General features: G+C 42.8%; 2 protein-coding genes across 5 annotated transcripts; one reads left to right on the top strand and one right to left on the bottom strand.

Annotated features, from left to right (window-relative positions):
- Window positions 1-6,422: 6,422 nt before the first annotated feature.
- On the top strand, window positions 6,423-75,834 carry FARSB (phenylalanyl-tRNA synthetase subunit beta). Of its 2 annotated transcripts, XM_032857326.1 has the most exons (17): window positions 6,423-6,529; window positions 11,938-11,993; window positions 14,778-14,932; window positions 16,777-16,846; window positions 17,378-17,493; window positions 21,878-22,028; window positions 22,808-22,916; window positions 23,813-23,883; window positions 25,316-25,377; window positions 26,081-26,132; window positions 30,365-30,426; window positions 30,704-30,911; window positions 31,392-31,472; window positions 35,977-36,069; window positions 41,372-41,489; window positions 52,653-52,808; window positions 75,557-75,834. In XM_032857326.1, the coding sequence occupies exons 1-17, from the start codon at window positions 6,472-6,474 to the stop codon at window positions 75,706-75,708; spliced, it is 1,770 nt and encodes a 589-aa protein (XP_032713217.1). In that variant the 5' UTR covers window positions 6,423-6,471; the 3' UTR covers window positions 75,709-75,834. The 2 variants fall into 2 exon arrangements, with proteins under 2 accessions (XP_032713217.1, XP_032713218.1); XM_032857327.1 differs by lacking the exon at window positions 11,938-11,993 and having other exon boundaries at window positions 6,430-6,529.
- A 10,349-nt stretch (window positions 75,835-86,183) lies between these two features.
- On the bottom strand, window positions 86,184-193,005 carry SGPP2 (sphingosine-1-phosphate phosphatase 2). 3 transcript variants are annotated; one of them, XM_032857323.1, is made up of 5 exons: window positions 192,787-193,005; window positions 148,814-148,972; window positions 114,784-114,963; window positions 112,128-112,217; window positions 86,184-86,840 (listed from the first exon to the last, which is right to left on the bottom strand). In XM_032857323.1, the coding sequence occupies exons 1-5, from the start codon at window positions 193,003-193,005 to the stop codon at window positions 86,289-86,291; spliced, it is 1,200 nt and encodes a 399-aa protein (XP_032713214.1). In that variant the 3' UTR covers window positions 86,184-86,288. The 3 variants fall into 3 exon arrangements, with proteins under 3 accessions (XP_032713214.1, XP_032713216.1, XP_032713215.1); XM_032857325.1 differs by lacking the exons at window positions 148,814-148,972; window positions 192,787-193,005 and adding an exon at window positions 126,707-126,787; XM_032857324.1 differs by lacking the exons at window positions 148,814-148,972; window positions 192,787-193,005 and adding an exon at window positions 123,044-123,094.
- Between the last annotated feature and the right edge of the window lie 29,529 nt (window positions 193,006-222,534).

Raw genomic sequence — 222,534 nt, 5'->3', positions numbered from 1 at the left:
ATACCTGTGGTGTGCGTTTTATTATTACCTTCACTTCACAAAGAACTGAGGTTTATCAGTAATCAGTAATTGGTCCAAAGTCTCTGTCAGCAGTAAATAAAAGGTTTTAATCTATTACTAACTTGAAGAAATATTACCACTACAGGGTACTGTCTCTCACATAGCAGTAGTAGAAAAAGTCCAAGGAGCTAAATGGAGGAATCTGGAGTCAGGAAAATTAAGAAAGGAGAATTTCAAGGATAAGGAGATGGCTAATAATAAAAGTGTCTATCCAGTCTATTTTTAAAATACAATTTAAAACAGCCATTGGTTTGACATTTGGGAAGTCGATACCAATCAACTTGACTCTTGGCAGGTCTAGCAGACCTTCTTGGTTCCAGATAGATCCATCAGTAGAAACCCAAGAAGAAAGATAGACTTTGGTTATGTCCTAAAAGTTTCAGGGTCACCTGCAAAGGGATTAGAGTGTCCTGGAAATTTATAGGAAAGACATACAAGGTTTTAGCCAGAACAGAACCAGTTTTGGATATACCGCAATTAAAACAAGGCCGGTTATGGTAAATTGTATCATCTATTCCCTGAGCTTACAGCCCTGTCTCATCCTCCTGGAGGCATCAGCTCCAGTTTTACTAAGCTTACAAGAGCAAATTTATAGTCTCAGATCACTGAGTTACTACCTTGAGTATAAATATCTAATACTTGCCGGTTTCAAATCGTTTCCAAATACTTTATCCCCACTCAGCCGTCTGCTGAGGTTCTGTTTGCGTTTTACAGATGAAGATACCGAGGACGGTTTGGACGATGTGTTCGGCATGCCACTTCAAACTATCTGCGGCCAGAGTGCGAAAGGTTGTTAGACACAACTGTGTCTTTAGGATCTATGTTGGAAGGATTTCAGACATCATAACATCTCTTAACCAGTTGCTGCCCAACCCAAAAGCATTATAGAAAAGTGGTAGAATCATCTCAGAAACTTTCACTATGTGCTACCCATTTTATTTTAAATTTTTTTTAAAGATTTTATTTATTTGTCAGAGAGAGAGAGAGTGAGCACAGGCAGACAGAGTGGTAGAGGGAGAAGCAGGCTCCCTCTGGAGCAAGGAGCCCGATACAGGACTCGATCCCAGGATGCTAGGATCATGACCTGAGCCGAAGACAGCAGCTTAACCAACTGAGCCACACAGGCGTCCCTGTGCTACCCATTGTAGAGGCAAAAACATTCGTGCGAGCATGGGTCTACACAGGATCCCATCTCACATAGCCGTGATAGAGCTGGATTTGCTACACCTGTCTGATAGACAGGGAATGACACATGATTGTGTTTTATAATAACCTTGTTGTTTTCCCCTCAAAACAGAAGTATTCTTGATAATTACAATTCTGTTAAGTACAAAAGGTACAGTGAAGGAAACAATCTCACCACCCAAAGATAACCATGGTTAAGAAAAATATTAAGGAATAAGGGGAAGCCTGCGCGGCTCAGTTGTTAAGCATCTGCTTTTGGCTCAGGTCATGATCCCAGGTGGGATCAAGCCCTGCATCGGGCTCCCTGCCTGGTGGGAACCCTGCTTCTCCTTCTCCCACTCCCCCTGCGTGTGTTCCTTCTCACTGTCTCTCTCCCTCTCTATGTCAAATAAATGAATAAAATCCTAAAAAAAAAAAAAAGAAGAAGAAGAAAACGTTTGAAAAAAGAGAAGAAAACTATAAAAGACAGATAACAAAGTGAACACTTTGGTGAATATCATGCCAGCTGTTTTGATTTTATTCACATTTATGTACTTGCATTTAAAAAAACCAAATTGATCGCTTTAAGTCTATTGTTTAGTAACTCGTTTTCATCTAATGTATAATTTTTTCCATGTTAAAAAATGTAGTTCTCCAAAATCATTTTTTTCTTTTTTCTTTTTTTTAGTTAAAGCAATAAAAGTTTATTAAGTGAAGTTTAATAAGTGAAGATACAGAAAAAGCTCTCAAGAGTGAGAGGGATCCCAACAGGGCTGCCAACAACGGCCTTTTGGGTTGGTCTTTTGTAGAAAGCTAAGCAGCAAACTTAGATCCTTTTAACATCTCTACTGATAACACCTTCAGAGGCTTACTTCCTTTTTAGGGGCTGGTTATTCTTTGTAGATCACAGGTGATTATCACAAAGACCGCCCTCTCTCCCACACGCCTAGGGCAGGGTTGTCCTCCACCCCTCCAATATCATTTGTAATGACCTACTCTCTTCCACTGTATGGCAGTATCAGACTTTATTTAATCAAGCCTGTATTGTTGGACATTTAGGTTGTTTCAAGATTTTTTTATATCACAAACAGAAGAATACCTGCTTACTTCCTTAAAACAATTCCAAGAGTGGAATTTCAGGATTAAAGAGAATGCATTATATATATATATATATATATATATATATATATATTTATGGATAGCTTTGTTTTTACATCTCAAAGTGCTTTCTCAGCCTGGAGAATACTGACCCTCCTTCACCTTCTAATATTGATGATACATTAACTCTTCCAAATATTAAAATGCATTATAAAGCTGTAATAATGGGTGCCTAGGTGGCTCAGTGGGATAAGCCTCTGCCTTCGGCTCAGGTCATGATCTCAGGGTCCTGGGATAGAGGGCTGCATTGGGCTCTCTGCGCAGTCAGGAGCCTGCTTCCTCCTCTCTCTCTACCTGCCTCTCTGCCTACTTGTGATCTCTCTCTGTCAAATAAATAAATAAAATCTTAAAAAAAAAAGAAAGCTGTAATAACTAAAACTTTGGTACTGGTATTGAAATAGAAAATTTAGTAGGCCTAAATATGTATAGAAATATAGTATATACTGATAAACCCTGGGTGTTATTTGCAGCTGATGAATAACTGAACTCTACATCTGAAACTAATGATATACTATATGTTGGCTAATTGGATTAAAATTTTAAAAAGAAATGTAATGCTCTAAATGTATTTCAAATCTGTGGAGAAAAGTCTTAGCAAATTGTGTTGGGCTAACTAGATTGCTGTTTGGAAACAAAATAAAGCTGGTTTACTCACTTGCTCTGAAACCTAAATAAATTTCAACAAGATCTAAGATTTTTTTAAAAATTCTAAGCCCTTTAAGAAGCATACGTGATTTTTATAAAACAATCTTGAGGTGGTGAAAGACTGTATAAAATGTAACCTAGGGGCGCCTGGGTGGCTCAGTGGGTTAAAGCCTCTGCCTTCGGCTCAGGTCACGATCTCAGGGTCCTGGGATCGAGCCCCGCATCGGGCTCTCTGCTCAGCGAGGAGCCTGCTTCCCCCTCTCTCTCTGCCTGCCTCTCTGCCTACTTGTGATCTGTCTGTCAAATAAATAAATAAAATCTTAAAAAAGAAAAAAAAAATAAAATGTAACCTAAAGCCCAGAATCTATAAAGCAAGAGAAATATAAATGATACTAAAACTTTTTATTTAAATCTTCATTTAAAAAAAAACCCAAAGTCAATTATTCTTATTGCTTTCTTAAAGGCCACCAAGCATTTGTCCCCTAGCCCCCCCAAAAGTGTCACATTCATCTCTTGTTTCTTACCTTCATTTTTAATTTCTTAAAATATGCCCATGGAGGTATGCTAGGTAAAACAGAACCTTACCAATATATTTTCTTAAGATTTTATTTATTAGAGTACATGTGAGAGAGAAAGAGAGCATGAGCAGGGAGCGGGGAGGACAGAGAGAGAAGCAGGCTACCTGCTGATCAGGCACTCAATCCTAGAACCCTGGGATCATGACCTGAGCCAAAGGCAGCCACCTAACCGACTGAGCTACCCAGGCGCCCCCAGAACATTACCAATATTTTTGAAATGATTTTGAAATGCTCCCAGGCTATATCGATTCTACTCCACTCCGAACTAACTACTCCCGTATTTTATAATCCATTTTCTTTAGTTTTATGATCTATTTATGTATGCCTAAACAATATACTCTCTAGGTTAACTTGGTTTTTGTTTTTATGTACATGACACCACACTGTGTAGATGCTTCTGTGGTTCACTTTTTTTCTCCTCAATATTCTATTTTTATGACTTATCCAAGTTTATACATCAGCTGTAGTTCATTCATTTTCACAGCTGCATGGTGTTTTGTTGTATAGATTTATCCTAATTATGCATTCTAGTATTGATGGACATTGGGTTGTTTCCAGTTTGGGTTGTGGGTTTTGTTTTTTTTTTTAATAATGAACATTTTAATTTTCTCTTTCAGGGCACATGGGTAAGTTTCTCTGGGGAATATTCTTGCGAGTGTAATGGTAGTCAGGTATGCACGTGTTCTGCCTTTCTAATTAAGGCCCTATTTTCCAAAGTGGTTGTACCAATTTATATTCCAGATTCTTGCCAACATTTGCTTGGGTCAGACTTTCATGTTTTTACCAATCTGGTAGGTGTGAAAATATACTTCATTATGATTTTAACTTGCTTTTCCCTAATTTCTAGTGCGAGAACTTCCTTTATGTGTATTGGCCAGCCCATGTTTCATTTCTAGGAAATGCTGCCATCTCTTGCTCTCCAGCCATCCCTAACGTTAGACAAAAGCAACACCTACCTACATTTTGTGATCTACTATCTCAACATTTTCTGAATGTCTTCCCTATCAGTCAGCTGAGCACTTGTGATGAGTGATATAGTTTTCTTTTTTCCATTAGAATCCTTTAAACGTTCAGTACCAGAGCAGGTACAAAGATGAAAAGCAGGGTGGATGCACTGGGGGATATGGGGAGATAAAACCAGAATGCCCTGCTGGTTTGAGACCAGCAGGAAACCAACTAGGAGGGTAGATGACTGACAGCTGCTTGATTTCCAGGACCTAGGATCTAAGAACTATATTAATCATTCATGAGGATTTGTGATCCTTAGGATAATTCTCTAAGGTGTATATTATCCCTTTTATAGATAAGGAAAGTGAGGTTCAGAGGTGACAGAACACTTTGGAGTGCCCAGAGGAGGGCAGGTCAGCATGCAGAAACTTAAGAAGTCCTTTATTCACTGGGATGTGAGTACCAATTTGGCAGATTTTATTGGATATTGGAGATGTTTGCCATTGATGGGGCCTCTGCCAATCTGTTATGTTGGGGAGGGATTCCCTGTGTCATGGAGGGAAGCTAATGTAGTGAAAACCTGCTTGAATGGTAGTCAGAGAGGCCCAGTTTCACTCACCTACTGTCTCCCACCTGAATGGCTTTGGAGGCCCTCACTCACTGTACAGAGGAAGGTTAAGGGCAGGTCTCCCCCCATGAAACTGCCTCAGCTCTGCCTTGAGAGTTGAGTGACTCAGCTTGCGCCTCAGTCTCACCATCTGTAAAATGGGAATAATGATCACCTTTGTAGGTGTATTTCCTGCAACAAATAATCACAAACTTGGTGGGTTAAAACGAGTTTACTCTCTCTGGGGAGGCCAGAAGTCCAAAATCCTTTTCACTTGGCCAAAATCAAACTGTAGGTCTGCTTCAGAGGCCAGAGGGAGAACCCCTCATTGCCTCTTCAGTTTCAGGTGGCCCCTGGCATTCCTTGACTTGTGGCTACATCATTACAGCCTGTGCCTTCTTGGTTATACTTCCTGCCCCTCTTCTGTCTGTCCAATGTCCTTCTGCCTCCCTCTTCAAAGGACGCCTGTGATTGCTTTCAGGATCCATCTGATAATCCAGGATAATCCCTCCAACTCCAGATCCTTAAATTAACCTGCAAAGACTATTTCCACATGAGGTAAAATTTATAGGGGTCAGAGCTTAGGACCTGATTATCTTGGGCGGGGTGGAGGGGCATTCAACGCATTACATTCAGGGTTGCCAGAAATAGGAAACTTGCTAATGCCGGCGAAGGACTGAGCCCAGCCTCTGTCAGCAGACAGCACTGAGTATCGATTTCTTCTAAAGTCGCTAAAGAAACTGTCCTTAAAAAGGGGCTGCTGCAAGGCTACAACCCAGGCATAAAACTTACAGGGGACAAGGGAGACTATGTAAGCACGAAGAATAAAGCCCAAACTGCGGTCCGCCTTCCACAGCTCATAGTTGCACACTTTCCGTGGTAGGATACCGCAAACCCCGCCCGCTCGCCGGCCTTCTCCCCACCCCGCAAGGAGACGCGCCCCCCAGGCCCCGCCCCTCTACGTGCTGTCTCTTGCGCCCCGCGTACTAGCGGGTCGTACCCCGCCCACAAGTGGGTTAGACGCGTGAGGGCCTTTGCGGTCTGTCCTTTCTACTGCCTATCGAATCATAGCATATTTTCTACCCAATTTTTGTTCCTTTCTTAGCCTTCAAGTCATTCATATAACTAGATGGATTTATAGAGTTTATTTATGGCAATTTACTTGCCTCCAGAAGAAAAATGAGGCAGAAACTATTGGAAGAAGGCTGGCAATATTTAAGAGAGCCCGTGCAAGTGGTGCCGGGTCCTACGCGCCTCCGGAGCTGAGCGCCGGCCGGTTCACGGCGCAGGCGCAGTGGGGTCTGACTCGCCATGCCGACTGTCAGCGTGAAGCGAGATCTGCTCTTCCAAGCCCTGGGTCGGAACTACAGTAAGTGCCGGCCCCATTACCTGGCTTTGTGCCTGTCCTCAGAAGCCTGGAGCTCCCTCGAGAGGGCTTCGTGGTGGTAACGTTCATGTTGCCCGGCAGGTTTTGGCCTCGGGTGCTCCGGGTGTAGACCGGGATGGCTGGCTGGCCGGCCAATCAGCGGGGCTGGGCTGAAGTAACCTCTCGCAATCAGACATGCCAGGGCTGTCTTTGCATCATTTGCGCCTGTCTAGTTCGTCGTGTCATTCATTCAGCAATCTCCCAAGGAGCATCTGCCGCGTGCTTGGTGCCAGGGGATCGAGTAGGAATGAAGCCCTGGGTTGCAGCCTGAGGTCAGCTAGTAGAGTGCAACAAGAGCGCCATAGAAACTCCATTTATGAGGGAGTGGAAGGAGAAGTTGGAGTAGGAAGGGGTGGTATTATGTTTGTTTTGCTAATGGTTCCTGAGCACCTCTTATGTGCCAGGCACTGTTCTAAGCGCTCTGGGAATACAGCGGTGCACATGACACAAGAGGTCCATGTTCACATTCTAATAAGGGAGGCAGACGATGATTACCCAGCAAATTAATAAAATGATTCTGGATTACATTAAAGGCTATCAGGGAAACAAAAATACTGTGCTAAGAAGAACATTAGATGCCGTAGTAACATCTGAGCTGAGACCCGAATGACGACGAGGAGTCTCCTGGGTGGGCTGTCCTCATCTCATACACACTTCATCTCTCCTTCAGTTCCAAAAACATCCCCGTTTAGAAAAAAGATGAAATACTAAGTACAATTATCAGAGACCATATGGATGTAGCAGTTGAAATGATATCTGCTCTCCTAGTTATCAGCTTATATAAAGGCTGTGGCAACTGGTTTGTGAGAGCTATTTTTGTTTTTTAGGGCTCAGTATGATAACAGACCCCTAGTCGGTTTAACAGGTACTCCTTCCTAGAATGAGATGTTACCTGAAAATAGTTAGCTTTTAAAATGTTTCTGAAGGTGTAAATTTAGGTACTATGTATTCTTCAAGTATTCCTTTTAGGGTTCTGCCCTATTCCTTAAAAGTAGAGGTCATGCTCTTGAACTCTGAATTCAGTTCTAATTCTCTATACTTTTTAATTTTTTAAAATACTTTTAATACACTTTTTTGTGTGTATATTTATATTAACCCATTCTCTTTTTTAAAAAAAAGTTGTTTCTTTTTTACTTTTTTTTTTTTAATTTAAAGATTTTATTTATTTATTTGACAGGCAGAGATCACAGGTAGGCAGAGAGGCAGGCAGAGAGAGAGAGGGGGAAGCAGGCTCTCTGCTGAGCAGAGAGCCCGATGCGGGGCTTGATCCCAGGGCCCGGGATCATGACCTGAGCCCAAGGCAGAGGCTTTAACCCACGGAGCCACCCAGGCGTCCCGAAAGATTCAATATTTTAATAACTAAATGGTTACTGACCAGATTGCAGTCTGTTACTGCATAATGAATTACCCCTAAATTTAGCAGCTTAAAACAATCATTTGTTATATGGCTTCTGAGGGTCCAGGATTGGGGAGTGGCTTAGTTGGGTGGTTCTGGCTCTGGATCTCTTACTACCTTGTCATAAAGGTGTCAGGTCTGTAGTACTCTCAAGGCCCTAAATGGGGTTGAAATCTAATTCCAGGTTCACTCAAGTGGTTGTTGGCAGGTCTCTGTTCCTTGCACATTTTTGGTCAGAGACTTAAGTGCCTCCCACCTTGACCTCTCCTAGGACTGCTTGCAATATGGTGGCTTGTTTGTCTCAGAATGAGAGGACCTAAGAGAGCAGGTAATTGAGTGTTGGGAATGATAGAAGCACAGTTTTTAGTAGTATTTCAGAAGTGATATGCCTTCCCTTCCTATCTTCTTTAGGTCACACAGACCAATTCACAGTGTGGAGGGAACTGCACAAGGGTGTAAAAAGCAGGAGGCAGGTAGTTTAGGAGGCTGACTGCCAGTCTGCCCTCTGGCCCCCAGTGATTCATGTTGCTCTTACATGTAAAATCTACTCACCCCTTTCCAAGGATTCCAGAAGTGTCATCCCATTACAGCAGCATCTCACAATCCAGAATCTCCTCTAAATCAGGTCCAGGTGTGGATGAGGCTCTTCTGGTGTAGTTGTGTAAGTATAGCTGCTTGAATATAATTACTCTTGGTTTCAGAGACTAAAGAGACACACAGTCCGCTTCACCGACAACTAACATCAGTGGTGAGACAGGCATAGGAAAACTGCTATACATACTCCTTTTCAGAAAGGAAAGTGGGAGACACAAAGGAGTCCTTGGTCCATGGCCGTTCTGAAATTGAGCTGGCACATGTGGACCTTCTTGATGAGGTCTCAAGCCCTGGAATCATTCTCTGTGGCTTTTAGCCCTACCCTCTAGGCTCTTGGCTGCACTCACTGAGTGATCCCTATTTTTTTTTTTTTTTTTGTGAAAGAAAGCAGGTGCTTTACATGTGATTAATTTTTTCAGTCTGTTAGTTGCTAATAGAATATTGGCTGTTCGAAGACTTCATTTTGTCCTCTGTCCCTTTCAGCTCAGGCTTACAATGTTTCTGCCCATGTATCTCTAAAACACTGCGGGTCTTCATTGAATTTTGCTAGTTTCCATTTCATTAATGGACAGCCAGGTCACTCAGAAATCTCTGAAATAAGGTGTTTTGTACCTTGGGCTTTTTCTGGTAGTGCCCGTGATTAAACTCAGTTGTATAACTGAATTTGTGAGGCACACCCTTGACTTATAGTGCCTTTTATCTGAATGAATAGTAGCTTTAATCTTCTGAGTCTTAAGATTTTATAATCATATCCTTGATTTTGTCTTTGGGCCAGGCTTTCCTGGCAATGCCTTGGATTTACTCTTTGCTCCGAAGTCCTTCCTAAATTTTAGTCCTGTTTTACATCTTAGGAGGCTGAAAATTTTTAAAACGATCGGGTTGTGATCCTTTTAATGGCCTTTAGTTTGTCTCTTTCACAGTATAAAGCAAGAAAAACACCAGGCAACACTTGTAGCATTGGTTGGGAATCTTAGTTACATCGCCTAGTTGAACAGATACATTTTCAAGTAGTCTGCATAAGTGGGCTGTAGCATTGCTTGCTAAACTTTTGCCTTTATATAAAAACGATTCCCCTTTTCCAGTTTCCAGTAACACTCCCTCAGTTTCCTCCATTTCCTTACCTGTATCCGTTAAAGACCATGAGGCTTCTTGTAACAGCTTTTTCGAGGCATTTGAGGTTTTGATTTACACTTTGCTCAAAGACCACCTCCTGATTCTCAAGCCATTCCCGTTTTCCCCCGTATCTTGTTAGGGCAGCACTCCACATCCAGGAACTAAAGTCTGTATTCTCTATTGCTGCATGACGAATTACCCCAGTACAGAGGAGTGTATAAATAAGTGATTATTTCAGTTTTTGAGAGCGGAATGGAGGAGTAGCTTAGCTGGGTGGTTCTGGCTCTGGGTCTCTGGCCAGGGTGCAGGCAAGCTGTCCGCTGGACCTGCAGTCATCTGAAGGCTTGGCTGGCTGAGGAATATGTTTCCAAGGTCACTCCTGTGGTTGCTTCAGACCTCCGTTTACTCCAGGGTGTGAGTACCAAGAGCAGGGATCACTGGGGACGTCTGTTGTTCCTGCCCTCGTTAACGGACCTACACTGGAGACCCGGGAGTGCTAAACTATTCCTTCTCCCATCATTTCCACCTCCCATCCTGTCGCTGAGCCTTACAGATTCTTCCTTTTTGACGTTCCTCACATTTTTCCTTCCTTGTACCCACTGCTGCTCCTTCAGTCAGGTCTTCACTGTTCCTCCCCTGTACTGTTGCAGAAGCCTCCCTGCTCCAGTCCATCCACCACTCGGTCTCCATTCTTCAAAGTGCAGATTGAATCATGCTTTTACTCGGCGGTAAATCCTTCAGGGTAACCCCCACTGCCTGAGCACATCCCTTGGCATGTGGGTTCTTTCTGCTTGCTGCATTGTATCTCTGACTTTATCCTTAGGCTTCATCCCTGTTGACCTTTCCAAAGTTTCCATGCTGTTGTCGCATTCCCCACAGTCTCTGCCTGATGAACTGAACCTTTGTGTGAAGCCTTAGAGGACTCTAAGTGGAGCTCATTACTTTCTTTGTGCCATCTCTGTCCCTTGCATTTAACATAACTGTATTTACACATCTGGTTTCTTTATTAGAGTAGGAACTTTTTTTTTTTTTTTTTTTTTTAGCCTTGGCACTGAGTATGGCTCCTGGTATATAGTAGATAACACTTTTAAGTGTTGGATTGAAGTCCATTGTCAGGGTCAGAATTTTTTTTTTTATAGATCCTATTTATTTATTTGAGAGAGAGAGACAGAGTGAGAGATAGCATGTGAGGGGAGAAGGTCGGAGGGTGAAGCAGGCTCCCTATGGAGCTGGGAGCCCAATGCAGGACTCGATCCCAGGACTCCAGGATGATGACCTGAGCTGAAGGCAGTCGCTTAACCAATTGAGCCACCCAGGTAACCAGGGTCAGAATTTTAAGACCATCTTTTCACTAGAAGATACTAGTAATGATGGTTTGTGTTCAATTTTTTTTAAAAGATTTATTTAATTTATTTATTTGACAGAGATCACAAGTAGGCAGGGAGGCAGGCAGAGAGAGGGGGAAGCAGGCTCCCTGCTGAGCAGAGAGCCCGATGCAGGGCTTGATCCCAGGACCCTGGGATCATGACCTCAGGCGAAGGCAGAGGCTTTAACCCACTGAGCCACCCAGGCGCCCTGTTTGTGTTCAAGTTTTGATAATGATGGAATTCCCCTAAATGCTACATAAGGTAGCAAAGTAGAATATAACTTCAAGGACAAGAACTATAATTATCGGAGACCTACTATGTTTTGGAGTGCTATGCAAGTCCATTACCTGCATAATGTCATTGAAATCTTTCCCAGAGTTCCATGCTAAAAAATGGCTGTAAAATGCTACTTTATGGATGAGGCCTAGGTATCAGGAAGTTTACATAAGGTGTCAAGCTCTCAGAACTAGTATATGGAGTAGTCAGGAGTTCAAATTTTGATTGGCCTGCCTCCAAAGCCTACTATCAGGGCTCAGAATTTTAAATGCTGTGACTTACATGACATTATCCCATTGTGCTGGATCTGTGTTTTGGAGCCTACTTTACATTTGATAACTACCTAATAAGTTTTTCTGAGTAAATGTGAGTTTCCCACTGCAGGTAACCTAATTCTGTAGTTGAAATTAAAGGAATCAGCCCTCAAATAGTTGTTTCTTTTAAGGGTTTTTGTTTTGTGTTGGTCCCTTTTGTCGGTTTTAAAATGGTGCTATCTGATGCCTGATACTAGCTTGGTATTGGACAGTTATTAAGAAAATGCAGTTTACATACTATCATTTAAACTGAGCAGATTAAAATTAGCAATCTTTTTTTTTTTTTTACAGCTGACGAAGAATTTGATGAATTATGTTTTGAATTTGGTCTGGAACTTGATGAAATTGTATGTATTGAATATTTTTAAAATGTTTCACATAGAAGCACGTTTTTCAGAGGTTTACTGTACTTTGTTACCGTATGGCTAGACTAAGGTGGAACATTTGTGGGCTCTTGTGATTTCTGTGCTCTTGGTGTTAAGGGGCTAAGCTCCAGTTCTAAGGGTATCTGTTGGTTCTTTAAAATCTCAAGAGGTTCATGTGTTAAGTTATATGCAGTCACCTTAAGTTATCAGGCTAATGCTATGGAGATGGATAGACCATCTTGAGTAACCCAGAATGAGTGTGTGCTCCCTGGCAGTGAGGTGCCTTTTTACAAATCAGTTATGGAAAGGGGCCTGGGGAGCAATGGAAATGTTGCTTTAGCCAGAGTTCCAGTGGCCTGGGGCTCCTCCTCCTTCACTTCTGGGCTCTGCTGCCTTTCCTGTTTCCTCTCTTCTGTTTCACCAGTGTTAATTCATTCCTAATCATTATTGTATACATTAACCTTGTAAAGTGATCTTTTAGTTTTTGCATTTGATCTTAATCAAAGGCTGAGAAGCGATGATTTTCTAGATTTTGAAGAATTGCTTATAAAAATCATTATGAAGCATTTTCCTAGTCTTTTAATTGTATAATTAAAATACTTTTAAAAAGTTTACTTGCAAAATGTTACTAATGATCACATAAGACATTGTATTTATAACTAAAATCATAATTTTGTATTTCTGTTGTAATTAATGTTTTTTTCTTAAGCCTTTTATTTTCTTGATTTATTCAGTGTTCTAGCAGGAGGTTTAGGCTGACAAAAATGTGCGTTGACTCGCCTTGTTTTTCCTGCTGCTTTTTTACTGGTGTTATAGGAAGTTTGTTTGTTTTGTTTTGTTTTGTTTTTTTTGGTTAATGAACATCTTTATGCTTGAAATTGGCTATGATTTCTTCAAGTTGCTATTAATAGTTAGACTTCAGTTACGTTTGAGGCTGTATGATATCTAAGAGCCTTAGACTGGATATCAGAAAATCTGAGTTCAGGCTCCCATATTCACTAGCTGTATAACCGTGGATAACCACATTGCTTCTCGGCCTCCTTTTCATCTGTGAAATGGGTGCTGTGGATTATGATCCCTGAAGATCCTTTCCAGCTTTGAAAGTTCTGTGACCTTTTATTTCTATAAGGATTTTATCAGCCCTTACAGACCCAGTCTTAAGATAGTTTTATGATGGATTGAGATACTGAGATGAAAGATTTAAGCTGGTGTATCTTTTTTGCAAAAAGGAGTAGGCCTTTTTTCTTTTTTAATTCAGATGTCTTAATTTCTCTGCTTACCACATTTTCTCCCCTTTGGCATATGGGTCTTTCCTAAAATGCTTCATCCTGTATGATGAGGGAGTGAGAGTATGACATGAAAGGAGGCAGGAAGAGAAGGAAGAATTAGAATTTAAATAAAGTTCAATCAAAGAGGTCCTTAGAATTGCCGCCTTTTTAAGTTGAAGAGTAAGTGACCTATAGTATCTTATCTCAGGCGTGTATCAGTGATTCTTGCCAAATGGTTATTTTTAAGAAAATCTGTTATTCTCTGCTAAAATATGATGACTGAGGTATTCTAAGCTTTTGGCTACTGCATTAAAATTATACTAGTGTTTCTTCTCTCTTTTTGGTTGCCTTTATTCTTACTGTTCTATACCTTTACTATTGTTAGGTTGTTTCCCATTGTGCCTGTAATCTCTGCTAATTTACCCCACAGTTTTGATCTCTTCAGATGTTTGTTTTTTGTTTTGTTTCTAATATTATTCTCATGTTGCTTCGAGGCTTGGGTACCTACTGAATTTAGCTTTTAGAGTCATTATAAGAAGTCCTATTTATTTGGTGAATTATCTTTATTTACTTTGCCTCTTTGACACTTTCTGTTGTTGCTGCTCTGTGTACTTGGTGGTGGTATTTTCTTTTAAATGTGGTTTGGATAGACTCTTTCTATAGGGAGCCAGATTGTAAATCTTGTAGATGGTGTAGTCTCTATCACAACTCAGTTGTTACTGTATATAAGTCACAATAGATAACATGTAAACAAATAGGCCTGGTGATGTTCCATTAAAACTTAGAAAAAGAGGTGGCCAGTGGACCATAGTTTGCTGACCTTTGCTGTAGAGGAGTTATACTGTTACGAAATGAGTGAGGATGCTAGATGTCTGAAGTCAGCAAAAATTTGGGTATTTTCTGTTGCTGTGATAATAACATTAATATTTTTGTTGCAAGTATAATAAATACATTTTATTGCAGGAAAGACCATGTATAATGTCACTTTTTTTAAAAATTAAAGATCTACTTTGGGAGAGAGAGAGCGAGGATGTGTGTGCACTCAAGTTGGGGGAGGGACAGACAGAGGGAGAGAACCTTCAAGCAGACTCCCTCCTGAACCGGGAGCTTGCACCAGGGCTTGATCTTACGACCTGACCGGACCAGTGAGATCCTTACCTTAGCTGAAACCCAGAGCCAGATGCTCAACTGACTGAGCCACCCAGGTGCCCCTTTGTAGCACTGACAATGACTTTTTCCAAAGAATTTAGATTTGTTGGGGCGCCTGGGTGGCTCAATGGGTTAAGCCTCTGCCTTCGGCTCTGGTCATGATCTCAGGGTACTGGGATCGAGCTCCGCATCAGGCGCTCTGCTCAGCAGGGAGCCTTCTTCCTCCCTCTCTCTCTCTGCCTGCCTCTCTGCCTACTTGTGATCTCTGTCTGTCAAATAAATAAATCAAATCTTTATAAAAAAAAAAAATTTAGATTAGTTTCACCTTATTTTTTTGGGCTTGTTTTAGACTTCCGAGAAGGAAATCATAAGTAAGGAACAAGGTAATGAAAAGGCAGAGGGAGCCTCTGATGTTGTTCTTTACAAAATTGACGTACCTGCCAATAGATATGATCTCCTGTGTTTGGAAGGATTGGTTCGAGGGCTTCAAGTCTTCAAAGAAAGGTAAGAGAATATGTTTACTAAAGATGAAAAAAAAAAGAATATGTTTGTCAAATAGTTTGCTCAGTTAGATTTCTTTTGCCTGTTATTATCAGCAATGATGTTTTAAGTCTTTAGAAAAGAACTTGTTGGGCAGGTACACAGCTTTAGGTTTGAATAGAGGGAGGGTTGGACAGGAAGGTTAATGTGGATTGTAGCCATTTAAAAATTTGCATATTGAGTCCTAGCCTTCCATCTGGGGAGCTATTTAAAACTGGAGTAGTTAATGATTTTATGGCTTCTTACAAAGTTTTTAGTGGGTTCATGTGAATTTCCTCAGTAATCCAATAGCAATAGATGACTAGTTGGATTTGTTAAGTGTTGGGAAGAAAGTAGAGGTGGCAAAACTTTGTATGCCGTTTGCTTAAGAACTTTAAAGAAGCTCAGGAGTGGAGCTTCCGGACTGGAAAGCTGAAAATCTTATGATGGCTCTCAGATCTTGCTCAGGTTAACTGGCCTCTAGTTTCAATCTTCTAATTTTTTGGTTTTTGTTTTTGAGAGCGAGCATTTGCCTGCTCTTGCTGAGGGAGTGGGGCTAGAGAGAGCGAGAGAATCTTGAGACTCCATGACCCAGCGTGGAGTCCAGCATGGGGCTCAGTCTCACAACTAAGATCATAACCCGAGCCGAAACCAAGAGTCAGACACTTAACCAACTTAGGTACCCAGGCACCCCTCAGTCTCCTAATTTATAATGAGTATTTTTAAGTCCCTTTCCAACTATTCATGTAATGAGTATAGAAAGCAATGAGTATATGAAGTGGAAGATGTGAAACTCCTATCAAAAATAATTTATTTTCGCTTTCAATGACACATCGTCTGGTCAGATGCAGAAGAATGAGAGCCTTTGGCCGATGGGCTAGACTCAGAACCTATGAGGTTTCAGGTGACTGATGGGTATTGGTGTAAGTTAGGCATTTGGCTTAGGTGGTTAAAATTTGGAAGGTGGTTCGGTTGGTTCTGTGTGACAATCAGACCCTCACATTTTAGGGCCAGGGATGATCCCTTAGAGGCATTTTCCAGACCTGTTTCATTAGAGTTTTCTACTCCTAGTGTCGTTTTGTCGATTAGACAGGATTAGGAAAGTGATTTAGCCATTTTGCTACTCAAAAGTGTGGTCCGTGGATCAGCGTCCTCTTTATCACGCAAGAGCTTGTTAGAAATGCAGAATCTCAGCCTCTACTCAAGACCTATTTAGTCAGTCTGTGGTTTAACAAATTCCCCACTTGACTGTGAGCACTTAAGGTTTTTGAGAAGCACTAAATGAAAACAGTAATTCCCAGTCTTTCCTGGTAAGAATTACCTGGACTGTGCCTTCAAAATGTACTGTTTTCTTGGCCTTTCCTTTGAATATCCTGATTGAGTAGGTCCAGATGGGACCAGGGAATCTGTATTTTTAATAAACCCTATTTTTCTTAGAAGTTCAGAATCTCATGGTTGGAATAAAACTTTAAAGGTTATCGAATCTTAAAAAAAAAAAAAAAAGTTAACAAATCTAGTCCCTCAGCTGATATAAATGTCCCCTATATGATTTCTTAGTGGTTTTCTAGCCTCTTCAGATCCTCAAGTGCCCAGACATTTCTCACCATGAGGCATCCTATACCAATTTTGGACCACCTTAAATGTTAGAAAGTTTGCATTTTAATATTCAGCCTAAATCGGATTTGCTGTAACTTCGGCCTATTGTCTTAGCGCTATTCATTTTCTGTACTTTTATGCAGAATGCAGTTTACCAAATGTTTTGATTAAAAATCAAGTTTAATTTTTAATTAATTTTAATTAAATTAATTAATTAATTTTAATCCTTTTAGGATAAAGCCTCCAGTGTATAAACGGGTAATGCCTAATGGAGAAATTCAGAAATTGATCATCACAGAAGAGGTAATAAGGATAAATTCTTATTTTCCTTTTTAGAAAGTTTCTTTTGTGTATATATTTATAAGGTGGGGAGGGAAAAGGTACAAAGCTGATCCTTCTGCCAAATACAATTTTCTTTGACCATTCGCCAGAAATGGACATACATTTATCTTCTAGCTCTTAAAATCTATCAGTTTGTTCCCTTTCATTTATTGGTGAAAGCAAAGCATTCGTTTTCCTGAATAATTTTGGAAAATAACACCCAAGTGTTTGTTTAAAACACTTTGAGATAGAATTAAGTTCTGGTATATTAATAAAGTTTAAAGAAACATTGAAGGGACATTGTTTTGGTAAAAATATCAACTATGAGCAGGTTAACCTTAACAGGTTAATTTTTTCTGTTTAGTAAATATTCAGAAATTTTTACTGAAATGTACATTCCACGAGAAAGTTAACTTTGTCTCTTGTCACCACTATATCTTTGAATGAAATATATATGCTTGTTTGTGAATTTGTGATAGTATGGACAATCTCTAATCATACAATGAACTTCAGACAGCTAAAATACGTCCTTATGCTGTGGCAGCAGTTCTCCGAAATATAAAGTTCACTAAAGATCGATATGACAGCTTCATTGAACTCCAGGAGAAATTGCATCAGAACATTTGCAGGTTTGTAGTTGCATTTTCTTTCCTCCTTGCCTTCCTCTGTCCTTTCCCCTCTCTTTTTCCTTTTTACCTTTCTATTTCTCTCTCTTTCCTTTCTTTCTCTACGGATTTTTCAGAGCATTTCTAAGTTAATATGTGAGAATAATGGTTTAAATTTGTGTAACTAATTTAAGTAAGTTTACATTTTACCAGATAGCTATCTGTTACTGTTACTGAACAGTGCATGCAGGGAAAAATAAGAGCTCTATTTGGAATACCACATAGACAAGAAATCTCTTGTCTTAGAGATTTTCTTGGTTTTTATGTTTGTGTTTTTGTTGTTTGGTTCAAATTATTAGTAGTGGATTATACTACTAAAAGTTAAATGATGGTAGTTGAAGTATGACCTGTCATTTTAAAAAATGGAAAAATTTTTCGTTTGATGTCACTTTTTGAGTATAATTATAAATTTACAGATGAAACTTAAGACTTTCAAATAACTATTTTCTTACTCCTGTTTGACCTTACTATCCATCATTTCTCATCTGCTCCTTTTAATGCAGTGATCTTCAAACATATAATTCCTGAACTCCTAAAGGTCAGGGAAGGTAACAATGGGAGTCTTTGAACTAACTTCATTATTTAAGAAATCCTGATGGAAATTATAGATGTACTGATAAACATTAAGCTTTAACTAACATGTCAAGTTTTTTTTTTTTTTTTTTTAATTGGTCCTGAAGTACATCAGCCTATCTCAGGCTGATCAAAAGTTATGATTAACCGTTATAGATGTCTTGAATAAAAATAGAAAATTTTTATTAATAGTAGTAATTGCAGTTTGGTAAACGAGATTGAAAAGTCCTCTATGTAAGTAATGGGCTAGGGACAAGGTTGGAGGGGACCTTGGATTTTTTTCTTCTGGGGTGGAATGTTTTAAAAATAAAACACCAGTAGGTCTCTATTTCCAGAGACATCTTCGCTTATGTGGTAAAAGAAGCTTTTTCAGATTCTAAATAATATTTATTCTTGTTCTTTTATTTTTTTTTTATTTTTTTTTAAAGATTTTATTTATTTATTTGACAGAGAGAGATCACAAGTAAGCAGAGAGGCAGGCAGCGAGAGGAGGAAGGAAGCAGGCTCCCCACTGAGCAGAGAGCCCGATGTGGGACTCGATCCCAGGACCCTGAGATCATGACCTGAGCTGAAGGCAGAGGCTTAACCAACTGAGCCACCCAGGCGCCCCTCTTGTTCTTTTATATAGTCTGTTTGTTAGCTTACTAATTACTAAGCAAAACAGTAAGAATTTAAATATAATCTCAGATGAAGAACAAAATAGATTTCTGACAAGCTAGTAAATGGTTGAGGCCGATTATCTATTTTGAACATAGTTTATTTGAAGAATCTATTTTTATCTAAATTGGAAGGTGTTTCCTCGTCTTACTCAGCTTTAAGCTCTGTTATTTGGTATTTCTGGAAGTCATGAGCTTTTTGAAAGGGTAGAAATAAATCCCTGGTGTGCCAGAGTCCTTATCTGTCAGTAAATCCTGAATAACCTCTTGCATGTGCTTTGGAAACTCGTGTCTTTCAAGGAATATATACCTTTTGTTTTCATTAGCAAATGTATTGGCATAAAGTTGTTCACAGTGTTCTCTTATTATCCTTTTAATATCGAGTATCTGTAGTGATTACCACCTTTTTCACTTGTCTTTTTTTCCCTTGATCAGGGGAGGGTGGCTAGAGGTTTATCAATAAATTGATCTTTTCAAAGAGCCAGGTTTTGGTTTTATTGGCTCTTTTCCCCTCTCCATTGATTAAGCACTGTTCTTTGTAGGGCTAATTGCTAATACTGAGGCAAGACCCTTCTGCCTACTTGATCCATTCCCACATGAAGTAGTGAGGTTTTCAGTCTGTAAGAACACTGTTCCTCCGATGAGTCTATTTCTTCACATGCGTGCACTGATCAGCACTCAGCCAAACACTTGGGGTGGGGTAGGGGAACCTCTGCAGATCTCCAGAGTTCTCATAGCTCTGTCCACTTCAGTATCATTTCCAGTGAACCCCCGCTGTTTTGGGTCTCCTTAGACTCAGGTTTCTCAGCTCAGGGAGTCTGCTGATCTCCACTCTTGTCCCTCTTTCCTAACATAACGTGGAAACCCCTCCAAGCAGTAAGCTGGGGCAGTTGTGGGGCTTACTTCATTTATTTCCTTCCTGTCAAAGATTGCTACCCTTCATTGCCAGATGTCCAGCATCACCCATGAAACTGTTTGCTGTATTTTGCCCCTTTGTGGTGGTTTCGGGCAAGAGTGTAAATCTAGTCTCTTACTCCATCTCGGCTAGAAGTGGCCAATGAATTTTTTACTTCAGTTATTTTACTTTGCATCTTAGAATCCATTTGGTTTCTTTTTGTGCTGTTACTTCCTCATCTGTTCATTATGTGCGTATTTTCCCCATAATTTTCGGATATTTTTTGTGGTAAGAACTTTAAAATTTGTGTGGTGATTTAAAAATCTGGGTCATTTTAGCATTGGATTGTATGGACTAGTTTTGTCTGGAGAAGAAATCCCATTTCCCTGTTCTCATGTCCGCTGCTTTAAAAAGAAAAAAAAAAAAAAAAGCTATTTAAGCAATCTCTACATCCATTGTAGGGCTGGACCTTAGGACTCTAAGACCAAAAGTTGCATACTCTCCTGACTGAGCCAACCAGGTGCCCCTCATGTCCGCCGCATTTTTGATTGCACATAGAATGTTATGTAATGGATAAGGCTCTTGATTTTCTGAGGACTGGTTTTTGTCTTATAGGCAGAGACTCTTGAGTACTTAGCTAGACTCAAACTTGAAACACTTGGCTAAGCAAGGTCTCTGAAGTTGGCAAGAGCGGAGTGTTTTCAGTTCTTTCAGCTTTGTCCTGCTTTTTCACAGCAAGACTTTAAAATTTTTGCCAATACGATAGCTAAAATTTTAATTTCTGACTTGTTTTTAGTTTGAGTATTTTCATATGTCTGGGATATTAATCTTTTTCTGTATGTAAATTACAAGTCTCTTCTCAGTCTGTCTTGACTTTTGGGGTCTTTGGCTATATAAAGTTTCCAGTTTAGATAGTCCCATTTATCAGTCTTCCTATGACTTTTTTATTTTGTGTCAAGGGGTGTCCTCCAGTTTTACACATTGTTGTCCTGTATTTTCTTTAAATAGTTTTTGTGGTTTCTTCTGGGTGTATATGTACATTTGTGTCTTGTTTTTTCAAAATGCATAGCTCTTTGATTCATCTAGAATTTATTTTTGTAATTGGTTTGAAATTGGAATTTAGTGACCTTTTGTGGGAGTACTCTTTGAGGATTAAGAGGGACCATAACTATCTTTAAAAAAACAAAACATGGACCTTCTTACTTGTGGTTTCATCAGTTGTTAATTTAGCTACACTTAACTGTATATTTCAACCTCTGTTATTTCTGGAGTTATCTCCTGAAAGTAGGTAAATCATTGAGTAACACTTTCATGCTCGTTAACAGTTTTTTTGAGTTAATCATATTTGTTAAAGTTCTTGTTACCAGTCTTGAAGGATGACTAAAAATTATTTCTTACAAATTTTGAAAACTATTTCATAATTCATGTAATATGGACTTCAGTAAAATCCTTGATTACTGATGTATTTTATCTGCATATATACATATGCATTTAAGCATAAATACTCAAATATATTTGTACATACATCTAAAACTAATTCTAAGAAATCTTAAGAATGCCGTAAATTCTGGCCAAGTTTCTTTTTGAATTATCTTTTAGAAAGCTTAGAGCAAAATTTGTGACCCTGTATGCTGAGACTGTAGGCCTTTAGATTATTGGTATTAACACTGTTCCTGGCTCTGTTTTATATCTCTACTCTTTCTCTCCTAATCTTAACTTGCTGTAAGCTCCTAAAATTACCTTAAATTCTTTTGCACATAAACTGTAGAACAAATGAAATTAATAGCTTTTGAACCTCCCTTACACATTAAATTTTAAGTGTAATTCAGTTATTTTTTTCTATGATTAAAGTAATACAGCTTTGTGACAGAAAATTTAGGAAAATACACAAAAACCAAAAAAACAGAGCAATTTGGTAGTTTATTCTAATAAAACATTTGTTTACTTGAGGACCCTAAGAGGAAATGGGTTAAAAAAAGGGAATGTTCACTTGGAAAATGTCCTAGTTAACACAGTACTTGGGAAAGCATAGTGGCAAGGAATTTACTGTAGCTACTGAAATAATGTGTTTTGAACAGCTTTTAGAATTTCGCATTACTTTCAATTCTGTGAGAATGTGTTCCTTATACTCTTCTAAAGTTGCTTTATAGCAGTAGGCTATTTTAGGGAAGTGTCAAAAAAATCATTTTTTTTTTTGGTCTCTTCTCTCTCTCTCAACATTTAGGAAAAGAGCCTTGGTTGCTATTGGTACCCATGATTTGGACACTTTGTCAGGCCCTTTTACATACACTGCAAAGCGACCTTCAGATATCAAATTCAAGCCTCTGAATAAGACCAAGGAGTATACAGCCTGTGAACTGATGAACATATACAAGGTAGATTTTTTTTTCATATTATGCAAATAGCTCTCCATAAATCAAGAAAATTTCTTCAAAGTCAGGTCTTGGAATTCGGGAGATGTAAATGAGTACATTTTAAAAACCATATCTGTGCTCCAGTCAAGAGCTACCGATCCATTTGATGTAGAGTGGGGCCTGGACATAGTTTCATTACCTCTTAACCCCCTTGGATGATTTTAATGTACAGCTGGAATTGAGAACCACTGAAGTAGAATATGTCACATTATAATATTCATATGTGGGTATAATTATAACATATGCACAGTATAAAGAATAAGATTTAAGTAGTTTTTTTGGTGGGAACTGGTATTACAATGTGTCTGTCTTCTACTATTTAGCATTTTAGATTACAGCAGTTAAAATGATTGCATAGTCACTTAACGGTGCTTAAAAAATAAAAGTAGTGTGTATCATTCCGAAAAAAAAAAAAGTTTTTATCCTTGGCCTGATTTGCCAGTGTGTTCTTCCTGTTTCCGTAAACAGTTTTGTGATGGTTTGTGTTTTCCTTGAGACGAGTCAGACTTACCAGTGCAAATTTATTTTCATTCTTGGAAAATGACTTGGCTGTGTTCTCATCTCTGCCCAGTAGGAGATGAGATATATAAGGATGTTAAGATATTTAGGAAATCTTACAAATCTAGGACTTTCTGTAATATGGGGCTGTGTTATTGTTTTTCTAACTTTTCCCCTTTTTGGTACTAGATAGGTATATAAACTAATTAGCTTTAGAAATAGAAAATTAATTTTTTTTTCAGACCGACAACCACCTTAAACATTATTTACATATCATTGAAAATAAACCCCTGTACCCAGTTATCTATGATAGCAATGGTGTCATCCTTTCAATGCCTCCGATTATCAATGGTGAGTTATTTCTTAAGCATCAGATTTTTTTTTCTCTTATCTTTCAACATTTCTGTAAGATTTGAATTCTAGACTTGGCTCAATCGAGTCAGATAAATCTTAATCTGGAATTTCTGGTTTTTGTAGATTTTATTGTAGTAGTTCTTTTTATTAACAGTTTACTTGTGATTTTTATATAACTTTTAAATGTATTAATATTTATAAGTGCATAGATATTTACTGGTGCCACTCTCTGGATTCTGTTATATTCCTCCAAAGAGCATTGATACTTTTGGTTTTAGCCCATGACTCAACTTGGTTAAACTCAAATTCTGCCTTGCCTGCTATTTTATAGTTAAAACTTTTAAACTGAATTTTACCTTCTTACTTCCTTTCTGAAGGCTCATTTGAGGAGGCATTTATTTACAAAATTTAATAATGTCATAGCCATAGATGTTGACCCTCTGGAGGTGAGAAGGGGGTTTAGTTGATTCATGATGGGAAGAGTCTCTAACTTCTTGAGGTTGAACTCGAGTTGTTAACAGGGGTTCAGAACCTGAGCTTTGGAGTAGCCAGACCCAGACCCAGAGTGTAGCCTTGCTGCTTAATAGACTATGAATCAGGATTAGTGAGCTGAAGCTCTGAGTCTTAGATCTGCCTCTAGCTCTGTCATAGGGTTGTGGTGGAGAGGAGATAAGACAGTCTCTTGTTAGGCTGGGCGGAGCAACTCTGACACACTGAATTCAGTATTCTCCTACTTGTAGTGGGGCCTTAAAATACATGTTGCATTATCACCTTATCTCTGAGATGTCCATTTATATGGTACTCTTAAGTGAAAATGTAGTTTCTGTTTTGGAGAACTTTTTTAGTGTACCTATGTTTCTGAAACTGATTGTGTTATTTTGTGTTTACTGTAGGAAATCATTCTAAAATAACTGTAAATACTAGAAATGTATTTATTGAATGCACAGGAACTGATTTCACTAAGGTAAATAAAACTCTAATTCCACTTTTGTACTGTCAGACAGGACATTTTAGTTGTGGGCCAAGACTAGATGGCTGAATTTTAAAGTGTTTTGTAGGTGGGAACATATTTCAGAAATTTAGAAAATTAGAAAGATACAGATATTCTGTACTTTGGTTATGGTATGTTCATTTAATCAACAAATCTTTAACGAGCACTTCTGTCTTTCCAGTGCTGTGCATTTAATGAGTTTCATGTTTCTTGACTTGAAAGAACTCATTCTAGTGGGAGAATTCGCCATATACCTAACTGTAAAACTGAGAATGGAATAAGTTTTTTATCCATTGTTTATCTTAGTTGGCTTAATTTAAATGCTGAGAAATTTGGTACCTTTGTGTTCTTGGTAATAAATGTTTAAAAATGAAGTGGCTTATAAATAAGTGTTGTTTGGAAAATTGATAAAGGGTTTGTATACACGATGATACCTAGAATACGTAGAATACTGGTTCCCTCACGTTTAGTAACTACCTATATTGGATTGTATTGCTATGAGCTTTTTTTTTTTTAATGGCATAAGATTTCTTTATACATGTTAAGGCATAGGGTAATGTGGCAATTAAGCAATTAATCAGATAATCTTGAATGGCAGAAGGTTGGCCTGTAGAAATAGGGCCATAAATGTCATTCAGTACATCTTATGGCATTGGACACCATTGTAAGATATTTCATTTACAACTTTTATGGGCCATACTTGACTTTAGAAATGCTAGAATTGTATAGCATATACTATTTACAAATTTTTAAAAAATCCATACATTGACAGACCTTAGATACCTTTCCTGAAGCTTATATTTAAACAGTGATGTATATATAAAAGCAAACCCTATATATATCCTGCTAAGGTTATTGTTTTTTCCCAAGAATATGTTTCCAATTAAAAACTTGAACAAATCTATATGGTCCTTACAGTTTTGCTAGGCATTGCTCATATATTAATACATTTAAATCTCATAATAACCAAATGGGATATAGAAATGTTTATAATCTCTACTTAACAGATGAAGATGCTAAAGTACAAAGATGGTAAGTAACTTGCCCAACGTCAGATTATTAGTAAGTGGCTGAGCCAGGAGTCCCGCAACTGGCTGCAGAGATCTAGGAAATTGATAAGGTCTACTCCCATAGTCAGCCATTTGTCTCTCTTGAAAGAGAGAAAGAGGGCCAGGGGAAGTAAATGATTTGTTTCAGTCATGGATTGTTAACTCTCAGGGAACCGAATAAATGCAGACCACCTGCAGATAAGGTTAGGCTGCTTTAGCCCACAAGTTTTTATTCCACTCCTTTTTTAGAATGTGTATATATGTTTCATTTTTAGATGTTTGAGGACTAAATTTTCCCCCTGAGTGAAGAGAATGTATTTTTAGATTACAATATTTTTCTCTTTTCTTTTTTGCAGGCAAAAATAGTTCTTGATGTTATTGTCACCATGTTCAGTGAATATTGTGAGAATCAATTTACGTAAGTTTGACAACTTTTCTGAAGGCAAAGCACTAGGGCCTTATATTGAATATAAAGATGAAAAATGTGGCTCCTGTGACTAGAACATATCCTCTCTTTGCCTGGGGTGGGGGAATGGGGCTAAGACCTATGCATAACTGTTTAAAATCAATAGGATTACTGTATTTTTTCCAAAGCTTTTTTTTAATTAAATTAATTAAAAATTAATTTAAAAGATTTCACTAAATGGTCCTTGCTGTGTACTGGCATCATAGTTTATTATAGAATGTTAATTATAATTCAAAATAGCAGTATTACTGCAGAGGGCAGGACTGAAATTGTGTGGCAGGGTCCGTTTTTTAAATTGATTTGCCTATTACTGGTTGCGTAGTCAGCTTTCATGGTGTAACACGGCACCCTGGTAGAGCCTGGATTGTGTATATCTATACTGTCAAGGAGTAACAGAGGATGCGTGCTTTGTCGCACTGAGAAGTAAACGTTAGATGTGTGCTGTCTGAAGAGATGTGGGAGCCACAGGGAATGGAACAGTAGGGTGGGGTCTTGTTTAGGAGGATTAACCGGGGCAGCAGTGTTGGAACGTGCGTATATTGAATGTGTTGAGGTTACTGTTGTACAAGTGAGAGACTTGTTAACCATACACATTTCTAGAATTTATGGCCCTTTTTGTTTTTAATATTTCCGGCCTTTTTTTTTTTTTTTAAAGGGTTGAAGCTGCTGAGGTCGTTTTTCCTAATGGAAAATCCTATACCTTTCCAGTAAGTATTTAAGAAGTGGATTTGATGATAATACTAGTAATAATAATGGTTATAGAGTGCTCGTTGTATGTCTGTCCATCCATCCACCCACATGCCAGGGATAATATGTGCATTACGTGGATTTAATCCTCACCGTAACCCTATGAAGGTGGGTGCTATTTGGCCTTTTCCCAGATGGAGATAGAGACCTTGAGATGTTAAATAGCTTGCCTGTTACTATTAGTGGTAGAGCTAGGTGATAGTCTGGCTTCAGCTCCAATGTGCTCCATTATACTACTTTATTAGATGGCCGTAATTCCTCTGACTTATTCTTTTTATTTTATTTTTTAAAACTTAAATTCAATTAATTAACATAGAGTATATTATTAGTTTCAGAGGTAGAGTTCAGTGATTAAATCAGTCTTAAGTAACACCCAGTGCTCATTACATCATGTGCCCTCCTTAAAGTCCATCACCTAGTTATTGCATCCCCCCACCCCCACCCCTCCAGCAACCCTCAGTTCGTTTCCTGTGGTTAAGAGTCTCTTGTGGTTTGTCTCCCTCTCTGATTTTTGTCTTGTTTTATTTTTCCTTCCCTTCCCCTATGATCCTTTGTTTTGCTTCTTCAGTTCCATATGAGTGAGATCATAAGTGTCTCTGACTTACTGTGCTTAGCATAATACCCTCTAGTTCTATCCACGTTGTTGCAAATGGCAGAGTTTCATTTTTTGATGGCTGAGTAGTATTCCATTGTGTGTGTGTGTGCATGTGCGTGTGTGTGATAACATCTTCTTTACCCATCTGTTGATGGACATCTATGGACATCTCTTTCCATAGTTTGGCTATTGTGGACATTGCTGCTATAAACATTGGGGTGCAGGTTCTGATTTATTCTATTAATTTGTTTACTGGGTAGTTTAGTCTCCCCCCTTTTTAGATTACTTAGCCCTCCCAACCGAATTAGTCTGTTCACACTTGAATTAACAGTCGCTGAAGAGCCATTACTGTAACTAATGATTCCAGATGTATTAACAGGACTAAGTAGTAAGCAGAATTATTGTTAAGACATGGAATCTTGGTTAAAAACCAATCAACAAACAAAAAAACCCAAGAAAAACAGCATTGTTTAATCGGATTTTTTTCTTCCCCTAAGATGATTTTATTAATATAAAGATGGCTGTTCCAGCATATGACTGTGTTAATCATTTAGTTGCAAATGAAGTGAGGTCATTTTTTTTTTAGCTCTTTGGATTTTTTTCACTGTTCTTCTATTGCTTAAGAAGTGAATCATAGCCTGGAATAGTTTCTACTCTTTTTTTTTTTTTTTTAAGATTTTATTTATTTATTTGACAGACAGAGATCCCAAGTAGGCAGAGCGGCAGGCAGAGAGAGAGGGGGAAGCAGGCTCCCCGTTGAGCAGAGAGCCCAATGTGGGGCTCGATCCCAGGACCCTGGGATCACAACCTGAGCCAAAGGCAGAGGCTTTAACCCACTGAGCCACCCAGGCGCCCCCTATTTCTACTCTTTTTTTTTTTTTTTTTTAAAGATTTTATTTATTTGACAGACAGAGATCCCAAGTAGGCAGAGAAGCAGGCAGAGAGAGATAGGAGGAAACAGACTCTCTGCTGAGCAGAGAGCCCGATGCGGGGCTCGATCCCAGGACCCGGGATCATGACCTGAGCTGAAGGCAGAGGCTTTAACCCACTGAGCCACCCAGGCGCCCCTATTTCTACTCTTTTAAATAGTTTTTAAAGTAGATAAAACCTGCCAAGATCAAAACCTTTCCCTTCCTGGAAACATGAGCATTTAGCATCATACTTTATTCTAGAATATTGATTATAATTCAAAACAAGTGTATAGCTGTAGAAAACTTAATTGAAATTATAGGCAGTCACTGCTTTAAAAAAATTTGTAGTGGTTATTAGTTTTTGTTACATAATAGACTGATACCCCAAGACTTAGTGACTTTATAAAACAACAGTGATTTGCTTATCATGATTCTGTGGGTCAGCTGGGTAGTTCTGGTCTGGGTGGCTTGGCTAACCTCTGTTGGGCTTGCTTCTGTGTAATCAGCCAGTTGGTAAACTAGCATCTAGGTGACCTGGGATAGATAGCCTCACTCACAAGTTTGCTTACCCTTAGAGTTACCAGGTCAAGTGTCTGCCATCATCCAGCAGGCTAGCTTGGTCTTTGTTACATGGTGGTGGTTGCAGGATTCCCGACAGCACAAGAGCAAGTCCAGTGCTTAAGTCTTTTTAAGCATGGTGTCCTGTTGGCCTCGGTCAGTCACTTTGCTAGATTCAAAGAAGGATGAAATAGACTCCCATTTCCCAATTTGAGGACCTGAGGTACCTCATTGTAAGGCTTTGGGTGCAGCAGGGAAGGGAAGAATGCGGTCATTTATACCACAGTAGTAGTTGGGATTAGCCAGAGATAGCTTTTTAGTCTATTTTAAAATGATGTCCGATTTGAGAAAAGTTTTTTTCTTTTTGATAGGAAGAATTGTCAACTATTAATAGAAGTGAAATATGTACTTTGGGGAGGAAAAAGATACCTTAAAGTTTGGTTCACTTTTCTCATGTAGATAATTCCTTGAAATCGTTTGCATTATAATGAGCTTTCATAAATCTGAAATGGTGGGATTTCACAGGTTTTAAACTTACTCTAATCCACTGGGCATCTGTTTTGTATCCCCCAAATGCCTCTCATAGCACAGCATGTCCAAATGCTATGTGTTGTTTTTCTTGTTAATCTGTTTTCTTCTGAACGTTCTTCTGAACGTAGAACAGCTCTTCTCAGGTTGTCTCCCAGAAGAGAATGATCCTCTGAGGAACTGATACTTCCTCACATGAAATAGTTTATTTTTCTAAGTACTTTGATAGTTCTTTCCTAGTCTTCTGTTATTTCATATAAAAGAATGGACTTTGGAATAAGAGGACCAGAGGAGAGAAGTGGAAGGCAGTCAGAGAGGAATGGTTAATGGTGTGAGCTTCAGAATTAGGCTGCCTGAACTTGTTAATTCATTAATTTGTTCATTTGTTACTTTATGCATTTACTCTTTAACTGCATATGGAGTGTTTATTATCTGACAAGCATTTTTGTAAGCACTAGAACCCAGCAGCTTATCATTGCTGGGACTTGAGAATAGTTACTCATCTACTACTGTTCTCACTTCACTGATAAGGAATCTAATAGTATTTGTTGTGAGGGTTAAGATTGATTATCTTGAAAGTGTTTTTTTCATGGTTAACTGCTCAGTAAAGGTTTGTTTCAGTTGCAATTATTAGCTTTTTTTTCATTAGCTAGTTTTGTACTTCCTGAACCCTAATGAGCAGTCACATTGCCTCAGGATCTTAATAACCTTTAGTTCCAGATTGAGTAAGTCCAGTGTCACTGCTACCACCTCTAGAGCCTGCATTTCTAAGAGGTACTTGGGTGATGATGATACTTCTGCCTGAGAGTTGCATTTTGAATGGCAAGGCTCTGGTCTGTACTTACTTGAGTCCAATCAGATTTTTAGATTTATAGCCTTTTTGCCAGTGGTAGATATACCTTTGAGAGTAATATAATGTTAAGAAACATTCATAGATACGTTTGCTAAGGTGCTCAAAAGCCTGGGTTTTTTACATGTTTGTTCCTACCTAACGTGGTAAAACTATATACTGTTTGAAGGAGAGTACCAATATATGAGATGCTCTCAGTCCTGCTATCTCCTGGAGCAGATTGATGATAGCTAGGACGGCCTGGGGGCCTGGTGGTGTTCCCCCACCTGGTTAAATGACAAGAAAGGAATTTCTTTGTAATACTTGGGCTTAGTATAATGGTGATAGTTGATAGTACATGGAGATATTTGAATGGTGATATTTGAATTTTTCTTTCTTGGTCATAAACACCTGCTTGCTTGCGAGGAGATTGCAAATCCTAGATTTATAAGCATCTTAGAAATGATGTAATGCACCAGGCTTTTACTGCAGAGAATGGTGATTGGCCATCTAAGAGAAAAGTGTTGGACATTTTCTATTCTGAGCAGTTCCAGTTGTCAAGCAAGTAGAATGTTCAGTTATGAGCCTGTTGTAGCAGATTTACTGCTCTGTAATGTTTTGAAACTTTACATTTATTTTCAGTGTCTCTCTTTAACAACTGTTTTTTTGGGAGGGCAGTGAAACTGCCACAACGAGACGAGGTAAAGTTAGAGCCTAATGCTGTAGCTGACAGGGACTCACTTAAGCTTCTCAAACTTTTTCTCTTTAAAGGAACTGGCTTACCGAAAGGAGATAGTGAGAGCTGATCTAATTAACAAAAAAGTTGGAATCAGGTATGCTTTGAAAACATTTGTTTACTGTTGGAGAGAATTCAAGAATGAAGTACCCACAAGACTTTAATTTTTCCTGAAAGAATGCTTATGCTTAGAGAGGGTTTTGGTATCTTTTCAGAGTGAGTAAATGATAATAAATCATCTGTTAGGCTGTCTGGTGTCTTCATGGAATTCCGAAAGGAAGGTGATATTTCAGATAATAGAATATTTTAAAGCAAAATATGAGTGCATTTTAAGTAATCCAGTGATTTTTATGGAATGTACATTCCTATTTCAGAGAAACTCCAGAAAATATTGCCAAGCTTCTAACCAGGATGTATTTAAAGTCAGAAGTAATAGGTGATGGGAATCAGATTGAGATCGAAATCCCTCCGACCAGAGCTGACGTTATCCATGCATGTGATATTGTAGAAGATGCAGCTATTGCCTATGGATATAACAACATTCAGATGACGCTTCCAAAAACCTATACCATAGCTAATCAAGTAAGATTGTACCCTTAAATAAATACTCCTTGTTGTTAAAACTGATTATTGAATGCCAGGAAGGCTTCGAGAAAAACAGCACATAGCATTTGGACATGCTGTGCTATGAGAGGCATTTGGGGGATACAAAACAGATGCCCAGTGGATTAGAGTAAGTTTAAAACCTGTGATGACTAGTATTTGAAGAAAGACAGGTTTTGAGTTTGGAGCTCTTCTGACTCTTAAACTGGGAGATTCATTTTTTCAACCTGGCCTGTAGGCAGAAGTTCGTTGTGGGAGAGGTGAAGTGGGGGGTTAGTGCATGGGTGTTGGAGTATTGGGGTAGTGAGGCAGTGGGTGGGGTGGGTGGCGAAGTGGTGGTACTAGCAGTATTAGTAAGGATGGAAGGGGGTTTGCCCTTTAATGACCTGTTCTGTATAAACCTTTTCTTGTAGGAAATTTTACTGAAGTGGAGTAAAGTTAACTATCTTTTTTTTTCAGTTTCCTCTTAATAAGCTCACAGAACTCCTAAGACATGACATGGCAGCTGCTGGATTCACGGAAGCACTTACCTTTGCCCTGGTATGTTTCATGTGCCGTCTCTGCAGCTGATTATTGACACTGAATCTCTGAAGTATTGTACTCTGATTCCTTACATGAATTTATAAAATCTAGACTGCTAAAATTTCCAAGTTCTAGACGAATAACCTTTTTTTTTTTTTACTTAAGATTGTACAGTCTAGTAAAAAGGTTTTTTTTCAGTCACAGAATATCTTGAAGGACAAAAGTCTTAAATGACACATAACAGTGTATTTTGTACTTTGATGGAAGTGTTGAGGGTTGAATTCACAACAAATTTCATAGTCAAATTGATTAAGTTGGAATGTTTAGTCTTAATTTGGTTGTATCTATGCCCACTAGATGCCGCCCTAGTTAAGGATTTGTGGACTGTTCCACATTAAACTTTTTCTTTGAACATGTTCACATCATTTGCTTTGCGTTGGAAAGCTGACATAAAAGGCCTGAATTAGGAAATGAATTTTATTACAAAATAGAAGGAAATGCCCTTCCCCCACCAGATTGACCATTTGAAAAGAATAAAAAGTCTGTGCCGTTTATAGTTTCCTCTTCCCTTGCTGAGCATTTGTGTGGTGCCTACACAGTGTAGTTCTGGAGTCTTCAGGTAGGTGTCAGGTTAATGATGGAGGGTGAAAACCAAAACCAAACAAAAACAAAATGACTTCATTTTCAACCCCCAGCTCACCTCCAGAAAGACTTCTCCATCCCCTAGTCACAGAGAGCTCAGTAGTGGGGGTTAATTACTACCAGTTTGGTGGGGGAGAGGGTCGTCGGAAAGGAGAGGCAGCCTCTCTCCCTTTATTGAGCATTTGTCATTCACAGGATGCTAACCTCAGAAGGAACCTTTCAGATTTTCTGGCTCAGCATTGTCCTTTTTTTTTGACTCAGGAGTCCTTTATTCTGCATTTACAGAGCATCTGTTGTATGCCAGGCACTGTAGGAGTGAAGAAGCCTGAAGTCAACAGGCTAGTACCTAATGAAGTGTACACAGACAGCAGGAGCACCAGGACCAGAATCCTAGCCTTTTGGCTTTTAGAGCAGTGCTTTTCTGTTGTCTCGGCCTGTGTATGCTCAGTCTATAGCATAGGTCATTCATCTATGCATATACTTACACGGTCGTGAACATCAATGAAATACAAAAAAAGCATTGAGAATATATTTCGTTTTTAAAAATTAAGTGACATAGGATTCATCTGAAAGGATTCAAGTTGTACAGAAAGAACCATGTAGAGTGAACCATGACTGTTCCCCTCTGTTTCCCCTCAGATTCCAACCCTGTTTTCCTCTCCAGAACTAACTGCGGTTCAGACTTTGGCCTGTATTTCCCTGCCCTTTTATAGAAGTAGTGAGTTATAAGCCTGTAACTGTGGGTAGCCCCATTTGTCTCAGGGGAGCACATACTCTGCCTGACCAGGGCTGCTCTGCAGGCAGTTTATCCTGTGTCCGGGCCTTTCTGCGTGTGATTCCCTCTCTGTGCAGTGCTCTGAAGTAGGTGTTTCTGTCTTACACAGCAGGTAATTTAGGTAACTTGTCCCATTCCATACAGCCAGTCAGCTGTGGGGCAGGATTCCAGCCCAGGCCTATGTGCACCTCGGGCCCGTGATTGTATTGTCCACTAGGGATGCCAGAAACAGTCTGTTCAGCTGTCCCGTAAGCTCAACACACATTGTCACTGGGGGGCGGGGAAAGGAATGAGGTGTTAGAGCTTCAGATATGTAATGACAGTTTTCTTACAGGAGTTTCAGTGTCCGAGGTATTTATGGGACATGATTAGCAAACCTAAATATCTCTGTGCCTTATATCTAGTTTTGCATGAAACAGCCTTTTCTAAAGCCTAGCCCTTGATTTTTCCAAATGCAAGTAATTGTTTTCATCATTATGATTTTTTACTGTCTGCATACTAGTTGTAATATTTTAAATTAACTCACTTTTTTTTTAAGATTTTATTCATTTATTTGACAGAGAGAGATCACAAGTAGGCAGAGCAGCAGGCAGAGAGAGAGGAAGGGAAGCTTGCTCCCCGCTGAGCAGAGAGCCCGATGTGGGGCTCCATCCCAGGATCCTGGGACCATGACCTGAGCTGAAGGTGGAGGCCTTAACACACTGAGCCACCCAGGCGCCCCTAAATTAACTCACTTTTAAAACTAAATATCTACTTTAGCCTTAGTACAAGAATATTCATAAAAATCAATGGGCTTCATTTACTTATTATATTTTTCTAATACTTTAAACACATTAACATTGAAAAAAATATTTATATTTTTTACTAGCTACTGCCACTTCAGGTTCCCTTGATTTCGAACTGCTTCTAATATCTGTCCCTTATCTTTTATTGTCATGATGAAGTATAAGGCCACTCAGATACCTCCACTGCCATGTGTTTGTGGAACAACCTCTCTTCTACACACACAGTATTACTTCTGTTTGAGGGTTGATTGCATCATTTAAATTGCATTTTCTAATTAATCACATTATATCTTGTTAAAAAACTCCTCATTCTGAGGAGAAAAATCTGGTTATTTCCAGTGTGCCTGCCACCATTCTCTGCCTCCACAGCTGTGGCAGATCAGGGAGCTCTTTTGTTCTCTGCCTGGATGTGATTTAGTGTCCTTCCCAAGAAAGCATGGCAAGAATCATTAGAGCTGGCATTGACCTAAAATCTAAACCTGTGTATGTGTGTGTTTCTCTAAGAAATGCAGACTAGTCCTCGAAGGCCACTTTGTAAAATAGTGCAGTAGGCAACATGACCTAATGTTGGAAAATTTTTCAGTAATCTGATGGTACATCATTTTTCATTTTTTTTTTTAAGATTTTATTTATTTATTTGACAGAGAGCTCACAAGTAGGCAGAGAGGCAGGCAGAGAGGGTTGGGGGGAAGCAGGCTCCCCACTGAGCAGAGGAGCCTGACATGGGGCTCGATCCCAGGACCCTGGGATCATGACCTGAGCCGAAGGCAGAGGCTTTAACCCACTGAGCCCCCCAGGCGCCCCATCAGTTTTCATTCTGTTTTAACTCCTTTGCAACAGTTAGCATTAATATATGTGATAATTCTTAGCATTTATTAATCACCATTGTTTTTTTTTTTTTAAGATTTTTATTTATCTTTTTGACAGAGAGAGAGAGAAAGAGAGAGAGATCACAAGTAGGCAGAGAGGCAGGCAGAGAGAGAGAGGGAAGCAGGCTCCCCGCTGAGCAGAGAGCCCGATGCGGGGCTCGATCCCAGGACCCCAAGACCAGGAACCTGAGCTGAAGGCAGAGGCTTCAACCCACTGAGCCACCCAGGCGCCCCCTTAATCACCATTGTTAATATTTTCTTGAGCACTTAGTTTGTGGCAGGTACTTTATTTGCATTACTTTGTTAATCATTTATTAGATGTGATGCATCTAACAGTTTTATTTTCATAACTTCTGTCAGTCATCCTAGTTGTGAGTGCAACAGGTATTTTTTTCTTTTCGGAGCGAGAGTGCTTAGGAGTTTACTGCTCAGAGCTTTATCAAGCACCTATGCACAGAAATTAAATGGTCAAGTAGAAAGAATGTTGGGCAGAATTCAGGCCACTTGAGTTCTGCTCTTATTCTTACTGTTGTACACAAGTCAGTATGGATTTAGCAGGGATTACAATGGTAATCAAAGCCATCGGAACACCAGGGTGGGGGAGAGTGAGTTGACAGAATTAGGAATATTTTTATGGAAGTGTAGAGCTGTCATTTAAGTAGAGCCTTGGGGGATGAGAGCAGGTAGGGAGGAGAGGATATTCCTTCTTTCCTCCCTTCTCCCCCTCCCAGATTTTCTTTGGGGCACCTGAGTGGCTCAGTCAGTTACGCGTCTGCCTTTGACTCGGGTCATGATCCCAGGGTCCTGGGATGGAGTCCTGCATCTGGCTCCCTGCTCAGCGGGAAGTCTACTTCTCCCTCTCTCCCCCTGCTCACACTCTCTCTCACTCTGTTTCTCAAAATCTTTAAATTAAAAAAAAATAGACTTTATTTATTTATTTGACACAGAGAGAGTACAGGCAGGAAGAGTGGCAGGGAGAGGGAGAAGCAGACTCCTGCTGAGCAGAGAGCCCAACGCAGGGCCTGATTCTAGGATCCTAGGATGGTGACTTGTGCTGAAGGGAGATGCTTAACCCATTGAGCCACCCAGGCACCCTGAGACATGTCTGGTGAACATAAGGAAGAGTGTAAGATTCAGGGAATGGATAGTTAACTGTAAGAAACTAGACTGGTAAGGTAAATGGGAGACTAGCTTAGGAAGGGCCCAAATACAGTTATACCACCATCAACATGGGAAAAACTTTGCTCTGTATCATAGATAGAACTTGTAAGAGAACTGTTAATGATAAATTGTACTTGCTGTAGCCCTAATTAGTTGATATAGTTGTTATTTTTAACCTCTTTATATAGAGAACCTACATTGCTATGAGACTGTAAGTTGACTTACAGCATTAAATACGTTATATATTAAATTTAGTCATTGTTTTTCTTTATTTTGCATATACTTTTTAGTGTTCCCAAGAAGATATTGCTGATAAACTTGGTTTGGACATCTCTGCAACAAAGGCAGTCCACATAAGTAATCCCAAAACAGCTGAATTTCAGGTGAGAATTTTAAGTAGGTAAGAATTTGGGTAAATACTGAGAGGCAGTACATAAGTTATAGTTAAGATGACAAAATCTTAGAACTTTTTAAAAATCTCTTCTTGGATAAGATTATGGTTGGTTCTTACATAAGTGTTGATGAATTTTTTTTTTAAGATCTTAAAGATTTATTAGAACATGTGGGGAAGGGGCAGAGAGTTTTAAAAAAAATTTTTTTTTAATTTTTAAAAATTAAAAAAAAAGATTTTTTACTAGTGAGCATGTGTGTGCAAGCGAGAAAGAGCAGGAATTGGGGCAGGGGCAGAGTCAGAGGGACAAGCAGACTCCCTGCTGAGCAGGGAGCCTGACTGGGGCTCAATCCCAGAATCCCAGGGTCATGACCTGAGCGGAAACCGGGGGTGAGATATTTAACTGACTGCACCATCCAGGTGCCTCTTGTTGACGAATTCTTAACACTTTTTAGTCTTTTCTTGATTGGCCTACAGTTGTATTTTGCTTGCTTTGCTTGCCCAGTCTTGTCTAAACTTTCCATTTCATTCACTTAAAATCAGTTGACTTTAATACTATTTTCAGATTTCATCTTTTCTACCCATTTTGTAATAAATGAGTCAGCAACTGTTCCTAGTACCTCCATTAAGTCATTCACTTTAAAAGTAGTAGTTAACATCAGTTCTTGACTGCACTGTCTCCATTTTTTTTCATGGTAATCCTATAGTTCAGTGGCAGTTTCACATAGGGTGCAGGAATATTTCAGTGAGAATACTGTCTTAGGGCGTGCCTTGGGTGGTTCAGCCATTAAGCATCTGCCTTCGGGGTCCTGGGATGGAGCCCTGTCAGGCTCCCTGCTCAGCGAGAAGCCTGCTTCTCCCTCTCCCCTTGCTTGTGTTCCCTTTCTAGCTGTCTCTCTCTGTGTCAAATAAATAAATAAAACCTTTAAAAAAAAGGGAGAGAATACCGTCTTAGTAAATGTGAAGTGATTTACATTATTAGAATAGGAAATTACTTCAAAATGTTGTTTTTATAGTTTATAATATCTTTTTTAAAAAAGATTTTATTTATTAATTTGACAAAGATCACAAATAGGCAGAGAGGCAGGTGGGTGGTGGGGGGAGTAGGCTCCCTGCTGAGCAGAGAGCCCGATGCGGGGCTCGATCCCGAGACCCTGGGATCATGACCTGAGCCGAAGGCAGAGGCTTTAACCCACTGCCATCCACATGCCCCTATATCTTTATTAATAACTTAGACCATCTCTTTCTTACTGGTCAGCTCTCGTTCTGCTTTGCTTGCACATGCAGTTCTTCCTGATTTTCTTTAACCCTTGCTTAGAATCAAGGGGAATCTTAGAATTGGGAGAAAATGCTTTCAAGAAAATTAATGCTATTATAGTATGTGAACTTTTGTGACTTGAGTTAGCTTCTGTGAATCTTTTTTTTTTTTTAATTTTTAAATTTTTTATAAACATATAATGTATTAGCCCCAGGGGTACAGGTCTGCGAATTGCCAGGTTTACACACTTCACAGCACTCACCATAGCACATACCCTCCCCGATGTCCATCACCCCACCCCCCTCTCCCTCCCCCCCGGCCCCCCTCAGTTTGTTTTGTGACATTTAGAGTCTTTTATGGTTTGTCTCCCTCCAATCCCATCTTGTTTCATTTATTCTTTTCCTACGCCCCAAGACCCCCATGTTGCATCTCCTCTCCCTCATATCAGGGAGATCATATGATAATTGTCTATTCAATTGACTTATTTCACTAAGCATAATACCCTCTAGTTCCATCCACGTTGTCGCAAATGGTAAGATTTCATTTCTTTTGATGGCTGCATAGTATTCCATTGTATATATATACCACATCTTCTTTATCCATTCATCTGTTGATGTATATCTAGGTTCTTTCCATAGTTTGGCTATTGTGGACATTGCTGCTATAAACATTCGGGTGCATGTGCCCCTTCAGATCACTATATTTATATCTTTAGGGTAAATACCCAGTAGTGCAATTGCTGGGTCATAGGGTAGTTCTATTTTCAACTTTTTGAGGAACCTCCATGCTGTTTTCCAGAGTGGTTGCACCAACTTGCATTCCCACCAACAGTGTAGGAGGGTTCTCCTTTCTCCACATCCTCGCCAGCATCTGTCATTTCCTGACTTGTTAATTTTAGCCATTCTGACTGGTGTGAGGTGGTATCTCATTGTGGTTTTGATTTGTATGCTTCTGTGAATCTTGATTTTCATATCTCTGAAAGTAGGGGAGGGGATCTCAAGTTCTAAAAATTTTTAAAGTTCTAAAAATGTTAAAATTTGGATTTTTTTAAGTTAGATTTAATCTGTACCACTAATATGGTAGATTAGGGCTTGCTTGCTATTTAAAGAACTAACTGGTAATAATACTCATCAAGTACATAAATTGTTTCTCTGTATTCAGTGTAAGAACTTTAAAGAATTCTTATGCCATTTGGAAGGATTGTGACAAGGTCCACTCACTTTCCTACTGCTCTTAAAAGACGCCCTGTTCTTTTCAGTGAGAGACACTCAAATTCATTTGGGTATTGGGATTTTTCAGTAAATCTTACTGGATTTTATTTGCTTTTATTCCAGATTTTCCTTTTTCTCCCAGTTTCATTTATCAGGCTTAATAGATTTCTTAAGATGTGGTAATGTTCTGTAGGGTTTACATCCTGTTTTCCCTATTTTAATAAGTTGAAGGAAAATCAGAAACACATTAAATAACACTATAAATAGCTGGATTAGCACACTTGCAGAATCTATATTTCTGCATAAAACACATTAGATGAGTCCATCTTTTAGACTGGACAGATTCTATATTTTACTCCTGCTTTACCAGTACATAGGTCCTCCCATTACTAACATAGCTAACAGAGTTCTGTTTGTTTAAATATAAAGTTGTTTCTGGGCTTGTAACCCAGTTTATTGTTTAAGTCTGTTCTTTCTCTTGGATAATTCTTAATTTTGGGCTGTTTTCTAATTAGATATGTTAGAGAATGGATAAAAAGAAAAATGTCAGTAAACATGTAGATTTTATAAACAAAATTACAGAATATTACCATGTTCCCCCAAATTAGCAATAGTATTCCTTAATATTTTTAAATGTTCAGTCTTTGAAATTTTCTTAATTGTCTAAATTTTTTTAATAGTTTTCATGAACTTCATCTGAATCCCAAGTCAAAGTTGATAATGTTTCTTATGTCTCTTATTTTTTTTAAAAAGATTTGTTTATTTATTTGAGAGAGAGATGTAGCGAGAGAGGGAACACAAGCAGGGGAACTGGGAGAGGGAGAAGCAGGCTTCCTGTTAAGCAAGGAGCCCGAGGCAGGGCTCAGTCCCAGGACCCCAGGATCATGACCTGAGCCAAAGGCAGCCGGTTAATAGCTAAGCCACCCAGATGCCCCCTTATGTCTCTTTTAATCTACAGATTTCCCCCCTGTCATCTCTCTGTCTCTCTTCCTTTTACTTTCTGCATTGAACAAACTGGGTCATTTGTCTTAAAGAGTTCACGCAGTTAGGATTTTGTTAGATATATTCTAGTAAATTAGGTAGATCTAGAAGCTTGATTGGATTCAGGTTTCATTTTTTGTATTGCTGTGAGTTTTTAAACAAGCAAATAAGGCTGATCTATAAAATGGAAAAAAAAAAATACCACTGGGAAAAGCTATTTCCATAGGTAGCTTGTTTATATTCCAGTAAGTTAAGCTTTCTTTTAACATTGTGCTTTTATTTCTTTTTTTTTTTTAAATATTTTATTTATTTATTTGACAGAGATCACAAGTAGGCAGAGAGGCAGGCAGAGAGAGAGAGGGAGAAGCAGGCTCCCTGCTGAGCAGAGAGCCTGATGCGGGGCTCGATCCCAGGACCCTGAGATCATGACCCGAGCCGAAGGCAGAGGCTTAACCCTCTGAGCCACCCAGGTGCCCCTGTGCTTTTATTTCTATGAGTGGTTTGTGCACTTGCTCTCCAGTTGTGAAAGTAAGAGATATTTACAAAAGCAGGGAGTTGAAGACTGCTAGCAGCAGGTGGCAGAGTGAATGTATTCGGAAAGGTTTTCTCTTTCCCTCAATACACATTGTACAAGCAAGTCTTCATAGGGTTTCCTGTTATGCCTGTAGGATCTAGGAGGGGCTGCTGTTTTAACCAGGTTGGTCAGGGCAGGCCTCTGTGGGGACCTTTTGAACAGAGACCTGAAGAAAGAAAGACAGCCACATGTGAACCCAGAGGAAGACTGTATGCGGTAGAGGAAGGAGGGAGGCATGGGGGCTTGAGATGGAACTGCTTAGGGAGTGTGGCTGAAACCCAGTAAACCAGAGGGAGCGGAAGGCATGGAGTGTGGGGAGGAGGCCCGGGCCAGATTCAGATAGGACCCCATGCAGGGCATGATTTTATTCAAAATTTGATGGAAACCTATTAGATTTTTGAGCAGGAGAGTGTCATGATCTGATGTAGGCCTTAGATCATCACTGTGTGTGGAGAGCAGGCCATAAGGCGGCAGGAGTAGAAGCAGAGAAACCAGCTTAAGCTCCTGCAGTAGTCTGGGTGAAGGGTAGTGGTGCTGGTGTCTGCTGCGAGCCCAGGATCTTAAGGGTGGTGCCCTACCACTGCTGTTAAAACTTCTGGGAATAGGGTGTTGACAGCTAACCTATCATATAGCTTAGAGTGAGAAATTTGAGATAGAAGTAGGGAAGTTGTTGTTTTTTGTCTTTTTGTTCATTTTTAGAACTAGCATGTTTGTTTTTATTTCTTTGGCCACTAAGCTGAAAACTATGGTCACAGCTTGCCCATAGCAGCTGCATAATTTTTTTAGTGCTTACATTATTTGTGTTCTTTTTTCTCATTGTGATACTGTAATTGCATTTACATTTTCCCTAGTCTTGGTTTTTAAGAATTTGATTAGCTCATATTTAATCTCATTTAAATACTTGAATTTCTTGTAATCTCCTTCAGTTACTTTATAAAATAAAGCAGGATATCAAAATTTACGTATTTGTAATCTTAAAAGCTAACTTTAAAAATGATCATAACCAATCCTAGATATAGGCATTGTATTTATACTTCTCAGTTTTTGATCAGACTTTATGATTTTTTCATTTTGTAAGAGTTTGGGAGCCAGGATATTGTCAGTTTTTTGTCTTGGAATTGATAATTAAAAATGATTTGGACATTTACTCATTGCATTTTCCAGAAGAGTCTTACTACTGTGAAGCTGTCGAGTTCTTTTGGCCTTGTTTTATAGCCAAGTCTGTTTGGGTTATGTTTTGGTCATTTCACTTTCATGTCTTCTCCTGTAGGTGGCACGCACTACCCTTCTTCCTGGCCTCCTAAAGACTATAGCAGCAAATCGGAAGATGCCCCTTCCTCTGAAACTGTTTGAAATCTCTGACATCGTAGTAAAAGATTCTAGCAGAGGTAAGAACAAGTCACCTTTGATTGTACACTTAAAGCATTTTATTATGAGAACCTCAGCTCTATATAAAGGTGGGCAGTATAACCACCCCTGTGAATCCAGCACCCACCTTCAGCAGTTACCAGCACGTGGCACTCCCCCATGTTAGTTTGATGTGATTCCTAGACATCCTGCCATTTCACCAGCAAACAGTATGTATTTCCAAAAGATATATATATCTAAAAGATAAAAGATACCATTTTTGTTTTTAAAAAATAACCCAACACTATTTTATCATCAAACATCCAGCTAGTGCTTAAACTTTCCTGATTGTTTCATAAATTTAGTTTTCACGATTGATTGATATAAATCCATCCAAGCCAGACCTTCAGATATTTGGTTGCTTTTATTTCTTTTAGTAGAAAGCAAATCCTAAAGAACTTAACATTTATGAAGAACCCTGTTAAAACCTCAACTTGAAAAGTACAGTGAAACAATTTTTTAAAATCTTGTGATTTATGTGCATATCATTTTAAGGTACTTTGTCTTGTCACTCTAGCATTAGCTGTTTGTCATTATAAATGTGTTTGACCAGTTTTTGCCTCAAGAGTAGGCTGGACTTGTTAGTACAGCGAGTAGCCTGGTCGGCCATATGGAACTTGGAGGTTATTTGGTGAACATATTTAGGTAGTACTTAAACCTGATCACCAAGGACGTCTGTCTTACTCAAACTTCTGTCTTCAGACTGACACAAGTCTTTGGAGCTGCATATGGGGTCATTTCTTGGTAGCAGGGCCATGAAATGACTGAATTGCTGGCAGTATTTCTCTTGTTCCTTGAGAACCAGGGAACAGTTCCAGTCCTAACCATGTTTATACAGGAGTTTCATTCGAGACTGTAAAACTGAGTACGTGCTCCTGAATCACTCGGCAACAGCAAAGGCCTTTTCCTTAGTTATTCCTGAAGAGGATAATATGGCATTATTCTGACTACCCAGAGCCGTCAAGAACTATTGACTGTAAATCAACGTGTCTTAGGAAATAGATACCGTAGGCTTGCCCGCTTGACTGTATGTGGACCTTTCATAGCAAACTTTGCAGCCAAAGCTGGATTCAGCCAAAGCCGGATTCCGTCTGCTCTCCGCTATGCAGCCTTGTTTTCAATTAACAGCATCACCTTGTGTCTGTATGGTGCTTTGTACTTCAAAAAAAATTTTTAAAATATACCTTTTCTCTTGGGATTGTTAATCTCTCTCCTTGAGGCAGGTTGGACCAAAAAATATTGTCCCCATTTAATTTGTAGGAGAATTGAGACAGAAAAGTAGTAATTTTCCCAAGGCTGCATAAATTTTGGATTTAGAGCTAGGGCCAGAATTTGGTCTCTGTGCATATATCCTTAGAGAATAAAAGTTTATTTTAATACCAGTCTACGTAGAATTTTTTTTTGGGTGGTCAATCTGGCAGGAATTGGAAAACATTTTCAGTGCCAGCTGTAAGTAGTTCTGTAGTTCTTGTGCCTCAAATCCTCCACTGGTACAGATACCTAAGAATTTGTTACGATTTTAATGTCAAATTTTTTCTGTGAACTTTGACTTCTTTCCTTTCATTTTAGGTCTTTGAATTGTAGGTTTTGATCCTTGGCGATCCAAACGTATTTATAAATATAGGATTAGGTTTAGGTTAATTATACTAAGTTTCCTCAAAAGTTTTATTTATTTGGGTGTTCCCAATTTGGGGGCATAAATACTTGTTAGATCTTGTTGGACAGACCCCTATATTATGATATAGTGCCCTTCTTCGTGTCTTATTATACTCTTTATATTTAAAATGGTTTAAAATCCAGTTGGTGTAGGTATGGCTACTCCAGCTTGCTTTTGTGATATCCATTAGCATGATAAATGGTTCACTGTCCCCTCACTTTCAATCTGCAGGTGTTTTTAGGTATAAAATGAGTCTAAGTTTCCTCAAAAGTTTTATAATACTATATCAGCAGTAGGCCTCCTCCCTCATGGTAAGGATTCCCTGCAGGGCTCTGCAGGGTTGGGCTTGCTTGCAAGCGAGCAGCCCAGAGTCTGGAGAGTGAGGAACAAGCTGGGGTTCCCCACAATTGCCACGGGCAATTTTCACTGTAAGCGCGGAGCACTTGACTGTATTGCCGTCCTTGGTATGGATCGCTTCACTGTTTTTTCTTTCATGTGTCTTTCGGGAAGTCCCAGACATAGACTCCACTGTGCCTCAAGGCCCATGCTAGGAGATAACCTCGGCCGTTGAGAGCGAGCTATTGTACAGGGCTAGGCTGTAGGCCATCATTTAATAAGTCACCCTGGGGAAAACCCCAGAAACCCAGTCCGTATACTTTTTAACTCAGATTAGGATTTCTGCTGCACTTTGTTTCATCAGAAAGAATAGTTTTCATCTCTGTAGCAGACCTCTTTTATTTGGGGGTTTAGTTGTGATTATTCTGCGGTTTTCCCTGTGGAAACATTTTTATCTGATACTGCTTTTGCCTGTTGTCTTGGAATTACGGTTTTCTTCAAAATTTTCTATGCCGTTAATGGGATTTGAGGAATGAGAAGAGGTAAGTATGCTCAATAAGTTTACCATCTTGAAAACACAAGTTTGCTTTGGAGTGGCTTTTCTCTTTAGGTAGGCCTGGATTTTATGTCCTAACAAGTAGCTTTTCTGAAGGATTATTGTACATAGGTTCAGGCAGACTCCCTACTTGTCATTTGGTGTACATAGAGGGTTCTATGGGAAAGGCAGCATAGCACATGGATTTAAGACTGTACAGCCAGACTACTCGGTTTTGAGTCATGGTTCTGCCACTTATGAGCTGCTGAACTTTGGGCAATTTATGTAATCTCTCTGTGCTGTTTTCTCATCTGTTGCAATGGGGATGATCATAGCACTTACTAGATTTTTGGTAAGAATTAAATGAAATTTTGTTTTGAAAAGTTCGAGCCACATAATAAACACTGTTTGGTGTCTGCTCTTACTGTTAGAGTCCCTAAGGCCAGATACATAGCATCTTGGTTTATGGTAATTTTCTGTGAGCGTGACTTAGAGACTTTTGGCTATTAAAGGGTTAATGTCACCTTGCTGACACTAAAAATGAGGCACTTGGGGCTCATTTTTATCCTTAATTTGATTTAATTGGCTTTTCTTCTGTTGTGCACTATCTTTTTTAGGTTATGAAAACCAAAATGTACTGATGGGGCAATTTACTTAGAAGTAGGAATGTGTTTTTGTTTTTGTTTTTGTGTTTTGTGGGGTGGGGGACGTTGTTTTTAAGGAAATTTTTATTTTTTTAAGGAATACTGTGGTTTCAGTAATTCATCACCCACTTCTCTTCAATGAATTGAGCACAAATGTTTTTACTGCCTTTCAAGCCAGTCAGCATTTTTCTGTTGTATTTATATTAGCCATTTCCTCCTAAGTATTCAAACTGTTTGGAAAAAAAAAATGTAGTCCATTAAAAGTGAAATGATAGAGGAATTTTCCAGTAATGTATAAATCCTAGATTTTCATTAGTGGGGGCCATACCCAAAGTACTGGTTCAGAAGGGGCAGAGATGTGTGGCAACAGGGAGCAAGACAGTCTCATTCATTGCACTGGGAGAAAAGTCTTTTTGAATTCCCTTTCTTTGCTACGGTCTGCTTGGACTAAGAGAGTTTCCAGTCTTGAGGGAGACTGATGGTGAGCAGATTTTTATAGGTAGTACTCCGAAGGAGTGTACAAGGGGCCCTGAGAACACAGAGAAGGAGTGACAGTTGCCATTGAGTCATTTTCTAACATTAAGGAAAACCCTGACTCTCAGCCTCCTGTCAATTTTGTGTAGGCAAATGTATCTTCCACAGTGGAAATGAAAAAGGAATCTATGCTGGATTTCAGTATGCCTCCCACAAATTTTGTTTGACTTAAATTCCTGTAAGTAAGTGAAAGCCCACCGGCCCCTGTTTTCATGCTTGACCTCACTGGACAGTTTCCTTTGCTCTTGTGGACTTCTTTGACTGACTGTCCATGTTGTGAGACTGTCAGTTCCAATGCCTGTCTAGTGACTAAGTTAGGCACACTTCTCGGATAGTAAAACTTCCACTTGGAGTCCCGCACATTCCGGTTCTTAAAGGCTGAGCCAGTTGCTACATTTATTGAGCTGTAAGATCCAAAGTTGCTGCCACCTTGTTAAAAATTAGTCATGACTCCACCAGCTAAGCTGATTTATCCCTTTTGGGCAGAGTGGCATGTGTCTTTGGAACGAGAAGTTAAATGCAGACTCTGCTGTGGGGTACATTTTCAGCTTTATGGCGGAAGTCGGTAGAAGCGGCCCTGGAGCTACAAATCAGGCTGCTGTGTGAGTTGTTGATTGGTTTCAGTTGTTCCTACTTCGATGGCAAGACTAACTAAACTATAAACAAAATAGTAAATTACTGTAGGGGAGCAAAGTACCTACTTGTAAACTGCTAATCTTTGTGCCCAGAAAAGCAACTATATTTTGCAAAGTCCAACATTCCGGCTTTTTATTAAAAGCACGTTGAATTCTGCCATCACAGTTTATTCCATTATGGTTTCTGAGGCTGTCAGCATGCCTAGAAGCTCACTGAGATGGCAGAAGAAAACACTTCACCGTGTTGAGTCTGAGTTTAAAGGGAACCACAGCTTAAGAAAGATGATTTAGTTTGGCTTTGTAAAGGGTACAGGGTCGGTTAGATTTAGCACGATACAGTCGTCCGGTTGTTAATCTGACATGAATCTGTAGAGAATCTTGAAAATCAAATCACCATGTACTTTAGTTTGAACTAGGCACTGAGAGACTTTTGGGTTTTGATATTATAGTAGATGAAGTAGGCTACAGGCCCTTGACCACTGAGAGGGCTCCGGCTGCTTCGCTTGCCGTAGGATGCATGCTCACTCCAAGCCTTCCCTTCTTGCTCAGACCATTCCTACTTTCTCCAGAGCATTGCTACAGTCCTGGTAACAAGCTGCATTTTCTCTGCGCACCCCCAGATTATTCTACTAGTTTCTAAAATTTCACATACTTCTTGTAGCTTTTCAAATTTATTTATTTGTGGGTGAGGGATGGGAGGTGGGAAGGGCCCAGAGGTGTGAGCAGGGGTAGGTGCAGAAGGAGAGGGAAAGAATCTCTAGCAGACTCCCTACGGAGCACAGAACCCATTGTGGGGCTCAGTCCCATAAGCCCGAGATCATGACCTGAGCTGAAATCAAGAGTCAGACACTTAACCAACTGGAGTCACCCAGGTGCCCTTTGCTGTAGCTTTTCTAAATCACAATGATCTACTTCTTACCGTGACTTGTTTGAATGTGGAAATTCAGAACCTCTTTTAATGTTAATCGCAATATATAAGATTCTTGTTCCTTTTTCCTCCTTGGGCTACCATGGCTGCATAGAACATAAATAAGTTACTGTTATATGATTTGGTTTGTTCTTCCAATTTGCTCTCTGTACCATTCATGGATCTGTTCCATATTGTAACCTACTGAATATGAGGGCCGGGTCTTTATAGTTTTTTTATAATTCTTTGCTTGATAAAGAGCTTAATAATAAGCATTTTCATTATGAGCTTGAGAAATACTTAAGCTCTGAGAAATTGTCCATTAATTCTGTAGCCATCAAATAATGGAAGATTATCTAGCATCCACATGTGGAATGCAGTTTTCTGAAGAGAGCTTATGTCATCAGTCTGGATTAATTTAATTTTACTACTTCATATTTTTGGCATATAGAATTTCCAATTAATAACTCAAAAAATATGGGTGTAAGGAACATTGACACTAACAATATTTGATAGCATCATTCTCCTATATGATGGCATCTTAACTGTAAATAACATCATTTTTAATATGGAAAGTTATTTTAGTACATTTGGTTCCACATAGTTAAAATCTGCAAACGTGAGTATAATATGCTCTGTCATGCATTGCATACCGTATTTTTTTAGTAGATAAAAATCTATTCCAGGTTTATGTTAACTAAAAGCCAGCCCATAAGGTTATAACTTTTTCCTTCATGCACTGAGAAGGTCATAGATTTTTTCCCCCTCATATTAATTTCTTGGCTTTCAGCCTTACCTTAAAAAAAAAAAAAAAATCTGTACTTTGGTGTTACACAGAAATTTTAAGGAAAATTGTTCTTAAGTTTTATGTTCATAAAATTTGTACCACCTTTAAGGGCTTTCATAGATACATATTAAGAGCAATTCTGTTCTTTTCACATTAAAAAAAAAATACAGGTATCTAACTTCTCCCTAATCCTACTCTTACAATAAGTTGCCAGATACTTTCTTTGCATATGCAACCATATGTTGTCCATTTCTCTGTTTAGCCATAGATACAGATAAATACTTTCTAGTATTGTGGCACCTGCGTGGCTCAGTTCGTTAAGCATCTGCCTTCAGCTGAGGTCATGATCCCGGGGTCCTGGGATCGAGCCCCACGCTGGGCTCCCTGCTCAGTGGGGGAGTCTTCTTTTCCCTCTTCCTCTGTCCCTCCCCCACTATTTCTGCACTTGCTCTCTAATAAGTAAAATCTTTACAAAAAATACTTTCTAGTGTTTACACAAATGGAATTATGCTTTACCTGTCCTCTGTTTTACCTTTTCCCTATGAGTACATTCTGTCCATCTCGTTCTTTTTAATGGCTGTATAATATTCCATTGTATGATTGCATAATAATTCAGACTGTTTTGAATATTTAGATTGCTACCAGGTTTTTGCTAACATGTCTATTGTAATGAATATCCTATACCCTTACTTATTTGTATTTGTAGAAATAGAATTGGTCAGTCCATAGGTAAGCATATTAAATGATTGCTGTCTTAAATTCTCTTCCAAAAAGGATTTTTTTAAAACAAACTTGCAGCCCTGCCACCAGTGTGTAAAGATTCCTCTTTCACACATTAGATAGTTTTTAAGGTGTATGTCTTCACAGGATTCTTGTAGCTTTTGTGAATCATTTACTATTACACTGAAATTCTTCAGGAGATAGGAAGAATTTGCCATGTTAGCTATAGTCTCTTGGGTACTAATGTTAAAGAAATGTATTGGATGGAATTAAAATCAGGGTGCTTCATTTTATCTTCTCAGTCTTGGCTGGATTACTAATCTCATGCTCCCTATCAGCCCTTCTTGGTTTTTCAATAGGGCTTCTTCTAGCATCTATATTTGGGCCTTCAGGTGAATATGAGAATAGATATGGAGTCATTTTCTCAAAGACTCTGCCCTTTTCCAGGCAGTCCATATATAATAACATAACCTAACGCCCTTAATTTGTTTCCTATCATTGGTACTTTGGTGAAAGGGTCCCTACACCAAGTAGGAGCCCGTTTGGAAAAATTTGAGTTGTGGACAGTAGTTTTGCTTCACTGAGGAACATCATTCTTTTTTTCCTCCTCTTTAAAAAAAAAAAAAAGTCATTTGGCATGTTCTTTCAGCTTACGGAGTTGTAGCCAGCCCACCCCACCCACCCTCCTGCCCCCCTTGGGTGGTTTAGATCAGCCACTCCGGGCAGTACTTTGAAGTCTGTGAAATACATTGGTAATTTAGGCTGACATACTTGGCAGGCCCATTTAAAAAGCAGAATTGTTTGATGTTATGACACAAGAGGTCTGTTAACCGAGTTATAAAGAACTGAGGCATTTCCAACAAACCCTTGTTTTGGCATGAAATTTAAATAGTTCTTACTTTGTGGCATGCAGTGAGTGAACTTCTAGTGATGTAATATATAGTCCCTCAGTGCAAAATATAAGGAAATGAGAATTTTACTATACGTAGCAGTTTCTCCAAGGAGGAGTGGGTGGAACTGAATATGTGGTTTTTTCCTCCTTTAATTCAGTTCGGCTACAGCAAGGGGAGTATCTTAGCGAGATGGGAAGAAGCAAGTCTAGAGGGAGCGGTAACGCTTGGGAAATGTGGAAAAAATGGCCAATCAGTGGTAGGAGTAGGAAGGGCAGCCTAAATAGCTTAATTCTTAAAGTGGATTTAGTACAAGGCCCTAAAAATCTGTGGGTTTTCTTAAAAATATTGCAGAATCGAATCCAGAGATAACACAGGTCATTTGTGTGTGTGTGTTATGCAAACATCCTGACTTTCTTGACTTGAGTATAATTTAAGTCCTGTATTTTTTACTCTAAGCTCATCATTTTAATTATCAGAATCACTCAACTTGTTCTAAATTCTAAGTCTTTAAACCAGATGTTGCTCCTCTTATCAGAAAGGTAAGTTTTACATAGTTTAGAGATCAGGAAAGAAGTATTCCAAGGTACAAGGTTACCAAAATAAAGCTTCAGTTTATGTTGCTGAAGCTGTCTGAATGCTGGCATTACTGTTGGGCTCTTCTTTCCCAGCAAAAATGGAACAAAGTAGTTTGAATACATGTCTGTGTGTTAAAGTGGAAGCATGTGACACCAACAAATGGGTACCACATGGCAAAGATACCCAGGAGCAAGTCAGTAATATGAAAGGGATAATTTAGTTCTGTTTCATTTCATTTTTTTCCCTTCAGGGAGTATGCCTGTATATGTGAGCATGTGTGTGTTCCTACGGAGAAATCAAGCCCCTCATTTGAGTTTAAGCATGTGGTTGGTTTAGTGAGGTTTTATGCCTGCCTGGTTTTAATATTAATCTTTCTTCTTACACCTTCACTTAGAGCATTTAGATACCAGATTTCTTTATTCTTGCAAACGGAAATGATAGAGAGTGACAGTGGTACAGAACTCCCTTTCCTACATCAGCGAGTTCTTGTGCTGACTTAGAATGGGGTGCACTGGCTGGGCCTGATCTTGTTTAATAGTTGTGTCTGTGTGTGTTTACCTCCTTTTCCAGGCTTTATTCATTTATTCAGAAATTAATTGTTGAGAGTGTAGTCTGTGCAGACCCTGTGCTGGCTTTGACTATATCCCTCCAGGAGTACCCAGAGCCGTGTGCCTTGATCGTAGTAGGCACTAAGAAATGTTATATGGCAAGAACAGTTATTTCTCTCAGTCAGAAGTTTCACTCTGAACACTTTCTATGAGTTACAGTGTTGTTGATGGCTGGAGACTTTAGTTTAAGGACTTCAAAAATAAAACACTTGAGAATACTGAAATATGTGTCCTATCAAAACCATTTCAAGAATGTGTATCTTTGGCTAACATTAAGTAGGTATATATCGATAAGTTTGTTCTTATATTATTTATTTTCATCTAAGTCCTTCAGAGACTTTCTCCTCTAAATCCTTTAGAGACTAAGATTTCCATTGTTTAGTAGAAAGAACGTGTGTTTTAGAGCTAAATGACACTGGTCAAATTCTGCTTTTATAACTTACTAACTATATAATTAATTACAGTTAGCTCTAGCCAGTTGGCTTGACGCTAGACAATCTTTCTGAGCCTTTGTTTCTCCATCTTATTTTTCCTATCCTATTTTATAGGGATGATAAACCCATTTTACATGATTGTCTTGAAAATTAAGATTATAGATAGAATGATAGGTGCTAAGTACCTACCACGTAGTAGATAATCAGCTGTTAGTTTCACTTTTCACTCCATTTATGTGCTTACTTTTATATTACTTTAGTAGTATCATGTCTTAAAATCTGTGTTTTATTTGGATATCTGGAAGGTAAAAGACATTTTATATTTTATCAATGGGAATGGCTACAGGAATCTGTGGAAGAACTTTTGCTCAGTACATGCTAATACAAAGTTATATAAAGGTTATTTTCAGTTACCCCCAATACTAAATTGCTTTTTCTTTTTGTAATTTGAACACCAAAATGAAGTCTGTATTTATATAGTGTTTGTGTCAGAGCAGTTGTCTCCTTTGGAATTAAAGGGCCACAAGTGTATATATCTGTTAAGATTAAATGCTCACTGTTGAATTTGAGTTTACCTTTATATGCTATGCACTTTTTTTTTGAAAAGAGGTTTTAATAAAGTTTCAGATCTCTTTTTTTTTTTTAAGGTTTTTTTTTTTTTTTTTTTTTTTTTTTTTTTTACAGAGAGAGAGAGAGGCAGGCAGAGACAGAGGGGGAAGCAGGCCCCCTACCAAACAGAGAGCCTGATGCAGGGCTCAATCCCAGGACCCTGAGATCATGACCTGAGCTGAAGCCAGAGGCCCAACCCATTGAGCCACCCAGGCACCCCTCCCCCTTTTTAAAAATTTGACACACAGAGAGAGAGATCACAAGTAGGCAGAGAGAGAGGGGAAAAGTTTCAGATCTTTGTAACCATGGCTACAAGATACAGATCAGCTCTGTCACGACCAAAACCTACCTGTCACATTTTCCCCCCACATCTGAACCCCTGGCAACCACTGTCTGTTCTCATTTGCTGTTGTTTTGCCTTTTCCAGAATGTCCAAAAAATGCACTTAAATGTAGCCTTTCGAGACTGGCATCTTTCATTCAGTAGGATGCCCTTGAAATTCATCCAAGATGTCAGGTCTGTTAATACTTTGTTCCTTTTTATTGCTGAGTAGTATTCTGCTGTGTGGATGAACCAGTTTATTTATCCAGTCCCTGGCAGGGTTCTTTTGGATTGCTGCAAGTCTGTCTTAAAATAGTACATTTTGTAAGTTCTGATTTCAAAGTAGAATAATGTATACTAATCAAGGAACAATTGGAAAATAGGTAAGACTTGGAAAAAATGGTGTCTGCCCAAATATAACCTCTGTTGACATTTAGGTATATTTTTCTTCAGTCTTTTTCCTGTGTGTAGAGGCTTTTGTTTTGTTTTGTTTTAGTTTATTTTTACATTGGTGTGGTTCTTCTCTTCCTTTATTGCTTTTTTTCATGTTTTAGTTATGAGGAGTATCTGTAATATATGGTTTAAGAAGACTGTAATGCAAATACTCCGGTAACCATCCAAACTAATAGAATATCGCCAGTATCTTAAGCGTCTTGTGAGGCTCTTCCCCATCATATCACTTCTCTTACTAGAGTAATCACTATCCTAACTTCAGTGATAGTTATTCCCTTCTTCACTTCATGGTTTTCCAACCTATGTGTGTTCTTCAAACAATATAATTTAATTTCGACCTTTTTTGAACTTAGTGGTCTCTTTTTTTCCCCTCCCAATTTACTATAAGTAGTATTTGCTCTAGCTCTAAGTTTCCTAAAGATGCCTTTTAGGCTCACACTACTTTCTTAAGTAATGGTCACTGTGGCCTTGTGGCCAATTCTTTTATGTTTTCAGATGTAGGTGCAAGAAACTACAGGCATCTCTGTGCTGTTTATTACAACAAGAATCCTGGATTCGAGATAATCCATGGGCTGCTGGACAGAATCATGCAGTTGCTTAATGTGCCTCCTGGTGAAAAGAAGGGCGGATATGTGATCAAAGCATCAGAAGGTAAGACTGATCGGCCAAATCCAGAGTTAGTGATAATGTAATGAAGAGTCCAGGCCCCGTTTCGGTATTTTTTTCAGTTTGATTGGGGTGGGGAGGTGGGAAATAGAACTTCATTTAATTGTTAGTATTTTCCAGAAAACATTCCTTTTCCCTGAAGCATCTTAGGAAAATGCTTGTAGAGTCTTCTAGGTCTGCACAAAATACTTTTGTTCTAGCTGAGTGTGGTAGCCCATAGTTATTGGCACTGTCAAGCCCCCAGCCCCAGGGTGAGACTTCGGAACTCGGGAGTCCAGACTGGACTCTGGGAGAACCTGACCTGATGATGTGCACTCAGAAGCTGCCTGTCTGAAGCGTTTAAGGCAAAGGAAAAACCTGAAAGTTATCCTAGAGGCTTCACATGTAATTCAGTTCTAAGGCTGGCTGAGGAAGAGTGAGCTTCTTCCTGTCTCAAAGCCCAAGGGCAGTAAAATGTGTTGGGGAGTTTCAGTTAGGCTAACCAGACGGAGTCTGTGTACTACTGATGTGAGGCATTCTGGAGTTTTTGCTTTTAGTATCCCTGTAGTTTGCATCTGAGTTTGTTTTGTTAGACTAGAGATCCAGAAACAGCTTGAAAGAAATATCCAACAGCTTGTTCCTACTGCTTACCTGACAATTTTTCATCATTATTTGGCCTCTTAAACTTATGACACAACATTCATTTTTTTTTTTAAAGTGTTATTTGGCAGCTACATAGAGTGGTGTGAGGTTTGTCGGAGGACCTGTTTTTGTTTTTCTTACATTTATTTTTCTTAGTCCTCATAGATTATTTTTTGTTGTTGGTTTGTTTTAATGTTTTGTTTTTATTTGAAGACTTCTCTGAAAATGCAATAATCCTGAAACACATGGGCCTTTTTAGGTTGAAGACGTGTGAGATTATTTAATTTTTTTAATGACGTTTGAGAGATTAAATATGACAGGGAGTTACTGTTTTCTTCTACATCTCTCATTAACAATTACCCACTGAAACCCGTGTTATCCTTCTAAACTCGGAAGTGTTAGAATGGGATCTTGGAGTTCAGCAAGTCCAGTTCCTGGTTTGACAGGTGAAGGAACCAGGACTGGGCAAGTCGAGTGAGCTGGATTGTGTGTCAGTTGGAGAACTGAGGGCTCCTGCCGCCCAGTGCCCCTCCCACAGCACCAAGTTGCCTACCTTCACAGTGCCTTTACTTACTCCTTCATGAGTTTGCTCTTCTAGAGTTCTGTATTAAGATACAGTCCTCCAAATGAGTAGCAGCCTGAAAGCTGATGTGACTATCTTCTTCACCTTCTGAAGTCTTAGCATCTTCACTTCATAAACAGACTAACTGGATAAAAGTCAGTTCTCTGAAATAGATTATGCCATGTATATGAGGTATAATTTTCTTTTTCTTTAAAGGTTGCAAAGAGCTGAAATGGTAAAATGCAGCATAATCGATTATGGATAAGATACTTTAAAAATTTTTTAAAAATTAACATATAATGTATTATAATTTCAGGGGTACAGGTCTGCGATTCATCAATCTTATGTAATACCCAGTGTTCATTACTACACAAGCCCTCCCAAATGTCCATCACCCACTTTCCTCATCCCCTTACCCCTTCCACTCCAGCAACCCTCAGTTTATTTCCTAAAATTAAGAATCTCTTATGGTTTGTCTCCCTCTGTGGTTTCATCTTACTTCATTTTTTTCTCTTCCCCTATGATCCTATGCCTAGTTTCTTAAATTTCACATATCAGTGAGATCATAAGATAATTGTCTTTCTCTTACTTCTTTCACTTAGCATCGTATGTCTAGTTCCGTTCACGTTGTTGCAATTGACAAGATTTCATTTTTTGATGGCTGCGTAATATCCGTGTGTGTGTGTGTGTGTGTGTGTGTGTGTGTGTGTGTACAAACCACATCTTTTGGGCAGGATACTTTTAGGTGTAACTTTTATATTAATGATGTTTCTGTAAACCACAAACCAACATCTTCATATTAGATTTAGTAAGCTGCTTAGACATTTATTTCTTAGAAGAATTCGAGTTCCTAGTTAATGAGGCAGGTTTCAGGAAGACCAAGATGAAGACAGGCCCTGCTGTCCAGGCACGTGCGGGGGCAAAGGGGAGCACCACATACCAACTCTCGTACCACACTGCTCCATATGACAAGTGCCTTGAGGTTTTCAAAGAGGGAAGTAGTGCAACTGAGGGCATCTGGGAGAGTATTAATGAGCTTCTGGGCAATCAGATGGGCATTTGAAGGAAGAAGTAGGTGGAGACAGAGGAAGCAAGGCAGGCCGCATGAGGAAAGACAAATATGATAGCATATGGGATCTAGTGCAGTTTGGTTTGACTATATGATGAGGAGTAAGCTTAGGACTATATTTAGCATCCTGGATGCTAGAATAAGGGATTTTAGCTAACTAGGAGAAAAATACTGAAGGCTTTTTTTTTTTTTTTTTTTTTTAAAGCAAGTAAGTGACTTAGGACTTAGACCTGTGAGTCCAAGGGATTAATCTGGCGCCAATATGGAGGTTGGGTGGCATAGGGAGTCGGGGTAGAGAGGATGGTTGGAACGTATTGGAGTGTGTATACTGTGACAGAATAGACACTAAATTATAGTAGTGAGGGTGTGGACTTGAACTTCGGTACTGGGCATAGCTATTCCAAGGAGAAGACTGATTCAAGGAACTTCTGAAAGGTAGGAGCTGTAGCACTTAGCATTTGGAAAATTTCATGGTATATGCCACTTGGAACTTTTATAATAACAGCTAGTATATGTTGATCTCAGATTTTTGTAATTCTAAACCTGTGGCAGTATTTAAATCCTTTCTTATTTTGTTGCTAAAATATGTAATGCTTCTCACTTAATTTCCCTAATATGTAGATTCTGTTTTGGTTTGGGAGTTTTGTTTTGTTTTTTTAATTAGAAAATGCATTCATAAATTGTAACCTTTTCATATGGTTGTAAATCTTTATATTCAGTTTTTTAGACCAAGTTGTTACTATGGTTTTGATTTAGTATGAGAACAGAGTCAATATTCTGTTTTCCTTTTGAATTTATTTAGGGTTTCATAGTAGAATATTCTAACATTTTAAAGTTTTGACATCTATGAAATCTCCTAGATTTATATAATTTGAAAAACTATGGTACAACTTCTTTATGTATATGGGTGGCCTGGACCAGTACATATTTCATTATATCTAAACTGGCTATTCTGAGAAAATAAAACAGGGTATTTACTTCTAGTGTCCCTATCACCAGCTTTGGCCACATCTTTTTTTTCTAAGCGCTTTCTGTAAGAGCCATCAAACCAAAGAGAATTCGTGTCATTCTAAATAATAGTTCCTCATTTCTAATAGGTATTTCTAAGTCTATTTTGATTAATGACAAACATGGTCTTTTACTTAAAGTAAGTGGTTTGTCAAAATAAGTCAGTAGTAAAGCTGGTATTCATCTAAAATCTCACATATATATTATATAGATCATATAGATAAATATGTCAATATAGGAATTTGGTAGTGGAGTGTGGTTAGCTACATCATTTCCACCTATTTACTGTTATTTTGTATATAGCTTTTTCTGCAAAGAAAAGGTCTTGAAAGTATCATAAAGAATAGAAATGGATTACTGAGTTGTCTTCTGTTACTCTGGCATATGGTTTACTTTTTAATAATTAAAAGTCCCTGGTGGCTTTGCATTTATAATTGAGCTAAGTCTGTTTGCCAGAGATTCCTGCTAGTGTCAGTTCTTTGCAGTTACACTTGATTTCGTCTGTGTTTTCTAATGAACACCATGGACTTCCCTTTATGCTGTGCTGTTTGGTGGTGATAAGTGGATAGAATTTGATTCCCCTTTGAGAAATGTGGCCCTGTCCATCGTGAGAGAAATCCGGAAGCTCATTTGATCGATCATTGCATTGATCCCGAGGCGTTCTGTTGACATCGGAAGGTAACCTTGTTTATTATGAAGGTAGCTGCTCTCTGCAGCCTGAGGGGTCTGTGCAGGAGCATGTGGGGCTCGCGGCTACGGCCGGACTTAGAAGCCATGTCGCTTACCTTTAGAGTTTTTCTTGCTGAGCACCTATGCACTTAACGTAGCATGAGACAGAACATGGAGTTGGTGATAGAATAAGGGCAGTTAACGGGGGAGGGGGGACCTTTAACGTTTTAGTGGACTGTAGAGCCTTTGAGGGTTTCAGAAGGGTTTGCTCAGTGTTTTAGTGGCATTGGATCAGATTATTGCAGCATATATATTGCCTCCCCCCTCTCCCACAAGCTTCTTCCCTTTTGTGGTTTGTTGCAAACTAAATTATGTATGTCAGAATGCATTTGTCCTTTTCAGAAACCACTTTTGGGCAAGAAAAAAAATCTCAATGTTTTTGTGTTTAGGACAGTTACATGGTTGCTGGGCAAATCAGTGGCAAAAATAATTTCTTGTAGGAGGTGGTAGGCTTTTGTGTGCAGTTGGCTGCATTGACTTTGGTTTGTGTTTTTTCCCTTTTTTAACTTTTTTACCAAGTTGTTTGTTTTATTTACAGTTCTCCAGAAAACTTCAGTTTAACTTGGGATAAGATTCCTAAGAGATAGGTTTTACAACTTTTAGTTTTGACCATTCTAGTTTTCATGCTGCTCAGAATTCATCTTGTGAAATGAATAATAACCGTGTAAGGAATACGCACATTTAATCCTGCACCATATGTGCTGCTGGTGCTTCTTTAGAGACCTTCTGTTACAGTAACACCTAATGATCATCGATTTGACCTGTAGGTCATGACCTTTTCCTTTTTTAGGACACCTGTGAAGGATTTCAGATGCTAAAAAATACGAGTGAAACTGAGGTTTTTCTAGTCTTCACACTGGTTTTTAGTGTAACTTGAGCTTGGAAACACAGCAGATCTGTTGAACGACTGTTGAAGTGGAGGTGTTCCATTTATGGTTTGATTTCCATAATTGTTCTGGACGCCAGTAGAAGGGGGATCCATATGATGTGTCCACACTAGTTGCCAACAGAGGCATCATTCTTAAGGCATCAGGCTTAACAGAAAAAAGGTTTAGATGTGTTTAAGCTTCCTGACCTTATTACTCTGTGTAAAAACAGTTCTTCTTTCCTCTGCTTCTCTTTTTCGTGTTCGAGGCAAGCCTTCAAATATATCTTTTGTTACCTTCTTGGAAGGGATTAAAGAGCTGGAGCCAGTGTCACTGCAGCCGTGATCCCCACGCAGGGAGCAGCCCTGTACCGGGGGCCACAGTGCTGACGCTCGAGCCATTAGCGTGCAGTTCACTTAGCCCCGTGGTTTGGAGTGTTTGTTTTTGCCTCCTTCTCTTACATGTGCCAGATGAAGTTGTCTGCACTGGTGCTCTTTTCACTTTGTGTGGTGGGGGGCGGAGGGGACTTACTTGATGTTCCAGAACTCAGCAGACTGGTATGTTGGACCCTCCACTTGGATAACTCTGCTCCATGGCCCATCTGATAGATGTTGTCCTGTTTTTCAGCTTGCTCTTAATGTCTCTCCTCTAGGGAACCTTCTTAGACCTTTTTCTATTTGCCCCTGCATATTACATACTTCATGTAGAGCTGTGCTTCATACATATAAGGAATAAGTATGAACCTTCTTAAAATTGAAGGTTAAAAATAACTAAAGTTCTAAATGAAAGTTTCTGTCTATTGAATAACTTTTCAGGTATATTTCCTTATACAAATAATAGTGTGTCAAATTATACATATGCCAGTTAATCACATTTTGTCATTTAAAACTTTTTTTCAGCAGAAGTAAAACAACTGAAATTAATTTCTTAATCATTAGTGAATTTAACTTTTCCTTGAGAAGAAATAGCTAGCTAGTAGTGGATATTGTCATTGTTTCTTCTTTTTGGCACACGATATAATTAATGATGTGTTGAATAACTTTTTGAATTAGAAACTTTCTTTTTCTCAAAGCCTGAGCCATGCACAGAAGCTCTTGGAGTCAGACATGAACATCGTCCTTAAGGCAGCTGACAGCAGCCTCTGCGCGTGTGCGGGCCACCCCTGCACATGGCTTCATGAGCTGTGGCAAGTCTTCAGCCACAGAATCACAGCCGTCTATCGCGGTGGTTGTGTCGTACTGACTGGTCTTGTGGACACTTGCTTTCTCTCCCATGTCAGTGCTGCTCCTTTGATGCCCAGGACAGCCCAGTGAGAGGAACTGAATACTGAGGAGTAAGATGGTTGAGTTGGGTTCGGCTTTGGAGGGCCACAAACCATTGTAATTTATAAGATTTCTTCACCCCTCCTTTTCTAGCCCCAAGACCTAGTATTGAGCCTGGCGGGGTGAATGCGTGCGTTCTTCGGAGTTGCTGCATTCCAGCTGTTTGTAGTGGGCAAAAAGTCTTTGCCACCTTGTACTCCTCTCTTTCCTGCTTCCAAGCTAGAACCTGGCTTCTGCCATTCCGTGGAAAAGGTCAAGGCCCCAGTACAAAGAAGTTCATTTTTAGCTTATTCCAAGTGCCCAGATGCTGAGAGTTAGAGGATTTTGGGGGTAACTTTGACGACTCCATTTTCATCTCACGTATAAGACGGCTTTACCTTCCTCGGGTAGTAGCAGGTTTGCACATTGGTCCGACTTCGGTGGCGGCTGGTTTTGGCACGTGGGTGTGCTGCCGTGTGTTGGTTATGAACACCGTCTGGTGAATTCCTAGGGAAGGATGCATTCTGGTCGACTAAATCTCAGCCCTCGCAGTGGCCAATCCAGAAGGTTAAAAGGATGGATGGATGGGTGGATAGAAAAGCAGCAGGACTCACTGAATGAATCCCTAGGTGGGGTTAATGTGGAGTAGTCAGTAGAACACGTGGGCATTCGGAATAAAGGCCTGTTTCCCCAGAGCACTTAACTCTGCTTTTGATACAAACTTCTGTGTTCTTTAAGCCATTGGTATTCAGAGTTTTCTTTTCTCAAGGATAGAACCAATCCTGACTTACCAGTTCCAGTTTAATTTCTACCTGCCTGAACTCCTTGGGAGAATTGAGTGCTGTCCCGCTCTAAGGTGATGGAATCACGTTTCCATCTTGATGAAAGTGGACTCCTAAGTCATCTTAAAATTCTTAGTAAAATCATTTGTTCTTTCTCTCGGTTGCTGTATCCCTTTATTTCTGACTTTTGCGCACAATTTCGGTGGCTCCCTCTCCTGTGCACATATGGAGTGTTCAGTCCACGCCCCTTCCTGGATATTCCTCTCGTGGACGCACTTACGCCTTGTGGGTAATCACTGGCATTTCGTTCCGGTGTGCGTTTTTACAGCTGATGAGGACCTGGGCCATTCCCAGGGAATGGGTTGTGTAGGAGGGGCTTTTACAGCGTCTCCTGAGCTGCTGTGAAACAACAAACCATTTGTATATATACTCCCAAGTAAGATTTGAACAAAGCATCGCTGTTGAAAAAAGAAGTTTGAAACCCACCGTGGTAGAGAAGCAGGACGTTCATGAATGCTGTATTGACGATGGTTAGATATCCTCACTCTTGACTACATAGTTTCACTTGCTGTTCTTTTACATGCCCTGGCGAAGAGTATCTAAGATTTTAGTAACAACAGGCCTCCTGTCACATGGAGTGGCACATTGTGAGTGTGCGAACTATTGCTGTGAATCCAGCTACTCGTAAGTCAGCAGTGAGATGCCAGGACTTGGGTGCCCTCCAGTTCTAGTTGCTCGGGAAGACCAGGTCCCTAACAGTGTCTTACACTTCTGGGTACTGGAAATTAAGGGTATTTTTCATTAACACTGACTTAAAAGGGAAAATCTTCCAAAACATTGATTGAACTTACATTTCTTAAGTTCTTTGATAATTTGAAGAGTTAATGATAGGAGTTAATATAATATGGCAGTCCCTTTTTAGCCTGATAAACTCAAATTACTCAACATAATTAGTCACTTAAAATAATGTGTGATATCTAATATTTTGTCAGGGTAAAGGAACAAAATGAAATAAGGTGTTGCATTTCCCACAACAGGAAATATTACAATAGAGAACAAAACATGTATGTATATATTTAGATAGGATGTTTCCTTCTTAAGATCTGTCCAACCATCAGTCCATCTACCCATTGGAGTGACCCTGAAAAGAGTTGTTGTTTTAAGATTTATTTATTTTTGGAGTGAGCATGTTAGTGCATTCCTCAGTTTTTGGGTTGTCTACGGTTATGGTTTTCTCACGGTTAAATTCAGGTTAGGCATTTTTGGAGAAATGCAGAAATGCTGCTGTCTTGTCAAGTGGCATCCGGTCTCCATTTATTTCGTATCTGATGCTGTCCACTTTCATCATTAAGGTGGTAGGTACTAGGGTATCCTGTAAAGTTATTCCTTCCTCCATGTGGGAGAACTTGGAAATTATTTAAGTGTCCTGTTCCAAATGTGTCTTTCTACTTATATCTGTATGGACTCATTATTTCTTATTCAATATTTTAATCTATTATAACCATTTCTTGTGATGCTCACATTGTCCCCAGTTTGGCAAGTGAGTGTCCTTCAAGCTGGCTTCTGTGTCCTTTTTTTTTTTTCTTAAAGATTTTATTTATTTGACAGACAGCGAGAGAGGGAGCACAAGCAGGGGGAGAGGGAGAAGCAGGCTTCCCGCCGAGCGGGGAGCCTGATGCAGGGCTCAGTCCCAGGACCCTGAGATCATGACCTGAGCCAAAGACAGATGCTTAATGACTGAGCCACCCAGGTGCCCCTTCGTGTCCTTTTAACATGTTCCTGTTACTTATTACCCTTCCCTTGCTTTGGGCACAAGAAGATGTTCTCAGGCTTATCTGGAACTTTTCATTGCCCCATTTCTCCATCCTGATTCTGTTTGTTAGGGAGTGGTGTAAAAGCCAAGATTTAGGGTGTGTTTATTACTCTTGGGGTAAGACTTATTTGCATGCGTATGTGCATGCACACACACATTTTCTTCCATTTGTAAGTATTGTGAAGACTGTAAGTCCACAGCAGTTCCTCCATTCCATGCAGACCTTCATGGTTCATTCCAGTTTTCTCTTGGTCCATATTTGTGTGTCTCTTCAGCAGAGAAAAACCTGGCTTCTGTTATTCCTAAGTTCTTTATTTACTTGAACAGTGCCCCTGTTTGTAACCTGACTCCGTCTTTCCCCTTGCAAGTTTGCTCTGCTCATCACTCTGCTTACCTGTGGATACCCTCCCCACCCCCTTAGGTTCTGAAGCTCCTTGCTGAACTTTCTCTTTCCTGATCTGGGGGACACATGGTGCCTAGGGTGGGGATTTCTGCCCGAAAAGTCCTGGAAGAGAAGGGAAAAGACTGTAAGTCTTGAGAAACCTTTGTCAGGATGTTCTTACTAAAATGAAGAAGGGGAAATGGTTGTATACAGGGCATGGAGGAGGCTTTTTCTAAAGCTGGTGATAATATAGAAAACATTTCTGGGCTCCTGTGTATTTTTGGTGGCAGACCTGGAAGCAAGTGTATCTCCAAGTGGCCCTGGTTCCTTTTAGTGAGAAATCTAATTTAGATCGCCATCTGGGTGCTGAACTTGCACACTGCTACTGAAGAAGTTGTTCTTGAGGCGCCTGGGTGGCTCAGTGGGTTAAGCCGCTGCCTTCAGCTCAGGTCATGATCTCAGGGTCCTGGGATCGAGCCCCGCATCGGGCTCCTTGCTCAGTGGGGAGCCTGCTTCTCTCTCTGCCTCTGCCTGCCTCTCTGCCTGCTTGTACTCTCTCTCTCTCTCTGTCAAATAAATAAATAAAATCTTTAAAAAAGAAAAAAGTTGTTCTTAGGACTTTGGTGTGTAGAGCTGAGGAAATTGGTTTTTTTTGTTGGTGGTGGTGGTGGCTTTTTTTTTTTTTTTTGTCCTCTTTTAAATGAGAAAACATTGAGTTCGTGTGGATATTTCCAATTTATATTTAGGATTAGAGGATTTTTACTTAATATACTTGGCTTTATATTTATAGCTCTTTCCTTTACATTGAAAATCTCGGTTCCTAATGAGCTTATGTTATTTGCTTACTCTACGTGTTTTTCTTTCTTTTTTTTATTATGTTAGTCACTATACAGTACTTCATTGGTTTTTAATGTAGTGTTCCATGATTCATTGTTTATAACACCCAGTGTTCATTACAACATGTGCCCTCCTTAATACCCATCACCTGGCTAACCCAGCCCTCTACCCCCTCCCCTCTGAAACCCTCCGTTTGTTTCCCAGAGCCCATAGTTTCTCATGGGTTGTCACCCCTCTCATTTCTCTCCCTTTATTTTTCCCTTCCTCCTCCTTACGTCCTCCATGTTATTCCTTATGTTCTGCATATAAGTGAAACCATATGATAATTGTCTTTCTCTGCTTGATTCATTATACTTAGCATAATCCCCTCCAGTTCCATCCATGTCAAGGCAAATGGTGGATATTCATCCTGATGGCTGAGTAATATTCCATTGTGTATATAGACCACATCTTTACTCATTCGTCTGTTGAAGGGCATCTCAGCTCTTTCCACAGTTTGGCTATTGTGGACATTGCTGCTATGAACATTGGGGTGCATGTGCCCCTTCTTATCACTACATCTGTATCTTTAGGGTAAATACCCAGTAGTGCGGTTCCTGGGTCATAGGGTAGCTCTATTTTTAACTTTTTGAGGAACCTCCATATTGTTTCCAAAGTGGCTGTACCAGCTTGAACTCCCACCAGCAGTGTAAGATGCTGCTTAACTTCCTAAATTTAGGGTAAAGAGGGTTCCCCTTTCTCCACATCCTCTCCAACATTTATTGTTTCTTGCCTTGTGAATTTTTGCCATTCTGACTGATGTAAGGTGGTATCTCAGTGTGGTTTCGATTTGAATTTCCCTGATGGCTAATGATGATGAACATTTTTTCATGTGTCTGTTAGCCATTTGTATGTCATCTTTTTTTTTTTTTTTTTAAAGATTTTATTTATTTATTTGACAGACAGAGATCACAAGTAGGCAGAGAGCCAGGCAGAGAGAGAGAGAAGAGGAAGCAGGCTCCCCGCGGAGCAGACAGCCCGATGCGGGGCTCGATCCCAGAACCCTGGGATCATGACCTGAGCCGAAGGCAGAGGCTTCAACCCACTGAGCCACCCAGGCACCCCTGTATGTCATCTTTGGAGAAGTGTCTTGTTAATGTCTTCTGCCCATTTTTCGACTTGATTTGTTTTTTGGGTGTTGTTATGCTACGTGTTTTTCAAAAATGAATCAGTATGATTATTACAATAAATTAAATGTTATCCTCAGTTTTCTTTGTACTTAAGATATAGCTTACAAAATGAAGTGTATTTCAAGAATTCTAGCTTCCATTTCTATTCCCATCATACTGTTCCCTCACTGCCTGTATAGGTTATGATTTTTATTAGTTTTTAGTTACCTTTTATAGTTTTTTAAAAATGCATGTGTGTATTCTCCACGTTTTTGACTCGGGAGTTGATACTTTACATAAGGTTTTTTCTGTATCTTGTTTTTTTACTTAATCTGCACCTGAAGCTCACTGCAGCCACACAGGGAGGGAGATCTGCCGCTTTCTTTTTTCAGAGCGCTGCTTTGGAGTTCCACAGTTGATTCAGCTAATTCCCTGACGATGGACATAATTAGGGTCTTTCCAGTCTTTGCTGCTGCAAATAATGCCACAATGACTAGCCCTGTGCATGTGTTATCTGGTATTTTTGCTAGTGTTTCGTTGCGACAGATTGCTATAAGTATGGGATTATTGGGACAAAGGGTAAATTCATATGTTTGTTTGATACTGCCAAATACTCCTCCAGAAGGCTTGTGTTCTAGCATTGTACAAACCCAGCAGCACTGGATGAGAGGAACTTTTTTTTCTGAACTGTGTTCACAGACTTGTCAGACTTCTCTATTTGGGGGATAGTCTTTAGGAGGAAAATTGTATCTACTGTAGTTTTAATTGGCGCTCTCTTATGAGCAAATAAACATATTTTCGTGTTTTAGGACATTTTTATTTCCTGTTCTGTGAACTGCCTGTTCCTGTGTCTTATTTTTTCTTTAGGTATGTTGGTCTTTTTCTTCTCTGTTTAAAAATTTTTTATGCGTTTAGGGATATTAATCCTTTGTGATGTACATCACACCATTCTTTATAAGTTCTTAAATTATCTTTTTTTTCTTTTGTTTTGTGCCATGTAGATTTTTATGTAGTAAAATTTGCTTTTTCCGTATTGCTTCTAGATTTTGAGTCCTAAAGTTTCTTCTACTCCATGATGAGGGAGGAATTCCCTGTGCTTCCTCTAGTGCTTAAGTGTTTCATTATTTTACATTCATACCTCTTACCTGTTTGTAATTTATCCTGAGTACATTTGAGGAATAGACCCAGTTTTTTCTTTTTCCATATTCTTTGGAGAGTTTGATACATGCTGTTTTCCAGTTACTGCTTGCTTGCTTGCTTTCTTCTTCTTTTTTTAATGATGCTGCTTAACTTCCTAAATTTAGGGTAAATGCTTTTTTGGAATCCATGAAAGAATAGAAGAGATCTGAACTTCTATCTTTGGTATCTTTAAAAGATAGAAAGATTTTTGGAAGTCCTCTGTTAGAGTGAACAGGTACAGAAGAAAACACGAGGATATCTGAATGGGTCAGACTATTTGAGGAAAAGAAAACTTCCTTTGTTCAACTCTTGGGAACTATTTTAAGAAACTGGCAAGCACAATCAAAGTTGGCATGATAGTCTCCTTAATCAGCTCAGCCCTCTTAGTCCATAGGCAGTCTTTTCCAGCATTAAAATAAATGTCTTGTTTATATGTAAAGGTAGGTAATTAGAAATTGAGGTGAGACCTTAATCATGTAATATATTGGTAAGATTCAAAGATACTCCAAAGGAAACATCTATACCGTAACTGGGGAGTTTATAAAACCTAATGGTGTATTTATATGTTGGCCTTATTTTGTAATTGTTTGTGTCAAAGTAGAGGACTCTGTATATGGTCCCATCTGTCCTGGAGCTGGAGCAAATGTTGGTATCCGTCATCCTCTCAGAGCACCTTGCAACTTAATAACCAGTTTCCCATCCAAGGACTTTGTTTAGAGTGATGTATTTGTGGAGTTGTTGATTTTTGGTTTGGTTTGGTTTGGTTTGGTTTGGGTTTTTTGCTTCTGTCCTTTTAGAATAACAAAGTCATTCCACTCGATGCCAGCACCTTTCTCGCAGCCTCAGTTTTGCTCCCTCCTTGCTTAGTTGAACCAAAGGTATAGATTGATGTAGTAAATCCCACTGTTTGATAGCTAATAGCTTACTATCTGTTACGGTTTAGGAAATTAAAAGGTTGTTAAAAAATCACTGACCAACATCTTCCCTTTTTTTAGCAAGCAAGACTCCGGGATCCTTAATAACCTATTGCTTGCTGATTTTTATTTATTTTTATTTTTTATTTTTAAAGATTTTATTTATTTATTTGTCAGAGAGAGAGAGAGAGCACAAGCAGGCAGAGTGGCAGGGAGAGGCAGAGAGAGAAGCAGGCTCCCCACTGAGCAGAGAGCCCGATGCAGGACTCGATCCCAGGACCCTGGGATGATGACCTGAGCCGAAGGCAGCGGCTTAACCCGCTGAGCCACCCAGGCGCCCCTGCTTGCTGATTTTTAAATATTAACCCATAATCTCCTTTGTTTAAAGATGAGAAATGCATATTTTACTGTCACTTTGAGGCATTGGGGAAGCCGAACCATAATCATATGTTCGTTAGATATCTGTCTTCTCCAGAGCTGCTTTCATCCGCCAGCACCTTTTCTCTCTCCCCAGATTGTTTAGAGAGACTGCTTTCTGCCATTTAGCTCAGTCTTCTGTTGTCATTGCAGGAATGCCACAGATCGACATTCACAGTGTTCCAAGCTTTTAAATAAATGATAGAAGGACAAATTAACTTCGTCGAGGCCCCAATCGAGAACTTGGATCTTGAGGAGTTACTTTGCATTACGCTGGTGTTGAATAGCTCTGGCCTCATCTTGACCTGTCTGAGAAAGCAGTGCTCACGGTCACTAGGGTGACGGTGACGAGGCCTTCGTCTCCTCCCTCCTGGAAACAACTCTGAGAACTGCAGGCGCAGGCCGGGTGGGGGTCAGGAGTGGCATCTCCTTGCCGGGGGTTATTCTAGGCCCGACAGGCCAGAGGTGAGGTGGCAGCTAGTGTTCGAGGACCCCTGGCCTCGCTGTGCTGCAGCCCTTGCAGACCGTCTGTGTCGCGGGTGTTCGTCTCACTCGCCCTCTTGCTCTTCCGTGTTTCCTTCTGTTCCCTGAAAAACATTTGTTTCTCAGCAAAGGATCTGACCTCGGTTAAGATGGTGCATATCAGTGTGAACTTAAGAGTCGCTTTGATTTTTAGCTGTCTTTCTAATTATGAAGGAGCAGAAATATGGTCCCTTTATAACAATTTCAGGTATTAGCACAAAGAATGGGGGCTAATTCGGTGGAATAGAAAAATCTCCCTGCCCTCTGAAACCATGCCTTCGTGAGAGCCATGCTCTTACGTGAAAAACGCATATTCCGGAAGAGGTGGAAGGAGAAATGTGGGGCCCACCACACTGCCCAGGGTAATAGCAAATACAGGCAGTTGTTTCCTTGCCTTACTGTAAAGGAAAACCGTGACTGTAGCTTCAGGATTTTTATTTCTTCTGAGTTGATACTGAAGGCCATAAAGAGTAAGCACTGGAGCAAAAATATCAGATAAAATGCTTTGCCCTGAACAGTTCCAGAATGTCCTGTTTCTACGGTAAGACCTGTTTTGATGTGTCTAACATTCGTCAGTAGCCGGTGTGTCTCTTATCAATGCTGTTATCTCAGCCACTGAACTTTGGCACTCACCTTCCGGAAGAGAAAAGTTTCTGATTATTCTCTCAACTCCTAAAGGCTCCTGGCTTGTTTGAATTACATTCTCTGAACAGAGACCTTCTCTTAAAATTATTTTCCTCGGCTGCTTTGAAGCATTTTGTTTTCACCTACCAGTAGAACTAAAAAAGGTAGTAGTTGGTATAATGCAAGGGAAAGTATTTCTTAACTGGGGTCACACAAGATGGGATCAGCATAATCCTTATTAGTGTAAGTTTGTGGTTTGTTGCTACATTGCTAGAAGTCTGTTGTTGAACACTTTGATATATAATGAGCTAGACAAGGATTCGATTTTTTTTTTTTTTAACTTGTGCGGTATTACTTTTGGCCAAGGGAAAGAAACCAAGAAAGAGCAAGAAGCAATGTATATTGTAGAAGCCCTCTGTATAACAGTGGATAATTGGAAATGACTCCAACATAACATACTTTTAGAGTCTGGCAACACTATGGCACATACAATGGAAATGTTAAAAATCTTTTTACATGTATGAATATAAACTAAGTTGAAATGCAGATCCCGAGATGGTAGAGACACCATTTAAAATGACAGGAAGAGTATGTTCTGTTAGACCCTCGGATGCGTGGTCAGCTGTGGTACAGTGAAAACAACCCTGGATGTTGCTCCTGGTGATTTAGGACTCAGTCCTCTCGTGGCAGCGTCTTCATCTCTAGTGGGAATGGTGGGGTCTGTCCGCCTGGACCACAGAGGTGTTGCGAGTCCGGTAAGCTTGGGACAGCGTTTTGGAATAGCTCTTCTCCAGAGTAAACCCAGGGCAGATTTCAACTCTGCCCTGCAGGGAAGTAGCCCCGGAGACAAGAGTCTCCACCCTGCTGCTGCCCGGCTGGGTGGTTTTCCTCACTTCTTTGGTACCATTTTCTCATCTCCAGAACAGAGCACGGACAGGTCTTCAGAGCCCTCGCCAGTGTGCAGACCTGCGGGAGTTCCTGTGCCTCTGCACCAGGCTCTGCCGCGAGTTCGGACGGGCCTGCCTTTCTTCCTCACCTGTTTAGTTGGTGTCGCTGTGGTGCGGACTGGGCTGCTCACGTTGTTCTGGCTTTGTCTCGAGAATCTGGAGTTTATTCTTGAAGGGTGCCTGTGTTGTGTGAGATCAGAAGAACGTAGTTCTCTTTTCCCTGGAAAGCCTGGGGGTTTGTTCCATTTCGTCAACATTACGTTGTATTCATGATTTTACAGAGCGTACCTGGCGTGTCCTAAGGTTAGAGGTTGTCAGGTTTTGTTTTGTTTTGTTTTTCCCTCTCAAGTTTTGTTTGCTTATTTTATTTTAAACCAGAGGGAGTTTGCAGACATGAAGTGGACAGCTTGACCAAAAGTTTGAGAACACTATCCTGTGGGCCATCTGTGCCTCTGGGCCCCACACAAGGAGGCACCCCTGTTGGTGGCCGCGGCACCCTCAGCGTGCTCTGTAGCCGATACTGTTGCTCGCCTTGGGCAGGTCTCCTAATCTCCTTGTGCTTCGCTTTTTCCCCATCTGTAGCTTGCTTGTCCTCAGGGGCTTGGCCAGGGCTGCGCTGGGACTGCCTTTCCTGGGGATGGACGGAGAGGAGTAGAAGGCCGGGTACTCTGGCTTTACCAGTCTCTGTTTTCTTTCCTTTTTCTCCTGCATTCTCTACTTGTCAGCAGTAATCAAACTCTGCAACTAAAGCCCATCCATCATTATTACACATTGGAAGTTCTGTTTACTGCACTTTGGCCAAAGGTCTGAATTTGAATAGTAAGTTAACTAATTGTGAAATTATAGATACAATCTTATTTACTGCATATTCCCATTTTTCCCCAATTAGCCCTATAATAATCTGTTATTTCACTATAATTGTGGAGAAATTAATAAAGTTGTTCATATTTGGCTTGAGAAATTGTCTCCTTAAAGGATTTTATAGGTGAAAAACTAGAAAAGAACCATTTAATTGGCCCAGGAAGGCAGGTGATCCATACCTTTTATTTCTGAGGCTGTAATTCTAAAACCATCCTATGAGTGTTTAAGAAATGTGACAATTTGGGGGAAATGATTTACATGTCAGATAGTGGCATTATTTTAGAATAGGAATTTCAAAACCAGTAGAGATAGGGTACTTTTTAATCTGGAGTTAAAAATCCTTTGGTTTTATACAAGTAAATTTGAGACTGATTTAAAATCGTTATTGGATGGATCACATTTAAATTCTTCGAACATTGCTGACCACCTTCAGGTTTTTAAATATGAGTGTGTATGAGAGGCACATAAGATTAGACTTTAAAGTAGATCTTAAGAAATGTTAAGTGATATCCATGGAAATAAATGGCAAATTTCTCTATACAAAATAAAACTGGGAAACTTCGGAGTTCTGATTCTAAAAACTTATCATAAGGTTGATTGTGGTGATTTATTTTAAAAGGTTCTTTATTGAAGACATTTCTCCTTTTTATTCGAAGACTAGATAGTCTGGGCTCTGCTGATTACTTTTTAAGAATAAAGTCTCCAGGATCCAGTAGGGGTTTTGTCTGTCTTGTCTCGATAGGATGTTGCCATGAGCACAGGCGTCCTCCCCGGTCCCGTGCTGTGGGGTTAAGCAGGCACCCGGTCTCCTCATGTCCGGTTGCCTTCGCTTTAAGAGTTAATGATGTCTGCAGGTGTGTTGGGATTAGCACTGTAAAGTTGTGTAAGGGCTTTTTCTTTCTTTTGATCTTCTGAAAGGGATGAAAGATAGCCATTATACTCAAGGGATTAGGTCCCTTCTCTTTAAAGACTTTAGGTACCATAAATATTTCACTTAAGATGTAAGGTGAAGAATTGTATACATCTGAGGGAAAATGGGTGTTTTATATTACCAGTTGGAAATTATTCAGTCTCCACTTACAAATTAAGTGATCTTTGTAGAGATATTTTCTCCCAAACTGTAGTGGACTGAGATCGGGGGAAATAAATTATGCGGGCATATATCTCAGTTATTCTGATTGTTTTCTGTTCTATTCCTACCTTTTTCTTTTTTATAAGTTAATATGTTGCCTACATTGTGTCTCCCCCTTGCCCCTTCGGTTCTCCCCGCTTTGTATAACTCTGCTTGTACGCTCAAAAACTCTTGCCTTGAAAACTTGGAGAACAACCAGCCATGCTCCCATGTTCAGTTTAAGTGTGTGCCCAGTTTTTTTTTTTTTTTAAAGCCCTTTATTTTGTCCTTCCTCTTCCTTTAAACTGACGCTGCTCGGAAAAGGAAAGGGAGGTTGAGGTGCTGGCAGCAGAGTTAGATAGTCATGGTTACTCCATGCTCAGAGAGCTGGTGGGAAACCGGGAGACGTGTCCTGTGTAGGGAAAGGAAACATGGTTTGAGCCCTCTTTCCACTCTGACCTGTGCCCCACTCTGTGCCGTGCTCTGCTGGCTTCACTCGAGAATGGAACACTGGGGATTTTTTGTCCTTTGTGTTTTTCCTAGGATAGACTGTTCCACCATGGAATGGATTATTTTATATATATCTAATTGTATTTAGAATTAGAGATTTAGGACAGGTAGGCTTTGGTAGGGCCATCCCTGGGACCAGCCTGTCAAGTGATTATTCCTATTCTGTTACGCATATTACATCATCGGTCATTTGGAACAGATTTAAAGCACACTCAATTGGCCCACTGGTCTCCTGTATCAATAGAATTATGCATTTTGTATTTATTTATATTTAAGCCGACAGTGATGGTTTCTCTTTTTTGCTTGGACACATGAGATATACACTCAGTCCTTTCTCAGAGTTCCTTGCCCCTTTTCGTTTTGTTCTTATCTTTCTTTGGAGAAAATCGGGGTGATGAAGGCAGGTAACAGTATGTAGATTTGAATCCCGAAGCATGTCTTAGTGATGTGAAGAGAGGGGAAAATAAAATTGTGAGTCAGATGGTTATTAGAGATGGCGAACTTAAGTACCAGATGAATTAGTTGAATATAGCCACTGGCAGGGGTTGAAGATTAAGGCATTAAGGGCCTCATGCTTGATAACCTGTCCCGCGTTCGGATTAGGGGTCTGCTCAGTTACCGCCCAAAACCTCTACTTCCGATGCTTCATAAAATTACAGGAATGACTCGTTGTGGAAAGCTTATCCGAACTTTGGGCCTATAATACGACTCTAAAAGAAAGACAGGGGAAAAAGAAACTGTGAAAGGTGTTTGGCAACGAGCAAGAGTGGGAGCTCACAAACTCTTTGAAGGTCAATTAGCCAGAAAATGCGCTAAAGACTGGGTGCTGGGCTGCGTTACTGGCCGAGAATTACCCCCAAGGTCCTCAAAGTGGTCCTGCCGCTTGAGCACAGAGAGACAATTACAGACCTCGAGGAGATGCTACAAAAGCTTTAATTAAGGGACTTACTTACACCCCACTAAGTTTTGGAAATTAAATTCTTGCTTGTGCTTAACTGATGTTTCTTTTGTCTGGGCTTCCCCATGGATTTCGGCAAGAGAGCGCTATTTTCCCCTGGGTCTGTTTTATGTTGGAGGCTGTTTCACTGTGATGGATACCAGCAAAGCGGAGCGCTTAATCCGTGTCAGGAACCAGGTGGAAAAGTGGGCTGAGGGGCTTTGTGCTGTGGAGTGTTTGGGGCACAGGTTGAAAATTGGAGTCTTTACAGCAAACCAGGAACTCTTTTTGGGCTTAGACACTTGAAGAGTAGGCAACTGTATTTTTTAGATTTTGAGTTTTAGATTTCCCATTCATAGGACAACATGGTTTTCCTTGAATTGACAACGTTGTCTCTGGACCCAGCAGGCTGCTTTTTTCTCCAGAGGCACCTGTTTGGTTTTTGTTGAGGGGGTTAGAGTGGCCTCTGCCATCCGGGTACGGTTTTTCACAAGCCCAGACCCAGATTGTGGCTCTGTTTGGATGTGACTTCTGGAAAGGCTCGTTGAAGTTGCCTCCTGTCCCGGCTCTAGAGTGTTAGGATCCATCCATCCACCTGAGTTACTGAGCACCGCCACAGTGCTGCTGATGGGAGACGCCCTTGTCTTTGAACTTGGGTGGAATTGCTGTCCCAGCAGGTGCCCTTGTTTCGGTAGCGAAGCAACGCTCTCTTGACTGCCTTCTTTGGAGCGGTTCCTTTCTGCTGCCCGGTTTGGTTGCAACCACTCAGTCTTGTATTTCCTTTCAGGATTTCTAGTCCACATCCATCAGTCAAGTCCCTTTTGTGTGCCTCGCAGCTTGTGCGTGTGAAGAACAAAATTGCAGCCTTGCTCTAACTAAACAGGAAGCACATCCTAAGGGCTTCGTATCATCATCTGACTTTGTGAGAAATGAAAAATGGCAAGAAAATGATCATGGTCGTCATAGGCTAAAGTGTGCGGTTTTCAGCAAAGTTTATACAGAAATGCATTAGTGAATGTCATTGTTACATGCGGTAGGGAGGGGAGCATTAGCACTGGTTGAGAGGCCAGAGGACCCCTCTGGCGCCCGCTCGGTTGGGAAGCAGCTCCTCTGCAGTGAGGGCCCTCTGGCCGGGGCGTGACTTGGGGTGGGATAGGGGCTCTGACAGATCTGTGTGCTGGCGGAGAGTCGTTGATACTTACATCAGGTAGAATACTCTCCTACTTGAGTATGTTTTAAATAATGCAAAGTACAGATTTCAGTTTTCTTTGCTTTTCTTCAGAAAGAGGGAAAATTGTATTTAGTAATAGGAACATTTTGTTTGACTGAGACCCGACTGGTTAATGAGCTAAAGCCAAGCGTGGTCCAGACTTCCGGAGAAAGGGGCAGAGACGGCATTGTCACGCCTGCTCACTGAAGAAGAACATAACTGGGTTTCGCTAAAAAGTGCTGATTCAAAAAGTTGTTTTATGAAGTAAAAATTCTAAGTTCTTATCTCTTAAGCTTTATTTTGCTAACATTGTTAGAACTAGCACATCTGGCTTAGATTCTAAAATAGTCTGGTTTTATGCTTCAGTTAAAATGAATCCAATCAAATTGGAATTTGTAGATAAAAAGGAAGGATTTTGATACACCCTGAGGATTCTTAAACATGGCAAGGTTACCAGAGAAGACCTTAAGCTTCCTTTCTGGATGACCTTTAAAAATAGGTTGGTTTTGTTTTTTGTTGTTGTTTTTTCCAGTTAGCGAAGGGTGTTCCGCTATAGTTCTATAAAAAAGGGGTAACGCATGGTGAAGTGAAGGTTTCCTGATTCTTGGTTACACTGCTTAGCATTAATGCTTTATATCAGCTTCACTTTTTTGTCGTTTGAAGATTTGGGCCAGGGAGAGGGGCAGAATTTTGTAAACTGGGTTCTTGTTTTGATAGTGTTAAAATAGGCCATCTTGGGACACCTGGTGGCTCAGGTCATGATTTCAGGACCTTGGGATCGAGTCCCATATCCAACTCCCTGCTCAGCGGGGAGCCTGCTTCTCCCTCTCCCTCTACCTGCTGCTCTCCCTGCTTGGGCTCTCTCCCTCTGTCTCTGACAAATAAAAGCTTTGAAAATAAGTAGACCATCTTTATTAGATTTAGTGCTATTCATATCTCACTAAGGCTCTACATTATCAGCCCAGTTGGGTTTCTGTGTTTTTTGAGTTCCCTCTCTGCCCCTGTCCCCGGATGTGGCGTAATGGGCAGGGCCCTCTATTTCAAATGCAGTGCAGTGAAAGTCTTGCTTTAATAAGGCAGTGGGGCAGAATTGTTTAGTTTGAGGGATTGTGGGGAACAAGCCACCTGTTCCAGCCCAGGGTGCTTTGGGGGTTAAGAATGACAATTAAAAATGTTTTTCAGGAATATAAACACACATCCTCCTAGGCTGACTGTGAGGTAGGTGGAATTGTCCTGCGTCTTTACGGTGTGGCTGGTACTGACGACTTGTTAGCAGCATGCCCTCCCCCGCCAGTGCTGTATTTCTTCATCCTGCTGACCTTGGAGCCATTAATAGAGACTCAGCAGTTTATTCTTTCATAAATAATGCACTCACTCTGAGATGGCAGGCTGCAGGCTTGTGGCCCAGCCCTGCTGGGTATTTTTAGTTCATGTGGGTAAAAGTTTTGGTTGAATCAGTTGGGAGCTGTGGGTCTGATCCCTTTTCAAGTTGGTGGCAAGTGAAATGAGTCAGCTTTTTTTGAATCTTGAGTACGGCACAAGCATTGAAGCATTGATGAACTCTTGTGGCCCTCGTCAGTTAGCGAGTATGGAGTGGGCCCGGATGGTTGCTTGTTTTTAGCTGTTTGGACCTCCATAACAGTTCTTGGTTCGCTGAGCCCTAGCCCTATGCATTGATACCCAGAAGAAGAGAGCACTTCCCACCTGTCGTAAGTAACTCGGGGCTCACCCCAGACTGGTTTGGTACTTGCCTTTGCGAGCGTGGGTTTTACAGGAGGTGCTCTAAAACTACTGAGAAAGTTCTTTCTCCTGCAGGAATGTGGGTTGCATTCTGGTAGCAAAGCTTGAGCCTGCCAGTGACCATGCAGCTTGTTTCTCTGTGTAATAAGGTAGAAAAGTGAGTTTTGAATTGTAAATGGATTCAGGGTGGACTTTTTATCTAGCAGGTAGGACTATGGAAAAACCTGTTTCAAAACACGTTCTTCCCATGCAAGGTCATCAGTTTTACATTTCCTTTCTCCCCTTTGTCCTTCCTCCCTGTGGAGCTCCCCAAGGACTTCTCTAGTTGTGCTCCTCCAGCCTCTTTGTCTTGATCCTGCCTTCCTGGAGCCCCATGATTAAAACAAACAAATGAAAAAACCCACAAAAACAAAAATCCATGCAGGGCCCTAACTTTCATATTTGCCCTTAACCTTTTCCTTTTAAGGGTTTCTTGCTATAATACCAAATATTTCAAGATTAGAAAGTATGAGGATGGCACTTTTATTTCCTAGCCAGTGGTTTAAAGAACTTACTTTTCCAGCAGCCTAATGAAAAACTTAGGTGTTAAAAGTCTGTTGATGCTTTTGCCAGGAGAAACGTTGATTTCTGTCCTCTTTTTCAGGCCCTGCTTTCTTCCCTGGGAGATGCGCGGAGATCTTTGCCAGGGGTCAGAGCATCGGGAAGCTTGGGGTCCTTCATCCTGACGTCATCACCAAATTTGAGCTGACCATGCCCTGCTCCTCCCTGGAAATCAATATTGAGCCATTTTTGTGAAGATGGGGCTCCGCTGTGTGACTCTCTCCCTGAGTGTCCCCTTCTCCTTCCCTGGTGTCCTGTAGCCCTCTCCACAGGGAGTATCCATTTACGCTTTAATGTTTAATAAAGTATAAAGCGATTCTGGCTCGGTGGATAAATGCCGCCCACTCCCTGCGTTAGGCCAGCTTGTGCGAACACAGTGTCCGTGAAGCTACATGGTTAGGAAAAGCCCAGAGGGGCACAGGACTGGAGGCTTACGGATGAAACAGCAGGAGAGCAGATTTGGATGCAGGGCGCACGAGTAGGAGAGAATGGAAGATTTCCAGTCAGTGCTCACATTTGACATTCAGCATTGGGAAACAGTATTTTTAGGAGACCATTAGGAAGCAGTGACAGTCTAGCAGTTAGTCTTACAGCTGTTGAAGTTATTTTAAAGTGAAAAAAAATGTCGCAAGTATTTGAAATATTTGAATGTGCAGAGGTGCTTTCACTCCCTGATACCCTGAGACTGAGCACCTGCTGCATAGCTGTGTTCTGCAGGCCAAGTTTCACATGGTGACAGCAGCGCCCCGGGAACATCGGAAACAGTGAAAAATTACTTCTGCCCGAGGCCATACATTTCACTGTAATCAGTATTATAAAATCGTGGCCTTAAATATTTAATTGAGCAACTAGGTTCTGTCTTATTTTATAGGGAAGTACTGGATCTCTTCTGAAGCGAATTTTCTGTCAGTCCTCCTTGTCTTGCCTTCTAATTTACTTTTATACTTTGATCTAGACTCTTCCAGTAGATACTGATAGTGAAAAAAGCTAGGTCTAATGTTTAAGTCCTTAGTTACTGTTAAGATGACATGAAACACAAAATGTAAAACCTTAAGTTCCAGTAGAAATAGCTACCGGAGTGAGGAAGGGTTATGTTTCTGGAGCTCTGCTGAGCCTACTGTGAGGAACCCCACCCTGTGACTGCCTTGCGTCAGGGCAGCAGCGTCCAACCTAGCAGGATCTGTGAACATACAGACTATCCTGTTCTTTCCCAAATCTGTTGTAGGCAGAACCTAACAGCATTTAAAGGAAGTGAGATATGCTCACAAAAAAACCTCAAAAGGTTTGTATCCAGCATACTTAAAGATTTAAACAGTTATTTCCCCAAAGAAGATACAGGAAATAAGCATTTGAAAAGAGGCTCACCGTCATTAATCACCAGGGACATGCAGATAGAAACCACAATACAAATTAAAATGGCTAAAATTTGAGAGACCCGGTTCATACCCAGTATTGGTGAGACCAGGGCGTGGGACCTCCATGCCCCGCTGGTGGCAACAGAAGGAAGTTATTTATAGTAGCTACCACCCAAATGTTCATTAGCAGCTGAGTGGATAAATTCTACTACATCTATATTATGAGTATTTTTTTCTTTTTTTTTTTTAATGAGTATTTCTTGGTAATAAAAAGGAACTGCTGGGTGCCCGAGTGGCTCAGTCAGTTAAGCGTCCAACTCCTGATTTCGGCTCAGGTCATTATCTTATGGTCATGAGATCGAGCCCCTTGTCAGGTTCCGTGCTATGCATGGAGCCTACTTAAGATTCTCCTCCCTTCCACCACGGCAAAAAAGGCGGTGTGTGTGTGTGTGTGTGTGTGTGTGTGTGTGTGTGTGGAATGAACTACTGAAGAATATGAATGGTTCCCAAGGCTCAGCAAAAGAAACCAGACGCAAGATTACTTGTGATTCCACATATATGAAATTCTAGAAAAGTCAGACGCAGTTTGGTGGGCTAGAGCTTGTGGAAGGGAAGGGACTGCAAAGGGCACAGAGGAAGCCCTTGGGGACGATGGAAAGAAGCTATTCCCTGATCATTTTACACAACAGATACACGCATAGGGTAAAAGATCATGAATTGTTTTTTCTTTTTTTTAAGAGCATGAATTTTAGAATTGGTATGCCTGCTCAGAGTGTCTTACTGGTCCACTGCTATTAAGGGGATACTTTCCCCCGGTTTCAGGTCTCCTGTGGGTAGTCCTGGTTTGTGGGCCACGTGATCGCCGCTGTTGAAGTGAGTGGGGCCATTTGCTCTGTTAGCAGCCAGCCACCTGGGTGTATTTTGGTTGGTCAGAAACTACTTGTAATGAAAACCCACTCATCCCTGATTGTTGATCCCAGCATGAAAGGGGAAAGATCAACTCCATCCATCATGGGGAGGTTTCTGCCCTCCGAAGCAGAAAACCATAAGAAGAAACACCACTTCGGGTACATGAGAAGAGATGAACCTCCAGTCTGGGCCTTGAGGTTCCACAGGAAGATCAGGTCACACTTGTCCTGGCAGGGGCATTTGGACTGGAGCCCAGGCAGTCGGCGGGCTCTGCCAAAACCTTTGCTGGAGAAGACACACGCCTTCTTAGGAGAAACCAGGAGCCCGAGTATCAAGAGGGAAATTAGAATTGGTGTCTTGTGCTAGCTTACAGAGAGCTTCCACTGAAGCTTGATGTTCCTGCGTCGCTCTTCGGTTTACAAAGTATTTTCACATATGATCTCATTTCAGCATTATTATTTTTTTTAACAATGAGAGGAGTTAGTCAGAAATAGGAATTCTCGCTGATTGAGGAGATGAGAACCTTAGCCCTCAGAGAGATTAATGATGTGCCCAAAAGTCCCATGGGTAATAAATGGGATTGTGACAGATTCAGTAGATTACAGTGTTTTGTGTCATTTTCCTACTTTTCCAAAATGTTGAAATTTGAGTTTTTTTTTTAATAAAAAATTACTGAAAAACACAAAAAGTTAAAAATCTTAACTACTTTAGGAAATTGTACAAAGTAAAACCTTCCCAAGCTAATCTACCCTTCCTCCCCCAATCTCCTACTAAAGTAACTAACCCCTGTTAATAATTTAGCTTGTGCTCTTTCTGACATTTGTCTTAGTTTAGACCGTCATACCCCCTCGTCCCCTGACACACACACGCGCGCGTGCTCGTGCATGCGTGCTCTTGGTTTTTGAGTCAGACTGATGACTACTGATTTGCAACACGTTTTGATTTCTATTTTACATGGTATGTCTCACGACATTTCACTTGGCATGTCCCATTTTACTAGGTCAGTCCCTCTAGACCCAGCTCCTTGTTTTAAATGATGCACTACTGTATGGCTGGCCATAATTTGTTCAGCTTTTCCTCTGTTGACATTCTCTTGTTTCCAACTCTGTAATTACAGTGACCAATGGACTTCCATATGCCTCCCCCTAAACCAGCACTAGCTTGGAGGCCACAAAAACCCAGCCCTACTGGCTACGTGAACCTCCACATTTGGTGTTTGGCAGACACATTCTGAGAGGCATGGGGATGCTTAGATAGTTCTTAGATGTGACCTCTGCACTCGAGCAGTGTCTTATCCCAATAGGTCAGAGTCCTAGATGTAGCAGATGCTCAATTACTATTACCTTTTGAACAGGAGTAGCCGAACTAGGAACCAGCTCGCCCAGCTGCCCTTCTTGCCCTCAGCCATTCCGGAGCTCATCAGGTTGGTAAAAGAGCTCTGCTTACGATCTTGTGTCTCAGTCTTAGCTTCCGTTCATGCTTGATGTTTCCTGTAAATACCACAAACCCCAAGTTCTTGAGTTGGCTCTTTGGTCCATTTTATCCAAAATTGGCAGACAGATGCCTTAAAGGGACACAAGTGCCTTCAGTGAAATAGGCCCTCAACTCAACAAAAGCACTGGACACATCTGCTATCTTTCAGGTTGTGGCTTATAAGGAACTTGAATAATATTACTTAAAAAAAAAAATAGAGGCTGGCATACACAGTGAAATTTGATGTGGCAGTACACCTCTGGGACAGTCAGCAAGCAGCTCCCTAAGGCCCCCGAGCAAAGTCAGCACGAGGCAATGGGCCTCCTTGGATAAAGGGGGAGGACCCAGGCAGCCAATCCTTAACAAGTGGGGCCGCGGGAAGGCAGAGCAGACCCAAAGTGATTTTAGTTTCCACCACTGCCTGCTTTGTTGTCAAGTATCATAGTCTCCTTTAACTTTCTAGTAAACACAGAAGGATAACTGCAGACGTGACAGCTCCACTGTGGGTTGACCAATATATCTCCAGCAATGAGTTCAGTTGAATTGTGTCTGGCTAAGGCCCTGCACGACTTTTCTGCCCCCGTGTGACTGATGGCAGGGTGCTAAGAATATGCTCACGTTTTCCATTCAAGTTTTACACTCGTCCGTAAGGTATGGCCTCTGTCTTCTCTATTTAAGGGACAGGAGTTGATTCTCCATTAGAAAACATTTTGAATTGCCCCCGACCCTTGTTTAGGAGGAGGCCCCTGTAAGAGGTAACCACAGTGTCCAAACTACAGGACTTCCCAGCCATTCGGAGCAAAGCTGTCCTTAGGACAGAAAAGTGAAGATACGGAGGAAAGGCACTTGTTTGATACCAAACCTCGTATCAAAAGAAATTTCCTGCATTCCACAAGGCATCACTTTTTGTCATGAGGCATGAAAGTATGTCTGAAAACACCCCACCTGCTTTGGGCCAGCTGGAAGGCAGCTGCAAAGGGTGCAAACGTGGTAAAACGAACGTGAATGCTGGACATATAGCGAGTAGAAGGCCAACCAGAGATGGACGGGTGTAGACATTTCTCAGGTGTGCAGAACACCTAAATGGAGAGTTTGGGGGGGGGGGCAAGGCGGATGAAGCAAGATCAGCCAGATGGAAAGGCGCCCTGTGAACAAGCTGCGCAGTAGGGAAGAGAAGGACCCTGTAGGAGAGATGCCTTCAGGAAGTCACTGGACCCGACCGTCTGCAAAGGCCAGTCTCCAGGGGAGTAGCGGTTAGCCTGTGCACGTCTCTTACAGAGGAGACGGCCTCTAACCATCCACAGAGACCTGAAGGAACTGATGGAACCGTTCCCAGAGCTCACTGAGGCCAGCCACAGCTAGAAAACCTCAGATGTCACAAGGCAATGCGGAGAAGTCCCAGAAGGATTTTGCCTCAGTAGTAGGGAAAACCAACTCTAGACCAACCGCTGCTCCAGTTCCACCTCATAAAGCTTAAAAACAAGACCCAAAGAAACTATTTGCAAGGAATGAACTGCATCCCAGAACAAAGCTTAAGAATATTTACAGTATCACTAAATATCCACCACCCAACAATGTCAAAGTCACAGTATTTGGCATCAGATCAAAAATTACCAGGCAAGCCAAGAAGCTGGGAAATACCACCAATAATGAGGAAGGGGGGAAAAAAAGAATCCGAAACTGACAGGGCAGAGATGATAGAATGAATAGGGAGGATATTCTTTTTTTTTTTTTTTTAAGATTTTATTTATTATTTGACAGAAACACAGAGAGAGAAGGAACACAAGCAGGGGAGCAGCAGAGGGAGAGGGAGAAGCAGGCTTCCTGCTGAGCAGGGAGCCCGATGTAGGGCTTGATCCCAGGACCCTGAGATCATGACCTGAGCCAAAGGCAGACACCTAATGACTGAGCCACCCAGGCACCCCTAGGGAGGATATTATTCTAACTGTATTCCATCTGTCCCAGATGCTAGAGGAGAGACGAACACATTGATAGAAGATCATATTTTCACCTTCTAGACATAAAAACTAGGAGATAAAGGAATAAAGCGAAAAAAATAATACCAATATCTATGTAGTAACAGAATTGACTTCATGAAAAGTTGACATTATGCTACGGTTTTCCATTCACCACAAAAATAACTTTCCAGCGATGTATTCTTACTGGCACCAACTTAAGATGGCTCACGAGGACGCTTCGGTGTGCCCCGGGCATCCTTTGCCCCCCTCACAGCACCGCTCGGCAGGTCCCCACGTGACCAAGATACACCGCAGACCTGAATCCCAGGAGGCCCCAGCCCTTTCGGATCGCAGCTGCAGGTCCAGGGCCTGAAGGCAGCGGCGACTGAGCACCCTGCCCCGGCCTCAGCCATTTGATGCTGGCTTTGTCAGGAGGCACGTTCTTTGAACACCTCCACTGGGGTCCCCCGGCAAGGGGACCCCGCTGTCCTAGCAGGGTGCAGCAAGGCCAGCAGCTGTGCTGAGTGTGTGCATTAAAGGAGCGTCACAGCCGGAACTCCTCGCTGCATCCTTGCTTTTTTTGTTTGTTTTTGCATGCCACATAGACAGGCGTGGAAAAGGAAAAAGGATTTTTGGCTTCATAGAGCTCCCTTGTCTCATGTGGCTACAGTTTTAAAATGTAACATTCTATTCATGGTCTGCATCCAACTCTTATTCTTCTTCATATGCGTCCTGTAAATAGTCAAGTCTGTACTACAGGTGCGCCCTGCTGTAAGAGAACAATGGACACATGGGGTACCCCGAGTAATCCATCGAAGAGCCTGATGTTTACAGAAATGAACGATTGCCATATGATTAAAAATGCCATTTATAACCAGCAAATCCCTGGGTGCACTTAAAATTCAAGTTCAAAAAAAAAAATCGAAACAGCTTTTAGGCAAACATCTATCCTCTAAAACTAGATGCATCTATGCCCCTTGGTTCTGGTTAGCCTGTTATTAGAGAACCGGGGCTCCGTTCCCGGATAGAGGGATGTGAGCGAGCACATGCACAGGTCTCCTGAAGAGCCAGGATCAAGGTCAAATACTTTTAAATCAAGTTCCACTGGAGAAGTTTGGGGAACTGAACCAAGAGAAGAGGGGGAATGGGACCAAGGACAGGGATGGAGTTCCTAGCAGCCGTCACCTCTGCTGAATGCCGAACAAGAGGCCCTGGGAATGAAGCTAAGCCCGAGAGGCCAGGTCCAAGATGGCGGAAGGGGAAGGTGCCCACTGCCGACTGTTTAATATTTGAATAAGAAATGGTGGAGGAGACTAGGAAATCACCTCTGGGTGTCACCTCTTCTGGAATGGTACCATGGGGACATAAAACGGACTAAGGGGCTTTCTCACCCCTCCTTCCTGTTCTTGTGATTGGGTTCTGCAGGGTCAAGCCCCTGGCTCATCCCTGTTCCAGCACCACACACAGTCGTCAGTCCCTGGATTCGGTTTGGATTCTCCTTCTAAGAGCTGCAGGTGTTTGGGGGAAGTATCTCTGGCAAGCTGCCCCTCGCCACGGAGGATCCTCTCCTACCTACTTCTCATCACGTCCCTGTGCAAACCCCATCTGCTCTGGAAGCCTGGCTCACATACTGCCTCTCCCCGGAGCCTCCCTGAGCTGCTGCGGGCCTCGGGCAGGAATTAATCTCCCCTTCCTACCCTCTTCTCCATTTCCCTGAGCCACAGTCTCCTCTTTCCTGGAAGAACTACATAGGGCAGATCAGGTCCCATCCAACGTCCCATGTCCATGGTACCCAGCAGAGTAGGTATTAAAAATACAAATAGGCTCCTAGCCCCGACCTTGCCAATGAGGGTCAGCTCTCTGTACCATTTCAAGTAGAAATCTGGGATGCTTAAAGACAGAGCATATCATTGTAACCGTGTGATTATGAAATCGGGTCATGTTCATCTGGCTCAGCAGTGGACTCATTCATGAAAACCTTTAAGTTACCTTAACTAGCAACACCGTAACATTTACTTTTCAACACACAGTAACATTTATCTCTGACGACACTAAGGTAAGTATCAAGGAGTTATGGGAGGTGCTCATTCCTCTTCCTGTTCACATCGATGGTGGCCATGAGACTCCCCAACACCTGCATGCGACTGAATTAGGACAGCGACAGAAAACTGGATAGCCTGTCGTTTCTTTTTGCCACCTCTTTTCAACTCAGGTCCACTGAACCCTGAAAACCCTGAAAAGTCCAGGGGAAAAAATCCAAGGAAGTCCAACACTGGCCTTTGAAACATTTAATAAGAAGTCATAATCAAACACAAAATGATTTTATTTTAAAAAGAATAAATTTACATACAGTACATAAGCAAGACAGCTGAAAGCTTCCAAAATAGAAACCGGGAGCATATGGCCCCAAAACACCACATGCTTTGATTACACCCGGGAAGCAGGAGATGCCTACTTGGGGGAGAAAAATCCCAGGTTACAGTGCGACCTTCAGGCATGTTGTAGAGTGACTTCGGCCACAGCCATTTAAGGGTTTTTAGTTCAGGATTCCATCTGTGTTTCCTTCTGCATATTCTGCTGTGATGCAGGCCTGAGCAAAACCAGCACGGAGCGACAGCTGGTTGTAAGGACGTCGCAGGAGGGCCTGGCCCAGAGTGGGAGGGGGCTGGGAGGGCCTGCCCGTAAGGACGAGGGCATGTTCTGTTGAGCTCCTGGAGGTGCCAAGTCGTCTTGAGGGCTTTGAGGGTTCCAAATGCAGGGTTGGCCAGACCCCAGGTCCTAAGTTTATCTTGGATACATCATGGTGAGTTTGACTTTTAAAAGTCTTAATCTCCAAGTCTCTGGCAGGAGAGGGGCTCTGGACCATGACCGAGGCTATGCCAGCAGGGGGCAGTCTCTCCCCAGAGAGAAAATCCAAATGTCTCCAAGGAGCCAGTAGGCCTGCTCTTTGAAGGGATAGGGGTGGGGTGTGTGAGAGAGACCTCGGGCCTGGGAGGGTATAACAAGTGCCAGAGGAGGGCCAGTGAGCAAGAGTAGGAAGCAGGTAGTGACTTTTCCAGTCCGTTCCTGCAGAGCAGTAGAGCTCAAAAACTAAAATGGTCTTCACCAATATACACTCTTTTAATTTTCCAGTTGCAAAACGAGATACTTTAAAAAAAGTGACCAACCATGACAAGCCCTTGGGTTGTTCTTTAAGATCCAAAGCTAATCACCCTCCATCCAATCGTGTAAATATAGCCTTAAATACATTAACACAGCTGATTGCTGTCCTATTGTTGGGACTTAAAAGGACAGCATTAAAAATCACACACACACAATTCAGTGAATTGTCAACACCCACTGCTGTGAAAATTACGGCCCCTCCTCTCAAAAGATATAAGTGGAAAACCCTGATCCTTTTGCTAATTAGCTTCAGAAAAAGCAACTAAAAATGATGTAGGAACATGCCTCGTCTGCCGCGTGGATGGCGGGGCTGGCCCAGGGCAGGGGTGCCTGTACGTTGCCACAAATACTAGGCAGAGTTTGCTCTAAGACCGTCAAATAAATGGCAGGTCCTTTTGATTCCTGCCTCCTCTAACTATGAAAAATGTCAGAAGGATTCGAAGGAAAAGCAGAATGGTTTCCTCAACATTGTTCTCGGTAGACCTGAGCACTGAGCCACATAGCAAAGGGGACCTCGACAGAAAGCTCAGGGGCCGTGTTTGAAATCAGGACCAATGGGGTTTTCTGTTTTCACACTGGAGGCAGAGGGAAGAGCCCAACCCTGAAGTAAGTGCCCAGAAACCAGGGGCTGGGGTTCAAGTCCCTGGTTTCAGCGGCCCAGGTCCCACACTGCAGAAGAGACTTCCTAACCACGCATTTCTGCTAACTTTTCAGAGGACTGTTGATGCGTGTTCCTGGTCCTTCAGAGCGGAAGATGTGCCCCCGGAAGGCGTGCTCCCCTGACACGGCCTTCCTACGCCCCATGAGGACACACGCAGGCTGAAAGGCTGTGTTGTGTTTGGTCAGCTTGTCTTCCCGAGAGGCTGACCCTGCTCTTGCATTAATTACATTAAGTGCATTAATTAACACTGCCATGAGATAGGAGATAGGGAGATGGGAAGGGAGCCCCCGATACTATTTAGTAGGTGAAAAAATCGGTTTACAGAAAGTTAACAGGAATGCAGGAGCAACATCCCGGAGGCCACTTCCCTCCTTGTCGGGGCCCAGGGAGGGTTCAGTTCACGGGCTGTATGGGGCCACTCTTGCAGGCAGATGATGCCGCCTCCCCAGTTTGTAGGGAAGCATGAAACACCCAAATACGGGCCAAGGGCTCGCCCCAAGTTGCGGTGAAGCAGGAGAGAGCAGGACACCCCGGGAACCCCGACGTACAGAGGCGCGGGCAGCTAGTGGGTTTCCTGGATCAGCAGAGTGGGGAAACACAACCCGAGTTCTGCAACATGCACGGACACGGACGAGCGAATGCCCCCAGAAAGCGGGACTCTGGAGGGAAACAGGCTCCTGCCCACGATTTCCCACGGGTGCTCCCGTCTCTTACCACCCCATGGTGTGGTCCGCAATGCTCTTGCCACCTGTGTGGGCACAGTCGAGTCATAACAAAAATGTCACCCTGTCCAAAGAAGGCAGTTCTACACGACGCCACCCTTTCTCCGGACCCTAGTCCCAAGTTTGGACATGAGGCTCTATGCCAGGCAAGGTCATAACGGAAGAGAAACACTGACCTCCAGCCTCTCAGATCATGCCTGTCTCTTCTGGATCGCCCAAACCAGGCCACAGTTCCTTCCGGCCCACGACTAGACCCAAAGTCCGTCTAACAGGGCGGGAGACCCTCAAAGAACGGACTGCGGGTTTAGCCTGGCTTCCCCTGCGGCCAGATGCTTACAGACTGATGGTCCTAGGACACAGTACTTCCTTTCACACAGCAGCAACATTGATCTCAGCTATCAGCAAAATGGACATGTGACTTAGGAGTTCTTTTTTTTTTTTTTTTTAAAGAAAAATGTATTGTCAAAACTTGCCCACCTCACCCCTTTCCTGTTTGGGCTCCCTGGTCCAGGGGACTCCCTTCCAACTCTGAGGTTCAGAGCAGTCCCAAAAACCTGTGCAGCATGGGCACAAAGGTCGTAGCACAGAGTCCCACAGACGTGTAGGTGACGAACTTGTAAGGCACTTCGATCTCTAGTCTCCGCCTGGCCTCCTTGTTCCTGGTGACCACCTTGAAGCAGGAGTAGAGCACCTGCAGGGAGAGGTTTTGTACCAGCTGACGCACTAGAAGGATGAGCACGATCCCCACAGCAAATTTGGTCAGTCCCAAGACCAACATGTTGGTGGTGAGTGGCGGGATGTTCTGAACGACAGGGAGAGCCTCGGTGGGCACGGACGCGAGCTGGAAGAAGTGATTGATCCAGAACCCGAGAGTCACCCCCGCCCCTGCGGCCAGAATGGTAGTGGTGTCCGCTCTGGTGGGGCTGTAGCAGTCAGACACCGGGTAGTTGTAACACAGGAAGAAGGGCACCACGATGACACACACGGGGAAGAGGGGGCTGGCCGAGTCCAGGCGGTCGATAAGGGTCCAGGCAGGGTAGGTGAGGACGATGAGGACTGCAGTGACCAGGATGCCACCCAGCACATCCTGTGGGAAGGAGAGAAAAGAATGACGTAAGCCCCCGTGGTCGGGCATAACTGTGAGTCAAGTATGGCCGCTTTGACATCGGAAGTACAATTTTGGCATGGTTTTACTTGGCATTGCTTTGAAAAGTATAAAGCTGCAAAGATTTGAGAATGGGAAGAACACTTGTGATATTCACGTTGTGTATTTCCCAGTTTTCTCATCCTGTGGACAAATGTTTTCATAATGCGCAGCTCTAATCCCATTTTTTCTCCGTCTTCTATCATTTTAACATTGGGTCGCAAGGGTTGTCATCATCTTTGCAGAGGTGGTGTCATCCTTTCTTGGCAGGTCAGGGGTGTGGGCTGGCAGGGGCAGGGGAGTTAGCTGCTGGGGGCGCCCTGTGCATGCCGCCAGCGGCTGCCGTCCCTTCTAAGGTACATTTATTTGGGGTGGTTTGGGAAGGCATTCTGGATGGGGTGCTGCCAGAGCCCCACCTGTCTTGGCACCATTTTCAGAGACAGAATTTCAAACAGCACGCAGACTGTTTTAGTGAGTGGGTGTACCAGGCTTGTCTTCACTAATCCTTCTTTAGGACATTTTAGATGGTGGTCTTCTTTCTTCCATTCCTCCCTTTCTCCTCCCCCTGTGCCCAACCCACTCTATCCCTCTTTTCTTTTCTTAAATGCCTATTTAAAACATCTTTAGGGGTGCCTGAGTGGCTCAGTTCCTTAAGCAGCAGCCTTCGGCTCAGGTCACAATCCCAAGGTCCTGGGATGGAGCCCGGCATCGGCATCAGGCTCCCTGCTTGGTGGGGAGCCTGCTTCTCCTCTCTCCTGGCTTGTGCTCTCTGTCACTCTTTCTGTCTCAATCTTTCAAATAAGTAAATAAAAATCTTAAAAAAAAATTAAAAGCTGGTGGACTTTTTTTTTTTTTTTTTTTTTGCTTTTACTAAATGCCATTGTTGGGTGTCTGCTGCTGTGTGTCAAGCAGAGATCTGGACGCTTACAGGCTCCCAGTGTACCCCTCCTCCGCCCCCCGACAAAGTGTGCTGGGAGTGCACCTCTCACCTGCAGGCTTTGACAAACCCAGAAGCCTGAAAACATTCTGTGGATGAAGCAGTAGAAGGGAAAGGGGACTCCTGCTCACGCAATCGTATGAATGCAAAATGGCACAACCCTTACTTACGAGGAGGAAATTTTTGATTGAACCTCTGACCTACAATCTCTCTCTGGGACTTGACCATAGAGATATGCCTGCCTGCATCTGAAATGAGGTGTGTATTTATAAGTGGTCTTTGTGGCAGTGTCTGTGCTAACCAGGGACGAGAAAAATGCTGCGTTCCCCTGAGAAGGACGGGTTAGATCTCACTGTGGTATAGTCGGTCACGCAGTGCAATATGTTCTGTCGCTGTGACATGGATGAGGAGGTTTCATTTGGGACATAGGATTTTTTTAAGGACTTGTTTATTTATTTGAGAGAAAGCGAGCGAGAGAGAGAGAGAGCGAGAGCGCGTGAGCATGTGAGGGAGGGACAGAGGGAGAGGGAGAGCATCTCAAGCGAACTCCACACCGAGGACAGAGCTGACGTGGGGCTCCATCTCATGACCCCGAGATCACAACCTGAGCTGAAACCAAGAGTCATAAGCTCAGCCAACTTGGACCCCCAGGAGCCCCTCTGATGTGGGATTTTTAAAAGCATGGTACAGTGTGTGTGGATGCTACCGTTTCCATTTTTAAAAAGATAAGGAGGGGTGCCTGCGTGGCTCAGTGGGTTAAAGCCTCTGCCTTCAGCTCAGGTCATGATCCCAGGGTCCTGGGATCGAGCCCCACATCGGGCTCTCTGCTCAGCAGGGAGCCTGCTTCCTCCTCTCTCTCTGCCTGCCTCTCTGCCTGCTTGTGATCTCTGTCTGTCCAATAAATAAATAAAATCTTTGGGAAAAAAAAAAGATAAGGAGAATATATAGATACATTCTTACTTGGATACGCCAAAAGTTCACTTGACTGGCAGAGGACACAGTGGGCAAGGAGACTCTTCACAGGATGCCCCCGTGTGCATCTGGAACTTTGTCATCATGCAAACACATTGCCTCCTTTAAAAATTTTAAGTGAAATAATTCAGTCTCCCTTCTACCAACAGATCTGCCTTGGATTCCCATATGAAGTGGGGATCCCAGCTGAGCCCAGCTGTGTCCTCCACAGGGGTCTTGGCATATCTGGTGAATGGGGGGCGGGGGGGGGGAACAGCCCACCAAAATGTCACCTGCTGAGGACTGAGAGTACTTCGCGTGTTTTAAAGGAACACGTGTTTTGAGGGAAGGGGGAGACCCAGGTACAATTCATTGAACTCAACACCCCAAACAAGCCTTTACTGTTAGTGGGGAGAGAAGATTCTACCACTCAGAGGGTCTCCTGGCAGCCCCACTGATGTCCCATCTGAGCTCTGAAGAAGTCAGGACAAAAGAGTCCTTTTGCCTCAATGTATAAAACTCAGACCTGAAGAAGGCTGTTTTGGGGCCCCTCTGGCCAAGGACTCTCCAAAGGGCAGAATCCATCTGTGCTCATACCTCCAGGCCCCAGTGCCCCATGTGAGCACTGGATAATACCCCTTGGCAGGACATGGTTCATGACGGCCCCTGAATCTATCTCTGGCACGGACCTCCTCAACCTGAAGGGGCGGTGGAGGAGAAGCTGGTGACCGGCAGGCCAGCAGGGAAGGGGGTTGATGGGGCAGGGCCACGGTACTTAGAGTAACACACGCCTCTCCTAGACCCCCTGTGGGGCAGTCACTGCCAGGATCAGGGAGCTGCTGAGCCCCGAAGGCAGTGGGCAAGCCCAAGGTGCTCGAGCTCATGCACTGGCCAGGAAGCAAGGATTGCAGCCAAGCTCTCCCGAGACCACCCTGATGACAGCAAGGAGGCATGAGGGGGCTCAGACCCGTTCAGGAGTACCTGCCAGTACTCCAGAAATACTTCACGGGGGGCATTTCAGTTAGGGGTGGGGACAAAGTGCAGTTTTGCCGGGGTGGGGAGTGAGGTATGGAGTGATCTTGTAGGTGTTCAGGGAAATTCGCATGATCCATATTGCTACTGGGGTGCCCCGGTGTCCCTGGCCACGGAAGCTCAGAGTCCTGCTGGCTGTACCCCACTCTTCCCTCCTCTTGCTGCCCACACCCCCCCAACTATATTCCAGAGACTCCTCCTTCGGTAAAATCCCTGCTCCTGCTGTTGCCATCCAGAGTTTGAACCTTCATGTCTCACCTCCTGCCTGCCATTCTCCCTCACCCAAACCTTCACTGACTGTCCTGAAGGCGGTTTCAATAGCAAATGTTTTCCGATTTTTCCATGCTTTGCAGTCATCGAGAAGGATTATTAAAATGCAGATTTCAGGGGTACCTGGGTGGCTCAGTGGGTTAAGTCTCTGCCTTCTGCTCAGGTCCCGATCCCAGGGTCCTGCTATCCGGCTCTCTGCTCAGCAGGGAGCCTGCTTCCCCCCTTCTCTCTGCCTACTTGTGGTCTGTTAAATAAATAAATAAAATCTTTTAAAAAATGCAGATTTCAGGGGACTGAAGTGGGCCCAGGGGTCTGCACTGAACACCTGCCCTAACACTGAGGCAGCGAGCCCAGATAAAAACCCTGAGAAATACCAGCTCACAGATTGAGAGAGTCCAGCGTGATATGGGTTTGATTAGTCTATCATTCTAGGGCTTTCACTCACTGCTTTCCCATTTGAACTTTTCCACTGCACTCGGATAGAGCTGCTTGCTTTCCCCAAACATGCCCGGTACAATTCAGTCACCCCAGGTTTGCATTCCTTTTATGTCCCATACACTTAAACCATCTCTATCAAGATCCTATCAGTGCATCTAAGGCTTGGCTCAAAAGCTATTTCCTTTCCAAAATATCCTTGTGTATCACCGCAGCTGGAAATAACCTCTCCCTGAACTGAACGCCGAGGCCCCTGCTCAACATCACTCAGAAAGCCCTTCCCTTCTCTTGCCTTTGCTGCAGTCCTGCGTCCACATGCTTTCCCCTGAGTTGATTACAAGACTCTAGTCAACAAAGGTGCATTCTCTTGCCCCTTGGCATTGTCCTCACTTCTACAATAGAGCCGAACACATAGCAGATTCCCAGTTTATAGTGATTAGGAGAATTTAATGCCTTTCTCTTACCCTGAATATCCCTAATCGGTAATACCCACTGTTTTGATACATAAAAGAAAATCTGCCTCTCTTCCTTCCTTCTGTCTTTTTTGTCACTGCAGTTACCAATTCCCAGACATCTGGTTGGAATATTCTTCATAAGCTAATTCTGTTCCTCTTCAGTGCACCAGGAGACTAGACGCTTTTGGTCCACAGCCCTAGCATTTGCAGCAAAAATAATCTTTGCCAATACGGCTGCTGGCATGGAGTTTTTTTCCTTCCAGCCACATGGTTGGATTTTCTGCCATAAAAGGTGATACTGTAATAAAGACTTTTAGTTGTTTTTTTTTTTTTTTTTTAAGAAAAATACTTGAACCATCTCAAATGAGCTTTCCATTTGGGGCTCTAATGGTCTAGTAATAAAAAGATCCTAATGTCTCTAATGTTTGAAAATTCAAGAACAACTTTTTATACTATTCTCAAGCTACTCAAACTACAGGGACTGACAAAACTTGCCATCTCAGAATTGCATCTGCTATTTTGATGTGAGCACATTCTAAACAAAGAGGGGATTTCTTTGGAACCTCTACCGTTCGGCACAGTACATGGGGCCAGAGAGAAAACAGTTCCCAGGTCTTGGGGAAGGCGAAGATGGGCTGTGGGCAGAAGTCAGTGCACAGGGCACAGGGCAGAGGTGGGGAGCCAGCAGCCAGCCCTGGGACATTACTGTCCTGAGCAGGTGGATGTGACAGGCAGGGCAGAGAGAAGAGAGGGAAAGCCATGTGTGGTTTACAGGGAGATGTGGATGGCACAGGAGATCAGGGAAAGGGAATGGGACTAACACATGGTAAGAAAAGACATGACAAAAATGGCAGAAGAGATATTCCTTACTTTGAAAAAAAAAAGGTTTAAAACATTTTTCACAGAATATAATTGGACTGTGAAGTGTACAAAATATTCACCACCTTGATCCAATTATTCCACTCCTAGGAGTTTATTCTAAAAAAAAAAAAAATCAAAGAAAATAATAAAGCTGTTCACAAAGATTTGTGTAGAGGAATGACTCTCATTGGGTTAGTTCAATTCATACCAATTAAGTCCAAAAAGTAACAGTGCTCCATGACAGAAAAATTCAGGAACACAATCAAGTAAAAATAGCACAAGGAATGGGGCATGCATCATAATAAGAAAAATAATCTAGAAAGATATAAAATCAAGCATACTATAAGATAAAATATGTAATAATATGCAATAAATAAATAATATGCAATAATATAGCATGAATATTTGAGAGGATACATTTCTGGAGTCTTATTTTTTACGGTTTCAAAGTAACCCAAAGTGAGATAATATCAAGCAGAATACATACTTTGCATAAAGGATGCTCGTAGTTTTATAGAAATACATACTTGCATGCGTGGGTAAAATATCAGAAGGAAATCAACTAAAATGTTAAAAGCAGTTTTTTTCTGTTGGCGTATTACAGATGATGATTGTCTTCTTTGTGCTTTGTAGTATTGTGTAAATTTTCTGGTCAACACCTGGTATTTTATTATAATAAAAATATAATCCAGGTGAAGAAATCAGGATGTTAAAATCAGACTGTTTTGAAATAGATGAAAACAGAAGTAGTTAACTGATGCTTACAAATGTTCGCATGACGCTAAGAAAGGAAGCACCCCCAAGCGTGATATGACCGTCTGCATTACCATTCCTCTAGGATGTAACTACGTTGAAAATAAGGCACGTGAGATCCATAGTCAGGGCTTCCCTGTCGAGCACATTGTTCAAAATATAATGAACCTTTATTTCCATTTACCATCCTGGGTTTGAACAAAACCTTTTCAATTATTTGGAAAAAGTCATCACACGAGACTAACATTTTCCAAGTTAGAAGGCAGAAGGACGACTTTTGTACCTATTCCCATTTTCAGTTATAAAACTTAGCACTTAGATAAAAGCTTGAGATTTATCTTGTCTCATTACAGAAAACAAAAATAAAGACCGGCAATCTGGAGCGTTCGGGAAAGAAAGGCTAATCAAGCTAGCCCAAAGCATCAGGACAAACTCCAGCAAGTGCTTACAGAAACACATAAAATCGTGTTTTTATTCTTAGCCAAACAGAAACGCTCCTCCTGGTCAGCACCTCCAGATATTTCAAGGCACAGGCCCCCGCCCTGCGAACGAACCGGCCAGCGTTTCTGAATTCTGCCCCGACAGCGCGACCCCAACGGCAGCTTCCTGCCGCAAACTCACATTCCATCTCCACACATCTTCACTGAAGAATGCTACCGAGAACAACACAAAGTTAGCTAACTAGAAAGAAGGGGGTAGAAGAAACCCATTCATTCGATTGTTAGGAAGAATGCATTCAAGATCTCGGAACTATTTATGCCGAGAACTCTACTCTGGGATTCTGCCATCTTCCCCCCAGCCAGGTCCCCCGCTGAGAATGTGAAGGGCCCTCCGCCCTTGGCTGCCTTCACAGAGCAGGCTGCAGTCAGGAGCGGAGGAAAAGCCAAGACCCGCTTCTTTGCAGGCACAGTGAATGCCCTCAGTGTGGGCAGACCCCGGCGATAAAACAAACTGGAAAAAAAAAAAAAATCCAAACTCCTACAATCATTCTAGAAAATAACTTTTAGTTATCGATCAGCATTTCCTAGTTAACACACTCGGAATACGTCCTCATTTCCATGCTGGCTCACAGTTAGTTCAATTTCTGAGAATAATGCCGATGAGATTCAGCAGAAGCCGAGGCAACACTGTTCATGAATATGAATATGAACGATTATGGAGAGAGACCTACATGTTATGTGATTAACATATGTATAGGGGAGAAAGAGCGAATGCATAAGTTCAAAAAATATTAATTTCCCATTGAAACACACCAGCGTTCACAGGGACCAAGCAAAGGCAGGAAGACTGACCTTGCCACATGGTGTGAACACAAGTGGTCGACTCTCCTGATAGTCATGGCTCTTTAAGGGGGAGCTCTGTTGCTGATCCCCCCCTTGCCACGACTGTCTCCTGAGCCACCTGACAGCCAAGCACAAATATAGGACTAAGGGTCACTAGGCATGGAAATCTACGGCCATAAAGAGAAAGCTCTGAAAAGAAAAGCTCTCAAAAAGCTTTTGAAAACTCACCAAGCTCGGGAGTAACTATGTGAGAGAGAAGAAAGCAAGCCACCTTTCACCTTCTGCAATTTTAAAATAAATGCTCACTTTCTAAGGGAGCACATTTAAACCTTTATTAGAAATTATGTTAATTTTTTTTTTTTTTAAAGAAAAGGGTTTTCTGTAAGCGTCTTAAGAGAAATGACATAAAACTTGGGCATGAGGCAAAAAACAAAAAACAAAAAACAAAAAATCTCCTTTCAATGTCATATGCCGGAAAAGGCCACCCAAGGATTATAGAAGGGATGGTGCTCTGTTCACTGTTTACTACTGATTGGATAGAGGTCTTGGACTTCATGATGGGACCAGCTAGTTGCTAGATTTTTGTTCGTCAGAGATGCAAATAATTTCTGTCCAGTGGAAAGGATAACCTCAAAGTTGACAGTTTGTTGCCCTATAGGACAGTAAACAATTTTGTATATAACCCAGCAGTCTCAAAGTAGTATTTCTTTATTAAATTATCTATAAATATTTCATGCCATATATCTTGTAGTTTCCTTCATTAACTAATCAGTTGAATAAAATTTTTGACACTTTTTTTTGTTTGGGCAAGAGTTAGGATTATACCATTTAAGATGATACCCAGGCAAGTAAATAATTATTTCCATGTTTATTCATTTGACTAATTATCTTGGATGATTGAATATGTACATTCCCTATACTGACCACCACTCTTACCTCATTTTACTTTGTCTATCTCTTAAAATGGCACTGCTTTACTAAACAAGTAAAAAAGGCTGGTGCCGTGTTTCCTAATGTGATGATGTAATAAGATACTATTGCATGCTTCTTATAATACCAATATTAGCTAAATAGATACTTAGGTATGTATCTCTGAACTTCAGTCCGCATGCCATGTGATTTAGCAAACAATCGCTTGCTTGTCTTGGCTTCACAGAATCCAACAAGTCCAAACAGCAGATCTTCACGGAGCAGACAAAACTCCCCCACCCATAATTCGCATTAATATGCAGAGCTCTAACTATAATGAATCACAAGGCTTGGCAGGTCACTGGGATTAAGATAGGAGATCAAGCAAGCTTCGAGACAGTTTATAACATCATTTTTGACAACTGCTAAGCAGCCTGTTAGAATGACAAGCATAGGGAAGGGCAATCTGCTAGAAGACACAAAAGGCACTGTCAAACATTTAAGCAATTTTTCTCCAATCTGGGTGGGCAGAGGGGCCTCTGAGCAACAAGAGAACAGAAGAAAGTCATGTTCGATGTAATATTATTGAACAGGCCCATGCAGGTTGAAATTTAATTGGCATTGTCCCCATATTTGCTGGGATATTTTATAGAGGCTCTTATGGTGCTTCTCAAATTGTATCTTGCATTAGAATCTGCTGTGAGACTTCCTAAAAGGCATGTTCTGATTCAGTGGGTCTGGGTGGGGCCTGAGAGTCTGCATTTCTAACCAGCTCCCAGGGGATGCTGAGGCTGCTGGTCAGGGCCCAGTCTCACCTTGTTCAACCCCTGAGGCCAACATGGGCTTTTCTCAGTGAATATAGCAGGTCAGGGCTGCTGGAGGGCTTCTTTGAAACACACACAAAAGACTAAAACTTCTGGATTATAGGAGTACCATACTTGAAAGTGAGAGTAGAGCTTTTGAAAGTCCTAAGGTGATCCTCTGATGTAGAAACTCTTGTGTATAAAGACGTACGAGAGAGAGATCTGAGAATTCTTTGTTGGCCTAATAACAGGGGTGCTCACAATTGGAGGGAAAGAAAATCTGTCCCAGCCGTTTGTCACTGACCTTAGGAAACACTGGCTTGAACCCTCGAGTCCTGACTCCCTGTGCAAACACAGAAGTTCTAGGCATAACCTGTGGCCCTTGCATCACGGTAGGAACTAGAGATTAGGAGTCTGGAAAAACACGAGTCTTGCTTTGCAGACTATCCTAGTGATGTCAAATACGGCCCCGCGGTGTCCTTGATGAGGCTGGACGATCCCAACTACAGGATTTCCACTTCCTTGTCACTAAGTATGTGCTAAGTGAGAAGGAGGCAAAGCCATGTCACTTTATGAGAAGTGAGAGCCAGGATACAATGAGGCACAAGACTGGTACATGGGCGACCCTTTGTTTTCACAAGTGCGGGGAGAGCTCAGGGTATGGTACGGAAAACCATCTACGCACATGAAATAATTTTATGGAGGTTTCCATCTTTTTTTTTCTTATTTAAAGAATCAAATCAATTGCTGCACTTACAGGAACACTTGAGTGCATTAAAAAATATGATACATGAAGTATTTACTTCCTTTCCCATGTGAGCATGTTTTAAGGAACATTCCCACAGACATACCTTAAACACGGACCCCAGTGGTGTTTTGAGATCAAAACTAAATTCTGGAGCTTGTGCTGATTTTCCGAGGACAGGATGCAAGGCAGCTCCTTGACTCCTCTCTGTCTGCTGTGGCCCAGTTGGGTCTGTCAGATCAACAGCAGGACAGACTTGGGTCATAAGACCAATTCTTGGGCAGTTTTATGGCTGTATTGGATAAACACCCCCTTTGCCCTTTTTGGCTAGAGAAACACTGCTGTTGCTCTCTGCAGGCAACGTCGTCCAGCTCAACTCAGCTCTTCGAGATGAGCTTCTCATTTTGAAACAGCACTACAGAGAAGGGTTGGGTGTATAGTAACTCTGTTGAGAAGTGGCTTCCCTTTGTCAATCAGGTTTGGGAGGTAGGATTACAGCAACTAAGAGGAATTTTGCTAATCAATGGTTTGCCAATTTGATTGATTCTCAAACAATAAACGGATAAAAGATGTAAGCTCATTGAAACTCACGTATCTGTTTCATTGCCAAAATCCATATTAAGTGTTGCTTCTTGAAGAAAAAAAAAAAAAAAAAAGAAACAAGACAGTGCAGGGGAATACTAAGAAATACAAGTACCCAGTCAAAGAAGTTATTGTTCATGACACTAAAGTCTGAAATCTCCCTTCTAGGAAATCCTCATATAAATAATAATAGAGCTCAAATATTTATTAATGCATCCATTCAGGAGCAATCATGTGCTTTTATTTTCAACTGGCTATTACACACCAAGAAATATAGAAGGATAGAGGGAGAGTAAAATGCAGTCTCTGTACATTAAACAAAAATAGCTTTACTGTTTGCGTCAAAAACAGTATTACAAGTGCATTGCAGAGGGCTCTGTCCATAACCACCCCCTGACACACATGATTTCACAACTAATGGAGCCATACTCTATAAGCTCTCCCATGGAGTTCCAAAGCTTTCTTTCATTGACAATATGTCATACACATCTTTCCATGATTACAAGAATGTAATCATGAAAGCATGACTCATTAAAGCATTACTCCAATGGCTATAGAACACTCCACTCTGTGAAAACACTATACGTTACTTAACTAGATCTGATCGATGGACATTTAGTATATTCTCATTGTTTGCTTTTAAATGCATTAATAACATCCTGGAGGGGTAGTACAGAATGGTAATTAAAAGCATGAATTCTGAAGTCAGACTGCTTGATTTTCAATCTCCGTCCAATCTCTTACCAATTACAGAACCTTGGTCAGGTTACTGGACCTCTCTCTGCTTCCTCTGTAAGCCTGGGATAACAATAGCACCTCCCTAGTAGGGTTGCTATGAAGTAGTCAACTGTCCTGTGAAGAAGTCAATGCATGCAAAACACGGAGAATGGTGCCCAGTAGGTCATAAGTACCTTATAAATGTTTGCTATCATTTTCGCTTTTACACTTGTGCGATTATATGCTTTAGAGAAAACTCCTAGAATTGGGCTAGAAGCCCAGAAGATGAAGAATGTACACTTTAGATATCCATATATTCTGCAAAATGCCCTCCAAAAAGCCTATACTGATGGGTTATCCACAGCTCTAAAAATAGTCCTCCTTGCTTGGCAGATCTGAGATCTGAAAACTCACTGTTATCTGACCAAGCCAGTTATACCAACTTAGTATATACTGTGGGCACATGGAAATGGCAAGAATCCAGTTCAGGGACACTGAAGGACAGGACACAAAGAATTCTATACCTAGCAAAAATATCCTCCAAAGAAAAAACCGAAAGTGAAACAAAGCCTTTTCCAAAAGAAACGAAAACTGAGAGGAATTCATTACCAGCATAACCATGCTGGAACAAACACTAAATAGACTAATGGAGGCAGAAAGAATGAGATGCCACATGGACAAACAGAACTGTAGGAAGGAATGAAGAAAAGAAAGGATAAATACACAGACAAACCTAAATACACATTCACTATGAAACAATAAAATTAAGTTCTTGTGGGCTTTACATCTACGTAGAATTGAATTTCATCAATGACACACTCCTCCCAGGGAGTGGTGAGGTACTAATTTGCATTTGACTCTCATAAATCAAGGATGTGTGTTGTAATCTCTTGGGTAACCACTAAAAGAACTGTGAAGACTTTCTAATAAGCCCACAGAAGATCAGAACCAGGAGAGTTACAATACTTGACTGAAGTTGGCAGACTTTTACCATCTGACATCAAGACTTATACAAAGGTATAGAAAAGAGAGAGATGGCATCGGGATGAAGACAAACACAAGAGAGTCGAGTGTATAGACATAGAGAGTGTCAACAGTCATTTGACTTATGACAAAACTGATGCTTCAGTAAATGGAAAAAGGACAATCCTTATCAATGGTGCTGCGCATACTGGGTATTTCCATAGAATACAGATGAATCAAAAATCGATTCCAAGTAGGCTGCCCATCTAAATAAGAAAAGCAAAATAATAAATCTTCTCAAACACAAGAGAATATCTTCAAGACAGTGTGGTAGGCAAAAGTATCTTAAACAGGACACACAAAAAATTGTAAATATAGGTAAAATTTGATCATTGGGCTATGTTAAAATTAAAAATGTCTCTTTACCTAAAGATACCACCAATAGAGCCAAAAGGCAAGCCACAGGATGGGAAAAGAAATTTGCTATACTGTACATATATCTGACCAGTGACTCACCAACAGACAAGCAACCCAGCAAAAAAAAAAAAAAAAAAGAAAAAAAAAAGTCAAAGACAAAAGGCACCCAACGAAGGAGGCTATATGAATGGCCAATAATCACATGAAAAGGGGCTGAATTATTATTCATCAGAGAAAATAAAAGCACAATGAACTACCATCACACACCCAAGGGCATGACTACAATGTAAATGGCTGACATCAGGAGGGTGGGGAGAGATGCAGAGAACTGGACATCTCATAGACCACCAAAAGGAGTGAAAATTGGCGTTAATTCTTCAGAAGACCCAACAGTATATCCTAAAGCTGAGCCTACCTGATGACTGAGCAATTTTACTTCTACATTTATACTCCTAGTCAGATGTACATACTTGCTCTAAAAGCCACATCAGAGGCACCTGGGTGGCTCAGTGTGTTAAGCCTCTGCCTTCAGCTCAGGTCATGGTCTCAGGGTCCTGCGATCAGCCCCACATTGGGCTCTCTGCTCAGCCGGGAGCCTGCTTCCCCCTCTCTCTCTGCCTGCCTCTCTACCTACTTGTGATCTCTCTCTGTTAAATAAATAAAATCTTTAAAAAAAAATAAAAGGAAGCTCAGAGTAGTATCATTTATAACAGCCTCAAGCTGGAAACAATCCAAAATACCCACTGATAAGAGAAAGGATAAAGTGTGATATAGTCATAAGTTCTAATACTATCCAGCAACGAACAGTAGTGAACTAAAGCTACATACAACGGGGGTGAATATCACAAACAAATTAGTAAATGAAAGAAGCCCAAGGCAGAAGAATGTCTAGCGTGTAATTCCATTTACAGGGAGTTCCACTTGGGGGTGGGGTCAGAGACCTGGGCAGGGTGTCCCTGGCGGGGTAGAGTGTAGAGGGCATGGGGGGGCACTTCTGAGATACTGGTAATGCTCTATGTACTGCGACCTGGGTGGTGGTTACTTGGGGGTGCTTACTTACCTCTCCCTCTCTTCTAGGTGCTACTTACACACCTATATACAGGCCCCAGATTCTCTATGAAATTCTCAAGTCCGTTAGGAACTACAGAACCTTCTTCCTCATCCTTGGCTGTATCATCATCCTATTTGCTCAGTGAAACGTGGAGGGTACTGAGTGGCCTGTCTTCAGACCCCCTTCCTTCTCTCCTAAGAACTGGGCCGTCAAGGAGCCTCAAAGCTTCATGCTGCTGAGGCCTGTTCCACGTTCCCTTCTTGCACAGCAAGACGCCGGCCACATTTGACTCAGGGAGTTCGAGAAGCTGGAAACGGAGCAGCCGTGCGTACACGGTATTTACTGTGGCAGTGACACACCTAATACCTTGTTCACGAGTTTATTCTTTCAGGCAGAAGGAAATAGTGTTGAACAAATATGAGATGATGTGAGCTAGACTTCTCCTACGGTGAAGGCAGTATTCAGACTAACAGGTGAATCTTGTCAAATCTACCTCAATAAAGTACAAAGAAATAAAAGAGAAAAACATTGATTTAGGAACTGATTACAGATGCTATCCCTACCCCTCGATGTTTACTGTGCACTTACTGCCTGCTGGCAGGCACTGGTGGGAATTGCCAGGAATGCAACGGTGAGGAAAGTAAGATTCTTAGCCTCAAGAGCCTAATGGTTGAAAGGATGAACACAGCCAACCGTATGCCTGTATCTTAACGGCTAATAAAGTGATCTTCACATCCAAATGCACACTGACCTAAGACACTTCGGATGAAAATCTCTCAGGTGTCCTTAAATCTACGAAATAGAAACATTTGTAGATGAGTTAAAAGAAAGAAAGGTCGGGAAATTCACATTCCTGCCTTTTCTTTCGGCAAAACATAGGTTTCCCTAGAAGGTGCACTTCTTGGAAATTACCATGAGCAGAGTTTTTCAGAATCTGCTTAATAGAAACTAGATGACAGTGGGAACAAGGATCGCGAAGCCCGATGGAAATGGTCAGCTGGTCTCCTGGGTCAATCCCACCTCCTGCTGAACTGGGGACATGGAGAAGGTAAAGGTGCTGTCCCCACAGCTCCTCTGGAAGTCAGGTCACCCAGCCAGTGCACTCACGGGGAAGCCACCTTCCTCTGCTGCTTCTGTGACCTGGTGAAGTCCTGGCAACATGAATTGAAGCGGCTGGTCTAACGATTCCAGTGTCTAGTCACTGGCTCCTAGTTTCTAGAAGCATCTCTGGGCATAGTTACAGTGGTGGGACTCAGCCTAGCATCTGTTCATGTAGTTGGTGAATCTGTGAGACGTGGGGCTCATGACGGGGGCAGTGGCGTCGTCACCAGCAGCCCTTTGGCTTCTGGGGGCAGCAGCAGCTATGGGCTCTCTCTGCCCATCGAGCCCTTCCCATGTTCTGTGAGCACCACATTCCCCTGTTTAAATTCCCTTTGCTAAATATCTAGAGTTGATTCTATATTTTTCACTCCAATATAAAGTTTTAGGTGTGCTTGTTTTCAATAAAATTTTACTGTTTAATTAGCAGTTACCAAGTGCCCATCAATAGATGTCAGGACGGAGGCAGTCCAGGAACGTACAAAGTAGCACAAACAAATCACACTCAATTTGAGATCAGAAATTTCCACAGAAATAATTGAGAGTTGGCCAGAGAGAGACCTAGAATGCATCTTAAAGTAAACACTTAGAATTTCCTTCACCATTAGTGCACCTGGTGGCTCAGTCGGTTAAGTGTCTGCCTTCCACCCAGGTCATGAGGGATTGAGTCCCATATCGGGCTCCTTTCTCGGAGGGGAGTCTGCTTCTCCCTCTGCCTGTCGCTCTCCCTGCTTATGCTTTCCCACTCTCTCTGGAAAATAAAGAAAAAGAATTTCCTTAACTGTATAAAATGGGATAGAGCCTTGGGTGGGTGAGCCATGTTAGATCGGTTTCTTTGTTAAGAACCTCGGTAGACTCACAAACTGCTTCTGGGATTCTTTTTTATTCTTACCAGAGAATCTCATGGGACACCTGTTCCACAGAACTCTGCAAAAAGCAACAGCGAAGAGTACTCTGTTTTTTTCACTTGATACATATTAACAGATTTCCGTGTTCTAGAACATTTTTTTTTTTTAATTAGAGTCTCAACCTTGCCATTTGCAATGATGTGGATAAAACTAGAGGGTATTTTGCTGAGCAAAATAAGTCAATCAGAGAAAGACCATTATCATATGATCTCCCTGATATGAGGAAGTTGAGAGGCAAAGTAGGGGGTTTGAGGGTTAGGGAAGGAAAAAAATGAAACAAGATGGGATCAGGAGGGAGACAAACCATAAGAGACTCTTAATCTCACAAAACAAACTGAGGGTTGTCAGGGGAGGGGGTCAGGGAGAGGGGAGTGGGGTTATGGACATTGGGGAGGGTATGTGCTTTGGTGAGCGCTGTGAAGTATGTAAACCTGGTGATTCACAGACCTGTACCCCTGGGGCAAATAATACATTATATGTTAATTTAAAAAAATTGGAGTCTCAGAGCTCAGTCATTAAGCATCTGACTTTGGCTCAGGACATGCTTCTAGGGTCCTGGGATAGAGCCCCATGTAGGGCTCCCTGCTCAGTGGAGCCTGCTTCTCCCTCTCCCACTCCCCCTGCTTGTGTTCCCTCTTTTACTGTTTCTCTGTCAAATAAATAAAATCTTCAAAAAAAAAAAATTGGAGCCTCTTCGGCTTTTATTCCTCTATATTTCTCCCCTTCTCTCCTTAGTCTGCCCTTCTTTCATATTTCAGAGTATAATATAATTTTTAAATTTACATCTACTAAAATTCACCTTTTCGAGTTCATAGTTCGGAGGTCTGACCCACGCAACAGCTAAGAGAACCACCACACACATAAGGACACAGAACAATGGCGTCATCCACCAGAACTCCTTCATACCACTCCTTTCCAGAGAAGCTCTCCTACACCCCCAACTCCTAGCAACCACTGATCTTTTGTCCCTCACTACATTTTTGCCTTTTCCAGATGTCATATACAATATATAATCTCTCAGTGAACATAATTCACATGAGAACCAACCGCTAAGAGTTTGTTCTGCATTACCGCTGAGTATAATCCATCCTGTGGAGGTATCCTGGTTTGCTTATCCATTCACCGGCTGAGGGTATCTATCTGGGTTGTTTCCAGTTCTTAGAGATTATGAATAACTGCTTTATCAATAAATACATAATTATATAATGTTAAATAACTGGATGTTGTCCCAGGTCTTAATGGATAGTTTGTTTAATTGAGCAATTCCTTACTGCTGCACATTCAAATTATTTTTCATGCTGAAATATCTTTATTTTTAAAAATTTTTAAAAAGATTTTATTTATTTATTTGAGAGAGCAATAGCAAGAGAAAGCATGAGCAGGGGTTGGAGAGAAGAATAAGCAGACTTCCCGCCGAGCAAGGAGCCTGAGGTGGGACTTGATCCCAAGACCCTGAAATCATGATCTGAGCTGAAGGCAGACGCTTAACTGACTGAGCCACCCAGGTGCCCCAATGCTGCACTATTTTTTTTTTTTGAAGATTATTTATTTATTTACTTGAGAGACAGAGATCACAGGCAGGCAGAGAGAGAGGAGGGAAAGCAGGCTCCCCGCTGAGCAGAGAGCCCGATGCAAGGCTCGATCCCAGGACCCTGGGATCATGACTTGAGCTGAAGGCTGAGGCCTAACCTACTGAGCCACCCATGCGCCCCTGCACTATTTTTAAAGAACACTACCCCCAACATGTTCAATGATTCTTTAGGGTAAGTTATGCATTGTATCTGGAAAAGTTATGCATTGTACCTTTTACTGCTTTTGATACATATTAGATCAAAAGGTCCCCTTATGAGAATATCCTATTACTTAACTCCTCATCATCACTGATTTTATTTTTCACCAATCTCACAAGCAAAAATTTTAAAATGACATCTCACTCTCACCTGTCCTTCATGACTTCTATTACATCCCTATAAATACAGGTGAGATTGATTCCTTATGCTTATTGGACATTTTTACTTTTTTTCTTTCAGGAATTGCCTGTTCTTGTGATTGCCTGTTCTTGAGTCCTCATAATAATTGTCTATCATTTACTACATTTGTGTTTTTAATGATGAATTTCTTTTTTAAGATTTTATTGATTTATTTGTCAAAGACAGCATGCATGAGTAGGGGGAGAGGTAGGTAGAGGGAGAAGCAGGCTCCCGCTGAGCAGGGAGCCCAATATGGAACTTGATTCCAGGACCCTGGGATCGTGACCTGAGCTCAAGGCAGATGCTTAACTGACTGAGCCACCCAGGCATCCCTTAATGATGACTTTTTTTTTTTTTTTAAATATACAGAACTTGAGTGTATGCAGTCAGCTCTTTTAACTTTCCTTTGTGGATTGTTACATTTCACATCATGACTTTTTCTATTTTAAGCCTCCATAAATAGTCATTAATGTTTTCTAATCTTTCCGGTTTTTGAGACAGTGTGATGAGTAGAAGAGGCTTCCTGGTTGAGACCACGTCACCTCACCTTGAGCACCCTGGATTTGCTTCTGCCCCTGCAGCTCTGAACTACTGATAATAAATGTGTAGGATTCTTCTTTTCTAAGGGGTACATCGGTCATCTGAAGGTGAATAGTTTACTGAACTAAATAGAATTTTTTTATGATTGGATTTAGAAATAGGCTCCATTCTCAGGTTTCAGGGGGTTAGCTGAGGATCACAGCAGATCATTCTCCCTCTCCTTCCCTTTTTCCACTGGTAGGACAAACCAATAACGATGTAGAAAGTTGCAAGGAGAATAAAGTGCATCCGCATGTGCATGCCAACATTTTCTGGAATGTCACAGCAGCAGTGAGCATTGAAAAAAAATATATATATATTTTGATTATGATATATATATATCATATATATGTATATGACATATATATATATATATCATAAATATATATATATATATTTTTTTTTTTAACCAAGGGGCCAAAGAATATCTTTCAAAAATCTTGTAAATAGAGGCACCTGGGTGGCTCAGTCAGTTAAGCATCCACCTTCAGCTGAGGTCATGATCTTAGGGTCCTGGGATGGAGCCCTGCATCAGGTTCCCTGCTTAGCAAGGAGTCTGTTTTGCCCTCTCCTTCTCTGTCTCCCTCTACCTGCTCGTGCTCTCTCTCTCTCTCTCAAATAAATAATAAATGAAATCTTAAAAAAAAATCATGTAAATAAATGGGAAGGTCTGACTCATTTTACAAAAGCTGATTGCACGGATTTTGAAGACTGTGGGTTTTCTGTTAAGAGAGGCATTCAATTATAAGCTTATAAAAACACTTCACCCTTCAATGAAACTGTAACACACTGTATCATCACAAAGGCAAGAACCTAATAAAAGAAACAGGAGGAGACTGGGCTTCTGTGGAAGGTTTAATCCAATCTCTAGCTCTTACATTACGAGCAACTGGAACTCAACGTAAAGCACAAGTGTACCTGTGTAGTCCTAGATCTCAGCGCTGGGCTCCATCCCTGGATGGGGTTGTTTGTATTTCTTTGGCACAAGTGAAAGCATTCTCAACACAATCTAGACTTGAAACATTTACCCAAGCTCCCTTTTTAGCAACCTGGGATGGAAGGACACTTTTGGGATGCTGTCACTGGGGTAAATGACCTTTCCCCATGGCCACCTTGCCTGGCCCACTCTACTTCAATGGACTGGACCATCTCCGTAGCTGCTGGCCATGTCCACTTGCCTTGGCTGTCCAGCCATTAGTCTCAGAGAGTCAGGCTAATTGTCAGTTAATTGTCACATGCCCTCAGGTCTGACAACCTACAACACTGGAACAGCTTCTGAGGCCAACCAGTTTCTTCTGCAGCAGGAAGGATGGACCTGACTTCTGGTCCGAGGCCAGCTGGCCCCATTCTAGTCCATGCCTGCCTGCTTCAGTGCTTTACGTTTTTGCTCACAGCCCACATGGACCTCTGGGCTCTGCACGACTCTAGCGCATGGACCACCTTCTGTCTTTGCCTGTCTTCTGTGGGCTACATGCAACGGTCAGTTCTGCTCCCCTCCTGGATTCAGAGCACTCCCGCCTAGCCCACTCACCTCACACTCACAGAACAGACAGAAAACTGAGCTGCAGCTGTGGCTTTTTGGTAAGCGTGGAGAAAGCAGATGAAAAATTAATTTACCTACGTTTATTGTTAGGAATACATATCGCAAGCAGCTCTTGCTGGAAATGCCCTACCTGCAGTTTGATTGACGCAGAAGCATATAGGGTCATTAGTTTCCCTTTATATCATCCTAAGGAATGGCTGTCGGGGCTTCTACAGTGCTTAACAAATAATGATTTATTTCATCTTAAACAACAACAACAACAACACAACAACGCAACAACAGCTTTAAAAACAACAGAGGTTGAATGTTCTACCCTGAGTCCTTAGTAGGAAACCAGAAATAATTCTCTATTTAATAAAAGTATAAAAATAAGTCTCTCCAAGGTAAAGAATGGCCAATGTGCATAGTAAGGGGATGCTCAGAAACACAACCAAATCCCCTTTTTATCTCAGTAACTAACTTATCCTACAACAGAAAGTAAGGCTTGGTTGGTTATAGTTCGTACTACAATTAGCTTTCTTTTCCATATTAAAAAAGGGAGTTTGGAGTAAGGGGTTTTTTATTTGTTTGTTTTTAAAGTAGTTTCAAAGAGCTTGGGAAAAAACAAAAACAAACACACCAGGACTGCTTTAGTCCAAAGCCAGAACATAGTTTTGTATGGGCTGCAGATAATTTAATATTTGAGAAGCCTTTTCAACGTTCTCCAACTGCAACCAAAACTAAAGCCATAGTTAGGGGAACAAAATAAATGAGTAAGCCAATAAAACCCAATATCTATATAATTATCCACAGATCAAACAATTTAGGGACAATAAAATAGAACAGCATTTCAGCTAATTCAAGTTCAAAATAATGGGACAACCATTCATTAATCTAACAACAACAACAATAATTCTGGCTAATTTTACTGTTAGCATATTGGGGATAATTGCCTTATCAGTTAAGAGATTTAAAATCAGGGATGCCTGGGTGGCTCAGTCGGTTAAGCTGCTGCTTTTGGCTCAGGTCATGATCCCAGGGTCCTGGGATCGAGTTCCACATCGGGCTCCTTGCTCGGCTGGGAGCCTGCTTCTCTCTCTGCCTCTGCTTGCCTCTCTGCCTGCTTGTGCGCTCGCACTCTCTCTCTCTCTCTGACAAATAAATAAAATCTTAAAAAAGAAAGATTTAAAATCAATTCTGTACAAGTTGACTTATTTCAGGCACTGAAAACTGAGCATGAAACCTTCTTGACTTGCTCTAATCCTCCTTTCCCCACATAAACAACCATAATGTCAGTTTTTGAGTCCTTGAAAGAGCAGGAAAATGCAATAAAGTCAATGTAGAAAGGATACCAGTGGGGGGCTTTGTCTGCTCTCTTCTTTGGGCAACAGTCCCATTTCATTTTGGAGAATGGCCCCTCCCACAGGCCAACCTTAATCCCATACCTAAACGTCACTGCCCATTGTGGCCCCTGCCCCCACAGGCTGGCTCCTGCCCCAGCGGGACCAAAGCACCATCCTAGGCCCCTCACATAGCTTTTGGTGCAACAAATGGGTTCACTGTCCAGGCCAAGCCATTAGAGACTTTCTTGAAATTCTCCCTACTATAATCCTTTCAGGAATAAAACAAAGAATTGAAGCCCAGAGGTCCTTGGATCTAGCCGCAGAGAGAAGGCAGCCCAGGAGCATGGACCCATCATGTGCAGAGACGTACAGAGAAGCTTAAGGAAGAGTGGGGGGGAGGGAGACTTCTAGCAAAGATCTAGACCTCAAGTCCTGTTCTCCCAATGGCGACCTGCACTTCTGCCCTTCCTACAGTGTGTATCTAAAAGCGAATACACTTTCCTTTAAGCTTAAGTGAGTTTGAGCTGGTATCTATTATTTGTACTCCAGGAGTCCTGATCAGTGCAGACGGTTACCTCTTGGGTTTGGGAACTCTCAGGAGTGAAGTTACTGAGTTGTCTTTCTAGTCCCTGTTCCTGGGGCACTGCCTTTGCGGCCAAAGGGGTGACTTATGGGGTCTTGTTTCTGCTCTGGAAACTGTTTCTCTCCATGAGCCTTACTGGCCCAAGGGTAGTATGCAGGGCAATCAAGGTTTCACCTCTGGAAATTAAGGTTTGGATTTGAGAGGTTGGGGGGTTCTTTGAGCAGTGGTGCTCCGGAGGGACAGGAAGGCATTCTCAGAGACACTGTGGTTCGGCTCCTTCAGAGCTTTAGTCACTCAGCCCCATCCACACTGAGCTCCATGAGCTGCCCCAGTCCAAGGCATTCTACCCTCTCTTCCTCCCCCTACCCTCTGCGCTTCAGCTGGCTACAACTGGTTTTGTCTTCAAACCGAGAGAACATGAAATTTTACACACAAAAAATTGTTTCTGTAAATTATCGGTTAGGATATTTTTCACCATGGGAAACATAAGACTTCAATAAAAATCAGCTTGAGCAATAACGAACTTTTTACCTTGAACAACAAGCCTTGAGGCAGTAGCCCCAGGCGTGGTATATCAGCAGCTCAAGGATGTCATCAGGGCCACCATGTTTTATTTCCATGTTTTGCCAGGAAGAGGACTGACTTCTCTCACAGGTCAGTCCACCTAGAATCCCCAGATGGCTGCCACCCACAGTTAGCGCTTCCTGGGTCATCTTTCCCATCCAGCTGGGAAGGAGACACTCCGAACATCCTGGCGGTGGTGTGAGAGCAGCTCTAAGGCATTTTTAAGAGTCAGAACTAATTCAGCTTGGTGACTGCCTGGCTGTGGGGCGTGGGGAGGGAGGAGCTGGGGCAGTGCCCAGCTTTCTTGCTGAAGCATCTTGGTGGATGGAGACACCCTTCTCTGAGGGGCCTCCAGAGCCAGTTTGGCAGGACAGTGACACCGGGTGTGGGTTCCCTGCCTCTTCAGACTTTGTTCGGGCCTGTCCAGGAGTCAACTGGGGCCTGTCCCCAAAGCCTTGACATCAGAGAGCAAACCACTCACCTCTGACAAGGCGTAATTTCCTGAAAGGGGAGCTAAGTAAATTTCTGTTCTCCTTGAACTGCTTCCGCTTCATGGGCAACCATTTACATAAAGCAGGCAGCCCCTGAGGAGGGCATGACGTCCCCGCTGTGAGTGTCCTGTCCCAGCTGTGTGCGATTAGAGGAGCTCACACTACGGACGTGGTGGGTGTCTACATGGCATCCGTCTCCACCTGCTTTTCACCTTCCTGCTTCAGTTTGGTTCAGGCGCAGGCTCGTGGCCGGTTCTAAAGGATAATTAGTCTAATCACGGCTCTCCACCCTGACTGCGCGCTGAAATCTCCTGAGTTCTGAACAAATACCAATGCTTACCATATAGGCGTGTGTGTATGTGTGTGTATGTATGTGTGTGTCATTTCCACTCCTCAGCTACTGTGAATAATGCTGCTGGTATGAACGTGGGTGTCCAGATGCCCCCAGGGATATTTTTAAAAAGCTTTCCATGGGATGTGGGATACGCAGTCAGGCTTGAGGACCATTAGTGCGTGGCAGTCCCTGGCGACTGCAAGGGGTCTGGGTGAGAGGCATGCCACCTTCGTCGGCCTGATGCAGCTGCTCCCTGCTAATTACAGCATCAGCAGAACCCACAATCAGCAGCTCCCACATCTGTCAGCATCCACCTGTCAGCATCCACGCTCAGACGCCCAGAAGCGCGAGGTAGATTTTGTTTACCTCCACATCTCAGTGACCGAGCTCCCACCCGGGTACCCCACAGGAAACGATTGAGTTGCTGTTGAAGGAAGAAGACTTCCAATCCCTTGTTCAACCGGATCCCACTATCAAAGTCAACTGCCCCCCTTCTGCTACTAGAAATGATGTGCCATTAAACCCTCGGCCATGCATCTGGCCCCACTCAGGCCTGGTCCTGAGTCAGGGTCTCAGACCTTTATAAAATAAAGATGCCCATGTGGAAGGAGCCCCAGGGGGTGGTGGGGGCCCGAGGTGGGGGTGTGGGTTGCTGCGGCCTCGCTCCAGTTTCTTCTGGGACAGATGTTCTGAAAGGAGCAGCTGTGACCATTCCTTGCAGCTGAATGAGATGCTTAAGTAATCTTCCCCACAAATGCCGGCTTCTCTAGCCCCGTAACCCACTTGAAAAAGAAAAACTGGACACGATGCTGTGTTTTTCCTTGAGGTGGGTTTTCCATGCTCTCTATTCACGTCTGCAGCCCCACGTCCGTGTGTTTACACCACTTTTCATGTCGGCCTGAATTCTCACGATCCTTTTTTTTTTTTTTTATTACAGCCTATGGAAATTAAAAAAGTAGCCCCAGATAAAAGAAATGCCAGAGCACCCGCGAGACTTCTGCCTGGTTCCATTTTTAAGTCTGCGGACGTATTTGGAGAGAACCTCTTTCTAATGCGAAGCAGGAGTGTGGCAAATCGAGAATGCTCTCCTCTCTGTTCCCCTGTGGGCTCAGAAGCCAGATGCGCCACGTGATGGGACCCGGACAGCAAGGAAGCAGCTTGGGAGGGAGACACGGAGAAGGAGGAGGCCCCTAGCTGCTTCTGCAGTGTCTTCCAGATCTGGTCAGGCCACGGTGAGGATGGGCAAGAGAAGCAGTGAATTTGGGGGCGGAGCTGGTCTTCATTGGAAATGTGGATTTTTCTTTTTTAAAGATTTTATTTATTTATTTGACAGAGGGAAAGAGAGAGAGAGTGCAAGCAAGCAGAGCAGGAGGCAGAGGGAGAAGCAAATTCCCTGATGAGCAGGGAGCCCGATGTGGGGCTCGATCCCACGACCCTGGGATCATGACCTGAGCGGAAGGCAGCCGTTTTAACCGACGGAGCCACTCAGGTGCCCCAGATGTTTTGTTTATCATAGAAACTTTTCGTGTTCATTTTGATTTTTTTAAGTACTACATTAAAATTGCTTACCTCGGTCATGGAGCTATCTGGCACACCTTCCATTTCATGTCTCACTTCCCTCACCTTCCCAGCCCTGACTCTACTGGCTCCCGGCTCGTCCTTGCTTTTCCTTGAGTTAGGCTGTGCGTTTTCATGAGGGAAGCAAGATGTCTCTCTCTGCGTCTTGTGCAGCCATAAGCTTGTTTCCTCTGGGCTTACTTCCTCCCAGGCCTCTGCCTCTGCTCATTTCGACGAGCTCTCGCGCTGCCTGTGTTCACCTCTGCTGCTTCTGCCCTTCCAGGCCTCCCCGCCGCCCTTCTCGGGACCACCAACACCAGGAGGAGAGACAAGAGGGTGGCTTTTCCCTCCCAGGTCTTTTGCTAACACAGTTTTTGAGCTTCGTATGGAGAGTAATACAATTAGCAAGGGCCTGTTCCTCTTTAGAGACCTTTCTCAGGCCAGTTATAATGAGGAGTACTGCCCTGTGGTAGATCACGGGCAACCTTGTGCACTGGAACATCACGGCAGCTGGCTACACCAGGAAGTTGAGCTCTGAGGTAATGTTAACCGTGCTAACCAGAGCAGCCCTGGAAATCAGAGTACGGTAAACGGGTAGCTAAACCTTTATGTGCAGGCGGGTCTCTCTGTGCCCACCACCACCTCTGGCCCAGAACAGTATGGAAGGAAGCGAGCGCATGATTCTGGGCTCTTCTGACTCAACAGGACTCCTTCCCTGAAGGTCAGCTGAGATCTTTAAAAATCTAGGCTTGATTCTGTGAGGCCTAAGTGGGGAACCCGATCCACCCACCTGCCTCCTTGACCCTGGTGTTTTTCCTGCACTGCTTCTGCATCATCAGTAAACCCACGTGAACCTAAATGACTGGGTCACTGTTGCCATTCTAGCCGATCTTCCAAGTCATGAGGGTCTAGGCCAGCTCAGCCTCCTTGATATCATCTTAATGATTCATTATTATAATTAGGCCACAAAATAATAATGACTTACCTCACTGGCCTGAAGGGAAATATAATGACACACACAAACAGCTTCAGAAGTAATACAGCATGGAGAACACACTGAAACAGGGGCCACAGTGTCATAGGGACAGTCACCCGAAGGCCTGACGGCAGGACTTACCAGCACCGTGTGCATCCCGGTGTAGAGTCTGCTGAGACACACCAAGGTGGAAAACACCACAGCCATCAGCAGTCCCAGAGCAAAGGGATACTGTGGGGGGGAGAAGGGAAAGCAAGGCCATGAGATCATGCTCGCACAGTCTGATGCTGTGGGAGGAAAGGATTCCCACCCAGTGACTGCTAGTCTCAACCTCAGTTTCCCTAGACCAGCAGTCTCAGGGTCTGAAACCACTTGAAAAGTGGGAAAAAGAGCAAAGAGAAGGGGGAAGACGTCCACAGCCACGGTTCTGGGAGGAAGCTTCTCACCATATAAACCTACAAATCAGATACGGTTAGGACTTGGCGTTAGGCCTCATGACCACAGACACGGTGCTGACAGTTTTCCTGAAGTAAATCATTCTTTATTTCAGCCAATTCTTAGCATAACATGCATGAAGGGTACAGTATGGAGCGAGGGGCAAGGTAGAGGGACAGTCCCATCATCCGGAAGTGCAACCGACAGCTTCCCCATCGAGGGCTGGGTGGGTAAAGCTTTCCCAAGGGAGCCCAGCCCAGGCTAAGAACGGGCACCTTTCCATACAGATGTTGAGGCAGAAATCCAGACTCTACTACAACTCAACGTTTGCTGTGGGTAACAACAGCAGCTGGAGGAATCGGGCTACTGCTGAGTCCTATAGGGATATCTTGCTTATAAAAGAAGACACAGAGACGTAACCCATGTGCTTCAAGCTTGAACACCTGTGCTGTCCCATGGTGAAGAGAATAAAGGCGACAGAGAGCTGTCTGCATTACAGGAAGCACTTTAGAGCCCTGCGCTCCTCCCTTCTTCACACAACCCTATGAAGTGGGTTCTATTATTAGCTCCAATCCACAACCGAGGAAACCCTTAACCTTGACAGTTACTGTTAAACTTAAGCACAAAGATGCTTTCCCATCCATCATCCCATTTGATCCTCAAAGCAGCAGCTGCCCCAGAGAGGTCAAATGACCTGCCCAAGGTCACACAGCCCGTAGAGGGGCAGAGTCAGAACCAGGAGCCACCTCTTCTGAATCCAAGGCCAGCACGTTCTTTCTGATGCAAGATGGAAGAACAATCACACATGGTCGTAGGTCCTCTCTTAACATTTATCGTTAACTGGGTCTCAGAATTTAATTTAAGAAAAAGTGTTAAAAATGAATGAGTGAATGCATTCAGAAATTAGAGTTGGGGCATTTGCCTGAACACACAGTCATATAAATAAACCATATTTAGGACTGTTTACAGCAAATGACCCAAAAAGCTAAATATATTTATCATTAAAAATTGAATAGGAGAGATGTCCATAACAACTCAGGCTGAAAACTGCTGCATCATATGAGCTGAAAAGAGTTTTTTGAGAAGGACCAGGAGGCCTTGAAAGAAGTCTGTAAATGGTGTTGTTGCTGTGTTCTTGCAGTCAGCTGCTACTTGGGGCTTTTTTCCTGCATGAGGCCTCTCTGGATGCTGAGAGCAGCCCAAGGGGACCTGCCCTGGGCCCCCCATGTCCTTCTGGGGCAGATACCCTGTATGACACAGCTCAGAAGTCTGCATTAACTGAACTCAGACAGTGCGGAGATCTCGGACATCTCTAATCCTTGCATGACATGTAAGTGAGTTACGACAGAAGATTATACCTAGTTGGGCATATTCCTTAGACTTGTCCCATTCCCATCCAGGAAACTGAGGTCTGACCCCCCCCATCCCCCTGACTAGGTGAGCAGGCATAAGACTACAGAGGGAGAGCCAGGACCCAACCCTAATCTTGTCCTCGTCCCCTAGTTCCGCACCACCTGGAGCACAGAATATCCCTGTGTTTTGAGGGTAAAGGGATGAGGTGAAACACTACTGTCATTTACATACAAGACAGCTAGGTTGAAATCCAAATTGTTCAGAGAGTAAAGGGTAACACGAAATGAAACACACTTGGAGCAAAATTTGTCAGACAAGTGAAACAAAACCTCAGGCCTGTGCGAATCTAACTTTTAAAAGGTCTGACTGTAACTGGCATCTAAGCAGATATTAATTAAGTGAAATTCTTCTATTTGCAGCATTTATCAATCAGCTGTCAGAGAATCCTCTAGAAAACACGGAGCCATTGTTTCTAGTGGTTGAGCCCCAACCAGGGGCAGAGGCATCCTTGGGAGCCAATCTGGGACACAGACTCTTTCCTGCCCCAGGCCCTGGGGAATCCAGCAGGAAGATTTATCTGGGGAATCATCTCAGCCCAGGAGGATTATCTACGAGGATCGTCAGCTCCTCACGTCTGCTGCGAACAGAAGAGGAGAGAACAGATCGTGTGCTGTCTAGTTGGGCAGCTCAGAGTGACGATGCAATTCTGGGGAGACTCCATACCTGCTTCCCAGGACTGTCCATGTTGTCACATTGTGGAGGTGTTGTCACCGGGGTATCACTTTCACTATGAGGCATGGCCTCATTTGGACGCTAAGCCATATGTCACTTTCTCTATGAAGAAATTGTCACTGATGGCTCAATACATTTCGATCCCCCATAGTCTTCATTTCGTAAGCCTCAAAGTCCCTCAAAAAGGAAAATTCTGAGGCAAAACCTCTCTTTGCTGCCTCGCTGCATGGATGAGGTTACATGGGGATGGGGTGGGAGAGGAGTCAGGCGGCCTCACCTGGTATCTGTCCATAGTGGAGAGGAGGAGGGTGAAGGAGATAACGGTGGCTGCCATGGCGTGGGTAGACGGCATTCCGTACTCGTCAATCACCCTCTTCTCCAGCTTCACCACCGGAGGGGAGAGGGGGCGGGGCCACTTCAAGATGTCCTTGGCCACCTGGCCGATGTACATCACCAGCTGAAAAACCAAAGGACCGGGGTGAGTCCAACCAAACAAGTGAGACCCTCAGAGTGCGTGAAGAAACCAGGAAGTTTTGCTGCGAAATCTGTGGCTGACGGTACCATGGCAATACCCCAAAACCCAGGACAGTTTTCAAATCAGACAGCCTTCATTTTTAAGTTTTAACCAGAAAAGTGACTGTTCTCACAGAGCATCGGCTTTAAAAAGTTGTGAATTCCTGATGCAGGTAGGTAACATACTGGATAAAATTTAATTTCTTTCAGTCATCAGAGGCATCAGTAAAATACACGGCATGAGTACTTTCAACCCTACAATACAGCAAACTCACGCTACGGTTTTTTTCAAATGATTTTTCATGATGGCATGAACGAAAAGACTGCCCCCCTTTCTTTTTCTTAAAGCACAAGATAGAAATCAGAATTTAGCTTCTCTGCCCTTCAGAGAGGAACAGGAGTATAACCACAGACTCATTTTGTCAGGGAACTTTACAGGATGATTTCAGGATCAGTGATAAGGAGGGAAGAGCACTCATTTCCCCACATCTGCCTTTGCAGCTCCAAGTGTGGTGTGAGGACCAGCAGTGTGTGCGCCACCTGGGTGCTGGTTGCAAAGGCAGAATCTTGGTCCCCAGCCTCCTGGACAGACCCGAGTTAGAACCCCTGGTCACAAGACTCCCAGATGGTTCATGGGTGTACGAGAATTTGAGGAGCCCTGTTTGACACTGCGTCCTTGCCCAGGCCCCTTTGTCATGGACTTTAATCATCATCTTTCCGCGACCCTATTGATTTTACGAGGGCTTTATTTAGCTCGTGATGGATGGAGTTACCTCGCTTTGGAACAAAACCCACGATGAAGGACTATTTCAAAATAACTTTAATTAGTCAGCCAGAGGGCTTTGGGGTTTCCACATTCTGGTCCTTTCTTTTAACTCATTTAATTCGGAGCATTAGTCCAGCATACACACAAGCCCCAGAAGGCACTACTGCTGTTTTGTGCTCTGCTGTCATTTTGCTCAGGTTAAGAAACCAAGAGCCACCGTCTGTGCACAGCAGGCCAGATCCACAGGCTTTAAAGCCTCAGTGACAATCACTGAGTTCCATAGCTGTGATTTCTAATCGGACTTTGAAATCCAACCTCTTTACCATCCCCTTATTACCAGGAACTACTGTCCTGGAAACCAACTCACTCTTTTATGTTTCCGCCTCCCTCCTGTGAACCTGTAAAAACCACATCAGACTGACAATGGTGTGTGGAGTTGAAAAACTCACAGCTATCACTGACGACCAGGAATGTCTCAGAAGCTGCTTGAGATGGATTTCTCAACACTGCCCCTTCCCCACTCACCGGCTGAAATAAAACACTGCAGGCGTCATAACTCTGGTTTGCTCAAAAATTCTTAAAATCCTCAGACAGGGACCCTTAGAATCATTAGGTGAAGACAGCCAGGGAGGTCTTCAGACACAGTTTTAAATTTCCTTGACGTTCACAAATCCCTCTGACTTCACTTCTATTTTGCCTTCTGTGTTTGAAGGATGCTTTTAAGAATTAGGACAATTGTTTATTTCCTTTCAACAATATTACCACAGCATCACATTGTATCTGATCAATAAATTTCAAGTAACGATTACCGTAATGACAGCTCTCTTTAAACAGAAAATAGGGCTATATTTTTCAAGTCATAGGAAAGGAGGACCACTCATGGCTTGGGAAGTACTGTCTCTGTCTTTGTATTCACTAGAGTAAAGTGATGGTGTGCCCAGCCCTGTGTTAAGTTCCCATCCTTGAGGGGAAGAAACCATCGCATAAGCAGAAGACCTCATCATAATGCAAATATGCTTTGAAAAAAATTATCTCACAAATTCTCTGCATATGTATATCTACAGAAGCAGAATGAAGAAACCAAAACAAAAACACAGAAAAAAGAAGCATATACTATATAATTCTGTTTTTATAAAATTCTTGAAAGTGGTTTAACTTTATGGCACAGAAAACAGACCTATGGTTGCCAGGAAAGGAGGAAAGAAATCACAAACGGGCATGAGGGTACTTTTAGGATGATGGATATCTTTCTTAATAATTGTGATGATTCCAGGGGTATGTCAAATATTCCGACTCAGACATTTTAAAATGTGTCATATTTGTGAACACACTAAAAATTATGGAATTGGACATTTTCATGTTCTTTTGTTCTTTTTTTTTTTAAAGACTTTCATTTGTTTATTTGAGAGAGAGAGAAAGAGAGAGCACAGAGGGAGAGTGAGAAGGAGAAGCAGGCTCTCTGCTGAACAGGGAGTCTGACGTGGGGCTCGATCCCAGGACCCCGGGATCCTGACGTGAGCCGAAGGCAGATGTTTATAACCGATGGAGCCACCCAGGCACCCCGGAATTGGACAATTTTCAGTGGGTGAACTGTATGGTGTGTGCATTATACCTTGATAAAGCTGTTGAAGACATGCAATTTATTGTATGTCAATCACATCTTAAAATGTGGCTGTCTTAGCTTGGGTTGCCATAACAACCAAACATAGACTGGTGGCTTATAAATAATGGATTAGTTCTTACATTTTGGAGGAGAGAAAAGTCCAAGATCAAGACACCAGCAAATATGGGGTCTGGTGGAGCCTGCTTCCTGGCTCACAGCCAGCCATCTTCTCGCTGGGTACTCATGAGGCAGAAGGAGTGAGGGAGCTCTCTGGAGTTCCTTTTAAAAGGGCACTAACCCTATTTGTAAGGGCTACACCCTCATAACCAAAACACCTCCCAAAGGCCCCACCTCCTAATACCACCCCATTGAGCACTGAGTTTCAACATGTCAACATTTCGAAAGTTTTCTCAAGAATGAAGAGGTGTTTGTGGGGTGGGCCTGGTTGTGAGACACTGTCTGGAAGGCCATCTGGAGCTTCGGTCCACTTGGAGGTTTGGGGAAAAGGTGTAGGCAGACCTAATCTGTCCTCTGGGGCCATGGACAGAATGGGGGCAAAGACATCAAGACTAGATGGAAGGAGACCAGGTAAGAGCATATTGCAAAATCCAGGTGAGAGATGAAGGTGGGTTCAAGGTCAGCAAAAGTGGGGCAGCAGACAGATTAAAAGAAATTTTTGTTTTAAACTGGAAGAATGTTGAATAGGTTTATAAGTCTTGGAAGAATGGCAAGTGGAAATTATTTAAATAAGAGGGAGGGGAAAAATCCTCAGAAATCAATGGATTAGGAGCCCAGAGGTGATCATGTATGTGGAAGTCTTTAAGTTCAGAACAGCTAAACCACTGGTCCCCACAAGGAACATATGGTTTCCCTGGAGACACTCTTCGGTTAGCTCGAAGATGGTGGGCACCGCCAGCAGGAAGAGAGAAGTTCGGGTTGCAGTGTGCCATTCAATGCACAAGATGGTACCATTCTAGAACATCGTTTTTTGTTTCTTTTTTTTTTTTTTAAATATTTTATTTATTTATTTGATGGAGAGAGATCACAAGTAGGCAGAGAGGCAGGCAGAGAGAGAGGGGGAAGCAGGCTCCCTGCTGAGCAGAGAGCCCGATGTGGGGCTCGATCCCAGGACCCTGGGATCATGACCTGAGCCGAAAGCAGAGGCTTTAACCCACTGAGCCACCCAGGCGCCCCTCGTTTTTTGTTTCTAATGTGACTCTTGAGGACTCCACCATTCCTGTAGGTGAACACCTATCTGTAATCCTCTGAATGGAGGGCCTAAGTCTCTGTTACAAGTCAACACCAAATGTTTTCTTGCAAGGTTTGAACATGCACTGAAGGTTCTGAGAACATAAAAACCAAGTAAACGGAAGAAAGACTGAAGTTTGATTTATTTGGAACTGTATCTAGAATTGCTCACAATTTGGAAAAATCAGGTCACCACTGGAAATGCTGTTTGTTACGTTTAAGACTCTAATGCCACGTGCCTGTGTCCACGCCACCATAGCTGACATACAGGGACCCTGTTTATAGGTTCAAGGCTCCTACTACCCTATGTGGACAGGCCTAGAATTTGCTTATTTTAAAAGCCACCTTCTTATGACAAGGCAGATTTTTAGGAATTATGCAAGTAAGTCATATTTTCTATGAATCTCACTTAAGGAAAGCAACTACAATACATTTAGGGTAGAAAAGGAGGTAATATTATGCTCAGTTTAGGAAGACAGACACAAAAGACTACATAAAAATGCCATTTATATCCAGAAATATCCAGAATAGGCAGATCCAGTGAGACAGAAGAGAGATTACTGGTTGGGTAGATCTTGGAGACCAGATGTCTATAATCAAGGTGTCAGCAGGGCCACACTCCCCCGGGGCTCTAGGGTAGAGTCCTTTCTTTGTCTCTTCCAGTTTCTGGTGGCCACACCCCCTGTGATCACATTGCCTCTTCCTCTTCCTTCTGTCTACTGCTCTTCCATCCATCTCAGCATTCCCTCTGCCTTTTTCTCATAAGGGCACTTACCATTGGATTGAAGGCCACTCACATATCCAAGATAATCTCCTCATCTCAAGATCCTTAACTGAATTACCTCTCCCACTACTCTTTTTCTAAAAAAAGATAGCATTCACAGGTCCCATACACTAGAATCTTTTTGAAGACTACCATTTAATCCACTATATTCAGCAAATAGTGTATGAGTGACCAGGCACTGTGCTGGACTGGGGATCACTATGAAGAACAAGATAGACCAGATCTTTGTTCTCAGGGAGTCTATGAGTCAAAACATGAGCAGGAAGTATGCTTAGCTTCCTTGCATTTCATTTACTTCAATAAAACAACACTGTCCTGCTTAAAAAAAAAAAAAAAAAAAAAAGAAAGAAAAAAGAAAAAAGAAAAAATCTCTGCTGGGTCTGACAGAATCAAAAAGTCCAATATATTAAAAACATTACTGCAGATACAAGCATCACGTCATTAGGGAATTACAAAATAAATCAATGAAATATCATTACACACCTACCAGTACAGCCCAAATCTAAAACACCGATAACGCTAAAGGCTGGTGAGGGGGAGCAACAGGAATGCTCATTCTTTGCCAGCGGGAGTGCAAAATGGCAGAGCCACTTTAGTGTCAGTTCGGGGGCTTCTGACAAAACGAAACAACCTCTTACAGTAAGATTCAGCAACCATGCTCCTTGGTATTTAATCCAGATGAGCTGAAAACTTATGTCCACACAAAACCCAGCACATGAGTGCTCATAGCAGCTTTATGTGTAAGTGCCGAGAGTTAGATGCGACCAAGATGTCCTTCAGTGGGTGAAAGGATAAACAAACTGTGGTATATCCAGACCAAGGAATACTAGAGCTAAAAGAAGCGAGTTTTCAAGCCATGAGAAGACATGGAAGAACCTTAAGTCCATACTACTAAGTGAAAAAAAAAATCTGAAAAGGCGACATACTACAGGATTCCATCTATATGATATTCTGGAAAAGGCAAAACTGTGGAGTAGAAAGATCAGGGGTTGGCAGATACTGGAGGGGAGGAAAGAGGACTAGGGAGAGTCCAGGGGATTTTCAGGGCAATAAGAGTACTCTGTATGGTAGTGTAATGGTGCATGCAAGTCATTAGACATTTGTCCAAACCCACGGAATGTTCAACATCAACAGAGAATTGTAGACTATGGACTTTGCGGGAATATCACGTGTCAGTGTAAGCGCCTCAATTCTAACAAATGTACTGGTCTGGGGTGGGGGATGATCATAATGGGGGAGGCTGTGCTTGGCTGAGGTCAAGGACTATATGACAACTCTCTATATGTTTCATTCAATTTTGCTATGAGCCTAAAGTGCTCTAAAAAATAAAATCTATTAAAAAGAACACTATGGCAGGGGTGCCTGGATGGCTCAGTCAGTTGGGCAGCTGGCTCTTGATTTTTGGCTCAGGTCATGATCTCAGTTACTTGGGATGGAGCCCTGAGGGGCTCCCTGACCAAAGGGGACTCTGCTCAAGGATTCTTTCTCCCTCTCCTTCTCTTCCTGCCCCTTGGCCCCCCCCCAGTCCTGACCGCATGCTCTCTACAATAAATAAATCTTAAAAAAAAAAAAGAGAGAGTACTATGGCAGAAGAGAACTATTTCTCCATTTAGTTTGCAGTTCAAGAGTATAATGATTAACTTGACATGGCTTGCCCTAAATGGAAGGGTTCACTCTGTATTGTTGAAGGGTCCTCCTACCTAAAGGGACCAAATTAAGTTTCATCATCCATCATGTTCCTTTGGGCTGAGGCCCCAAAAGCCTATATGTGAAGGAAAAATCCATGAGACACAGCAAGGCAGGAAGTAATTATAGATCATTAACGCCTTAGCAAGCTGTCTGGGTCCCCTGTACGGTGCTGGGGCCCTGTGGCATTTGGTGACAAGGAATTAGTCTTTTTTTTTTTTTTTTTTAATACTTCTGCCCTGATTACAAGAGAAAGGAAATGTATAGGTGGGGGGATAAAATCTAGTTTTCTGGATAGGCTACTGTTGATCCCAAGCAGACAAAAGGCTTTTTCTAGGAAACCAGTTCTGTCAACACAAAATATGTCTTACCTGCATGGAAGGACTTGCAGCTTGGGGTCTAATCTTAATATATGGGCTCATCTGGGGCACTCAGAGAAAACAGTGCATGCTCTCTTTGTGTGGTTGTCCTTTCGTGTTATTACAATTCCACTGACAACTCCACTGTGTCTAACACATCTCACATTAACAAGACTTTAACTCTTCACACTAGTATAAATAAAACTCAGATAGTTTTGAAAATAGAGGATTCTTATAAGAACATTATTACTAGTAAGGCAGTTAATCATTCTTTTTTATACAATGAGATTACCAGCTCCCCCATTTGTTCCCCTCCTCTCGAAGCATCCCCATCCCCATGGTGTAAAAGTTCCACTGTTGTTACAATAAAAGCTAAATTCTTACATTCCCCCACCCATCCTCCATCCACAAGCACACTTTGATCAACTTTAACATCTTTCCTCCTTCCTCCTATACCCATAGCTCACAGTAACATAAAATTACAATAACAAAAAAAATTACAATAACAAAAACTGTGTTCCTTAGGTCTCATGGGGCAGAAACATCGTGAGTCACTGGGATTTATAGCTCACCTATCCACGGATTTATTTTTAAGAAGTCAGGAATTGAGTTATATCATTCTTTAACTGCTGGAGACTAGAGAACACTAACATGTAATCCAAGGACCACAGTTTCTCTGGCCATACATACCCATCTTGTTTCTTAGTCCAACCAAATTACGCTCATTCCTCTGCTTCTCATTACTGATCTGATGATTTGGATGAAGAAAGACCAGACACCCAATCATTCCACTTCTAGTTACGTACCAAGAGAATTGAAAACCTATGTCCTCATAGAGACTTGCCCATGAATGGTCTTATCATCCTCCTTCACAATAGCCACAAAATTTAAACAAACAACCCAAACATCCATCCACTGATGAATGGAGAAACAAAATGGGGTAGATCTTTACAATGGGATATTATGTTTTCATAAAAAGCAATGAAGTACAGAAACAGTCTATAATGTGGATGAACCTTGAAAAGATTATGCTAAGTGAAAGCAGCCAGATGAGAAAAGGACAAATACTGTATAACATTCCATGTATGTGAAATGTTCGGCATAGGCAAGTCTATGGAGACAAATTAGATCAGTGGCTGTCTGGGGCTAGAGGGGAGGAGAATGGGGATAGGAGGCTTCTTTTAGGGAAGATGAAACTGTTCTGAAAGTAGATCGAGGTAAGGGTTGCACAACTTCATGAAAACACTAGAAACCACTGAATTACATTCCTTAAAATGGTGGATATCATGATATGTGAATTTCATCACCTTTTGAAAAGAGAAACTAGACATCAAAATGGGTCCTCCAAACACCTCTTCTTTGTGTCCTTGAAGTCCTTTGCTGCAAAGTGTTACTGACAACGCCTTCCAGTACTGATTCCAGAGAAGCCCTAGGGGGATTACTAATATTCTCTGCTTCAGGAGCTCTGCCCAGCTCTGCCCAAACCGGGTACTGCAGGGCAGCCAGGGGGTGACTACCAAGGCCACACAGAAGGCTGTTGAAAACTCACCTACTCCAAAGTAGGAGTAGGGGACTCACTTTAAAGCATTTAGCTGCGGAGGCTTTCCAGATCAACGCTTTTTACAAGAGACTGGCCGCACTGGGCTGTGTTCTTGTTGCCCTGGGTACTGTCCTCCCTTCTCCCTGGAAGATGTGGGGGTGGGGGTGGGGGTCTCTGTGGCAGCTTTAAACAGCTCTTTATGGTTATTTCAGAACATTCTAGAAGCCACTGCCTACCAGCCAGCATGAGTTGTTTTCAGCTAGTGCATGTCTTCTTGTACTTGTGGCATGGCTTTATTTTATAAGCCCATTTCCAGTGTGGTTGGTGTGTGTGTGTGTGTGTGTGTAGTGGGGGTGGGGTGGGGTGGTGAGTCACTAAGAGAAGCAACTGCAATTTCAAACTAATAAGATTTCATTCCGTGCCTGAAGCACCAAAACAAAGAAATTACAGAGCAAATACCATAAATCATTGAAGACTGACAGAAGACTGGTCTTTACATATTCAAGGTCCCTTGGAAATGGAGATATAATAACTAAAGCACAAATGACAGGTGAGAAAAATAAAATAATTAAGTTACAACATTTCTGGTTCTTCCTAATGCTCCATTTTTTTTCAGGCTCAGATCTGCTTCTGAACTTTTTGAAGACATATTAAAGGCACAAAGATTAGTAATTAAGTCATAGACATATGAACACCTTTAGGAAAATTACTTACAACCAAATGAGCCTCCTTTTCATTATTAAGAAGGAGCTGGGTTCAGTAATAACCTATTTGTACAGTGATTTTTTTTTAGAGTGCGTTTTCAGAGACCTTATTTATTTTAATATTCTTATCATTCCTACTTTATAGATGGGGAAACTGAGACGGTGAACGTCTCACTAAAGATAACATAATCCATGTAGTGGAGGTGGACTTGAATTTTGTTTTCTGATTCCAAATCCTATGGTCTTCTCACCATATTCCACCATTAAGCATTTGACGATTAATATATTCAAACAGATATCTTTCTTTAGGAGCCCAAATTCCATGATCCTAACCCGTTACACGCATGTAGCACACAATAGAGGTCATTTGACTACCCTGGGACTAAGAGATTAAGATGTCGCTGCTGACAAGAAAATTACCAAATTCACAGCTGTACCATTCCACCAATGAACCATCCAGCAGAAGGCTGGGACCATAGTATCCTTTACTCACTATTGGAGAGACGTCACCTCCAAAATGGTGGAACGGGTGTCTTCAGTCCTAATAATTATAGAGCACATACAAAAGCTAAAATCATGCATAAACCCACCCTCCTTCAACCAGCCAATCACAAAAACTTGGAAACTAAATATCCATTACAGACCACTGGTTAAATAAATTATGCCACAGTTTAAAAAGCATTATGAAATAGACAGTTAAGTGAAAAAAAGCCAGAGTCTGCAAGAGTACATATTGATCCCACTTGTATTTTTTAAAAATGTGTTTACATATAAATGCATGTAGGTGTGTGGGAAACTGTGTATGGCAGAATCACGGGTGGGGGTAGAACTGAGGTCTGGGAATGGCTACCTTGTGCACTATTTGAGTTTTTCATACAAATAAAAATACAAAATAAAAATTCCCCTCAGATAACAACGCAACAATTGCAAAGAAAATTCCTTTTCATGAGACTCCTCCCTCACATTTTTAAGTATTTTCATTGTCGGCCCTGCTGACTACAGAAAAACAAACTGCAAAATAATGTTGAAAGATCAAAGCCTTCATTTGTATAGACCCCTGAAAGAAAAAATGCAATAGATGTTAGTCACTCACCATGTTCAACTTTCTCATCTGATTAAAACCACAAACCACTTGCATTTTCAAGCATGCGCTAAAATGCTGTGCGTGTAACCCAGCAAGCCAGCCTAGGCTAATAGCAAAAGAAGAAGAAAAAAAATTCTCAGAATTTAAGATGGAAGGAAACTCCACCTTCAGTTGTGGCTGACTGACGACTAAGCCCAGACTCTTCCTGCTCTTGCCTGCATCAAAAATAGTAAAACCTGCAACAGGACTTTCCCACAGGGTGGAAACCCAACAATTTCAGGAAAATCACCCCAATCAATCAAAACCAAGAGCCTAAAAGAATTCTTTGGCCATCAGCTTTACCAATCAGCCAAGCATCATCCTTGGTCTCTGTGGGGCAAGGACAGTCTGAACGACTAGCTTCTTAGTATTTTCATGATTGAGTTGGCATTGTTTTAACTGGAATGTGTCTGGACCTCTGTTGTGACCGTTTCTGTGGCCCTCTTATCCAGCTGGGTTTGGGGTCCCCCCCAGATCAAACTCTCAGCATTTTCCAAACGACAGTCAGTTACACACCACCTTCTAGATTTTGCTGCATCCATGGACGTCTCAGGTTATTAAATAATACTGGTCTTCAGAGTGGTTTACTCATTTCTAATAAAACATTTGTGAAATCAACCTGATTGTTGGTTATATTTTACAACATAAGTAGAACTCAGATATACATATTTAAAAAAAAAACAAAACAAAAACCTCCCCTTCTGATGTACTAGGCACTCTGGGAATCACAGTTACATAATTATGAGGTTGCCAATCACCACTCATTTTCATATGATTACCTCTCGATTAGGCTATGCTTTTTTTTTTTTAAAGCTTTTACTTATTTAATTGAGAATGAGAAAGAGAGAGAGCAAAGAGAGAGAGAGAGCACATGTGTGCAGGCAGGGGGAGGACCAGAGGGAGAGGGACAAGCAGACTCCCCACTGAGTGTGGAGCCAGATGGATGCAGGCCTCGATCCCATGATCCCGAGATCATGACCTGAGCCAAAATCAAGAGTCGGACACTGAATCGACTGAGCCACCCAGCCTCCCTGGCCCCTGCAACAAGCCTAGGTCCTGAACGCATGCAGCATACAAGAAGCAAGCAAACAAGCAGTAAATATGCACATACCCATCACTACCCAAATTCTTATTTCCTGAAATCTGAAGCTGAAGAGATGGAGGTAAACATTTGGATAAATTTCTTGCTATCAAACCTCATGTCACTTGCCATCTGGAACTCAGGAACCAAATAGATTTGAACAAATCATAGGCCTTTGTACTCCATCTTGCTACCTGGACTTGGCCTAAAATGTATTACTTCCTTTTTCAGGTTTAAAACTCATACAACTCTCAGTTCTTCCTCACTCAATAGAAGCTTCACCTTTTTTTTTTTTTTTTTTTAGATTTATTTATTTTAGAGAGAGAGAGAGAGAGTGAGCGAGCATGAACAGAAGTGGGGCAGAGGGAGAGGGAGAGAAATCCTCAAGCAAACTCCCCCCCTACTCCCTGCCCCCAATCCCAGGACCCTGAGATCTTGACCTGAGCCTAATCAAGAGTCAGCCTCTCAACCTACTAAGCCATCCAGGTGCTCCAGAAGCTTCACCTTGTTATGCGGTGCTGGCCACATCCTTGTCACGATGGTAAAAGTTGGATTAAGGGGATTTGCCTGTATTGGGTGCCTTGTCACCAGCCCGCTTCCAAAGTGGCCATTGTGGCCATTAGTGATTCCTTTCCTTGACCTTGATAACATGGACTACATGTTAGTAAGTGATTCTACCCTTAGCAGGTGCAAGGAAACATCAAGGCTGAGAATGGGAAGCTGACAGCAGGAATTCCATCCCCATTTTCCAGAAGCAAGATCCCATCAACATCAAATGGGCTGATGTGAATACCTCATAGAGCCCACTGCTATCTTTACCATCTTACGCAAGGCTGGTGCTCACTTGAAAGGTGAAGACAAAGGATTATCATCCTGAACCCCTGCGTTGATGTCACAATGTTCAGAAAGGGAGACAACTGTGACAAGGACAACTGCTTGAAGACTGTCAGCAATACCATCTATAGACCAAGTGCTCGACCCTCCTGGCCAAGGTTATCCATGATGACCTTGGCAATGTAGAGGAGCCCAAGACCATGGTCCATGCTATCACTGCTCATGGATCGTGATGGTTCTGTGATGATCATGGGTGAGGATCATAACGGCCCTTCTGGCATGCTGTCATGTAATGTCCATGATCATTACTCCTGAATCCCTAGTCCTGCCAAGGCTGTGTGCAATATCATCGCCAAGCTGAATGGGAAGTTCACTGGCTTGGCCTCAGTACTGTTACCATTTCTAATATTAGCTTCCAGAATGAGCTATCATCTCCCCCGAGAGCTCTTGTGTTTATCAACAGCAAGCCAGAGCTTTTCAGCACAGTGCATTAATAATAAGCTGCTGCTGCCTTTCCCTAAATCCTTACTTGCTTGTATATCCATCAGCTTGGGAGCCATTTAGAGGTTACAAATCAACATTGCTAACAGCAGCCTATATATGGCGCGTATGATAAAACAAATACGGGATATGCTCTAGTAAAAAGTCAGGAAAGCACTGTTTTCTGTCTTCAAAGGACCCTGGGAAGTCACTCTCTTATTTTTCTCCAGAGATATAATGAGAAGGGGAGACCAGTAGGTTAAATTTAAATTATGAATTTTTGAAAATTTTTTTTAAAAGATATTATTTATGTATTTGACAGAGACACAGTGAGAGAGGGAACACAAGCAGGGGAAGTGGGAGAGGGAGAAGCAGGCCTCCCGCCCAGCAGGAACCCCAATGCGGGGCTCAATCCCAAGACCTCGGGACCACGACCCACGCTGAAGGCAGATGCCTAACAACTGAGCCACTCAGGTGCCCCAAATTATGAATTTTTTATCTCAAAGTTTTCCCAAGACATTTTCACGTACTACCCTAATTCCTGGTGATTTTTTAAAACTTAATTGAGCAAATCTCCTACCTCACCTCGGCCAGTTTCTCTGTTTTGTTCATCTTTTACAAATGTTCCCACAATTCTATCAGTTGTGTTCTAGAAGTGGGCCTAGCAAATTGGAAAATTTATGAGAGTGACACAAGGAATGTCTTCCTTCTTCAAGCTCAGGCCAGGCTAGGGACACCCAGTAACTTCTGTTTCACCATAAAGCATCTGTCTTAAAAATTGCTGGTCATAAAAACAAATGTTCTTACATGTCCCCTTTCAACTCCACCCAACCCCAAACATTTAATAAAACAAAAACAGCTGTGTAGACTAAAGCATTTGCTTTTCTATAATGTGTCAGAATTTTCTGAAGAAAAAAGAAATCAGTTGGAAAAAGCATAGGTACTATTTAAATGGGATTTAAGCTCACTAGATCTTGAAATATCTCTAGCCTCAGAGGGAGTCTAGTCTTAAATTGGAGACAAGAGAAAAAAATCTATGTTCTACGGCAGCATCTGTGGAGGAGGGAGTCTCTGGGCATGGGGAAGTTGGGGTGGCCATCATGCTGATTTTGACAGACCCTGAGCCTGATTTTAGGCTAACGGTCTGATATTAGACCCCTAGTTTTCCAGGCTTTCCTCACACATTTAGTCAGAGTTGGGTCATTTCAAGTTGGCTTCCTGTAAAGAGAGGGTCTTGAGATTTGAGAACATTTGGAGTTAGAGGTTGCTTTGGTAGGTTTGACAGCCTGAATTCCTATACAACTCAGAAAAGCTCTGAATGGTGGTCATACAAGAGAAATTTTTAAAAAATAAAAAAATAAATAAAATAAAAAAGAAAGCTCTCTTTCTGGAAGGATTAAAGACTTCAAGTGTCAAGCCTGCAGTCTCATCCGTTCAAGTTCTGAGTGCAGTCAGCCGCGTCTCGGTGGCTTGCCTTTCCCAGGACCACTGAACCGCGCTGCACAGAAAGATACACAGTATGACTCGGGCTCAGGGAACTCCTGCTCTAACCAAAGGGATTACAACCCTCTTTAATCAGGAAAACAGTGTGCTAATGGCCCTTCTTGGAGGAAGTTCAAGGGTTAGGGGCCGTCTGCTTGCCCAGATTTGTTCCCTCCACATATGTCCAAATCTTCTTCAGCAAGGAATTTAACATCGAGCTAACTGGGGTAAGAACAGCGGATGACAGTCCCCAGACCTTCAGGTCTGGGTGCTCTCCGTCTCTAAAGGCCGGTACCGCCAACTACATTTCCTCATACTTGAACAGCCACACCTTCGCGCGGAAGGCACGCTTTCTTGATGAGGTGCCTTCTTGTGCTGCAGTTGCTGAGCAAACGAAATTACCAGTTAAAAGGCTGGAAAGGAAATGGAGAGCTAAGGAAATGCATAAGAATAAAAATTCAATATGCAAGCTAACAAAATTATGGAAGCCATAATCATAGGATGTAAGGAGGAAAATTCACTTAGGACAACGCGGATGATGTCAGCTTGGGGCGAGGGCAGCCTGGCTATGTATCTACTCAATGAATCAGGGGGAATAGCCAAATGGTCTCTTCTATTTTATTCTTTTACACAATGTTTATTTCCACTCTCAGACTGACATCACTGGCTGAGCTATCAGCACCAGGCAAAGCCAATTTCATACTTATTTATTTATTTGACACAGAGAGAGAGATCACAAGTAGGCAGAGAGACAGGCAGAGAGAGAGGGGGTAAGCAGGCTCCCTGCCGAGCAGAGAGCCCAATGCAGGGCTTGATCCCAGGACCCTGAGATCATGACCTGAGCCGAAGGCAGATACTTAACCCACTGAGCCACCCAGGCGCCCCTCATACTCATGTTTGAATAACTATCATTATTTCAAATAACTATGAACGTTACAACCCATGCAGTCATGACTCTGCTCCTCCCCTCCCCCACTATCACCAGCCCTGGGAACAGCAGCTTCCCATCCCACTTATGAAAGTATCTGGTCCTGGTCTAAGACTTAACCTCACTCCTGGGAAACATCTGAACCTTGGACAGTCTCTTTTAGAGAGGAGAGAGTACTTGAACCTGACATCCAGGTGGAGGTTTTCATACCTCAGGCACAAAACCAGTCAGCCAGACACACTGTGTTAATTCCTCTGCAGGTGACATCTTTCTGCCTGCCAAATGGTTCAGACCGACTCTGAGCCAGCCTGATGTGAGAAGGTAACACTGTAAGTTCTCATGTCGGCTGCTGGCATCCTGATCCTTCAGGATCTCTGCCAAGAGACCTCTGGTTCTAGTGAGCTCTATGGAAGGGCTTGCTTGGTGTAAACATAACACCAACACCCAAAACACAACTCCCACCCCCTAAAAACTGAGATGCCACTGCATCTGACAAGGGGTGGTAGATGTGGAAATAGTCTCGAGCCTGTCATCTCTGAAAATCAAGTTTCCTTTTCATTTTGGTTGCAAGAATGTCTTTCCTCCAAAAAACGGTTTTGTTTTTGTTGTTGCTGTTGTTGTTTTGTTTTTTCCCCTTCATGTCCTGTCTTCGCTGCTTCCTCTGCCTCTCCGGGAGGAAGGCTTCATTACAAGGCTTCTCCAGGCAAAGAAGAATTGGCCCTCCTCCCCGGGAGCTAGACGACTCCCCAGAAGCACAGATCTATGAGCAGGAAGGGACAGGACTCCCAGAGGGTCCCCTGCCTGACGCCTGCTCTCTGCAGGAGGCAAAGGGGGGAGTCTGGAGGAGGATGGGCATAAGGGACACAGGCTCCACTGATTTTCCAGTTGGCCAGTGAGTGATTAACTCTATTAGGGGGGGCTGGGGATCACACAGTCAGCAACCCCCAAATGGGACTGCAACCAATGTTATAACCTCCTGGTGACCCTTTGTAATGGGAGAGGCTTGAGAGCTAGTGTCTGCTTTCTGGGCCAGCAGGCACATCCATGTTCTTCTCGCTGAACCCTTGTCCCTCACTTGCACCCGCCACGGGAAGGCCACAGTCCACGCAGTGGTGGGCAACACAAGCCTTTGTGCAAACTTCCACAAAACATCTGAGAGATTTGAATTACAGCCCAAGTTTTGCTTTGAAGACAGAAAAAACCCACTGGAAGGTGGCTTGGAGCTTTTAAAAATCTTCCCCCATCTTCTAGCTTCTTCTTCGGGTCTTGCTTGCCAGGTCATTCAGACTTCTTGAGAACCCCGGTTTCCAAATGAATACAGACATTGTGGATATAGAAAGACTGCTGCTGGGGCGCCTGGGTGGCTCAGTGGGTTAAAGCCTCTGCCTTTGGCTCAGGTCATGATCCCAGGGTCCTGGGATCGAGCCCCACATCGGGCTCTCTGCTCAGCGGGGAGCCTGCTTCCTCCCCCCTCTCTCTCTGCCTGCCTCTCTGCCTACTTGTGATCTCTATCAAATAAATAAATAAAATCTTTAAAAAAAAAAAAAGAAAGAAAGACCGCTGCTAAGTGTGAAACATTCCAGATTTGCCACAATTTGCACGTGAGCTCTAAGCAACTACATGTCAAGTCAGCCCTGTGCCCAGATGCTACCATCTGGGCAGGACCTTCCCTGACCCCCTTCCCTAACACGGCTACCTCTCCCCACACCTTTTTATGTTTCTTCATAGAATTTTACCCTGCCTCCATTTAGACTATGTATTTTTACTTTCTTGGTCCCACCTTCACCCTGAGCAGATGCCCTGCCTTACTCAAGACACGGAGTCTGGAATAGTGCCTGGGTCAGCGGGGGATCCTTGCCCTTTCCACCTGTATCAACCTGGAAACCTCTGCCCCAGCCTCCCACCTGGCTGGCTCCCCCTCATCCTTCAAGCCTTGGGTTAAATGAAACAGCACAAAGGGTTTTTCCTTTTTTTTTTTTTTTTTAGATTTTATTTATTTATTTGACAGACAGAGATCACAGGTAGGCAGAAAGGCAGCCAGAGAGAGAGGAAGGGAAGCAGGCTCCCTGCTGAGCAGAGAGCCTGATTCGGGGCTCGATCCCAGGACCCTGGGATCATGACCTGAGCCGAAGGCAGAGGCTTTAACCCACTGAGCCACCCAGGCGCCCCCAAAGGGCTCTTTCTTGATCACCTTTCAAGTAGGTCTCTGCTCTTCCCTTAGTTGTGGCCCAAACGATAATCAGACTATCTCAACTGTATCAATTTCCTTATTTCTATTTTGCCTCCATGGTAATCCCAGGAGGGCATCTGTCTTGTTTGCTGCTCATTCCCCAGTACTTAGGCTAGTGTTGTCAGATGTTGGTTAAAGGAATAAATGAGTGACTAAGATTCGAGTTGTTGCCCAACAATGACAGGGTAAGAAAGTCTGACCCTCTTTTTAAAAAGCAAACGAAGTCTGGTTTCTGATTTGACTATTTATGAGTTCAGAAACAAACAGAACTGTTAATCTCATACTGAAAACACCTTGATGGAACCTTGACCAAATGTGGGTCCTGACTTCCCCGCAGGGACACTGGAGAACCATTCCCGATGGTGGGGAGGAATTCCATTTTTAAAGCTCTCCAGGGCACTACCCCAGGATTTTGTAGATTTTGAGAGTACCTTAAGTACACCGAACTGTTCATTACTTCTTTGCAGGTCTGTCCCCAAGAGGGGACAACTCTTAAGTCATCTTTGTAGAAACAGCCTTTATTTATTTTACCCAATTATTTGAGTGGCTACTATGTGGTAGCTTTGAGGGACAATAAGGAGCCATCTAGCAGGGAATGCACATACAAGATCCAGGTAGCTTTTCTAAAGACGAAGCCGGTGCTGAGTCTTGCAACAGACAGGGGCTGGGGACATCATGAGAGGCAGTGGCAGTTCTGGGAAGGAAGCATAAAGCAGAGCAGGGCATGCCTAAAATGCATACCCTGAGATGGGAGTGTGGGTCATCACCAGGATTTCTGCAATTCCAGAGAACGGATAGGAAGAAGGACTAAAGGTAGAGATTTAGGCAGGAATCTTGTAAAAGGCCTTACAGGTAGTTTTAAGGTGTTTGGACGTTAACGTGTTTTAAAGAGTGGTGTGTGGTCAGATTTGCATGAAAGGTCACAATACATGCTGTGGGTGTGTGGGGGGGCATTTGAATAGCTGGAAGGAGACTCATTAGAAAGTTAATGCAATAGCGCTAAATGAAGATGATGCAGGCCTGCACCGAAGGCATATTTCCAGAAATGTGGGAAATATAAAATTACGAGGACATAGTATAGAACAAAAATCTCTACTAAATGAATAAGTGCATTGCTCATGGTTCCCTGGATAATGGCTCTGCTCACTGCTTCAGGAAGCGGATCAATCTGAGACGTGAGGACCCAGTGGACATGAACAGTTTTAATGCGGCTCGTGTTTATTTTATAGCTTTTCTGTTTCACAGCTCCCTGTGTGAAGGGAGATCATTCAGACGTTTTGATTTAAAAGTCCTACTCTTTGGATCTACCAAGAAGCTCATGAAAAAATAAAAGTCAACAAGTCTAGCATATCGGCAAGTAATTTAGGATTGTAGTTTGTAGCCAGTGCTCTAGGACAGAGCTGAGAATCTTATGTACAATGCTATGTAACACCTTCTTTGATACTATGTAACTTGTAGGCTCACCTACTAAGGTGAACAAAAAATTGTAGAATTGATTACTCCAGATCTGATCCTACATCTCGTGAGATCAAGGTCCCTGAATTAACCAGCATGTCGAGTAGAACACACATTTGATAAAGCTGAATCAACAGCCTACATGTCCTAATAGAATTAGTTTTTCCACATATTATTTGAAAGTGATACAGCACTCTTTAAAAATCCATGATCTCTGTGAACTATTTATTCATTTAGGAACAGTAATAAAACAAGTTAATAGACCGTCTGCACCCCATGGAGAAGGGGGTATTAGAGAGCAGGTTCTCAATGGTTCTCATGAATGCTGCGAAAGCCAGCCCTAAAATAAAGGGGGAAAACATACAGAAATAATGCAATGTTTGGTTGTGGAAGATGCTTTTGTAGTTACATTTAAAGATACAGTTGGTCCCTGAAACAGCATAGGGGTTAGAGGCACATGGGGAAATGTGGAAAATCAGCGTGTAACTTAAAAACACATTTTCTTTTTATTTTAAGTAAACTTGATACCACACGTAGGGCTCAAAGTCACAACCCCGAGGATCTCTAGAGTGCCATGCTCTACTGACTGAGCCAGCCAGGCACCCCTCGAATGTCATTACTAATAGCTTGTTGTTGGCTACAAGCCTTACAGATAATCCAAACAGCTAGATAACACATTTTTTTTGTATGTTCTACGTGTTATGTACGGTATCCTTACAGTAAGTGAGCTAGAGAAAATGTTATTAGGAAAATTTTAAGAAAAATGCATTCACCTTTATAGTGGTAGGCTGCAGTTACTGAAAAAATCTGAGAGTACTGGACCCGCAAAGCTTAAACCCATGCTGTTCAAGGGTCAATTGCCTCTCTTATAATCTAATCAATCCTAGCTAATGCTTGTGATTGGACATTATAAAAATAAAGCTAGGAACCTATTTCCTGTTCAAGCAGCAATCTTTAGATCTCTATCTGGTTTCCACCACTAGTCCAAGTGAGGCTAAATACCAACCCGAACAAGATGGCCCCAAAACAAAAGATCATTTTGTTATTTACATGTCGCCTTAGTTAGAGGAGAAATTCAAATGCCTTCCTGAAAGTTTTTCTGCAACACAAAACACTGTATGTGGCCCAAGGGCAACAAACACAAACTAAAATTTGCCACAAAATAATATTTGGAAGAAAACGGTAGTGCTGCCCCACACAGGGATTTATTCTAGGGTGGAATTCTCCAAGCTTCTTCATTGCCTCCATCAAACAAACAAAAAAGCCCCAAATCTGGATTCAGGTAAGGAGAGATTTATTGGAAAGGATTCTTGCAAGAAATGGAGGGGACTATGGCAATCAGGCAACCTCTTTGAGTGGGAGATCTGTGAGCATTCAAAGATTAGGCAGAGAAGGGCTTTCCTTTACTAGGGAGGAATGAAGATGTTCCCCGGGTATGGAGAGGTGGACAGGACAGTAGATCAGGGCATATGGACCCTGAGCTAAATTTATTCTCAGGAGGGCCCTTCAGGAGGGGCTATATGCTGTGTGGGACAAAGGTGGGTCAAAGTTCAGGGGTGTGGGCAGGGAGAGAAGTTCCAAGTTCGGTCAAGTCACTTATTGTCCAGACTGGTCAGGGGAGATAGGGTTCAAATCATTGACAAGGCAAAGAATGGGAGTTGAAGGGTTGAGTCTGGCCTTGTCACAGGTCAATAAGGGGGAAATCTGTGAGTGTTGTTGAAGTCAACTGGGGAAGGGTGGGTCCTTGTAGTGAGTCATTTCCTGGAACACAAAAGAGGGGAGGATTGTCTTCAGGGTTTCAGGTAAAATTCAACAGATAGCTCTTGGCTTAAAAATAAAAGAAAGGGAAGAATATATTGAGAACTTTACCTAAATGGGTTTTGCTTTGTAGGAGAAAGTGTAGGTTTAAAAAGGATTTTGGTGAAAGTACTTTGAGATCAGCTCTGAGGTTGCAAACCCATTCAAGGCTCTCAAACCATCACCTTAGATTAAGAACAAGCTGAAGAAAACTGCCAGGAGCTTTCAGAGAAGCTGACTTGCAAAGTGAAACCAGGACTTGGGTCACTGGGTGAAAAGGTGCAAGGTTTCCTTTAGAAGAAACCAAAAGACCCAGTCTTGACCGAAGGTTTAGAGGTCTTGAAATCCTGCTCTTTTTATCCCATATATGTGATAGTGACTCATAGGATTGTTTTTCTTTGAACTTTCCTAAGAAATGCCTTCACCCATCCATGAACATTCTCTCTACCACCCACAGGCTAACCCACTGGGCCCATTCCAAAGACTCTTCATTTCCTCCAAAACACCCTTTATTTTAGGCTGGACACAGTATGAGGACATGGGAAGGTGGCCGGATTGGGCAGGATTATCAATATCACATCCTTCATTTCATCATATGTAAATGTAGGTATTAAGTATCTTATCAAAACGATGTTACATTGAGATAAAAATAGGTTTGGGGTGGGAGGAAAGGAACATATTTGGAAGTGTTATGCCATCTGTGGACTTGTAGGCTTCTTTTTTTTTTAAACATTATTTTTAGAAACAATGACTGACTCATGGAACTTAGATTTCATGTGTGGAACCTATCAACATGCTTCCGACATCATATTGTAGATAAAGAAATGCAACAGTTCCTATTTCTACAGCATTTGCTTGTGTCCCGTGGTTTCACACAGCAGGCATGAGATCAAATTATACTCCGGCACCATCTCATCATCTTAAGAGACAAGCACATCTTAATCTTTTACTCACCCAGAGGTCCACCTGGATGTAGCTGAGCACCAAAGTGTTGGTAGCAATGACTAATGCGTTAAGTTTATGGTCACAAGATCCCCAAACAAAAAACTACAGGTAGACACTCATGCCTGATGTCTCTCCAAGAACCCAAGAGGCAGATGTTTTAGGAGACGCCTTCATGCTTGTCTTCCCACTTGTCTCAATGTCTGGTGTGTAAATGCACATACTCCCGGCGTTTCAGGTTGCAAAGGGTGAAAAATGGCCAGGGGACCACAACAGAGTATTTATCCTGGGGTTTTGGTTTGGGTGCCTGTCCATTCACCTTGGCTTTTGTAGGGTAATCGCAATAACAGAAGCTGCTGTTCCGTTTTTCAAGATTATTTTCTGAACCGGGATCCATCTCATGAATGGTGTTTAAGGTTTTAATCTTAAAGATGACCCCCTAAGAAGGCTCTAGGTAGTTTTATATTCTTTCAGAGGTTTTCTTTTAAACTATATTCCTCATGAATGTATAAAATTACCCAAGATCAATGTTCATAAGAGAGCTAAGTAACCGATTAGCACACCTTCAACACCCTTGTAGGTAAGGGAGAGGTTTTTAAATATAGACGAGCACCTGGTTTTCTGAAACCCAGGTTCTTGACAGTTTCAATTATTTAATCCATTCAGTGTTAATCATACCCTTTTAATTGCCCCCCCCCGGGGGGAAAATAGTCAAACATTCTTTGTAGATTAATGTGACTTTTTTTTTAAAGCATAAAATTCAGTCTTACACATTTGAAAAGCTTTCTACAGTACAAATTTAGGTTTTGAATTTCTGAATCCAGGCCCCAATAAGCAAAAGCCTCAAAGGAACATTTAGAGAGTTGGGAATGCTTACTTACCCAAGTGAACAAGTTTCTGTTTTTTGTGTGTGGTTTTTTTTTTTTTTTAGTGAATTCCAATGAAACAGTCACCTTGTGATTTTTGTTGGCTAGAGAAAAATGGAGACTTTCAATCCACCCCTCCCCATCCCCTACCCGCCGTGTCCCCTCTTTCTAGCTAAATGTTTTTCCCAATTATGTAGTTAAACACTGGAAATTGCTCAACCTTGATCTGTTTCACGGCCCCTTCTTTAAGAAGCCCTTTTGGGGTGTGGTCAGGCGGGGATGGGGTGACTTCCCACGGACAGCCCCTATCCCACCCGGGTGGATTGTAGCGTTAGTATTACATGAAGATTCATTTTTTCCTTTGCCTGCACCTTCTATTATGGCCTCATAAAAGAAATCAGCTCTTTTATTTCTTTCATTGAGTCTTTATTGGTATACCGTGTTAGTTTAAAAGGAAGCCTGCTTATGGCTGCTCACGGCTTGTTAATTTCCAAGTTAGAGTTTTTGGAAAAACCTTCAGAACGTCATTTCCCAACCTCTAGAGTCAAACTGCCCTGTGTTTGAAAAACATTTTCAAGTTGAACAAAACATTTTTTCCCCTCTGATTTCAGTGCCTGTGAATGCCAGAAGAAATTTAATTTTGAAAGAACAAAAACTAACATCTTTTTCTAGTTAAATCTGCACATATGCAATACAATGAATTCATACGTGCCACAGTGTGCACGCACGCACGCAGAAGCTCAGAGCAAGATTTGCGTGCTTGATGTCTGCCACTGCCATTGTGTCCAAACCAGGAGGAGTCTTGAACCCTCAGTGAGTCCCTCTGTCCCTCCTCGGCCCGAAGGCCAAATAACTCAGACTTGGAGAGGCTCCACCTATCTCCCTAAGGACCCTTTTCATAGGGAACCACTATAGCTCTTCATGGGCGACCCCAGAAAAACCAGTAGGAGCTAACCCAGTCAAGGTGTAGGGGGCGTCTCTCCAGGGAAATATTATGGGGCCAGATGCATTGTCGAAGTCAGAACATAGGATTAAAGACTGTTATCTGGAAAGACCATCCACATCAATATTTTTTATAATTACAAAATTCTCAAAATAAGAGGGGCCCTGTGGTTATTTATTTTTTTTTAAAGATTTTATTTATTTATTTGACAGAGAGAGATCACAAGTAGGCAGAGAGGCAGGCAGAGAGAGAGGAAGGGAAGCAGGCTCCCTGCTGAGCAGAGAGCCCGATGCGGGGCTCGATCCCAGGACCCTGAGACCATGACCTGAGCTGAAGGCAGAGGCTTAACCCACTGAGCCACCCAGGGCCCCCCGCTGTGGTTATTTTGTTCAAGTCCACATTTCATAGATGGTCAGACAGGCCCAGAAAGATCATTTGAGGAGCTACTAGTAAACTTTGGACTACCATAGATTGCATACCTCGGACAGCCTGCAAGCTAGGAGCCCCTCCCAGCTTGCCGAAACCCACGCTGTGTTAAATAGGGAGCAATTTTCACTTGGATTAGAATCCAAGTCTCCTACCTCTTAGGGCAAACAAACCATCCTCTCATTCAATTATTCCTTTTAAGCTGAAAGATTCCTGAGTCATCCCGACTCCAGTTCCCTCTTTTTCTTCTGTATTCATGCGTGAATGCTGAGCCCTTTTTAATGTTCTAGCACATCATTTATCCCAAAGCAGTATGCAAACCCTACGCTGTGGTCAAATATTGTGTGGCTGGGGCGGCAAAGAGATGGAAAGGGTGAACTGCCCTCCAATCAATAAAGGAGGTAGAACTTAGGAAACTTTTCTTATTCTCTACCTTTTAGTATTAATGGAGTTTGCTACTTATAAAATGAAAAAAATAAAATTGAGCATGTTAAATACATAAAAAAGTGGAGGTACGCTGAACATATTTAAGGGAAAAGGCTAGTGCAGATGGCAGTGGCTAGTGGCCAGGATTATGGGATCAGAGAGTCATGGGTTCAAACCCAGTCTCTGCCCTCACTGCTTCTTTGCCTTTAGAAGGAGAATAACAACAGGGCCTCTAGTGCGCTCAGTAATGTCTGTAAGTCCATTGTCCGCATCTAGCAGAGTTGGTACTTGACAAATGATGGCTGTCACCATGCTGAGTCATCATGGTCTTGAAAGCTGGCATGGAGGCTGTGCTCCTGGGAGGAGCACGTCGCTTACGCTTCTGAATTTTAGGCTGTCATGTATTCATAAGCACTTATACTGCGGCTCCTTGAAAATTATATATTCTCTCCACCTCACAGGGGACAAGATAAGAGCACATGGGCTGCACCCAGACCCCCGAGGACAGTGCCGGAGTGGGGCTCCGATGCCAGCAGATGGGCCGGAGACACGGCTGGGGCCTCTGGAGTCCATCGGGCCAGCAAGCCTCAGTCTCCCAGATTAACCTTCAGATGACCGAGGTCCGGCTCCCACCAAGCAGGCCTAGTGCCTCCGGGCTGTGTGTGTGCCCGCAGAGGCCACCAGAGCAAAAGGGCCTGACTGGGGCTGGTGGCAGCTGGGTTGCCCACTAGGGAGGGCCTCCCACGCTGTCTGCCCTGGGGAGAAGAGGCTACAACTATCTCCTCTGAGAAGCTCTGGTGCTGCGCTGGTGAAAGGACAGGGAGGAAGAGAAAGGACAGCCAGCAGGTTAGTAAGACTGAGTTTGTCTAGTAGGTCTCAGGCTTCCAGAAAATTCTGGAGGCCTAACTAAAGCATGACCTTCCAGCTATAAACAGGTAGAGCACTTAACTACCGAAGGCCTCTCCTTCCCCTTCCCAGCAAAGGTGAAAGTTCCCGACCCTCAAAAGCTCTGGGAGAGCTGCTGAGGAAAGTAAGACTCCTCATCCTCACACTGAGGGGCCCAGAGGCGCGGAATGCACCGCTGATGAAGGTGCCCGGGGACCAGAAGCCTGGGAAACACGAGGCACGCAGGGCATGGTGGTGACAAGAAAAAGGCTGGCCTTCCCCAGGAGGTTGTCTCCTCAGGCGAGGATAGTCCCCTGAGGGTCAAATCACCACCTCCTCGTGGGATAAAGGGCCACTCTTATATTCGCTCCTCCTTTTCCACTTGGCTGCTCTGCATGCTAGGGCAAGGACACGGAGCGTGGGCCCAGGTATGACAAGCCCACGGGGTCGGCAGGCCACAGACCTCAGGCTTCCAGCCCTGAAACAAAGCTACCAAAGCCCTTCTCCACCCTCCTGGGCTCCAGGCCTTCTGGAAAAGTGGAGCAGATCTGGGGCACATGGTCTGACCAGCGGGTTACTCACAGGGACTCCTGCACAGAGAAGTGAGGGGTGAATGTCTGGGAAATCTGTGACAGGGCTGTCATACCCCACAGGGCACTTGTAAAGGAGACGTTCCAATGTCACAGGCCCAGCGCGTTTCCCGAAGAATTGCATTTTGGTGGGTGGGGTGGTGAATGAGCCAAGTGCAGCCACATTTCAAGCAAGAGGAGAAGGACCTGGAGTCTGGAGCTAGAACCAGGGGTGAGCCCTCCCTGGTTCTGTCCCTTTGGGTAAGTCACTTAACCCTCTGGGTTTCGGTTTTCTCATCTGCAAAGTGGGGTTCATAGATATAAAAGGTCTGGCATGGAGAGGAGGGTCTATAAGCAGACCCATTTCAAGAATACAGCTTTGCAAATGGAATTGATTGGTAGGAAAAAAAATGAGTTTTGTTAAGATTTAATTTGAAAATTTTATCTGAAAGACTGCCCCCCACCACCCATGGCCTGTGGATTAGGTGACAGGGAGGGAACCTGGGACAAAAGTCCCGTCCAGGAGGGTACTTTGTAAAGCCCTGCAGGGGCTGTCCCACAGGCAGAGGGGGGCAGCAGCCCCCGACCCCCTTCCTGGGGCCACTCCAGTGAATTCGGAGAGTCCCAAATGCCTTTTGCTCCTCCCTGCCTGTCTGTTTCTTACTTTCTGCTCTGGACAGGACTTGGCGAATACTATTTGTTTTTTTTTGGTTTGTTTGTTTTTTATATAAGACTTGAAATGCTACCAGGAAACCAAAGGGAGCCGATAAGGACTAACTGCACACCAAACTCTATGATATATTTAGTGTTTTGCATTATTTTAGAAGCTCCATAAAGCTTGCCATTTGCAACAATGTGGATGGAACTAGAAGGTGTTACACTAAGCAAAATAAGTCAATCAGAGAAAGACAATTATATGATCTCACTGATAATGAGGAATTTGAGAAACAAGACAGACGATCATAGGGGAAGGGAGGGAAAAATGAAACAAGATAAACTAGAAAGGGAGACAAACCGTAAGAGACTCAATCTCAGGAAACAAACTGAAGGTTGCTGGAGGGTTGCGGGCGAGGGATGGGGTGGCTGGGGGATGGACACTGGGGAGGGTGTGTGCTATGGTGAGTGCCATCAATTGTGTAAGACTGATGAACCACAGACCTCTGCCCCTGAAACAAATCATACATTATATGTTAATTTAAAAGGAAAAAAAAAAAAAAAAGGCAGCAGCTCCATAAAGGCGTCCTGCCTCCAGGCCCCTGGGGTTTCTAACAAACAACTTCATACCTAACTAATCTCTAAAGCCATCGCATACCCACAAGATAAATTAAGTGGCGCATTTAGAAGGGATACTTGGAAAGGGGCCACTATCTGGGAGGATTACAATTCTGCTCAATCAAAATAGAACAAAACCGAATCCAGTACTGCAATCTTAAGGGGCAGGGAGCAGGGACAGTATTGGAGGGCGGGGTGGCAGGAGGGGTAGGGAAGAATGTGGGTACATTTTCCAGGCATCGTATGATCATAAAAGAGAAGGGGGGGATCATTTTTCCAGTAATGAGAACGATCCGTGATCCAAAGAGAGATCCAAACTATCTGTTCCACCAGTTTTAAGCTTTTCTTTTCTTTAAACCCAGACTAAAACCAAACTATTTCCTTACTGTGTTTCAAAACCAAACCAATAGAGTTTGCATAAGAAACCCCCTAGAGCCATTTACTTAATATTTAACTAAAACTAAATTAAGAGGTGCTACTTCAGAGAAACTGGGCTGCATCTCTGCCACCTAATTCTGCTTCATTCAATGCAAGTTAGCGTGGGTTACAATCTGGCCAGTGTTGAATACTTTTCAAGACTCATTAATCTCAGGCAAGAACCAATTTAACAAGCAGGGCAATCTTTTGAAGTGAACGGTGATAGTGGTTTAAACAGAGGATTAGGAGCTAATCACATTTAAAGTCATCTCTGGGCACTAAAATTGACCCCGGACGAGGGGAATGAATTACAGGGACTGGGCGGCCGTTCCCCATTTCTTCCTTACCCCCCTGTGGGACAGCCAGATGGCAGCCTGCCCACATCCAGAGACAGGGCTCCATTCTGCCCACTGTGACAGGTTATCACAAAGTTTGCCTCTTAACCAACTGATGGGTCAGCTTTATAAAATATTACTCTAGACTCCACAGCCGTTACACTGTCTAGATCATGGGCACAGTGTAAGTGTAAATTTCAGGTCTTTGTACCACAGATATCAGACAGCTAGTGTTCAGTAATCAGCATGTGAGCCACGTGAGATGCATCATTTCAAACTTCAGCTCTCCAGTGTGAATATGACTGAAAAGACTAGGAACAGAAGGGCCTGGCAAAAAGAAATCTGTTCAGATTCCTTTTATATTCGCCAAGCAATTAAGCATTTTCCTTTAAAGTGTTCCTTCGATCCTGTTGAGCACAAACAGCGGGCAGCCTAACAATTCTTCGGCAATGGATTGGATATGGATGTCAACTGCACTAACACTGACGGGATTCACCGCAAAGAGACAAAATTAGTAAAGCCACATTAGCATTCGGTCTGCAAAAGAGAGGACATGGGTTTGGTTTTTGTTTTTTTTAAATGTGATCTGGCCCAGCACTGGCTCTCTTGCTTCTTACTCCACACCATAGCTGAAGCTCTTCTAAGGGTCACACAGCAGACATACAGAGAGAACTCATGACTGTGTTGTGTTGCAGGCCTCCAAGCATCATCTAGCTAAGCCCTTCCATTTGAGAGCTAGGGGCACTGCTGGCGAGAATCCTCACCTGCCTTGCGCAGGTTTCACTGCAAGGATTACGGTCCTAGTCTTGATATTCCGACCTGGCCCGTGGCTCTGTGCCTCAATTAACTGTCTATCCCCACCCCAAAAGAGCTGTTTGGACCAAGTTTGGACTGGCATGAGATGGCTGGAATCATGAGACTTACTGAGCTGGGTCCATTGGTCTTGAAAATCTAAAGTAAAGGACAGTTGGGAGGTGACCATCTGGCAACAGGAGGTAAAGCACCAAGTACATGGGGTCCCAGCTTCATTGAGCAGAGGACCACACTGTCCACAGGAGTCTGGCCCTGTGACATTCTGGCTCTCAGATTCCCTGGAATCTTACGCCAAGTCCCCCTTTCCCTGAGCAACTTTGAGTGGGTCTCTGTTTCTGGAAACCAAACAAAACTACCTATAAACATCAGCCTGGTGTTCCTTTCATGGTATTACAGGACCAGATCCTTCTGACCAGACCTAAGAGCTGAGGATGGAAGTGGAAGGAGCCCCCCCACCCCCACCCAGCCCCCAACACGCGGGCCTGGCTTCCAATCAGGGACATCAGCAGAAGCCATGGATTCTTAGAAGAGAGATGAACTCTGCCTGAAAACGTTCAGAAGCAGCCATCAGAAAAACTGTCAGAATAGTTTGGATAGGGTAATAATTTCTTAAAATAGTCATACTTAAGTAAGAATGGTGGGGAACAGATCTTTTGATGTTAGGAAAAAAATTTGTAAATTTTCTCATATGCAAACTTGTCATGTTTACAAATGAGAAGAATGTTTACAAGTAGAAAAAAGGGCAAGGAAAAACTTGAGACAAATTTTAACTTTACTGGAGTTCAGGCATCAGGAACCAGGTTTTCTAAGGGCCAGTCACTGGAGTAAGCTATTTATGTCCAGAGAAACTCTAAATCAGAAAGATTAGGTGCCTGAAATTAGGAATCCCAAATTCAAATGCCTGAAAGGGGCCAGGGTGGTCACAAAGGGTAAGACAACAGGGAGTGGTGAGGTCTGTGACCAAACTGAATACCCAGTAGAAAAGCACTGAAATTCAATTTTTGTAAAAGATTTATTTATTTTAGAGGGTGGTGGAGGGGCAGAGGGAGAGAGACAGAGAATCCTCAAACAGACTCCCTGCTAAGCATGGAGCCCAGACGTGGGCCTCGATCCCAGGACCCTGAGATCATGACCTGAGCCAAAATCAAGTCAGACACTTAACCAACAGAGAAACCAGGTGCTGTTCAATTTTAAAGGACTTTAAGTCACTATTAATGACACCATAAATTTAAATACCATTTCTCAAAGTCTCAAACTTCTAAAAATCTTATTTGTAAAGATACATGGTCTCTGATCCATGGAAAAAAATCAATAGCTCAGTATCATTTTATAACTGATGAAAAATCCATTTAAAAACTAAAGCCTCTCTTTAAAACACACACACACACACACACACACACACACACACACACACACAAAAGGCAGAATAACAATTCACAGAGGAGTTCATACAAATGGCTAATAAAAATCTGAAAAATGTTTTCATCTTCACTAAAACTATATGAAATGAAAATTAACTGAGATAACATTTCTTTTCCATTGGTGAAATTAGCAGTGATTAAAAAATGAGAATGCACAAAGTTTATGAGGAAACGTCAAAAGGGGTACTCACACACGATGGGGGTACTGATACCAAATTATTTCTAGGAAAATAATTTAGCAACAGAGCTCAACGATTCTATGAACTCTGTGTGTCAGAAGAAGTTCTGCTCCCTTAGGAATAAAGCAAATGTTTCCTAGTGGATGTGACTGAATCTCATTTTGGTTTGGTCAGGACAAAGTCAAAGACAAATTTGTGGCTCAACTTTGAATCAGTAAAGCTACATTTCTTTTCAGACTAGGCCTTTATCTCCTAATTTATCCATATTTCCCCTAAATTTGCTTTCCCCATTTTTACTTGCATCTCATTCTGAATGCCAAGAGATATCTTAAAAGAGGCAGTATAGAAATAAATAAGAACAGACAAAAAGGAGCTTCCCAAGGATGAACCGTGGTATCAATATCTGCACTGCTATTTTACTAAATGGAGAATAACTTGATGTAGCAGAAAGTGAGATTTTGCCTCATGTTACAAAGCCGACCACCGTGCAGAGTCAATAAAATGGTCTCTCATCTTTTTGAGACACAGCAATACTGTTTTAAAGCCTTTATTTTTTGGTGGGGCTGCCACCACACCAAAGTGGAAGACAAGAGATGGAACAGTCACTCTGGACAGTGACTCTTCCTAAAGCACGGTCTACCATGTCTTTTCATGAGAATCTAGGTCAATAACCATTCACAGTCATCTCTGCTCCGTGAAATCCAATGGTGGAATCCAATGCCAGGTTAAACACCCTGGTAAGTGACAGAAGAGGGAAATGATAACTTGACTGATGTCTTTTACCTAACTAAAAAGGCTCGCTTGTCTAAATTTTCTGGGATGAAATACTTTGACTTGTCGAGAAAGTTACATAAAAGACACTTAGATAGAAAAAGAGTTCATAAATGTCAGATGGGCAAACCTGAAACACAATCATAGCAAATATGCAATAGAAGGTAACTTTGGGGAGCACCTGTTTAGCTTAGCTGGTAGAACATGCAACTCCTGATCTTGGGGTTATAAGTTCGAGCCCCAGGATCTATGTGGAGATTACTTAAAAATAAAATCTTAAAAAAAAAAAAAGGGTAACTTTGGGCAAGTGCTTTTAATGCTTAAAGCCTTGGTTTTAACACCTCTTTAAAAAAAAAAAAAAAAAGAGGAGAAGCTCTTCATGTCATTTAGCAGCTACCTCCAGCCCACGAGGCCCTGGAAGCCAGGATCAAGTCCACTCAAGCCAATGTGATCACGGGTGAGTCATTCAGTCTTTCTAGATACCAGTTTCTGATCTGTAAAACGGGCTGGCAAGCACCACCTCTCAGGATCACAGGCAGGGTTCAGGGAGGTAAAAGTATGGAAGGCGTCGTCACACAGAGGCGTGAGTTGTAGTACGACGCTGATGCACTCAATGTAGGCTAGGGCTCTTTATTATTTGAAGCATTACTATCCCGATCTATAAAATGATGAAAATGATACTCACCCATTATTATGAAATCAAATAAGATAACCAACACAGATGCCAGTAAAAGCAATAGAAGATGTACTCTGTGTGTGTGTGGCGGGGTGGGGGGATAGTCAGGATTGCGACGAGGAAGTGCTTACTAGAACCATAAATTCTGCTAAGCTACCTCAGATGGTATGAGTCACCCCCGTGATAACAAATAATTTTTTAATGCAATAACACCTGTTGGGATTCCATCCAAGGAAAACCGTGGAACGGACAGAAAATCTCACAAGAGGTTTAGCGCTCCTGAACACAGTTGCCTTTCCAAGCCTCTTGGACGAGAGAAGATGTTTAATGCTAGGAGGCTTCGCACTCTGCCCCGTGTCACTGGCGTGGCTGCATCCTCACTCCCTAAAGACCCATGTCCTTCTGCCAGAGAGGCCGCCTCAGAGGAAGCTGCCTCCCCGGGGAGCGCCTCACTGTGCTCCATCCTGCCATCCCGCCCAACCTCCCCCACTCCCACCAAACCCACCAGGGACTTCCCTTCCCTTCCTGCTTTCCCCCCAGAGCCAAACCAAGCATCTTTTATTATCTCTGCAACAGGCACAGAGCTCCCTCCTCCCCACCTCCCAACGTACCTTTCCATCTAAGTCTCTTGGGCCACTCTCTCTCTCTCCCCCTCGCCCCTCCAGTCTCCCCCCTCCTATCTCTCTCCCTCCACCTCTGCTTGTCCCTGTCCCTCACTGTTCTTGTCTATCTCCTAAAATGGCCTCCACTGTCTGCACAAGGAACTACTAGGAATTCCCTGCTTCAAGGATCCGACTGACCACACAGGACATGGAACCTCGAGCCCGGTGGCCTCTGGACCTGAGCGCACAACCCATTTTTTAAAAGCAAGGGACAGGTCACCAAAGCACAAGACAATCTACTACTCAAAGGTTGCTCTTTTCCTTTCTCAGGAAAAGAGCTGATCTGCTCACTCTCTAACAAAAGACTGGTAATTCCACCTCACACAGGAAGTCCTTTGGGCACTTTGAAAGGAAGACTCCACAGTGAAACGTGACAACCAAAACGACAATCAGAGAGTCCCCTGACTACCATCCGGTGTAAAGTTTCTCTCAGCTGCTCAGGAAAAACGGACCACTCTCGGTGGGGGAGACAGCAGGCCTTGAGCCGATGGCATAAGTGAACAATTATAAAAGGGTTTAACATCATCTGCCTCACTCAACCACCATAGAAGTTGGAAAACTGGTATATATTCATATGCACACACATATAGAAAGTAAATGACAGGGAGGAAACTCAAGCACCCAGCCCCTTTGCTGCATTTCAGAAATGCTCCCTGCCCCCATGTACGCTCCTTGCCTTCCCAGTGGAGCCAGGACGGCCCTACTCTGCAGGTCTCGGAGGGACAGCAGAAAGAGACATGCACGACTGATGATACCACCTTTTGCCTTTTGCAAGAAGCCTATGCTTTTGCAGAGTCTCAGGTCATACTCTCGCTCATATAGGAGCTAGATTTCAGAAGAGGACTGCTTGGGATACAGGGATGGGGAAAGGAACCAGTGGCTTGTCGGTTTAGAGAGAAAAGGAGAAAAAAAAAAGTCAGGAAGAATTTGGGGCCAAATAATCATAACCATGAGCCCTGGAGACCTTAGTGGTTAAAGCTCTAGGCTAGAGGCTTCAAACCAGTCCTCGTACATGTGGACTTCAAGGATTCTTTGTTCAGCTGATGCATAATGTTTTAAAGATGTATGCCTACATTTAAAAAATGGGAGGCTTCCCACGAAAAACAAATCTAACAGCTCCAGCCCATTTGCTTCAGGGCAGTCACAGGTGGAACAGAGAGGTGGCTGCTCCCCAGTGCCCCTAGTGGCAATACCATGACTCTCACTGACACCCCCCACTCCCTCTACCACCCCTAACCATCCCCACCACTCTCCCCACCCAGGACTTCACCCCTTGATTTCCCTTCCCCTGTCCTAAAGGACATGTGACGTTATGGTTTCTGACTGAGGCCCCTTGAACTTGGTCTACAAACGAGAAAAATAAAGCCCAGAGTGGTGGAGTCATTTGTTTAAGATCACACAGCTTTTCAGAGCAGAGCTGCGCAAGAACCCAGATCCCTTCACACAGCCAAGTGTTCCTGAACCCCCGTTTTCAGCACAGAATCTTGAGTTGTGGAAACAGCCATGCTGGCAGCCTCGCTCTGATGCGCCCCCGCCCAGGGAAGCAGTCTGACCTCTGAACTGGCTGACCATTAAAACTCCTTCGCCTTCACAGACTAGTCGCTAAGCATTACCACGTTCAAGCAGTGATGGGTAGAGTCCTCCCACAGGCCAGGTCCCTAGTTCTAAGCTTCTAAGAACACTTGGAATGATCAGTCAACAGCTTCTAGTTTCAGTTTTGGGTCAGACTGTACTAAAATTGGCCTCTTGGGGGGATGCATTTTTATGCCCCTACATGGGTTCTCAGAAATGTCCTTTCTTCTCTGCACCTCACATCTTTGCTCTTCTGGGTTTATTCCCGCAAATAGAGGTGTGTGCCAATGTACACGCATCACAGGTTTGTCTGGTTTTTGCAAACAAAACAAGTTATGTTCATAGCTTTTAAATATTTCCAAAGTAAACCATATAAAAATTTAACTCTAAGTGATTTAAAAAAAAAAAGAAGAAGAAGAACAACAACAACAACAACAACACATATGCAAAGTACTTGAATTCCAAAGCAGGTGGCTGTTGTAGGCATCGTTGTGGTTAGTAAGTAATAGGCATACTTACAACCCATATGATGATCAGTCTTCTGGATAAATAAGGATCAATGTTCCAGTGAGTGAATGGAAGAAATGTGATGTAGAAGACTTCTTGACCCAGAGCAGCCGAAAATCGGAATAGGTAGTAGTAGAAATAATTCTTCACAATGTACTTCTGTACATAAGCCTAAAAGACAAAAGTTAGAAGACTCTGAGTTCCTCCAACATGTCACTGTAGGGCAAGTTTTTTAAAACTTCTGTGTAAAACTCATGGGCTCTCAACTGCCAGGGTGTTTCCATGATGTAATTACAGTAGCATTGTTATCCGTGTTCTCAACCCTGATACAGAAGAGGTTAGATCTTCATAAAATTAAGTAGCATCATGACAGGCTATTAGCAGGAGGCACGCAAGCCTCAATCTTGTCTCCTTTGTATATACAGAAGGCAAATGCTGTGAAGACACTTCCTGGGATTAGGATTATAGTAGGTAGAATAACACAGCCAAATATTCCCCCATCCTAAGGGAACTGTGAACTTGCTGCCTTACATGGCCAAAAGGACTTGGCAGGTGTAATTAACGATGTTGAGATGGAGAGATAATCTCTTTGGGCTCAGTGTGACCACAAGGATCCTCGCAAAATGGGAGAGGGAGGCAGGAAGGTCAAGGAGAGGGTGATCTGAAAATGGGGAGAGGGCCAATGGGCAAGGGAGGCAGGGCACCCCTGAAAGCTGGAAAAAAGAAAGGGAAGATTCTCCCCTTGAGGCTCTGAAAGCTATGAAGCCTCGGTGATGCCTTGGTTTTGTCTGAATATGAACCATTTTGGACCTTGGACCTCCATAGCTGAAAAAGATAGATTTGTGTTGTTTTGAGCCACTGAGCGAGTGGTGGTCTGACAGGGGACTGCAGCAGTCACGGATAACGAATACGGGGACTTTAGAAACATCACTCACCAGTGAATATTTTTAGTTTACCTTTTATTTTTTTTTTAATTTTTATTTATTTGAGAGAGAGACCTAGTGGAGGGAGAGGGAGAAGCAGACTCCCCAGTGAGCAGGGAACCAGACTTGGGGCTTGATCCCACGACTTGAGCCGATGGCAGATGCTTAACTGACTGAGCCACTAAGGTGCCCCTTGTGTTTACCTTTTAAATGGGATTAGTACGGTCAACCCAGTGGAGGGATGCTATAAGAAACACATCAAGAACATTCAGGGTCTGCTAAAATGCAATCCTATTTTCAACCATTCCTTCCCTCCCTCTTATCCTGGCAGCAGGCAGGGGGAAAAAAAGGACTTAAGGGGGTTAAAACAGGACTATGCAATCTATTTTAAACTATGACAAATGTCCTTAAATTATGGTAGATTAGTAATGAGTTAACAAACAAAAACATGGTCACCCTGTTAAATCTATCTAAAAAACAGAGTTTTCATGCTGCTTTTTATGGTAGTCATAAACTTTATAAAAATAAAAATCAAAGCAAAATGTCAAGGATGAAAATAGGGAGAAGATGCAGACCTATGGCAGGGGCAATGGTGTAAAAGGACTTTTGTAGGTCTGCATTTTGGCTCTGCTTTGTTTTACATCAAGTCTGAGGTGCTCAAATCCTAGGGGAATTCAGAGAGTAAGTTGCATATGCATTTATTCTGCAAACACTCATTCTGTGCCTACTGCAGCCGAGAACCTGTGTGTCCCAAGGATATTCAGATGAGCCAGGTACAGTGCCTGGCTTCCAGGCGCTCTTGTTGGGGGTGCCAGAGAGTACTGTTCGGGGGAATGAAGTCTTAAAGGACCAATATGGTGTTTGAGGCTTTGAAAAAAGCCACGATTACTTTTATATTTAAGGAATAAAAAAAAAATGACCTTGGAAATTGCATGAATATTAACTATACTTGACACTGTTGGCTGCCTGCCAAGTATGCATTCCTCTCTCCTAAAAGGTTCCCAATTTTATTCTAACATCTCCACCTCCCTCCCACCCCCTGAGTCCTGTGACTCAGGGGGAAGTTGACACTGCTCTTAGCTCCAGTCATGAGAAGTTCAAGGCTTTGGCCTCAAGCCAAGAAGTGCATGGCAAAACCCAGAAGAAAGTCACTGGTCAGGGGCAAGAACATGCTTTTAGCTAAACACTGCATGTCTCTTCAGGGACGAAATTTACTTCTAAGGAAATTCAAGTTAGGATGGCGACAGATCCATCCTAAATAGGGAAGACAATAATGCCCACAATGAATGAAATAAGGAAGCATACAGAGTTTCACCTCTCTGCCAAGATATTAGGGCTGGATTTGCAGAACAAGAACCAATAAAATAAAATTGTGACAAATAAATGACAAGCTCCTTCCCCTCTCTGATAGGAGGACTTAATCCAGAGGCTTCTGTTTTATAAGTGTACATCCTACAAGCCCGTCCTTGAGACAAAACCTGTAAAAAAAACCCCTTTGTGCATAAAGATTCGTTATTTTAATCCACCAACTACCAGTATACCCAGGAATCTGTCCTGCCTTGAAGCTTTACAGGGAGGAATTTCCCAGACTCTGAAAAAGGTCAAACACCTCCCTTGTGTTGTTTCATGATACCTAAAGGTTACAGGACATTATCAACACTCAGCAAGGACCATTTCCCTACCCCAGAGATCTCTACCTGAGACCAAGTTCAGTACCTTAATCCTGGCAAGTAACTGAAAGACTGTCAGGGATGACAGCAAATCACTTTCGTGTGACATACTACTAATTAACATCTTTTGACTTGCTTTTTACAATCTCTGAGGAATTCTCTTCTTTGGAGGAGAGTTAGATATTCTTTAAATCTTCTTAGGAACAGAAGAAGCAAAAGTGAAACTAAAAATATCAGCGCATATATAGGACACCCGAAGGAGTTTTTAGATAACATCTTTGAATATGTAATTAAGTAGCAGGAGAGCCAATATCGGTCTCCAAATTCTTGGGAATTAGATGAACATAAATAAAAGAGTTCTTGTCTTTTCCGAACCAGAATCTACATTTCCCTTGTAGGAAATCTCAGTGTAGGACTTCAATATATCTTTGGACATAACAAGAATGCCAGTGCCTGTGTTGGTTTCAATGGGAACAATTAGAGGGAGCAGAAACAGGGAATTGTAGATAAAGCCAACGGCAGAGAGGAGCGGAGTCGAAGCTGGGAGAAAGGAAACCAGGTCCCAGGACTCTCCTCTATTTCTGGAGAACCAGCCACATACCAGGGCTGACACGCCAGGCTGTGGGCAGCGTCTCTGGACTACGAACCCAGGAGGCAGGAATTAGCAGCTAGTTTTTACACAAAAGATCATAACGGCATTGGATATTTAGGTGGGTGGAGACCTATGCGTAGAAATCCACTATTTCTCAGTAAGCTGCTCATCTGTCACAAAGCCAAATGAAGATGTTTCTAGTCAACAGGGAGGATAAGACAGAAAGGACCACATATCCATTATTACTAGTGGCAAATGTCCTGGACATTCCTAATTGCATGTTTTGTTTATTGCTTCAGTTTTCGGGAACTTAGAAAACAAAAAGTGTTTCCACAGGTGAAAACAATTTTTCCTTTCAGGGCATAATTTTCTCTAACGCAGGCTCCCAAGATGGGGCTGTGGGAACGGCCTTTGGGTAGAGAACAGCTGCTGTGTTTTGCCGCTGCGTGTTCTCAGCAAGGCTGCTTTCAAGGCATAAGTAAATCAGAAGGAAGGGGAACCACACAGGGTGGCTGCAGGCTCCTAGGGGAAGGGCACGCAGGTACAGGATTTCTGGACGTGGCTCCCCCCCCCCCCCCCCCCCGCCCTCCACCCCTGAACACCTTGAATGGGGTTTGGTTTTCCAAATACACTCTGAGGAGTCCTACACAAAAAGGAAATCCGGCCGGGTCCGCACCGCTGGATGGAGTGAGGGCTGGCCCAGACAGCAGTGGAGTCGGATCCCAGACCTTGGCAACTGGCCCAGCCTTTGAGCTTTCAGAGGAGGAATACAAGGAACTGCTTTTAGCCAAAACAATAGGTGACCCTGGGGAGGTGAATTCGCCCTTCTGCACCTCAGCGGCAGAGGATGGAGTCTGGTTAGCTCAGTTGCTTTTTAATATACAAAAAACAATTACAGGTAGGGAAAGGCGCCTTAAATAAAATGCCATCCCAGAGCCTATTCTATAAAATAAGACTGGAAGACTGGACTAACTGAAAGTGAGGGGAAGTATAAGGGACCCCTAATTTCAGGCCAGGCCACCTTGTACCCCCAAGTCTTTCTCTGGAGTGTCTCCTTAAACACAGGTTGGAGATCAGCTTGAAAACCACTGACTTTCATCTCTGTCAGACCTCTCGTACCTTTCTGTAATGAACCCAGGGTCAGAAGGACACAGGCTATGGGTCTGCCGACCTTGAGGTCTTTATTTAAAGGATTTGATAAACTCAGGATCAATGTCGTTGCGAGGTCATTTTACTTATCTTTTTCTTTTTTTTTTTTTTTTTTTTTTCAGATCAGAGCTGTAACCGTGTTTTTGAAAGGTCAAGTTTGAGAGAGTCCTCTACTTCAACAGAGCCCGAAGGGATTCATGTCTAGGGGCATGCCGTCTGAGGCTCTAAGCTGGGCACTTTATTTTTTATTATTTATGTGACAGAGAGAGAGAGAACACAAGCAGAGGAGGCAGCAGAGGAAGAAACAGGCTCTCTGCTGAGCAAGGAGCCCACACGGGGCTCGATCCCAGGACTCGGGGATCATGACCTGAACCCAAGGCAGACGCTTAACGACTGAGCCCTCCAGGCACCCCAAGCAGGACACTTCAAACGGACAGCAGTAGGAAGCTCATCTTCTAGGGTCGAGGGGGGTCACATCTAAATGGGGTACTGCCTGGTCTTACTTAAAAAGAAGTTAAAGGCCCAAAGCTCTTTTATAAAAACACATTGAACAGCAGCATTCCCTTCACCGAGGCTTGCTTTAGGGAAGTTTTACACCCTGACGAGAAAGCAACCAGTGAACACAGAGCCGGGCAGAGGGAAGGCCACCAGGCCCGGGTGTCAGGACCACGGACTCTGGAGCAAAGGACCAACATGCACGACTGCATAGTCTCACACCAGTGCGATGATCTCCCAGGGCCTCAGTTTCCCCTTCTGTAAATGGGAATAATAAGAGCACTTACCCCTTAGGGACACTGGCAGGATTAAATCAGTGTTGCTGATAACGCTCGCCAAGCACTCTGCACAAAGAAGTGACTGAGCGACCGGCCATGACCAGGGAAGGTAGCAGGAGAGATTTCCCAGAAAACACTTCGCGGTTCTAACGGGCATGCGCATCACCTGCATCGGGCCGCGCGTTCTCCCGAGCTCCCACGTGATCCCTGGGCTGCCCTGTTGTGCAGCTGCGAACTTTGAGTAGAAAGGCCAGCCCACTGAGGAGTTTTCAAAGACAAAAGTCAAGCTCTCAGATTGGCACGTGTATGAGATGCTCCCCATGGGGTGCCTGGGTGGCTCAGTGGGTTAAAGCGCCTGCCTTCGGCTCAGGTCATGATCCCAGAGTCCTGGGATCGAGCCCCACATCAGGCTCTCTGCTCAGCGGGGAGCCTGCTTCCCCCTCTCTCTCTGCCTGCCTCTCTGCCTACTTGTGATCTCTCTTTCTGTATGAAATAAATAAAAAAATCTTAAAAGAGATGCTCCCCCTGAAACAGCAGCCAGATTGAATATCCAACTGATTATGAAGAAAGAAAGCAAGCAAGCAAGCAAGCAAGCCCCCAGGCATTTGGGCTCCTTGCCTTCATTGGAGAAGGGTTTGTATAAATTCCTGGACTACAAATCCAAAATTAGTGAGGGAGTCATGAAGTTTGGAAAACACGACTCACCTCTCGGGCATCCCAACAAAGAAAAACAAACCTTATTTCCCTAAAAAGAGCTTTTGCCATGCTGTCAGAATCCTGCAGGATCCTGGCTTGAAAACTAGGTTCTCTGACCTCTGCAGGCCTGAGAATCTGTCCTTGGGTTCTCCGTTAAAAAGGAGGTAGCAATTTGCTTTTTTTTTTTTTTTTTTTTAAAGGAAAGATGAAAAACTAAGAGGAAAGTATCCCATATCCTATTAAAGCCGATGATCTTTGGAAGTTCTAAATTTTTTTTAACCCAACTTTGGAAGTTCTTTGTCATTTCTCCTTATATCCACATTCACGTGCATTCAACCTGCACACTCGTCCTCATTCATTTCCGAGGGTTGCCACCTGGCACCTACTTGCCCAGGATTATTTTTCAAGATTGGCTATTTCTTCATGTGCTTAGGATTGTGGGGGAAGAGGGGCATCAGCCTCTGGTGTCCAGATTTTTAGCCATTTATGGAGACTGGGGGCTCCTCAGAAAAATACCTTCCATGGTTAAGGCAATGCCTCAAAAGGCAATAGATTCAGGACTAAAACTCCACCTAGTCTTGCTGTCATACCCTGCATATATTCAGCCAGAATTTCTGATCTAGAGCCCAGAGATTGGGAAAGGCGAATTCAAGCAACTCAATGCCTCTTTCAATAGAATCTATGATTTGCAAGTTTTGTGTCCTGCCATCTAGCTCTGAAAGACTAAGCTTGGGTGGACCTGTCCTTACACCCTGGAGGAATTTTTATAAAATAAACTCTCTCAAGCTATCATGAGACACAACTACCTAGCATGTTAACACACCATGTATAAACCAAGCAAGGCCCAACATTTCAAAAGAAAACTGAAAATGGCAAATCTTTTCTCCACAGAGGCCATGTCTCTGTAGATGAGTCATTCATTGCTTGCTCTTTGGTGATGGAAAGTTGACAATAAGCAAGATTATTTCAGTCAGCAATGTGAGGAAATTAAAGCGAATAGTGTGATACAAAGTGGTATGTGTGTTTTAGGGGTTGCTCTCCAAGGAGGACCCCTTCGAGCTGAGCCCCAGACGGGGAGGTGAGCCAGTTCCTTCGGGGTCTGAGGGTCAGAGAGACTGCTTACTAAGACCCTGAAACAAGCAACCAGGTCTGTGCGTCGGAACATGGAGGGAGAGAGAGGTGGGGAGAGAGACAAAGAGAGAGGTGCAAAGCAGGAGCGGGGTCAGGCCAAGCCTTGGGGTTTTAGGCTGGCAGGAGCAGTAAATTGCTGAGACAGTTTCATATAAGAGCATGATCTGATCTGCTCTGACAAGACTAAAACAAATTTTGGCTCAGAAACAGTGAGAAGAAGCCCTGCTTTATCTCTTTGGTGTTTTGATTTCTTAACGTCATCGGAAAATATCATTCATTAGCTGCCCTGAACTTAAATGGGGGGGGGTTCCCACTGTTTCCACAGTCAGGTAGACTGGTGGTGTCCTAGATTCACGTCTGTTTACCAATACGCTCCCATCACTTTTAGTTACTCTTATTATTATATTTTTTAAGTTCAGGGAATCGAGACTGTCCAACCCACAGAGACAATTAAATGATGATTACTTAGCAAGCCTAAGAAAGATTGGCAGTGTCCCTTGAAGGGGAAACAGAAGGAACAAGAATGAGCTAGGGTTTCTCCTTTCATCTTGAAGTCCAGATAGAATTACAAGTTGGGTGAGCTCACCGATGTCTGCTCAGGGCTCAGTGATTAAAATTGTAGGATGGTAACACTGAGAGTCAATAAAATGGAAGGGCAGCTTCCTTGAATAAAAGAGCTTGAAAGAGAACTGCCCACGAACCCCTTTCATCTGCTTGGCTGACATCTGCTGGGACCCCTCAGTCTGTGTCCCAGAATAAGAGAGTGGCTGGAAGGGACTGGACCCGACGCGGTATTCGACAGCAGGTTCTAGTGGGGTTTGAGCTTTGTTTTTTTCCCTCCTGCTGATCCATCACCTTTCAGCCCATCCTCTGGGCGTTTGATGTCTTCTTTTTCTTTTCCTCAAAAGTTGGCTTTTGGGCACCAGCAGAAGGAGCAGACCGATAAGTATCACAGACTGTGAAATTCTCTCTCTCTCTCTCTCTCTCTCTTTTTTTTTTTTCTTCAAGATTTTATTTGTTTATTTGAGAGAGAGAGAGTGCACAACCAGGGGGAACGGCAGAGGGAGAGGAAGAAGCAGGCTCTCCACTGAGCAGGGAGCACCAAGCAGGGCTCGATCCCAGGACCCTGAGATCATGACCTGAACTGAAGGAAGACGCTTCACCCACTGAGCCCCCCGGGCTCCCCAGATTGTGAAATTTTTGAAATTATGACAGTGACCCACCAGGGCAACACTGCCCCACCTGAAGCTAGAAACGGATCCTACAGCTTGAAAGAACGCAGTCTCATCATCACTTCCAGAACCCTGTGCCTGACACACACGATTATCTGCTTCGAAGGAAATTGAAGAATCAGAGAGAGAGAGAGAGAGAGAGAGAGTAGGACAGCATCTTGTAAAGCTGAGAGATGTGGGCCTCTACTCAGAGAATTCCCTCCCCAGGCAGTTAAGAGCAGCAGAAGTCACCACAAAGAACAGAAATAACCATTCCCATTTTTAAGGGGGGGTGGGGATGAAGGAGAACCAGCTGTCCTTTAAATTCTCAAAATGTGTTAAGAACTTAACTGTTTTTGAAAACATTTTAGATCTGCTAAAACCTGAAACACATTGTACCAAACATTCTTCCACTTAATTGGTAAGCCCTTGCGTATTCATGGGGATTTTTGGTGCAGATGTTTCTGATTCATTTATATTAACTTATCAAAATGACGTTTGGAAGAGCTGTATGTGCAAGAGGGAGTCTTATAAACTTGGAGTTCATTAGTTTTAATCCGGGAATTTCATCCCTCCTGCCCTGATGCACACATTTAGAATGTGGACAGGCTGATTTAGTTCTAACAGGCAGCATGAACTCACCCATTCCTAAGTCCCTTCAGAAAACATTTTCTACAGCATTAGAAGGCACCACCAAAATGTAAGAAAACTACTTGGGTCCATGGAAAGTTTTCTTCTTGGTGATCTTTTACTTCTAAAGACTTAAAAACACATTTTAATCAGACAAAAGGAAAATAAAGCCTGACCATTTGGCCACCGAAGTCAAGGGGGTTTTATCCAGAGGCTTTCGTGCTCCTTTCTTGTTTAGCTGGGCAAAACAGGGCATGACATTTTTAACTTGGAGTTTTCTTTGTCCAAGGCTACCGTTGTAGTGTGGGCCTGTGTGTCCATGGAGAAGGAGGAAAGCAAAAAAACCTTCTCTTCGCTGCCCCTCCCCACTTCTTAAATCCAGCCCTCTACTTTTAGAGCTCTCCAGGAATCCAAGATGGTGAAGATAGTACTTTGGAACAATTTTTCTTTCTTGGCCCACATCCACTCCCTGGGGCACTGTCAGTAAGTGGCAGTGGGCACGAGAGGGAGTGGGGTGGAAGAGATCCAGGAAGGACAGACGGACCTGGGGAGCACGCTTCCCCAGAGGCTGGCTCCCTCCACGCTCTCCCTAAGCCTTGCGTGTGTGGGAGGGGAAATGCTGGGGAAGTTCCATCAATGTCCACCATGTTTTCAAACTGCAGTTCCCTCTGGAAGGTTCTCTCTGAGCCAGTTTAAAGCCACTGGTCACAAAAATAAACTTAGGAAAAGCTTTGAAATTGTGTGCACACCCATGAAAGGACATGAAGAAGAAAGCCACGCTGGGTCAGAACAATGGTCCTTCCCACCCAGCTTGTCCCTGGCACACTCTGGTTTCTTTGTGCCTTTGGAAGGCTGTTCTTTTTTTGTTTTGTTTTGTTTTCATCTTGTTTCACTTTTAATATTTTTGAGTTAAAGTTCTGGGCTTTTTTTTTTTTTTTAAATATATCACTTGTTTTTTTGTGTTTTTTCCCTGATTTTCTGATTATCACTTATGTTTTTTTTCTGATTAACACATTTTACTGGAGAACATTTGGGAGTCCAAAAACTACATAAAAATAAAGTAAAAATGACCCCTTGTCCCACCCCTGAGACTCAACCCCTTTGGATATCTCCACTGGTCTTTTTCTTACGTGTAAGTGAGATCATGTGGTGACATGTATTCTAACAAAATTGAGATTCTGCTCTTAAATTTTTTTTGAAGATTTTATTTACTTACTTGTCAGAGAGAGAGAGCACGCAGGAGCAGGCAGGGGGAGCAGCAGGCTCCCCACTGAGGAGGGAGCCTGATGTAGGGCTCCAATTCAGGACCCTGGGATCATGACCTGAGCCCAAGGTAGATGATTCACCAACGGAGCCACCCACGCCTCCCTTAAATTTTTAAGCATTATTTATTGTATTGTATTTCCCTAGGTCCCTAAATATTATTTAAGATCACGATTTTGGCTGTCAACTTTCTAATTTTTATTTATTTATTTGACAGAGAGAGAGAGATCACAAGTAGGCAGAGAAGCAGGCAGAGAGAGAGGGAAGCAGCCTCCCTGCTGAGCAGAGAGCCCGATGCGGGGCTCGATCCCAGGACCCCGAGATCATGACCTGAGCTGAAGGCAGAGGCTTAACCCACTGAGCCACCCAGGCGCCCCAGGCTGTCAACTTTTTACAAGTGTTGCCTTCATTGCGTTCCAGTTTCTCACTCACCCGTTTGCATGGCAGATTCCTGCACAGACTGACACAGAAAACAAGTCTGAAGGCTGGCCTGTGCGCGTGTGAGCAGGACTCTCGCCAGCCACCAGCTGTACCGAGTTCTCTGCTCACTTCTGCGGGGGCATCTGGAGGCACCGTTCCAGGAGCCTCTCTCTTCATTCATTTCTTAACCTGACCAAATAAGTATCCACACCTATGACATTCCCTGCAACCCCCTTGTTTATATTTTTTAGTACTACTGTTTGCTTGTTTTGTTTTCCCAATGACTTAAGTTCTCTTTGCCAGATTATGCAAAAGCTACAGGGGTGCCTTTTAAGGCCGTCCAAGGGCCACAAAGTACACTGCTGAAGAAATAGAGAATGACGGGTACATGGGTGGCTCCGGTCAGTTAAGCATCTGCCTTCAGCTCAGGTCATGATCTCCCATCCTGGGATAGAGGCCTGCATCTGGCTCCCAGCTCCAAGGGGAGCCTGCCACTCCCCCACTTCTGTCGCTGCTCCTCCTGCTTGTGCTCTCTCTCTCAAACACATAAAATTAAAAAAAAAAAAAAAAAAGAAAAGAAAAGAAAGAAAAAATGACCTGGAAATGAGCATGAGCCATGACAGTCCCTATGCTGAGGAAGAGAAGCAGTCCCATAATCCATCATGCAAGGCTCTGAAAGTCCTAGGGTTTGCATGCAACCCAGAGCCCTCCTTCATCAGCTCCAGCCACCTCTGGTTGAGGTAAATGGATCTAAATGGAACCTAAGAGGGCCTGGGTGTTAGCCAGTCTTGGGTCCAATGACAGATCTGCTGGGGAGGTTTGAACTTTCTCACCTGTGCAGGAAGTATGTCTCACCTGAGCAGTGGGTGTGTTCTCATCTGTGTGGTGCGTTTAACACCAGCTCCCTTGCAAAGATGTATGGAAGAGGAAATGAAGTCCCTTCTATAAACCACATCATAACACATCAGACACTCAGTATATATTGAATAAATGGTAGTTGTATTTGCATTGCTTTTTTAACAGTATAACTAATAAGAAATTGTCAGAAGTATCCAATTACAGTGGAATACAAGGAGGGAAAGAAGTAAGATGATTAAAAAACAAAGACATCAGGGGCTCCTGGGTGACTTGGTTGGTTAGTCTGCTGACTCTAGATCTCAGCCCAGGTCTTGATCTCAGGGTCGTGAGTTCAAGTCCTGTGTTGGACCCCGCGTTGGGCATGGAGCCTACTTAAACACAATAATGAATAAATAAAATAAATTCAAAAAATCATAGAAGAGGCAAGTAAGATGTCCCAGAAGGGTGACTGGGACTGTGACAGACAACAAAGGGAAAACAGGCCTTCAGCCGAAGGGGAGAGCATGAGGAGAGCTACGGGGGCAGCCAACCACAATGTCCCCGAGCGGGACACATCCTGTAAGCCAGAGTGTAAGGTATTTGCAAGGGGAGCTGCTGGTAGCTGGGCCAGAGGAAGACCAGAGCCAGACAGACGAGTCCTAAGAACCGGACAAGGAGGTTGGGTGACAGGGGACCGCAGAGAGGGAGCCAGAAAGTGACCCATCAGGGATGTGCCTAAATGGCCACCATATGCTTGCAGTCCTGTCCTTTCTTATGAGTTCCCATCTCTTACAGCTGCAGAATGTCCAAGGGTTATTCACAGACAGGCTGCCACAGGTCCACCAAACCCCATCCCATGCTGTGCTCTTAGAGGGCATTACACCTGGCCCCTCTCTGCCCCTGCCCCCCACAGACCCATGTGAGCCTCCCTGTGCTCCCATTTTGCATCTGAAGCTGAACCCTCTGAGAGTTTCCACGGGCCATCGGGGAAGACGAAGACAGCCTGGTTTCGGCTTCTGGCCGTGGCTTACTCATGTGGGATCTGATGATACAGTTATTTAACAAGAAACCACAGGAACAAAAACAATTTGATGAAACCCAGAGAAAGTGAGTTATCCCATGGACAGCAACCGAATGACATGGGCCGGGTGATGCCCCACCCTGAACCAAGCCAGAGGCTCCGGGTTTCAGCTCATCTCTGTCACCGGGTCCACAGTTCATAGACCAAAGGACATAGAACTCGCTGAAAACACCAAACTCGCTGAAAATGTGGTTCTCATTTCTTTTCATGGAACACAGTTTCCAGTACGCGCGGCATGACCAGAACCGATGACCTTGATGCATCGGAGATGGTCAGAGAAACGTGGGTTTGCAGCCCTGATAAGCCAGGGAACCAGACCAGGCTGAACACCTCCCCCTCCACAACCCGTTGGCATCTCTGCTGCTTAAACGGGGCTCAGCATGCAGCAGGGAGAGCGCAGATCTGAAGACAGAAGAGAGAAAAAGAAAAAGGTTGGGGGGGTATCCTCCCACCCGGATTTCAGAAGGGTAGTCGGAGGCCCACGTAGCCAAGCCCCGTCCATTGCCTCGTGCCGACACACGCACGCTTCCCGCGGCTTTCCGGGTGATAACGGGCGCCTTCCCGGCTAAGACAGTCCTCCACGCTCTGTCTGAAACGGAGGCTGCTCCGGCTAAAATCATGCCTCAAGCCTCATCCGTGTTCTTCTTCTTGTTTGAAATTTAGGATTTGAGGCCCCACCCCGGACCTATAGAATCACCGCGACTTTTAACCCAACTCCCCAGGTGATTTGCACGTGCATTAAAAGGTGAGAAGATTAATGTTCAGGAAGCACTGATCTATACTACTGAGAAAACAAATAAAATGTTTGAATGTACTGAAATTACACTGTTCTCTCTGGGCCCAGACACCATGAAAGGGGAAACAGTTTGAAAAGCACAGAATCATGCCATGAAGACCAGACAAATGCGTGGAAACAGAAAGTAGATTCGGGGGATGCTTGGGTGGCTGGGTTGTTAAGCATCTGCTTTGGCTCAGGGCATGATCCCAGGGTCCTAGGATGGAGATGGCGTCCGGCTCCCTGCTCAGCGGGGAGCCTGCTTCTCCCTCTCCCGGTGCTTGTGTTCCCTTTCTCGCTGTCTCTCTCTGTGTCAACAAGTAAATAAAATCTTAAAAAGAAAGGAAGAAAGGAAGGAAGGAGGGAAGGAAGGAAGGAACGAATAAAGGGAGGAAGAAAGGAAGAAGGAAGATTGGAGGTTGCCTAGGGCTGGATTGAGGGGAGAGACTGCTAATGGATACGGGTTTCTTTTTAGTGTGATGGAAATGCTCACAGACTGATCGTGGTGATGGCAGCATAGAATATAGGGAATATACTAAAAATGAGTAAAATTGGTGAACTGCATGGTATGTGAATTATATCTCAATAAAGCTTCAGAATCTAAATAAAAACACTCAAGAGGCTTGGAAATACCAAACTAAAAACTTCTGATTTCTGTAACGGAGACCATGTGGAGGACTGGATCTTGAAGGGTAACTCAAGAGAGACTCTTCCACTGTCCCAGCTCGCTGGTTTCAACACAGAAGCACTGAAATGGTTAATTTGCTCTTAAAAGATTCAGTGCTGCCCTTAGAGCTAGGCCACCAGGGCCCATGCTCTGGACTCTGTGATTTAGACGCCCCACTCTGACCCTCCTTGAGCCATGTCCTTTCTCACAGAGCAAGGAAGAGGTCTAGTCTTCCAGATTGTTCTCCAGGCACTTGGAACCCCAGCATTCTTGGCTGAAATGCCCAAGCACCTGCCTACAGGGCATATGCAGGTGTCTCCTGGAGGTCTGTGGATGGGAGCACCAGTGTGCACTCCTCAGACCTGAGTGCTAGCCATTGGTAGTGGGGGAGGGGGATGTGGACAGCCCAGGCACAGGGTGGGGTAGGGGGGTGGTAAGGGAGGTAGGGGATATGGGGGGGGGGGGAGAATCTTGTAGTCCTGGATGGGTGACGGGCTGGCTTCCTGAATTTGCAACATTCCAACCTGAAACTCTGGGAGCCTAAGAATTCTAAACATGAACCTGGCTTTCCAGGTTACAGGAAGATATATACGTCAAAGTAGGAAGCCACAACATATCATATATAATGCATAAATTAGCTAAAGAAATACTTTAGAATATGTTGTCTATGGGATCTCTGTCTCCATTTGTGACTTGTCCTAAAACACTGCAATTTTAGAGGTCGGTTATTTTTTTCTTCTAAGTTTATCGAGCAGTGAGTATTTCTGGTTTCCCCAGCATGTCAGATTTTATAGATAAATATAAAATATTCATTAAAGGCCATCTCATCTTTTCATAACTTCATACATAATAAATACCAAGGATTTATTTTTGCTCTGAAACACTTCAAGAAGCTTTAGGATAAGAAGCATCTTAAATGTGTTTGTCTTCATGTATGCCTCCTATTTGCAAAACCTGGTGGTTAAACGAAAGGGGAGGGGACCCCCAGGAAATAAGGAGCAATGAAAACAGGCACTCCTGAGCTGCTTTTCTTCTTCTGAAGAATAGAAAAGCCCATCATCCAAAAAAATAATTTTAAAAAAAGCAAGCAGCTGGAGACTCTTTTTTTTTTTTTTTTTAAATAACAGGAGCAGCTTAACTGGCACTTTGGGGAGGGGAAAAAACTTAATGAGTTTAAGCACAAGAGTCTATAGAGCCTCTCATGGCTCTCTGATTCTTCTTGACTGGTAGTTTGGTGACAGAATCCTGGAAGGGACCATTTTGTTCTTGTCACACACAACCCACAATCTGAGCCAGAGAAGCAACCTTACTTTCGTGGCCTCCAAAATATTCTGGTTTTGGAATTACTTTTATTCCTTGTGAGCTGTGAAGCTGAGGCCAAGCTCGTGACTTTCCTCTGCCCTCCCGGGAGTGTACAGATGTCACCCATGCCTGGTGCCAACCAAGTTGACTCCCACTCAGATGTATTTCCAGAACAGGCTCCCCTGTCCCTTCTGCCTTTCCCCCAACCCTGTCATCTGGATTCCTTGTGGGAACTCTGCAGCTTTTTCTTTGTAGTGAAGATTAAGTTTAAATACAACAATTTGTATAGCATATGTTTGAAAATTTCAATCATTTTGGAAACTAGGGAGCTAGGGGACATGGGGGAAATGATCTCAGATAAGACTGAATTTGTAAGTTGCCATACAGCTGCTCCATCCAATATGGCAGCCATATGTGGCTAATTTAAATTTAAATTTAATTAGATAAAAAATCCAGTTAGTTGTTCTAGTCACATTTCAAGTGCTCAATAGCCCCATGTGGCTAATGGCTACCAATTTGAACAGCACAGGTATAGAAAGTTTCCATCCTCACAGAAAGTTCTAGTGCATGTCCTGAATGAACAGGAAGCGTTTTCATGTTTTCTCTATAGTTCCCGTCAAGCCTTCTCTCGCTCACTCTGTTGTTGGCACTGTGATTTCTTATCCTGTCACATTTTTGCAACTTAAAGCAAATTATTCTTAAATTCTCAAAGTAGATAGTGGTGATATACTATCTCCAGAGCTATGATATCTCTAGAGCTATGGTATCTTATCTCCAGAGCTGGGTGGTTGGTTCATAGCTTTGTGAATAAATGAAAAACCACTGAACTGTACATTCTAAAAGGGTGAATTCGCTGGCATCTCAATTTAAAAAGTAAGGCCTAATTGGCCAAATATCAAGTACTAGTTTCATAAATCCTCCCTCTCAGATCTCCTCAGAGCAGCCCCAAATGACCTTATACAAACGTAAATCCGTAAATCTGAGAGAACCCATTCATTTGGGAAAGCTAACAAAACAATGGCTCCCCCCTGCAATGGCTCCCCAAATGTCTCCCTGTTGCTCTTGGAAGCCCACATGTATGTTCCTGGTCAAGGCTGGAGATCTGACCACTGTGCATCTTTCCGGCCTCTCCGGAGGCTCACCTCCATTTTTATGCTCCAACCACTCTGGCCTTCTTTTAATACTTGTTCCTCGAGCATGTTACAGCCTCGAGGCCTTTGTACTGAGCCTGGCTCTGCCTGGCTGGCTTCTTCCCATTTCTGAGATGCCAGCCCCTCAAAGCCTCCCCTTAGAGATGCCTTCTCCAGTCCCCCGCCCAGTGGCTCCATGGCAGGACCCTGTTCCATTCTCTTCATAGCTTATTCCACCTTGGAGTTTCTCACTCTTGGACCTGCTTGTTCATCTGCACCAGATGGCAAGCTCTTTGAAGACAGCAAGCCTGACCAACGTCTTCCTGTGGGACCCCCGGCATCCAGCACAGTGGTTGTTTTCCGCCTACCCCCCAGCAAGCATCCGATAAACACTTCTTAAATGAACAGAGTAATGAGGGCTGAGCCTGCCATCAGCATACACTCTGAATTTAAGGGGCCTTAGAACCATCTAGAAGTTCTTAATAGCCACCCAGAGAACTGAAGAAAACACACATGCCGGGACCTCACCCCTCGAGTCAGTGTGATCTACCAGATTGGGAGTGAGGCCCAAACTGGTTTATTTTTTTTTAAAGCTCCACTGTTTGATCCAATTGTCTTTTTTTCAGAGGAGGTGACTGAGGCTCAGGCTTGACGGGGTTTCAAGCTAGTCAAGCAACAAGCCTAGGTATCAAGTCTGAGAAGCTCAACTCTCCAGGAGCAAATCTACATGAACTTTGGATCCCCTGTACCTGTGAAACCTCTGTGGCTCATGGCGAGGAGAAATCTATTCCAAATCATGGACTGGGAAGACCTCTTGTAACAGGCCACCTCAAAGGTTATCACAAAGTAGTCACATTAGTCCCGAACTTGCCCCTTTCTCTCCCACGTTCTCCTGGCATCAAGACTTCCGCCCTGGCAGAGCTATAGCCCAGGTCACCTTGGCTGCTCTTCTCCAGAGTCTGACCCCCAGAGGAGGATATAAAACACGGGACCTTGGCAAACAGGAACAGCCTCCATTGAGAGCCAGCGTGGATATATTTTCCCTTCTCTCCGTTAGACAGATAAAAGCCACCAGGTTCTCCCCCACTTTCCCTTGAGACTCTTGGCAGGTTTAAGAGAAAACTCCCTGATTTGCATTGACAAAAAAGGCCTGAGGTAGAAAAGGTCTCATTCCTGGAGGTTCCAAAGGGACCTTTACAGAAGAGTGTTAAGTAGAGCAACGTGTTCACAAAATGAACGCCCTGTTTTGAAATACCCGAATGGCCTTTGGCACCCTGATCAGAAGAGGCAGGGCAGCACCGTGGGTAAGCACTGGGGTGTTTCTCCTTACCCTGCCACCCACTAGCACCGTGGCCCTGGCTCTGTGCCTGGGTCTGCAATTCTATAAACTACAACATCAACCATCCAGAATTGCGAAAACGAAATGCATCAATGTGCGCGGGGTGTTTAGAACAGTGCGTGCCATGTAGAAAGTGCTGAGTGAACGTCAGCTGTTGACGATGGTAATGACCGCTCACCCCTCCAGGTACTCAGCAGTCACCTCTAGGCCCTGGGTTCCCACGCACACCTGCTGCCACTCTCACTGGTCGCGAGGATACGGTTTTAAAATCAATGTATCACTATTCTTTTTTTTAAAGACTTTATTTATTTGAGAGGAAGAGAGTGAGTGGGGAGGAGAGGGATAAGTAGACTCCCTCTGCTTTATATCAAATATTGTATCATTTTATATCAAATATTATTTTGTTAAGGGGTGAATGATTCCTTTTAGATCAAAGCATACAAGATTGCCAATATTTGATAATTATTGCTCTACAAAACAGCAGTTCTTTGGGCTCAAACCATGAATACAGAGGTTTGCCTTCTGAAGGAGGAATTCTGTTGCCTCGAGTCCGGGTTTGAAGTTGGAGAGCTGCTCATCCTCCTCCTGGCCAGCAGGGCCTGGCAGAGCAGGGGTCCCAGGAGAGGGCCCTATGTGCAGAATTATGGCCCAGAGATATGCTCATTCTAGCCCACATGTGACTGGCTTTTAAAATATTTGTGGGCAGGGGCGTCTGGGTGGCTCAGTCATTAAACGTCTGCCTTCGGCTCAGCTCATGATCCTAGGGTCCTGAGATTGAATCCTGCATCGGGCTCTCTGCTTAGCAGGGGAAGCCTGCTTCTCCCTCCCTCACTCCCCCAGCTTGTGTTCCCTCTCTCGCTGAGTCTCTCTGTCAAATAAACGAATAAATAAAATCTTTAAAAAACAAAACAATGGCCAGAATTTTCAACCCCCTACATTTTGTTCTTTTGAGAATTGAAGGCTAGTAGCAGGGTAAGTGCCCACGGGCCTTGTGAGGAGACTCACCAGGCCTCATACAGGGCTGTCCTGTGTCCTCCATGCTCAGCCGGGTCCTTGACTTGACCATTCCCGCCTCTCACCTGACCCAGATGGGCTTCTCAGTGCAAAGTGAATTAACCCAATTTTTCATGTGTCCTCACCCAGAATGCCCAAGATAGGTTAACCAGGAGCCCCTTATCTTCTCTGCAGACCACCCTCGTCCTTCCTGGTCTTTCCAAGAAGGGTCACTTGGTTACGAGCACCACATGGGTAGAGAGGGAGAGAGCACAGCTGGAAGGCTCCGATGGCAGCCGTCACACACCCAACACCACGTCTGCAGAATCTCCGCAGACGGGACTCCTCCAAGTCTTCTCTCTAACCCTCCCCTAATGTTCGGCAACCTTCACTGTCAGGAAATTCCACCGTAAATAACCCAAATCCTTCACGCAGCTTAAACCCATTTCCTCTTTACTCTCTGCTCACTGGAGATGGGGAACAGCTGGTCACCGTTCTCTGTACCAAGTTCTTTGTCAACGGGATGATTGGATTCTGGCTCTGGACCACTGTCATAATTAGGAGTCTGACCGGTTCCATATTGTGCCGTCTGCAAAAGCATGTCAAGCGGGAAGATAAAATTTTGAGCATGCTGTGCTTCAGAAATGTGCCATCAGGAGAACACGAGCCCTTGCCATGCCACCGGGCTGTTTGCAGTTTATAAATTTGTGGCTGTGAGGTCTCTCACATGGAGACAAAAAGGATGTCTTTCAGAGGCTCGCTCTGCGTTGTGAGCATTAACATCGAAGGGTGCCAAGATTCTCTAGAAGCCACCACAAGTGACAACTCACACAGTGAGCGTGTGTTAAGTGCTGCCCATGTGCCCCTAACCTGCATTGTTTCAGGTGCTCTGCATAGCAAGGCACTAAATTTAGTTGCACAGCAGGCTAACTCACCCGAGGGTATGCACCTAGCAGTGCTGGTTCAAACCCAAGTAGCTGGAGTTCGGAGACTGGGATCCCTTCACTGTGTCTCCATCCTGCCCATAAACTGGGGCTGGCATGCCCAGGCAGCTCCCGGCAGGGAGTGCGGTCTTTTTGTTCCAACAACCACACTTGGCCTTGGCCGGCGGTGCCCAGGAAGTCATGGCAAAAAGTGAATTCCCAAGTCTGTGCTCCGGGGCTGACCAGGATCAGGGTCGAGGCTCTGCTAAATACTACCTGGTCATTGTGGACATCGGCCCGCCTGCCTCAGGGTCCTTGGCAGTAAAGTGGGGTGTGGGAGGCGCACCTCTCCCCTCGTCCAGCTCTGTGTGTCCTCATGGCACGATTTCTACCTGACATGATCTGCTTCCCTGATTGGTATTGTGCCTCCTTTCACTAGTCTGTGAGCTCAGAAGTGCACAGGCTTTGCCCGCCTTATTCATCACTGTGACCCCAGTGCCCAGCCCTGCCATGGGAAGCACTCAGTAGTATTTGGAGAATGACTCAGGTGTCATTAGGAGGATGAAATCAATCCCCCTCTGTAACATATAACAAAGATGAGAGTTCTTCCCACTTCCCACAGTTGGCTCCTTCAAACCTAATAATCTGCTGTTTAACTTTGTCCTATGTGTGTGACTTGCCAACTTGGCTCCTTCTGTGGTTGTGCAGTGATCTTTCTGATCTTCTCTTCCACCGTGTGGCCCCGGCCTAGAAACCAGGGCTCCTCGCTGTCCCCAGCAATACCTCCTGAATGTCCTGATAACTCAGCTTGTCAAAGCATAGCATCAGAGACATCATGAATTGCTTACTAGATGCTGTCCCATCCCCTTTGGCTTGTTAGCAGAACCCAAACTCAGGTTGAACCTCAGGCAACAGGGCAAGTCAATCTGGACAATTCTCCTCTCTCCTTTCTCAAGCTTACTTGCAATTAGGGGTGGCCACGTCATCCACTCCAGCCAGTGAGAAGTAAGGAGGTGGGGAGGATCTTCTGTTTTCCTTATAAAAATGATAGAGACAGCTGTCATTACCTCCACCTCCTTCCTAACTTGAACATGGCTAGATGCCAGGAGCAACAGCAGCCATCTTAGCATCATGAGACAAGAAGCCAACAAGCTAAAGCTGGAGGAGCTAAAAGAAGCAGCATGAGTCCTTGATGATATTGGGAAACAGCTGAACAAATGTTGGCATTCACCAACACTGGACTTACTGCTACATGAGAAAAATAAAGATTTTAAGCAACTATTATAGGGCTTACTGTTACCTATAGCCAAAGAAAAAAAAAAAATCTTGACTGATCTACTGTGTCTTTTTTCACAACTGCAATTCTTCCTGTTTCCATATTTTCTCATTTATGTTAATAACATAGTCATTATGCTCCAAATTCTTCAGGCTCAGAATGCTGAGTTATCTTTGGATACAAATGGCAAAGAAGGTATCCATCTCCAAGTCCTGCAAATCCATTCAAAATGTCTCAGTCAAATCAATAGGGATGTGCACACAAACATCTATTATAGTGTTTGGGTAAGTGCAACAGGGTAAGTGCCTGTTAGCAGAAAAAGTGGAAATGATCTTAATTGACTGGCAAGAATAAATCATGACAAGTAACAGATAGAAAATGGGATATTATGTAGTCATTAAAATATTGTGAACAAATATTTGTTGATGTGGGACAAAGTTCTAGATATGTCAACTGGAAACTCAGATTAGAAGAGTACTTTTTTTGTAAACAGTATTTTTAAAAAGTTGTATATAATATATGCACAGGAAAAGTGTCCAGAAAGTTATACCCCAAAATAGTAACAACAAATATCTCTGGGTGATCTGGGTACTGAGACTGACCATTTCATTTCAAGCTTTTGGTTACTTATAGTTTCCACAGTAAATACACAATAATCATGTAATAAGAAAAAAAAAATATTTGTCCTTTGGTTTTGGTGCCTCTGACTCATCCCAATGCCTCCCTTCTCCAGTCATTACCAGCATCCAGGGAAAACAGTTCAGCCACTACCTCCAGTGATCCCCACCTCCTGTCTCTCACCATTTCAGCCCACAAATTAACCTTCTCATCATCTGCATTCTTCATCCATCCCCTTGTTTACAGTGAACAGGTGCGAGTTCTATAAGATTAAGCCCCCCGGTCCTCAGCCTAGAATTCAAGAACAGATTAAGCAGCCAAAGAACCAACTTTATTTTCACCTCACTCCCCTGCTTTTGTGGGTCTGGTTTCCTAACTGTTCCTTCTACATAGCTCATTCATTCCCACATTGATCTGTGGTTCCCTCCTTCTGGAATGGTCTTTCCATCTCCTCTGACAATTCATATCTTCTTCATTATTCAAAACCCAACAAATCCTTTCAAGCCTCACCTCAGAATGAGGATTCTGGGCCAGTGCATTAATGAGGCAGGTGATGGGTCCATACAAGGCTGGTGCTGGGAGGATTCCAAGAAGCCAGAGCTCATTAGCCTTTCCACCTCCACTCCCCACAACAGCAGTAGATTTTCACAGCCCAATCCCTCCACAATGATTCTACTTCCTGTGCCACTTCAGAATGGCTTCCACCCTAAAATAGTTAATGCTCTCTTGGGCCATGTGTTTGGCCAGGAATTGATAGGAATCTTGATCCCCACATGCTCAAAGTTTTACCATATTACTCAGGCACACAAGGTCTTTTCCCATTTTTAAATTCTCTTATGATACTCTAGTCTTAAGCATGAAATCTATACATCACATACTGTAATTTAAAAAAAAAACCTCCAGGGGCGCCTGGGGGGCTCAGTGGGTTCTGCCTTCGGCTCCGGTCATGATTCCAGCGTCCTGGGATCGAGCCCCGCATCGGGCTCTCTATTCAGCAGGGAGACTGCTTCCCATTCTCTCTGCCTGCCTCTCTGCCTACTTGTGGTCTCTGTCTGTCAAATAAATAAATAAAATCTTTAAAAAAAAAAAACCTCCAGGAATATTTTTCCATATGATATCATATTTACTGTTGTCTAAAATCTGAGACCGCCAGCTGTCCTAATTCAAAATTTGGTAAGTTTTGGATTCCCTTCATGGGTCCATCAGCAATCTTAGAAGCAACTTCTTTCAAAATGTTCACTTAGAGTTTTCTTAGAAGGAATAAGGAAGAATCTGAGAAAGGAAGATCTTGTCCAACCGAACCCTGAAAATCTTTGAGATTTTGTCTTTTCCCACCACACGTTATGTTCATCAATGTACCCATCTCCCAGATAGACTGACAGCTCTTCAAGAGCAGGAAAAGTGAGGCAGATGAATTGCTGAGTGCTCAGTGTAGAGTCCAGGGTCTGGCACACTATTTCTTCGTGTATTAGGCTGAGAACTGGTAGCATTATCTCAAAGCAAAAAACACTCCATGGTATACTTTCTGTAACTCAATAAGTTCTGAGGAGGAGGAGCAGGACCTGGGAAAGCATTTTTATGGCAAGGGATTGGATACTACAAACTATCAAAAGGAAGAAACACAAAACTAAATATACTTCAAGACAATTTAATATACATTTGGCCCAAATTTTAGGGTAGAAGCCATTCTGATGTGGCACGAAAAGTAGATTTGATGACCTGTGTGGTCCAACACTCCTCCTGCCCCACCATAAGAGAGGAAATCTATTCCAGAAGACCTGCTGGAAAGAAATCGCAGTAGGGTCTTTAGGACGAGTAGCAGCATTGGTGGTGTAGACAGTTATCGTCTGATGTAGACAGATAGTGTCTTGATGCCAGACACAACGAATGCTGGGCACTTCCAGTGATGACCTGATTCATATCTCAGAATGCTAGGAGGTCTGTGTGATTATTTCCCCCATTTCACAGATAAGGAGAGCAAGGTGGTAAAGCTCACGTCATACGCCCAAAGTGTTGTGGTTTGGAAGTCTAAGAAACAAGGTTCCATCTTGGTCTATTTACTACACTGCCTCCCACCAAAGCACTGCACAGGCACGGAACATACAGACCTTTTACCAGGGCCCTGGCAGCCATGAAGGGCTGGCCACAAACAACATCCCTGTAGCCCATAGCTCAAGTTAACACAACCAAAACCAGTGGTGAGAAACCTAAGAACAACAGAATTACTGCGACACCTGATCCTGCCCTGGCCCAACACAGATCTCTCAGAACCACCGTGGGAGGGACAGTAGGAAGGACCAGACATCACTGGGGCTCCTTCCCTCCCTCTCTGCTGGCTCCTCATCCATCCTTTCTGTCAGTAATAAAGTAAACCGATATTTTTTTTTAAAATGAAAGAAAGAAAAAGATCCACAGAGCAAAGCCAAAGATACTTTGATTTCATGATGCGGTACTTCTACCTCACAAGACAACTGACGTGCGGACGATATATTTTCAATTTTAATTCTGTGACTCCGAGGGGAGAAAGCCCAAACACGGTCATTTTCCTTTGAAGTGTGGGTGTTTTAGAAAGGTCCCTACGTGCAAATGTGCCAATTCCTTGGCACAATACTGTGATTCAATGTTTGGTCACTCTGAATTCAGGGTTGTTCGCTCAGGCTCCACTCTGAGGGATCCTGCCAAGCTCGTGGGTGGAGACTTCATGGTTCAGAGCGCTACCCAAGCAGTGGCGGCGCGGAGGGAGAAGGAAGCCAAGGGCCCCCCGCGTCACGTCTTTCCAATGTGGTTTCCTAAACCGCTACACACTTCAGAGTTCAAATACTAATTCAGAAGCACGTTGCAAAAAGAAACTACTTTTTAAAAAGACAGCTTGGATTCTTAGCCGAGGGACACTCATTTTTTATGTTCAAGGATCTTCACATAATTAAGCAAATTTTATGATGCATATCCAATGTTCATAGACACAGGAAGATGAACGGCATCATTAAGTTGTCCAGTGTTTTTCTGTGCTTACGAAAAACATCACCCAATAAAGCCAAAAAAAAGTGAGAGAAGGGGGCTGGAGGAAAAGGCTTTTAAAATACACTACTATAAAGTCTATTAGATAGTATTTTTATCATAGCGGCTACAAGCAGTAAATGTTTGCTATTGATTATATCATGACAAAGACTCAGTATATTCTATAAATAGAAGTTTGGTTCAACAAAGAAAATCTCTTTTAACTTACCTTTTGTAAGATTAAAGGAGCTTTAAAAAACAAACAAAACAAAACAAAACAACCCACGTATGATCCTCTCATTAGATACAGAAAAAAGAGTCAATACAATTCAGCCATAATTCATGAATATATCACTAGGCAAACAAACCCTACCAGGGAGGGAAACACTACATCAAATATAATACTTAAAGGTGAAATATTAAAACCATTCCCTTATGCTCAAGAACAAGACAAGAAAGTGGGCCATCACCACTTCTACTCCACATAATACTGGAGGTCCTTGTCTCTGCAGTAAAGTAGAAAAAAAAATAAAGAAATGAAAGGAATAAAAATTGAAAAGAAACACAAAAAATATGCTTTTTGACTGTTTTCATAGCAAACACAAAGAAATGAGAGACAATTTGTTAGAATTAAAGAAATTTGGAAAGTTTGTGAAATAAATACACAAAATGTGACTGCATTCCAACACGGCAGCAGAAAACCAATTTCAAAGGATTGTTTTAATAGTAACAAAAACATAAAGTATCTAGGAATAAATCTAGCAAAAGAGGTGGAAGATTTTAATGGAGATAATTATAAAACTCTGCTGAAAGATATTTTAAAAAGACTTAAGTAAACGGCAAGTCCTAACATGTTCAGGGATTAGAAGACTCTGTATCATAAAGATGTTAATTATCTCCACATTAACCCACAGATTAAATATAACTCAAATTAAAATTACAGTAGGGGCGCCTGGGTGGCTCAGTGGGTTAAAGCCTTTGCCTTTGGCTCAGGTCATGCTCCTAGAGTCCTGGGATTGAGCCCAACATCGAGATCCACATCGGGCTCTCTGCTCAGCAGGGAGCCTGCTTCCTCCTCTCTCTCTACCTGCCTCTCTGCCTACTTGTGATCTCTGTCTGTCGAATAAATAAATAAAATCTTTAAAAAAAACAAAAACAAAAACACTGTTTTTCTTTTTAAATCACAGTAAAATTAATATTATGTAAAAATTATTTTACATTTCTTTAGGGAAGTAAGGAATTTTGTTACTTTTAAAAAGAAAATATCCATTCATTTAGTTTTTGAAATTAGTAATTATGCTTTATTTAAAAATGAAAACTGATAAATTATATTATTCAATTAAGAACCACACCAAACAACGGAAAATGGTGGCTGTGATGTCCCTACCCTACACTGAATCCTATTTTGGGGGCGGAGGGGTTGTCCCATCACTTTAAACACTGTCATCAGATTAGGAGAAACTAAGTTGCAACACAGAGCAAGCCCAAGATATTGCCTGCTGGTGACTCAAGAACTAAAATCACTCACAACTGTTTGGATCTACGACAATAAAAAGAGATCTTCCCAAACAACTTTTAAAGGAACAACAAAAACTACCTGCCAAAAATCGCCTGAAGGTGGGGTGGGGGGGTGGGGGTGGAATGTAGGGGGGTGGGAGTTGGGGGGGTGGGAAGAGGGGGCCGGAATTGTAACCGCAGCATCTGCTTTTCCCAAGACTTCCTGGACTCTCTAATAAGACAACTTTGGCCAAGGAGAGGAGAAATCTTTTCGGGGCCAAACTCTTTCAGTGCATGAAGAAACTCCCATGAGTGCAGAGGACACTATGTGTTTTAAGCTCAGGCATTTCATGTGGCTGTTTGGACAGAATAGGAAAAGGTGTGCTGTACTTTCACGTGGGGTCTTTACACAGACGGTGGGGGGAGCCATTTTGTTTCATTTAAGAAAGCTTTGGAGTACTTCCAGTGGTTTAATAAATATCTCCTCAAGGTAGGAACACAAGCAAAACTGCTGATATTCGGAACTTTGTTGCAGAGATGCCCATGGTAATTTTTAAAAAGTTTTATGCAGAATAACCTTAGTAACCTTAGCAACGAAAATTCCTCAAAACTACAAAACATCCTCAGGGTAAATTTTTTTTTTCAGTAAAACAAAAATGGTTTAATTCTCTCGAAACATAAAACCACTACCTTTTAATTATATAAAAAATGCAGAAAATAAAAGCATGAACAAAATAAAAAGCGTTATTGAAGAAATATTTAAAGATACTCAGAAAGAACCACTGGTAACATTGGATTCATTACTCCAGATCCTTTTCAAAAATACATTCAAATATAAGCTTATGTAGTTTTTGAAATTTGGGTTATATTACAGATATTGTTTTAAAAATTTGTTCTTTTTTATTTTTTTGCATTTCCATGTCTAGAAATATGGAATATGGAATTTTATGAATTTCATATGAAATATGAAATACAGAATTTTAATTATTTTCACGATCTCCTTTGGATGTCATTATTTAGTTTTTCCCTTTGTAGAACACCGTTAAAAAAAACCTTTTCAGTTGGATATTTGAAAACACTTTCAGGTGATGAAAACCACCTGTGGGAGAAGGGCATTCATCTACCAAACAGACACAATGGGTTTACTACTTGGGGAATGGCTTGTTGACCTTGTGGTTAACCTTGAAACCAGAAAAGGCAGCCATTAAAATATGAGTTTGTGCTTCCACTCAACTCCCCTGGCCATAACTTCAGCCATGGCCCCTTTGGAAAACAGTTGAAATAAAGAAGAAGCTGCTTTACTTTTTATGTATATTTGAAGGGACTTCCCTTTTCCAATTTTTAATTTTAAAATTAGCTATTCTCAAAGAAAAGGCCAAAGGAAACCTCAAAAATTATATATTCCACTAAGCAGTCTCTCCTGGTTTGATTTCACTGTAGTTTTTACTGGACCAGCTGAGGCTACAGCACCAGAAAAATATGGGTGAGGAAGCATAAAGGAGGGCAGACCTCAGATGACTCTTTAGAGATGCTCATGGTTCAAGAAAGGCAGGATTTGTAGCTGCTAGGAACACTGCGGCTGAAAGATGTTCTGTGGTGTGTAAAGAGGAGGTTGAACATTTTCAGCACGTTTACAGATTGAGAGAAAAAATAATTGGAGGAGAGACTGAAGATGCCATGTGTGAACTTGACCTACTGGCAACACCCATTGGAAGTGACTTCCCAGAACAAAAAACAACAAAAAATATTAAATGCAAAAATCCTGCAGCTATAAAGCAAATGAGTTGAAATAAAGTTAAGGATAGATGTGCTTTGGGACCCCCAAATACTTCTCTGTTTCTCCTCAGTCAGGAAGCTAGGGTCAAGGGCAGGGTTACAACCCAGCCCTATAGCTCTGGAAACAGATTTAGCAGCATGACTGGCTCAAACTCGGGAAAATCTCCTAAATTCTGCTTTGTGTTTCCTGTGGGGTGCACAAAGAGCGTCTTCAGTAAAAGCCGTGGGAAGGGTGGCAGGACCAATTTTTGGAAGGCAGTAGTATTAATTTTTAAAAAGAAATTATTTTGAAATAACTGTAGATTCACAAGCATTTGCAAAGGAGGGGCAGAGATGTCCATATCCCCTTCGCCTGTTTTCTCCCAGTGGTTCCATATGACATAATTATAGCAATATTAGCACCAGGAATCTGGCATTGGGACAACGTGTATATACATTTCTGTTCCATTTTACTACACCTGTGTAAACTCCCTAGACCCATGTGACCACCACTGCCATCAAGGTACAAAACTGCCCTATTATCAGAAAGATCCCCCTTGTACAACCCCATTATTGTCATCCTCTCATTCTTAACCCCTGAAAACCACTAATCTGTCTTCCATCTTTATAATTTTGTCACTTTAAGAATATTGTATATAAATGGAATTATACACCATGTAATCTTTTGAGATTGGCATTTTCACTCAGCAAAAAGTTTTTGAGATCCATCCAAGTTGTTGGGTATATCAATAACCTATTCTTTTTTTTTTTTTTAAGATTTTATTTATTCATTTGACAGAATGAGAGAGAGAGCACAGGCATGGGAAGCAGCAGAGGGAGAGGGAGAAGCAGGCTCCCCAGTGAGCAGGGCGCCTGACACAGGGCTCCATAGCAGGACTCCAGGATCATGACCTGAGCTGAAGGCAGACGCTTAACCAAATGAGCCACCCAGGTGTCCTTAATCTATTCTTTTTTACTGCTGAGTGGTATTCCACGGTATGGATGTGCCACAGTTTATTTAGCCATTCATCTAGTGGGGAGATTTTGTTTATTTCTAGGTTTTGGCTATTACAAACAAAGCAGCTATTAGCAATCATGTACAGGTTTTTTTTGTCAATAAGTTTTCATATCTCTGGAATAAATTCCCAAGAGTGTAATTGTGGACTGCAAGGTAAATGTATATTTAGTACTAACTTTTAAAGATTAAATATGTAAACTCTTAAAGTTTAAATAAATAAGGCCATTATCTACGCAGATATACTTGTCTAACCCTGGAAGTACTCAGGATGAGTGTGGGAAGTCCCATTTCTATCCCTGCAGTGATACTAGGGAGGTAAACATGAAGAAATCAAGGCTAGACCATTTATAACCCAACATTTTAGAAAAATTCAGATAATTCTGTCAGGGTCAAAATTTTTCGGATGATAAAAATATGACTGAGGCATTAGATGGGGTTAGATGGAGGCAAAATTAAGTGATCAATGGACATTAGTCCCTCCTTTCCAAAAGTGATGGTTATCAGAAATACGTTACTGAATGAATGTTGGGGATAGTAATCCATTCCTTCTCTTTGAGGACACGTGTGGTATAATAACAGCACAGCAAGAAAGCAGCCCAGAAGCCACCTTGGGAACCAGCCAAGGCTGGGAGAGCTCAGAATTGTCTGTCACCCTCTGCAGTGCACAACCAAATGAATTCTTTTCCTGCCTCACTATCACACCATCATAATATGGGGGTAACACCCTCTAAGCTACTGCCTTCCCTGCTCAGAGCTGTCAGGGATGCAGGCTTTCCCTAACCTTTCAGAACCCCCAACCCTTGCCCAATGCTACTGAAATATCACAAGCATGTCACAGGATGGGAATGATGGGCTTTCTGGACCTGGCAATAACAGGTAGAAGAACAAGGAAACCCAGCATAACTTATCTAAGCCCACAGATAACTAGAGGGAAGTTATTACTTCCTCTGTAACTCCCTTCTCAGACTCCAAAGGTTTTCTCTTTACAAGAAAGGATTAGTCACTTACTGGTTGTGAGCTTATGTTAACCGATGTATAGTGGAAGATTTTGGTGCACGATGGATGAACTAAAATAGGACCATCCAAAATCAGTAGGAAAAACACCTCCACTAAAATCACAGTGGGGGAAAAAATAAAGTCTCTGACCAGACCATTCACAAAAAGGGTTAATACAAGTATCTGCTAAATAGAAGAAAAATATTCAGCCTCATTAGAGATGAAAGCAATACAAAATTAGAATAATGAGATGCTTTCATTCTGCTATCAAATTGGCTGATCACATTTTAAAGGATAATGTCACCAATGGATGACAAGATTCATGGATGATGAAAATATGCCAAGAAACAAGACATTTACAATGTGTCTTAATACTGGTCTACAGCATACTTTTTATTTATTTACTTATTTTTTACAGATTTTGGTTTTTTTCTTTGAGAGAGAGAGCTTGTAAGCACAAGCAGGGGGAGCGGCAGAGGGAGAGGCAGAAGCGGGCTCCTCACTGATCAGGGAGCCCGACATGGGACTCGATTCCAGGACCCTGGGATCATGACCTGAGCTTAACTGATTGAGACACCCAGGAACCCTACAGCCTATTTCTTAATTGTAAAGAGAAAAACATTTACCCGGAAGAAACCACTTAACACACTTTTAAAGGTGTTTGAAGTTAAAATCACTGGTGATGGAATAAATCAGCATTTTGTGCCTCTTAATATGATGCACTAAGAATACAATATCTTGCCTATAGTGTTCCTCACCTCCACCCCACACAAAATACAGAATCTAAGTGTCATCATGAGGAAACATTGAACAAATCAAAATGACATTATACAAAGTGGTCTGAACTCTTTAGAAGTCAAGGTGAGGAAATGCAAAGAAATACTGAAGAATTTCCAGAATGGAACAAAGTCCACAGACTGCACACTATTTTCTGTGCTGTGGCTATATATGATGCTAACATTAGGAAACATGGGTCAAGAGCACATAGGAATTTTTTCATAGTGTTTTTGCAGATTTTCAAAAATCAGAAATCACATCCAAAAAAGTCAAAACTAAAATATTTCTGAAATAATACTTAAGAATGCCTGGGTAGTACAGCCAGTTAAGCGTCTCGCCTTCAGCTCAAGTAATCTGCCTTCAGCTCAAGTCATGATCTCAGGGTCCTGGGATGGAGTCCCGCACTGGGCTCCCTGCTCAGCAGGGATCTGCTTCTCCCTTTAGTTCTCACTCTCTCTTTCTCAAAAAATAAGTAAAATCTTAAAAAAAAATAAAAAGAGAGAGAGAGTAGAAAAATTCCTTAAAAAAGGAGTTTAAAAGTACAAAAATTAATTTCAAAATATTTAATGTCTTCCTACCCGAAAATCATCAAAAGATCAAAATTCAGAACGTAGGGGTAAAAAAACCCCACAAAACCCAACTTCTAACAGAGCCACTTTTCACTTGTCATGTCTTTAACAAAATCTTTGATGTATATTTCATGGCCACTTTGTAAATCACCTTTCAGGAACGGGCGATTTTTTTTAACTTCAGAAAAATGTTATCATGTTTACCTAAGTCCCTTCTCCACCAATTAAATCCTGGCTTCTCAGCTCCCAATATTTTACCCAAGGAAACTTCTTTTTTTTTTTTTTAAGATTTTATTTATTTATTTGACAAAGAGAGAGAGATCACAAGTAGGCATAGAAGCAGGCAGAGAGAGAGGGGGAAGCAGGCTCCCTGCTGAGCATAAAGCCCGATGCGGGGCTCGATCCCAGGACCCTGAGACCATGAGACCATGACCTGAGCTAAAGGCAGAGGCTTAACCCACTGAGCCACCCAGGCGCCCCCCAAAGGAACCTTCTTATTCACCACCATTCCCTCTCCCTCCTACCCATAGGAGCCCTTGCTTTGGTGGGCTGTTTCCCATAAAACCCTATGGGAACAAAGATTTTGCCAGTTAGAAAAATCAAAACATAATTGAGAGGGCATTTCTCCAGCAGGCATGCATACCAAATAAACAGCATTCACAGAAGCAAGAATAAATCTGATGGTTTGTTTTGTTTTATTAAACAAATGGGTATAAAAATGCCAGTGAGCATTTGGGGGCCTTCAGGCAATTACTCAAAATGGTTCAAGGAAACCATGACTCCCTTTTCAGCCCTTCTTTCAAGATCTCAGGTGGTTATTTCCTTCTCCTTCCAGCCACCCGGGCTTGCATTTAAGGATTGCTTGCTTTGATTTTTAAAACACTTGGCTAATTAGTTCATACTGTGTTGGAAGCAGGAGTGAGGAGAGAAAAACATGGGTCACGCGGTCTCCACTGGATTTTTCAATATCTCATTTTCTTTCTATGTGCCGCGTATCTCACCAGGCAAGCAGATAATAAAGGCCAGTGGATGCCCCCGATTTTAGCATTTTCATAGATTTCTAACACAGAAACACTCAAAACGTGTTGCCAGGAAACCGTGACAGTATTTTCTCCCAGGAAAATTCTGTGCCAAACAAAATGGAAGAATGCCTTTGTTGGAGACATAATTCTTATCAGGAAAACAGAGGATTAAATAATTAACAAAAACTGTAACAACAGACGTGCAAGTGCTTTTTTTTAAATTTAAAAATGTTGACATCTTAATTATAAGTCAAGATAATTAGAATTAAACAAGGCTTGCTGTCAACAGCTTTCCTAAACATAGTTGCTTAATCACATTTTTTAAAAGTTGACAGGTGTCTGTTTCACCCTCATGACCTTCTAGCCATCTCCAAACTCCCTTCACAGTGTCCAAATGAAGAAAGCAAACTCATAAAAAAGTTATTCATTAATCAAAACCCTTCATCAGTTTCCCAGACTAAAAGGAAGGAGCCAACACAAAAACAAAAACAAAACAACAACAACAACAACAAAAAGTTAGGCTAAAAGAACACATGGCCAGGTAAAGTCGTCAGGGATAAAATGACCTCGGTTGTGACAGGAGAGAGCAGGTGATTTTATTTCTGCCAAGAAAGAAACAGTTGAGTTTAGCACAGCCTTGCTTCGTTCAACAGGTGGTATTAAGTAGCTGCCATGTTTGGCCCTGGGGGTGCACAGGAGAAAGAGGGATCTAACCCCTGCCACTACCTACCTGTCCCCATTCCCAACTACACAAAAGTGATAAAACTCATGATCTGATCACAGTTATAGGCACGCCCTCAAAGCAGCAGGGGACTAGCACAAACTGCTCATAAGGAAAGACCCACCCAGGCCTCTTCCAGGGAGAGGAGTCTGTTCCGTGATTTCTCAGGAAGCAACGAGATGTGCTCAGAGGCCGTACAGCCAGTCACCATCCCTGGGCACCACCCCCCTCCGCCCCCAGCTGTTCCATCCCGAAGGCCAACAGTGCCTCCAGCACCTGCCCTCCGAAGTGGAGCCAACCACACTCAAGATGGAGCTTCTTTCTCCTTTTGGGAATTTTTTCTTCGACTTCTTACCATGGCCGTGGGGTTGCTTCTCTCCTCGATACTGTGAGCTTCTACTTTCCTACTGCTTTCTCTGTCTGAAGGGTTCTGCCTGTGGCCTCTTTTCTCTCTCTGAAACTCACCACCGCTCCACCATTTCCGTCCCTATTTGTGGGTCCTGCATTCAGACTCCCCCAGGGCACAATGCGATTGGTGCCATCAGTCACTTTCCCCTAGGCAGTGTCCCACTTGGGTGAGGTCCTCACCTCAGGCCACGGTCATCAGATGTTGAACAGCCTATAGAAGGCTTCCAATGAGAGTAGAGGGCTGCTCCCCAATCCAATCAGCTTGGAGCCATAATGATGGGGTCCCAGGATAGGTCCCATTGTCCCAAACTATGGTATGAAAATTGGTGAAAGGAAACCTCCTTTGGAATGGAACCAGCGGCCCGCAGGGGGAGCTCTCATACCCTACCACTCTTCAGCCAATTGCAGATGCAACCCAAAACCAACCTGCAAGTCCAGACCACCCCAGCAAGAGGAAGAAAGGTTTTCTCCTGGCCAAGCAACAGCCCAGCCAATGAGAGCTGTCACAACTCAGCCAATGAAAAGCCACTATACTTCAAACTTCTCGTTTATGCCAGTGGACTTTTTGTTTCTAACAGCCTTCCCAACCCCCTTCTTCACTCTGTAAAAGAGTGTTCCTCTCCTCTGTTTTGTTGTAGTTTGGTTTTGCTGGAGTTTCCTTGTCCCAAATTGCAATTCTTTGCTCTTCCTGAATAAAACCATTTTCGTTACAAAATTACTGTTTTATCTGTAAGATTAACAAGACAAACCCATGTCTTAAGAAACCATTAGTGGTCTCTTTCCTCCTAAGAGTTCGTGGGTGAAGGTGCCACTCAAGGGTATCACGAAGGAATCCACACAGATATTAAGGCTTGATTTCATGTTAGCACCATGTCCGCTGCTGTTGGAACAGAACATCACCCTTTCTTTCTTTTTTTTTTTTTTTTAAGATTTTATTTATTTGACAGACAGAGATCACAAGTGGGCAGAGAGGCAGGCAGAGACACAGGAGGGGGAAGCAGGCTCCCTGCTGAGCAGAAAGCCCTATGCAGGGCTGGATCCCAGAACCCTGGGATCATGACCTGAGCCAAAGGCAGAGGCTTAACCCACTGAGCCACCCAGGTGCCCAGAACATCGCCATTTCTTAAATGCTTCAGCACCAGCCTCCCCCCATACCCCGCAAAGACATCGCCATTCAATCCCACACTCTTTGCGATGGAGCACAGTGACACCCCAAGAACCTTTCTTACAACGATGCTCCATCACTAATTCTGATTTGACACATGGCATGGAATTGATTTGCCATCCCCCTGTTTACAGGATGAAGACCAAATTCTGCAGGAGGCAACGTTCAGGCTCCAGCCTAAAACTCTGGCTCGAGCCCCAAACTTCAGCTGGTATAACCATCCCAGTTTCTTTATGCTGCCCGGGCTGGATACTTTCCATTTGTCCTTCTGGGTCCACCCTATACCCTTCTCCACGGAGGCTGACCTTCGTGTGGGGCCATGGGCAGGCTCCCAGTCTCCCTGGCTTCTAATTGAATTTGGCCCAAGGAAGGCACTGGCAGCATAGGAGCGGGTATGTGGAGAATGACGTGGAGGTAGAGTTCCTCTACTCCTCCAGACCGGCTGTGGCTGTTTCTCTACAAAAGGCAGCTCCTGTCAGGGGTCTCTCTTTGACAGCTAATTGCTCACTGGGGCTGGCCTTACCAGAACCAATCTTCTCCTCTTGCCACTTTAGACTGACCGTCATCTGCTCCTAGATGCTAACCCTTCCTTGTTGGTTTTTCCAACACCACCTACAACTTTGTAAATGATCCCATCTTTGAATTCCCTTCAATTACCTACCTCCTTTTGGAAAAATCTAAAGACTTTTAAAATTGTATTTAAATTTTAAATTTTTATTTTAAATTTTATTTAAATTTATTTTATTTATTTATTTTTAAAGATTTTATTTATTTGAGAGAGAGAGAGGCAGTGAGAGAGAGCATGAGCAGGGGTCGGGGAGACAGAGAAGCAGGCTCCCTGCAAGCAGGGAGCCTGAAGTGGGACTTGATCCCAGGACCTTGGAATCAAACCCTGAACCGAACGCAGACACTTAAATGACTGAGCCACCTAGGTGGCCCTAGACTATATATTTTTTTAAGATTTTATTTATTTGATAGACAGAGATCACAAGTGGGCAGAGAGGCAGGCAGAGACAGAGAGAGTGGGGGAAGCTGGCTCCCTGCTGAGCAGAGAGGACCTTGGGTCCTGATTCCAGGACCCTGGGATCATGACCTGAGCCGAAGGCAGAGGCTTTAACCCACTGAGCCACCCAGGTGCCCCTAGTTTTTAATACAGTTTTCAATTTGCAGAAAAATTTATCGATGCATTTTAATTAAATTCCATACTTTATTCAGACTTCCTTAGTTTTTACTTAACATCCTTTTTTATCTATTCCAGGGTCCCATCCAGGATATCACAATGACCTTTAGCTGTCATGTCTTCTTGGACTACTCCTGGCTGTGACATTTGTCAGACTTTCCTAGTTATTTACGGCCCTGGCAACTTTGAAGAGTATAGGCCAGGTATTTCTCAGGATGCCCCTCAACTAGGATTTGTCTGGTGCCTTTCTTGTGATTAGGCTGAGGGTGTGGGTTTTAAACAAGACCACCCCGGTGAAGTGCCACGGTCAATATGTATCAAGAGTACATAATTTCGACACGCGTCAAGAGCACACAGAATCACTGTGGCTTACACTGTTGACGTTAACTGTGATGACCTGGCTGAGGGGGTGTCTGCCAGAGTCTGTACTATAAAATGACTCCTCTGTGGCCCACACTTAAGGAGAAGGACGTTATTTTTTCTCCTCCCTAAAGTAGAACTTATGGATATTTTCTTTCTTTTCTTTTCTTTTCCTTTCTCTTTTCTTTTCTTTTCTTTTCTTTCTTTTTTTCTTTCTCCTTTCTTTCTTTTTTGAGGTAAAATATGCAAAACATAAAATTTGCCATGTATTTATTTATTTAAAAGATTTTATTTATTTGTCAGAGAGAGACAGCACAAGCAGGGGGAGCAGAAGGGAGAGGGAGAAGCAGGCTCCCCTCTGAGCAGGGAGCCCAATGAGGGACTGAATCCCAGGACCTTGGGATCACGAACCAAGCTGAAGGCAGCTGCTTAACCGAGTGAGCCATCCAGACATCCCCAAATTTGCCATTTTAACCATTTTTAAGGGCTCAATTACCTCTTAATCTGTTTCCTGCTGGGAATCTTACTCTACCCAGGCTCAATGTTTCACTCTTCAGCAAAAATGGCAATGTGCCTTTATGTTTTATCACTTAAGATTCCTAGGTAAAGAAAGATTAAAGATTGATTTATTTATTAAAGAGAGAAAGTGCACATGTGAGCAGGGGAAGGGGCAGAGAGAAAGGGCGAGAGGAAGACTCTCCAGCAGACTTCCGGCTGAGCAAGGAGCCAGACCCTGGACTGAGGACCCAAGTGCCCTGAGATTTTCACATTTTCATCTGTTTGACTCTTATTGCTCTTTTAGTCCCCACTCAAGACTTGATGAGCTCCTCCAGGGATGGTGAGCTACTCCTGCTATTGTCTCCCTGGCCACAAACTTATCCTAGTATTATTATCAGCCTATCATTATTATTATTATTATTAGCTTCATATCCTAATATTATTATGAGCCTACATATTCTATTCTTGTATTCTTTACATTGTGTCATTTTCTTTGTGGCTTTCCTAGGACAGGAATTAGATCTTATTTATCTTTGAACCTTTAAGGATGAGGACAATCCAAGATAATCAGAGTAGCTGATTAAGAAATGTTGGCTGGCATATGATCTCACTTATATGTGGAATTTAGGAGAGAAAGCAGATGCACATATGGGAAGGGGAAAAAGAAAAAATGGAAAGAGGGAAAAAAACCATAGAAGTCTCTTAACATAGAGAACAAACTGAGGGTGGCTGGAGGGAGGTGGGTGGAGAAGGGGCTAGATGGGTGATGAGGAGGAAGGAGGGCGCTTGTTAAGTGATGAGCTCTGGGTTTTACATGTAAGTAATGAATCACTGATTTCTACTCCAGAAACCAATATTGCATTATATATTAACTAACTAAAATTTAAATTAAAAAAAAAAAAAAGGAAATGTTGGTTGGAAATAAAGGAAGATAATATGAGATAAAAGCGAAAGTGGCTTATTGGAGTGCCTGGGTGGCTCAGTTGGTTAAGCATCTGATCTCAGGGTTGTGGGATTGAGCCCCACACTTGGCTCCACGCTCAGGGCAGAGTCTGCTTGAAATTCTCTCTCTCCCTCTCCTTCTGCCCCTCCCCCTGCTGTCACAGACTCTTATTTTTTATTAAATAAGTAAAATCTTAAAAAAAAAAAAAGATGCAGGGCTGGTCTATTTTCACCAAAGATTAAAGAGGGTGTTAGTACCTACTAGTGGTGAGGGGCTGGGAAAACCTGCACTCACAGTTACATAACCTAGTATCCCTGTTCTGCAGACAGCTTAGTGGTGAAGGCCGTAATACGTGTATTTCTACCCAGCAGTCCCATGGCTGGAAATTTAAATTAAAAAGACAATCAAAGACTGAAATCAGTCTTGGCAATGATGTTTTTGATTTGACACCCAAAGCAAAGGCAACGAAAGCAAAAATAAACAAGTGCGACTACATCAAATTAAAAAACTGCTGCACCGCAAAGGAAAACATTAATGAAATGAAAAGGCAATCTACCACATGGGAGAAAATATTGGCAAATCATATAAGTGATAAGTGGAATTGTTTTTCAAAAATCCCATTAAAATGGGCAGAGGATCCGAATAGACATTTTTCCAAAGAAAACATTCAGATGGCCAACAGACACACAAAAAGATGTGCAACATCATTCAGCATCAGGGAAATGCAAATCAAAATGATGATGACATATCCCCTCACACCTGTTAGAAGGGTTATGATCCAAAAGGCAAAAAACAACAAGTGTTGGCAAGGATGTGGAGTAAGGGGAATCCTTGTGTGCTGTTGGAGAGAATATAAGTTGTCACTATGGAAACAACATGGAGGTTACTCAAAAAACTAAAAATAGGGGTGCCTGGTTGGCTCAGTAAGAAGATCATGCAACTCTTGATCTCGGGATTATGAGTTCAAGTCCTATGTTGGGTGTCAAAATTACTTAAAAATAGAACCTTGAGGGGCACCTGGGTGCCTCAGTCAGTTAAGTGTCTGACTCTTGATTTTGGTTCAGGTCATGATCTTGGGGTCATGGAATTGGGCCCCACATGGAGTTCTGTGCTCACCAGGGTGTCTTCTTGGGATTCTCTCTCTCCCTTTCCCTCTGCCCCTCCCCCCTGCTCTTTTTCTCATAAATGAATATCTTAAAAATAAAAGAAAATAAAATCTTTTTAAAGATTAAAAATAGAAATACCATATGATCTAGCAATTCCATTTCTGAGTACTTCTCTGAAGAAAAAGAAAACATTAACTTGAAAAGATATCTGCACCCCCCATGTTCATTTCAGCATTATTTTCAACAGCCAAGATATGGAAACAACTCTAGTATCTATGGATGAATGAATAAAGAAAATATGCCACACACACACACACACACACACCACACACACACCAAACACACCACACACACACATACCCCACATACACTCCACACACACACACACCACACACACCACACACACACACACCACATACACACCACACACACCACACACACCACACACACACACACACACACACACACACACTAATATTCACCATAAAAAAGAAGGAAATCTCGCCATTTGTGAGAATATAGGTGGTGGAACTTGAGGACATTATGCTAAGTAAAATAAGTCAGAGAAAAACAAATATGGTATGATCTCATGTATATGTGGAATATAAAACAAACAAAAAACCTGCACTCATAGATGAAGAGAAGAGATTGGTGGTTGCCCGAGGCGCTGGGGGCGGGAGTTGGTGAAATGGGTAAAGGTGGTGACAAAATACACCCGTAAAGTTACAAAATAAATAAGTCATGTGGGTGTAACATACGGCACGGCAACTACAGTTAATAATGTATATTTGAAAGTTGCTAAGAGGGTAGATCTTAAAAGTTCTCATCATGGGGTGCCTGGGTGGCTCAGGTGGCTAAGCTCCTGACTGTTGGTTTTGGCCCAGGTCATGACTTCAGGGTCTTGAGATCAAGCTCCTCGAAGGGCTCCACGCTCAGCTCGGAGTCTGCTTGAGATACTCTCCCTCCCTCTCCCCCTCGGTCCCTCCCCTGGGTTGCGTGCACACACACACATACTCTCTCTCTCTCTCATTCTTTAAAATAAATAAGTAAAATCTTTTAACAAAAAAGTTCTCATCACAAGAAGGAAAAACTGTAATTATGGGTGGTGATGGATATTAACTAGACTTACTGAGATCATTTCATAATACAGTATTTACAAATATTGAATCATTATGTTGTACACCAATAACTAATACAATATTATGTGTTAATTACATCTCAATTAAAAGAGACAATCAAGATATATGGAAAGATACTTATATAAAGATGTTGTTATTTTTAATGCAAAAACTGGAAAAAAAACTAAAAGCCCAGCAATAGGCCAACTAGATTATAGTTTATCTATGCTATAGAGTAGCATACAGCCCCTAAAAATCAGGTTGAACATTTACTGCATGATTACCTTTGGGCAGTGGTATAATGGCCATGAATTTAATTTTTTGTCTTTTTCCAAGTTTTCTCATCTGAACAATATCTGTAACTAGAAAAAAAAAAGATCAAAAGTACCTTTTCAAAATGGCTTATTTTACCATTTCAAACCTGAACATCAAAGAAAATCAAAACTTCAGCCTGTTGGCCAGTGGAGTCATAAGCCAAAATGTCCCAGTGGCCATGACCGCTGCCTCCAGTACCACCATTCTCATCCTGAACACACTAAGTGTGGTGGGTCCCAGGAGAAGGGAGCTTCCCACCTCTGTCTGCCGTTTCTCCAGACCCCACTTCTCACCTGGACCCTGGACACTGGTTTGTTGTGTTTTCAAAGTTCCTCTAACTGACTATATTATGCAGCCGCAGGTGGAAACCCATGGTTCTATTCCACTCTGCCCATTCTACAGATGAGACGCAGAGAAGTTCAAGGTGACGTGAAGGCGGAGCCAGATCTAGGTCTCCTGACTGCAAAGATGGTTCTTTTTACTGGAGCAAGCCAACAAAGGAAGGGTGGCTTTTTGTAGATTGACAGACCTGGGGGTCCCCAAATATTTCAAAATAGGGATGCAAGGACTTCTCTAAATACCTCAACCCGACTGTAGATCTATGCCTGAAAAAATAGTTATCAAAAGGTATTTATGGAACACAGTACAATTTGGAAAGATCACTCCAGTCTAATGTAATGATAGGGAAAGGCTCTGCAAAGTCTGTCTTAATGCAACTATGTTGAGCAAGCAAAGATGATAAAAATCAAAATACCATTCTATCCGAGGCTGGATTTACCCCAGAACAAATAAACAGTATTCTAACCAGAACTTTGCCCTCCTCCTCGGTCCCAGGATCCCTGCCTCTTGATCTTGGCTACTGCCAGGAATGTCCTCCTATGGTTACCCTTGCAAGCCAGTTATCCTTGCACTCTGAAAGCAACATGTTCCCTTTCCACCCAAATTCTGCCCAGCTCCCAGCCAGCCCCAACACCTCACACCTTCGCAGTGAGACAGATAAAATGAAACCCTGGAAGGTGCACAGTAGAGAGCAGTTTAGACCTGAGCATCAAAAGACCTGCTTGTGTGAAAGTCTGGGAAGTCCTCAACAAAGCCTTTAACCCTTCAGGACTCAGATCTGTCTGTGAAAGGCATGACTACTGAGCAGTCTGTGAGGTCCACTCCGGCTTATTCAATGACAGCTTTGTGCAATCCCAGCCCAGCCCTGGTTTGTGAAGGATGTAGTTAATCTTTAACTTAGCAGTGCGTGGTGTTACGTGAGAATTGGTCCCGGAAGTCGTTAATCGTTTCTGCATTTGTCCTGTTTTAAGGATTAAAATAAATACAGCAAATGTGCAAGGTGAGAAAAATTAGATATGTTGTATTCTGAAGTCACCCAAATGAAGAAAACATTTCTCTACTGTTAGGAGGGTCTTAAAGCAGTGTCCATGTGCTTCCTGATTTCTAGGCTATGCGGAAAACACTTGATTTTCCATAGTTACTCTTCAATTTAAAAAAATCTTTAATCTCTTATTTTGAATTTTTAGCTCTCTCTTTTTCATGATCTATAGTGAGTGAAGTCATGTTTGGGATGTGAAGGGGGAAACCCCTACCATGCTACTTGCTGAAGCAGCAAGATGAGTCTTTGCAAGAAATCTGCTTATCTTGCTTTTATAGGGCAGATTTTATATTATAGTCTGCACTCATTTATTCCCAAAATTCACCAAGCTCCCATGTGAAGAAAATAATGAGCACACCAGGCAAGTTTCCTGCATTCTCAGAGCTTTTCACTCACTGGAGAAGACTGACGATAATCAGGTACCACCGCCCTCAAAGGCATATTTACATAATGTGATAAATGCTGCAATGAAGAATCACCAGAAACAAAGAGAACCTCTAAAATGGGGAGACTCAAAGGTGAGCAAAAGAGTCTCTTGAAGAACTGACCTTTGAAACTGAAGGATGAGTGGGGTTATTTGGAGAAACGAGAGGCAGCTCAGGCCTGCCACAGGTTGGGCAGAGGCCAAAGGCCACAGGGAAGAATAGCTTGTTGGAGAGAAGTTTTCCAATTGTCCCCTTAGAGTCCTATTAAGGATCTAGGACAGGTATACAATCTTTTCCTATTGAACCCTCTCTATATTTGCAAAATATTAATCTCCCCAAGTCACCTGAAAACAGCTTTAAAAAAGACCCACCTTTAAAAACATTCACTAGGGGCGCCTGGGTGGCTCAGTGGGTTAAAGCCTCTGCCTTTGGCTCAGGTTGTAATCCCAGGATTCTGGGATCCAGCCCCCGCATCGGGCTCTCTGCTCAGTGGGGACCTGCTTCCCTTCCTCTTTCTCTGCCTGCCTTTCTGCCTACCTGTGATCTCTGTCTGTCAAATAAGTAAATAAGATCTTTACAAATAAAAAAACATTCACTAACCTCTCATGTATCAAATGCTCTCCTGAGCTATTTTCCCCCCATCATACACCAATACAATGACTTCTCTCCGTGAATCTTGAGCTTCCTCTCAGTATTTCACCGACTATGGTGAGAAAGGTTGTGTATTGGACGGGGAAGAGAGAGATCCCTGCTATGTGGCTGGGGTCACAGATAGAGGTCACCTCTCTGCAAGACATCGGTTTATCTTGCTTTTAAAGGGCAGGAGGATCCTTTTCCAGAATTGAGGTAATGTTTAAACAGTTGGAAAAGCATTCGAGGGAAAATGCACCCTGCTTAGCTTCCGGAATTGGAGAAACAGAGGGGAAATGTGGGGAGAGAGCATCAGAAAGGCGCTGGGGCCCCTCCCTGTGTGTTAAACGTGTGGGCACAGAAGGGCACAGAAGTTAAACACGTTTAACACAGAAGTGTGTTAAACGTGTGGGCACAGAAGACGCCCTGCCACATTTCAGGTATGTGACTGGTTCTTAGCTCCTCACTCTGTCCCATTTTTAAGACAAGGCAAGAGGAAAGCGGGAGGGGTGAGGGCAGGTCTCAAACTCATCTAAAAGTTACCAGATGTCATATGGGACAGAGAAGGAACAATTGAAAAAAAAAAAAAAAGAACATTATAGAGGATTTCTCTGGAGTGGAGCACACACCCCACCCTCACTCTCTCAAATAAATTTTCTGATTCAATGCCCGCAATATGCCATCCCACACTGAAGCCAGGTCTCCATCATTCCTCAGTTAGGAAATCTGGAAAGCTACACATAAATTCATCCCTCCCCAACCCCCGCCCCCAACACAAGGAGTGGGAATCGTCAATACATTGCTTCCTTCCTCCAGTGCCACACTGTGAGCTCTCCCAGGGCGAGGGCAGCTTCTGCGGGGGGGCAGGGCCGATTCGGGCAGCCTTCCCCGCGCCGGGGAGGCCAGCAGCCCTGGCCCACTAGCATCTGCAGCCTGTTCGGTCCCTCCTGCTTTGAGTCTCTGTGCACCGCGATGACAACACACGCCGGCTCCCCAAAGCCGCAGTGGGTTGTATAAGCACACTCTGAAAGCCTGGAGGGGAGCGCGATGAGCTTCTCTCTCGACAGCATCTGTTGCCAGTCACAAGAGACCCACTCGGCAGGAAGGGGATGGGGCTTTCGCCCCGGTGAGGGTAGGAGTGCGGTTTGTAGATCTCTCCAGGCGCAACTGAAACCTGAAGTTCTGTCCTTAGAGCTGGAAATGCGGGACAGTGAAGGGCACAGCGAGCCCTGCTACACCCCTTGAGTGCGGATCGGGGGGGGGGGGGGGGGGGGGCGCGGGGATGGGGCGGAAACTCAGGAATCCTGCGGGAGTCCTCAGAATTTCTCCCCAGAGAAGCCTCTAGCGAAAACGCCAAGGACATCCCCCCCGCCCTTTTCAATTACGTAACTCTTACACATTTGGGAGAAAGCTCAGCAACATAAATTTCACTCCTGAAAGGAGAAAGTCTTTAGACTGTGTCTAAAGCTCCTGGTGCATCTGATGTCTGAACGGACGTGGGTGCTACTTGGCAGCCTAAGGGATGGCATCCTGGTGACTGGACTCCCCGCCCCCACTCCCCTCCATACCCGGCACCCGCAGCCGGGTCGCCGCCGGGGATGGCGCTCGCCGGTCCCCGCGTAGCGGAGTCCGCGGGACCCTCAAGTCCGCGGGCTGCGGCGCGGGCTGTCCCCTCCCCCACCCCCCGCGAACACCTGGCCGCGGTTACCTGCGGGGCCGCGACTCTCCGCAGCCCGTTGGCCGGCCCCCCGCCGCCCTTGCCTTTGGCCGCAGGGAGCTGCCCGAGCCCCCGCGCCCGCGGCGCACCCTCCGCGGGGCCCGCGCCGTTCTCGCGGGGGCCTTCATCCGGCGCCGGGAAGAGCCCGCAGCGGCGCTGGAACCGGGCGACGAGCTGGGAATCCTGAAGGCTCCGCAGCAGCTCGGCCATGGTGCTCCCGGGGCCGCGCGCCAACACCGCCACGCCGATGCCCTCGGCTCGCACTGTCCCCGCCGCTCGGGCTCTCGGCGGGCCGGGCACTCGGGGCGGAGGGCGGGCGGGGCCCGGGGCGCCAGCCAACAGGTGCGCCGCTCGGGTCCTAGCGCCGCCCCGCGCGCGCGGGCGCCCAGGTGGCCGCCTCCACCTTGCGCGGCGCACGTCCGCGCTCCTTGCCCTCCCCGCGGGCTCGGAAGGGCTCGGGCGGTCCCTGGCGTCCCGCCGGCTGGCAACTGGGCGGAGGCGCACAGGTGTCTAAACCGCGCCTCTCTTTGTGCCACCGCGCCCCCGGTCCCTTCGGGCTGGCGCAGAAGTGCCACCTAATGGGGAGCGGCCGAGCACGCGGAGACCTGCGGGAGTCCTTCCTGCCATGCGCGGGCTGGTCCCGGAGTGACCCCACTTTCACTCTTGAGCCCAAGGTGAGGTCGGATTTCTTTGCAGCTTCCGGCACCCTGGCGTCTACTCCGCTCTTTCTTTGCCCGCTTCCTGGAAGAATGAGTCCTCTAAGGAAGATTCCCAAGTTTTTTCCAAACTGTGATGCAACGTCTCCCCGGAAGCCCGACCTCCTCGACCTTGCTCAAGAACTGAGGAGGTTGAAAGTATGCCCTGAATCATCCTGAGTCCTTGGTGCTTGCTCTCGTGATTGGGCAATTGGTGAACACTTTTTAGACGGGTGTGGAGGAAACGCTACTCTTTCTCAGTATTCTGCATTGAGAAAGATGATGCTGCCCCTCCCTTCTACTTTTTGTCTGCTCTGCCTCTAATTAGGAAAGGGCACTGAAGAGACACAACAAGATCGTTCACGACCTTTAGGTCCCAAGCGAACCAGGTGAAGGGCGGGGAGGAGGATTGGACATCTCACCGCACCCTTGCCTGCTTTAAGGATCTCTGCAGAAGAGGAGCAAAGGAAACTGCGATTCTCCCACGAGGGCCTCTGCACTTCCTGACAAGGAGTGAGAGGTACAGTCAAATTAGGCTGAGCTGCTCAGCCTGCAACAGAAGTGCAATTCTAGTCCTGTCCTCAGTTGACAGCCATAGGCTTTGTGCTACTGGCAGCCCATGCAAAGCCTACTGAGTATTTGGTTGCACAAATGACTATCAAAAAAACACCTGCCACTTTCCTGTTTATCCAATTGTCCTTTTGGATCAGGATGTCTTTGGGATATAGCTTTCAAGGATGATTTGGTCTCCCTCATGCCTTAGTTTCTGTTCTCCTTCCCAGTCCTGATGGAGAGCAAGATCAAGGTGACAAAGCAATGACACTTGCGAGATACTTAGTTTACAGAAGCAGCACAGGGCTACTGTCACAACCCAGATGTGTGACACATGGAGATATCCTGTCCTGGAGGCAGAAGGCTTCTCTCCCCCACATTGCTGTCATTTACAGCCCCTGGGACCAAACCCTATCCTTTAGTTTTTAAAAGCTAAAGTTGGACTAGTGCAGGACCCGTTCTTTTTATGTGCGAATGAAATAGGTTCTCCCATGAAGACACCTGAGTGGTGTATCTCTGAAATTTCATGCTTCAGTTTTCCTTTCTTTCAATTAGACAGAAGAAGCAAAGCGAGCATGGCTTAACGTAAGACCAAAGAATTGTGCATTAAGATAATGTACTTTGTCTCCTTGGAGGACCAAGTAATGGTTCCAGCTTCCTGTGACTTGTGATGCCACTGTGTGCCTTGGTTTTTTTGTGTGATCAAATAATAATAATCTGCACTTCTTTTCTTATAAGGCTATTGTGAAAAATCTTTAAGTAAGCTCTATAAGGCAACATGGTGAGATAGCCGTAGCCTTCTGTATTGTTCAAGAGCCATTCAATTCAGGAATGAATCTTCAGGAGGATTTGGCTCTGAACAATTTGAGTGAGACTGAGAAGCCAGGGACTTCTGGCAGTGATCCGTAGGCTTCCCCAGATCCTCTCTTCTAGGGCATAGGCTGATGTTCTGAACATCCCATCTAACAAAAATCAATGTCCTCGAGAAGTGCTAGGCTGAAGGACTGCTTTAGCCTAACATTTAGTGGAGAAGTTACAGAAGTTACAAGCCTGAAGTCATGCACATAAATAAATGACGTTGATGCAGGAAAAATCACCTGTAGCTGTAGTTGTTTGGACAGTTTAACATTAGTCATGCCTGGGAGGAATAGATTTTGCTGGTCCCCCCGCCCCCATCCCCAGGGCAGAAATCCAGGTATTAGCACTTTGGTTAATTGTGCATATATAATAATTACTAAGTGACATATTTTAAAGGGACAGCGATGGATGTATTCATTAAGCTGCTGCAACAAAGAGACCCCAAAATATAGTGGCTTGAAGAGCACAGCTTTTTATTTCCTTTTCATATAAGAGTTCCAAGGTGAGAAGTTGGGTTAGTGGGAGGCTCTGCTCCATGAAAGTGCACAGATTCTTTTCATCTTGTAACTCAGATTCTTTTCATCTTGACTATCACCCTTCCCTATCCTCCCCCACCCCCCTCCCACCCTGCAACCAAGCCCAAGGCCACTCTCCTCTTCTGCATGATTGAAGCTGGGTTATGGGCACATCTGAAATCCATGAGTATCCTGAGCAGCTGCCTGTGTTCCATCAGTAAGAACAAAGTCACATGTCCCAAGACAGACTTGGAAATATCATCTCTAGCAGGGCAGCCTATGTCCAGATTCAACTACATTTCTATGAAAGCAGGGAGGACAGATTTTTGGCAGACATCAGTTATAAAAACCAAACCAATGTTGGTTTAAATGTTTTAAGATATAAATCTATGTTATAATTCAACCCATCATCTGCCCAATTTTATCTAGGCAGTCTATCTATAATTTGACACATTCTAAATACGCATGTGCAGATACAACTTTTTAAAAAGAAAGTGCTAAAAATAAGTAAAGTCAAAGGGAAACCTGTCATATCTTTGTTGAATCAAAATGAAGAAATTATAGGTGAGCCTGGTGGTGGGTATTAAGGAGGATACAAACTGCTTGGAGCACTGGGTGTGGTGCATAAACAATGAATCTTGGAACACTGAAAAAATAAAACGAAATTTAAAAAAAATTTTAAAAATTAAAAATGAGGAAATTAAAACAAATTGATGTCAAAACGCCTTTTAAATGAAAAACTTTGGTATTAATTGCATTATTGCATTTTAAATTCTGATTTAGAGTTCTCTCTCTACAGAGAAGGTCACTTCCAGATTTCAACCAAACCATTCAGTTTTCAACTTGACAATATTTCCTAGATTAAGACAAATATCCAGGGTTGGGATTCTGTATTGGTTACCTATTGCTGCAAAACAAATTATCCCACAAATAGTGGCTTAAAATAGCAGTGTTTATTATCTTGAAGTTTCTATGGGTCAGGAATCCAGAAACATCTTAACTGGGTCCTCTGGCTCTGGGTTCTTCACAAAGTTGCAGTCATCTCAAGGCTCAGCTGAAGGTAGATCAGCTTCCAAAATCACATAAGTGGTGGTTGGTAGATTTCCATTCTTTGTGGGTCATTGGCCAGAGACCACCCTTTCTTCCTTGCCATACGGGTCTCTCCATAGGACAGCTCATAACCCAGCAGCTTCCTTCATTGAACAGGGAGAATCAGAGATAGAGCAAGATAACATAGTCATCTTTTATGATCTGATACTGGAGGTCACATCACAGTATTTTATGTCACAGTCTACTTATTAGAGGCCAGTCCATAAGTCCAGCCCACATTCAAAGGGAGAGGGAATGAGACACGAGTGTGGACAGTAGGATGTAGGGATTACCAGGAGCCATTTTGGAAGGTGCTTACTACAGGTTCTCACACCTACATTAACTTTCTAACTTCATCTTTACAATATCAATATTTATTGCCCCCCCCCCAAAAAATGACACATAGCCTTGGCCTCAAAGAGCTTCCATCTATTTCCAAAATAAGATGCACGTACACACAAAAAACTGTGCTATGACATGAGAACAATGGTATAATGGAAGACCTAGGGCATCAGAAGACTAATTTCTAGTAAAACACTGCATGTGCTACAGTTATAATTCCCAAATCTGTGATCAGAATTACCTTACGAATCTGCCAGTCATAGACACCTTAAAGACAACTGAAAGACAATTGAAAGAAGAAATTATTAAGTTAGGAAAGAGAAAAACAATGAAACTGATAAATAAATCCAAAAACAGTCTATGGAAGAAAATTAACAAAATCAAAAAACCACTAGTATGGCGAAGAAAGAATAAAAGGGAAAAAAGATGAAAGCTTAAAATTAGAAATGCTGAGGAAAAATAATCATCAAAAGCAGAGGAAATTTTAAAAGTGTTTAGAGGGTACTTCCCATGCCCCTGTGCAAACAGATCTGAAAATGCAGATGAAATAGATAGTTTTTTAGAAAGAAACAACTTACCTAAAATTGGCCCCAGTAAAGAATGTCTAAGAGAGCAATTATCACAGACCAAGATAAAGGGGTTCAAATTCTCCCCCATAAAAGCACTTAGCCTAGATGGTTTCACAGGGAAATTCTACCCAACCTTTAAGGAATGGATAACCTCAGTGTTACTTATTCTAGAAGAAAGAATTTTTCAAAATTCCTGTTATTAAAGCCATTATGATATTGATCTTAAAATTGAAAGAGCACCAAAAGAAAAACAACAGAATACTCTCACTGGTGAGTGGGGTTCAAAATCTTGATATCAACAGCTGAAATCCAACAGTCCATTTAAAGAAGAAGGTATTATGGCTAAATGCAATTTGTTCCTATCATAGCATGAACAAGCGTCATTAAATAACAAAAAAATCCAGCAATATTATCCATCATATTAATAGTGCTAAGAAGAAAAGTCATATGATTTATTATACACATTGAATTGTGTTTCCCTGCCTCCAAAAGATAGTTGAAGTCCTAGCACCCAGTACCTCAGAATGGGACCTTCTTTGGAAATAGGGTCGCAGCAGGCGTAGTGAGTTAAGATGAGGTCATACCAGAGTAGCACGGGCCCCTGATCCAATGTGCCACGTGCGCATCTAAGAAGATAGGCACACAGGGAGAACACCATGGAGGATGAAAGCAGAGATTGGAGTTACACAGCTGTAAGGAAGGCTGAAGATGGCTGGCAAACCATGAGAAACTAGCAACCAAAGGGGTTTGGGAAGGACAAGGCCCTGCCAATACCCAGAGCTCAGGCTTCCCCCATCTAGAACTGTGAGTTAAATAATTCTATTGTTGCGGGACACCTGGGTGGCTCAGTGGGTTAGGCCTCTGCCTTTGGCCTGGGTTATGATCTCAGGGTCCTGGGATCGAGCCCCGCATCTGGCTCTCTGCTTGGCGGGGAGCCTGCTTCCCTCTCTCTCTCTCTGCCTGCCTCTCTGCCTATGATCTCTGTCAAATAAATAAATAAAATCTTAAAAAAAAAAAGAATTCTATGTTGGAAGCCACCCAGTTTGTAGTACTGTGACAGCAGCCCTGGGAAACTTGGACAGGCTCGTTTGGACACACGCAGAAAAGTTACGTGACAAAAGTCAACATGCGTTCTTGTCAAAACCCCTCAATAAAATAGAAATGGGTGTCGTGTCTGGGTTGGAAGGTACTTGTGTTTGGTTGGAAAAGAGAGTTCCCAGTAATGGAGTGACATGAGGAAGAGAAATTGTGTCCTGATGTAAGCAGGGGGACCCCTATGGCGATTAAAGTTTGTGGTTGATGTTTGAGGTCATGAAAAGCCATTGGAGAGCAAACGAAGTACCTGTAAAAAGCTGTGTTTCCAGACGATGATTGGGGAGGCTGGCTATGAGATGAATGGTAGCTGGGGCAGGGAGAAGCTGGGGGTGGGAGCTTCTTCACAGGATCCTGTCAATAATTCAGATTTCTCAAAGGACTGTCTCAAGTGGGATTTTACTTCATTGCATAGACGAGCAAATGTGAATCTACGGGTTTTTTTTTTTTTTTGATACAAATAGTCACATTCCTTACATAATGTTCTCAGTGTTGCTTCTTTTACATATTATATAACTAGAGATTGTTCCGTATCAGTGGAAGAGACGCTATACTTTACCCGTCATCCACTGATGAACATCTGGGGTGCTTCCAAACAATGGTATTCTTGACTTGGATGTCATGTTCAGCTCTGGTCCAGTGTTCACCAAGGTGCCAGATAGAGCACACTCTGGTCCCGGAGTACCTTTGGAAGCCCGCAGGACAACCGTGCAGGTAGAGAAAGGGACCAAACCTGGTCTGGAAAACCTGTTCAACCCAAGGTGAACTGGGTGGGTGTGTTCTCAGGGCAGTAGAGAATCTTCCCAGTAAAGGCAGTTATAGGATGACTGCTCGCCCTGTCTACCAAGGTTATTGTAGTGAGAGCTACATTATTAACACAAATAATGGTAGCCTCCATGGATCAAATAAGTACTGTGTTAGTTTCCTAGGGCTGCTGTGGCAAATGACCATTATTTGGATGGCTGCAGACAACAAACATTTATCCTTTCCTACTTTCCGGAGGCCAGAAGTCCACAACCAAGGTGTGGGCAGGCTAGTTTCCTTCTTGGGAGCTCACAGGGAGGATGTGTGGCATGCCTCTCTCCTTGTTTCTGGTGACTGCTGGCAATCCTTGGTGACCCTTGGCTCGTGGGAGTATTGCTCCCATTTCTCTGCTGTCGAATGGGTTCTCCCGGTGAGACAGTAGATACACTTACTAAGATCAGGCACTGTTCCAGGCTGGGGGGGTTACATAAGTTTAACAACAACAACAACAACAACAAAGTCCTTGGATCATGAAACTTATACTTTGGTAGGGAGCACAGGTAAAAAGAAATCAAGTAATATGTAGTTTTAGGGAGCGGTAGGTGCTATGATGAGAGACAAGTTACTGGGAAGGGGAAAGACATATTTAGGTAAGCTGGTTACCTCTGAGACTGGATATTTGTGTAAAGACCTGAAGGAAAAGAAGGAGTCCGTCCTACCAAGACCAGATAGGGCCATGTAGGCTGTCATAAGGAGTAATACTCCCACTCGACAGATGAGAAGACTGAGGCTGGAGAGAAGAGACATGCCCAAAGCTCACAACTGATACATGGCAGAAGGAGGACTCAGTGCAGGGCCCGGGCGACTCCAAAGTGCCCTCTCTCTGTTACTATGTTCACATGCTCGTCCCAGAATCCATCTTCACTCTTCGTGTTTGTATTAGAAAGCGTTTCCAGTGTGAACCAAGGGCTCAGTATATACTCATTCAGTGAGTGGTGACCAAGAGTAAAATCTCACCATTTTGAGAGTTTTTAGAATTTACAACTCATTTTCAAATGGTTACAACTCATTTTCAAAAAGGCTACCACTCTTGGGGCGCCTGTGTGGCTCAGTGGGTTAAAGCCTCTGCCTTCGGCTCAGGTCATGATCTCAGGGTCCTGGGATTGAGCTCCACAAGGGGCTCTCTGCTCAGCGAGGAGCCTGCTTCTCCCTCTCTCTCTGCTTGCCTCTCTGCCTACCTGTGATCTCTGTCAAATAAATAAATAAAATCTTAAAAAAAAAAAAAAGGCTACCACTCTGAGAGGGGAGTGGTTTTCTCTTCATTTTAGGGGAGGCGCCAAGATGTGATTTTCCCTTGAATTACAAAATGTATTAAATACTTTGTGCAGGGTCTGCGCAGACAGGCTCCCCAGGGAAGGCAGAGGAATGAATGGGAGGGGAGGCTACTAGTTAGCTTTGAGCCGCTTGGCTTGGCCTGTCCACCCCCCATCCCCGCCCACCCAGAGCCAGAGCTGGCTGGCCTTAGGCTGGACACTTGACCTAACTGGGGCTCACCAAATGCTTTCTTCTTGGGAATTTGGATTCCAAGCCCCCTGGCAGCCTCTGCTGAATGAAGGAGAAGAAAACTTGGAAACCAGAGCTTACAACATGGCCCAGATACCTCTACTCTGTGCTGTGAGGAAAAAATGAGGCAGGTGTGCCAGGAAGCAGGCAAGGGGAGCAAACCATCCCTGAGATGGTTCCAAGGTGCCTGTTTCAGTCACTGTGAGGTCCTTTCCTGTGCCATCCTCAAATTCTTTTTGTTTTTTTAAGATTTTATTTATTTATTTATTTATTTATTTATTTATTTGACACAGAGATATCATAAGTAGGCAGAGAAGCAGGCAGAGGGGGAGGGGGAAGCAGGCTCCCCGCTGAGCAGAGAGCCTGATGCGGGGCTCGATCCCAGGACCCTCATGAAGATCATGACCTGAGCCAAAGGCAGAGGCTTAACCCACTGAGCCACCAGGTGCCCCCATCCTCGAATTCTTGGTATCAAATTCCCATTTCTGTTCCTCCCACCCTGAAGAGGTCTAACTCGGACATCCAGGAATTGGCAGAACACGGAAACTGAAGCTCTCGGACTCAGACTTGAGCAGTTTCCCACCTTTCTCTCGAGACTGGGCATCGCCACGGGCCCACCCAGCTCTCACTGCAGGAGGCGGCTTCTTGCTGCCATGGAAACCACAGGTCCCCCACCTTAGCTCCCCAAACTTACACCTGCCCACCCCAGGCCCCTGGGGTGTTGGAGAGGGCGGTACCGTCTGGGCTTCCTAGGATAGTCTGGAATTCAGTGAATCTATGGACAATATTTCCTCTCGAAATGAATCAAATTGCTTCCTGGGCTTTGCTGGAAATCTAGTCACTTCATATTGGGGAATGCATTCTGAGATCCAAGCAAACTTTTGGCACACCACCCTTTCAGAATTTGCAAACTGCTATGTAGGATGATGGCTGGCAGGTCTTTTTAAAAGCTACTGTATATCTTTGTATGCACATTATGTAAAGTACCCGAGGATTAATAGCCTCTGGCGACTAGGGATGACCACTTGCTGATAAATTGACCAAAGCCCAAGGCTCTATGACTCTCCCTGGTTCTGTGCACACCCATCTTGTGTGGTTCACAGAGCTACTCTTTTCTTCCAACTAATGAAAACCATTTTTTCTGTGTGGACACTTTCAATAAATCATCCAACATAAATTCTCTTGAAAGGAAAAAAAAAAAACCTTTTGGGCTGGGAGAAATGTCAGCTTAAAACCTTGCTTTAAAAGAAAACAGTTGCAGGATATGTTCCTGCAAAGAGGGGGGCTGGAAGAGGAATGGCCCCGTGCGCATGCTCTCATCAGGGCGAATGAATATTGGTTAAGAGTTTGACTACGGTTGAATCAATCCATATAATAAAAAATACTTCTTTTTTTTCTAATAAGTTTTGATGGATTTTGAGCATTTTATGAGGAACAGTGTAAAGTTTAGCATGCTATATCTAACTATGGGATCCGAAGGATGGGAGCCATCCCTCCTGCCAAGAGGTTTCAGCCCTTCTCTTTGTTGGGCTTATGCTTTGATAAAACATGTCAAAACACTGAAAAAGAAAAATGAATAATTTTTCCAATTCCATCAGGATTGCATTGGATTGGCTCAAGCTCATGTAATAAGTGCCCCAACTTAAGACAAAATAAAATGTATTTGACTCTTCACTAGTGCTATATTAGGGATGGTCATTCTTATTCCTAAAGAACATTCCCTATGAATATCATTGAATCATTTCCAATAGCCAGTTTCCTGGACATTTTTATAAAACGATTCAATGTACAAATACAGCGAATGTAACACTTTCTAAGGCTGTGTTTATTAAATAGATCTGGGTAGAACTATCCCACTTGGTTATCAAGATTTTAAAGCCTCTACATAAGCTTCCAAATCCAAGGCAAGCATTTTTAGTTACACTTCATGCTATATTCATGAATCATCTACAAGATTTATAAAAGCTGGTCAGAAAACTTCACAGATATTCACCTCCAACATGGTGTCTAACACACAAAGCAGGTCCCAGAATAATATGGGACAGTACGTATGGCATTTTGCTATTTACCTTTAAGATACTAAGGTACGCAAACTATGTATCTGTGTGTGTGCGTATGTGTTGTGTGTGCACATACAAAGGAACAGAAGATCTGGGATAAAAACACCCACTTGCTGATACACACCTCCTGGCATAGGAGAGGAGCAAACAGGAGCTTTCTGTTGTAAATTTACTCTATGCACTTGGGATTTGTTTCAGTTTTTCACAGCCATGAATTACTCTTATGATTTAAAAAGATCTGTTTTTCTTTTAAAACTCTTCTAACGGGGATGCCTGGGGGGCTCAGTGTGTTGAGCATCTGCCCTTGGCTCAGGTCATGATCTCAGGGGCCTGGAATGGAGATTGGGCTCCCTGCTCAGTGGGGAGTCTCTCCCTCTCCCTCTGCCCGCCGCTCCCCCTGCGCATGCTCTCTCTCTTCTCTCTGTCAAATAAATAAATAAATAAAATCTTAAAAAACAAAAACAAGAACCTCTTCTAACTGGTCAAACGTGGCTAGTGAGAGAAGCGCTTTTTCTAACACTTACATAAAAGAGATTATTGTGAGTAATTATACCAACGAGGCGACAGTCATGGAAAAGTGGCCACAAACCACCAGATAATCACAAGCTCGTCTTTCTCACACAGTTAACCACTCCCCTGTCACACTCACCTGATTGACAATAAAACATTTTGAACATGTGGTCTAGAAGCTTTTGGATTTTCGATTGGGTGATTTAATAGGTCATATTGTGGAGTGAAGGACCATGGACAGTGAGGGGGGGTAGTGGGGGGGACACAGAAACCCTCAGGCTCTCTATGTTCTTTATTGTTGAGGGCAGCTTAGTAATGATCCTTTAAACCCAAGCATCTGTAACTATGTCTACAATGGGCAGGTGACCAATCTGGAACCAGCCTGAGCACACAGAACCAGCACCCACTTCTCCAAAAGCATCTCCGAACATCAGGCCTGCCAGGATAGGTTCTCGGATTCAAGGCCACGGCCCGGCTTCAGCAGACAGGCTCCCTGAGCACAGTCTCCAGACAAAAGTCAGAACTAATTCACACACAGGAAGTGACATTGAGAGCCTTCAGAATCTGGCCCCGATCTTAAAAATGGGCTTAACAGCCAACCTTTAAAAAACATCAGATGACTATGTGAACAGTAGACATTTTAGCCTCTCTTTAAAAACTGGAAACTCTGGGACACCTGGGTGGTTCAGTCGGTTAAGCGACTGCTTTTGGCTTGGGTCATGATCCCAGTGGCCTGGGATCGAGTCCCACATCGGGTTCCTTGCTTGGCTTATGCCTGCTTCTCCCTCTGACTCTGCCTGCCACTCTGCCTGCCTGTGCGCGTGCTCTCTCTCTCTCTGACAAATAAATAAATAAATAACATCTTAAAAATTAAAAATAAAAAAATAAAAACTGGAAACTCTGATATCACTGGGTCAAGCAAGATTCCTTATGACAACAATTACCTGAGCTAAGTATCTGGTGCTCTCGCTAGATGGGGCACCATGCTAGGGTTTTCTTCAGTTCTCCTCACTCTGTATTATTTTGCACCCTCCCCTCATTGCTCATTTCATTGTTAGATTGGTCCCTGAAGCATCTGGGTTTATAGTCACTGCATATAAATCATGGAAGGCCAATGCTTCTCGTTAACAACGCTGTCCATGGGAATACTGTCTCTCAAGGTTGCTACAAAAAGAAATCACCATCCCTTACCTGAAGGAATCTGGAACGCGGTGGAGGAGACAGGACAGGAAGCTGTGTCATTAAATCTAGTAATAAATGTGGCTCCCGAATCTTCTCACCTTCCTTAAGCATAGCTGGTAACAATCAGTAAATGATCCTAAGTTTGACTTTCCTCATTTGAAATTCATCCGTCTGGACATTTGTTGACTTCTATTGAAGGTATGTTTACACTTTGGCAATTGTAATAAGGACATTGTCTTGCTCAAATGACAAACACTTATCTCCCCAGAAAAATTAACCATAGTGCTAATTTATAACTTTGCTCATCATGCTTTCTCATCGCTGGCAGTCTTCTTCACTGCGAATTCCCTCTCCCATTGCCAGTAATTCTGGGAGGCAGAGTGATCTGGCATATCCCTCATTCATATCCAGACCTTTCATTTATTCTTTGATCAATTCTCTTAATTCTCTGAGCCCACCTATAACCCTCTGTAACCACGGGAACTATCATTTCATAGCCCACTTTTTTTTTTTTTGAAGGGTCACAGAATTTTCTCCAGATCCCCCAGTTTTTTCTGATCTGCATCATCATGGACTCAGCTACCCCTACATCATTATTTGGCTAATTTGCTCCATGAGGTGAGATACAGAGCTTTGTTGGGATCATGGACACACGCGTGGCTGACGGGAAGTGCAGAAGAGCTGTTTTCGTGGTCCTCGAGGACCATGACAGGAGGCAAACGGAGCAACCAAACACATTTTGATTCCTGAACAGTGGGTGTTTCCTGTGAGCTCGACAGTCTCGAGTACGAACAGCTTCTCCAGTGGTTTTTATTGTCGATGTTACGTCTCAGGAAAAGACCAGCGTATTCCTTGGTTAACAAATGCCATTAGAGACTTACCAATCCACATTCTGGTCATGAACTGACTTTATGAACCATGGTAAATACCATTTGTAGACACAAGCTCATTGGTATCTGTGGGTCTGTTGAATCATAGGAAGAATGGGGGAGAGTTCTTTCAGTTGACTGGCAGACTGCTTCCATATATGTGAGCTTTTAGTTCATAAGAGACAGTAAGTTGCCCCCTTTTCTTTAGTGGGTGTGAAATCCTCTTCCAAGTCTGGGTTAAATAGTCAGGTTCATGGGGCGCCTGAGTCGCTCAGTTGGTTAAGCCACTGCCCTCGGCTCAGGTCATGATCTTGGAGTCATGGGATCGAGTCCTGCATCCGGCTCCCAGCTCTGCAGGGAGTCTGGTTCTCCCTCTGATCTTCTCCCCTCTCATGCTCTCTCTCATTCTCTCTCTCTGTCTCTAAAAAAGAAAATAAACACAAATAAATAAATCCTCCAGTTCTTTTTCTGGACTTGGTTAATCTTCACTTTGGTGATTGGTTTCAGGGGAGTAACATAGCTGGATGTGTGCCAGTGTGGTGGGTCACTGACCGATGAACGGTGAACATCCCCCGTGTCTTGTGGCCCTCGAGGAGAAAGTGCCAGAGCCAGAGAGTCCAGGGGCAGGAGTGCCCACAGCCCCCGCTGGCACCTTCACAGCTCAGATCGTGGGCCTTTGCTGGCCTTTGCTGTGTGGAAGGAAGAACAATTGTTTGGTTATTGAAGTTAATACAATCTTACCTTAGAGATGCATGTCTTTTCTCTGATTTTTTAAAAAAGAATACTTCTGAGTGCTCCCTTTATCCTGGGCTGGAGGTCTCGAAACATTTCCCAAACTCACGATCAGAGACCCGGTTTAGAGCCCTCCTGTGGGAGCTGCTGGTGTGATAGCTGAAGCAGGAGTCGGCTTGTGCCTGCGGCTCCAGCAGCCTAGTGGGGAGGGTTCCACAGACGACAGATGGTGAGGTCTGGCCAGCAGCTTCTGGGTGCCCTGCTGTGAATCACCCACTTCTCATGCCTCCCCATCCCACCCTGCGATTCCAGGGGTGGATTCTTGATTACAGCTGGAGTCCCAAGAAAACCAGTGGTATCATCCCGTTCTGAGTCTGAAGGCCCAAGAACCAGGGGAACCCTTGATGTAAGGTGGCATGTCCCAAACTTTAATCATCACAGCCACTGAAAAGTTTGGAGAAGTTCCTACTACTCTATGTGACAGATGAGAACATTGAGATTTGGGAAGGCTAAATCACTTGCTCTAAAATAGAACTTGAATCCAGTATTAACTAGAATTATCTATTCATGAGTGGCCTAACCATTGACGAGCAATCCCGTGCTTTAGGGCAAAAACGAGTTTCTTTTCCACTAGGCTGCTGTTGGGGGTGGGGGTGGGGGGACGTCGCATTTAATCCCTTTTCCCAGCAGCCACCGACCAAATCACTGCGTCACCAATGTTCTGCACTGATGTGGTGAATAACTTTTAGCACAGGGTGAGGAAGGCAGGATTGGACTAGTCCATTCTCCTGGGCTGTCAGGCCAACAAAGAGAAACCCGGTAAGGATCCAGCAGACAAAAGACAGAAGGCGCAGCACAAAGAAAAGCAGAAACAGAATGGTGTGGGAGGAAGTCAGGCAGTGATGTGAAGGGGAAAAGTGAGGTCACAGGTTGAGGAAAGAGATGGAACAAAAATGGCCTGATTCTGACCTGCAGAGGAGGCCCGAAACAGGCCCTGTGTGGACGAAATTGAAATAACAAACCATTTACTTCTAGACAATAATCCAAATATTTTTCTGATTAGTAAATTTAATTATGAAGTCTGACTGATAAAATTTTACTAAATATTAACTTACAAGGAAATATGTGGTTACCAAGTGCTAGCACAGGCATTGAACCACATGTATTGTCTTAAAAAAATGAAAGTGAAACCAGTTGTCATCTTAAGAAGTAGGATAGGTCTCCATGCAGTGGTTAAATATTTTAAAGAAGAATTCCAGAAGCACCACTGGGTGTTTAACACATACACAGGGTATGTTCATTTTTTTTTTAACTTTTTAAAAACGTATTTCATTTATTTATTTATTTGACAGACAGGGATCACAAGTAGGCAGAGAAGCAGGCAGAGAGAGAGGGGGAAGCAGGCTCCCTGATGAGCAGAGAGCCCAATGCAGGACTCCATCCCAGGACTCTGGGATCATGACCTGAGCCGAAGGCAGAGGCTTTAACCCACGGGTTCATGACACCATTAAAATGAATTAGGATATTTTTTTTCCTCAGATGATTTGGCTCTGAATACCTCCATTTCAAAATATAAATGGGGCACCTGGGTGGCTCAGTCGGTTAAGCATCTTTCTTCAGCTCAGGTCATGATCCCAGAGTCCTGGGATGGAGCCCCATGTCCTCATCAGAGAGTCTGCTTCTCCCTCGACCTGCTTGTGTGGGTGTGCGCATGTGTGCTCTCCCTCCCCCTAAAATCTTTAAAAAAGAAAGAAAGAAAGAAATATAAACGAAGAAGAAAAGCTTCAGTGTACTAACTTTAATTAGGCAGACAAATATTACACTAGTAGATTATCTACCTCGGGGATATTATTTAGTAAGACTTGTGTGGCTTAGGAGAAAGAGTAGCCCCTCTAAAAATTATCCTAAGGAAGAAAAACCCGTCTGATGACAGCAGCAGTGTTCCTATGGCAGCTGATCAACTAATGGGTCCTCAAACTGGCAAAGAGATCAGCTTCTGCAGATGAAGGAGGAAGCATAATCATGTTGCTAAAAATACACATCCGTGTTTGGCTCTTAGATATCAAATGGCTCACCCAGTACAAAATGCATGAAGCTAAGAGCACCTTGCAAAATAGCTGTGAGGACATGCCCAGAATAGGTAAATCTATAGAGACAGACAGTAGATCGGGGGTTGGCTGGGACCGGAGGAGGACAGCAGACGTGGGGAATGACTACTAATGGGATTTCTTTGGGGGCTGATGACAAGGTTCCAAAATTAGATTGCAGGGATTGTTGCAGGACTCTGTGAATATATTATATGGCAATGTATTGTATGTTTGCAGTGGGTGAACTTTCTGGTATGTAAATTATATTCCAATAGAACTGTTTGTTTTTTTTTTAATTCTTTAGAAAAGAGAATCACAGCGATAACAGCCCACAGCCCTGATATTTAGCTGCTGAACCCGTATCAGCAAGAGTGTACCTACAAAAAAACTTGTTGGGCGAAAAATAATCCTGGCTTTTATTATGGGTTTTTTTTTTTCAGATTTTATTTATTTATTTGAAGGAGAATAAGAAAGACAGAGCTTGAGCGGGGGAGGGAGAGGGAAAGAAGCAGATTCCCTGCTGGTCAGGGAGCCCAATGCAGGACTCAATCCTGGGACTCTAGGATTATGACCTGAGCCAAAGGCAGTCACCTAACCAACTGAGTCACCCAGGTACCCTAATCCTGGCATTTAATGACCACTATTAGGCAGGTTTTCTGTGCCTTGCAGTCAAAGTATTCTAACTAGGGATGCCTGGGTGGCTCAGTCGGTTAAGCTGCTGCCTTCCACTCAGGTCATGATCCCAGGGTCCTGGGATCGAGTCCCGCATCGGGCTCCTTGCTCAGCAGGGAGCCTGCTTCTCTCTCTGCCTCTGCCTGCTACTCTGCCTGCTTGTGCATGTGCTGTCTCTCTCTCTCTCTCTCTGTTAAATAAATAAATAAAATCTTAAAAAGAAAAAGTATTCCTGACTAACACGTCTGAATTTTTCATTCTACTGATACATATTGAATGCATTCTCTATGACATGTATTGTGCTACATAGTTGAGAATCAGATTAATGTTCACTGCATTCCCATAATATGCCAGGTGATTTATATACTTTGTGTCATAGGTGTCTCCTGGCAGCCCTGGAGAGAATGGCCTATCCTTTCAAGGATCATAGGGTATCAGGACTTGGTTCTCTCCAGTGGTCTGTGGACCACCCACCTCCTAGCTCTCCAATGGTATCATTGACAAATGCAGATTCCTGGCTTCACTCTGGACTTGCTGAATCAGATGTCCTGAGGATCTAGCACGGGCTGATTCTCTGTAAAGGCGGTGCGTTAAACGCACCTGTGCCTCAGGAAGAATTTGACGTCAATCTGCAGTCTCTGCAATATGCTCACTTGAACAGAACTTCTGACAGAGGGTGCACATCACATCACCTTGTGGTAGGAAAGCCAGGGAGTTGAAAAATATGTGTAAGGCACAGTCTCTGTCCTCCAGAAGGTGAGGTGGGCAGAAATCCCAGCCCCTGATGGACGCACACCTTCTCGAAATATCCAGTCAAACGCTAATCCAGGTATAGCTGGGAAGGGACCTACAGATGTCTTCAAGGTTACAAATCAGGTGAAGTTAAGACAGGGAGGTTGTCCTGGTGGGCATGACCTGATCATGTGAACCCTTTAAATCCGGGTCTAGAGGGACAGAGGAAGTCAGATTTGAAGCATGAGAGGGATTTGATGTGTGAAAAGTTGTCCATTGCTGGCTTAACTATGAAGGGGGCAAGAGATGCAGGTGGCCTCTGGGAGCTGAAGGTAGTACCTGGCTTATGACCAACAAGAAAATGAAGACATCAGTCCTACAACTGTAATGAACTGAATTTTTCCAGAACTTCATGGGCAGCCCAGCCAACATCTTTCTTAATTTTTTTTTAAGATTTTATTTATTTATTTGACAGAGATCACAAGTAGGCAGAGAGGCAGGCAGAGAGAGATGGGGGGGAAGCAGTCTCCCCACTGAGCAGAGAGCCTGATGCAGGGCTCGATCCCAGGACCCTGAAATCATGACCTGAGCTGAAGGCAGAGGCTTTAACCCACTGAGACACCCAGGCGCCCCCAGCCGACATCTTGATTTCAATCTTGTCAAACCCTCAGCAGAAAGCTCAGTTTAGTGGTGCCTAGACTCCTGACCCAAACAAACTGTGAGGTAATGAATTAATGTTTCAGACTGCTAAGTTTGTGGTAATTTTTATGCAGTAACACAAAACTAATGTAGAAGCAAGCTAGGGGAAGACAACGAAGTCAACAACTAATAGAATACTTAAAATGAGAGAGTGGGAAGAGCCAGAAATGGCTTCCCTATATTGAAGTACTTCTATGTCCCTTAATGATATACGTTTAAAGGTCATGTCCATAAGGAATGCTTTTGGTAGGTAAGTGGAAGGCCCAGCTAGTACTATAGAACACTGAGCAGCACAAGCACTTTTTCTCTCAGAGCTAGTGCGGCTACTCAGTGATGTGGCATAAGTCCTTTCCATCTTTCCGAGTTCCCACCATTTTTAATATGCTGGCTTTTGGTCTTCATGTGTCAGTGATGGTAAGATACCTCTGGGTGTCTCGTGTTTTTTCTTGTCAGGAAGAAAAGGATGGACAAAGGGTTTTGCCAACTGAGTCTGATCTTTCGTCTTGAGAAAGCAAACTTTTCTGAAAGCCTACTTAGAAAACTCATCCCTACGTGGATGACAAGGCCATCATTTGAGCAATACTGGCCAAGGGGAATGAACTTACCAGCACCGGTTTAGACCAATCACAACTCAACCCCTAGCCTGAGGATAGAGATACCTGTCACCACCTAAACAAATCAAGGTTTTCTTCACAAGAAGGGCAGAGATAAGAATGGATATTGAGTAGGCAGCAGATGGTGTCTCAAAGGGCAATTCATCCCTAACTCAACAGATATTTACTGAGCGCTTATTAGGGTAAGGCCCAAGGTTTACAAAGATGGTGTGTGTGTGTGTGTGCCCACATACACATGGGTGTGTGGGTGTGTGAGTTGGGGAGGGAGGAGGACACAGGCATGTAAACAATAATTACAGTGAGAACTGCTTTAATTACAAAATGAAAGGTCTCTCCTTCTGTACCGACCATAATGTACTCCTGACCATAGATAGATACATCAGGTGAATCATGGAAACAGCAATAATAGGGCCCAAGAAATCATCTATTGATTAGTACTTTTAAAAAAGAGAAAATGTTTTCATTGGTAGAAAATATATTTAGAGCAAATTTCTAAGAACTATAGAGCTAAGTATGAATCAATACCTCAAACTAAATCTGGACTAGAGAAGTAGCTCTCATTTAAAATGCAAAAGTGATGCACACACAGGTGTTCAGTGCTCTCCAAATGAAGTGTTGCAATCTGTCTCTTTTATGGAAACTGTAACACTGAGTTTAATAGAATTTATGCAAGATTCTCAGGTGCACCACCCCTTTTAATGTACTTCGTTTAACAATTTTACTTATTTAGTTGTCAAAGAGAGAAAGAGAGAACAAGCAGGTGGAGCAGCAGGCAGAGGGAGAAGCAGGCAGAGGGAGAAACAGACTCCCTGCTGAGCGATAGCCTGATGTGGGACTCGATCCCAGGACCCTGGAACCATGACCTGAATGGGAGGCAGACACTTAACTGACTGAGCCACCAGGTGTCCCAATGTACTTTGGGATATATATATATATTAGATAGATAGATAGATAGATAGATAGATAGATAGATATTTTTTCAAATATTCAGCCTTGGTTCACCAACTCATTCTTGTGTAACGTCTTTATGGAAAAAATAATGTTTCCAAACCATAATTTGAAGATAAGGAATATGACACTTGATCTTACTCATATTTGATAAATTAATCCAGTAATGAATTGTTCTGACATAAGCTTGACTTTAATCATGATAACTGGTTCACACTAGCATAATTAACTTGATGGATTTTGCTCTGACTTCCTAAGCCCCTACAATTACTGAAGATGTACTTTAAGAGCCATGCTAGCATGCTTTTCTACTCCATGTTGCTCTTTAAAGAGTTCTGTAGGGGTGCCTGGATGGCCCAGTTGGTTGATTGGCTGCCTTCTGCTCAGGTCATGATCCTGGAGTCCTGGGATCGAGCCCCACATCGGGCTTCCTGCTCAACAGGGAATCTGCTTCTCCCTCTGCCCCTTCCCCTGCTCATGATCTCTCTCTCTCTCTCTCTATCAAATAAACAAATACTTTTAAAAAAAAGAATTCTGTAAAAATAAAATTCTTTATTACAATGGCTGAGCATAAGCATTGTGGTGGTGTTCTCTAGGTCTTTCTGATTTTCCACCCCAGCTATCTGCCAACTGCACCATTTTGCCTTCTCTCCCCTCTGCTAAGCACTGCGTTACTCTCTAAGACAATTTCTGGCTCCAGAAAGAGGAATCAGCATCAGTATCAGTTCCATTTTGCTGTTGGTTCACAAATCCCCTTTAGAAACCATTTCTTGCAGTGATAAACTTTTTGGACTCTGGTGGCTCCAACGGGCAGTGGCTGGGCTTCCAAACCCCCCATTCCTGCAGCCTATCCCAGCCTGCAGCTTCTGGCCTCACCAGATTCATCTGTTTCACCAGATGCAGAAATTCACCACAGATTTCTCTTTTGTAAGTAGTAACCTGCTTCTTAAAGCAAGGGTATTTTTCATCAGTAATTTCAGCACATAGGAAAATTCCACCGTTTATCTAACTAGCCCACAGCTGCTGGCCACTTGGAGCTGTTCCCAGCGTTTGCTCTCAGAAACCAGGATGCTGTGAGCATTCTATGATACTGCTCTTGGTGCAGAGTGTCTTTGAACATCTTCTGGATCAACTCCTGGGGTGAACTTGCTGGGTCAAAGGGCTGTGCATTTTTAATTTTGAAAGATATTCCAAAATTATCCCGCAGAGAGATGTCACCAATTTCAAGGCCCTCTAAGAACATATGAAATTCCTTTCCTACTCAATCAATGCTATTAAGCATTATCAATATTTTAAATATTTGCCTATTTGTTATGTAAAAAGGGCATCTCATTACCTTGTTTCTTTGTAATTAGAAGGGTTTATTGCCCTAATGTATCTCCTTTATTATGAACTACCCAATCATTTTCCTTTGCTCCTTTTTTCTATTTTTTCCATATATTTTTTTCAGTTGCTTATGGATTCTTTGTACTATCAGAAAAATGGCTATTTTTCCATAGTACATGGCAATTTACCCTATTTTATCTCTTTATTGATGTTATTTTTGCCATTCAGAACTTTAAAATTTTATATGGTCATGTTTAGCAATGTTTTTCTATCATGGAATTGGTTTGGGTTTTGTAATATGCTTTAGAAGGTCTTCTATATACTCATATTATTTTTTAAAAATCCACCCATATCTTCTTCCAGCACTATTATTATTTCAGCTTCTAAGTTTAATATGGATCCACTTGGAATTTATTATAGTTATAGGGAATGAGGTAGGGATTTGCTCTCCCAACCCAGTTTGGATTTATCTTCCATCTCTGCCTATTTCTCACTATCTATTAAGAGTGGGGTGGTTCCTATACATTAACTACTAAGCGCAGAAGCTGAGACCACTTGGATTCAACTGAATGAATGTATTAACCAGTTCCTTATCCATCCCCTCCCCTTTCTTTTTCTCCATTCCCTTCCCATCTTCCTCCTCCTGCTCCTCCTCCCCCACCCCCTTTCCCTTCCTACCCTTCCCCTCCTCTTCCTCCTCTACCTCATCTCATTAGTTGCTGTCTGTAAGTGAGAAGTGATTTTGCCTTCATGCTGCAAATCAATGATTCTCAAGCTGCAGTGGGACTGGAGGAAGCATAGCATCCTAGAGTCTGGGCGGGGCATGGTCAAATGTAGATTAGAAATAAAGTGAAGCTGGTATCTCAGTGTGGTTTTGATTTGAATTTCCCTGATGACTAATGATGATGAACATTTTTTCACGTGTCTGCTAGCCATTTGTATGTCTTCTTTGGAGAAATGTCTGTTCATGTCTTTTGCCCATTTTTTGACATGATTGTCTATTTTTTGGGTGTTGAGTTGGAGGAGTTCTTTATAGATCTTGGATATCAGTCATTTGTTGGTAGTGTCATTTGCAAATATCTTTTCCCATTCCATGGGCTGCCTCTTTGTTTGGTGGGTATTAAGGAGGAAACCTATTGCATGGAATATTGCATGTGGTACATAAATAATGGATCTTGGAACACTGAAAAAATAAAATTAAATTAAAAAAAAGAAACAAAGTGAAGAGCTAGACTAACTGATTTCATTTGTGTCCATCATAAAGGAGGGATAGAAGCTTTATGTTTATGACTTTCAGAAGAAAAAATCATTTTCTAGAAAACCTACATCACAGTATCTAGCTACGTGCTTAATCATATCTCAGCAGCATTCATGCAGCTTGAGTGTGGCTGGATCTTATGTTCCCTCCCCCTCCAGCAATGTCCTAAAGCTTTCTTTTTCCATCAGCTTCTCTCCTGCCTTCAAGGTTTCAAAGTTCTCCACTACAAAAGTAAGACCTTGTGGACCCTGCTGCCTATCTTGGTATCTTCCCAATTTCTTCCATTGTCCAGTTTCCTGACTCAGTGTCCACCTTTGCTGCTGCCTTATTGACTCAACCTGTTCTCTCTTTACCCTATGCTCTGACTTCAGTGTCCACTGCCATACGAAAAGTTTTTTTTTTCCTTAAACATTCTCCTTTACCTCTTTGTTTCCAATTCCTTTCTTTCTTTCTTTTTTTTTTTTTTTAAGATGAGGTCTTTTTTCTTTGTTTGTTTGTTTTGCTATCTTATACCCAAGTGGTTCTCAACAGGGTGGTGGGATTTTGACCCCAGGGGACGTTTGGCAATGCCTGGAGATATGGTGGGAGAGGGGTACTCCTGACCTTGACCAAGAGGACGCCAAGGATGCAACTAAACATCCTACAGTAAACAGGATGGCCCCTGCAACAGAGGACCTTCTAGCCCAGAATGTCAGTCTTGCCAAGGTTGGGTAATCCTGCCACATAACCAGTAGTTGAGTGCCTGGAGGGGCATTCAAAAATGTGAGGAGCAATGGCCATCATTTTGGTAGTTACAATGGCTGAATGACTGGAGCTAAAGATGCAAAACATTCTGGGGAGCTGCCCAACCCAACATGCAAAGAGCACACTTTTTTTGGAAATAAGCAATCCTGTTGTACCTCTACTCGCTTTTTCTATTTCCTTTATTGGTCTTCCCCTCTTGCCAAATTTGTGAATGTAATTCAAGCCCTCAGTTTCTCTTTCTACTTCTGCGAGCTCATCCCATCTCTTGATTTACTCCAGCTTTAACCACCTAGCAATGAGGTTGGTGAGACTGGGCTTCTGTGGATGACAGCATGAGTTCGGCATCAAGATAAAAGTTCGGAGTTATCTTTCTTTGCCTGAAAGATGTCACTTGATTGTATTCTGGCCTCCACTGTTTCTGGTGATGTCATCCACTATTTGTACTGTGTCTATTGAATGTGATGTGTCTTCTCCTCTACCAGCCTTTAAGATTTGCCTTCATTTTTGGTTTCGTTATTCTGTGCTTACATGTGGATTTTTTGGTATTTATCGTGCTTTGAGTTTAGGATCTGTGAACTCATATCATTCATCATTTTGGAGTGTCCTTGACCTCTTTTCACACCCTTGTTTGCCCCATTCTATCTGCTGCATTTCTGGGAATCACATTTCATATGTATGAAGCTGAATAATATTGTCACACCCATCTGGAGATGCTCTCTATTCCGTCCTCTCCCTCACCAGCTCTCCTGTGTTTCAGTTTGTGATTCAAATGCTCATCTCTTCCAGAAACATCCTAACAAAAATATCCAGAAATACTGTTTTGCCACTATCTGGGCATTTATCAACCCAGTCAAGTTGCTCATGAGCTGAACCACCACATTGCCACTAGACCCTGTATGGTATATCTTGTGCCTCCAACACCATCAGCCCTGATATTGGATTCTACCTCTGGAAACTCCATACGGTTGTCCCAACTGCCTCTCATTGCCAGAATGGACTCTGCATAGTATTCATTTATTCAGGTGACAGATAGCAACTGAGCATCTACCATATAACTCTTCTAGGGGCTGCAGAAACCCCAATAAGCAACCAAGACTCCTGCATTTGTAGAGCATATATGCAAGCTAGATGAACAACTTGCCCAGTTTTTCTGGACTTTCCCAGTTTTAGCACTAAAAGTCCCACATCCCAGGAAATCCTTCAGTTCAATGGCTACCTGGAGGAAGAGCATTCTAGGCAGTGGGAAGAGCAATAACCTTGAAGTGAGTGAGGTTCTGCTATTAGAGAGCAAAGACCACAGTGTGGCTCTGGTGGACTGAGAGAGATTTATATATTATATATTAAATTAAATAATTCATAATGATATTAAATTAATAGTATCTCCAAGTTTTGGTTTCTTCATTAGTAATTTGGGAAAAACAGACAACATTTGCTAATTCCAGAGAAGGATCATTATACTCAATTACACAGAAGGCTCTTTGGCAAGATTAGGCATATGACTCAGGGATCCCCTTAGTCATCTCACCAGAAGCCAGGAATAGATTTGGGATCATTCAGGAAAGATTGGTGGAGGAACCTCTTGTCTAATGGAGTAAATCTCAGTGACAAATGAAAGAGACCCACAATTTGGTTAAGAATGTTCTACCATCACAAACACTGCCAGTTTGGATTGTAAGGTATAGAGAGAGAACAAAAGGAGAGAACACTGATACACTTCTCAAATTCTACAGACAGGAAACTGCCTGATAAAACTTTTAAGCTACAGATATGTGTTACCTTTCATGAAAAAGGAAGGACAGGGATGCCTGGGTGGTTCAGTCGTTGAGGTTCTGCCTTCAGTTCAGGTCATGATTCCAGGGTCCTGAGATGGAGCCCCCCATTGGGCTCCGTACTCGGCGGGGATCCTGCTTCTCCCTCTCCCACTCCCCACTCTGTGTTCCCTCTCTCACTGTGTCTCTCTTTCTGTCAAATAAATAAAACAGAACCTTAAAAAAAAAAAGAAAGAAAGAAAGAAAAAGGAAGGACAGCTTCGAGTGTAGAGCAGTGAACCCAGAGGGCAGAGCTGTTTTTCAGAAAACTGGGGAAATGTCTAAGTTGTAATAGTGTTTTAAGAAATAAAAACAAGATATGAATACAACTTTGAAGGCAGAGAAAACTTTCAGCTTTAGCTAGAATAGACACATTACATTTTATGTCATAAAATCTGCAAATAAAAGGTCTCAATTTCAATAATATAATAATAAAACATACCCCACCTTATTTTAAAAAATCCTTTTTTCACAATAAATGTGTAAGCTATATTTGCCAGAGTATAAAAAGCTGTGTAGTTAATATTCTTTTGTCTTTATTTAATAAACAAAACATTTATTCCTTAATTTAAAAAGCACATCCTTTTCAGGTCTCAGTGGAATATTGGTCTCCTGCCATCTTTAATTTAAGTGGGTAGGATATGAAACTTGTTTGTAGGAATGAGTAATTCCTGAAACTCTATGAAACTGACCCTAGGGCCAACTGAACTAAGAAGTCTTGTCTGTGTTCAGTTATGACCTTAGGCTGAATGATTTTAAAGTAGCTTTAAAATGACTACTGAAAAACCTTCTGTAGGAAGAGACTTCTCAAAGCCTACCAGAGAGAAGCAAGCAAGAAAACTCTGATTTTAAATGTAATTTTTGGCCTCTGGGTCTCATATCAGTTGGTTTTCTTTTGTTATTATGGACCTCAAAAGCCAACCTAAATAAGATACAAATTAATTTGAAGTGATTCATGTTTCTAATGCAAATAGGATATAAAGAAACCTAATTGTCTAAGACTGGTTGAAACTGCTAGGCTGCTTCTCATCATAGGAAAAATAAAACCAACATCCTAGCAAAGAAACTTTTGGAATATGCTTCTTAACTCCTCTACAACAGGAAAACACCCAATCACAGATGAACTTTGAAAACTCTGAAACAATGCATTGCTCCAACTTACAATATTACCAGCCAAAGAGAAGAGGTTTAGGCCTTATGCTCTACAGAATATGTTAACAAAGGAGAGAAGTACAAAGAAAATAAAGAAATCCAAATATGCTTTCCAAGGACTAAAATAGAACCTCTCCAAAAGATGGAAAGGATTTCTCCATCTCATGGAAAGGCAGTGGTCCGTAGCATTGCCGACTTTGTGGGGTTGAGGAAATAACTCTAGTTTATTTTAATGTACCGTGTAATCTGGCTCATTTCCCATATTGTTCTGTGATCTTAACTGTGCAATTCAAAGGAAAAGTTGGGCCAGCGTTTCAAATGTCATCTTGATACGACCTTTCCCATTTCCAAACCCACTTCAGTAATTTGCTTTCCTTTTCCCCCTTTCTTATTCCTCTTAGAACGTTGCGCCAATGATAATAAAATAAATAGAATCAGACGACAATGAGAGAAGTTAGCACAGTACATGAAGAGCAGGGGTTCATAGGAGTTGGAAGGCAGATTCCTGGTCCTCATGATACGCTTTCCAGTACACTCACATGAGGGGCATTTTACTTGAATTATTTCTTGTTGGTAAATGTTTCACTTTTAACTCCTTCTGCTTTTATTCCGTTTCTCCCTAGAGCATCCAGGTGTGTTGTACCCCTTCGGAATTTGGGTGGGGTATGAAGGTTACAGTTGACACAGTTCAGGCTCTAACTGAAGGTCATTTTCAACAAAGGAATTCTGGCTTGTGTTTGTGTACAGCAAAGCTGAACTTAGCAACATGTGAGGTTGAGATAAGGTCCACCAGCTGCATGGTGCTCTGTTCAGGCACAGTGAGCCTTGGCAGAAGAACACCCCAAAACCCAAAATGACTCCTGGGAATAGAGTCTATCCCAGCAGACTGTGACCTTGGCCAAGAAGGACTGAGGTGATTTCTAAAGCCCTCTACTGGGCATTTCTATCTATTTTGGACATAAAGAGATAACCTCAATGCAGAGAAAGGGAAGCCCTCTTACACCATTGGTGGGAATGCAAACTGGTGCAACCACTCTGGAGAACAGTGTGGAGGTTCCTCAAAAAGTTAAAAATAGAACTACCCTATGACCCTGCAATTGGACTACTAGGTATTTACCCAAAGGATACAAAAATACAGATTCGAAGGGGCATATGCATCCTGATGTTTATAGCAGCATTATCAACAATAGCCAAACTATGGAGAGAGACCAAGTGTCCATCGACTGCTGAGTGGATAAAGAAGAGGTGGTGTACATACACAACGGAATATTACTCAACCATCCAAAAAATGAAATCTTGCCATTTTGCAATGATGTAGATAGAGCTAGAGGGTACTATGCTAAGTGAAATAAGTCAGTGAGAGAAAGACAAATGCCCTATGATCTCACTCATGTGTGGAATTTAAGAAAGAAAAGAGATGAACATGTGGGAAGGGGGAAAAGAAAAACAAAAAGAGAGAGGGAAACAATCCCTAAGAGACTCTTAACCATAGAGAACAAACGGAGGGTGACTGGAGTGAGGTGGGGGGGGCTGGTTGGGTGACGGGGATGAAAGAGGGCACGTGTGATGAACCCCGGGTGTAATATGTAAGTGACGAATCACCGATTTCTACTCCAGAAACCAATATTGCACTATATGTTAACTAACTAAAATTTGAATTTGAAAAAAAAAGAGAGAGAGATACCCTCAGATGGATAAATGTGCATCTTCAGACATAAGAAATGGTGTTCTTGGGTATAAAGAGAATGACTATACACAGGCCCCCAAAGTCTTCGCGTGGATCCTTGCCACAATGAAGGCAAAGCCTTTCCAACATCAACGATTTGCCTGCCGTTATAATCAGGTGATTTGACAGAAAGTCTCACCTCCCTTGTAGTGGTCTAGAAAATAATGTGTTTCTTTTTTTTTTTTTAATATTTTATTTATTTATTTGACAGACAGAGATCACAAGCAGGCAGAGAGGCAGGCAGAGAGAGAGGAGGAAGCAGGCTCGCCGCTGAGCAGAGAACCTGATGCGGGGCTCGATCCCAGGACCCCGGGATCATGACCCGAGCTGAAGGCAGAGGCTTTAACCCACTGAGCCACCCAGGCGCCCCGAAAATAATGTGTTTCTATGCTCTAAACTAAAGAAGCCCTTTTCTCTTAAAGAAAAGAGCCTGTATCACATGTTCTGTTTCTTTGTCAACATAAACTGCAGCCTCACATCATTTCCCATATTCAATTACAAGAGTCAGGATTTGGTCCAGCTCTAATTGACTCCAGGAATATTTCATTTTTTCATTTAAAAGATAATTTAATTCACCACCATATGTTTGTTGGAGTCGTTCACTGGTCTTGGCCTCAAGGATGCCTCTGTCCTCATTGCCAGGTGTGGTTCCAAGGAACGCCGAGACCCCTGCTTTTTGCTCTGGTCTCCACAGTTTTCACTGTCTAATCTTCTCTGAACAGCATTTATTCTTCTGGGTTTTTTTTTTCCCCTCTAGCATCTTTTGCTTTTTTTTTTTTTTTAATCATGGAAATACTCACGCTTGAATTGAAATAGTGAAGTCAGCTTCAAATGCTAACTCAAAATATCAGAAAGGAGCTACCAATGTCATGGTTCACAAAATAATGGTATCAATCTGTACTATTTAAGAGATAGCAGAATCTTTTGACCCAAATGCAAACTCCAGTGGCCTTGAAATAATTTTTCTCATATTTGATAACAGAGGAGTCATATTAAGGTTTTGCTTGGAATTTTCCAGGTCAATGACTATCATCACTGACCTTCATCCTTAAAGGGGCAGAAATTGGTGGGGGGAGGGAGAGGGGGGTTTAAGAGAATACCCATTTGAACTTGAGAAGACATTTTTCTGGAAAAATCAAGTGCCTTCATCCACCTTATAAGTTCATGTAACTCACTTTTGTGCAGAAATAGGATGGCCATTGATTAATTTAGGTGTGGTATCCATCTTTCCCTCCACATCAGTCAATTATTGTTTGTGTAATGAAATATCTCAAAACTTAAAAGCTTAAATCAACAGTCATTCATTACATCTCTTGAGTCTGTGGGTTGACTGTGTAGTTTTGCTGACCCGGTCTTGTTCATGCTTCTGTGGTCAGCTGTCTGGTTGGCCAAGGGCCAGCTGGTCTTGGATGGTCTCAGCTGATGACAGTTCCCTTGCGCATTTGCTCACACTCCTGCAGGAGTCTAGCTTGTGCATGTTCTCCAGGGGATGGCCCAAGTATGAGAAGGAGGGCTCAACTGTGTAAGAGAACAAGAAGAAATCACACACTTTTCAAGTCTGCTTTGTCAAGTTAGGTCTTGTCCCGTTAGCCAAAGAAAGTCCCATGGCCAAGTCCGGGGCAGTGTGGGAGAGTATGATCAACAGCCATGGATACAGGAAGGCAGGAAAAGCTGGGGCTATCAATACAATCAGCCTGTCATCCTTACCCAGATATAACTAGAGCATGACAGCTCCAGAGGCCTACTGATGTGCAGGGAAGGAAGGCCATGGAAGTAAAGTCCAAGGATGCCAAAATAAAGACCTGGAAGTCTAAGTACAAATCAGTGGGTCAAACAGGAAATGAAACACAAAATTGGGGTGTGCTTCTATAACGAAGGGGTCAAAGAGACAGAAAAGCCTAGAATGGAGACATGGAGTATACAGCCATGAGACATTGTACCTTGCCTGGGGGAGCACATTTGGAAGAACCTGGGTGCAAAAGCTTTGCATATTTAAAAGCATGCAGGACATAACCTATGCAAAATGGCCATTAAAAGACTCCAACACCTATAGGCGACAGAAGCTCTCAAATTTCTATGCAAAGGAGTTTTTGTTTTGCTTTGAAGAAATAGCTGCTATTATGCCATTTAGAATACATATTCAGTCAAAGAAAGCCACAATGTGAAGCATTCTACAGGACATGGGACCAGGTTTCTTGAAGAAGTCAATAAGCCAGAACAAACAAATATAAGTGGAGAGAGACCATTTCTGATTAAGAGTCAAGACAGATCTTGATATGTACCAGTTTCTTGATATGTACAGTTTTCAAGATGTTTTTTAGCAAATAAGAATTTGCTATAATAAAATAGAATTTTATTATGGTCAGTGTATTAGATAGCATTAGACATTATCATTAGCTTTACTATGTTAAAGTAGGAAAGTAAAGTAGGAAAATGCTCCTTTTTTGAGATTCATGCTATAGTATTTAGGGCTAAAATAACCTGATGTCTGAAATTTGCTTTAAAAACTTGAGAGAGGAAGAATAGAGGAAATTAGTGTGGAAACTGATAATGGACATTCATGGTGGCTGCCGAGGCCTGGGATGATTGAGTGAGTTTGTG

Source organism: Lontra canadensis, unplaced genomic scaffold, assembly GCF_010015895.1.
Source record: "Lontra canadensis isolate GAN:19392208 unplaced genomic scaffold, GSC_riverotter_1.0 scaffold13, whole genome shotgun sequence".
Taxonomy (NCBI): domain Eukaryota; kingdom Metazoa; phylum Chordata; class Mammalia; order Carnivora; family Mustelidae; genus Lontra; species Lontra canadensis.
The sequence above is the reverse complement of the archived record's forward strand: the minus strand, read 5'-3'. Positions and strand labels throughout refer to the sequence as shown.

What these genes read in the sequence shown, in the direction of transcription:
- FARSB (XM_032857326.1), top strand. Translation starts at nt 6,472, where the DNA reads ATGCCGACTGTCAGCGTGAAGCGAGATCTGCTCTTCCAAGCCCTGGGT. An exon ending in CAGGAACTGATTTCACTAAG is followed by an intron (nt 23,884 to 25,315) that starts GTAAATAAAACT and finishes TCTTTTTTGCAG; the next exon opens with GCAAAAATAGTTCTTGATGT. An exon ending in AGTAAAAGATTCTAGCAGAG is followed by an intron (nt 41,490 to 52,652) that starts GTAAGAACAAGT and finishes TTATGTTTTCAG; the next exon opens with ATGTAGGTGCAAGAAACTAC.
- SGPP2 (XM_032857323.1), bottom strand. Translation starts at nt 193,005, where the DNA reads ATGGCCGAGCTGCTGCGGAGCCTTCAGGATTCCCAGCTCGTCGCCCGG. An exon ending in GGAGAGTCGCGGCCCCGCAG is followed by an intron (nt 148,973 to 192,786) that starts GTAACCGCGGCC and finishes TTTGTCTTTTAG; the next exon opens with GCTTATGTACAGAAGTACAT. An exon ending in CCACTATGGACAGATACCAG is followed by an intron (nt 112,218 to 114,783) that starts GTGAGGCCGCCT and finishes TCCCCCCCACAG; the next exon opens with TATCCCTTTGCTCTGGGACT.